This window comes from Fundulus heteroclitus, chromosome 12, assembly GCF_011125445.2.
Source record: "Fundulus heteroclitus isolate FHET01 chromosome 12, MU-UCD_Fhet_4.1, whole genome shotgun sequence".
Taxonomy (NCBI): Eukaryota; Metazoa; Chordata; class Actinopteri; order Cyprinodontiformes; family Fundulidae; genus Fundulus; species Fundulus heteroclitus.
The window spans coordinates 25,512,106-25,769,973 of NC_046372.1; the positions used below are offsets into that span (position 1 = coordinate 25,512,106).

General features: G+C 40.5%; 3 protein-coding genes and 2 long non-coding RNA genes across 14 annotated transcripts; 3 read left to right on the forward strand and 2 right to left on the reverse strand.

The window, feature by feature from the left end:
- Nucleotides 1-29,752: 29,752 nt before the first annotated feature.
- Nucleotides 29,753-38,235, forward strand: tmem175 (transmembrane protein 175). Of its 2 annotated transcripts, XM_036144347.1 has the most exons (10): nucleotides 29,753-30,059; nucleotides 32,254-32,292; nucleotides 32,597-32,694; nucleotides 32,777-32,828; nucleotides 33,853-33,888; nucleotides 33,962-34,045; nucleotides 34,155-34,319; nucleotides 36,088-36,166; nucleotides 36,240-36,375; nucleotides 36,472-38,235. In XM_036144347.1, exons 1-10 carry the CDS (start codon nucleotides 29,856-29,858, stop codon nucleotides 37,142-37,144), a joined length of 1,566 nt encoding a protein of 521 aa, XP_036000240.1. In that variant the 5' UTR covers nucleotides 29,753-29,855; the 3' UTR covers nucleotides 37,145-38,235. The 2 variants fall into 2 exon arrangements, with proteins under 2 accessions (XP_036000240.1, XP_036000241.1); XM_036144348.1 differs by lacking the exons at nucleotides 29,753-30,059; nucleotides 32,254-32,292; nucleotides 32,597-32,694; nucleotides 32,777-32,828 and adding an exon at nucleotides 33,692-33,727 and having other exon boundaries at nucleotides 33,808-33,888.
- A 7,352-nt stretch (nucleotides 38,236-45,587) lies between these two features.
- cds1 (CDP-diacylglycerol synthase (phosphatidate cytidylyltransferase) 1) lies at nucleotides 45,588-73,846 on the reverse strand. 2 transcript variants are annotated; one of them, XM_036144349.1, is made up of 14 exons: nucleotides 73,467-73,846; nucleotides 67,524-67,681; nucleotides 66,133-66,186; nucleotides 63,262-63,358; nucleotides 62,061-62,158; nucleotides 59,848-59,987; nucleotides 58,033-58,091; nucleotides 55,294-55,376; nucleotides 54,957-55,044; nucleotides 52,415-52,483; nucleotides 50,891-51,043; nucleotides 50,681-50,800; nucleotides 47,756-47,859; nucleotides 45,588-45,744 (listed from the first exon to the last, which is right to left on the reverse strand). In XM_036144349.1, the coding sequence occupies exons 1-14, from the start codon at nucleotides 73,533-73,535 to the stop codon at nucleotides 45,609-45,611; spliced, it is 1,428 nt and encodes a 475-aa protein (XP_036000242.1). In that variant the 5' UTR covers nucleotides 73,536-73,846; the 3' UTR covers nucleotides 45,588-45,608. The 2 variants fall into 2 exon arrangements, with proteins under 2 accessions (XP_036000242.1, XP_012720779.1); XM_012865325.3 differs by lacking the exon at nucleotides 66,133-66,186.
- Nucleotides 73,847-80,052: 6,206 nt separating this feature from the next.
- On the reverse strand, nucleotides 80,053-241,548 carry wdfy3 (WD repeat and FYVE domain containing 3). Of its 7 annotated transcripts, none has more exons than XM_036144345.1 (68): nucleotides 241,284-241,548; nucleotides 208,045-208,255; nucleotides 202,721-202,844; nucleotides 201,314-201,423; nucleotides 196,428-196,649; nucleotides 194,612-194,804; nucleotides 194,002-194,188; nucleotides 193,753-193,919; nucleotides 188,702-189,181; nucleotides 186,833-186,943; nucleotides 183,879-184,072; nucleotides 179,498-179,769; nucleotides 177,864-178,061; nucleotides 175,806-175,889; nucleotides 172,595-172,766; nucleotides 172,244-172,458; nucleotides 169,791-169,903; nucleotides 166,345-166,582; nucleotides 161,622-161,722; nucleotides 157,405-157,623; nucleotides 156,431-156,615; nucleotides 152,298-152,529; nucleotides 152,021-152,181; nucleotides 150,126-150,237; nucleotides 149,847-150,037; nucleotides 148,884-149,036; nucleotides 148,703-148,776; nucleotides 148,451-148,612; nucleotides 146,792-146,886; nucleotides 146,570-146,690; nucleotides 144,937-145,154; nucleotides 139,493-139,689; nucleotides 138,046-138,180; nucleotides 136,608-136,787; nucleotides 135,326-135,559; nucleotides 135,140-135,239; nucleotides 133,584-133,744; nucleotides 133,081-133,310; nucleotides 131,217-131,326; nucleotides 129,816-129,998; nucleotides 128,290-128,447; nucleotides 128,125-128,202; nucleotides 126,238-126,468; nucleotides 123,774-123,815; nucleotides 122,063-122,231; nucleotides 121,789-121,952; nucleotides 119,323-119,471; nucleotides 116,627-116,747; nucleotides 115,608-115,693; nucleotides 113,033-113,113; nucleotides 112,650-112,704; nucleotides 112,445-112,564; nucleotides 112,239-112,356; nucleotides 111,932-112,038; nucleotides 109,249-109,402; nucleotides 109,073-109,164; nucleotides 107,812-108,024; nucleotides 107,577-107,718; nucleotides 102,748-102,902; nucleotides 98,762-98,920; nucleotides 98,514-98,693; nucleotides 98,257-98,439; nucleotides 97,922-98,015; nucleotides 86,831-86,962; nucleotides 86,514-86,747; nucleotides 86,316-86,427; nucleotides 85,166-85,363; nucleotides 80,053-83,350 (listed from the first exon to the last, which is right to left on the reverse strand). In XM_036144345.1, the coding sequence occupies exons 2-68, from the start codon at nucleotides 208,222-208,224 to the stop codon at nucleotides 83,230-83,232; spliced, it is 10,662 nt and encodes a 3,553-aa protein (XP_036000238.1). In that variant the 5' UTR covers nucleotides 208,225-208,255; nucleotides 241,284-241,548; the 3' UTR covers nucleotides 80,053-83,229. The 7 variants fall into 7 exon arrangements, with proteins under 7 accessions (XP_036000238.1, XP_036000234.1, XP_036000235.1 ...); XM_036144341.1 differs by lacking the exon at nucleotides 241,284-241,548 and adding an exon at nucleotides 225,689-225,772 and having other exon boundaries at nucleotides 156,431-156,612; XM_036144342.1 differs by lacking the exon at nucleotides 241,284-241,548 and adding an exon at nucleotides 225,689-225,772 and having other exon boundaries at nucleotides 139,499-139,689.
- LOC118564930 lies at nucleotides 89,768-93,132 on the forward strand. 2 transcript variants are annotated; one of them, XR_004932095.1, is made up of 2 exons: nucleotides 89,768-89,866; nucleotides 92,635-93,132. It is a non-coding gene; the product is annotated as an uncharacterized LOC118564930 (long non-coding RNA). The 2 variants fall into 2 exon arrangements; XR_004932094.1 differs by lacking the exon at nucleotides 89,768-89,866 and adding an exon at nucleotides 89,909-90,347.
- LOC118564929 lies at nucleotides 93,170-97,441 on the forward strand. Its single transcript, XR_004932093.1, has 2 exons — nucleotides 93,170-93,514; nucleotides 95,846-97,441. It is a non-coding gene; the product is annotated as an uncharacterized LOC118564929 (long non-coding RNA).
- Nucleotides 241,549-257,868: the final 16,320 nt, after the last annotated feature.

Consider the following 257,868-nt stretch of genomic DNA (forward strand, 5'->3'; position numbering starts at 1 on the left):
TGATCCACACACACACAAACGCACTGTGGCGAAACAGTTCATAATTCACACAAAATGGCAAAAACATCCAGCCAAGATTTTCACATCTGATATCTGATATGTGCAGACTAGTGATGGGTCCGGCAACACCGATGCGTCGGCGCATGTGTCGGTCTCATAGAGCGAAACCCGTGTCGATGTGTGTATTGCTACGGAAAAGTCACGTGACCGATACAGCACCTGTTTCGAACTGACTGACGCGCCAAACTGTTTCTGTTCCCTCTAAGCTGCACGCGTGTGCATTCGCGCACAGCAGCGCGCACAGCAGAGCTATGCTGCGCAGTAAAGAAAATCCAAGCTGAACTGTAAACAAAATAACGGTTAATAATGGTTAATTTTTAACTATTTTGCAACTCTGGTGCGATGGTGTTGTACCACAGTCTCGCTCTGTGAGCGCCAGGTGCTGATCGGAGCGCACCACTGATGGATGGGTTGGGCAGACGCCTTTATGGTTGGGCGGGTTGCGCTGTGCGTCTTTGTTCTGAGCGTCGTTTCAGAAAAAAACGGCTGATCTACACTGAGTAGAACGCTGCTACTCTGAGTAGTTCTTCCTCCCTTTGTCATACTCAGCATGTCCGATTTCAGAACAGATGATATCAGTCAGGTAACTAAACACAGCGCCCGATCAACCATTTGTAAAAAATATAAATAAAAAAGCCAGTCCACAAGCATCCTCCTTCACATTATTTATTGACTGTATCTAAAAAAAATCTAATATATGTTTAATTCAAATGAAAATATAAAATAATACAATGCAACATACAATGATTTAAATTGTATTGTGTATACTTGGTCATCAAATCAGTGTCAGTTAACTCTGTCAACCAGGTTGCCTGTAGGGATTTTTAAGGTCCAGCAGGTGTCAGTATTCAGTGACACAGTATCGGCACAGTTTCAACACAGTTTGCCAATGTGTCGAAACGTTTCATGACGCCTCATCGACCCATCACTAGTGCAGACATCCCCCGCTAACATAGCAAACGGTTTATATTGACTTTTGAGTCAAAAAGAACAGATCTAGTCTGCAGGAAATCAGACGATCTGGCCGACAACTGGCGGCAGCAGCAGCAGGGAAGTGAAATTAGCCGGGTAAATGTGTATGGAAATGCTAACCGGGATTTTAAATGCCCCAGGCTTTTGATTGGCAATGGAAAAGGGACTACTGACATGCAAATAGCCTACAGTTACAAATAGTTAGAATCATGCACACATCTTTAGCCAGCTGTTCTACTCCATGAGAACAGAAGTCTTCCTCTCCAGTCATTGAGATCTGGTGCCCTGCAGCTTTTATACCTGTCGCTGATTTAGCACACCTGAGTCAAATAACGAGCTCATTAGCAGGACTCTGGAGAACTTGACTGCATACTGAGGAGGTAATTCAGCCGTTTGATTCAGGTTTTTTGGACCAGGGTTAGGGGTAGGGTTAGGGTTAGAAAGCTAATAAATGAACAACATGCAGACAGAATCTGTTCAACCAAGTCGTTTGCCTGGGGCGATTTTCACTGATTATTTCTGAGGTTTTCATTCAAAAAGTAATTTGTGGGCCAGATTGGAGTCACCTGTAGGCCAAAATTGGCCTGCGGGCCGCCAGTTGAGAAGCCCTGCCTTAAAGCCTTAATGTTTTTCCTTCAGAGAGTTCCTGGTTTTATTTGTCCTCATAGCTTTTTTTAACTTATATTTATATATATATATATATATATATATATATATATATATATATATATATATATATATATATATTCAGTTTTACAATTTTGGGCCTGTTTTGGATAACAGGGGTGTGGAATCATGTTGACATAAACAGCTTACATTAATAAAGCATATTAAAAGAAAACAGTCCCATAAACAGAATATCTTAGACGTTTTAAAGACATTCCCAGTTTCTGAAAGCTTCAGCTGGGAATGCATTTTTCCCCCTGTGTCCTGTCTGTCAGTTTAGCAATAAGAATTGTTGTCTTAATACCAAAAAGAGCCCAAAAGATTTTACTTTCACAAGTGGAGTATTACTGCTTTCGCCATAGTTGCTTCGCTTGATTTATATACGCAAAAAGCTTTATTAGATTTTATTCTGGGACTATTTCACATTCAATGGACACAAAACAGGAAGGCAGAAGAGGAAAAAATGAATAGAAAAAGATGAGACAAAATGTTGAAAGGGGAAAAGGTGACATAAATAGAAGAGAGGAAAGGGAGAGATCAATATAACATCATCGAAGTCGTATTCTACACCGGCCGAGTAAGAGACGAAAAGAAAAGCAAGACCAACCTGATGAAGTATTACAGGTACAAACAACCAACGCCTTGAAAACATCACTAAAGAAATACGTAGTATTATTTGATACCAGTTGTATAAAGTGAAAGTGAAATCCATCCATTTTCTGACCCGCTTAATCCCTCATGGGGTTGTGGGGCTAAATTTGACTATTTCTGAAAATTTAAAAGCAACTGCTGACGAGACTGGTGCGTTTGGAGATAGCTGAACTTTTCTGACCCGTTCTCATTAAGTCAAATTAAACTAAAACTCATTGTATTGCCCTTTAGCTTTTGCTTGTCCACAGACCTAGATTCTGATCAAGATTTTTTTTTATTTTGGCATAAAACGGCACAGTCGTACGGTGTGTTGAGAAATTACATTTTTGCAAATGTTATATTTGTGACTGTGCTTTTTATTGTATGTTTTTAATGTGGACCCCAGGAAGACTAGCTTTTTGCCGTGGCTACAGCTAATGGGGATCCTTAATAAAAATTACAAATTACAAAAAAATTACAGTCCTTTCAATCTTTAAAGTAATTTTTGGCAATATTCACTAAAACCTCATTTGATCCTAATATACCTAATCATAGTTTTTACGCATATCTTAACACAGCCAACCCACGGTTATGTTGGGTTTAGAAGTGATGAAATATTTGTGTGTGAGGTGGGGGTTTTCAGGGAGGCTTATGTTGGAGACACAGCTGAGCGCGTATGAACTGCGGGGGAAACCCTCCTCCTGAAATGGGAAGATCTCATTATTATTCATGTGGATGAGCCTCCTGGACTCAAACAGCATATTTACACAGAGTTAAAATGCATGCTACCAAATCGACCAGAGTTCTCTTCAAAATGAAATGTGCCTCACTCCCTCATGATGCCTCATGCTTCCAGTGTATTTACTGAGAAACGGAGACAATTCCTCTCCATCTCTATATGATGTTTTCAGAATCTGAACCATCTTTAGCTGCCAAGTTTGTAACACAATGTTCCAGTTCCAGTTTTGCTCTTAATTAAGATCATTTTAAGAACAAATGCATAAAAAGGGAAAAAATATGAATGTATTTTTTCCTTTCCTTGTGTAAATACGTATACTGCGTTTTATAAAAAGAAGAAGACGTGGTTGGATTGGCGCAATTAAGCACATTATTCATCTTGGTGCTTGCTTAAGTGACCGTCTGGGGGAAGAAACTGTCTCTGGCACCTGGTTTCAGTTAGTAGGGATTGGTCCGTGAGGCAGACACCCCGTCTACTTTTAGACTAATCTTAAAACTTTCCTTTGTGACAAAGCTTCTAGTCAGAGTGGCTCATGTTACCCTGAGCTATCTCTATAGTTATGCTGCTATAGGCTTAGGCTGCTGGAGGACATCAGGGTCTATTTCTCTCTCTGCTGAGTTCTCCTACTGCTCTCCAATCTGCATTGTTTGTTGTTATTTCAGCTTTTAACTTTTTGTTCTCTGTCATTTTTCTCTTCATAGAAGGTACACCTGGTCTGGCGTTCTGTTAGCTGTGACATCATCAGGGGAGGCAGATCATCCTCTATTACCATCTAACATAGAAAGTACTCCTGGGTCAATGTGAGCTTCTGAGCTTTCTGTGTCTCTGCTCTGTCTTCTCTAACATAGAAAGTACTCCTGGGTCAATGTGAGCTTCTGAGCTTTCTGTGTCTCTGCTCTGTCTTCTCTAAGCCCCAGTGGGTGGAGGCAGATGAGCGTTCACACTGAGCCTGGTTCTGGTTCTGCTGGAGGTTCTCCTCCCTGTTAAAGGGGAGTTTTCCTCTCCACTGTCGCTTCATGCATGCTCAGTATGAGGGATTGCTGCAAAGCCATCAACAATGCAGACGACTGTCCACTGTGGCTCTACGCTCTTTCAGGAGGAGTGAATGCTGCTTGGAGAGACTTGATGCAACCTGCTGGGTTTCCTTAGAGAGGAAACTTTCTCACCAACCTGGAGGATCTGATGGAGTCTGACTTTGGAAAGAGGCTTGAGATGAAATGTGTCATGAATTGGTGCTATAGAGATAAAATTTAATTAATAGGTTTTTAATTCTTGATTTCTTCTACTGACTTTACTTTTGTCCTTTAAAGTTCAGCTGAAGAACTTTTCAGACATTACCCATCTAACTCCCACATGTTTCTGTGTTGACTCTGCTGCTGCAGCTTGGCAAACACGAGTGAGTTGGAGTGGAGCCATGTTTGGGTGATGTTCCATAAGACAAGTGTTCAGGATTTTCTGAACAATCTGATAAAATCTGCAGGATGGGATGTGATAATCCAAACAATCCAGGTGGCTTTTTCTTTTTCCTACAAAGCAATACAACACGTGATTAATGATTGATAATAAAAAGTAAAATTTTTGATTATTTTCTATGTTTTGGCAGTGGTTTGTCAGAAGTAATGATTTATTTATCCATGTATTTTCATCTTTGACTTTGAGTATAGACTTTATTTAAAAAGTCAGCACAAAAGCCAACATTCTACCATTCCCCATTTGAACCCTTTATTGGTTTAAGTTTGTTAAAAGCTAAAACCTTGAACATGATAATTAAAAATCTTCAAGCCTGACTAAATGCAGAATACATTCTCTGGAAACATTTACATTCTTTCAGTCGTCCAAAAGGCTCATTAATTCCTCTAATTTATTGCCAGTACATTTCCCTGCTGCTGATGCTGCACCTTCCACCCAAATCTACTTCAAATTGCTTTAATTTGCTCAATGCTCACATTAAGAGCTGCTTTTCCCCTCTTTATGCAAAAGACTAATTGTCACGTTTTCCAACGTCTGTGTTTTTAGTGCCAGAGAAATCCCAACTATCATCTGTCTCTGTCCTGTCAGACCACAGGAACCCTGTCCTTCAGACTTTGTTTTATGTTAGACACCACCCCCTGGTGGGCACATCAACTGATCATAATTACCAATCAGGAAATGAAGACAATGATTTTTTTCTGCTTATACAGATTCACCACCACCATTCATTTCAGCATTTTCTTAACCATTGGTGAAGTCAGATGATCAGTAACCCAACAAAGTTTCCAAAAATGGCATAAATCTATGCAATTAAAATGCACATTATTGATCCCAAAGGGAAATTAAATGCTGGTGTCTCACAGGTTATGTGGATTCCTCACTGGGTTGTTGTAGATGCTGCAGGCAGGAAGCCGTCTGTAGCTGTTTGTCTTACAGCGGATCTGGAGAAGCCTCTGACTGAAGGCACTCTGTTGTTGCAAGACAGACTGATGATGATGATGTTCAGGATTATCCGTAATGTTCTTCATTTTATGATTAATTCTTCTTCATAAAAGAACAGTCAACTCTCGAGGTTCTAGAAAGGTTCCCGGATCCCGATGAGGATGCAAAAATACGAGTACATGACCCCGTCCTCCGCACACTGCACAGGCTCCCCGTCCACGTCCGTATTACAAATAAAATGTATTAATTATTATTAATTATTATTATTATTATTATTATTATTATTATTATTATTATTATTATTATTATTATTATTATTATCGGTTTCTGTCCATCAACTGTTATGATACCGCTAACAGGAATATTTAACGAGGAAACATGACGACTAGGCTCGTTGCAGAGGTGGCGTCCTGTCACTGAACCACACTGGAGCTCACTGAGGCCTTCCTTCAGGGAGCTGGGAAGTCAAAGCCATTTGTGGCGCTGCAGGTTCAGAGGCTTCCAGGCGGACTTGATCACAAATAGCCGGGAATGACACGAAAGCCGGTCACGTTTTGTTTGGCTCACTTGAATGAGGCCCAGCTGGTGATCATCAGGGGAAACGAGGCTTCTCATAATCATCTTCATTGAATACAACCATCCTTCTTCCAGTGAGAAAAAAAACTTTCTGATTTGACTTTCAGGTTTGACTTTAACTTCCCCCTAAAAGAACCTTACGCCTAACCCTTTTGCAAACCAGTAAGCCTGATCACAGCTTTTAAAACCTAATTGATCTGATTTAGCAACAAGGAAGCATTCACTGTGAACTGATTCTTTTTTTCTTTAGTTAGGACCAAATACAGATAACTGGTGGGTCAACTCTTCGATTCGTTCCTGGTCCAAAAACTGATTTGAGTCAATCAGATCGGAAGTCAGAAGACAGATCATCCTCTATTACCATCTAACATAGAAAGTACTCCTGGGTCAATGTGAGCTTCTGAGCTTTCTGTGTCTCTGCTCTGTCTTCTCTAAGCCCCAGTGGGTGGAGGCAGATGAGCGTTCACACTGAGCCTGGTTCTGGTTCTGCTGGAGGTTCTCCTCCCTGTTAAAGGGGAGTTTTCCTCTCCACTGTCGCTTCATGCATGCTCAGTATGAGGGATTGCTGCAAAGCCATCAACAATGCAGACGACTGTCCACTGTGGCTCTACGCTCTTTCAGGAGGAGTGAATGCTGCTTGGAGAGACTTGATGCAACCTGCTGGGTTTCCTTAGAGAGGAAACTTTCTCACCAACCTGGAGGATCTGATGGAGTCTGACTTTGGAAAGAACCTTGAGATGATGTGATGTGAATTGGGGCTATATAAATAAAATTTAATTTAATTGAAGTGTTGTAATAAAAATGATCAGCAATAACACATAATGAGGCGTTCCTCTACATTTACAATAGACTGACGGGAGGAAATCTGGCCCCTACTTTTAGAACCCCTTCATGCAGTCAGAAATAACATTGCAGTACCAACATTTTAAATCACCCTCCTTTCTTTACATTTCCCGTCAACGTATGTGGATTTTTGTTTAATTTTTGCCTAGTCTTCTGCCAGATGCATCAAAAGTGCAAACTCCAGTGTTTTACTGGTGGTGGAAAGCATCAGTTCAGTGCTGAAACCAGGTGAGGGGGGGGGGGTGACCCTTTGAGAGGCAAATCAATATGGACCAATGACGGCCTGAGCTGTGCATATCTATCACTGACTGCAATGGAAAAGATCATAAATAGTACAAAATGCAGAATTACTGAAGACAAAAACAACAGAAGGCATTTTAAAATGTTACCATACAAGAATTAGTTTTATTTATACTGTTTAAGCAAGTTGTTGGTTGGATTTCTGACTGAAACCATAACCTTCAGATGCCCGAAAGTCTTACCAAAGTTCTTGTTTTAAGGTGGAATTAGATATACCACCTTATATAACATTTGGTGCTCTAATCTTTGTTTGCATAAACTGTAAAGCTCCTCCACAGTGGAGGCTGTTTTTTATTATCGCAGAAGTTACTGCTGCTATTTCAAAGAATGACCAATGCCGCTGTTATGGACACTTTTCTGAGACGATTTTAATATTTTGTTTTTGTGCAATCCACGCGGCGCAGATTGAGATGAAGCCTGATGGATTGGCAATCACTCGGCGGCTGAGGATTATAACTGACGTGCCTGTTTGGGGGAGGGGTATGAGAATAAATCTGAATGTGTTATGCAACCATGGGTCAGGCCCAGTTTTCCACATAACACAACTGCTTACATGCTTACAGGGGTTTTAAAAACTCTTCATACCTCCTGAAATGAGATCTTACATGACAACTGGCTGCAGACCTTCAGATTTTGGGAGGATTTGGTCATAAATCCTCACAAGAATAAGTGGTTCAAAGGTTTTAAGAGGAAGGAAACGGAAGCATGATTTTCAGCATTTCTTACAAATAAAATGTTGAAAAGCGCATCATGCATTTATATTCATATTTTATCACTAAATAAGAACCAATGCAACTAATTTCCCACAGAAGTAATTTAACTGGTAAATGGAAACCACCTGTGTGTAATTTAATCCTGATATAAATCCCGCTGCTCTGGGAAGGCTTCAGAAATGTATTAAAAAAGATTTGAGAGCAAACAGCATCATGAAGACCAAGGAAAGCAGCACACAGGTCAGAGAGAAAGTTCTGTTTCGGTTTAAAACAGAGGTCAGAAAAACAATATCCAAACTTTGAACATCTCCCACAGCTCTGATCCATCTGTCATCTGAACATGGAGAGAGGATGGACACCTGCAGACCTAGCAGGACATGGACGTCCACCTGGACTGACAGGCTGGACCAGGAGAGCATTGATCAGAGAAGCAGGAGGACCGTGGTGGCTCTGGAGGAGCTGCAGAGACCAGCAGCTCAGATGGGAGAATCTCTCCACAAGACAACTTTTAGTAATCCAGACTTTTATACTGGGTGGGGTTGGGTTTTTCCGTAGGTTAGACTAAAGTATAACTATATAGCCCACGTGCTATAAACTTATAAACCACGTCACCTTACCCACACCCTCCCTGATAGGGAAATTGGTGGTGGCAGCATTATGCTGTGGGGATATTTTTTCCTTCACAGAGACAGGGAAGCTGGTCTGAGTTGAAATGATGGATGGAGCTAAATGGAGGACAGTGGAATGAAACCTGCAAAAGACTCGAGACTGAGGTGAAGGTTCACTGTGAAGCAGGACAGATGGAGCAGAAAAGGATTAGATCAAAGAAACGTGTTATAATGGCCTAGTCAAAGTCCAGACAAAAATCTGAACGAGAACCCATGTCAAGACAACACCGATGTCCAAAACGCTCTCCAATTAATCTGAAACATTCTGCAAAAGAATCTACAAAAATTTCAAAGATCTTGGGATTGCAGTGACGGGTGCTTCTAAAAATAATTGACTTTAGGGAGGTGAAAACAAATGTAGGGAACACTTTTTATCTTTTTATTTTTAAAGAAATTCTACAAGTGTCCTCCAAATCCTCAATTATTCTCAATTATGAACTGCTTTGGGTTGGTGTATCACATAAAAATACAAATAAAAGACACAGAGTAGTGTAAAAAACAAAAAGTAAAAAAAAAAGTAAATGAACTCCATACTCTGAGTAGAATAACAAAGATTATTCATACTATATGGAGGTCAAAACGTATCATTATCAGCATATTTTTTAAAATACGTGTTAAAGAGTGCACAAAACTTTTGTTTTTGTCTGCTAACAGTTCACCTAGAAAACATGTTTATTTCAAAGTCATGTTCTGGGAACCCGTTCAAGGTGACTACCAGTGTCAGGTATCAAAAAAAGACATAAAAGGCTGACAGCATCCAGGCTGGAGACGATGCCATGCGCTCTCACTTTAAGAGAACACAAAGTCAGGGATGATCTGATGCGTTCTGACAATTCAAAAGCCACCAGGCATCAATCTCTGCAGCTCTCTGACGGCAGCAAGGATGAGGTTTTAAAGCAGCGTGTCACCAACATGTCAACCAATCCCTGATTACTGCCTTTCTTTGCATAGGCGGCCGCAGTAGTAGAGGTCAGAGGGATGAAATGCGTGTAGTGGTCAGACACTTCATAAAAACAAAAAGAGAGCGATTGCAACTCTGCAGAGTAAATTGATAGATGGGTCACATGTTCCTAATGTGACAATTAGAAAGCATCAGCGGAAATAATCACAGCACAATGTAACATGTGATTTACACGTAGCAAAAATCATGAAATCATTAAAAATAATCCTGTAATAATCCACGTGTGCACATAACCATTTGTGAAACACAAATAAAAAACATGTTTCCCATTTCATTGGAATGTATGTTGCAATGACAATAAAGATGATTATATTATATAAATCAGCAAATGTGAAAGACATAGGATAGAACACATGAGAAAGCGTGTCCTCCACCTGTATTTCATGTGTTACAACATAATAGTATTTTCTACATATCAAACCGTTGGTAAAAGCCCAGGTTTAAGGTTCAATGGTGGCTTTATTGATACATGTAGATGGATTTGCTTTACAGTCTGGAGAGGGCTTCTCAAACATTATGCACTTATTTAAAGTACAGGACACATATAGAAAAAAGATTAAAACAGCACAGACCAAGACATTGACAAGTACTCACAGCGGCTCACTGAACAAGGTTAGAAAAAATATATATATATTATTTAAACAGACATGCTGGTGAAGATACTCAGTCATTCAGGTCATAATCACTAAAACTGGACTTCTATTCTGAAGCTGAAGACGTTTCACTTCCCATCCAGGAAGCTTTCTCAATTCAAAATGTCTGGAATAGTTTAAAAAGTTATTTAGAAAAATGAATAAAAACTATTAGATATCTGTAAAACCTCTAAAATAACAATATAAAACATATTGGGAGCATGTTAAGATACAATAGCATGATACAAAGGATAAATAAGAAGATAAAAGTAAAATAGGAAGGTAGGTATCTTTAGAACACAAACATAGGTAAGTAAGTAAGGAGCAGCATGCAAACCGCTAAATGTGAAATCATACAACATGTTGTATGACGTTTACCATGTTGTACATGGTAGAAAACTATTTTGTTTCCACATGTGAAATGTGGGGTAAATCCCATGTGATCTCCTACATGTGAAACACATGAAATAAGCTGAATTTGCTCTTTTCTGCTGCGGCGCCTGACTTTCCCCAAAGCGGGGACAGTAAGAGAGTTTTCAGTTTGTCTGTTCTAAACATGGGTTCCACATGTCACAAACAAAGTTTCCTAATTTCCAAATGTGAACCTGATATATTAAAGAATTATTTTTGTTCTTTGACAATGTATTTTGGGAAAAACTGTTTAGTTTTAAACTAAGAGCAACATATATGCTCGTGCCTGTTATTATGTTGCTCACATAAAACTAAGAACAACATGTGTTATTTAGCTATAACTTGTTTTAACTTGTGGTGGGAACCTATGACAATGTGTTGTGGGAAAGACTGATTCTGTATTCCGTATATTTGCTGTATTCTGAGTTTGCAATATTATTTTGCTTCACACACTGCTGAGATGCTGGGAATGGTTTTTGTTTGGGAAACATGTTTTGGAAACGGGACGAACAGCTCAGATGGGAGGGAGAAGTGGCCACTCTCGCTCCCATCTGATACTTTGTTTATTAGTATAAAAAGGAGGGAACCGCCCTCAGTCGTTAAAGTCTGCCGTGGGTTGTGTGGACGCCCGGCCGCGTGGATTGTGCTCTAACCGGACTGACCGACTTCCCATTTCTTATAACATGGTAAGAGATGGAACATCACGCCTGTTTGAAAGCTTGTCGGCTTTGATGCTTGCTACTTTGCATGTGCGAAGTGCTTGTTGTTTTGTTTTGTGTTGCTGTATTCTGTGGGGAATAATAAATATGGGCGCTATTATCCTAATAGAAACAGTGTTTGTGTTCTTATTTGTGTCTTGCCGATCTCTTCCGGACCTGAATAAAAATTTCATAAAACAGAACCACATGTGAAACGAGTTCACAACATGCTTTACGTGTTACTACCTTTTCACATGTCTTTTCCCGTGTTACAACACAATCCATTTTACACATCTGGTGAAACGCGGTTTCCCAGACATGAGTAATGACACTTTTCACCACATATTCTCACATGTTGCCAGATTATTTAACTTACGCATGTTTCACATATAACAGGAAAACTTCACATGTGGGAAACAGCAGAACAAAGAAGGACGTTCAGGAGTCAGAGAGGCTCATTGCAGGCAACGCCTGCGTCGATATCCAGTGGGTTTCACATGATTTGTGGCCGCTGTGGCCTGATGGGAAAAGCAGTCAATTCCAGTTCCCCACATCGTATGTCCAAATGCGACCAGACAAGGCTCTGAACCCATGCAGCCATCATCATTTCAGTGAACTGAAGTGTGACTTGTAATGTGAATTGGCTTTGAAGGGGCAATATGATTAGAAAGGTGGGAGAAAGGTTTCATGAAATCACATGGGATGGACAAATTTCAATTCCAAAATCACAAGCAAACTACAGGCAAAGCATGTATTTCACATGTGAAATGTCACCTATACATGCAGCTGTGCACATTTGAAAATGGTTTTCCTAGATTGCAACCAGATATGCAAAACCAACCAGAGGGTGACCTGGAGACATCTAAGCAGGGCAGACAAAGAAAATAAAGCTGAATAAAAGCAATAAAATGTTTTTTTTCTGTGGACTGATTTAAGGCTTTCATCAGAGAACAGGTACTCTGACGCATTTCAGCAGCAGGAGTGCAGCAGCAGCATGTCTGAGGCGTGCAGTTTGTGGCACACTGACCCAAATACCAGAAGCATTTGACTCTGGCCCATTTCTTGCTTGATGCCACTTTCTGGCAACGCAACGCAGTGCATCAGTCATCAGGGCGGCTTTAAGGTATGAAGCTCACAGGAACTGTGCACCAGAAGCAGAAAAAAAAACAAAAAAATGTATTTACTTAAAAAAAAAAATTCCATTTAGAGTGTTTGAGTTTATTTTCCCTGTGTGATAGCTTACTTTGCTTTATATTTCCTTTCTCTTAATTTAATCTGAATTAAAATTGTGGATGATAATTTTTCCAGTGGAAAACAAAGAGCATTAGAATCCATTAATTATTAAGAGGCATAGCAAAAATATTTTGCAGTGGCACAAGTTACGCATATTCGTTTTTGCTTGTTTTTGTGGTAACAACCTATTTTAGTGTTGTTTGATTTCTGTGCAGAATTCAATTTAGTACAATAAAATTGTATTTATATAGCTCCAATTCATGATACACGTCATGTCAAGGCTCTTTCCAAAGTCAGACTCCATCAGATCCTCCAGGTTGGTGAGAAAGTTTCCTCTCTAAGGAAACCCAGCAGGTTGCATCAAGTCTCTCCAAGCAGCATTCACTCCTCCTGAAAGAGCGTAGAGCCACAGTGGACAGTCGTCTGCATTGTTGATGGCTTTGCAGCAATCCCTCATACTGAGCATGCATGAAGCGACAGTGGAGAGGAAAACTCCCCTTTAACAGGGAGGAGAACCTCCAGCAGAACCAGAACCAGGCTCAGTGTGAACGCTCATCTGCCTCCACCCACTGGGGCTTAGAGAAGACAGAGCAGAGACACAGAAAGCTCAGAAGCTCACATTGACCCAGGAGTACTTTCTATGTTAGAGAAGACAGAGCAGAGACACAGAAAGCTCAGAAGCTCACATTGACCCAGGAGTACTTTCTATGTTAGATGGTAATAGAGGATGATCTGCCTCCCCTGATGATGTCACAGCTAACAGAACACCAGACCAAAACTGGAAGAATGTTCAGAAGGAGATTAGAAGCAGAAACTCCGGCTCCAACTAAGACGCAGCCTCCTGTGACGGCACCACTCATTCGGTCGCTGTTTATCGGATCCCTCCTGAGCCAAAGGACCCTCTCAACAGAACCACAGTCTCGCCTGGCTTCCTGGTTTCTGACTGTGCCTCCAGAAGCCTCCCGTCTCCCACCAGCAGAGCCACTGAAGTAAACTTTTTAAAACCCTCTTTGTGTTCGGCTGAAATTGCGGCTCCTCTGTCTGGTTCCGTACAGAACAACAGGAAATAAACGAGAACCGACACAGAGAAGAACCAAAACCTAGCACCTGAAGATCATGACTGATTCATTTAAAAGTATTTTCATGCATAAATGAAATCAAACAGGTTGGGAGACCACCAGATTTGAACGTTTGCTAAAACTGGGGGGGGGGGGGGACAGAGCCCAGAAAAACGGTCGCAACGTCAAGCACCAAACAGACGAGAACCGGTCAGCATCAGTTAGGATCGGGTCCAGAAGTTGATATGCAGCATTTAATAATAATAACTAATAATTTACAGCGGGAATTAGAGAATGATTTTATGTATTTACCAGTAAAATCCATTAAAATGCATGGGCTCCTCAAAGCAGACTTTAACTACTAATTAGAGAAAAATGCTGAAGACACAAAACTCTAGATGCGATTCGTTGTCAGAACGTTTGACCAGAAGAGAAAACAAAACATTTTCCACTAATACGTTTTAACTGAGTCCCCAAACGATGTTCACTCCTTTAGAAGAGGTTTTGAGGATCAGATTTCTGGAAAAATAGAAATAAAACATCTGATATATCAGCTGTTTGGCCTTTTAAAGATGTTATCCTGCACAGTGTAATTAAAGTCTTATAATAAAACAGAAACTTTAAGCTTCCAGATGAGATAATAGGAGCTAATGTAGGTCAAACACACACCGACTCCTCCACACACGCTGACACATATCTCTGCTCTCCTACATAAAGCTGCCTGTTTGCTGCAGCAGCTGCCTAATGTTGCATCAAAGCCCCGGCCGTTCACAGCCTCGTCTCTGATGGAGAGTGTTTTTCTTTTTTATTACGCTCTGCGGCTCTGATGGAACTTCACTGCGAGCCGAGCCGCCCCTCCATCATCCTTCCCATAAACTGTTTCACGGCTCCTGAGAGTCAGGCGAAGAGACGGGGAGAGAGAGAGAGAGTGGGGAAATAAACGAGATTAAATAAAGAAGGAGATAGCGGAGACCGGCTGGGTTCCTCTCTGCACTGCAGCACAGCAGCGCGGCTGATTTATCCATCAGCTGGCTCTGGAGGGAAGTTCACTTTCACCATTAGTAAATGAGCCCTAACTCACCCAGACAGCAAAAAAAAAAACTATTTCCTGCAGCCTGGCGGAGCTCAGGCCAAGTGTCAGCGTTGCTCCCTCTGAAGCTGACTTCATAGAGGAAGATCAGACTTTTCCTCCAGAGATAAGAAACAGACTTCTTTGTGCCTCGAATGCATCAGCGCAGGATTTACATTTGAAAGGCAGACCCTCCTGTGGCCTCTCCTGACAGTCAGGATGAAAGGAGAGCTGGTGGAGGTATCAAAGAAGAAATGTCAGACCCAGAGTTATCAGTCTGAGCGCCATCCTTCTAAATTCACAGGTTCATTCTTTTCTCTCCCCAAAATCTGTTTTCTCATGGTAAAAAAATTATTTTGACTACATTGGAATGGCTTTGAAAAGCTGGCGTCCTGATACACGGCTCTTGGTGTTTTCACTATCACTGTGGCTTTGTGTTTGGATTTGCTAACACAGTTAATGAAAAATGGAGGAACTTTGACCATATTTAGCTGGAGTTCAAGATGGCTTTCCTGGTTGGTAGAAAAAGTTTAAACTCTTTTGCTACAATTGTCCAATTCAGCATTTTCTAAGTGATTCATGTTAAGTTCTGGGCTGGGAAACTTTTCTGTCTTTTTTGCATATAAAGAAAGAGAGCTGATCACTAGAAAACTTCAAAGAGAAAAGCACTTTTATTCAGCTACAAACAAATTAAACCCAGCAAAAGGAATCACGATATTCCAGTGGAAGAACAAGACTTCATTTCTTTCTCCTTTGTGGAAGTTTTGCCTTCCCATCTACAGACAACACAGATTCAGAACCAGTTGCACACGAAGCAAAATGGACACAAAAACACAATAATGGCAAAATAAAACGAGACAATAACAGAATTTTCAGCAAACATTACATCTAACATTTGCTCATTTAAGAACGTGTTCATAACTGTGATCTTTGTAATTGATGCCCCACTGTCGGCTCGGTCTTTCATCGCTTTTATCCCTCTGATGTCCGTTCCGTCAATTCAGCCAGCCAATTAACTCTGGAACAGACGATAAAGGATTGAGCTCACTCTCTCTATCTCAGTACTCCTGCTGATGATAAATCTAAACGGCAGCTTTGATTTCTGGAAGGTTTTGTTCCACCGTTGTGACATTTATATGTGTGAGCCATGTTGTGAGAGCTGAATCTGTTTCGGCTGCTTACTGACTATCTGATTGGTGCTTTAAGAGCATAATGAGAACTCTACAGATGACCACATTCAGCATTAATTAGCAGCTTACATACCTGCTGAGATTTCACATCTCATCACACAGAATCAGGGTGTTTTTTCTTCCATCAAAGAAAAACTTCTACATCTTCATTTATTGTCCTTTTTGGGCCTTATTTAAACCTCTGTCATCTCAGCAATGGCTGCTGCTGTCATCTATATGTCAAAGCAAAATTAACTGCCTCAAGTTTTGATCTTGCTCCAAAAAGTACATCAACAATAATTAGATGTGTGCACTGGAACATTCATGCCCAATGGGAGGTATTTACCCCTGTTTAGAAACATATCAATAAAATAGAAATCACATTGATTGATGTAGATAATTTTCAACAAATTCTAAACATATATTTTAAGTGAAGCACTGGCCATTTTATGCTGCTGCTTGTTGACTTATTTTTAGTTACAGAACAAACACTGAATTCAAACTCAACCCTTTTTCAACCAACTTTTTACCAAAACTGCAAATTTTTATAAAAGAAAAAAGAAAGTGTGCTCTCTGAACTCTTTGAAGGGGGCGGGGCTTGGTTCCAGCATTTTCACTGTCATTGACTGGGAGGATGTAATGACTGTAATATTAACATACATGGCTAGAATGCAAATAGAAGGAAAACTGTTATTCTATTAAACTTTTTATTGACCCTTTTTTCTATCATGGATATACGTCTATTGATCGATAAATATTGTGTATATCGTCCAGCCCTAGAGTATATGTCCATATACATCCCAAAAATAAACAATTTACAGAAAAATCTGATCCAATATGTGGATTTCATCTTGTCTTTATTGAACTTAATAGATTGTGTGCTTTTGTGCTTGTTTGTCTGTTGTGTTGTGTCTCTGCTCTGTCTTCCGGTTCTGCTGGAGGTTTTTCCTTCCCGCTAATGGGGAGTTTTTCTTTCCACTGTCGCTTCATGCTTGCTCAGTATGAGGGATTGCTGCAAAGCCATCAACAATGCAGACGACTGTCCACTGTGGCTCTACGCTCTTTCAGGAGGAGTGAATGCTGCTTGGAGAGACTTTGAAGCAATCAACTGGTTCCCTTAAATAGGAAATTTTTGACCAATCTGTATAATATGATTGAACTTGACTTTGTAAAGTGCCTTGAGATGACATGTTTCATGAATTGGCGCTATATAAATAAAATTGAATTGAAATGAATTGAATTCAGCTGCCTTAAAAGCCATCAGATTATTATTTTTTTTACATACAGTTCAAATATTTTGCTACAACACAACTATTGTAGTTCAGTCAGTGTGTTCAGTAGTTTCTAATGTTGTTTCTGCTAAACTCCATTTATGGTCGTTTTCACATACAAGCCAGTGTTTCCTCAGAAGCGCCGTTGGTTGCTGCTGAATTTAGAAAAGTAGAAGTTTTATCCTCTACGAGCTCCTGCTTCCTAAGCAAAAAAAAAAAAAACTCTTAGGAGGATCTGTGGCATATAACTATCCGCCATGCGGCAACTATTTACTGAAATAATGACCGAGGGGGGATGTTTTCAGTAGCATTACATTTTTGGTCAGTTCAATCTGAAATGAGCTGAAGTTTAAAACTTTACCTAATAAATAAGTTCCACCATTGTTTTAGTACCCTTGATATAATTTTTTTGTTTTTTTAATGGAGATAAAAAAAAAGATTACCCCCATGACCAGATTTTGCCCCCACCATATCTGCTCCCGTCAAGTTTTAAAGGCTATGAGGATTTTCTTCTTTAAATCGTCCCGTGACTGTGAACTGTGTCTTAACCCAGAAATCTCATTCAGGTTTTTTGACTCAACGAGGCTGTTTTGCCCTGACTGAGAGTAAAATCTCTCTACTGATAACGTCCTCGGTGCTTATCCTGTCTTAGCCCACTGTCGCCGTCCTTTCTGCAGCCTGTTCACCAGCTGAGCCTTGGCATCCAGCTGATCACATCTTATCCGTCAGATGAGAGCGCAAAGCCCGGATATTGGAGCGCTGTGATTTACCTTCCATTAATAAGTCCTGCTTCAAATGGCTCAGAGCCGCGTGTGCAGCACACACACATCATAATCAACTAGCCACTCGAGTGGAGTTAAGATTAAAGAGCAATTACACGCCACTCCACAAATCATGGATTGGGAGGGGAGTCAATGTGAAGCTGACCTACTTCAGTTAGAGGGAAAGTTGACCAAAAGGTAATTTAGTTTTCTGTAATAATTAAACTAAAAAGTGTGTTTTTTTATATTGGGGTTTGTGTTGAGTAGTTGTGAGCAGCCGATATCTTATATGTAATAGAGGTGTTATTGAAAACAGGGAAAGCTCTGTATCGACTGGTTAATTACATTCGTCATATTAAATTTTGCTGCCAGGGTTTATAGAAACCGTTGCACACACAGAAAGTTTAAATATTTTTCCTCAGGAAACTGTTTTCCCATTTTCAAGTAAATCCCCGTCTGGTCTTATTCTCTAGTCCTTCAAATTTTCCCAAAGTTGGGGGATCTGGGAGTTCATGCAGTGTTTCTGTAATTTTCTCCAAAGTGATTATGTTAAATTTTCATTCATTATTCTAATATTTAAAAAGCTAGCGTGATCTTTGTGTTGACATCAATTGTGGTTATTTGCAGTCTTCATGTGTCAAAAAGTGAGCATAAATATTATTGTAAAACTAGGCAAGGCAAGGCAAGGCAAATTTATTTATATAGCACAATTCAGTACAAAGACAATGCAAAGTGCTTTACATGATTAAAATATAGCAAAATAAAACAGAATAAAAGCAAGTAGGAATAAAATATAGATAGAAAATAGAACAAAAAAGTGGTGATTCAGTTAACTAGGACAGTTGAAGGCAATTTTAAACAAATGTGTTTTTAATCTTGATTTAAAAGAACTCAGGCTTTCCGCACTTTTACAGTTTTCTGGAAGTTTGTTCCAGATAATTGGAGCATAGAAACTAAATGCTGCTTCTCCATGTTTGGTTCTGGTTCTAGGTATGCAGAGCAGGCTGGAGTCAGAAGACCTGAGTGGTCTGGATGGTTTATACGCTGATAACAAGTCTGTGATGTATTTAGGAGCTAAGCCATTTAAGGATTTATAGACTAACAGAAGTATTTTAAAGTCTATTCTCTGAGATACAGGGAGCCAGTGTAAGGACTTTAGAACTGGGGTTATGTGCTCTACTTTCTTAGTCTTAGTGAGGACGCGGGCAGCAGCGTTCTGGATCAGCTGCAGCTGTCTGATCCACTTTTTAGGCAGACCTGTGAAAACACCGTTGCAGTAATCAATTCTACTAAAAATAAACGCATGGATTAGTTTTTCCAGATCCTGCTGAGACATCAGTCCTTTAATCCTAGAAATGTTCTTCAGGTGATAGAAAGCTGACCTTGTAACTGTCTTTAGATGCTTTTGGAGGTTCAGGTCTGAGTCCATCACTACTCCCAGATTTCGGGCCTGATTAGTGGTTTTTAGCTGAAGCGACTGAAGCTGTGTGCTAACTTTTGATCTTTCCTCTATTGGTCCAAATATTATTACTTCAGTTTTGTTTTTATTCAATTGGAGAAAATTTTGGCACATCCACGTATTGATTTCTTCTAGGCATTTACTCAGTGCCTGAACTGGTTCATAGTCACCTGGTGACATGGTGATGTAGAGCTGTGTGTCACCTGCATAGTTATGGTAGCTGATGTTGTTATTTTTTATTATCTGGGCTAGAGGGAGCATGTAGATATTGAATAGGAGGGGACCCAGAATGGACCCTTGGGGAACCCCAAATGGGATTTTTGTCATCTCTGATGTAAAGTTACCTACTGATACAAAAAAGTCCCTGTCCTTTAAGTAGGATTTAAACCAGTTGAGAGCTGTACCAGAGAGGCTGACCCAGTTCTCCAGGCGTTGTAACAGGATGGAGTGATCAACAGTATCAAATGCTGCACTAAGGTCCAACTAAGTCAAAGTTTTCAGACTTTGTTGTTTGTATCAAACATATATTTCTTGTTTTGTTTCTTTAGATTGGGAATGAATCTGCTTTGTAAAATGAAAAAATAAAAATAAATAAATGCTGAATTTATCTCAAGCTGATTCTTTGTGAATAAATTGTAATATAGCCGTTCTCCCTCAAACACATCAGGATTCATGCACATCTGTTGAGTCTAGACAACATAAAATTGTGACATAGTGTGCAAAATTTTTCTATTTGTAAATTTTTCCCTTTAAACGAAATGTTTCTATTCAGATGGATTTGTGCTTGAATGCATCAAAAGGCACAGAAACCCGGGATGGTGTTAGATTCTCCAGAAAGAAGCCAGAGCGGAGCCGCATGGCTGAGCGGACCGTTGCGTAACACTGGTGATGCGGTAGATTGTGGATTTGACGGCTTAGGCCTGAACTCCAGACATCAGATTAATTCAGGTTTATTTTAGCAACATTGGCCACAACAGTCACGCTGCCAAACATCTGAACTGAGATAAAATCCCTCCACGCATCATTTTGTTGTTTCATAATATATATCTTATCTTGTCTTCTGGGTAAATAATGAGCACTGAAGGCTGCAGAAATATTCACTCCCCCACCACCGCTACTCCCCCTTTCATATTTAACATGTTTGCTTCAATGTTTTTTTGAGAGTTGCACCATTTCCTTTACAGAACTGCCGACTGCGTTGAAGATGTTTGTTATTAATGCAAAGCAAACAACTAATGGGGGAAAATAACAGAAAACTTTGGCATGTGTAACTGTTCACCCCATAAAGTCGGTACTTTACACATCTGGGCTCTGGGAGTTCTGCCCGTTCCTCAAGTCTAAACAGCTGCAGCTCCTCCATGTTGGATGTTTTTGCTTGTGAACAGCATTCTCAACTGGATTGAGGTCTGTACTTTGACTAGGCCATTCTCACACGTTTAAATGTTTCCCCTGAAACTCTTGGAGTGTCGCTTTGGGGTCGTTGTCCTGCTGGAAGGTGAACTTCTGTCTGGATGATGAAATGAAGAAGCATTGGATGTAATTAGCAGGAAGTCTTGGCCCTAGAACATCCATGAGAGGGATTTTATTCTTCAGCATCAGAGCGAGTCCAGCGTGAGGCTCACAGCCCAAACTAAAGAAAACTGAATGCAGAGCCTGATTCATAGCTGATTTAGCAAAGTATTCATTTAGGGATGTTTACGCCTCTGCAACTCTGTTATGGAGATGCATGGATTTCCCTCAGATATATTTCATTCCCAGTTAATTTAAAAAACATACTACATTGGTTTACCGTGAGCTCCGCTGTGAGACGGTCTCTCTGGGGAGGAGCCGTCTGTTTGTGGACCCAGTCTGCCGAGGAGTCATCTCATCACTCCTCTTGGTTACATGTCTGCATCCTCCTGACCTCTGACCTCACCACAGATTGCTTTTCACCCCATCATAGGGCCACTCTTGCTTCTGTGATGTTGTTGTCCCCAGACAACCTGCCGTCTCTCCTGCAGACATGAGACCCGCCGCCGTAATCAGACGTGACAGGAGAAGTGACCGCCATCACAGCCTCCCTGTCTGCATTTGCAACTCATCACCACGAGGTAATAACTCCTGTCAGACGGTACAGGCCAGCTAACCCAAGCCCTTTTTTCTTTACCTACCTGAAGAAGGGGCTTCATTGCTTTCCTTATGAGTAGTTCCTCCCCAACGTCCGTGAATCTGAGTTTTTTTAATTTCGATACATCATCAATAAATCCATCTTTGTGCAGCAAACGAGTCCAAATCCAGCATATCTGTGTAACAGGTTATGCCGTGTCCAAAGTGCGGCGCCTGACTACAATTATGCCACAAATTTAGCTCGCCAGCACAGTGTTTAATGCAGATGAAGAGGTTTTTTTTTTATTAGGGCAATGCAGTGTTGTAGTCAAGTCACTATGCCTCGAGTCCGAGTCCAGGTTCGAGTCTCCAGTGTTCAAATCCGAGTCGAGTCACTATTGATCAAGTCGAGTCCAGGTTCCGCACTAAAGTAAGCATAGACTAAAAAAAATCCACACTCCACCACATTGCACTAATAATTTAGGTATTAAAATCATACACCAAATAATACTCTAATGACATATTAAAATTATAGCCTAATGATATAAAAAAAAGTCGAGTCTTTTTCTCAATTTCCGGGTCAGAATGATCTGAATGTAGGAGTCCGAGTCCAAGTTCGAGTCATCAGTGCTCAAGTCCAAGTCAAGTCACGAGTCTCTAAATTTAGCTAATGACTCGGACTCGAGTCCTACAACACTGGGGCAATGTTAATTTATATTGTGCCGATTCCCAACACGTCGTCTCAATGCGTGTGACAAAGCTAATTAAATCGACTCATCCAGGCAGTTTTCTATCTACAGAAACCCGGCAGGTTGCATCCAGTCGTTGTCTTGCAGCTTTGACTCCTCCTGGATGAGCCTGGAGCCTCAGTGGACAGTCGCTGGCATCGTGTCGTTGACTCTCACTTCACTTCGTTTTTTTTTCCTGTCAGGTATCGTTGCTGTTGAACTGAGCTGCTGCAGCTATGGTTAATGTTTCGACGGCCGTTTTATTTAACTGGACTTTGGGCCGGTGAAGCATCGAGCACCGAGGTAGTTTTGGACCCCACATGGTTCCAAATGGGCGTAAACGTCTGGTAGTTGTTTTTTTTTTCTTTTTCAGGATGGATTAATTAAATGCTATGCAGTCGCTAGATGTTTTAAACACAAGAATTTGTAGCACAAACACATATACAAGCTACACCCCCACAGATATTTAGTCAGTGTGTTGTAGAGGAGACCCACCGTTTAGGCATGATTTCATAAACGGGTGCAGGACTCCTTCATTTACATTTTTATATCCAAGTTATGCAGTGCACCAGAAATATTCAATTCAATTCAATTCAATTTTATGTATATAGCGCCAAATCATGAAACATTTCATCTCAAGGCCCTTTACAAAGTCAAGTTCAATCATATTATACAGATTGGGTCAGATTATACAGATTGGTCAAAAATGTCCTATATAAGGAAACCAGTTGATTGCATCAAAGTCCCAACAAGCAGCATTCACTCCTGGGGAACCGTAGAGCCACAGGGAGAGTCGTCTGCATTGTACATGGCTTTGCTGCAATCCCTCATACTGACCAAGCATGAAGCGACAGTGGGAAGAAAAACCACCCATTAACGGGAAGGAAAAACCTCCGGCAGAACCGGGCTCAGTATGAACGGTCATCTGCCTCGACCGACTGGGGTTACAGAAGACAGAACAGAGACACAACAAGAGAGACAAAAAAGCACAGAAGCACACATTGATCTAGTAATCTGTTCTACATTAGATGGAAGTAGCGGGTGATGTGTCTTCCCTGGATGATGTCACAGTTAACAGAACGCCAGACCAGGTGTACCTACTATGAAGAAAAAGAGAGAGAGCAAAAAGTTAAAAGCTGAAATGACGACAGTCATTTCAATGTAATACAATGCAAAAACTGGAGAACAGTAGAAATCAGTAGAGTGAGAAAATTAGACCCTGATATACTCCAGCAGCCTAGGCCTATCACAGCACAACTATAGAGATAGCTCAGGGTATGAGCCACTCTAACTATAAGCTTTGTCAAAAAGGAAAGTTTTAACATTAGTCTTAAAAGTAGACAGGGTGTCTGCCTCACGGACCAAAATTGGGAGTTGGTTCCACAGGAGAGGAGCCTGATAGAATGGGAGGATCTGCCTCCCAATCTACTTTTAGAGACTCTAGGAACCACCAGCAGACCTGCAGTCTGAGAGCGAAGTGCTCTGTTAGGAACATACGGGGTAATCAGAGCTCTGATATATGATGGAGCTTGATTATTAAGGGCTTTATACGTTAGAAGGAGAATTTTAAATTCTATTCTTGATTTAACAGGAAGCCAATGAAGGGAAGCTAAAATTGGAGACATATGATCCCTCTTGTTGATTTTCATCAGAACTCTTGCTGCAGCATTTTGGATCAGCTGAAGACTTCGAACTGCATTTTGTGGACTTCCTGATAGTAAAGAATTACAATAGTCCAGCCTTGAAGTAACAAATGCATGGACTAGTTTTTCAGCATCACTCCTGGACAGAATGTTTCTAATTTTGGCGATATTCCAGAGGTGAAAAAAGGAAACTCTGGAAACATGTTTAATATGGGATTTAAATGACATGTCTTGGTCGAAAACAACACCAAGATTTTTAACTTTATTACCAGAGGCCAAGTTAATGCCATCCAGATTAAGTGATTGATTAAGAACTTTATTTTTTGAAGACTCTGGCCCAAAGATTACAACTTCTGTCTTGTCAGAATTTAAATGCAGGAAATTTAAAGTCATCCAGCTTTTGATGTCATCAAGACATGACTGCAGTCGAAGTAACTGATTGGATTCATCAGGATTTATGGATAAATATAGCTGAGTGTCATCAGCATAACAGTGGAAATTAATCCCATGCTGTCTGATAATTTCGCCAATCGGAAGCATATATATAGTAAATAGAATTGGTCCAAGGACTGAACCCTGTGGTACTCCACAAGTGACCCTAGAGTTTGAGGAAGATTTATTATTAACATGAACAAACTGGAATCTGTCCGACAGATAAGATTTAAACCAGCCTAATGCTTTTCCCTTAATCCCTACAGTATGCTCAAGTCTTTGTAGGAGAATATTGTGATCAACTGTATCAAATGCAGCACTGAGATCTAACAGGACAAGTATAGACACAAGTCCATTATCTGAGGCCATGAGAATATCATTAGTGACCTTCACCAGAGCTGTTTCAGTGCTATGATGAGCTCTGAAGCCTGACTGAAACTCCTCAAGTAGGTCATTACTTTGTAAATGTTCACATAGTTGATTAGCAACTACTCTCTCAAGAATTTTAGATAAGAAAAGAAGATTAGATATAGGTCTGTAATTTACTAACTCATCTTGATCAAGAGATGGTTTCTTAAGTAAAGGTTTAATAACAGCTACTTTAAAAGCCTGTGGTACATATCCATTTACCAAGGATACATTAATCATGTCTAAAATAGCACCACTGATCAGAGGGAATACCTCCTTAAACAACTTGGTTGGGATTGGGTCTAACATACAGGTAGAAGGTTTAGATGAAGCTAAAATTTTAGATAGCTCAGAAAGCTCTACTGCTTTTAAACAGTTCAGAAACTGCGCAGGTTCTAAGGATTCCTCCAATGCTGCCTCACTTACTGAGGATGAGGTAATCATGTTTGGGAGGATGCCAATTATTTTATTTTTAATGGAATCAATTTTATTTATGAAGAATCCCATAAAATCATTACTGCTAAGAGCTAAGGGAATGGATGGATCAACAGAGCTGTGAACAGACCCGCATCATGATGCGACCACCACCATGCTCGTCTTATTGACTTTATGGTCAAACGGTTCAATCTTTGTCCGTTCTGACCAAACATTTTTCCTCCAGACATTATTTAGTTTGTCTTCAGTCGAGCTTGACTTTGTCCACTTTGGGTCGGAGGTTCTTTCATGTTTGTGGTAAATTGGCTTCACTGTTGAAAAGTGACACTTGGATTCTTGTAATTTCCAGGTTACTGCAGGCTCCTGATTTTTTATTTTTATCAACTTTCTTCTCATCTGGCAGTGAGACAAGGGGACAGTTGGAGTCAGATGGTTGTAACTTGGACAACTGGGTGACCTTACAGTGGTTCCTGATTTCCAAAAGTTTGTTATTCCCTGATTTATTTATTCCAGAAACCCCCAGAAGCCCCAGCCTCAGCCCATTTGACAGTTTATGGAGCATGTTTAAATGTCAGCTCCACGCCAGGAAACCAAATGATTTGAATAAATATTCAGCTAAAACTGTCTCAGAGGCTTTTTGATGGCTATAAAAAGTGTTTGGTTGAGGCGTAGCTTGCTGAGAGACATTACATAAAATATAAGTGGGACTGCATGTCTATGTTTAAGCCTGTTTAAGCCTGTATTTATAACTTTGACCCTAGGTGAAAAGTGAGAAGCTTGCATGAAAAAATTGCTTTATTGCTCACACACATAAATATATGTATGTATGTATGTGTGTGTGTGTGTGTGTGTGTGTGTGTGTGTGTGTGTGTGTGTGTGTGTGTGTGTGTGTGTGTGTGTGTGTGTGTGTAAATAGTGCAACATTATTGTGTAAGAATAAAGTTCTGCTAAGAAGAAATGTGTTTGTTTAAAGTCTCAATAGTCTGTGGTTAGTAGTAGAGAATTAATTACACTGCTATCCACCTTTAACTAATATTAACACACCATTTTCTTTCTTGATGAGCTTTCTGGGTGATATTGGTCTGAAATGATGCAGCTCCACGCTTCTTTCCAGCCGGTAATCTCCTGATTTATGTTGGGGCCACGTGTCGCTTTCCAGCCGCGCTTCGACTGGGCGGAAACTTTTAATTCATGGCGACTTTTTAGCATGAAACTCCAGAGTTGTCAAGGTGTGATCAGTTATTCCTGACATTACTCATAAACTCAAGGTGTCGGTTCCAGCTGGAGACAAAAGGACAATGACTTGTTTTAAAATTATTATTATTTTCTTCCAAAAAAGTGACTTGAGTCATTGATTTTATGACTTTAGACTTGACTTGAAAAAGTCTTCAGAGACTTCTGACTTGACTTGGACTTGAACCTGTTTGCTTGAAAACACTTGGTATTTTACCCCAAATCTAAAGCTTAAGACATCAATCGTTTAAAAAGTGCGCACCGTTAATTAATTTCACTCAATCAGTATCAACAAACCCAGAGAGTGTGTGTGAGCTGCTGCATGGCCAATCAAAATTGACCAGATTTGGGGGGGGTTTAAGCTTAGGACAAAAATGCTCCTAAGAGTAATTTCATTTGGGTCTGAATGTGAAGTTCTGCTGTTGCATTTTTCACTGAAAATTCTGGAAAAAAATATAGTTTAAGTGAGGACTCTTCATGAAGCTAAGTTCAATTTGACTGTCGTGTAAGGTCAGTTGCACTGGTTTTATTACGTTTTGAGAAAAATACTGATTTAAAAAGAACACATACTATATTAGCCACGTTTAACATGTATTTCAACATTGTTCATGTCTCAAAACGACTTGAAATCAGAAATTCAACACTTCGTACTTGACTTTAGCAATACCTGTTTTGACTTGAGACCTGACTCGGATTTGAGATTAAAAACTTGAGACTAACTTGGGATTTGTAAACCAGTGACTTGGTCCCAAAAAAACACAGAGTCAAACCCTAAATCAGTCATGAAATCTGATCTAAAGTTAGTCCTAAAGAAACAGAACGAACAAACAAACTTATCATAAAAGGCAAAAAGTAAAAATATGATGACATAGAAGTGGAGTAAATGTTACAGTTATTGAAAACATGGCAAATTCAGATCAATATGAAATATTCAAGTTAAACTGAGGAAATACAGCAGCCGGTTTACACAAAGATGTAAGAAAATATGCAGCATGCGTGACTGTATAAAACAACACCCACAGGAAATAAAGCGTGTCTTCAAACATTTAAACTGAAATGGTCCTTTGAGACGAATAGTGTTTAAATTGTGGTTAGGAAGCCTTTCGTGCTTCATAATTCCTTAATATTACGACATTTAAGTTTTAAATTACTGTTAAAAAAGCACCTCCTTTCACCCAGAAATGCAACAATCAGTTAATAATGAGTGAAATAAAAGTAGTAGTTGCAGTCTGGTACCCGTCACAAAGACAAATGTTCTCGGCTGCTCTGCCCAACTGAGAGCGAGGCTCAGGGGGCCGATGAGGCCGCCACACCTTTATTGTCAGTGTGCTGAGTTTACAGTTTGTGCTACACCCGCCCAGCAGAGGCAGATGTTATTGATGTGTCTATCTACGATGTGGCAGCGTTGGAGACGGAGGTCAATCCCATTACACCTGCCGTGTTCTGTGTCAACATGTCTCAGTGTGAGCTGAGGATGACTGAGGGCTGCAGGAGGAAGGGGACGCTGGCTCTGCTTTGATCAGAGCTCGCTCTGACCTGCATCCAGCCCCGCCTCAGATATTCGCCATCTGTTTTTACACTGGTTGCACGCTATCACAGTGTTCTTCCTGGCTAAACCTGGGATATTGCATTTTATGCAGACTATATGGATGTGTGGATTTATTTCAGGGATTCGATGCGATCTACATCTGCAGGATTATCTGTAGATTCAGGACGGGGGTCAGCCACCTTTGCAACCCCAGGAGCCATTTTTATGCATCTTTGAAACAAAATGGCTTGTTTTTTATGATACCAAGTTATACGATACAATAAGAAGTTTGTGTAGATTTTAAAATGAAATATGAGCACATTTTGAGGTTTTAAGCTGTTTGTGCTGTGGTTGCTATAATATCCTGCCACAGATCAGCTGAGTTGGTCCTCCTCTAATCATTTCTTCCTCTGTATAACCAGGATTTTGCAGATATCCTGTTGTCTCCTTGGTAAAAAAAAAAGCTTGTTGCTTTTGTTCTGTCTGTAGACGCTTTTTAGGATTACATCAATTACAGCTGAAGAGTGGTCGCATGAACCCACCGCCTCGGTGAACCCAGTTTTATGGCTTATAAGCTTGCAGGCATCAAATTAGATTTTCTTAGTTTTATACAATAATGTTTCAAAAATCTTTTGAAATAATGCCCCCACAGTATTTATTGTTCCATGCTTATCCACACATGTCCAGATTACATGAAGAAAATTAAAAAGATTGTGTATAAACCCTATGCTGCAATTTCATCTCCGTATTAATGTGAGGAACTGACACAAATTTTATATGATCAAGGTTCAGGGAGGAGACTGCCAGCACAAGGCATTGTTTGAGGCTTTGAGGAAAATTTGATTAAAAAATATAATAAAACCAGATTCCAGCTGAGGGCTCATGCCTTGCCCAGAAGCATCACCTCTGTGTCAGGTAGCATAAATTGCACTGGATGTGAGAAAGCAACAAAGCACATCCACAACAAGCACAAGATAACGGATTTAACAATAGACACAGGTTGTTACAGCTTATAATAGCTTGTTTTTATGACCCTTTACATTTATCCTCACTATTACCCTGATTGGAGTCATCAGAACAGAAATAATGCAAAACAGCAGGTAGAGCTCTATTATTATTATTATTATTATTATTAGTAGTAGTAGTAGTAGTAGTAGTAGTAGTAGTAGTAGTAGTAGTAGTAGTAGTAGTAGTAGTGTACGTTTATTTTGCATTTATTATTGTATAAATAACTGATTCTTTGGTATGCCTATGTGACAAAATGATTACAGTATGGAATGATGTCGCCCCCTTGAGGCGGAAGAATCTCTCGCGTTCAATCTTAATAATAATAATAATAATAATAATAATAATAATAATAATACTCATGATAATAATAATAATAATAATAATAATAATAATAATAATAATAATAATAATAATAATAGTAATAATAACGCTGTTATCGTGATTGTTCAATACGGAAGCGTATTGCATTCGCCAAAGAAAAAAAATCAGACAGCTTATCTCATGATGTCAACAAGTGTCAACAAGTCTCAGATCATGTTCTAGTAATTATGACATATTATACCATAATGACATGTTATCTCGTAATTGTGAGGAAACATCTCATAATATTGAGATCAGGTTCTTGTAATTATGAGATCTTTTCTCTTAATTATGGCATATTTTGTCGTAATTATGAGATAATGCTGTGTGGGTTTTTTTTCTTTGGTGAATGCGATACGCTTCCGTTACTCAGCGGTTACTTCCTCTTTGTTTTATCTGGTCACATGATCTAAAGATGAATAAATACAGACAGAAATATTGTATTAAACTCCCTTTAATTTAATTTAATTTAAACAGGGGAAAAACAAGATACAAACAGAACAGGAGAACTTGAAACAAACAAAAGAAACGTTGTTTTTTTTGCAGCAGAGTGGCTCCTCTTGTCGAACGAACGATCTTCGCGGCGAACCGGAAACACGCGCTCTTCTGCTTCCTGCCTCCCCGCCCACAGTCAGCTGTTCCTCGGTTGTTTGCAAACAGCTCCGTCCTCCGTGGTCCCGCCGCTCCGTGCACGATGGGGGAGAACGACGACAGCGACATCATCGAGCACCACGTTGAGGAGGAGATGGAGAAGAAGTCAGCGAGGAGCCGCGGCCCGTCCTCCCCGCTGCTGGACAGCCTCAGCCCGTCAGAGAGGGGGGGCCACAGCGGCACCCAGTCCTCCCACAGACTGCTGGCCTACAGCGATGCCCTCATCTCCATCATCGCTACAGTCATGGTGAGACACGCACACCCACCTTGACAAATATATATAATTATTATTATAATATGTTTAACAAAACCACCGCCACCCCAGTCATCTGCACCCATAGTGGTCATCTTTTAAAGAATAATTTATGCTTTACTTGAAAAGCACCAGGGTTTCTTTGATCTGTTAATCAGGAATCAGCGGACTGATGTGGTGTAAATATGTGTGACATATATCTCTATTCTCACTCTTCAAAACTGGAAAGACAAGAGAACAAGCTATTCAACCAATGCAGAAATGAGCTGATGGCTACAAATGAATGGATACATGCGTACATAGGTACGTGTGTGGTGAATTGGCGCTTTATAAATAAAATAGAATTGAAACTTTGCATAAACATGTCCGTGTCTGTCTTCCCCGGGTCTCCACCCAGTGGCCTGAAACCCTCCTGAAGAGGCACCCAGGGGGTCAACCATCTCAACTCAACCAGCTTTCTTCTTTTTTAAAAAAAACAACAACTCCTGCTTCTAGGTTGTTATCAATTTAAAACCAGTCCCAGGTTAGAAACCTTTATAACAGCCATTATGATTTACCCGTGCCTAGCAGAGCTAAACAGGAGCTCAGGACTCCTCAGGTTCACTAAACCACCACCATGACCTCGTCCTGGGAGAAGATGAAGGAACCTGGGATGCCGAGGAGCAAGTTTATTATTAATTATCAGATAAAAACAAATGTGTATCACAGAACTATCATAATGCCGGTTTGCTTAATCAATAAATCACTTGTAAATAATGGTGGACAGAGTCTGATCCTCTGCAACGCTTCGCATTAAAGCAGCAGCTCGGCGTGATCAATTAACCGTTATTAATTAAATAAAACGACAGCAGCTTTAAGAGCCTCACATCAGAACATTTACTCACGTCAGTCAACTTTGTGTCACATCTGAGCCTCGGCAGGTTTAGCGTCTGATTCAGGGAACACCAACGTTCAGACTGGATTCCCAGAGACATTACAGGCTTTTCCCTCTTGGAATAATTTATGGTTTTTTTTTTTTCATACGTTTTTATTAGTGTTGCGCCGATGCCATTTTTTGGCTCCGATACCTGGCTGTGCAGTATCGGCCGATACCGATACCATCTGTTTGCAATTGATGTGTGTGTATATATGAAGAACTGCATACTACTTAGGGTAGTAGAACTTTTTATTGCCTACCTAGAATGGGTGACAATAGTTGAATAAACTTTATGCTCTCAAAGGCCAAATTAGTGCAACATTCGTGAAATTATAACATGTATAATAATAGTGCAACAGTAAGACAGTCAAATTACATTAATAATTGAACCCTGAGTTTTGGCTCTCAAATGCCAAAATAGTGCAACTTTCATGAACTTATATAACATGTATAATAGTAGTCGGGAGAGAGAAGGCTGCGTTCAAGTGACACACAAACATCAAAATGGTATCGGTGCATATTTGTTGGTACTCGCTGATACCGATATCACCATTTTAGTGCTGGATCGGAACCCCGTCCCATACTGGTATCGGTGCAACACTAGTTTTTATTCACTGGATCTTGGACCTTTCTGCATTGATTGGCTGGGAGATGCTAATAGCCGTTAGCTGCTTCCTTGTTTTATCCCCTATTGCACATGCGCAGTCTTATACTTCCATTGTTATTATAAATAAACACAAAAGGCTTTATATACTAACAAGCTGAGCAAAAACAAAGCGTAAAACACAAAAATAACAACTAATACGCCAGCAGGACGTGAAAATCTTTCAGAAAAACTTTGTAATCAACCAGAGTGAGCTAGTGACGTATAAATAAACATGAAACAAGGTGGCTATGCACCTTTAAAGAGGAGTTTTCCTCTCCACTGTTGCTTCATGCATGCTCAGTATGAGGGATTGCTGCAAAGCCATCAACAATGCAGACGACTGTCCACTGTGGCTCTACGCTCTTTCAGGAGGAGGGTTCTGGACGACTGGAGCCGGGCTTCCCTGATCGAGAGAGCGCGTGCAAAGATCCCTCGTTCTGTACGCAGCAATATTGGGAAATCGTTATCAGAGTGCTGTGCTGTTAGAAAAAAAGGATGTTGTAAAAAGTAAAACCAGTTTAGGTGCAAATCTCTGTGGAAATAACAAGTTATTTTATTTACCTTTGTTATTGTTGCACAATGTCACATTTAAACCAATATCTTCTAATCTTGACTCTGACCAACAGATATTACCGGTCGCCCACACCAAAGTGGAAGATAACGAGGTAAAGTTTATTATTCATACCATAATTGAGCTTTATGAGTTAACATTTAAAGCATATTTGACAAGATCATAAATATTGCAACTTGCTGTCACTCTATAATTGAATTGTCTCCCTCTTAATTACTAATTGTTTCATTACCAATAATAGTTTTTAGTTTGCTTGATTTTGAACGTTTTGATCCTTTGGCTGCATCTCTCTAGAGGTTTAAATGTCGTATTGTTTTCACCGTCTGTAAAGCGCTTTGTTAAACTTGACTGTATGAAAAGTTCTCCATCAGTAACGCTGGACTGACGGGTTTGTGCAGGAGCTGAGGCAGAGCGTGCAGCTTCTGCTGACGACCAAGATCGCCGTTTACCTGATGACCTTCCTGATCGTGACGGTTGCCTGGGCGGCTCATATCCGGTAATCACCTCCTCTGTCAGGACTCCGCCCGCTCACCGCAGCTTTCTCCAGGTTGTCCTTATTTGGCCTTTGCTTTCCGCAGGTTATTCCAAGTCATCGTGCGCATTGATGATTGCCTCGCTCTGCTGAACCTTGTGAGTACAGAATCATGTTTGTTAATGTTCTTAAAATGTCTTTATTCTTGGTTTCCTGTGGATTAGGATCAAGTTCTTCTCTGTGAGGCAGACACTGTGTCTACTTTTAAAAATAGGCTTAAAACTTTACTTTTTGACAAAGCTTCTAGTCAGAGTGGCTCATGTTACCCTGAGCTACCTCTATAGTTATGCTGCTATAGGCTTAGGCTGCTGGAGGACATCAGAGTCTATTTCTCTCACTCTGCTGAGTTCTCCTACTGCTCTCCAGTCTGCATTGTTTGTTGTTATTTCAATTTTAAAATTTGAGTTCTCTGTCCTTTTCCATAGAAGGTACACCTGGTCTGGTGTTCTGTTAGCAGTGACATCATCAGGGGAGGCAGATCATCCACTATTACCATCTAACATAGAAAGTACTCCTGGGTCAATGTGGGCTTCTGTGCTTTCTGTGTCTCTGCTCTGTCTTCTCTACCATAGAAAGTACTCCTGGGTCAATGTGAGCTTCTGTGCTTTCTGTGTCTCTGCTCTGTCTTCTCTAACATAGAAAGTACTCCTGGGTCAATGTGAGCTTCTGAGCTTTCTGTGTCTCTGCTCTGTCTTCTCTAAGCCCCAGTGGGTGGAGGCAGATGAGCGTTCACACTGAGCCTGGTTCTGGTTCTGCTGGAGGTTCTCCTCCCTGTTAAAGGGGTGTTTTCCTCTCCACTGTCGCTTCATGCATGCTCAGTATGAGGGATTGCTGCAAAGCCATCAACAATGCAGACGACTGTCCACTGTGGCTCTACGCTCTTTCAGGAGGAGTGAATGCTGCTTGGAGAGACTTGATGCAACCTGCTGGGTTTCCTTAGAGAGGAAACTTTCTGACCAACCTGGAGGATCTGATGGAGTCTGACTTTGGAAAGAGACTTGAGATGACATGTGTTGTAAATAGGCATTATATAAATAAAATTGAGTTGAATCCTTGTAAACCCTGAGAAAAGATTCTCTTGCTATTTTGTAATGTTAAGTTCTGCTTTCTGTTCTAATTCAGGCCTGCATGATGCTGATAACCTTCCTGCCGTACACCGTGAGTACCAGTCTGAATCCGCCCCTGTCTGCCTTCAAACGTGCATAATTAGTTTAGTTTGTCTGTTTTGCAGTTTTCCTTAATGGCGACCTTCCCTGAGAACATTCTCGGGATGTTGCTCTTTTGTGGCTGTGTGATGGTGATCGGAGTGATCCAGGTGAGGAAATCAAACGGTTTCCTCGTCCTTTCTGACCGATATTTGCTCAGTCACATCTACTAAGCCCCGACAGACTGACCTAATGTCCGCGTTTCAATGGTTTCTCCAGTCGGTGATTGTGTTGTACGCCTTCAGCCGGCCCTTCCTGCTGAACGAACAGATCCAGATCTCCGAGAACCAGAGCTTCTATAAACAACACATCCTTAAAGTCATCATGAGGGTTCCCATCATGTGCTTCTTCGCCAGCATCTTCTCCTTCATCTTCTTCCAGCTGGTCAGGGGCAATTATTTCCCTTCTGAATGCTTTCTAATGTGTTTGGCTTTTTAATTTTTCATGCAGCAAAAAACAAAGTGAGGAATCGGATCTGACACAAACATCTGAAAACAGGCGTTTTTACCTCGAGACTAAAATAAATTACCCTGAGTGTTATTTTTGAGGCCTAGTCCACACGTAGCAAGGTTTTTAAAAGAAAACTAATATCTCCCCTACATCGTTTTTTAAAAATAACACCATACACACAAGTTTTCTTTTAGGAAAGTTTTCATCCACAGCAACCTGCAGAAATACGCCAGGCACATAGGGGGCAGTGTACCGCAAAACAAGAACTTATGTCAGCCAATCAGAATCCTTCAAAAACAACCACGACTTCCTGTTAGGAATTATTCATGGAGACGGGAGGTTTGATCTTGTAAAAAAAAAAAAAAAAAAAACTAAAAGTGTCTGAAGAAATGTAAAAATTAACACTGCAAAAAGAGAACAAGAAATAAGTAAAATTTTCTTGAAATGAATGTATTTGTCCTTGATTTGAGCAGGTAAATAAGATTATTTGCCAATGGAATGAGTATTTTTACCTCTAAAATAAGATAATTAGTTATATTTCACTTGAAATAAGATGATGGAGATGAGTTGTTCCTATTTTAAACTAAAAAATCTTATTCCATTGGCAAATAATCTTATTTACCTGCTCGAATTAAGGGAAGATTCTCTCATTTCAAGAAATAATTTCTTATTTTGAGTTCTATTTTTGCAGTGCTCTGACAAAATTCATTTTTAACTCCACTGTATGGCCCAGTGTATAAACAATGGTCTCACATATGTGTGACACAGCGCAGCAATATTCGTCCTGCCGGACATTAATATCCGTCTTTTCATGTACGCATGCAGGCTCAAAACTGGTGTGTTTATAAATCTCCACGTTGGTCCAGAGATTTTAGGATCGTTTCGTTTTGAGGGACGTATAACGCTTTTTATGTGAGGCTGAACGGCACAACCGCCTATAAATGTCTCGTTGTTCCCAGATTTCCTGCTACGTGTGGAAAAGGCCTGAGACATTTTGCCGACTTGCCCTGAATACGCTGCAAAAACAGAACTAAAAATAAGTAAAATTTTCTTGAAATGAGTGTACTTGTCCCTGATTTGAGCAGGTATATAAGATTATCTGCCAATGGAAGGAGTAATTTTACCCCTAAATTAAGATAATTAGATATAATGCACTTGAAATAAGTTGATGGATATGAGTTATTCCTATTTTAAGTGCAAAAATCTTATCCCATTGGCAGATATCTTCTTTAGCTACTCAAATAAAGTGCAAATACACTCATTTCAAGAAAATTTTAACTTATTTCTAGTTAAGTTTAGTCTGTTTTTGCAGTGTTGGTGTTGAACCTCAGTCCTGCAGGTGCAGTGTGTGTGTTTCAGTGTAAATAATCAGGCATTCATCAAAAAGGTTCATCTGAAGGTTCTGCACCTGGTTCCCCTTCTGGAGATGAAGCAGCGCTCGACGGATTCAGAGCAGACAAACCAACGGGAAGTCATGTCTGATGGTCAAGCTGAAGGAAAATGAACCACTTCTTAAACATTTTTCAAATAACATCTGAAAAGTGTGGTGATTTGTTGATGAATCGTTCAAAATGTGATAAAAAAAAATGTGTTTTATTGGTTCTTCGTCACAGTAAACCTCCCAATGTTTCACCATCCTGCAATAAAACGAGGCCGTTATAATTTATGTCACATTTAGTAACGCTGTCCTGGTGTTTAACAGTCTTACGTTCTCTTGGCCATCATCGTCTTCCTGCCGTACATCTCCCAGTGCCTGAAGTGGTGTCGCAGCAAAGCCATCGGTAGGCACACGTTCTCCCCGGCGCCCTCCCTCTGATGGCGCCCGCCTCACCAACCTCGTGTCATGTGCTTCAGGTCAGGTGGAGGAGACGCCAGACTCCATGATGTTCTACACCTACCTCCCCAACGAGCCGCTCAACAAGGAACGCGTGGAGGCCTTCAGTGACGGCGTTTACGCCATCGTCGCTACACTTCTCATCTTGGACATATGGTAACGCTTCTTCAGTCAAAGGTTTTCTGCAGCGTGCCTTTAATGAGCCGTTTAGCCGTTTAGAAGTAACACGTTTATTGGGTTTCATGTGTCCAGCGAGGACAACGTTCCCGACCCGACGGTCGTGCAGAAGCAGTTCGGCGGCAGCCTGGTGGCGGCGCTGCAGGGCTACGGCCCGGAGTACCTGGCCTACTTTGGTTCCTTCGCCACGGTGGGCCTCCTCTGGTTCGTCCACCATTCGCTCTTCCTCCACGTCACCAAAGCCACGCGCTTCATGGGCCTGCTGAACACCTTCTCTCTGGCGTTTGTCGGAGGCTTGCCTCTGGCCTACCAGCTGACGCACGAGTTCCCGCGCAACTCGCAGAACGAGCTGGAAGCCATCCAGATCAGCTGCGTGATCATTTTCTTCGCCGGCATGTTCCAGCTCTCCATTTGGGTGGCGGCGCTGTACAGCGAGCAGCAAACGCTGCACCCGTACGTCTGGTACGGCGGGCGTGAGCACGCGTTCATGCTGGCTAAGCTGGCGCTGTACCCCTGTGTTGCTTTGGGGACGTTTTTCCTCACCTGCATCTTGAGTAAATTCAGCGCCTCCATCTTCCACCTGATGGAGATCACGGTGCCCTTGGCGTTCCTCGTGCTGAGGCTCCTGGTGCGTGTCGGGCTCGCTCTCCTTCGCTTCCTCTTCTGTCCCAACAGGTCCGACCTGACGACCGTCGTGGACGATGAAGCCGATGAAACCAGAGTGCCGTTTAACGCCGTAGTCACCTAGAAGTTTCCTGATCAGGTCTGAGGGGCATTGCTGCTGAAAGGAAAGAGGGCCCCCTGGTGGCGGGTTTGCATATCCCGAACAAAGGGCACAGAAGTTTCCTCCCTTTCTAACAATTATTTTTGTTCATATCTGGAGCGCAGAGCAGCACAGTTGGGATTAAACGGCCGCGCTGAAGGATAATTTACAGGTTCTGTAGACGGAAAAGGAAGCTCTGAATATTCAGCGCTGATGCGGTCAGCCAAGGGGCTTTCACTCATTTTGCTTTTCAGTTGCTACTCCTCATGTGATTAGCGCATAAACCTTCGTCCAGCCTTCCTGACGTAAAACTGTCCAAATGGGATTTTCTCAGCATGTTTGTAGTTTTTGCGTTTAATCAGAATTAGGATCTAAAAGGTTAAAAGTGGCTCAATCCGAATACTCTTATAGAGCAAGGAGTCTTTAGTCAAAGCAGAAGTGCGTCAGCGGCCGCCATGATCAGTGCCGTCCGAATAGTGCAGTCAGTAAGGAAGGAAGGTAGGAAAAGTAGCCTATAAACTTCCTCCTGCTGCTAGTTTAGCCAAGAAACCCCGCGACGTAGCTTACCAGCGCTAAGATAGAAGCCTTGAGGTATCCCACAATCCTTTGCGTGACATGATGTATCAGCATTGCCCCTCATGGAAATAAATGATAATATCTGGAGAGAAGAGAGCGCAGTGGGCAGTGGACCCGGATCTGACTCTCATCATTCATGTGCGTTTCTGTTACGTAACGTCGGAGTTAAAGGATGTCCGAATTCTTCTGAAGCTCCTTCCTCCCCACGATACTTCTTACTGTTGACCCCGTGAAAGGCCGAGGAACAGGAGCTAGCAGCTATAATTAAGGGTATTCGGATAGAGCCACTGTTTTTAAGTGGCAATTTGTTTTCTCTGAGCAAAAACATCCTTAAAGGCGTCGTTTATAAATGTTGTGGTGAGAGGTTATGGGCAGAAGTAGACAGAGTTCAAACCTACATGCATTCCTTTCCTTGGTATTTGTGCCAAACACGTCCACAGCGTGATGGATGTCTTATTCTCTGCCTCACCGTGGATCTTCCCACAATAATCTGGTCTTGGTCAAGCCAAGCGGTCTGTGGCTAAAGGAAATGGATTCTGGTTGTCATATCAATGCCCCAGAGAAACAGGAAGGTTTAGAGATCCCAGAAACTGAAGACAATTACTTCCTGACATGGGATTGGATAAATTTACTTAAATTAAAGTTTGGTTTTCTCCCCCAAAGACTTTCAGTGTGAGATAATGCTGCTGATATTAATTATTTGTTTATTTAAGGCTTTTTACACAATTCATACCTGGGATTATAGTTAATGTGACTGCCATAGAAAGCCTGACTGTTTGTAATGAAGACCATGCTGGTCCTTTGGTCTGTAGCAACGAGCATCCGTTTGATTCACGTATGAAACGTTTCCAGTATCACCAGCGACGGTTCCATCGTCTTCATTTTGGAGTGAAGACGATGGAACGACGGACAGAATGAGGAAGGAGGACATCAGAGGGACCGCTCCGGTTCCTCTGGCCCCGTGTTCACAAAGACTCAGAGAGCTCCTGTCTTAGCCTAAAAATCCCCACCTGGGAGTCTCAGCTTCAGAGCGACTTTGAGAAAGGAAATTACTTAGTGAGGAAATTTTTACTTAGTGGGGAGGTATTTATGCATTTGAAGAGCTGTGATTGGTTGACGGTACAAGAAAAACAACACAAATGTGCTCCTAGTGATCAAAGGAGAGGAAATTGGACTGGATTAAGAGTCTAATTGTCAGACAGCATCGAAATGTTTTAAAGCACCTTATTTACACCCTCATCATTATTTTTGATTAGCTTATTTGTTTTTACTCTCCGGTCATTTTACAACTTTATCTGTTTGACATTGATGTGCCCTCACCTGTCAGCATTTTCCTGCGCTGTAGGACGAGATCAGAGTGTTACATCGTTACCTGGATCACGGCTCAAACAGTTTCTGCAAATCAATGCGCCTTTTTCTCTGCGGCTCTTTTTGCTTTTAACTACACATCAGCCTGGAAAGTGAGAAGCGCTGCAGCAATCAAAAACAACAAGAGAACTTTTAAAAGGCCATTTAGGCTGCTGACGTTATCATGCAATAAAGAAAATACCCTCTTTTATATATATTCTTTGTAAAAATGTTTTAGATAGAATATATATAAAGCTTTTCATTAATGATTATTCAATATTTTCTTATTTATCCTCAAAATTACGTTACTAGAGCCACGCCTTTAGCCCATTGGGCTGCTGAAACTAATTAATTTCCCTCTATGGGGATAATAAAGTTTCTTATTTACATATTAATAATGTAGTAATGTAAGATTAAAAGGTTTAGGTGCTTATTTCCATCACTGTTGAGGTTGATCAGGCAATCAGCTCTCACCGTTTTCCTCCATATTCTTGCTTCAGACACTCTGAGGCTCATTAAATCCTCTTTACTCCTAACATTTTGTCACTTTAGAAGCCTTTGAAGGCCAAAGATGCACAGAGAATAACTTTTATCTTAATGAGGTAAAATTCTCAGAAGCAAAGCTACTTTTAGCCTTAGGATTCTTTGAGAATTCGGGCCCAGCTGTTTTAGAGATAAAGTCAGACTAAGATTATTTGGACCGGTAGAGAAGAGCGATAGAACGTTGTTAGAAGGATGCTGAGGCCGGGGGGCCAGTTGTGGCCCCTGTACTGATTCTGTGCCCCCCCCCCCCCCCCCAAGCTGTATTTCAAGAAAGATCTGGTCCACCAGCACAGATGGCTGATGCAGATGTTAGATTTTAGTTTTTAATTGCAGCAAAATTATTACAGAGAAGTTTAAATCTAAAGTACAACACAAAGTATTCATCTTTTAATTAATACACTTTTGACATTCTCTTTAAATTTCACAATAACATCTATCCAGTGACATTTAAATACTCAAATGCAGACTTTGGTGCATTAAAATCTGCTTTGAATTGAATTATTAAAATTGGCTGACTTCAAATAACAGCTGACCCAAATACTGTTCTTATAATGCTAGACCAAAAAGAGTTAAATTTATTATTGTTAAAGAGTGAAATTAAATAATTCAAAATAATTTGCAAATGAACCGATTTTTGAATTTTGGATCTACATTGATCTAAACATTAATTTCCTACAAAAATATTATTATTGTTTGTATAATATTTTGTAGAGCAGGTAAAGGAATTGTATTAATTTTTGACTTAAGTTTGGCCCACGTACCTAAAAGTTTGGACAGCCCTGGTCTAGAGGAGGAGCAACATGTTTGGAGTTAAAGAGGACATGAAGGTAGTTGGTGTAAGAGAAGAAGAGGCAGCAGCGGCTTAAATAGAGATGATTTGTTGTGGCGACCTCTGAAACAGAAAAGCTCAGAGAACAAGCAGAAAGATTTATGACTGAATCTAACAAAACGAATGTGGGAAGATGTCAAGGTGTAGCTACTTCATGTAAGGAAGATACTGACTGCTCATAACCTCTCCACAGCACCATAGAAATCATCGTTGCACTATTTTTATATTATTTTAATTGCATAAATAGTTGATATGCAAGTAAAACCCAAAGCAGTGATTTAAAGTTCAAATATTAAATAAAAAAAATTTAATGAAAGAGTAAATGTTGAAACGGGTGTTTGTGAAACATAAAGAGGTGTTTGACTTGTGTTGCATCAACACCGACCCTCTGGCTTCCTTCTCCTGCGTGGAGTTCAGTTTAATTGATTTTTGTCTCATGTTTTCTAATTGAAAAATATTATTTTTCACTGAGTGACGGCTGCTGATTGTGGGTTTTGTACCAAGACAACTTAAAGGTGATGCGTTATCTTCGTCCAGCAGGGGTCACTGTTCTTCTAATTAGTGCTGACGGCACCATCAGTAGAAGTTTTAACCCTGACTCAATGTGGATTTAAATGTGCACTTTATTTAAAACCCACAAATCACCTTAAAAACGGGGTATTTTGATCGTTTTACATGTTTTCTGTATTTTTATTTGTCTGCAACCTGCACTAATTTCCCTTTAGATCCCGGTTATGTTAAGAAGGGACCTTTTTTTTTTTTTAATCTAATTGATTGAAAGCCACAAATGTTTCCTGTCCTGTCATACATTTTTTTTTGTTATAACGGCAGCAAAACAGTGTCGACCTCCCAGCTATAAATGGTGTGTTTGTGGCACTGAGCGTTTAAAACGTCACGCAGATGTTTTATTTGTATGTCAGTAAAAAAAAATAAAAGAATAAACTGTCAAGCTTCATTTTTTGTGAAGTGTCGTTTTTGGAGGTCTTGAAAAAAAATGACAGACGACATTTTAAAAGAAAAAAACATTTTTTATTCACTTACACTGCTTCATATCATCCCAACACAAACATCAGCTGTTCTCTTTATACGTTGCGTCGTATTGCTCTAAATCACTCCAGCATTTTTTCTTCATCGTTCATCAAGCTTTCTGCGGCTCAGCCAAACAAAAAACACACAAACTGAAGCGGTGGCTCAGCGCCGGATCGTTACCTGGATGTCTGGACCTTTACCTGTAGGTCCGCCCGACCGTTACTGGGCTAAATTCAGAAATTAAGGTAAAAAAAAATGGAAATCTCTTTAATGTAGTTTCAAAATGCACCAAATTTGTAAGCTTTTGTCATGTAGAGAATAAAAATATATATATATAGTAAGTGGGATTTCTTTAGGGTTTGACAGATTGGGATCTGGATTGTTTTGCAGGTCCGGTTCAGTTTAGCCGTTCGGCACCAGAACCCAATTATCTGACTCCCAACTAAAGAAGAAACGGTCGGGGAGGGTCAGCAGCAGGGGAGAGGCGGGCGACACGACGAAACCGGATCATCAACGGTTGGGAAATATCTGTTAGGACCGATGGCATCTTTGGGTTCTGCCAAGTAAAATGGAATATTGAGAGAATTGGGAGAAGGTTTTAATTTGGGAGCTGTGACCCTTGAATCTGTAACAGAGCAGGAAGAGAGACTGTACTGTCCGCTGCAGCAGCCCGTCTGATTGGATCTGGGTTTGTTTTTGGGTCCAGACAGCATCGCCTGCTCTACATGTCAGATTTCACCGCCCGACCTGCCGCCTCCTCTTAGCTCAGCGCACATTTTGCTTTTAAATCTCCTAAAAAACACGTCTTTTCTTCAGCTCTTAATGCTCAGTGGTTATGAGTCTGATGTTTTACGTCCATGTATTTTGAACTTTGTTGGTTCTGTCAGTGTTATGCATGTACATAGTTAAACTGAACATGAGATTCGAGCCTTTTTAACCATTTATCTCAACAATTTCTGAGAAATCAACTGAGCTGCCACGGGTTAGGCTTGTTTGGGGGTAAAACCTGGCAACCTGTTGGAGTGAACGGTGCAAATTGACTTGAAGCTGATTGCTTGGTTGCCCTTTACCTTTTAAATTATAGCAGGACACAATAGGCTAAAATAAGATTACACAAATGGATCAGATAATATGGGAATAGAGATTAAACAGCAGTTTTACCATTTAAAAAGGTAAAAAGTTTTCGTCATGTCGCTCGCCCCTGCCTCCCACCAGACCTCCAGCCGGCGTGGAAATGATTTTAAGGATGTGAAGGAACCGTGTTTGGACGTTTGTGTCGTAATATTTGGTCGGGCCGCTTGGATCCAGCAGCTAAAGGTCCGTTTTGGTGACAAACACAGAACATCACAGCAGGTCCCTAAAATCTAACCAACGTCTCCCACACTGCAGCTCAAATCAAGCACGCGCCGTAAAAACGGACCTCTAGCAGGTAAACATAAAACAGAACCGCACTGACAAATAAATTAGAACTTTTCAGAGCAAAGACGGACAAAACGTGAACTAAACTAATAACCAGTGCTGACGTCCGGTTTCTGCTCCGATCCTTCGGTAAACACTTCTCCCCGAAGAGATCTGGATCTGAGAGTCTCAGCGTCAGCAGCGCAGGGCCTCTTCTCAAATGGTAAACATGGAGGCATCATTCCTAATAACCCCCCCCCCCCCCCCCCCAGATGCTGACAGATCAACGTAGCTTCAGCGATGCGTTCACGGCGCAGAAACAAACCCTATGAGTGGTTCACGCCAGCGGCCTCATCTTACATTCATATTTTACTCTTAAAAACATTGGTTTGATGTGCATAGTCCATCATAATCTGCCTGCAGCCAAAGCGTAGAACAAACAGTGCTGCGCTTTGATTGGAGGAACATGTTAGCGTGAAGCTCGTATTCGCCGCACAGCAGGACTCCTGGAAAGCTCACACAGGGACGTCTTTAGGTAAAGCAGAAAAGAAAAAACTGTAAAATCATACTTTGCCCTTTTTAATCATGGCTCCAATATTTCTACAATAATAATAATTATAATAATTAAACTTTCTGTTTACCCATAAACTAAATTATTTTGAGCAGAGGTCATATTTCACTGTTTTTGTCTTCTGTCGTCTGAGTGGAGGTTAAAAATGACTAAATATGATTAGCTTTTATACGACATTTTGTTTAATTTATTTAAAAAGGTGTGTGCCTTATACAATTTTCTCAATTCCAGTCACAGGTGACAGAAAGAAAAGAAGCTTAAAACCCTAAATCTAAAGAGAGACACGACTGCATGGCGGTGGTGATCGTCTCCCTGCAGACAGACGTCCCTCGTTGGTCCTTCCTGAACGAGTTTAACCTCATTTAGCTTCGCTCTTACGCTTCGGGTCCGTCTCTGCCTCCAGCGGAGGAGTTACGCCGTCTCGGCGTCTCGTTCATTGAGTGATGGGAGGATGGAGACGGCTGAGCCAAAAAGCGAAGCTTCTGATAGACCTGTGGTCACGAGGTCTGGACCGGGACCGAACGAACGAGATCCCGGATACAAGCGGCTGAAATGTGCGTCCTCTGGAGGGAGGCTGGGCTCAGCCTTACAGAGAGGGGAGGAGCCGCTGCTTCGCCGCATCGAAAGGCGCGGCGGTGGTTTGGGCCTCTGGGCGCCTCTAGCTGGGAGGAGACCCAGAACTCCCTGGAGGGAGTCGGGCCTGGGAACACGCGCTGTCTGGACCAATAAAACAGATTTAAATGCCCTGCAGAAGGTGAATAAAATACTAATAAAAAAAAACACTTTCCACCCATGACTTGCCTGATAAGGTTTATATTTTTTTTTACCTGTTTTATAATTAAAATAATAACTTTTAAATAATTCACATATTAGAAGTGTGCAACTTTGGTCATTTTGTCGTTGAAGCTTTGGCCTACATGTCTGATGGAACGGGGTTTTTATAAATAAACTAACAACTAAACCTGGTCTATAATCTACAGAGTTCCAGAGCAGTTTTATTGTTTTAATATTCTGATCAAAACCATATTTTACTGTAAAAAAAGAAAAGAAAAAGAAGGTGAAAACTGTTTTAAAGAGGTTTATGGGTTAATTTGTGAGAAAATGTAAACGGCGTTGCTGTGTGAGCTTTACAGGTGTTGCTACGAAGACTTTTAAACTTATTCCGTGCCTCTTGCTTCGTTTCTGCTCAGATTAGCCTCTAGATTAAAGCTCTGAGCTACGAAACAGACATGAGAGCAGCGCTGAGCTCCTAATCCCACCGCAGGACAGGAAAAAACCATTAACTCTTAATCTTATCAACCTTTTTTTTTTTTTCTTAAAGTAAAGCTTTACCCACAACACCCTCTCTAAATAACCTCAGCTTAAATCTACATGGCTGCCTGGTAGACATAAGGTTTGTTCATGCTAAAGGAAATTATTGCATATCTTTTCTCACAGCTTAAAATTATTATTTTTTTAAACTTTTCCCACAGCAAATCTCTAAGCAAATATATATATATATATATAAGTTATTTGTTCAGCTAAATATTTACGTATATTTCTGTAAAATACATTACTTCAAGTGTCTCAAGTGTGCAGATGATGTTCTACGTTCTGCGTCAGCATGCCTGTTTGGTCTGGAGCCTCAAAGCTGTCGCCCTCAGGAAATGGAGACTGAGCCGCGTGACCCAGCAGGAGCCTAAGGCAGGACTAGCATGCATGCTACACGTGTCGATATGCAGAGTGAAACCGTTACGTGGAGCAGAGTCCGGGAACCGGGCTGTATGCCCCCCCCCCCGCCCCGGTGGAGGCGCCCCGCAGCGAGTCACGTCACCAAAGTCAGTGCAAAGCTGGCCGTCCACCAGGAAGTAGAGTCCACATTCAAAACCCGCCGGCCGGAGAAGCGCTGTGCTTGGAAGTTTGGCCGATTTGCGTTTTGCAGCCGGAGACGGATCCAAAGCAACGGTTCTTTGTTTTGGTTTTTTTTTGTTGTTGTTTTTTCTGCAGAGTTCCCCTCAGGTGCAAAGCTGGAAGGTTGCTGATGAATGGAGGAGTAACACACAGTACAGTCCAACGTGCGTGTGTGTGTGTGTGCTATTACTAACTATCAGAACCGTCTCACACACACGCCTCCGCTCTTCGTCCTGGAAGGGGGGGTGGGGGGGGGGGGGGGGGGGTCACTCAGCCTGGACGGCGGCCGGGGGGAGCAGACCCCTCTCCTGCAGGTGGGAGTGCAGAGTGTGGAAAATGCCGAGCTGCTGCTCTGGCTGGAGCATCAGCAGCTGCTGCAGCACTTTGCTGGGATTTGGACCTCTGCAAGAGAAACGTGTCAGGGGTTAGTAGCAGTAGGACCATAATTCAACAATAAATATCAATTTATAGACGTATATTAATGATAGAAAATAAAAGGGTAAATAGAAAGTTCATTAGAATAACAGTTTTCCTTCCTTATGGATTCTAGCCTATAATGTATGTTAATATTACAGTCGTTACATCCTCCCAACCAATCACAAAGCAGATCCAGGAACCAAGCTCCGCCCCCTTCAGAGAGTTCAAGAGAGCGCGTGTTCTTTTCTTTTTAAACTTGCAGTTTTGGTAAAAAGTTGTCTGAATTCAGTGTTTCTGTGTTCTGCGCCTAAAAATAAGTCGCTAACAAACAGCTTAAAATGTTCAGGGCTGCACTTAAAGTATATGTTTTGAATTTGTTGATAATTAACAATATCGATCAATATGATTTCTATTTTATCTATATGAGTCGGGTAGTCTGGTTTTAACGCACGGCGAAAACCTCAACAACGCCCCCAGTAAGGACGGGTAAAAAGCATAAAGCAAAGACTTAAACCTTAGATTTGAGTACATTTACTCAGCGGAGATGAAAAAGAATCAGTTGTTTTTAATAAAATCACCCGTGCTGCACTTAGTGGCACCAGGCTGGTAGCGGCAAACTCTGGTCATCCTAAAAAAAGAGTAAAGTTGCATTTATTTGTGAAGGACTGTTAGGGTTGCCAGTAATTGTTCCACCAGAAATGATTTATTAACGTGATTTATTATTAACGTGACACCCGCACCTCCACAAATGCCCTCAGGTTAAAGGTTGGCCTTTTGTGGAAATGTTCAGGGTGAGGAGGATCCAAGGAGGAAGAGAAATGAACGCCACAAGAAGGAAGGAAAGCAGGAAAGGGCTAAAGGACAAGATGGCAGGAGGGTAGAAGTCTACGTCCTGACGCCCATAAACATTAAATACGTAGACGCCTGGTTGGGCGGCTTCTGCCTGTGCTGCGATGCGTCAGAGCGTCGGCCATGTTGAATGTGGCAAATCTGCTGTTAGTCTGAGTCACATAAACAGCATCAGAGGGAGTTTAATCTCAGAATATACTTTATATTTGTAACATTTTTATTTTTGCAATATTACAAGTTTATTTTCGTATTCCTTTGGGTTCATTCTCCTTACCATTTTCTCGTAAAGAATAAAAATTATTATAAGAATCTAACCTGGCCCTATTACTCCAGGACTAAGATAGTTCTGCAAACTGTGACTATTCTGGAAATGTTCCCCCTTAATTCTCATAATGTTACCACTTTTGTCTTTTTTTACTTTATTGTCCTAGGACTTTTTTCTCATATTAGTAATTTTATCTCTTTAATATTCCCCCAAAAAGTCTGTTGCTAATCTGCGTCTTTACCAGATCTTAAAATGTTCACATGCTTTCATGAAATAATGAAGACCACAACGTTTAGATTAAATATTACAAATATAAAGTTCAGAGATTAAAATCCCTGATACTGTTTAAGTGACTCAGTCTAACAGCAGATTTGCCACATCCAACATGGCCGACGCTCTGATGCACTCGTAGCACCGGCAGACCCCGCCCAACGAGGCGTCTACATTTATAATGTCTATAAACCCACCTGCCAATCAAAGTTACATCCTTCACACAAACACGAATACAAGCGGAGGAGAAAGACGACGACAGGAAGGAAACAAACAAATGTTTATTAATTTCACCGCTGGAAATAAAGCAGACAGGAACCGGACAGATTTTATCACAAACTGGTTGGCCCTTAAGATCCAAGGCTGTCCCCCTCTGTGCTACGGCAATATTATGATATAATTAACTAATTAATCTGTCTTTGTGAAGCCACCGCAGCACCAAGTTCACCTCAGAGGACTTTACAAAACGTTAGCAGGTCCATTTCAAACCCAGCTCCACGCAGCACACGGCGTGTTTGGCATTTTTAACTTCTTCCTGGAGTTCCTGTAAGTTAACTAGCAAAGGTTAGTTAGTTTCTGACGGCACCGTGTAACGCTCGTCTCCTCTCCTACCTGACGAAGCTGCCGATGTAGACGTGCGTGAACGTGGCCATCAGGTACTGGCAGTCGAAGCGGTCCATGATGCCGCCGTGGCCCGGGATGGTGTTGGCGAAGTCCTGAGGAGGCGAAGGAACCAGTCTGTGTTACACCTGAGCAACCAGCTGAACCTTCAATTAACTTTGATTTCCTGTTTCTGCTTACAGGTTAAAGAACAAACAAATGTAACCAGAATAAACGCAGAATTCAGTCGTCAAATAATGATTTCTTTGATCTGATTTAAAGAAACCCGCTGGGAATCATTCTTTCAGATCACCATGGAATATCTTTGACCCACTGCCTGAACTCACTGCTGCCTTTTTTAGGGCTGAACGATTTTGGAAAATAATCTAATTGCGATTTAATGCGATTTTTTTTTCCCAGTTTAATTTATCATGTCTTTTTAAACATATACTAACAATAAATCAACTTGTTTCCTCGCTGTGCAGATTAGTTGCTAAAAGACCGGCAGCATCTAAACTCAGAGCAGAAATGATGCGTTCTGCCTACAATATATTTCAACCAAAATCGCAATTTTGACTTTTCTCTGCGTTAACCACAATCAACAAAAACGGCTTCTAAATAAAGATGTATGTAAACAAGGACTATTTTAAACAAGAATTTTTAATGTTTCTATTAATCAGAATATTATTCAAGAGAACAGCTTTTAGTTGATTTGGACATCAATCCTTGTTGAACATAAAGTGCAACCAACAAGCAAGTCTATGTATTAAACTGATTGAACTTAATGCTATGCATGATTATATAAACTCTAAAAACAAGTAATAAAATTAGATTATCTCACTGCTGCAACTGTCTTCCCTTCCATGTGGAGGCAAACCCACTTTAAACATTTTACCAACACCTAATGGACGTGTCTAATTCCCTAATTGTTACATAGCCAAAAATTGCAGACTCTGCGATTTGGAAATTGCTTTTTTTTTTAAATTGTGATTATATTGAAAATGCGATTAATTGTTCAGCCCTAGCGTTTTTAAGTATCAGCTGCGTGTTTAGGGTTAGACTTTGACTAGGCCGCTCCAGAACCTGCACCCTGTGCTTACTGAGCCACTAAGAGGTGGACTAGAGATCCTTCTTCAGGATTTATCTGGTGAAAAACAGCAGATTTCCTTATTCCATCAGTCGTATCGTAGTCCTGCAGCGGCACCGCGGGCTCGGACCGTCTCACTACCGCCACCGTGTCTGACTGCGGGTGTGATGTTCTGTTCCTGACAGGCTGTGTGAGCTTTATTCTTTTACCGCCTCAGTCCACAGAGTATTTTCTCAGACATTTTGGGGAACACTGAGATCATGTTAAGGAAGCGTGAGACGAGTCTCTGTGCTGCTCTTAGTCAGCAGAGCTTTGGGCCCCTGAAACGCTGCGGTGCCTGACTTCTTCTTTATTAAACCTCCCGTATGAGGCGCTGAGCGGCCTGCAAAGGTTCTCTGTTGATCCACGTTTTCTCCAGCTATGAATAATAATAATGGTTCACCGGAGACCTAAAGTCTGGGCTCCACAGGAAGTCAGTGGCTTCATGTCTCATCGATCGGGGCGTGACGTGTTGCTCTTTGAGCTCTTTTAGCCGCCTTCATAGGAGCAACACGGCCTACAAGGGCGCAAATTAGGGCTGGATGATAATTCAATATCAATATATATTGATTGATGGATGTATATCGATAATAGAAAAAAAAAAAGGGTCAATAAAAACTTAAATAGAATAACAGGAACCCTCCGTCACTAAGCTCCGCCCCCTTCAAAGAGTTCAAAGAGCACACATTCTTTTTTTTCTTTTTAAAAACTTGCAGTTTTGGTAAATAGTTGGTTGAATAAAGGGTTGAGTTTGATTTTATGACCAATTTTATCTAAAAATAGGTTATTAAAAAGGTGCATAGCCACGTTATTTGACATTTTTTATTTATACGGCAGTAGCTAACTCTGCATAAGATAAGATAAGATAAGATAGGCTTTATTGATCTCACATTGGAGAAATTACAAAGTTTTTATGAAAGATTATCACATCCTGCTGCCGTATTAGTTGTTATTTTGGTGTTTTATGCTTTATTTTTGCTCACTTTGTTAGTAAATAAAGCCTTTCGTGTTTATTTATAATAATGGACGTACAACACTGCACATGCGGTGCAGAGGATAAAACAAGCAAGCAGCTAACGGCTATTAGCGTCTGTCAGTGAAACAATGCAGAAAGGTCCAAGATCCAGTGGAAAGAAAGTTCAAAATATATGATTCTTAGAGGGAAAAGCCTGAAAATGGGAATCCAGTCTGAACGTTAGTGTTCCCTGAAGCGGACGCTAAACCAGCCGAGGCTCAGATGTGACTAAATGTTCTGATATGAGGCTCTTAAAGTAATTATCGATATTGATCATTATGATTTCTACTTTATCAATATGCTTTTTTTCCCTATATCATCCATTCTTAGCCCAAATACTTATTTCACAGGACTGCGTGTAGCTTAGAACGGATCTAGAGGATTGTTTTGAACCGAAAGGGGAAAATTAGGCGTTTAATTGCTGCATTTTCCAAAGCTTTAAAACGTGGGTTGTCACTAGAGGGAGACTTTCTGCAGAGGCGGGCAGCAACATAATTTAACCGGTTAAACAAGCCCTAAAAGCCTTTTTTTCCTTTTAGAAAAGGAGAGGAGGTGCTGACACAGACCTGCCAGCAGGGGGCGAAGTTTTACGTGCCGAGCTGCAGCAGAGAATCTGTGCTGCTGTTTGAGAGATTGGTGAAAACCTCTGCTGAGCAAACAGAGTGTTTAAATACTGCAGCGGCTTCCTGCAGCCGTCTGCTTTAAGCTGAGGTGACTGGGAAACATTCCAGATTTAAATAAGAGATAACACACATTGGTTTTCCCTGATGATAGATCACAAAAGTCGTTCCCTTACTTTGATTTTGAAGGCTCGCTTGAAGCCACTGGCAAAGAAGCCGCCGAACGGGCCGATGATGGAGGCGAAGGACGACAGGAAGATGCTGTGGATCTGGAAGGGGTAAAGCGTCACCGTTTTCTGAAAGGGAAGCAGAGACCAGAGGAGAAAGTTAACGTAAAACGGCCGATCGTCTTGGAGCCAAAGCGCCGGCTCGGGGGCGGGGCTCACCCATCTCAGCGTGCTCTGCACCGCCGCAGGGAGGGTGTACTCCTGCAGGACGAACAGGTCAGACGGCTCGCACTCCACCATGAACCTGTTGGTGTCGCTGTTGAACTCCACGGGACACACGAAGTACTGGAACTGCGACAGGAGGTAGGCCAGCTGAGGGGGGGGGGGGGCACAGAGAAAAACGTGAATCCCTTTTCAGGAAAATTAACTTTTTGCTAATCGAACGCTAATCTGTCAACGGTTGAAACTATACGGATTATTTTCTTAGAAACTGCTGTTTCTCATCAACACAAGCAGCAGAGGGCATAAAAATACGGTTCTTACACATTATGGAGGAGTATTTAAGTCTTTAACGTGATTTAAGTTAAAAGGGTGGATGAGCTTATCCAGCGGCCATATTGGATTTCTGCTTCGAGGTTAGCGATACGTGTCCGTCTTTCCAGATTCTGACAGCTAGGGACCTTTATATTATTTCTCTGAGTGAAAATAGAGCTTTTAACAACACGGTATCCTTCACCCAATCATGTTTTCTGATTCTTGATTTTTGCTTTTTAACCCAGTGTCTGTATTATAGCAAACATGTACACTGTAATATCAACAGGAAAAATTTTACTGCTTGTTTTAGTTTTACTGTATCATTGTAATCTAATTATTGTCGATTTTGGTAGACAATTTTAGGGTCTGTCCAGGGACAGCGGATGAAAAATAAGCCATTTGTAGCAATGTTAATTAATGTAAACCAGGGGCCACCAACATGGGGCCCGTGGGCACCAAGTAGCCCCCCCGATGACCACATGTGGGGCCCACAAGCCTGTTCTAAAAAACAGCACAATACACCATTAAGCTGCATCTAAAACTTTATTTTATTTGTTTCTCTTCTTGTTTATTCACACTTGAATTTATATAGATTTAAAAATGACAATATCTATAACAAAGCATGAAAAATGTGTTTATTTTACATAAAATGAAGGTAAATTCTGACTCTTCTGGTTCAAAAGGTCAGTTCTGGTAGCCCTTCGTACGACACAACACCAGTGAAGTAGTTCTCAGTTTCTAAAAAGGTTGGTGACCCCTGATGTACACTGTCCCTGTCAAATAAATCAATAAATTTAATTAATCCTTTTTATTTTCTTAATGACAAAACGTACCGGACAAGTCTTGTTAAACGGCTTATTTTAATATGAACCAGGCCCGCCTGTAATGACGGCGCTGCACCTGATCTGGCAACGACTAAACATATTATTCTTTAAACAACTTATCAGACGAGCCAGGAACGACGCAGCAAAGAGGAAACTTGGATAATTTGGGTTTTTTTACAGTCCATGAATCTGAAAATAAAGATGCGGCATGAATTGCAAAACCATTCAGCGTTTCAAAGTTTTTTTGAACACTGACTAAATGTTTTCCAAGAGCTGTGATTCCATATTAATTGCCTGAAGGCAGCGGTGGATTTAGTGGCTTATTGTACTTGGAAACTGCTCAGGAGGAAATGCCCGACATGTGATGAAGCTGCTAATTACTCACCAGGAAACCAAAGACTACCGTGGGGAAGAAACCGCCGATGAAGCCTTCCCACGTCTTCTTGGGCGAGAGCTGCGGGACGAAGAGGAGGATGAGACGTTAACGAGGTTTTCAGCATCAACGTGACACTTTTCACTCATGGGGGGCCACCATGAATAGGATCTATACATAAAAATTAAAGGTGGCCAAGACTAAAGCGTATGACCACATGTCTCACCATACGCATTTATATGCTGACGACAACCTGATATTTTTTTTGTGTCACCCCAGAACCACAACCCAATACAGTCAATGGGTCCAAAATGTCAAAGAGTGGTTGGGCTACAAGTTCCTTCAGCTTCATGCAGAAAAAATGCAAAAAATAAATAAATAAAGATCAGAGCTCAGTGTCACATTAAACCTGTTTCTAAAATCACCATAATGGCATCTTAAAAAAAACAATAACCAAAAAATAGGGTTTCAGTTAAAAACAGGAGACAGAAAAACTGACGCATGCTTTTATTTTAACGCGTCTTTACAGATATGTGCACATCTGTGATGAAGGAAGCTGCAGCTCATCCTAAACGCTGACCAACAGCAGGAAGATGGCTCATTCAGAACCACATCATGGATCACTGCGTTGTCGTCCTGCTTAAAAAGCACAGATCCTAAAATTCTGCTCAGTTCCTGGGTTTTCCGAAGCGATTCTGCGTTCCTCGGCTCTAAAAAACCCTCCTGAAAACCCGAGTTTGGGTGACACTGTTTGCTCCTTTGATGCAGGACTGGAAACGTTTTCATTTACGGCAGCTTTGGCTCAAAGAGTCACATCGACAAAGTGTTTGACCGATGATTTGCTACGTTTACATGGACAGAAGGAATCGGAATAAAGGGGCCAATCGGAAGATTGTGATCGGCAAGGTTCCCACACCTTGGTGAACATCAAATTCAAGGACCTTTCAATGACTTTCCAGGACCAATTTCCTAAAATTCAAGGACCACACGTGGCGGCATTGCAAATTTAATAAAAGACTAAACAGCATAGAAGTTGTTGGGTCAGAAGCAATGCAAGAAATTGGACTTAATTTCTAGCCTACATTGATATTGATCATATTCATAGCCTACATTTATATCCGCAGTACATGGCTATGCCATACTACATTACATATAAGATGTACATTAGCCTACCGTTTCATGGAATTTTATGGAAAAAAGTGCAGCATTGAGATGTTCAGAATTATATCAATTTGTTTCACTTACTTTCATCTTTGATTAAGCTAGTTTTTGACTTTGACTCTGAAAAGTCGCTAAATATAGCGACAAAGTCGCTGAGTTGGCAACACTGCGTAAATGTAACCTATTGGACGCACGTAGGCCTAAACCGTAGCCTAGCAACTAACGAAGAAGAGCGAACGTACTTTTGCAAATTAAAAGTCTGCAGAATAAACATAATTTTAAAAGATCGTGTGATAGTAAAATAATGACACACGAGTCGTCATCCGTGTGAACTTTCAACCCCACAAAAAAATTCAAGGACTTTCAAGGACAAGGTGGGTTTTTTTTTTGCTGTTTTCAAGAACTTTCAAGGGCCTTGAATTAATTTTTTTAGATTCACAAACTTTCAAGGATTTCAAGGACAAGGACCCGTGGGAACCCTGGATCGGATTAATTTCAGTGGGAATGAAATTGTAATCCGAATGAGAGAGGCGGTTTATGCCGATTTAATCCGATCAAAGAGGATATAAACGCTCGACAGGCTCAATTTATTCTGAATCTAGCAAACTGTGCCCGACGTAAACGTGACGTATTTCCGTGTTGATGAATGATGGAAATACGGCAGGAAGCAAAAATGTCGAAGCTGCCGATGCAACTTTTCTGTTCGAGAAAATTAAAAGAGCTCAAAATTGTTGTTTCCTCAGTAAAGTTTCAACCGTAATTACAATAAAGTCGGGCCTGGGCGCTCAGAAGACAAACAAACTCGTATGAACTGCTTTGTTTGCTATTTCTTGTTGTTTAGCAAAGACGGAAGTTCTTCTGTGGTTTTTTTCAGGAGAATTTGATAACTGCGCATGTCAGAGTGGTTCTATTCTGAATAGAGCGAGGTGCATAAACACACACATTATAATTGGATTAAGTGACTGTAAACCCATATAAACGGTACAATCCGGTTATTTAATCCAAATAAATATTAATCCGATGAGGAAATTTTGTGCGTATAAACATAGCTAATGACCAACTACAGCGTAAGATTAAAGCTTAGATTTATATTTTAGGTTTGCTTTTTAACATGTTTCTTTTTATGCAATCTATTTAAGGGTTTGAAACATTAAGCGCTCTTTATTCAACTTTGCAGGGTTATTTTTTCCCCTCTACCTTTTAATGTCCTGTAAATCATTTTGCCCTGAGTATAAATGGTGCTAGACTGGTGAACCTGCCTGACTGAGGGTCATTTCAGGGTGCAGTTTCTTCCACCCTGTGACTTTATACGTCTTATATTTTATTCAACATTCAGGTATAAATGATGCTACACATGAACCAGTTACTACCTAAAAAGAAATGTTTGGTGTACCTTGATCAGAGGAGTTCTCCCAAAGAAGAATCCAAACAGATACGCCATGATGTCATTGCAGATCACAATGGAAATGGGAACGATGAACCTAGAAAGCAGGAATTTCAGCGTTGGTGAGACGTAGTTGGAAGTATAACAAACACGAAGGCAAAGATCTCCTCAAATGTTGTGAATCACAATGATGTACAGAGCCAAAAATAAATCTAATTCCTTGCTTTAAAAATATTTGATTAACTTAATAGACACAGGACACGCACATCTGCTGCGTCAGCATAAAAACACTGGTGACGGTGCACATACGACCAGAAGCGGGTGCGTCTGTCTGTGTCCTGCTTACCAGATCATTCCTTCAAACAGGTTCTGAATGACAAGGTGGGACTGGGTTACCACAATCAACAGGGTCACATGGGTCCAAGCAAACTGAAATGGCAAACACAAACACCACAGTGTCACTGCGCAGGAATGAAGCTGTGCCTGTTCAGACGTGAGCCCGGCTCAGAAATGGCTGCAGTCCAAACAGACGGACGGACGGACGGATGAGGTGAACGACACTGACGAAGCCGTGCCGCGGAGGGACATGATCGGGTCGCAAACATCGAGACGCAGTGAGACACGCAGACAGACAGCAGAGGCTCATGCAGAGGCGGCAACGCTTGAAACAATAAATCTGGGAGCATGCACGCAGAGGAAAGAACAAAAACGGTAATATCACAGCATAATGTAAGCAGTACTGCACAGGAGCCAAAATTAGGGATGGTTTATATAAATTATGTACAGTTCAAGCCAAACATAGTCAGCTTGAACGAGTTCTTCAGAGTGAAATGATTATGAAACATTCAAAGTAAGAGATTACAACAAGAAAAATTTAGTGCACCATCTTGAACTTAGTGTGGATTTTCTCTAATTAACACAGGGCCATAATAATAATAATAATAATAATAATAATAATAATAAAAAATATTAAAATACATTTAAATAATTAAAATTATAATCAAATAAAAAAATAATTAAAACAATATTTAAAAATACAAATAACAAAAATATTTTAATAATAATAATAATACATTTAAATAATGATTATTATAGTACTATTACAAAAATAATTAACATTTGAAAAATTATATAAATTAAAATAACTAATAATACTATAAAATAATAATTACATAATTAAACAATAATATTAATTATGTAATAAATAATAATACTAATTACATAATGAATAATATAATTAAATAAGAACAATATTAAATAATAATAATAGCAGCAGCAATCTATCTGGATGTTAGCCCACTGTTCTTGGCAGAATTAGTGGAGCTCGTTTTAATCAGTTGGTTTCATGGCACAGAGCTGGGTTTTATGCACGATTCTGGCATTTTACTTTAAGCTGAGGTCAACGATTTAGGTAAGGATGTTCAGGAAGCTTAATGTTAGCCTCCTTTATCCATCCCAAAATGATTTTTTAACAATGTTTGAGATCATTGTCATGTTGGAACACTCCTGAGGTTCAAGTTTCAACCATCTGAGCAGAAAATGGAAGGAAATTACTTTAAAAGTTCAGGAACGGCCCAATAACCACAAAGGCTCAAGCCTTAAACTGAAAGACTCTGGACCACAATACAAAAAGAGAACTAAAAATAAGTGAAATTTTCTTGAAATTAATGTATTTGTCCTTGATTTGAGCAGGTAAATAAGATGATCTGCCAATGGAATGAGTATTTTGACCCCTAAAATAAGATAATTAGATAAATTACACTTGAAATAAGATGACGGAGATCAGTTGTTCCTATTTTAGGTGCAAAAATCTTATTCCATTAGCAGATAATCTTATTTACCTGCTCAAATCAAGGAAAAAAAATACACTGATTTTAAGAAAATCTTGCTTATTTTTAGTTCAGTTTTTGCAGTGCAGCAGTGGCCCAGTCCAAATGGAGGCTAGTATTTTTCCATTAACGTGGGCTGAGGGGGCAAACCCCTCTGGAGACACGTTTTAAGATTGTAGATTGAGCTTTTTTGGCCACAATGACAAGAAGAAATGTTTGAAGATGGTAAAGTGAGGCAATTGTCACATGGGGCTGTTTGACTGCTACTGGTACCGATGCATTTACCAGAAGGGACGAAATAACCAATAAGTGCACAGTTTATATTCTTCAGCTTGGTCTCAAATCAACAGGTAGATGGTTGAAACTCAGACCATGATGACAAACAAATCAAAACTGGTTTAACTGGATAAAAGCAGACTGACGATACGCTTCAGGAAAAACCTTTTCAAACGCACCGACCTCCACCTTTGTGGACTTAAAGCTGGGTTGTGCCAGAGAACCGACTAGTTTAAATGAACACAGATTCATGTGAGAACGGCAGGAGGAGAGCCAAACATCCCGCTAGGATTATGCCAGTCAGCCGTTGATTGCATTAATTGAAGATTTCAGCCCCTGAAGACTGTATGTCAAGTTTCTGACATGAACTGGGCTTGTTGCACTGCAAAAACGGAACTAAAAATAAGGAATATTTTCTTAAAATGAGTATCTGTTCTTGATTTGAGCAGGTAAATAACATGATTTGCCAATGGAATAAGATTTTTGCACTTAAAATCGGAAAAAAAATTTCAAGTGGCGTATATCTTATTATGGGGTCAAAATACTCATTCCATTGGCAGATAAGATTATTTACCTGCTCAAATCTAGGATAAAAACACTAATTTTAAGAACATTTGACTTATTTTTAGATCAGTTTTTGCAGTGTGCGTTTTCACCGCCTTAGGTACCACAATAACGTCAGTAGTGGGTCAGGAAAATTAGTCTAGGCCTCTAACAGAGTGATGAAGACCAGTTGCCCACAGATTTGGGAGGGAAACAAGCAAAATGCAAATGAACAACATGAAGTTAAAGCAACTGATATTCATCGGGGCTCCAATTCTGCACCGGATTGTCAGGGGGGTTAAAAATGACCGGAATATAAATTAGGTGTGTGAAATCTTCCCAGTTGGACGTGGTGAAAAGCAGCGAGCGGAGAAAGAGGACAGACGGCAGGATTAACGCGGCGAAGCAGAGGAGATGGTTACTTTGCTGATACACACCATGTAAAACTGCAGGCGGTAATGTTTCTTCACTAAACTCAGCACAAACATGCAGAAACCTGTGAAAGAGTAAACAACATGCAGTCAGTTTTACTCAGCAGTGTACAGGAGATTACACACAATAGTCTGCTGGCTACTGTAGGGAGTCTTGGGGACCCATGCATTTCATTAAACAATTCTCAACTTTATACGAGAAGAAAAAAGTCAAAAAATGAAAAGTCAAATGTGGCACGGCCTGATTTTCACCCACAGTGCCCCCCCCCCCCCCTTATGAACTGCAACCAGAGCTGGACAACGCTGTTGCCATCCTACCTGCCTGCACACCTTTTCCTCAACGTTCTGGCCTTCAAACTGAGCAAGCACGTAGCGACAGTGACACTATATCGTCTAAATAGTACAACATCTTTGTCTTGGAATCAACACTTATAAGCCAGGGTAACAAAAAGTCTCGGATTTCTAATTAAAAGGTTGGATAATTATATAAGTTTTTAGTGTGAAACCATATAACAAGCATAAAATATACCATAGACCTACGCTGCAGGAAGACACGAAGACCACTTTCCGTGTCTCTGCAACATTCTCCTACTACTCTCCAATTAGCGGCATTTTTAACTCTAGGTTCCTCTTTTTCTCTCTCCACAGTAGCTACATCAAGCTCGTCGTGATGTTCTCCCAGGTGTGGTCCTGTCTTTCAGTGTTTAACACCGTTCCTTTCCTAGACATAGCTACAGGCTAAGCAAGTCTGCCATGACCCTTTTACTTTTCTCTAACATAGAAAGTACTCCTGGATCAATGTGAGCTTCTGTGCTTTCTGTGTCTCTGCTCTGTCTTCTCTACCATAGAAAGTACTCCTGGGTCAATGTGAGCTTCTGTGCTTTCTGTGTCTCTGCTCTGTCTTCTCTACCATAGAAAGTACTCCTGGGTCAATGTGAGCTTCTGTGCTTTCTGTGTCTCTGCTCTGTCTTCTCTAAGCCCCAGTGGGTGGAGGCAGATGAGCGTTCACACTGAGCCTGGTTCTGGTTCTGCTGGAGGTTCTCCTCCCTGTTAAAGGGGAGTTTTCCTCTCCACTGTCGCTTCATGCATGCTCAGTATGAGGGATTGCTGCAAAGTTAATGACTCGATGCGATCTAGCTAGCTAGATAGATAGATAGATAGATAGATAGATAGATAGATAGATAGATAGATAGATAGATAGATAGATAGATAGATAGATAGATAGATAGATAGATAGATAGATAGATAGATAGATAGATAGATAGATAGATAGATAGATAGATAGATAGATAGATAGATAGATATAGATAGATAGATAGATAGATAGATAGATAGATAGATAGATAACAATTTAATAATAAACTGAGCTTTACTGCATTGATAACTAGGATCAACTGGCATATATTTATTTGACTTAATTTCTCTCTATGACTGAATTACATTTTTCTGTATAGTGCCTTGAAACGGCAGCTTGTAAATCAGTGCTATGTAAATAAACTGTTTTAAGCTATTTTTTTTGTTAACATATCTTCACCAGCGGTGCCAGTAAGTCTGTAAGTGAGCTTGTGTAAGATCAATAAGATCAGTAACTGAAAGTTAAAAAGAAAAAGCAGGAAGGGATTTGAATGTGTTCAGGCTGCAAGTATTCCTTCCCTGCTTAAGGCTCAGCTCTACAAAATAAACACCGTTTGTGGGAGAAATCTGATTTGCCCGTCTTTTAAAAAAAAAAAAAAAAAAAGAACTAGAAAGGTGAGTGGAAGCAGAGGGGCCAAAGAGCGTGTGCTGACACCGAGGTCGTACCGTCTTGGAGGACGGACTCACCTGCGAGGTACAAAGTGAAGGAAATGAAGCGGTGATAACGAGCCAGGAACTGCAGAGGCACCTCCCTCCGCACCAACGCTCCAAAGTAATCCGCTACCGTTTCACCATAGAAGAAGTAGTTTACACAAATCAGGAAGTACCTAAAGCAGAACACAAAGGTCTGATCATTTTCTGTGACGTTGAACTGCTGTCTGTCACTATGTGGGTCAATGGGTTCCTATCACTACCGGTGCCCCCCCCCCCCCCCGCTGTACATTGACCTGCTGAGTGCGTTTGTGTGCATGAGGCACTGTTATGAGGGGTGGCCTTGATCAAAATGTTTATTTACTTCCAGCGTGGCAGTGATCTTTGCTCCGGCCGGCATTGTGTGGGTGTGTATGCAAAGTGGAGAGAAAAGCGTCCGGACAGCCGACTCTGAGGGCGGGGACGCTGCACACAGACAACAAATTATGCAAATCTGACAAAGTGTAATCGATACTTTATTAGTTTAGCCTGCAGACAATAGACAAGGAACGACGACTTGCTTCCTGTTGAGTACGTTTAAGTGATGGATTAAAGAAATTTAACAACGCGTGCAGTAGTTCCTGTTCCAAATCTCTGACACAAAGCGAGTCAGTCGAAATTTTTGTGTTTTTAAAAATCGAGTAATTCAAGCCTTTTCTGATTTTGTTTAAAAATGATTCACTGTTTTTGTTTCAGTCCCAGTCAGGTTACACTTAGACTCGTGGACATGAATGTCATGATAATTTGGGCCTTTTCATTCATTTGAACCCATCTACCCATCTTCTGTTTACCTAAAATACTAAAAAGATTTCATTATTGTGGATTAAACCAAACCCACACAGAATCACAATTATTTCTACAGCCTAAAAGTCAACTAGCATCATGAAACACTGTTTTTGGACCCATCAAACTTCTTCCAAAGTTCAGCTCAGATGTTTTACCTCCTTCACTGCAAAAACAGACTCAACTAAACTAAAAACACGTTCAAATTTTCTTGAAATTAGTGTATTTGTCCTTGATTTGAGCAGGTAAATAAGACAATCTGCCAATGGAATTAGATTTTTGCACTTAAAATAGGAAGAACTCATCTCCATGAACTTATTTCAAGTGCATTATGTCCGATTATCTTATTTTAAGGGTAAAATTACTCCTTCCATTGGCAGATAATCTTATTTACCTGCTCAAATCAAGAACAAATACATTCATTTCAAGAAAATGTTACTTATTTTTAGTTCTGTTTTTGCAGTGTTTTGGTTTTCTGGCACAGAGCAGCTACATCTATACAAAAAGTGATTCTTATTGGCTGTTTGGGCCAAAACCCAAACAAGTCGGGGTTGAAAGTTGTTTTTCATCTAAAATTGACAGGCCTCATTCCTCTTTATTTCATCCATTCTGGGCTGTTAATGCCCAAAATGACTCCGATAGTACAGGTTATGAGCAAAGCAGTGTTCTGACTTCCTTGTTTTTAATTTCATACATGATTCCCATCTATGCAAACTTTTTGTGATTGAGAATGGACCCAAGTAATTGGACACACGGCAGTTGCATGTTCTCCATCTTGTTACCAAAATTAAAACATTTATTTTATTGTTTTATTTTTTTAATCGAGGTATTTAAATCCCAGGAATTGTGGTGTTGCTTTCAGAGCTGAGAACATTGCAGCAGCTGCCAAGCATGGTGGTGGCAGCATGATGCTGTGGCCTGTTTTCTGCTGCTGAGTGGCTCCAACAGGACCGGCGATCCCAAACAGATACAAACTGGCTCTGGGTTTGATAAAGCAGGTTAACATTTGGCTTAATGTTGACCTGCTTTACTGAAGACTATACAGGAAAGCTGGAACACCAACCCATTTAAATAAGCTCCATTAAAGCTCCCCTCAAGCAAATATCCCTCCTGAATATTAAAATTAGGAGTCTTTCTCTGCAGTTTGCCAAGAGACAACAAACCAGACATGATCAACGAATGGATGAAGACTTTTGACTCAAACGGTGCTCAATTTTATTTATTTATTTTTGTGCTAATCTTTTTGGAGGTAAAAGCAGTGGGACTTCAGTAAAACAACTACTTTAGGAATGTTTTTGAACAAAGTTAAAGCTGTAGTCAGTTTTTAAAAAGAAATAACTATGCTGGATGGATTTGTTTTAACAGTTAAAAACACTTTTTGCTGTTTCCCGTAAAAAAAGAAATAAAATAAAATCAATTTTCCTTACCAACTCAGAGTCCTGAACCAAGGCAGCTCATAGGAGCGATAAACTCTGTAGCCGATGGTGATGATTTCATGGAAACACTTGATTTGCACACACATGACCTGCGTCAGGAAGAAAGCAGAGCCGAGGAGTCAGACCAACAGCCAGGAGTCGGTTCCCAGGCTTAAAGAAAACACTTTTCTAAGATTGTCTCAGTATTATAATGCATTAAACTTAATATTCAACTTAAAAATTAAAAAAACTTTTTTCATTTTAAGTGCAAAGCATCGGTAAAGCTGAGCTTATTTATCTGTTAGCCATCAAAACTGAGGGTGGGCTGCACTTCCCACAGTTTTATCAACTTAAAAGTAGGATATTTCTTTCTTTTTTTCATAAATAAAAATAAATAAATAAAAAAATTCAAAGATTTCAATATTTAAGTACACCTTGAACACAGCAATAACAAGACATTTTCTACAATAAAGTTTTATGCTGTGAGCAGAGTAGTCAAAAAGTTTACTCACGTAAAAGTAAAAAGTAGTCAGGAGTAAAAAAAAAAAGTATTCATTAAGAAAAGCTACTCAGGTACCAAGTAACTAATCATAACACCTGATGATTTAATATTTTCAAATTATAAATTGTAATCGGACAGACTAAAATCTAAGGTTATGTACAAATTGTAGTATTTTAAAGACAAATGAAAAATATACAAAGCAAAAATAATTACAAAACAACAAATTCAGGCAGAAGAAACACAAAATCTAAATAATTGTTTTTTGATCATTAAACTTAAAGAAACACTTACACCAGCTAATATATCTACAGTATGTTAGAACAGTGCAAAGTACTTCCAACAGCAATATCTACTATTTACTGTTCATCTGACCTATAAATGGCTCAATGAGCTCAGCAGGTAGAAAATAACATTAAATAACAAAGATTGTCTACAAATAAGAAGTCTCACTTTAACATAAACCCCAGGTTTTTGTCTCTCTGGTGCATTTTTGGTTAATTTATTCATGAAGTTACTCACAGCAGGTAGAGTAGCCAGAAAGTTTACTCAAGTAAGAGCAGCGATACTTGAATAATAATAATAATAATATGACTCAAGTAAAAATACAGCGCAGGTAAACTACTTCCAAAAGTATATTTTGTTCAAAAAGTTACTGGAGTAAATGTAACTAGTTACTACCCACCTCTGTGAGTACAGGTCACTGTGACTTACCACAAAGATGAGAGTGATGGGTCCCATATAGATGATGAGGAAAAAGCCCGAGATCATGCAGATGGACAGAAGTCCTCGTATCCAGTAGTTCTTCCATCTGTGAAGAGCAGAAAGCTCACAGAGCAAAAAGGTACGGCTGCGTCTGCTTTTACCAAACAACGCAAATAATTCATCAAATTCAGATTACAACAGAAAACCACTAAATCTTCATAATATGTGAATTCAAAGTGGCGAGAGCTTTTAAATCAGGTCAGATATTTATGAAGGGAAACGCGTTTACGTTTCTGCTCCACAGAAACGTCCCGTTTATCTGGGCCTGCATCTCAAAGCGCCGGCTAGTCCTGCTGAGACCGCCTTCTTCCATCGCCTCAGCGTGTCTCTAACTGTGTTACGACCCTCAGACACATGGGAAAGAAGTCAGAATCTGTGACTTTCACAGCGAATCCAGACAGAGGCCAGAGAGGAGCAGCCAGACGGGCCACGCTGGCTGCAGCATGGATGGAGGAGAGAAACAGCTGCATCAGGAGAAAAGCTCCCAGTGCTCATCGCTCTAAATCTCTCCAGGCCTCCCTTCTCTCTCTCTCTCTCCTGCTGGATGCACCTTTACATCCAGGCCTCCCTCCTCCGCCGTGTCGCTCCTGCAGCTCCGTTCATCTCACATCATCTCCACCCCGGCTGCGTTTTCTTTGCGTCTCGTGGCGTCGGCCTCCTGATGATCATGTTCTGCAACGTAATACGAGGTTCCTGCGGTCTGAAATCTAATCTAGTCCCTTCAGCTCCAGCTTCATCCTCTTCACTGTCTCCCCTCCCACTCCAAAAAGGACCTAAAAGTAAGTACAATTTTCTTGAAATTAGTGCATTTGTCCTTGATTTGAGCAGGTAAATAAGATGATCTGCCAATGGAATAAGATTTTTGCACTTAAAATAGCAACAATTCATCTCCATCATCTTATTTCAAGTGCAGTTTATCTAATTATTGTATTTTAGGGGTAAAAATACTAATTTCATCTGAAGATAATCTTATTTACCGGCTCAAATCAAGGACAAATGCACTCATTTCAAGAAAGTTTTATTTAGTTTTGGTTCCCTTTTTGCAGCCAGTCGGTTTAGCCAAATGTCTCTCTGCAGCTGATGAACCTTTATGCGCCGTTACCCTCCACTCCTGCGCGTCACACACAAACGCCTCGTGGTCAGCGATGACCTTCCCGCTCTACGGCCAGGACTTCGCCACTCCTGCCATCTTTTCAGAGCCTCGTGGTTTTTCACGGTCAGACATCAGCAGCGAACTGAAACAAACTCCTCGTCTGGGAAAACTGAGATATCATATTCTGGGTTGGCTTCTACGATCGACCAATTATGGAAACAATTATCAGCTTGGAAAACAAACAAACAAAAACAACAACTATGCAACTATATCCTCTTTTCCAACGCAAATCCTGGGATTTAAAAACCTGGGATTTTTTTTCTACACAGATAGTTTCTGTGCTTTCTCTGTACGCTGCTCTAAAAGGTGGCAGAAAATATATTAAAATCAGCCTGATGAAGTATGGGGGAGTTGGGAAGAAAACTGTACTACACCTCCAGGCCAGCAGGTGGCAGGAGTAAGAAACGACAGACATCACCAGCTGGTGCGACTTTTGTAACTTCTGTCGCCCAGTAACTGTGACGGCATAAAGCACAGAGATGTGAATATGGAGCCTGAACTGTTGCCTCATTTTGTTTGTTCATTTAATCGTTGAGGAACTCCAGCTGTCGCACCATCGCTGCAGGCGTGGGTTAAAGACGAGCTAATTATTTGTTTACGAATTTACTCTCCAGCTAAAAATTAAAGTTAATGAAAAAACAAATCCTGTTATGAAACTTAACTTTAACCTCAGTGAAGCAGACTTGCTAAGTAACAAATAAATCCTTGTAATAAACCAAACATGAACTGTTTGATCTAATCATCTTTCAGTGGTGAAAGTTGACAGGAACTAGAAACGATCTCCCAGGAATCAGACGTTCTCTCCGGGTATAGCTGTAATATATCAAACTTAAAGTCTAACTCTTGGACTGAATGTATTTTAATGCAGATGCATTCAAATAGTCACCAGAGTAAAGAAATGTATATTATATGTGAATTATGTGCGCCGTTTGGAAGTAATTTCGATAAAACTTGCTGTATAAGCGAACGAGCCCGAACATTCTTCAATCGGGCTGCTCCAGAATGTGACGTCACAAACAGAACGAGTACCGTGCATCCGGCTGCTAACACTACGACTTTCACTACTGATTTATTAAATTTAATTAATAACGCTTACTCTACTTACAAAAAATGTCTGATACATCTACAAACTCCACCCCAAGCATCGGCGACTCCGATACCGAATATATATACGAAGAAACGGAGTTTGAACAAGGTGAACCTGAGGAGACTATAGCTAACGTTGCTAAGACATAGAGCCATGCTCCATTGTAAGTACCCCTCACATACCTCGCTTGGGAAGTGTGAATTGCATAAAACACTTTTGTCACTGCTGGCAATCCAGTCCTTTCGCGTTTCTTTTACGAATTTATCCCATTTCTTTCGGACCTTTTGTTCCACCGGCCAAGTATGTAGCGCTACTTTCTGGCCTACACTAGACTGCGGTGAAGTTGGCTTGACATTGGCCATTCAAGCTCCGCGGCGTCAGCGGAGCTTCAATGTCCAATGTCAAGCCAACTTCACCGCGGTCTGCACTTCAGCCACCAACTACGCTCCTAGAAGGCATTTTATTTAAATATACGTACATGTACAATGTATGCAAACGCTCTGGCATGAGTCTGTGAAAAGGATTAATAGGACAAAAACACCGAAATAATCCGTAGTGAACAATGTTTGTTTTAACCTACCGGGCGGCTCGTCCTCTCTGCTGAAGCGCTGTGTGTCCGCTGTGTCTCCGCTTTCTGCTGGTACACAAACATGTCTGAACATCCATCCATTTTCTGACCCGCTTAATCCCTCATGGCGTCGCGGAGCCTTTTCCCCGACATAAAATAATTGTAGCCGTCCAGTGGTTTCATGGTTTTTATGCTCTCTCGTCTGTACTGGCCTGCGTGTTTATAAGGCAGCTGTGTCGCGGTACGAAACCCTTGGCCAGCATTTCACAGACTCACTCCGTCCCTTCAGGCTTTTGCTGTGTGGATCTGGCAATCTGACACCATCAACCATCAACTTACTCTTAAAACAATCTTGTGATACGTTATCTAAAGGAGAAAAATACATGGAGAACTCGTCAGTTTCCTTCCAGTCCGGCGCGCATGCGCGAAAAACCCGGATGAAAACAATAGCAGTGAACTGGTCTATAAGCGACACTAGAAGGCATTTTATTGTAGACTTAGTTTGGCGATTTTTTTTAAAAGCGCTTTCTCAAAGTAGACGTGGATCAGCAGATTTGGTGTGTAAAAGAAGATACTGGAAAACATCCATATATCCTTGTTCGCCGTACCGGTTGTACAACGTAAACAATGTGTGTTTCTATGCAAGTTCGCTTCGCGCTTTCTCGGTGTTCTTGAACTGACGTCACACGTCGGAAATGGCCGATCGTAAACGAAGACAGAACTCAAACGCGGAATACCAAAATCGGTGTATAAAATGCGCAATATTTCATCTTTAAACTTAATTTGAACACTTTTGACACATGAATATTCAAAGTTTACCTTGTTCTGGAAGGTTTTCAGGATTTTTTTTCAGTCCAAGAGTTAGTCTCCTACTGTTCTCCAATTTGCATGGGGAGTTTTCCTCTCCACTGTCGCTTCATGCATGCTCAGTATGAGGGATTGCAGCAAAGCCATCAACAATGCAGACGACTGTCCCTGTAGCTTTACGCTTCTCCAGGAGTGAATGCTGCTTGGAGAGACTTGATGCAATCAACTGGTTCCCTTATATATAAAATATTTTTACCAATCTGTATAATCTGATTGATTTTGACTTTGTAAAGTTCCTTGAGATGACATGTTTCATGAATTGGCGCTATATAAATAAAATTTAATTAAAGGTAAGACGCTGACTACTTGTATCTAATCCAAACAACCCCAAAAGAACCAAATCAGTCCTTTAGTGGTCTACTGCAATCTGTGGCAAATTCCCCTGAGGTCAAATTAACTTTTTTCCCTTTAGGGCTTTAATCGGTTATGGATTCTGACACAGGTCAGCCATCTTGGCGTGCATTTTCACAGAAGAGCGACCACAGGAAGCCCCTCTGGATGAAAGTAAACGTTTGGTGTCAGAACTGAAAGCGTACCTGGGTGGAAGCCCCTTCAGAGCTTTATTCAGACATTCTGGAGTGTTGTCTGTGTCTGCTGTGGAGACAGGAACATCTGGAGCGTCTGTTTTGGAGTCAACGTCACCTTCTCCCTCGCCGTCGCCTGGCAGGCCCAGCCTGTCGTCGCTCTCGGCTTCCTGCCAGAAAAAAAACAAAAACAAGCAGCGCTCAGATATTTAATCACTGACTCATGTCAGGAATCCTCGCCCGACACACCGGTTAGTGTGTCACGTGTGAAATGTAGAGTTCCTGGGTTCAAATCCCACAGACTGCCACTCTGAGCCACTGAGCAAGATCCTAGACCAGGACTCTGCAACCTTTACACTCCAAAGAGACATTTTTATTAATTAAACTCATTCAGAGCCGCAAATGTTGTCTGGCCTTTTGAAAAAAAGACAAGTTATAATTTTTGATAAAGATCTACTGTAGGAAATATCTTGTTGTCGTTAAAGAAACGCCCTTTTGTGTCTATTTTGAGGACGGGATGCTGATATTTGTGGATAATGATGTAAAAAAGAAAAAGAAGAAAAAAATCATAGTTTCCAACATAATGAAAAAAATACTGATTTAAAATTAAATATTACTGGCACTTTTAGCATTGTTCTGTTGTGAAAATGAAAAGCAATTATTCCAAGAAAGAAACAGCTTAAATCTGCATTTATTATCATTATTACATTTAAATACCATAATAAAAATCTAATTTGTAGCCAAAGTTATTAAGAGCCACTGTGGAAGGTTCAAAGAGCCCCAGGCTGTCTGGATCTAGATCTAGATGACCTAGAGCCATCTCTACGACGCATTTCACTGTAACATATGATCGCAATGACAAAGGATTATTATTATTAATATTGTGCAAAAATTAACAAGATTAATGTCAACAGGTTTCTCTGTTCAAGAAACGATCGACATCCAGCATAAAACACCCGTTTTCATCACATTTTCCCCCTGAATTAACTTTATATAATCAGCAGAGAAGAGCAGATAGCCCACTGCAGCTGAAAGAACCGTTTTCTGGATCCAGAACTTCCAGATGAGAGGTTCAGTTCCAACGATGAGGACTTCAGGCGCCTCCATGGTGTCCAGAAAGTAAGGAGGCTACAGAGCGCCACCAGCGCAGAGCTTGTTCAGCACTGGCAGCAGGTGAATGTGAGCTGGCCTGAACCATTTCTGTCCATGAAAACAAGAACTCTGACGTTCTGCAGCGAGGAGAACAGTCTGGAGCAGCGCTGCATCCTCCTCAGCATCGATTAACGTGTAGAAGTCTCCCGATACGATCCACGCTGGCGTTGCTTCTCATCCAACATCATCCAACATGGTGGGCTTCGTCCCAGTTCAACCCAGGAACACATGGAGTAAAGAAATGGCTAAAGGAGAGTTCACATCCGATCGTCTGATCAAGGGCTTCTAACCACGAACGTTTAATGTGAGTCGGATGTAACAAAAAAAAAGAACAAATTAATATAAATAAAATTGGGAAACACGGAAAAGCTTCAGGTCCACCCAGGACATTTACGGCCCAGGAAAGATTCCCAGAGCTACAGAGCAGAAATAAACGAGGCCCAGTTTAGGCAACGACGGATTGTTTTGGAAACCTTTTTCTTTTTTTTGCAGGATTTAACAGTAGAAATAATAAGTTCTGTATAACGGAGGAACATGAAGAGATGGAAGCAGCAGCTTCACGTTTCCTTTTTTTAACTGGAAAGACTCTCTGTTGTTCTTCAGCGTCGTTTTTCTCGGCTTTTTTACCTTTCATGGGCTTTTTCACTCAAACGCTGCCAAGTGTGGTTAAACGAGGTCATCAGGGTGAAATCACTGAGCTTCGGTCCACAGACCTAATTGGCTCAGAGAATGGGAAATAAGTCAGGGGGGGGATTATTCTAGCTGGTCTGAGGGCAAAGAAAGAAGTTTAATGTGGCCCAAACATTAACGCCTGCAGGCAGGAAGAGCACAACGGCCTTTTAGACTAAAATAGGAAATATATCTTTACCTGCAGATTCGCCTTCACACTGAAGTGAATTTCTGAGGATTGTGCTTCTCTAAAACTCTCTAATTTGCTTAATTTGTCAGAGAAACACTCAGTCGGTTTGTTATTTTCTTTTTTTTTATATATTGTGAATGAATGCTTTTGCATTAACACTGAACAGAGCGCAGCATCCTTCAGTAAGCAACTACAGCTGCAGCAGCAGAGATGCCCCAAAAAATGGACGCATTTGGGCCGCTGAGCTTCTATTTATATCACCTCAGAGTCCATTAAACGCCGTTCAGTCGCTGCTAATCTGCCTCCACGCGTTTGCTACGACTCCTGCACGATGCACGGATATGGATAAGAGAAAAAAGAGTCAATAAAAAGATCAATAGATTAACAGTTTTCCTCCCTTATGTATTTTAGCCATGTAGGTTAATATTTCAGTCGTTACATCCTCCCAACCAATCACAACGCAGACCCAGGAACCAAGCTCCGCCCCCTTCAAAGAGTTCAGAGAGCACACGTTCTTTATTCTTTTTAAAAACGTTTTGGTAAAAAGTTGAATAAAGGGTTGAGTTTGAATTCAGTGTTTGTATCTAAAAAAAGGCATTAAGCAACAGCAAAAATGGAGCTACACTGTTGATAAATATCCATCAATATGATTTCTATTTTATCCATATGCTTTTTTTCTATATCATAAAGTAATCATAAAAAAGGCGTCTCTGAATCAAAGTTTTATCGCAAAATGTCTCACCGGCACATTTTTTAACAAAAAAAAAAATGCAGATAAAGATAAGAAAGAGCTGAAAATAACCTGCTGGAACACATAAAAGTACAATTATAAATCTAAAATAGAGCATCTCAATATAAAACGACATACTCTCATCTTACATATCCTTTTAAAAAAAAATCTCCATATTTGTAAAATCTCCATATGCTGCCCAGCTCTAACGGTCTGTCTCCACTGTGCCCATCAATTAGGGCAGGAAAATTAATCACATTTGCAATATAAATCACAATTTTTTAATACCTTTAGGTGTCGGTAATAAGTCTAAAGTGGGTTTCATCCACGTGGAGAGTTGCAGCAAGTGAGATAATCTAATTTTATTATTTGTTTTATAAATTTTTACTAGAAACTTTCAGGAATCTCACCACAGCATCAAGTACTGAACAAACTGTTTAATACACAGACTTGTTGGATGGACGGCATTATATGTTCAATTTAAAGCTGTTCTCTTGAATAATAATATTCTGATTAATAAAAACAGTTTGAAATAGTCCTTGTTTACAATCATCTTTATCTACAGGCTCTTTTTTAATCATTGCACCTTATTCCTAACGTTGCTGCTCAGGATGAGACGGAAATGTCTCGTTTGGCTGCAGGGCGTAAACTGAAGCAGTCGCTCCACGCCCGACACGCCCGACACGCCCGACACGCCCAGCTCATAGCAGCCCTGAAACCAGCAGGTTCATCTCCTCCTTCTAGTCTGCAGCGGTTTCACAAGAAAAGGTGGAGATCCAGACTAAAGGATCACTGCAACACCTGGAGGTGGACGTCTTGCATCAGATGCATCCAGACTGCCAAGCTCTGTAGCTCCAAGATGAAATACAAGTTATTTATAAGTTAGATTTATAAGTGATTAGACTATGAAAGGGCAGCTGGCAGGTTCTGCTGACATGCGACTCGCTGCAAAGGTTTCGATCCACATGGGACGTCTTTGAAATGGGCTTCTAGAGAGAGAGAGACGCCTTGAATGGTTCTGCAGGAGCTTCCTGAGAGTTAAACTGCTTTTTGTGAGACGTTCCTCTGCTTCACAGCGAAGCCAGCGGGACGCAGCAGGTAGAGCAGGACAGAATAAACTGTGTTGATGAACCAGCAGCAGCAACGAGGAGGCAGAGAGGAGCGTGCAGGGCGTAAAAAAGTTAAATAAAATAAGTGTTAAAAGGAGAAATAGGAGCGAGAGGCTGCATGATGGGCGGCTTCTGCAGTCGTCCACACAGTTGTTAGTTAACTACAACAGCAAAGTGAGCAACCAAGTAGGATGATTTAAAAGAAAAAAATATATGTGCTAAATGTGAAAGCATGTTTATACATAAAAAAAAAAACACCAGCAGACTGTTTACAGCAGGGCTTTTATAACGCTTCGTGGCCAATCAGATTCCTCATGCTGATGGTATTTTTTTAAACAGCCTTTTGTGCTGTTAGATAAATTAGGAATTATGTATGTTTTTTATATATACATATATACCTGATATTAGAGATCTGGTGGAGATTAGATCCTCATTTCTTGATGTAACTGTTGTCATACTTCCTAATTTTAGCTGATTTAAATATTAAATTTCTGTTAAATATTTGTCTGATGTGTTACTTAAGCTCCACCCATCCTCAGCAGCGCCTCCTCAGGCCCGATAAGATGCGTTTCAGGGACCCCCAACCCGTGGTTCGCGGACCCGCGGGTGTCCAGGGTCCCCAGTTTGAGGGCCGCTGCTTTAACAGAAGGACAAATGTGCTGAAACAGCGGGATGTGAATATTTATTGGGTTAACTGGGAGCGGTGATGGTGAGGATCTGTGATAACGCTCCTTTGTGCACCGAGGATGCAGCAGTCTGTAACCTGAAGGAGGTCCATGCGTTATCTCTGCCATTTAGATCCTTCTATGTTACTTTCTTCAAAAGTTAAAGGTTTGCATGCTCTTAGATAAAATACGACTTTCAGCGTGAAGCGTCCGCAGCAACCGGAGAACAAAAGGAGCTAAAGACCCGGAGAAGAAACACGTCCCGAAAGGATGAAGCGCCATTTAACGCTAAGTTTCTCTGCACTTCAGGAAATAAGACGGCACCACAAGGACAGATCGTCCTGTGGAAACACTGGAGCCACATCTGAAGACATCAGCAACAAAATCAAAGCTTGGACTCAAGCGGGTTTGTCCAAATGGACCCAGAGCGCAGAATCAGTCCGGCAACGTGTTCCATGAAGCCTTGACCAGAGTTTAAAAGGCAATGCCAGACAACACTAATGGAAATTATTTGATCCAGTGGGTGGAGGCAGATGAGCCTGGTTGTGGTTCTGCTGGAGGTTCTCCTCCCTGTTAAAGGGGAGTTTTCCTCTCCACTGTCGCTTCATGCATGCTCAGTATGAGGGATTGCTGCAAAGCCATCAACAATGCAGACGACTGTCCACTGTGGCTCTACGCTCTTTCAGGAGGAGTGAATGCTGCTTGGAGAGACTTGATGCAACCTGCTGGGTTTCCTTAGAGAGGAAACTTTCTCACCAACCTGGAGGATCTGATGGAATATTTACTTTTTAAAAGAGACTTGAGATGACGTGTAGCATGAATTGACGCTATATAAATAAAATTGAACAGAAATTTAGCACATTAAAATCTATTTGCTAAATATAGTTAACAGTTTTGTGTCATTTAATGCCAGACAGCAAGAAAATAAAAAGCTGTATAACTTAAATTTATTGTATAGATGCGTTATTATGCATTTAGGACAGTTTTTAAATTCATTAAAAAAAAAAGAGATTCTGTTTATTAGACTCTGCAGTGCAGCGATGTTTAAGAACAATCATAATTTCCACTGAGAGCTTTTTATTATTATTATTATTTTAAATCAATCAGAACCTTTAAACGGTCCCGGGTTTTTACGGGTTAATTCCAGCCAGGAGCTTTAAAGCGTTTGATCCAGAAATAAAACTTCAACATGCCTCGACTATTATTATTATTATTATTATGAGTCAACAGCAGCCTGACGGTAACGAGTCGGCCGCCATCAGGAGTCCCAGCAGAACCCACAGCGGGCTCACTAAGCCCGGTTCCGTGGCCGAAGCCGCGGCTGAAGCTGGATTAACCGGACTGCTAACCCGCCGGCCAGCGACAACCGGCCGGACTGGTTCCCAGCACCGGGATCCGCGGCGGCGCCGGAGTCTCTCCGCGGCCCGAGCGGCGGCTCACCTTGTCGCTGATGTTGTCGGCGGTGTCGGGGTCTCCGCCGCCCCCGCCGCGCTTCCTCAGCTCCGTCATGGTTCGCTCGTCTCGCCCCCCGGGGACGTTAATGTGTCACATAAGCCGACTCAGAGGGCAGGGAGGCGGGGAGGCGGGGAGGGAGGGGACGGGCCGCGGCGTCTTTAGCAGCCGAGGTCCGGGCTTTCGGAGGCGGGTCGAATCCGGAGAAGAGTCCGCGAACAAGGTCAAGTTTGCTGGAAGTCAAGCGGTGCCGACGGATGAGTTCAGCGGGGGACGGGACGGCCGCTCTGCCGTTTGTTTACCACCGCAGTCCTCGCTGTGGCTGCCGCTGCTGCTGCGAAGCTCCGGGATTTATGGCCGCACCACTTCCGCTGAGGGCTTTCAAAATAAAAGCCTTTCCCAGGTGCCTCGTTTTCCTCTCGCCTTGAAATTTAAAGGGATAGCTCACATTTTAAAGTGACTTTCTGTAACGTTATTGGTGTGAACTGCTAAATTATATCACCCTAAGAGCCATTTCTTTTATTAACTAATTTCAAAAACTGAAACACACAAACACACAACTATCTCTCTCTCAGATAGATAGATAGATAGATAGATAGATAGATAGATAGATAGATAGATAGATAGATAGATAGATAGATAGATAGATAGATAGATAGATAGATAGATAGATAGATAGATAGATAGATAGATAGATAGATAGATAGATAGACAAAAGTCCCTTAAGTAATTTAATATTTTATGCACGATAAATTGATATTTCTGGGGTTTAAGCTGCATACTTGAAAACTTTATCCTCAAGTGCAGGCCACCTTCAAATTATGATTTAATTCAATTAATAGCGCTATAATAATTAAACAATTTTCTATTGTATTTCTTTTTTTTTTCTTTTTTATATTTTGCATTGTGAAGATTGCCTAAAATATCATACGTAATCACTTCCTCTGTTGAAACTAATTATGTAACAGGACAAAAAAAAATATCTGTCTTTATTGCAAATGGTTTATCTAAACTTTTGCCCATTTATTTATTTGTTTATCTTCCAATTTAGTCTGTTTTACTTGTTGAAAAATTGGGCGTTTTAACTTGACCACCTCTAACATGACAGGCACCGTGATTAAATTTATAGTCTGGCGAGCGCATGTAGACGGTAAACTCTGATATATGATGGAGCTTGATTATTAAAGGCTTTATAAGTTCGAAGAATAATTTTAAATTCTATTCTTGATTTAACAGGAAGCCAATGAAGGGAAGCTAAAATAGGAGAAATATGATCCCTCTTGTTGATTTTCATCAGAACTCTTGCTGCAGCATTTTGGATCAGCTGAAGGCTTTGAACTGCATTTTGTGGACTTCCTGATAGTAAAGAATTACAATAGTCCAGCCTTGAAGTAACAAATGCATGGACTAGTTTTTCAGCATCACTCCTGGACAGAATGTTTCTAATTTTGGTGATATTCCGGAGGTGAAAACAGGAAACCCTAGAAAATCTGTTTAATATGGGATTTAAATGACACATACTGGTCAAAAATAAGTGTTACTTTATTACAGAGGCCAATCTAATGCCACCCAGATTAAATGATTAAGAAGTTTATTTTTAAGGACTCTGATCTAAAGATGACAACTTCTGTCTCATTTAAATTTTAAAACATTTAAAAGTGATCCAGGGTTTGATGTAGTCTTATTTAACTGGTTGGAGTCATCAAGATTTATGAATAAATATAGCTCAGTATCATTAGTTTCAAAATGGAAATTAATCCCACGCTGCCTGATGATTTTACCATTTGGAAGCTTCTAGCAAAGAGAACTTGGCCCAAGCAGTGAACCCTGTGGTACTCCTCCAGAGACCCCAGAGTTTGAAGAAGCTTTGTTTTTAGTGTAAACAAACTGGAATCTGTCAACCAAATAAGACTGTTAATAAATGTGTACTATGGGCATCCTTTAAAATAACTGTTTCTCAGGCTCAATTCAATAAAATTTTATTCATATAGCACCAATTCGTGACACATGTCGTCTCAAGGTTCTTTCCAAAGTCAGACTCCATCAGATCCTCCAGGTTGGTGAGAAAGTTTCCTCTCTAAGGGAACCCAGCAGGTTGCATCAAGTCTCTCCAAGCAGCATTCACTCCTCCTGAAAGAGCGTAGAGCCACAGTGGACAGTCGTCTGCATTGTTGATGGCTTTGCAGCAATCCCTCATACTGAGCATGCATGAAGCGACAGTGGAGAGGAAAACTCCCCTTTAACAGGGAGGAGAACCTCCAGCAGAACCAGAACCAGGCTCAGTGTGAACGCTCATCTGCCTCCACCCACTGGGGCTTAGAGAAGACAGAGCAGAGACACAGAAAGCTCAGAAGCTCACATTGACCCAGGAGTACTTTCTATGTTAGATGGTAATAGAGGATGATCTGCCTGCCCTGATGATGTCACAGCTAACAGAACAGGTGGTTTTACTTTGAAGTGCAGGGGGAAGCCCAGCCCGTCTTGGGCTGTTTAAATTCATTCTGCTGCTGCTGTGTCACCTTCCATTCAGTTCATACTGGGTTAACCTGCTCTGCTTCTCTCTGCAGCAACAACCAGTGACTGACTTCAACAACACATTCTGCGTCCATTACAACAAGTAAAGTCAAACTCACCGCCACAAAAACACGAGCCGCTCTGTGGAGGACGGCCCTCTTTGAACGCAACCATTCAATTCTTTTAACATGGCTTTAAAATTCACAACACTAAAAAAGGTCCAGATTAAGGGTATACAATAAATCCTACCCACTCATCTAAACAGATTAAAATTCAATTAAAGCCAGTCTAATTAGATTTTAGTTATAGTATAATGCCAGTTAGTAAAATGTTCAAATAAAGAGAGGAATCTATCAAACTATTGGTACTGAGGGAATACAGACGTCATAAAGAAGTTGTGGGAATATTTAAAATCTCTTTTCTCTCTCAATTTTCTTTTCAAGTTGAGACCATTTGAATAATTTCCAGGGAGCAAAGACTTAAAAACAGAACTAAAAATAAGTAAAGTTTTCCTAAAAGGAGTGTATCTGTCCTTGGTTTGAGCAGGTTACTAAGACTATCTGCCAATGGAATCAGTTTTTTACACTTAAAACAGAAACAACTCATCTAATTGTCTTATTTTAGGGGTCAAAATACTCATTCCATTGGCAGATATTATTTGCCTGCTCAAATCTAGGACAAAACCCACATTTTGAGAACATTTTACCTATTTTTAGATCTGTTTTTTGCAGTGTAAAGGTCACAAATGAATGTGAGGTAGCTTAGTTTAAGTCCTAAATCATATCCTCAGCTTGCTTTCAGTGTTTTACTCTTAATTTATCTCTCAGACAAAACTACAGAAAAGTTGGATTAAACTGCCATTTATCAGTTATGCTCAAGGATTTTACCGCAGTTTTTGCACTTGTTTTTATTTATTTCTTTTAATTGATTTGAGAAGAGGACCAGATGACATTAGCAGCAGCTGACCTTTTCATGGCAGCAGCTTATCGGTACAAGTGGCCTCAGTTTTCCACAGATGACTAAAGACAAAACCTCTCCAGAAAACAGCAGCGATGGGAATTAAAATCCATCGACTTGAAGTGAATCTGCTGGTAAACGCTGCGTATGGGAATAAAAGAACCTTAGGTAGGATTCAAAGCGCGGTCATGCTGACAGCAGAGCAGCACTCCAGAGGAACAGAAACCGATGCAAATGAGAGGAAAACCCAAAACCAGTCGTTCCTGGAGCGCTCTCGGGTCAAAGCCAGAGAAAGCCGTTCCCCTCAGACCTGGGAAGACGACAGAACCGTGCACCGAGGTCAGGGCCGCCCAGAGGAAAGAGCTTCTCTGAGCTGCAATTCAACAACGATTTTTAGCCCACCAGCACCAGTGCTTGATGCAAACGGAGACTTTTTATTTGTTAATAAGTTAAAATCTTCTTACAATTGAAATCTTAGGTAAAAAAACAAAGGATCTTTCAATAATTTCTTCAATTTCACAGTAAAAAGGACCATATCTACCCAATGAATCATACTTGGCTAAATACAGCAAGCTGTTTGAGGAAAGTCTCGACCTAAATCCTGATCTTGTCGCTGAAAACAGACTAAATGTTTAAATTTTTTCCCTTATTGAGCCAAATGTTATTTGCAAACTGCATCTTCTTATAAGGCAAATGTGCAAAACCCTTTTTAGGTTTTTGGGTCTAAAGTGATTTGCATGTCCCTTTCCCACAGAAAATCTGACAAACGTGTTTAATTAAAATATTCCAAGCTCATATTTTGTAAAATCAGGTAAAACAATTCACAATATAGGTTTTTTTTTTGGTCATTTTAGTTTCTTTTTTTAATTATACTGTTTAGCCTTCGGGTACTTTTGATCAGTAGAGTAGCCATAAATTGTACTCTAGTAGGAGTAGCACTACTTCAATGTATTTTTACTCAAGTGAAAAGTTGTCAGTCAAGAAATTACTCATGTAAGAGAAAAAAGTATTCAGTAAGAAGGCTACTCAAGTACTGAGTAACTAATCCTCAAAAGCTGAGGATTTAATTTTTAAAAGTAATGTGCAAATTCTGGTATTTTAAAGAGAAAAGAAACACTTTTCTAAATCTTTTTTTTCCCAACATTAAACTTAAAGCAATACTTACAGCAGTTCATGTATCTACATTATGTTAGAACAGTGCAAAGTACTTCCAAGGACAATATCTAATGTTTACTGTACGTTTATCTGAACTCCCAATGGCTCAATGAGCTCAGCAGATATAAAATCACATTAAAACAACAAAGATTGTGTATAAATAAGAAGTCTCACTTTAACATTAACTCTAGGTTTTTGTCTCCGGTGCATTTTTGGTTAAAACAAGTTTGTTCTTTATTCATGAAGTTATTTACAGCAGGTAGAGTAGCCAGAAATGTTACTCAAGTAAGAGCAGCGATACTTGAGTAATTATATGACTCAACTTAAATTAAAAAGTACAGAGCAGTAAAACTACTCCTAAAAGTACGTTTTGTTAAAAAAGTTACTGAAGTACATATAGTAAATGTAAGTAGTTACTACCCACCTCTGCTTTTGATTTGAACACTTTAACAGGTTTGGACACTCGTCCTAGAATAAACCCGTCTGGCACTGCAGAGAAACGTCTTTTCACTCACGGCGCCGCGGGGAAAACAGCAGCGGCCTCAACAAAGGCTAAACCGCAGCAGACCGTCTGAAAACCCGTCAGAGGCTCAGAAAAACCATAACTAAATCAGCCTCCTACCACCTGCACAAAACTTCCAGGATTAAAGGACTAATGTCACAGAAGATTCCTGAAAAACTGTTCATCTTTAGTAGAATTGATCACTGCAGCGGTGTTTTCACAGCTCTGACTAAAGAGTCGATCAGAACGCTGCAGCTGATCCATCGATCTGTGTCCTCGCCGCCGTCGTGCTCGAATGGCCCCATTATGGGAGAATAAAGTTATTCCTTACCTTAAAAACATGGGAGTTGCCAGAAGTGACCAACCAGGACGGCATCAATGAGCCAGGAGGTCAGAAAGACCACAGACACCCAAAGCTCTGCAGGCCTCACTGTGTCTCAGCTAAGGTCAGACGTCAGGATACTGAGGAGAAAAGATGCCTCCGTGTGATAATCTCATCCTGAAAACACCGCCGACCAAAAGAAACGCCTCAGATTCCCCCAGAAACATCTCCATCTGAACTGAAAGTGTCCTTTCACCTGTGGTGTGAAGCCAACAAAACCAAAATAAATAAATAAATAAAAGTAGTTTAATGCTCTGGGGACGCTTTGGTGCTTCAGGACCTGGATGAGTTATTATAATGAAGGGAAGCGTTTATTCTGCTCTGAAGCTGAAAACTCTGAAGGAGAACTTCTGCTTCCTTGGGCTGAGCAGCAGGACAACGATCCACCAACAAGAAATTCCTCCACAGCGCCGTCATTCCCAGCGTTCCCAAACAAGATGCTGCTGTTAAGACTCCAAGGTTTACCTTAATACACTGCAAAAAGAGAACAAAAGGTACAATTTTCATGAAATTAGTGTAGTTGTCCTTGATTTGAGCAGGTAAATAAGATTATCTGCCAGTGGAATGAGTATTTTGACCCATAAAATAAGATAATTAGATATACTGCACTTGGAATAAGATGATAGAGTAAGTTGTTCCTAAATTAAGAGCAAAATCTTATTCCATTGGCAGATAATCTTATTTACCTGCTCAAATCAAGGACAGATACACTAATTTCATGAAAATTGTACTTACTTTTAGTTCCTTTTTTGCAGTGTAAGCGAAATTATGATTTGAAAACAAAGTTTAGGGTTTTGGATGACAAAGAAAAGTGGAAAACTTAACAAAATGGGTGCAAATACTTTAAAAAAAAAATAACTATTGGATTTCTTTTGCTACCTACAGTCCTGGCAGAGCTTCCGTTGGAGGCGTAGCAAACAGAAATCTGCGATGTAAAACAGAAAATATTAAGAAAAACACGTATCTGACGGTAATTAATGTTTCTGTTTAGTGTGTGACGGCTGATTCTAGTTTTTCTCAACGTTCTGGAAACTTTTCCTAAAGCAGAGACAAAAGCCTTTGGGTGGTAAACAGCTATTATTTATTGAACTGAAACCAAAAAGAATAAGTACCAGCTCTATTGCATTATTGAACCATTTTGCTCCGGTAACAGGGACGTGGGTGGTACTCTACTTGTTTTTTTTTTATTTTTTATTTTATTTTTCTTATCTTGTTGGATGTAGTGAACACAAAGATACAAGGAACATTCAGCTATCACAGATTGCACACCAGATACTGTAGTAACGCAGTCTAATACAAGACCACCAAAATAATCCAGGATTTTCCGCCTTTTTAGTTTTTTTTTCCTTCTTCTTCGTTTCTTAATTAGTTCGTAGTTTGTTTTTTTCCGTAAAGAGTAGAAAAGTCCACCCGAAGCCTCGAACGGGATCAGCGTTCATCAGACAATGCCTCCGCGATAAAAACAAAAGCATAAATCCAGCAACAAAAAAACAAACAAAAAAACAATCTAACATGTACAATACACTGACACAGAAAGTCAGCCGTGTTAATAAAACATGCAACAAGTAACAAAACTTGCTGAAATCATTAAAAAAAAAAATCTAAAACCAGTTATAATTGCATAAATACTCTGTACAGTTCGTTTCTCTGCAGGGGGGGGGGGGGCGTCAGTGAAAACTCTAGATTCCTCTTTGCTTCTTTTTTTTCTGTGTGTTTTCTACAAAGGTGCAAATGAAGTTGGCCTCTTCAGGGAGACGGCGACGAGTTGCGATACGGAAACGATGGAAGGTGACAGCAGCGTGTGCGTTAACGAAGAAGATCAAGGTTCTCCGAATAAAGCAGCAGACGAACACAAAGCTGGAGCAGGAGGAGAAGGAGGGCGAGGAAAGAGAGGGAGTAAAATAAAGAGGAAAGAATGTGTTTCAGAGGATCAAGTTAATTCAAAATGACTGACGGTGGAAGCCAGCTCTGGTTTTTAGGGCGGATTTCCCAACATCTAAATTAAAACAAGCAGACGGCAAATTAAAAACAGGACATGATCATCTCACATTTAGACGAGGGGTCGGCCATCTTTATATTCCACAGAAACTTTTCTGTTCTCTGAATGAAATTCGTCTAGAGCGACAATAGCAACGCCTTGGTGTAGAATTTGTTTTGAATAAAACAAACCATTTCATCTCTGTTTCATATGAAATATAAATATATAAGATAAAAAATACAAAAAAAGAGGGAAAAGAAGCACATAGTTGACACTATTTGATCGCACCATTAGTGTCACTCTGAGTCCAACGCAGGAAAATAAAGAGCAGAAATTACGAAGCAAGTCTCTTTATTACCTTCATGTTTAAAAAAAACAACACCACCATCGTTCTGTTGTTATTAGGAGACACTGAGGAGACAATGAAGAGCCTCATGTGGCCCCAGAGCAGCAGACCACTGATTTAGCTCATTTTCTGGGTCAAATATACCTTCCTCTTCTTTACTATTTCATCTCCTTGTACTATAGAAGGGATATAAAATCCCTTAAGCGAGTTCTGGGTTTCCAGTAGGTCAGGTCCAAACGGCGTCCTCCTAATTAGACCTGAAGCCCCTTTTGACTCAGAGGAGCAGAGGCTCTACTCTCTACCCCTGGCATAACGAAGCTCCTCTCCATCATCATCCATTTTTAACGATTATAGGCGAGAATCGGACCGTAGACTAACTGGAAATCATTCTTTGACACGACAGGCAGCAGATTTGTCAGCTGTGGAAAATACGAGCTTAGTCGCCAAAGCCAATAAAAATGTGTTACAATAAAACGGACTGATTAAAGTATTAACAGAAGTAAAACTTTACTTGAATTCATCAGATTTTGTCCTTTAGGTTAAAGCAGATTAAAACCAGACAGAGGAATAAATATGTCCAAATGCTGAAAAGAAAAAAACAAGAAAGTTTGAGCGGATGGAGGCGTCGGTAAATAAAAGCTTTGGCCGTACAGAATAAGCTAGCTGCATTTATCATCCCTTTAAAATTTCCCTCCATGTCTGTTGGTCTACAAGAACAACGTTTGACCACAGAAAAACAAATATAAAATCATACAGTGGACTCGCTGCTGAACCCCTCATTCAAAGATATGATAACACAGCTTTTTTTTTTTTTTTTTGCTCCTGCTTTTTAAATATAACGTTTATTGTGGAGGGCTCATCCTGGTCGTCTCTTATTTAGGCTGCAGCTAGAAGATTGCGTTGAGAGCTGTAAAAAACATAAAGACGATAAACAACGAACGTCCCTTTTTCTGTGCTTCTTTTTTTTTAAAAAAGCTGCTCTTAAAATAACAAAAAGCAGCGCGTCGGGAGATAATTTCACATTTCAAAACTGAACCGTCAGCCGTTTGGGATGAACTCGTGAAAAACAGAAGAAATAAAAACGGAGCGATATGTTTAAAAGCCTAAACTGATAACATCCAGTTTTCAGAGCCCAGCAGCAACGATGATGAAACGCCTCCAAAAGGGAAAAAACGCGTAAAGGACAGAGCAGATGATGTGTTTGAAGACAAAAACTGTTTGGCAAAAAAAAAAAAAAAAAAGAGGTAAATTTATGATCGATCTCTCTCACATTTTGTAAACAACAACGTGGTCTGGAAATTATTTATATATATACGGTAAAAAAAAAAGCTATTTTTGCATAACTCGACCCACAGGCATTAACACTTTGACATTCGTATCCCTCCGCTCGTCCTCGCTGTGGCTGGCGGCGCAGCTTACACACAATCTGCAGTTTAGCTTCTTTTTTTTCTTAAAGCAAGGAGTGGTTAGTCACAACGCTAAGTTACAAGCAAGCTGTCGTTTTTCTAAAGGACCTTGATGTCTGTTGTATTCGCAGAGTTAAAAAGGCCGTGGTTAAGTATTTACACTATTAACAAGTCTTTTTTTTTTTTCTTTAGCGGTTTACATGACAGAAGGAGGAGGAGGACGTCGGCTCCTTGGATGCGAAGCGAAAATGGCGAGTGATTGATTCAGACGAGCTGCTTTTGCTTCTTTTCTCCCCTCCATCTCCAGATTTTGGGTGCATGTGGCTTAAAAGTGACGTCTGAGTTTCTTTTCCACAAACTCCAGTCGATCCAGGTTCTGCAAATCAGACGTCCCGATGTTTGAGAAAGATCAGAGCAGGGCATTGTGGGACGTTTCAGGTTACATGGAGGGCAGATTGGGGGGGGGGTGTAGCACTCTGCCCAATCAGACGCAGAGGTGGGAGTGCTGAGCTCAGTTCTTGCAGCCGTCGTCGACGCTTCGCTCGTGCTGCAGGTTGTAGTAGCAGTTCTGACAAACTCGCACGGGAGACGAGATTTTCAGCCTTTTAATTTCAGACTGGAAGCGACTGCACCTGCAACACAGGAGGGGGACACGGCATAGATGTTTAGAAGTTAGATTCTAACAACGTTACAGATCCAAAAACATCTGCAAGTAGTTCTAATTTCTTAAACCCTGCCTGCCCAAAAAAGATTTATAATCCAATTAAGACATTTTTAATTTGCCCCCTATGTGAAAACGTAAAGGCAAAACGACAAAGACCAAAACAGTTTGCTGTCCTCAGAAAGATGTTATCTGGTCCACAACTATATTTCTAGAATGGTAGAAATCTGGCTTGATGCAGATTTTTGGGTATTTAAAAAAAAAAAAAAAGGGTGCGTGATTACAAAAACTCGTAAAAGATGCAGACAATTTAAAATCCACAAAATATTGAAAACTGTTGTTACAAAACTAAGCATTTATCTTTAATTAACCATTTTTTCTGCTTTCATTTTAAAGGAGCAATAAACGATTTTTCACCACTAGGTGGCGCTTGAGCTCTGTAGACCAAAACAAGACGCCCAAAAAAAAGATAAAAACAGCAGAACAGCACCACCTCTCAGAGGAACATGCCCAGTGAAGAAATAAGTAACTCATAACTTTATAACGCTTTTAGCAAGAGAACATTTTCATCCACTTAATGTGCTCTACGCCATTTTGTTATGGTTATTTAAACAAGAGACTGGAGAACAACACAGAGAGATAGTGACGTTTAACCACAGTCCATCTGAAAAGATACCTTTAGTTATTCACAAAACTATTTTTTAGTTCTTTCTATCAAAGGATAATGAAATTTCGCTTATTGCTCCTTTAATATATAGTAAACTGACACAAAAATCCTCTGAAATTTTACATTTTATACAGTAAGTGTGTTTTTTGGTTAAAGAGTGACGCATTGACGTGCATTTATTACTGAGAATGGACTAAATTAAAATATCTAAACCATCAAACCATAGACTTAGGACATTGTATGACTTTCTTTTCAAAAAGTAAAACTTTTGGGACGATTTTCAAATCCACAGATCTCTTTTCTACAAAAATCTAATTTGTTCTTTTCAGATAAAATATGATGTGATCAATTTATTGTTCACCAGGTTGAAAAAAAAAAAAAAAACAACATACAAATTTTAATAAAAATAAGAAAAAGTGACTTTTTTGTGGCCTTCAAGTAGGGCGGGACGATAATTCAATAACAATATTTATTGATCGACAAAAGTATATCGATGATAGAAAAAAAGGGTCAATAAAAACTTCAATAGAATAACAGTTTTCCTTCCTTTTACATTCTATCATGTAGGTTAATATTACATCATTACATCCTCCCAACCAATCACAACGCAGACCCAGGAACCAAGCTCCGCCCCCTTCAAAGAGTTCAGAGAGCACTGTTCTTTTTTCTTTTATAAAAATTTGTAGTTTTGGTAAAAAAAGTCGGTTGAATAAAGGGTTGAGTTTGAATTCAGTGTTTTTGTCTGTATTTAAAAATTGGTTGCTAAGCAACAGCATAAAATGGCCAGGGCTGCACGTAACATATGTGTTTTGAATTTGTTGATAATAATCGATATCGATCAATATGATTTCTATTTTATCGATATGCCTTTTTCTATATCGTCCAGCCCTACCTTCACGTACTTCCTCGTTGCTGATTTCAGCCTTTGCTGCGGATAATTATAACCCTTTGAGCTAAACGGTTAAAACTCGGACATGTCTGCTTTTTCCGACATTGATCACAGCCCTGAAGCCGAGCGTGGAGCCGCTAAATCAGGCTAACATTAGAGAACTTATGGACCTACAGCGATTGGCTGATAGGAAGAGGCTGAGAGTGAGCGGCTGCAGGTAAGTGTCTCACCTTTGACAGAAGAGCTGCCCGCAGTTCCTGCAGTGATGGCGTCGCTCCGTCAGGGAGAAGCGGACGGTGCAGCCGGAGCAGCTGTCCACCACCTCGTCCTTCACCCAGTGGTCCGCAGCCGAGCGGCCGGGCTGGTCGCTCACCGACCAGCTGAACACGCGACCGCGCCCGTCGCCCACCAGGATCTTACTGTGGTCCCTGCAGAGAGGGGGGGGGGGGATACAGCAGTGATTGATAGAAGATAAATGAATAAAACCGTCTGAGCTTAATAAACTGCTGAAGGATGGAGGTAACCTTAGAGAGCGCTCTGTCCTCACAGTGAAATAAAAACGCTGCTTTAAAGCGGTTTGGTTTAAAATGCTTTGGTTAGTTTTTGCTTAATATTTCAGGTTTGGCTTAATCTGGCATGAATGTTTTAAATCAAGGCAAATTTATCTGTATAGCAGATTTCAGTACTAGGACAACACAAAGTGCTTTACATGATTAAAAGATAGGAAAACTACAATAAAAACAAGATAAAGGCAAGTTGGAATATAACTAAAAGCAAATATTAAAAACAGTTGGACTACAAAGTTGATGTTTCAGTAAAACAGTTTAACTAGAATAGTTAAAATCCTAAAGAAACGTGTTTTTAATCTTGATTTAAAGGAACTCAGGCTTTCAGCACTTTTACAGTTTTCTGGGAGTTTGTTCCAGATACGCTGCAAAAACGGATCGAAAAATAAGTAAAATTTGTGTTTATGTCCTTGATTTGAGCAGGTAAATAATATTATCTGCCAATAGAATGAGTATTTTGACCCCTAAAATAAGATGATTAGACATACTGCACTTAAAATAAGATGGAGATTAGTTGTTCCTGTTTTAAGTGCAAAAATCTTATTCCATTGGCAGATAATCTCATTTACCTGCTAAAATCAAGGACAGATACACTCATTTCAAGAAGATTTGACTTATTTTTAGTTCTGTTTTTGCAGTGTAAGTGGAGCATAGGAACTAAATGCTGCTTCTCCATGTCTGGTTCTGGTTCTGGTTCTGGTTCTGGTTCTGCAGAGCAGGCTGGAGCCAGAAGGCCTGAGTGGTCTGGAGGGTTGATGCCCTGATAACAGATCAAAACTTTTTATTCTACAGAAACAAAGGCTGGCTGTCTTACTTGGAGATGGAGAGGGAGGTGATCTCAGCCGGGTGAGCGTTGTCCTTGCGATCGAACGCGGTGTGCATGGTGAGTTTGCTCCGGAAGACCAGCTGGCGCTCCCATCTGTACCCTGCAGGCGCACAAACACCAACAACCCTCATTAAATCAGCCGTAGCCTGGAAAAAGGGTTGTAGAGGGAGGTGGGGGGGCACCCGCCTGCTTTGAGCTGGTTGTACGTCCGCGCCTCGGTGGCCGGCGGAGGGGCCGGCTGAGGGAGGGACGCTTGGCCTGGATGAGCCGGCTGAGGGTGGGGGCCTCTGGTTTGGCCCTCAGAGTAGTTGACGAACACAAAGCCGTCCTTCTCGTCGATGCTGAGCGTGTCCGACCAGCGGTGAGAGTCGTCGGAGCCGCTGTCCATGGACCACGACGCTCCGGCACGAGACGACGGACCTTAACGGGTGAAAACAGAGACGTAGGTCCAAACCGCCGATGAAAACACGGCGCAGACGTTCCTGTCCTCCAGCAGAGCTCACCTCTGGGCCGGTGCACGGCGCTGCCCGGCTGGCTGCCGCTGCCGCCGCCGGTCGAAGGGTTGCGCGGCGCCGCCGGCTCCTCGCCCTCCGACTCGCTGCTGTCGTCGTCGGCGTTGTGGCTGTCGCCGCCCTCTGTGAGAAAGAGACGGTTTAATTAAAGGTCCGCCGGCTCCTGGCGGCGCTAACGCATTCATACCTAACAGACCGACGTGAAGTTGGGCCTGATTGTAAAGCGGACGGAAAATGAAACACGATTTACAAATAAAAAACCTACACTGCAAAAACAGAACTACTTTGTTTTTGCTATAAAGTTTTATAGCAGGTTGTTTAACGGTGTGATGCTTTATGAAAGGAAAACTGCCTCTTTGAGTAAAACGTTCACCAAAAATGTCAGGAACTGGGTCAGTTAAATATATTGGAGCAAAGCGTTGGACAGAAATCACAACACTGCAAAAAGTGAACTTAAAGTAACATTTTCTTGAAATAAGTGTCTTCCCCCTTGATTTGAGTAGATAAATAAGATTTGCAAATGGAATAAAAAAAATTTGCACTTAAAATAGGAAACAACTCTTCTCCATCATGTTATTTCATTTTTTTTCTCCCTTTTTTCCCTCTTTTTTTCCTTTTTTTTAATTTTTTTTCTTGAGCGGGAAAAAAGAAAAAAAAGGAAAAAAAGAGAAGAAAAGAGAAAAAGGGAAAAAAAAGAGAAGTAAAAAAAGGAAAAAAAAAAGGAAGAAAAAAATCATCTTATTTCAAGTGCAGTACGTCTAATTATCTTATTTTAAGGGTCAAAACACTCATTCCATTGGCAGATTATCTTATTTATCTGCTCAAATCAAGGACAAAGACACAAATTTCAAGAAAACTTCACTTTGTGGAATGTATTAACTTTGATTCATTTTTAGTACACATTTATGAAGGTATAACATGCTTTTATTGTGCAATATATTTGCTTTGAGGCCTGTCTGTTTACCAGAAGAAGAGAATGTGAATAGGTTCAGTGTATGAGTATCAGGAAAACTTTCAAGGCCAGTCCGAGGCAGTGGGAAAGAACAGAAACTCCAGTTCACATGCAGCTGGAGAAAATAATGAGGGAAGATAGTTATTAGGGAGTAAGATAGCGATAGGATGTGTGCGTCATTCATTGTGTGACTTTGTATAATCTGTGTTCTAACTTTAATAAAACTAGCCTGAGCGGGAGAGAGAGCGAGAGTTGTTGCCCGGAATCGGCAGGTGTATCATCTCTCCCCTTTGCAAAGGTGAAACTGAAATTCTGCGTCCATGGCTGAGTTATTATTTTAAAGTCCTGCACAACGAATTAACGAACCCGGGGAAGCAGACGGCTTCAACATTTGGGGGCTCGGTCCGGGATTCGGGGTGACAGGCAGAATTGGACTTCAGATTGGATCGAAAGGACGAGGGACACTGGCTGGCCACAACAAAACAAGGTAGGCAGAACCTGAATCTGCATTTTCGGCTTAGAAAAATAGTCTAAATTAAGTGTCCCAAGTCTCAGTAGAACTAAATCTGCTAAATTAATGCTTTGGAGTGCCTTGGAGCAGTACTGAAAAAGTGTGGTTCAGAAATGTATTGAGAATTTTGAAAAAAAAGAGAGAAAAGAATAGAGAACGAGACCAGGCAAAAATAGTTCTGACATAAAATAACAGAAATAGAGGAAGACCTGTGAGTTCGGAAATCTAAAGGTGTTTCTCGAGCGTGGCGGCTCACTGCGGTTCTCGACGGGGGACCGTCTTTTTGCTGGGTTAGAGGCCCGAGAAGTTGAGAAATCTCGAATTCTACATAAAAGGTTGAGCGAGATCAGGCAACACACATTGAATGGATGCGGAGATAACAGAGGGACTCTGTGAAGCTCCGATTACAGACGCAATAAAGTTCTGATATAACATTACAGAACTAAGAACAGAGTAAAATATAAGTTGTGCGGATAACACAACAAGAAAAAGTCCTGTGAGCTTTAAATTTTTTTTTAAACAAACCGTGACCTGACGTAGAAACAGGGAGACCGGTTTATGAGCCGTGAGCTGGACACACACACACCCAGCGAGAATCGGACAGGGAATAAAGATAAAGATAAAATGAATGAGCTGTTGGCTGAACACACAATCAGCTATGACAGACTTTTGTAAAAAAAAAACAAAAAAAAAACAACAACAGTTTGAATGTTGAGTGCTTGACTGGGGGAGAACGCCAAAAAGCGAGCGATCCCCATTTGCTGCGGGTTTGCATAAGCCATAATATTAAACAGCAGGACCCACTCTGATCAAATTTAACATTTAGCTACATGGGTAAAATAATACAATTCAGGTTTAAGAGGTGACTTAACAAACAGAGAATAGCTAAAATTCCAGGAAGCTATCATTAATAAATCGGGAAATCTAAAGGGGAAATACAGAGCAACACTCTGGGAGTTTTTTAGAACAAGGAGGTTTTGTATAAAAAAGAAAAGAAAAGAGAGACGTCTCGCAGAACACTACGCGCAAGCTGTCTGTCTGTCTTGTACAACATATTGTATCTGTGGAAATGAGATCATTTTGTTTGAGTGAGTGGGGGAGAGACTGCTTGGATCCGCGGAGATTGATGTCTGTGCGCTAATGGGTTTTTGTGTGTAAGTCTGTGTGTGTAGATTTGTGCGTATGACAGAGCTGAGAATAGCAACTGAAGCGTAAGAGATTTACGGTGCATTTGATCAGGATATTAGTGAAAATAAATAGAATTGTGCAGCATGGATATCAATGGGAGGACAGATCGATGTATTTGTGGCTTTCTTGGCGCAGCAGAGCGTTCTGAGTGCAACCAGCAGTTAGTCGAGGCAAAAAAAAAAAAAAAAAAAACGGAACTTTAGAAGCGCATAATTTCGCGGGGGAAACATTTTAGTAACGGACCGGATAGATGATTATCTTGGCTAGTGGGGGAAAATGACTAAAAAAAGCCGTGAAACGTAATGAGATAAAAGATGACAGGCGAGTGGCGAGATGTTGAACCTCGTTTCTGCGGAGGCGCGGCGTCGGACAGCCGGTAAGTTGAGCGGTTACGGCGGTGCGGGGCAAATTTGAGATTGATGTCTGTGCGCTAATGGGTTTTTGTGTGTAAGTCTGTGTGTGTAGATTTGTGCGTATGACAGAGCTGAGAATAGCAACTGAAGCGTAAGAGATTTACGGTGCATTTGATCAGGATATTAGTGAAAATAAATAGAATTGTGCAGCATGGATATCAATGGGAGGACAGATCGATGTATTTGTGGCTTTCTTGGCGCAGCAGAGCGTTCTGAGTGCAACCAGCAGTTAGTCGAGGCAAAAAAAAAAAAAAAAAAAACGGAACTTTAGAAGCGCATAATTTCGCGGGGGAAACATTTTAGTAACGGACCGGATAGATGATTATCTCGGCTAGTGGGGGAAAATGACTAAAAAAAGCCGTGAAACGTAATGAGATAAAAGATGACAGGCGAGTGGCGAGATGTTGAACCTCGTTTCTGCGGAGGCGCGGCGTCGGACAGCCGGTAAGTTGAGCGGTTACGGCGGTGCGGGGCAAATTTGCCAAGTAAACTTCCCCGAGAAGTGACAGAGGCGCGTTGGCCAATAAGCATAATATTTCGGCAAAATATATTTCGGCAATCAATCTAAACTTTTCAAACATGATCTGTGAAAAATACTGTTAAAGGGAAAGACACGTGTGTGTGTTTTGTTCGTCTAATTGTCTTATTGTATGTGTTATTGATGTAAAAGCTCTGTTCGTCTTTGGAAAATAATCCAGATTAAAATCCTAGAAAACCACGGTTTCAAAAAGTGTTTATTTGCGCTGAATGTCTGCAGCATTCAAAACAAATGCACTTTGGAGACTTCCGTTAAACAGAAGGGTTTAACTAAACGGTTGTAAGACAAATAGACTTAAGCATTGATAATATTTGTTATCAATTTATCAAGTTATCACTTGTTATCAAGTTTGTCCAGCCCAAATTAAATTTAAACAAGTAGATATTAACATGACTTAAATAAATATATCTCAGGCTTGTTACAAATGATTGAAACTGGGGATAAAGGTTTTGTTTTTGTGTTATTTGGGTGCCTAATTATGGAGTACAGTTAACCAGAGCCGTGGGGAAAGTATTCAGTTACACTATTAATGCATGAAGCTTGTATTTGACAATGGATTCATGACAGCTATAAAAATAATAGAGTATGGTCTTTTTTAGATTGTAATGTTATAACTTTATTAACTTGGCAAACAGCATATGGGGAGATTATAGGGGAGAAGTGGAGCTGGATGGTTTATGTGTAGGGGAGACTTTTTACACTGAGCTGAGGCAAACCTCGGGGGGACAGTTTGACCTAAAGCTGGACAATAGATATGATAAAAAAAACTGACCATGATGTAAACATCTGAATGTGTTGGGCGGAGAATTAACGGTTCCTGGTGACACCCCCAGGAACAACACATTATTAGAAACACCCACCAACCTTGCGCGTCATCTGTTACTACACCTACAGCCCCAACATCGCTGAAAACAGCCGAGGATTGGTCACTGATAGTTGATATGTTCCGCCTGCTGCTCAGGGAGCAGCCCTCCCCTCTAGAGGCAGACTTGCTGTCTCTGCATTTGATAAACTAAGGGACCGCTCAGGAATATGTGTTTGAGAAAGAGAGTAAATAATAAATGAATAATAAAACTTATATCTGTGTTTAGGAGTTAAAAAATATTTCAGCATGAAATATTTATTTATTCACACATTTGTTTATACATTGTGTAAACATCAGGGCATAATAATTTGTGATTTAGCTCTTTATTGGCTATAGTTTATCATTTTATGGCACCAGAATGTTGTCATTCCAATTCTGAAAAGTACCTAAAAAGAAAAATAGTTTTTGTATAAGCATAATTTTAACTAGTGTGGTTTATTGCAAAAGTGCATATTAAAATTCCCAAATGAGCTTTTATACTTTCAGAAATAAAAAGATAGAATACGAGATTAATTGAAATTAAAATTTTAATAGTTTGAGAGCCCTAGTTTGAATATAATACACTAGACTTAAATCTGGTTGATCTAAGGAAAGCAGGAATTGGCTCACTAACAACTTCTGCTAATTGTAGGTCTAGGAATCACCAGTTAGCAGAAACAAAAGTTAAAAGTTTATGAAGAATTTATGAAGAATGTTACTGGTTTAAATCGTTTTACTACAGAAGTTAAACTTTGCAGAGGGACAGAAATCAACAGGAACAAAAAGGATTTGGAAAAATTAAAGGGCAGATCCCAAAGGATTTTTTTTTTTATGTAAACACGTTCTCTAAATTAGATAATTTGACTAAAGGTACACATGGTTGTGTGCCCTCTTCTGCTGCAAATTATATTGAAAATGATGCTTAAACGTTCCATATGCCAGATGTAACTTTGTTTTCTTTACTAATTTCTTACTTGGAAGATGGAGTTATAAAACATTCTCCCTTAACACACCCCAGCTGTGGTTCTTAATTTGACTGGGGCCCACAACAGCCGTGAATTATTCAGAAAAATGGTTTTAAAGGGTTTGTCCTCTTCAGTATTACAGCTGATTGTGATTATGCTCGCTGGGACAAAACATTTGGTACATAATTTTCCAATGTGGCTCAGGATGGGGAGAGAAAGAGTAAATAATAATAAAAAAAAGTATTACAAGAACTATTATTTAAATTGCAATTACAAGGAACAAAACAGAAAGTAAGTAAAATAAAAAGTGAACATGTGATGTTTCAGCAGTTGGATCTTTAACCCTGAAGGTGTCACCTCAGTTTAATTAACTCCAAGGAGGAGGCTTGCCTATTGCCTCCTTTTCTCTATTCTTTATTTATTTACAGGTCTGTTGATTGCTGAACGTGGAAGCAGATGGCTTGGCGGTCAGTGTGGCGTCGAGTATTGAACCCAGGGCGTGATGGATGAGTGTTTGGAGCTGATATGGTGGACATGTTAAAGCACCCATCGACATACAATCGTGATTGTCCTGGACATTGAACACCTGTGGGCTGTTTCACCCCACCAGCAGGTCCACCTGGTATGAAGCAACCAAGTCCTGACATGACCTCATCTCCTCAAGGTCAGTACCCCTGCAAGGGGATAACTCGTCTGATGACACACCCCTGAGCATGGCCAGCTGCATGAGCACTACAGACTCCGAGCTGTCAGTGGAAAAGACTGCATGAACTTTTGGTGGACACTGGAGCCACGTATGGGCCTCTGAGTTGTGGACTAAGACTGTCACTGAATATGATACTGAGAGAAGAAACAGTGTCTGCCGTTGTGACCTGAGGGGGAGAAAGCATTGCTAGCATCTATGGAGGACTGTGAACAGAGCCTGCTACAACTGGTGTTCTCTCCAGCTATGGAAGATGCAACGTCTGGGTTCCTGCTCTTCTTCCCACCTGACCCGCTACACGTCACTCTGTTCTACGACAGCAACCGCACAGACTGGTATCATGATTCTTTAAGGTAAAACACAGACAGTCATTCTAGGAATATGTATGTGGCACCTGAGCGTTTGGCAGCTGCTACTGCTGAACAATTTATAACGATATATGATGTCGGATGAAACGATTTCACACATTTCTCTTTCTCTCCATGTTGAGCACCAGAAAGAAGTAGGGGCGTGGTTAAACATTCCCTTCAGGCAACTGATTGGGCTCCTACCAGCGTGCAGGTTTGTTGTTTTAAAATATACTCATACCTTTTAAATTATCTGTGATGTAACTGATAAGTTTATTTCAAACATGAGTTTGAAGTGTTACCATGGCCGGGAACGTACTGATCATCATTAATCAGCAGAAGGTCCACGGAGGTGGGAATACTTTCATGTGTTCCACTTACATTTAAGGTTAGTAAAGATAAAATAGCAATTTGCCAAGGAACGTGTCTTTCCTGGGCTCTGTTATTTTCCGCAGGAGCAACCAATGTGTCCTCCAATAACAAGCAAAGCGTTCTAACAAACCCAAACTACAGCGTGTGGAAGACACATTATAGTTTTGGGACTAAATGGCTGTTGTGACAACTACATGGTGGGTACGTTGATCTCACGCAACCTTTGAGGGACCTCGGGAAAATATCAGGTATGATAAAGTTGAATAAGATTTTGATTTGGATTCAGGATTCGAGGAAATTTTTTTTTTTCTTCTTACTTCACCATAGATTACCCTATGCAGTTGAATTGACTATTATTGACAGCTTCTTATGTAATGATGGGTGTGGAGCAGAACCCGATATTCTGCAGAACAGAGTTATTCCTTTAAACTGGATTTAATGGAAGACAGGTGAACATAAACAGGATCCAAATAGAGGTAAGGCAGACATCCAAACAAGCTGGACGGGAACTGGCGAACAGACTTGGCAGAGTAAACTGAAACAGGTAATCCAAAACAGAATAAAGGTGCCGGGACTCTTACCAAAACAGAGAGAGTAACCGAGGAGGAACAGGAGCATGGGCATGTGAGTGTGACGGACCAACAAATAACTGAGGAGCAAGTGAGGCTTAAATAAAACAGGTGAGCAGAGGGAACTAATTAACCATAGGACGGTGGAAGCAATAACGATGCTGACAGAAGAATAAACCTAAGACTGAGGATAACACAAAGCACAGAACACAGATAAGGACTAATACAAAGACCGGAAAACTTAAAACCATAAACAGACTAAACAGGAACCTAAAACAAGATAGAACCTACAAAAGAAATAAAACCAGAGGCAGGAGAGAACTAACTTCACCAAACAATAAACCTAGACAAAAACAGAACGTTACATTTTACTGTTGTTTCTGGAATAAAACTAGTTTGATTCCAAAAGGGGGATGTACATATCAGTAAATGTTAGTGAAAAAAAAAAAAAACATAAAATAGAAAAACAGGGTGCAGGATTTTTGACATGAGAATGGCATCTATTGAAGCGGAACTGAGAGAGGAACTAGAAAAAGCTGTTCCTGTGTAACAGCGAGTGAGAATGCTAATCTGTAGAATGATTGAGCAGAAGATGCAGAAAACATTGAAATCAGATTTGAAGAATTGGAAAAAAAAAATAATAATAATTTAATTAAGAATTTAAAGGGATTTGAAGAATTTGAAAAACTTGAAGAAATTAGACAAATTTAAAAAAAAAATGAAAGAATTTGAAGACTAAGAACAATTAGAAGAATGGGAAGAATTTGAAGGAATTCGAAGCAATTTGCATTGATTCCAATGGGAACAGCCAAAAAATCGCACAAAAAGTTAAATATTTTAAAAAGTGTAAAAGTTAACCATAACCATTAGATATAACAGGCATGCCGGGAACGAGCCGAACGTTTTGACACCAAAATTGTTGAAATTGGATGAAGTATGCGGGCGTAGTTAGACGTCGACGTAATAATAATAATAAAGAAAAACAGGAAAACAATAAGTGAGAAGGCTGTATAGCATTCTCACTGATTAATTACAAGAAGAGTGTAGGTGGAGCAGAGCAGATTCAGAGGTGCGTTAGAGTAGAACAGGTGCTGTAAAACAACCTCATGGTGTTTCCTCCAGGATTAAAACAGGAACTTTTTCTGAAGCACCCGGAGTAGGACATCTGGGGTTATAGAGGTTACAGCAATGTCGTGTGTAAAGTAGTGTGTGTGCGATGTGTGGTCATTTTAATCCAAGGAAGATTTGGACATCGTTATAGGAAAAAATGTACTTTGATTTCAAACCACAATTAACTAACTTTTGATTCCACAGACACGGTGACACATCCGAGGTTTAAAAGTGTTTGTGTGTGCGTGCGTGAATTCTTTTACAGGATGACAAGAGGCCTGTGAAAGGAGAGAACAGAGAAACTATGATAAAATGTCTCATTAACTATTACATTTCTAAAAATAGGTTTCCTGACAGGATGAAGATGGAACAATAAAAGGTGGTAAGGATTAATTAGTATCTGAAAAATAATTGGCTGAAATCTGTGCACAGACTAAATTGATATGGGGTAAAGTTTTGTTTCTTGTTGGAGTGTTCAGTTAATTTCATTACAGGATGCACTCTCTGACTGGAAGGAGTTTTTCGGGGTTGCGACGTCAACCTCCCAGGATTCACAGGTAGCACACGAAATTTGACATCTAAAGATTGTTGTGTAGTTTCAGATTATATTGGAGATTCCTAAGGAATGTGAAGAAGGGTCCACAAACCCCCAGACCTCGGCTGAGTGCGCGCTAAGGTCAACGAAGGACAGAAGTGGGGGTTGTTATTTAGGGCGCTCTGACCAGAGTGCGGAGCCATGAGGTCCCACCACAGGGTGCCAAAGGAAACACCGAGACCAGCGCAGAACCAGAGTGGGAAAGTCATCAAAAGAAAGTGGTCAGAACCAAGGTGGACCAGCCCATACCAGACGGTGGAACGCACTTCGCACGCTGTCAGGCTCAAAGGAAAAGGCGACACCTGGTATCATTGGAGTCAGTGTGCAGCCACTGAGGAACCCCAGCGCTCTCAAGCATCAGGTGCGCCAGGATTTACAGGATAACACCACAACGCTGTGAAAGGGAGCCTATCGGTGAATCCTCTACTCAACCACGGTCATAATAAAACCCGTAGAGAGATTCAGTGAGCTTAAGCTCACTCACAAAAATCGCGCAAAGGAGACAGAGCAGAAGAACAAAGAAGAAGAGGCGGAAGAAGTGGGCAGTGAGCTGCTCTCCTGCTCCACAAAAGAAAAAAAAAAAAAGCATAAAACAGAAGAGGCGGAAGTAGTGTTTTTTACCTGACCACATGGTGTTGTAGCAACTCTTACACTCAGAGAGAAGAAGAAAACCAATAAGAGACTCAGAGAACTAAAAAAAAAAAAAAAAAAAATTGTTTTTATATATGTATTTTTGCATTTCTTGTTGAAATTTGTGTGTTTCTCCACAGGTGTTTTTCCACAGGGGCACTAAAATAGCATTAACCAAACCCCCTAAGGGTTGTGTTGCTGGAGGTCTATTATTATCAGTTGTTATTGTTACAGGTATATTGTGGTATTTTTGCGACTTTCCATTCCTGAACATGTCCAGCTGATCCACCTAGGAAGACCACAAAGACGCGCTATTACAGCAGCATCCAATGACTGGTGCTTAGAACTTATTACCATTACAATATAATCAAGTATTTACCAAAGGTGTCATAACAAACCGGTAAATTTAGGGTTTTCTACTGCAATAGTTTATGGGTGAACTCTTAAAAGAGTTCAAAAGGGGGAATTGTGGAATGTATTAACTTTGATTCATTTTTAGTACACATTTATGAAGGTATAACATGCTTTTATTGTGCAATATATTTGCTTTGAGGCCTGTCTGTTTACCAGAAGAAGAGAATGTGAATAGGTTCAGTGTATGAGTATCAGGAAAACTTTCAAGGCCAGTCCGAGGCAGTGGGAAAGAACAGAAACTCCAGTTCACATGCAGCTGGAGAAAATAATGAGGGAAGATAGTTATTAGGGAGTAAGATAGCGATAGGATGTGTGCGTCATTCATTGTGTGACTTTGTATAATCTGTGTTCTAACTTTAATAAAACTAGCCTGAGCGGGAGAGAGAGCGAGAGTTGTTGCCCGGAATCGGCAGGTGTATCATCTCTCCCCTTTGCAAAGGTGAAACTGAAATTCTGCGTCCATGGCTGAGTTATTATTTTAAAGTCCTGCACAACGAATTAACGAACCCGGGGAAGCAGACGGCTTCAACAACTTTTAGCTGTTTTTGCAGTGTAGAAAGTGTGTCATGTGTATCTACTCTTGAACGGTGGATGGATCAGGACTCTGTGAGGTGTTCAAAGCTTGGGATTTAGTTTTAGAACCTAATTCTGCTTTAAAAATCTTCACAACCTTCTCCCTGATCTGTCTTCTGTGTTCTTTGGCCTCCAAAATGTTCACTAATGTTCTACAACAAAACTCTGAGGCCTCCGGAGATCAGCTGCATCTCTACTGAGATTAAATGGCACACGAGTGAGGTGCCTTGTGAAGGAAACCGATTGGTTTAATCGTATGAAATCCTGGTAAAATCCTTTGATTTTTACGGTTTTAAGCAAACAAAAAAAGGCGACGCCGTTCCAAAGCACTCTCTTTGGGGACTTTGGAGGAACTCACCGATCTTCTCATCCGTACAGCAGTCGGGCACCTCGGGCTCCGCCGGCTCCGGCGCAGGGGTTTCTGGGACTTGAAGGAACTCCATTCTCCAGAACTACGGAACATTGGTGAGTTATTATTATTATTATTATTATTATTATTATTATTATTATTATTGGTATTATTATTATTATTATTATTATTATTGGTATTATTATTATTATTATTATTGGTATTATTATTATTATTATTATTATTATTATTATTATTATTACTATTATTATTATTATTATTATTATTACTATTATTATTATTATTATTATAGCTCCTGAAGCGGGAACGTGCGCTCTCCTTACCCTGACCACGCCGTCGGAGTGGCCGGTGACGATGACGTTCTGCGTGTCCCACTCGTTCATCTCGGACACGCAGCAGCAGAGGATCTGCTGACTGCGGCCGGTGAAGGTGTTGGCGCTGGCGATGGGGCTGCCGTTGATGCTCCACACGTGGATGTAGGTGCCGGCGCAGGACACGATGTCGCCCTGCGGAGAGAACATAGTGTGTCGGCGTTTTCTGCGTCACGGCAGGAGGAATCCTCCCGGGGAAAGAAACTCACCGTCAGCTCGTTGATGCACAGAGCGGAGACGGGCGCGCGGTGTCCCCGCAGCTGCGTGACGAAGGACAGCTTGTTGAGGTCCCAGATGATGCAGGTCCGGTCGCGGGAGCCGCTGACGACGATGCGGTACGCCGACGAAGCCGTCAGACACGTCACGGCGTCGGTGTGGCCGAGCAGGGCCTGAAAGTAACACGGTTAGTTCTGACCGGAGCTCTGCGGTGAGTCCACGGGTCAGACGGCCCGCTCACCTGTTTGAGCGTCAGAGACCTGGTCTTCTCCTTGGAGCTCCCCGTCTCCCACACGCAGATGGAGGTGCTGGTTCCCCCGGTGATGACCAGCTTGGGGTTGGGACATATGGCGCAGAGGATCTGGCCCCACTCCGACAGACACTCGTACACCACCAGCGCCTGCAGCGGGACAGCAGGTCAGAGACGGGCTCACCGTTCTGGCTGTTGACCATATATGGTCATACGGCGTATGGTTCTGGTCCGTTTCTATGGGTACCAGAGCGTTCTCGTGTTCTCATGACATCATCAGCCTCAGCTTTCTTCAAATATCCAAAGACCACCAAACCGAGAACGGACCAAATCCCCGGATGTTGTTCTCGCCCCGCCCTCTTTACCCAGCATGCATCACAGCAGACTTGTGCGCACTGAGCTATATTATACACAGGAGTGCTAATCACCGTCTGTTTGAACGCGTCGCCATATTGGTACTCCCTATTTCCCCCCAGTAACTAGGGAATATGTGCGCTACAGCAATGAATAACGAGGATTTTCTCATGTTCAGGGGGGGCTTAAAACTTTTAAAATGTCAAATGCCATATACTTTTATGTTATGTTCTAAAAATATCAAGTACTGAGAAAGTCATGTGCTGAAATAGTTTGCATTTTATGAATTTAAATATATATGGTTAACATTTATAAATATATAAATAACAATATACAAAAACATATTTACATATGTGTATACATATATATACATATATACATATACACATATTTATATATTCATATATATATATTTAATATGAATAACATGTAAAATATTTCAGCACCTAATTTCCTAGTAGTTGATAGTGTTAGTACATCCACTGACTGTAGAATTACCTGTGAAACGTTTTCACTCAGCCAGAAAACTGCTTGTTGTTGCAACCAAATCCTGTGGGATTCTGTGAGAGTAGGGAGTAGCAAGATGGCGGCCAGTGACTTCAGTTTTTCGGCAAAATCAGCACTCCAGTGTATTATATAGCTCAGTGCTTGTGCGTTCTTCACACTGACCGTTTTCCCAGAATGCACCGCGGCCGGAGCTTCATTCAGGACAGCGTAAACAGAGCTCACAGTGGTTCAGTTAAAAACTCCCTTTTCTGCTGCTGCTGTTCTTCAAAAGTACGTTTTCAGATCGTTAGAGGCGAGAATTTTCTAATTCTAATTAAAATTTTCTTCCAATTAATTAACATTTTTAAATTTCCTGTGTTTTTGCCGAGAACGAGAGTCCGTACTGGCGTTCTCGTGAATTAATAAACTGCTTTTGTCTCGGTGAGGACTGTATTCTAGTTTAACGTTGGGTTTTATTAAACTAAATAATCGTATCACAGCTGATGCGTTTATTTTCTGGAGTTTGTTTGGAGCGCCGGTCGGACAGTTAGCTTCTCTGAGTTTAGCCCACGGCGGCTCTCAGTTCCACCGCCGGTTCTGCTCCTTACACGGTTCCTCTAGTTTCTATTTTAAAACTAAACTCAGGCTCTGATTTCTCACATATTTACAGAAGTTTCTCCTTCATTTCTCACGTCTGGGTACAAAACGACGTAATATAAGCAACTTTTAGCAAATTTCATCAGCAATATTAATGTGATTGTAGCAGAGTTGGTTCTCAAACTGTCATTATAATGTTTATATACAGAGGTGGATAGTAACTAGTTACATTTACTTGAGTAACCTTTTGAGCAAAATGTACTTTTAGGAGTAGTTTTACGGCATTGTACTTTGTACTTGAGTTATATTATTACTCGAGTATCGCTGCTCTTCCTTCACTAACATTTCTGGCTGCTCTACCTGCTGAATAAAGAATAAAAAGTAACTTCATAAATAAAGAACAAACTTGTTTTAACCAAAAATGCACCAGAGAGTTTATGTTAAAGTGAGACTTCTTATTTTTACACAATCTTTGTTATTTTAATGTTATTTTCTACCTGCTGAGCTCATTGAGCCATCTGGAGGTCAGATGAACGTTCAGTAAACAGTAGATATTGTTGTTAGAAGTACTTTGCATTGTTCTAACATACTGTAGATATATTATAAAGTATGACTTTATTGTGTCCCCTTAGGGAAATTCTCCTTACAGCAAGGTGGGACAAGAAAACAAAAGCCACGCACACAGAAACAATCACATAATGAATTTAGCAACAACAAAGCCAGTAAGCGTCCATGTACTATTATCATTTAAAACAGGCTGAACATTAAATCAACCTTGAACATTTATCTGAATAATGGCGTGGCTAGAACACGCTCTTCCATCTGTTTGTCCTTGATTTGGGACGTTTTCATCTCCTTAAATTCACTATGAAGTGGGTGATGTGAAGAATAAATTATGTGTTTTGCCTTTTGCAGGACTCTTTTTTTTTTTTTTTTAAATTAGATAATCTCACTCCTGTAATCTTGCCAGCAATGTTTACATTTTGATTAATCCTGTTCTTGTTTCCAGCGGATAAAACCGCCAAACCAGCTGATAAAAGCGAAAGTGAGGACAGATTCAATCAGAGAGTTATAGAAAATGGTCAACGCCTTTTTTACCCTATCCAAACTTATTTAATTTACGTAGGAAGTGGAATCTTTGGCTTTAGGCTTTTTTACTAATCTTAACTGTGTTTTCACTGAATGACAACTCCCAAGTTGCTCCACAGTTTAATTTTTAATGAGAACTGAAGATACTGGACTTATTTCTAAAATCTATACCAACGTCTTTGGTTTTAGAGACATTTAATGTCAAATAGGAATTATCACACCACAATAATGAGATAACTGAGTTATCTTCCCCCTCTAATAAGCTGACAATAACTGTATCCTCTGCATATTTCAGGATGTTTCCTGATATATATATATATATATATATATATATATATATATATATATATATATATATATATATATATATATATATATATATATATATATATATATACACACACGTGTCTGTAGGCTCCGTTGGCTGCCCCTTGAATCACTTCTGGTCATGACTTGTTATGGTAAATATGTACAAAAGCGCTTTGCTTACTAATAAATAGAGCAAATGCAAAATGTAAAACACAGAAATAAAGTATAATAAGCAAACAGAGTATGATAATTTAATTGAAAATCCTTTGTATGAGCTACTGGCCCAGAAACTCCTAGTCATAGAACGTGACTAGGACCCCTCTAACTCAGTGTGTAATGAGGCAAATTAAAGATAAATAATGCTATTTAAAAAGAAATCAAGGTAAAAAAAAAAAAAAAGAAAAAAAAAAAAGGCCTTTTGTTTTGCTTAAGTTTTGATCTTTTGGAAAACTAATAAAATTAAAACCCTCAATGCTAAATTTCCTGTTTTATCATCTATGACAACATGGAGGATGATCATTTCCAAAAGTAAAAACATTTATTCTGGATTATTTGATGATGTAATTTTATTTACTCCCAACATGTTTAAGCTTTTCAGGTTCAATGTTAGAAACGCCAATTAGAATAAGTAGCGAGCTGCAATGGTTGGAGCAGAAACCCCCCAAAAAATAACTTTATGTCATATTTTAAGCAGATATCTAAGGTTATCCAACTTATGACAGGTAACCAGAGGAGGAAACACAACTAAGATATCTGTTTATTTTTTATTAAACTAAAACAATATTTCCTCCTAATGCACAAGTCACAACTTTTCTCTGCAATATTAAACTTGTGTAATTATCGAAGGCGACCTTAGAAGATGCTGATCACGCAGGAAATGGAGGTGCGTTATCGGCAGGAAACACAAACGCAGCGTTTAATCTCTTTATCCCATCAGATGCTTTTTAAAATGTATCTATTTGTTTGGTCTTTACACATTAGGAGCCTTTTAGCTGCAATAGCCAGTTGACCAGCAGGGGGAAACCTTCCCTCAGCTTTAAGGAGACTTCAGAAATGTCCGCCTGACTGTTTCTAAATGAGCAGCTAAATGCTGAAGGTGTTGGTCTCTGAGGAAGCGAGGCATCAGAGGCGTCACCACTGACCTTATCAGACTCATAGTTGGCCAGGCGGCAGCTCAGGTCGGCGTAGCCCCAGGCGAACGTCTTGCTCCAGGTGAGAGGAACCAGAACCTTGTTTTGCTCCACAGCCAGGATGCCTTTATCGGTGCACACAATCTGTCCCACCGGCTCCTTCAGCTCTGCACAAAGAAAACCCAAAAATCAGTCTGCCTGTTCTTCCATTTGGTAACTTGTGTCTGACACCCAGATAATGAAGACACTGAAAAAAATAAAAAAATAAATAGCATCTACACATGTTCACGATCTAAAAATGTCAAAAATGTTGTCAATGCAGAGCAATATACCACTTAGAAACACAACCGTGTGCGGCGGTATCACTATATCCTGGTAAATCTAGGATTTGTACACACTTCCATTCTGTGGGCAGAAATATCTGCACACAGTGTTCAGGATGTTTTTATGATATAGTAAATATGAGATCAATTTAAAGGGTAAATATTACATTTTTGAGGCAGAAAATCTAAAAAAATATGAAACAACCATTTTACAGCTAACCGTTTCTTTTTCTTTGTATGCAGAAAAGTGATTTTGTAAGACATTTAAAACTAAAAAAAGAGGCTTTAGTATGGAGGACCAAGTCTTCCATTTCTAAAAATAAATACAGAAATAAATAAATGCTCAATAAATAAATAAGCATACAATTAATTGCCACCAAATTAATAAATGTAGGTAGAAATTAAATTATACATTGAGACATAAATGTATATATCTCTTTTAATTAGCTTATTCTTTTATTCGCCTTTGTAATAATTACCTTATTTATTTATTGTGCGTTATAATCTTCAACTTTATTTATTAATTACTTATTTTTTTTAAGTATTTATTTTTGTGCATGTTATAATATTTTTGTCTGTTTTATTCTTCCTTTGTATTTTTTTACCCTATATATTTCTGTGATGCTATTTATTTCTGCCTGTCGCTTTTACATTTCTGCCTGTCCTTTTTACATTTCTGTATGCATTTCTGCCTCATTATGCAAATGAGGAGGGGCTGTGTCTTAAGGGCTCAACTTCTTCCCATTGGTTGGTTAGCATTTTTACTGCATCGGTCAAATCTACATGGCTTTTCCCCGCACTAAAGCTTAAGTAATGTCAAACTCATCAGGCAGACGTTCAGTGTCCAACCTCTTAAGGAAAGCTGCTAATAGACTGGAAGAATTAGAACGCTGTACATTTGGGATCTGAATGTTTTTCTGAGGTTTCAGATTCGGTTTTTCCAGATCAGTAACTCATCGGCGGATGATTTCTTCTACAAAACAGACACCTCTCTGCAACCACAGCAAGGCAGACACTGAGCTACAACCGTAGTTTCCTCAAAACGAGTCTCCCATCGCGCTGGGTGAATTACATTGGACCCTATGCAGAGCTCGCTTGATAAGAAAATACTGTAGTTGATTATAAAAGGCACAATATGAATTATCAGATTCACATCCAGGCAATAAAAAGCACTACATATTATCATTATTCTATCCATGTTGGTCTAATTTGTGAAGGAGGCGGAGTTTCATCAAGCCGATCCAACATTTCCCCCTCAGCTGCAACACTTGGGGTTCACGCTGCGTCTTTACGCATGATCCAGCACCGCAGTGAAGTTGGTTTGAATTTGGATATTGGACATTACAGCTCCGCGCAGTCAGCGGGATCTAGCTCATGGTTAATCCGGTTGAGGGACTCCGATTTCGGCCAGCGTCTCTCAGCTGCTCCCTCCTCCCACACGCGGTGGTGCAGTTAGAGACCGTCAAAAAACTTTTGAACCAAGCTCTCTTGAGAAATAAAAATCAATAAATGTATTATCTTGTGACCAGCTAAGATAAAGTAATATAAATTGATGCCAATAGATAAAAATCTGTAAGGCACACTTGTTTTAATTAATTTTTAAGCTATTTTCAATTTTCAAGACAAAAATTTGGACTTTTCTTCAATAGCTTCCAGGTCATGTGACCCACTCACTCAAATTCTTTGTGAAATTGTTCTACTACTTCAGCCAACTATTGTCTTTGAATAAATCTTAAAAATTGAAAATAGCTTAAAATGGAATAAAAACAAGGGTGCCTTACAGATGTTATTTAGTGGCATGATTTTATATTAGTTTTGTCATAGGTGGTCACAAAATACGGAATTTATTGTTTTGTTTCTCAAGAGTGCTTGATTCAAAGGTTTTTTGGCGGTCCCTAAATGCACCACGCGTGTGGGAGGAGGGAGCAGCTGAGAGACGCTGGCCGAAATCGGAGCCCCTCAACCGGATCAACCATGAGCTAGATCCTGTTGACTCAACGGGACTTTTATAATCAACTACAGTATTTTCTTATCAAGCGAGCTCTGCATAGGGTCTAATGTAATTCTCCCAGCGCGATGGGAGACTCGTTTTGAGGAAACTACGGTTGTAGCTCAGTGTCTGCCTTGCTGTGGTTGCGGAGAGGTGTCTGTTTTGTAGAAGAAATCATCCGCCGATGAGTTATTGATCTGGAAAAACCGAATCTGAAACCTCAGAAAAACATTCAAATCCCAAATGTACAGCGTTCTAATTCTTCCAGTCTATTAGCAGCTTTCCTTAAGAGGTTGGACACTGAACGTCTGCCTGATGAGTTTGACATTACTTAAGCTTTAGTGCGGGGAAAAGCCATGTAGATTTGACCGATGCAGTAAAATGCTAACCAACCAATGGGAAGAAGTTGAGCCCTTAAGACACAGCCCCTCCTCATTTGCATAATGAGGCAGAAATGCATACAGAAATGTAAAAAGGACAGGCAGAAATGTAAAAAGGACAGGCAGAAATAAATAGCATCACAGAAATATATAGGGTAAAAAAATACAAAGGAAGAATAAAACAGACAAAAATATTATAACATGCACAAAAATAAATACTTAAAAAATATAAGTAATTAATAAATAAAGTTGAAGATTATAACGCACAATAAATAAATAAGGTAATTATTACAAAGGCGAATAAAAGAATAAGCTAATTAAAAGAGACATATACATTTATGTCTCACTGTATAATTTAATTTCTACCTACATTTATTAATTTGGTGGCAATTAATTGTATGCTTATTTATTTATTGAGCATTTATTTATTTCTGTATTTATTTTTAGATATGGAAGACTTGGTCCTCCATACTTTAGACCCGTCTTTAATGGAAATCACATATCCGGCTTTTGTAAACAGATTGTTTCCCTGATAAAATTTCTCGAACGGGAATAAGTCGACTAGATGCATGCCAGCTAAAGGACAGCGTGAGCAATCTTACATAATCCAAAGTTCCTCTATGGAGGATTTGGGAAGGGAAATGGGAGAGGGGGTATATATGTCTCTATGAAACGTGCCTGAAATGATGCTTTGCCAACGCCATCATTATGGTTCCTTTAAACCCTCACAAGTAAAACACCGACTCATTTTGTGGCTGAAAAGTGAGACTTTTAGCTGGTCCCGTTCACTAAATGCTCCCTATTGCCAAAGCTGTGGTAAGAAATGGGAATAACTGCATAAAAAAGAATGTGGGTCAGAACCGGATGGTCATTTAACACTGTGGGGATTTACAGGCAAACAGGGCTGACCACAGCGGGCTTTTAAATCTGTGGGTACGGTGCCGGTCCATTAGATCTCTCAGGTCCTCGTCTCAGACAACATTTCCTCCATCTAACAGGACAAATTACCATAAAAACCACTGCTTTTATCTTGGATCTCCATCGTGCCATGCGATTGCTCCCTAAGTCATGTCATCAGTTTTCAGCAGCTTCCAGGGGTTTTTTCAAGGCTAATTTGAAAAAAACTAGGCATTCGACAAACAAATTAAAATAACTATCGTAAGCAACAGACCTGTCATGTACCGACATGTGTTACTTCAAACTGTTATCTTCTTCTTCTGTCACTGATTCCAGTTATTTTTTTCAATGCAACATCTTCCCAAAGGGTCGTTTACTTATGTGGACCTCACTATTTATGCACAGACTGCAGCCAGTGCAAAGCAATATTGGCTTTAGGTTTCATATTAATCTCCCATAACTTTATCCTGACTCTTTGATGCACTACTATTATTATTATTATTACACTAACTTGTAACATCTAAGTGTGTTCAGTCAGAGGCAGCATATACGGGTTTCAGGACAAAGCTGCAGAGTCTGCCTCTGAGACAGGTATATGGCAAGCCAATTAACATTTAATCGCTAGACTGGATATTAATTACTGATATCCGCAACATAATATTGCCTAGTCAAAACTCTAATTACAGATTGCTGTAACTCAGTTTTGCCAAGGAGGATTTAAGCAATTTTGCCATTTATGTTTCATTAATAGCTATCAGTAATTTAGTTGTGACTTATCAGAATGACATTAGCTATATCTTAAATCAAAATTCAAACTAGTCACAGTGACGTGACGAGTCAAAATCACGGTACAGGTATCTTATAATTGTAATTCCGAATTGTTAAACTTACTGATTAAATGTTAAATGGGCTTGCCATATTCCGACTGCGGTACTGAGGTCAGTTTCTCCAAATTATGTCACAGAATCTTTTGAACTAATAGAAATCTGGATTCTAATTTCAATGCAAGAGGACCGTTTAACCCTAGGAGGGCGATTTTAGTCACAAACTTAGGATTTCAACAAATATGCACTAATTTGTCAAAATAATGACCAAAATATGTAGAATGTACTATAAGACAACCATGTTAACATTGTATTGCCAAAAAAAGGTTATTTAGGTGCAAGTTAAATACAAAATATCCCCTAATAAAATGGTTAGATGGAACATTTAAAACAAAGGGACGGGGATTACAGTCTTAATAATTCTCACCTTTGACCGGAGCCAGAGAAGGCCTCAGATTGTCCAGGTGATGGAAAAAGATCTTGTCATTGTTGGAGCTGGGAGGGACGGCTGCCGCGTCGCCGTTGGCTTTACTGCGGACGCGTTTGGGAGGATGAGGCTTCTTAAACAGCTGAAACACAGAAAGAAAAAAAACAATCATCTGTTAAAGCCGCCGCAGAGTAAGACTACAGGGTGACGGTCATGTGGGAAGCCAGCTCCTAACCTGTTTGGGGATTTGCCCAAAGTTGTTGATGAAGCCGATGGTGGCCGTCTCTTTCAGAGGGTCATTGATGTTGTAGATGTCCACCTGACCCTCGTAGAACAAGTGGTGGAAGACATTAACGGCCTCCACCGCTGGGGGGCCCTGCTGCTTGTAGCCGAAGATCAAGTCGATCCACTCGTGGAGGTGGGCGGAGACGTAGTCGCACTCCAGGGCCTGGAAACACGGGGCGGGGATAAATAAATAAACATCTCTAACCTGAAGACTTAGACAAACTTTATTGTCATTTGTGCATACAGAACGAAATTTCATTTGCATACAGCTTAAGAATTTCAGTGAATTGCAGTGGATTCCAGAATAAAGTAACTTTGCAGGATATAAAGTAACTTTGCAGGATATAAAGTAACTTTGCAGGATAGTAAAGTAACTTTGCAGGATAGTAAAGTAACTTTGCAGGAAAATAAAGTAACTTAGCAGGAAAATAAAGTAACTCTGCAAGATATACAGTAACTCTGCAGGATATACAGTAACTTTGCAGGATAGTAAAGTAACTTTGCAGGATAATAAAGTAACTTTGCAGGAAAATAAAGTAACTTTGCAAGATATAAAGTAACTTTGCAGGATATAAACTAACCTTGCAGGATAATAAAGTAACTCTGCAGGATATAAAGTAACTTTGCAGGATAGTAAAGTAACTTTGCAGGATAATAAAGTAACTTTGCAGGATAATAAAGTAACTTAGCAGGAAAATAAAGTAGTTTTGCAGGATATAAAGTAACTTTGCAGGATAGTAAAGTAACTTTGCAGGATAGTAAAGTAACTTTGCAGGATATAAAGTAACTTTGCAGAAAATAAAGTAGTTTTGCAGGATATAAAGTAACTTTGCAGGATAGTAAAGTAACTTTGCAGGATAGTAAAGTAACTTTGCAGGATATAAAGTAACTTTGCAGGATATAAAGTAACTTTGCAGGATAGTAAAGTAACTGCAGGATATAAAGTAACTTTGCAGGATAATAAAGTAACTTTGCAGGATAATAAAGTAACTTAGCAGGAAAATAAAGTAACTTAGCAGGATATAAAGTAACTTTGCAGGATAGTAAAGTAACTTTGCAGGATATAAAGTAACTTTGCAGGATAGTAAAGTAACTCTGCAGGATAGTAAAGTAACTTTGCAGGATAAAAAAAGTAATTTTGCAGTAATTTTTACAGGGTGGAGGAGGACAAGTATCCAGACTGTCTGTCATGAGTAGAGGGGGACTCCTACCTCTCTGTGGACTCTGATGAACTCCCGGGGGTCGCCTTTGGCCCAGGGTGGGAGGATGACGTCGCCCAGCTTGGTGCCGTTCTGCTTGGCGCCTGGAAGAGCGAGCCACAAGCGGCAGCGGACGTTAAATCGGACCTTTTCAGCGAACCTTAAAGCAAACTGCTCTGATCACCCACCCAGGTCGAAGTTGTTGGAATTCAGCAGGAATTCGGGCAGATAGAAGAACTCTGGGATCAGCTCCTTGACGTCGGCCATGTTGTGTTTGGAGGCGGAGAGCCACGCTTCCCGCACGCTGTGGAACATCCGGTCAGCCAGGTCAAAGTGGCCGCCCTGAAAATCACACAGACGGCTAAATCCTCGTTTCCAGACCACTGAAAGGTCTTTGCATCAGTTAAATAATTAAGCAGGTAGAGTAGCACCAAACTCTATTTAATTAAAAGATTTATCTGTTTGAAGGGACAAAAATGGGCCATTTTTCTTTTTTAGATTACAATTTGTTTTTTCTTTTCTGTGTTTTTTCCCCACACAGAAAAGTGAATTTTCTCATGAAGTGATTCAGAAATCAAAGATTTTACTGCTTTTTTAAATTGTTTATAAGGAATTTGATCAGGGACAAGATGTTAAACAATGTTAGATTTAATAGAAACCATCATCCTGTCCATAAGTCCTCCAGCTAGTATCTCATTCCCAGGCTTTAGAAGAAAACCTTTAAAATCAATACCGCTACAGAAAACTTATTTATCCAAGACTTTAATGAAAATGACAAACATTTTTTTCTCTTCTCTCCACTTGATTAACATTTATTTTAACTATTTCCGAATGAAAATAATTGTACATTATTGTTACTATTTCTATAGTTTACATTTGTTACTGCTACATATGTGTAATTATTGACGTGAAGCATTTCTAAATGTGCTTTTCATGAATAAACCAAGCATCACTCTTTGCAGGAGGCCTTTTTAGCCTCAGCTGAGGTGTGATTTATGGACAAACAGAGAAACAACAGAAAAACACCCAAAAGCAGAAATATTTGCTTTTGGTGCCCGATTTGCTCCAGTGGGTGGAGGCAGATGAGCGTTCACACTGAGCCTGGTTCTGGTTCTGCTGGAGGTTCTCCTCCCTGTTAAAGGGGAGTTTTCCTCTCCACTGTCGCTTCATGCATGCTCAGTATGAGGGATTGCTGCAAAGCCATCAACAATGCAGACGACTGTCCACTGTGGCTCTACGCTCTTTCAGGAGGAGTGAATGCTGCTTGGAGAGACTCTACACTGCAAAAAGGGAACTAAAAGTGAGTAAAGTTTTCTTGAAATTAGTATATTTTCGTTTAGTTGAGCAGCTAAATAAGACTATTTGCCTATGTAATGAGTATTTTACCCCTAAAATAAGATAATTAGATATCCTGCTCTTAAAATAAGATGGAGATGAATTGTTCTTATTTTAAGAGCAAACATCTTATTCCATTGGCAAATAGTCTTATTTAGCTGCTCAAATCAAGGACAAATACACAAATTTAAAGAAAATTTGACATATTTTTATTTCCTTTTTTGCAGTTTCTTTTCTAAACCAGTCTGTCTAGATCAGGGGTGTCCAAACTTTTTGTCACATGGGCCAATATTGTCAAATCAAAAGTGTTCGAGGACCAAAAAACATAATTTTAACAAAATTTTTTTTTTTTTTTACTTGCTTTACAAAATTCCACCATGCAATTTTTTTTTTTTTACTTGCTTTACAAAATTCCACCATGCAATTTTTTGATTAACAAATTTGTCAGATTTTCTGTAGGAAAGGAAATCATTGTAGGTTAAAAAGCATTTTGCACATTTGCCACATTAAAAGATGATCATCATGTCTGCAAGTTGTTTTGCATACTGGACCATCCTGATAAAAAAACAAAAATATTTTTTCTATTTTCAGCATTAAAAATTTTATTTGGGTCACGCTTTCTGTGAAAACACAGGCTGTATTTATCCAACTTCATTAGTTAAAAGCAGATTTTTGTGCACCAAAGCCTACTTTTGAGTATCGATGGGGTCCTATTTGCTAAGAAATTAAAAGCTGTGGTAATTTAAAGATGAATACTTTGTGAATACATTTTCATTTGCAAGAATATTTTAATTTTCCTGTAATAAGTTGACTCCAATTGAAAACAACAATGATCCATCTGCATCAACTGGCTCTGCTTGCGGGCCAAAGCACTTTTGAACTGGAGTTGGGGGGCCACACAAAAATCAGTCCGGGGGCCAAAAATGGTCCCTGGGCCCCACTTTGGACACCCTTAGTGTAGATCAGGGACCTGTAACCTTTACCGTCTAAAGAGCCATTTTTCCTACAGTCCACTTGAATTAAACTCGTTCAGAGCCGCAAATGTTGCCTGGCCTTTTGAAAAGAGACAAGTTATAATTTGTGATAAAGATCTACTGTAGGAAATATGTTGTCATCATTAAAGAAACTCCCTTTTATGTCTATTTTGAGAAGAGGGGGTGCTGATATTTATGGATAATGATGTAAATTATAGTTTCCAACGTAATTAAAAAATATTGGTTTAAAATTAAACTTTATAGCATCATTCTGTTGTGGGAATTAAAGCAATTATTCCAAGAAGAAACTGCTTAAACCTGCATTTATTACCATAATTACATTTAAATACCATAATAAAAATAGTTAAGAGCCACTGTGGAAGGTTCAAGGACTCCTGGTGGAGAAGATCTGATTGAATTGACGTTTTAAACTGCCTTGTGATGAGATGTGTTGTGAATTGGCTCTATATTAAAAAATAGTCTCTACTTATTTTCAATGCCATTCAGTTATTTCTCGTATTGATCAGATCAGAAGTCAGGCTCTGGTGGTGAGGATTAAAACCTGAAGTCGGAGGAAAATCTGCGTGAAAGGCTCCATCCGGACCAAATAGGAGGCGACAATCATGGCGGAGGAGTAGTGGGTCCCATAGTGGTACGCCGGGGTTTCTCCTGCAAATATTATAAAAAGACGACGCGGTCAGAGTAAGAGTCAGAACACGTAATTCATTCAGTATGATGCAGAATTCTCGCTTTACCAGGTGAAGGAAGAAGAAAACACATTTTAAAAGATGTTAGTGTGTTTTTTAGCTTATTCATACAGACAAGTAATAAATCACGTTTATCCGTCCTGTCCTTCCTGTTAATCTCACCGTTGGGATCTTCCCAGTCCTTGTATCTCTTCTTGTACTGCGTGAGCCGGTCGTCGGTCTGCGCGCCCATCGGCTTGGCCAGGTTACGGAACGTCTTGGGGTTGTTCAGGTCCAGTTCCTGATTTTTAAAAAAATAAGAAGAATGAGAAAGGAAAACCCGATCGAAGCGTGAATGGACGGCATGAAGTCCCCGCTCGCTCGCTCACCTCCACGTCGTAGTCGGCCAGGATCCAGGGGAAGACGGGGTACTGCATCAGGTCGTTGTAGGAGCGTCCCGCCAGCGTGTTCAGGTGCATCAGGTACTGGAAGTTGCTGATCTCGCCTCGCTGGAACAGAAAAGAGACGCTCGCTCAGGCGGGTCCGGTCCAGACGCTGATTCTACGGAGCCAAAACACGAGAGCGGCTTCTTACCTCCCACCTCTGAGTGACCGACTTCTCACCAACCAGCGTGCTGAGGAGTCCAGAGCTGATGGACATGAGGACGGACAAGACGAAAAAGATAAAATATCTGCTGCTCCTTCTGGTGACCAGTTTTACTTTTTGCTATTCTGGCGTTTTACCTCAGCTAATTACAATTATAATAATAACCAACAATTTACAAATATTTACAATAACAACAATGATTAAAGTTAATTCATATTTTTATTCATGTAATATAGAGATTATTTATACAATAGTATTATTTCTGAAATTAAAAAATATGAATATTAATTTAGAATACATTTCCTTATTGTGAATTTTGCTTTTTTCATGTAAAGGCTAGTTATAGGAACACTAATGAATAAACTAATTACCCTTGTTCAACGCTGGTGTTGGGCCTCTGACCCGAAACCGACTCTGAGCTGTCGGCCAGCGACGGCACAACCGCCAAGAACCTGCAGAGAACCAAACATTGGTCAACATTCATCCATCCATCCATCCATCCATCCATCCATCCATCCACCCATCCATCCATCCCTCTACCTCTGATGTTGCCTCACTCGGTTGTGGAGTGCCACAGGGTTCTGTCTTGGGCCCTGTGATGGCCAAACCAATGGCCACACCTTAAAAGTCTGTACCACACATGCACTTTTCATTTACCAATCAGTATATGCACACTTTAGTTTGCAATAAAACTTTATTCTTAGTATAAGTACATGTGGTCTATTTGTAAGCGTGCACATTTAGTTCACTTTTGTACTTAGTCAATTATCCATACCTTTTTTTGTGTTTTTGTTACTAATCTTTATTTCTTACCTTCCATGGTGCTGGGGAGTTTAGCCAGACTAAAGATGGCAGCCAGGGCTGAGATCAACTAAATACAGGGAGGGGAAATTAAGGTTCCACCTGCTTTTGCTGGAAGAGGGAATTTGTATTTTTCTTTCTTTGTTTTGTATTTCACTTAGGGTTTATATTTAGAGGTTGTGTGTTTTTCGTTGTTCTTAGATTAGTTTATTGCCAAACTTAACTGTACTGCTTTGTTTTGTCATTTGTGTGTTTGTTTGGTTTTAATTACCCCTATTGTGTTATTGGTCTGATCAGCCAGTGTATATATACCCTTGTGTGTCATTTGTTTGTAGGTCAGTTATGTATGGTTGTGCAGTCAGTTAGTTTGGGCACAGTTTGCTTCAGTTAAAGTTTGTTTTTCTTTTTTTTTTACCTCTTTTATGACTCTGGAACCCACCATTTTTGTACTTTTGGCTTTTGGGTTAAAAAAAAAACAACTTTTGAGTAATTTCCTGTGACTCCTCATGCATTTTTACCTCGGTCCACCACAGGCCCTTTACTGTTTTCTTTGTATTTTCAGCCATTTGGGTCAATATTCAGAAGGCATAACATTTCATTTCATTGTTCTGCAGATGATCTGCAAGTTTATTTGCCTGCAAATTCAGGAAATTTGCAAATTCTCTTTGAATGTCATACAAAAGTGAAGGACTGGATGTCACAATTGTCTAACGCTAAGTGACACTAAAACTGAAATAGTTGTGTTTGGAAATCCATTTAACATCACAGCCTTGGGCAAGTTTAGTAGCTACTGTCTTAATTCTGCTAGAAACCTTGGTGTGGGTTTGGACAGCTCTTTTAAATTTGATAAGCAAGTAATCACAGTTGTTAAATCAAGCTTTTTCCAGTTGCATTTAGTAAAGTGAAGCCGTATCTACCTCATGCTGATCTAGAGCGTGCCATTCATGCCTTCAGTACATGTCGTTTGGATTACTGCATCTCTTTGTGTTGTGGGCTCAATCAGGCCTCCATTCATCGCCTGCAGGCAGTTCACAACGCTGCAGCTCGTTTACTTACAGGCAGGAAATTAAAAAGCTTATAACTCCTGTTAGCTTCACTGCACTGGCTTCCAGTCAGCTATAGGGTTCATTTAAAGATTTTATTAATGGTTTTTAAATGTTTGAATGGATCAACAAGATCAGGAAATCAACTGACTTTGTGCCAAGATGGCGGCTGAAAACTAGAGGAAACCGAGCGTTTGCTGTGGCTGCACCGAGACTCTGGAACTGACTTCCTTTGAGTATCAGAACAGCCTGATAGCTTTGCTTTGTTAAGTCTTTGTTAAAAACTCACCTGTTTGCACTGGCTTTTAACTCAAGCTGAGCAGATAATTTTATCATTCTTTTATATCTATCTATTTATATATTTTTTCTTTTAGTATTTTTAGTGTTTGAACTTTATCATTTTTAACTTTGTTATTCTATCTAGATAGATAGATAGATAGATAGATAGATAGATAGATAGATAGATAGATAGATAGATAGATAGATAGATAGATAGATAGATAGATAGATAGATAGATGCACATATTTATATGTTTTGTCGTTGCTGCGTACAATACTTTGAACAGAGGCATCCGTATTAAACGTGCTGTATAAATAAATCTGACATCCATCCATCCATCCATCCATCTATCCATCCATCCATTAATCCATCTAGTGCAGACCAGTAGGAAGAGCCAGATCCTTCTTCCCACAGAACCTCTCCAGTCATCACAGTATTTTTAAACAGAAATATCTAAATAATCACTCAGGTTTCAGGCTGGGCCCCAGAGTCTCCTCCCAGAGGGACCCTGGACTTTATCCAGATGAAGCAGACAAAGCCCTGATCCCTCAGTCCTCCTGCTGCTCCATCCCACCATCACTCCTTAACGAGACACCAAGATGCGTTAACGCCTCTCCTTCAGGCCACAGACTCACTCACGAACCCTAGGGAGCCTTTCTAGGGCCCGTGGCCCCTGACACTGAAGCGAGAACTACATCATCTGCAGAAACCCAAAGATGAGACCAGAGCAGGACTCTGTGCTCCCCGCGTCTCTGGATCCTGCCCACAGGAACACGGACGCAGCAGCAACGGGTTCAGTCAGTTTCCCCGTGAAGGCTGTACCTTTGGTAGACTTTGTTACGAACTCCCTTCTGGAAGGCCAGCAGGTAGTTCCTCCCATCTGCTGAGAAGACTTCCACCGCCATGGGCTGGAGGGAAACAACAACAGGGTTTTACTCTAAAACAACAGAAACCTTCAGAAATTATCATGTTAGAGAAGGACACGCTAAAACAACATCACGTTTTTTTTTTGTGTGCATGTAAAACATCAGCATGGAGAATAAAATTCACAGCCAATGGAATTATCATGTAAATTATATTCATATTTCCAGTTGAAACAGATCTACAAGTTGTGAAAAGTTGAATGAATGAATGTATTTGATCACTTTCAATCCAGTTACAGAAAAGCATGTACAACTAGAAAAAGCTGTTCCTGCGTAACAGCGAGTGAGAATGAAAATCTGCGGAATGATTAGAGCAGAAGCTGCAGAAGAGAAAAAGTAGTTGAAAAAGACGCTGAAATGAAAGAAGAACCAATTTGAACATGAAAGGACAACAGCTGAAGGATTAGAAGAATGTCATGAAAAAGCTGAACTAGTTGAGGGTAGTTCAAGGATGTTTGAACATGTTAACATTTGAAAGTTAGCATAACCATGAGATATAGCAGTATTGTAGTGAAGTCAGCATAACTTTTATGTGAACATTTTAAAATTTGAATGAAGTTTGTAGCTGAAAGTAGGCAGCCATAGTAAGCTGTGAAAAAGCACAAAGTTCTTGTAGATTTTGAAGGAATTTGCATTAATTTCAATGAGGAAAAAATAATACACAAAGTTAAATATTTTAGTATTTTAAGTATAAAAGTTAGCATAACCATGAAATATAGCAGTAATGTGGTGAAAGAAGTTGAACGTCTTGATACCAAAATAGTTGAAATCGGTTTTTAGTATGCAGGAGTAGTTAGACGCTGACAGAATAATAATAATAAAGAAAAACAGGAAAAAAGAAGTGAGAATGCTGTATAAAAAAAGTGAATAAGTGAATAAACTAAGCTGTCTGAGTGTAGAGTGTTGTGAGCTGCCGACCTGCAGCAGGTAGCGCCTCTTGTGAACCTCCTTGATGTCCTCGTAGGCGAAGATGCTGCAGGTTCTCTTCAGCTGGCTCTGGCCTTGCCGCGCTCCTCTGGGGATGATGGCCTCGTGCAAACTGGACAGAAAACACGGAGGGGTGGAAAATATCATCTTCTGCCCTCTTAAGACTTTAGCTTACGTTACGCAACAATCACAGCACAAACAAATACAGGGATGATCAAAAGGGAAGACCTTCCAATTGAAAGATTTAAGTATTAAACGACTGTAGGATACATAAACCTGCAATAAAACATGTTAATGACAAATTCATTTGTTTCATAATTAAGCGATTAATGTTTGTATGTGCGGTGGAAAGTCTGCAGATGTATGTTTTGTATGATTTTATTAAGGCTATGAAACTATATGTCACTTAGAGTTGCCAAAACGAATTAAAAAAATCAACTATTTCTAAACCCCTTTCACCCTTAATGTCACATTTATCCTTTATAATTCATCTGCAAAGCCAATAGCCTGGTCGCATAAGGGAACACGGCATTAAATTAACCCTTTGGTGAAGCTTTTTGCTCAGTTTCAGCTTTCTGTCTTCTTCTGCTGGACTACAAAAGACGTTTGCTTTGACTAGGCCATTCCAGCGCTACTGTTCTGCTTTTGTTGGAAGCATAAACTTTCCTAAGCCGCATCTATGTTGCAAACATCTAAAGGTTTATGTTCAAAACAGAAGGATTGGAAAACAATAGTAACCCCACAGCATGATACTGCCCCCACCGTGTTCTTATGCTGGTGCACAGTGATGACTTTGTGCCAATCAAACCCTTTGAAGTTAAGGTTTGTGTCTTTTAATTTGTGCAGCACTTTGGTCTATTAAGGTGTTTTTTAATGTAGAAATAAATCTGGATTGGATTGAATTTTGATCCACCATGACCAGCTGATTGCTTATCTTATGCACTTTTGCGACCAGATTATTCCACATTTATCTTAATATTTTGTTTCTAACAGATTTGTTAGCGTTTAGCTAAATTGCAAAGGATATATGTCACATTAAAGGGGACTTATCATGCAAAAAAAAATTTTTTAGCCCTTAAATACATTTTGTTGCGAGTCTCTAGGTGTGTAGAAAATGTGAACGTAGTCTCTCCAAGAGCTGCATAGATATCTTTTTATTTTGTTTGGGTCTTATTTTTCAAGCAGTTTTCTCTCATTATGAATGAAATTTAAGACCTACAGAAATGTCCAGAAGAATAGCAGTCATGAAATGACTCGCAAAATAGGTGAATGTGTTCAAATTGACTAAAGCATATATATATATATATATATATATATATATATATATATATATATATATATATATATATATATATATATATATATATATATATATATACATACATACATACATACATACATACATACATACATACATATACATATATACACATACCCCGATACATTTACTTGAGTAAGTTTTTGGAAAAATTTTACTTTTAGGAGTATTTTCAACGCAAAGTACTTTTTCCTTTTACTTGAACGATATCATTAAGAAATATCGCTACTTTTGAGTAAAATTATGGCAACTCTACTGACTGCAAGTAACTTCATTGAATAAAAAAATAGACTTGTTTTAACCAGAAGTTAACCAGAATTTTTTTTGTTAAAGTGAGACCTCCGGGGCGTAAGACATTTGAGACCTATTAAAAAAAATTAAGACCTGAACATGACAATTTTATGAATTCAGGACTTTTTAAAGGCCTTAAATTTTGATTTTCAAATTTAAGACGTTTTAAGACCCTGTGGAAACCCTGGCTAAATTTTGTGAAAGCTGCCATTTTTATTTCTCGCAACGAGAAATAAAAAATGGCAGCTTTGTAGTCCAAGCTGAATAACGGCGAAGCCACGAGTGGATAAATAAAAATGTTTAGTTGTTAGGTGTATTAACCCACACAGTTAATTACACCGTCTCCTAGGGTGCTACAAAAATGTCCGAAGGGGGTGGAGCAGAACGCTCTGTGACCTGGAGGGGGGCGGGGCTTTAAGTGCCTCCTATGCATTTAAAGAGACGGTACCAAAACGAGTTGCTTTCAGACGCACTTCAGAACAGGAGTAAAAGAGGAGCTGTGGGGCAACAATAATGAGGAATTCAGACCAAAGCATTGCAGTTCCACTTTATAAAGACCACAGCTGAATGATTTCAATGTGAAAATGAAGGCATTAAAAAGCACAATATGTTCCATCTGATGCTGGAAGACGTTTTGAAATGGTCATGGCGCCACCTTACAAAAACCTGGCCTTTAAACAGACTGTAAAGATAAATGTAAATTTTTGTTTTTCAGCTTCCTTATAAATAATGTATTGGCTTTTTGGGGATATAATCAAAAAAGTCACAAAGGTGGTACAACACTCTTAAATGTGAGGGGAATATCTACAAAGTGCAGCAACCATCTGCTGTCCTTCTTTTTCTCGTTTCTGGCTCTTTTCTAATTGCGTCTCTCAGGAAAAGGCAGAGCAAGCTTCATAAAAAGATACATTTGTGAAAAAGAAAGAAAGCTCTGCTGATTTCCACGACGCATGCTCCATCAGGAGCATTACATCACCCAGCCGTGTCCAGAGGGCTGACGTCACGCTGTGCCGTCTGTCAGCCGCAGCTTCAGGAAGTCTCTGAAAGGACGCGGAGCCGCAGAGAGGAGAGGACTTACTTGGGCGGCAGCGTGTCGATGTCCCTGATTTCCCTGGAGACGGTCATGGTGTAGCCGTCGATGACGTAGAAGTGCTCCTTACCGAAGAGCAGCAGGCCTTCGCTGGTGTCCAGCCCCTGCACTCTGGCACAGCGGTACATGTGCTGAATCTGGAGGAGGACGATAACAGGCAGCCGCTCAGATAAAGGAAACCCTGAACTGGAATCAAGGTTGTTCAGGAGAAAAAGCAGCGAAGGAAAAGATGATTAAAGGGAAAACGTGTGAAAGTGATGGCGCACAGCTCTGTGCAGATCATCAGATGCTTCAGATAAAACGCTGCACTGGACCGGAGTTAAACATGTTTACATGAAAAGAAAGGAGGGAGAGAGAAAAGAGAGAGAGAGAGAGAGAGAGAGAGAGAGAGAGAGAGAGAGAGAGAGAGACGAACGGGGCAGAAGGAAGATAGGGAGGATGGAAAGAAGGAAGGAAGAACAATGGACTGAGGGAAGAAGGAGAGGAAACAAAGTTAGGTAGCAAGGAAGGAAAGAAATAAGGAGTACAAGCAGGGTAAAAGAAAAGGATCGATGGAATGTAAGAAGGAAAGAGGAAACAAGGAGAATTGGAAGGACAGATAGAAAGAGGGGAGGAAGCAAGAAGGGAATGAGGAAAGGAAATTAGAAAGGAAGGAAGGAAGGAAAGAAGGAATGGAGAAAGGAAGAGACACAGGATGGAGGAAAGAAGGGAGAAGGGAAAAAAGAAAGGAAGAACCAACGGAAGTGATAAAAAAATAGGGAAGGAAAGAAGTACAAAGAAAATAAGGAGAGAAAGAATGTAAGAAAATGGAGGAGAAAAATACAAAGGAAGAAAGATGGATAGAAGGAGGATGGACTAATATAGAACGTTATAGGAAATAAAGTCTGAAAATAATTTCCGGACACCAAAGGAAGCTTATCTAGATCTCAGCTGATCTACCTGAATAAAAACATATTTCTATTTTCCAGAGACCAACCATTCCATAGTTTCTTCGTCTCTGAATCAAAGCGACTCGTATGAAATAAAAATCCTGTTGAAAATGTCAGGATGCTGATTAACTCTGACTCTGTAAATACTAAGAGGGCCAGGTTAGACTTTTCCTTTTGCTTTAAACGCATCTAAAGGCGTCCAGCCTCTGAACTGCTGGTACGGCTCAGGAAAGAAGGGAAAAATCATCTGCAGGCAGAAAATCAGTCATGGCGTAAAACATTATCAGGCCTCTGATTGGACAGATAACGGCCACAAATCTATTTCACATTTCTGCAAAGTTAAGATGTGACATCAACCATGAAGCTGCTCAACTAGATCAGCTCCATTATCAAAATAATGATCTAATCAAATGAAAACTAGAAGCTCTGAAATCCTGCAACCACCGGCGTTATCTTACTACCGTATTTGTCGGACTATATGGTGCATTTAAAATCCTTAAATCTTCTCAAAAATTGATGGTGCGCCTTATGATTACCGTTGTGCTTACTGACTGATTTTATGCGGTAAAAAGGGCTCAAAAAACTGTTAAAATGTGTAAATACGACTTTGGTTAGCATGAAGCCGCTCCGCTCAATGGATATTAGGAGCATTACGGTACACTGTGTCACTACCTGATAGGACCCCTGAGCTGTCTACCAGACTGCCTGACTGTAATGTCCAAACTAGAAGTGCATTCATGCACTGCAAAAAGGAAACTAAAAGTAAGTAAACTTTTCTTGAAGTCAGTGAATTTTTCCTTGGTTTGAGAAAATAAATAACACTACCTGCCAATGGAATGAGATTATTGCACTTAAACTAAGAACGATTCATCTCTATCATCTTATTTCAAGTACAGTATATCTAATTATCTTATTTTAGGGGTAAAAATACTCATTCCATTGGCAGATCATCTTATTTATTTGTTCAAATCAAGGAAAAATACACTAATTTCAAGAAGATTTTATTTACTTTTAATTCCCCTTTTGCAGTGTGTAAGGCAGCCCACGCCCAGAGTATACGCTAGCAACAATAAACCTATTAAGTAAATTAAATATAAAAGTTACGTTTATTTTGGCCTTATGTTAGAAACAGGGCAGTGTAGTCCAGCTACTCTGTCCTCCTGACAGAGACGTATAGAGAGCTGTGGATGTGGAGGAGAGTATAATTTTCTTGAAATTAGTATATTTTTCCTTGGTTTGAGCAGTTAAATAATTTGCGAATGTAATGAGTATGTTTACCCCTAAAATAAGATAATTAGATATCCCGCACTTGAAATAAGATGACGGAGATTAATTGTTCTTAATTTAAGAGCAAATAGTCTTATTTACCTGCTCAAATCAAGGAACAACAGTCAGTTCAGGAAAACTGTAGTTCCCTTTCTGCAGTGCAGAGTGATATTACACATTTAGAAAGAATATTTAATGCGCCCTATGGTCTGAAAAACAGGGTAAACGACTTTAGATATTTCTGCGCTCCTCCTCACACCTTCTCTCCCTCCTCCAGGAGGCGCAGCAGGGACGTGTTGTCGGTCCTTTGCTCCTCCTCAGGACCTCCGGACTCCAGCAGCTGGTCCTGAAGCTGCTCCTGACTGTCCTCGTCTGCACCGTCTGCTGTGGACCGGGACCTCTTCAGAGGAGCCTTCACCAGACCTGGGGAGCAGAGGACCAACGCAGGTTAGAGGCGTCTTCTAACGCTGGACAGGTTCCAGTGGACGAGCAATGCTGACAACACCAGGGAGGAACATCTGCTCCATCAGTACCTTTGACTCTAGCGATGGTGTCCTCGCCGTGCTCCGGCTCGTGCTGCGTGGTCTCGCCCTCCGTGCTGTGCTCCACAGAGTGCTGGTACATCCCCGGGTTTCCAGACAGCAGGCGCATGTAGTACTCCTTGCTGTCGTAGCTGATGGCTCGCCGGTACCGCAGAGGCTTCTGGAGGCGGACAGGACGCAGGGGAGAATAAAGGCTTTTATAAAAAACCCGTGAAATGTTTTTTGGTTTTAACGATTCATGATCGTATTCAGGAGGTACGGTGGCTGAGAGGTGCAAAGGCAGTACGAGTACATGAACGCGCTGCAAACACAAAAAGTTCTGCAAACACAAAACAGAGGCAATGGAAAAATGCAGCAAAAAGGAGAAACGCTGTAATCACAGAAATTAGACACATGAAGTGCAAACACAGATGATGCTGACACACAAAATACATGCAAAGGCGAAATACTGCAAGTAGCAAAAACTGCTGCAAGTTAAGAAAAGCTACAAAGTCGCTCCACATTACGGAAGTCCTCCAGACCACTAGGGGGAGTCAACCATCAACCCAGTCATATGCGACCAGAACGGTGGCCCAAAGGAAACTTGGATAGAAGAAAAGGTACGTTTTCCTTTGTGTCTTTTTAAACCATTAACCTTTTTACAATATTATAGAACAGCAACATGTATATTATATATTATATATATATATATATATATATATATATATATATATATATATATATATATATATATATATATATATAATTTATAGTAGTTTCCATTTCTGATGTGTCAATCACTGCGGTAGAACGTTGTCGACTCCCCCTAGTGGTCTGGAGCACTTCCGTAATGCGGAGCTACTTACTTACTAATTTTTTTATTTATTTTTTGCAGCATCTAGTGACTCACTTTTTATTGACAGTAGACTGACAGGAAAGGGGTGGAAAGAAGGGGAGAGACATGCGGCAAAGGACCGCAGGTGGACTAAAGGCCACCAAACATGGTCGCGCTACCCGCTACACCACCGGCGCACCCTTTTGTAGCTTTTCTATCTTCCAGTTGATTTTTGCTACTTGCAGCATTTTGCCTTTGCATGAATTTTGTGCATCAGCATCATCTGTGTTTGCAGCATGTTTCCACTTTGTGTGTCTATTTTCTGTGAATGCAGCGTTTCTCCTTTATGCTGCATTTTTCCATTGCGTGTATTTTGTGTGTCAGCCTCTTCTTTGTTTGCACCTCTCGGCCACCGTAAGAATGAGTTTAAAAGTGAAAACATCTGGTGGATGCAGCAGTTAGTAACGTTTAAACTTGTTCCACAGCAAATGTACTCAGCTTACATTGACCCTAAAGCTGTGTCATTAGAAGGAACTGCCGTTCCAGACAGGGTTAGTGCTGGTGTTAAATATAATACAGGAAGAAGAAAGTACACAGTAACAGCAAAATCCTGTCAAAACACTCAAGAAAAAGTTAAGTACACCCCATTATTCAACAACTTGTACAACATTTAGTATAAATAGTTTGTGTTTTGTATCAATTTATCGGTCTCTCAAATGGCACCATGTCTTTTAAATGTTGACCCACATCTTATTCATCTGGATGAGGGCTGGCCTTTGACGTTGATTCAGCCATTTTTTTCTACAGTTGCAGGTTTAAAACATGCAGTCACACCAGGCAAAACAAAGAGCTGGTTAATCATCATCCACAGGGACGACAGGAGGGTACCTGAGCCAAGGGGACTAGGGGCACCAGAGGTGGGGGGGAAGGCTGGAAAAGGTACAGAGAGGAAGGTTGAAAACAAAACTATGTGATGCATTTTTTTATTTTTATTTCTATCTATATGTCAAAAAGGTCCCACAAAAAATGTATATAACGCGAAAAATGATCATTAGAAAAACCCTTTTTAGTAGGGCTGGACGCTATAGAGAAAAAGCATATTGGTAAAATAGAAATCATATTGATCGATATCGATTATCAACAAATTCAAATCATATATTTTAAGTGCAGCCCTGGCCGTTTTTTTAACCTAGTTTTAGATACAAAACACACAAATACTGAATTCTAACTCAACCCTTTGTTCAACAAACGTTTTACCAAAACCGCAAGTTTAAAAAAAAAAGAAAGCGCAGAAAGCGTAAAGAAAGCGATATAAAAGCTTTTTTTCTATCATCGATATACGTCTAGTGATCAATAGATATTGAATTATTGAATTATCGTCCAGCCCTACTTTTTAGTATTTAAAAACTAAAAATTAAAGCTGTTATTCTTCAGGACTGCAATTAAGGAACCTGCAGCAGCTGGTGGCTGACGTGTGCTGCAGTTTAAACTGTTTAAAAAAGCCGAATCCTCCCCTGCTGATAGCGCGTTGTTAACATCAAAATGTTTTCTCAGGACTCTGACGAAGATAATTTACTTAAGGCTGAGTTTATTTCCCAGGTTCGGTTCATTAAGAGTTTAATGGGACACTGAGGAGGGGAACATCTGTGGCGATGATGGCGGTAAGAGAAGCCAAGGGAGCTGTAACCAGCGAGCCGTAAAACCAGGAAGGAAAGACTTCTATGTGCAGGAATACCCAAAGAGCACGGCTGAATTATGTTTAAAGGACCAGAACTAAACCGGTAAATGACCATCAGAAGGGACTTCATGTGTGGTTTCATTAGATCTAGAGGAAATCTTTGGTTTGGGGAATCTTTGGCTCGTTTAGGGTTAATCTTTAAACCATTTAGCCTCCAGATACCAGCTTCTATCCCTGAGTGGCTGGATGGGCAGGGGGGGTTATGTTGTTCAATAAAACGACATAAATGCCCCATAAAAATTAAATAAAAGTGATTATTGACCCTCTGTGATGCTGAGAAACTAAGCTTTAATTATCTCTGTGCTGATAATTCCAGAGAATTGTTTAGCTTATTTCTGCAGACTTTCGTGTGACAGAAATGATCTACCAGCTCCTTTTCAAGCTAAAATGTGTGCTGCAGGAAGCAGGTTAAACTGTGTAAAATACCTTCTGATTCATCTTTAATAAAAGCTATTCCCCTTTTCAAAGGAGGTTTTTGTGTCTGAACACCAACAGTTTTGAAGGCTAGCCTGCCGCTGCTTTGCTGCGCTGTAGTTTGAATTATTTAACAAATTCATCCTGTTTTTCACTCAATTCCCAGTGCCTCTAGTCACCAGGAAATGACATTTTTCAGCTAACAGTAATGACTCAGTTTATCCATTTCTTTCACTGCAAAAAGGGAACTAAAAGTAAGTGTATTTGTCCTTGATTTGAGCAGCTAAATAAGATGATCTGCAAATGGAATGAGTATTTTTACCCCTAAAATAAGATAATTAGATATACTGCACTTGAAATAAGATGACGGAGATGAGTTGTTCCTCTTTTAAGGGCAAAAATCATATTTCATTAGCAGATCATCTTATTTACCTGCTCAAATCAAGGAGAAATACACTAATTTAAAGAAAATGTTACTTTTATTTGCCTTTTTGCAGTGTTTTGTCGCAATCTCTGTCCAACGTTGTGCTCAAATGCATTTAAATGACCCAGTTCCTGACATTTTCGGTGAATGTTTTGCTCAAAGAGGCAGTTTTCCTTTCACAAAGCATCACACCATTAAACAACTTGCTATAAAACTTATTTGGCCAACAACAACTACTTCACACAGCAAAAACTATGATATTTCCCCTTAAACCTGCCACGTGGTCATCTTTGTCGTCCACGCACTACTCTGTGCACAGGAATCCTGAAATAATCTGATTGGATGAAGAAACACACAAAAAAACACCTGATTGGCCCTGAGGAGAATATTCTAGTAACCAATGGGAGACCAGCATGAAGTCACATGGCAGCTAAAAGTGTTAGGATGTACAAACCTATCTGTCCGGCGCTCTATCTGCATTGAAACATTAAAATTAAGAGGCTTGTACAAAAAAAACTCGGGAATCGTGAAGAATCAAAAGTCTAAACTTTATCCCTGCATTCTTGATAGGAGAGGCGCCCTAGCGCCCCCTATTGAGAAGCCGCCACAGTGAGAATATGGAAGACGGATTCTGTCAAAATGTAAAAGTAACGCTTTTTTTCAGCTCTCACACTTCTTCTCTCTGAGAAAAAAACAAAAGCCGACTTTGAGGAGACCTGTACTGATTATGGCAGAAATGCCCCGTCAGCGGATTTTTCTCGACTTGACCCAAATACCTGAGCACAGTTGGTGTTTGTCTCGGCCTCGGGGATGTACGGGTAGTGGATGTAGAACATGTCGTTGCGGACCATCTTCTTCCTCATCCTGCAGGGCCCCTCCGTCATCTCCAGCGTGAACTTGTCCAGGTGGGAGCCGATGGGCGGGCCCCAGAGGCCCCGCTCCCGCAGCAGCTCGTACTCGATGGCGGCCCAGTCTTCGGTCACGTACTTCAGGGCGTTCTGCTGCCGCTGTGGGACACCAGAGGCGGGCGAAAAGTTTTAAAAGAGGCGCCTATGAGTTATGAGTGGAGCTGAAAAAAATGGACTTGTTCTCTGCAGAGTCCCTGCTGTTTGGTTTAGGGCTGAACGGTTTTGGAAAATAATCTAATTGCGATTTTTTTATCTTAATATTGCGATTTAATGCGATTTTTTTTCTTCAGTTTAATTTATCATGTCTTTTTAAACATATACCAACAACAAATCCATCGGTTTCATCGCTGTGCAGATCAGGTGCTAAAAGAGCCGCTGTGTCTGAACTCGGAGCAGAAATGATTGCGTTCAGCGATATATTTCAACCTGTGACGGCTGCATTTACAGCCACACAGATGTGGTAACAAATATCCTTTATGATATTTAGTTTTTTTTACATATAGGGTTTGATTTACAGAGCCATTACATTAGTTGGAATTTATTTATCACCATTACACTGCATTTCAAAATTAGTGTGCACATGTTGGTTTAGCCTCTTTTGTTATGACTCTGTTTAACTTATACTCTGATTTGGGCCACACCACATCAGTGCTATGGGGGGAAATGGAGCTTGCTTCATTTGGTTTAGTTTGGTTTGTGTATGTTTTGCTCCATGTGTTTCTTTTGTGGACTGATCACAAAATAATTGATTTAAAGTTCCTCTTGGTCTCATTAAGGCAGGTCAGTTTGTTTGAGTGAGTTCTGTTAGTTATTTTGAGTAGTTCACTGCAAAAACGGAACTTAAAATAAGTAAAATGTTCTTAAAATGAGTGTGTTTGTCCTTGATTTGAGCAGGTAAATAAGATGATTTGCCAATGGAATAAGATTTTTGCACTTAAAATAGGAACAACTCATCTCCATCATCTTATTTCAAGTGCAGTATATCTAATTATCTTATTTTAGGGGTCAAATACTCATTCCATTGGCAGATAATCTTATTTACCTGCTCAAATCAAGGACAAATACACTAACTTTAAGAACATTTTACTTATTTTTAGATCTGTTTTTGCAGTGTTTTTGTTCCTTTGACCTCTTTTCTGGATCCATTTTGTACTTGCTACATTTTATCTTTTTTGGGTTAAATAAAAGAACCGTGTTTTTTTTAAATACACCTGTGCCTGACTGTCCTTGCTGCTCGGTCCATCACACAACCATAACTGTGATTTTATTTAGACTTTTCTCTGCATTAACCACAAGCAACAAAAATGGCCTTTAGATAAAGATGTCTATAAACAAGGACGTTTTAAAACAAGAACTTTAAATGTTTTTATTAATCAGAATATTATTCAAGAGAACAGCTTTTAATTGATTTGGACATCAATCCTTGTTGAACATAAAGTGAAACCAACAAACAGGTCTATGTATTAAACTGATTGACCAGAACTTAATGCTGTGGTGAGATTTCTGAAAGTTTCTGGTAAAACAGTATGATTATATAAACTCTAAAACAAGTAATAAAATTAGATTATCTCACTGCTGCAACTGTCTTCCCGTCCATGTGGAGACAAACCCACTTTAAACATTTTACTGACACCTAAAGGTCTAATTCACTAATTGTTACAAAGCCAAAAATTTCAGAACTCTGCGATTTGGAAATTGTGTTTTTTTATTGTGATTATATTGCAAATGTTAATTGTGCATCCCTAGCTTGGTTACCTCCTGGTACTCCTTATACTGCATGGCCACCAGGTCCCGGACGACGGCGATGTGCGTGAACATCCACTGGAACGTCTCCTGTGGGTCAGAAAGGCAGAAGGAGCTCTGAGCACAGCTGCTCCGGCCGTAAACAAATCTTTTTTAGCTTTTTTTTTAAAAACGTACCAGAGCAGACGGACTGTTTTTGTTCAGGCTGTTCTCCTTCTTGTTGCGACGCACACCCGTCAGCTTGGACAGGCCGAAGCCGCTGCTGACTCTGGACAGTTTGGACTGGGCGGCCGGCGCCGCCGCTTCACCGCGACTGATGCACTTTTTCTCGTGGGCTGATTCCCCGGAGAAGAAGAAGAAGAAGAGAAGTCCAGGTTAGAGCCTGAGATCAAACAGTACGTCTTTCACGATTAACGGGGTTCAGTTTGTAGCTGAATAGAAGCAGCAGCTGGTTGAAGCGCTTTAAACCAGCCGGATGTGACGGATGCTCGCATCATGATTGGTGGATGGGTGGGTGGGGGGGGGGGAACAGGAAGTGCTTCACTGAGCTGTCGGTGATTTCTACCTGAAACCTTTTTCCTCTCAGCTTCCAGTCACTAAAGACAATACACTCAGAGTCATCAGTCTGCCACATCCATCCATTTATCCATCTATCCATCCATCCATCCATCCTTTTATCCATCTGTCCATCCATCCATCCATTTAATCATTTGTCCATCCATCCACCCTTTTATCCATCCATCCATCCTTCCTTTTATCCATACATACAAACATCCATCCATCCATCCATCCTTCCTTTTATCCATCCATCCATCCTTCCTTTTATCCATACATACAAACATCCATCCATCCATCCTTCGTTTTATCCATCCATCCATCCATCCTTTTATCCATCTGTCCATCCATCCATCCATTTATCCATCCATCCATCCATCCATCCTTTTATCCATACATACAAACATCTGTCCATCCATCCATCCATCCATCCGTCCATACATCCATCCATTATTTAATACATCCATCCATCCATCCATACATCCATCTGTCCATCCTTTTATCCATCCATCCTTTTATCCATCCCTCCATCCATCCCACCATAAAGTGCAGCAGTTAGGAAATCTCTGGTCAGAGGAAGTTGTCCTGACATCTTCCACCGTTCTGCAGCTGCTTCCCTGCTGCAGGAAGCTGGATTTGGACTTTAGTTGTTTTTTTTCCTCTCTCTATAACTAATGATGTTTACTTTCAGACTGATGTCGTTTCAGATGAGTAATTCAGTTAATTCCAGGCTGAGCTAAAAAAAAAAACGTACTGCTGTTGAAAAATGAACACCTTGACATAAAGTTCAGAGTTAGTTAGTCCGCTTTTCTTTCTCCACTGCAGCTGCGTGAAAAACCTTAATGTTCCCAATTAGCAGAGTTTAGTGATAGCTGGGAGTCCCTCTCTGTCTTTTTTGTTGTTGTTACGTTTTAAAGTTGCGCTACAGTTTATATTAAAGACCCATGAATCGTTAAGTAAGCCGCAGAGTTGCTGGGTTTACATTACTACTGAAAAAACACACTTTGCAACCTCACACTATCTGCGTTTAAAGCGTAGCCACACTGAACTGTTAGCTACACCCCCTTTAAATCAATTTGAAACAACAGAGAACATTTCCAGCGCGGTCGGGTTAAACCATGTTCCTGTGTGCCGGGTTTTCTGCTCACCCAGGTGGTTCTGCCAGCTCTTCAGAGCGGGTTCCTCCAGAGCAGGCCGGGCCGTGCTGATGTCCACGTGGCCTCGGTCGTTGCAGGGCAGAGACACTTTGAAGATGTCCTCCAGCATCTGCCGCTTGCTGTGCATCAGCTCCGTCCACACGCGGTTCACGGCCTTCAGCAGCAGCTGCCGTCCTGCAGAGAGGAAACGCTAACATTTAACAGGCGAAGCTAGACTGCTTCTCTGGCGTGAGAGAAAGGTGAGGATGTTATCAAGCTCCATCATATATCAGAGCTCTGATTACCCCGTATGTTCCTAACAGAGCACTTCGCTCTCAGACTGCAGGTCTGCTGGTGGTTCCTAGAGTCTCTAAAAGTAGAATGGGAGGCAGATCCTTTAGCTATCAGGCTCCTCTCCTGTGGAACCAACTCCCAGTTTTGGTCCGTGAGGCAGACACCCTGTCTACTTTTAAGACTAATCTTAAAACTTTCCTTTGTGACAAAGCTTCTAGTCAGAGTGGCTCATGTTACCCTGAGCTACCTCTATAGTTATGCTGCTATAGGCTTAGGCTGCTGGAGGACATCAGGGTCTATTTCTCTCTCTCTGCTGAGTTCTCCTACTGCTCTCCAATCTGCATTGTTTGTTGTTATTTCAGCTTTTAACTTTTGCTCTCTCTCTCTTTTTCTTCATAGAAGGTACACCTGGTCTGGCGTTCTGTTAGCTGTGACATCATCAGGGGAGGCAGATCATCCACTATTACCATCTAACATAGAAAGTACTCCTGGGTCAATGTGAGCTTCTGTGCTTTCTGTGTCTCTGCTCTGTCTTCTCTAACATAGAAAGTACTCCTGGGTCAATGTGAGCTTCTGAGCTTTCTGTGTCTCTGCTCTGTCTTCTCTAAGCCCCAGTGGGTGGAGGCAGATGAGCGTTCACACTGAGCCTGGTTCTGGTTCTACTGGAGGTTCTCCTCCGTGTTAAAGGGGAGTTTTCCTCTCCACTGTCGCTTCATGCATGCTCAGTATGAGGGATTGCTGCAAAGCCATCAACAATGCAGACGACTGTCCACTGTGGCTCTACGCTCTTTCAGGAGGAGTGAATGCTGCTTGGAGAGACTTGATGCAACCTGCTGGGTTTCCTTAGAGAGGAAACTTTCTCACCAACCTGGAGGATCTGATGGAGTCTGACTTTGGAAAGAGCCTTGAGATGATGTGTCGTGAATTGGTGCTATATGAATAAAATTTAATTGAATTGAGGACAGTTTTGAATCAGTGACCTGGTTCCTGTGTTCTTTATTGTGTCTGCTTGCATCTTTTTTTTTAATTAAACCTGGCTGAGGGAAACATCTCTACATGTCCTCCATGGACTTGAGCGCTTCAGAGCAGAAGACAAATAAGAAAAGGATTGTGCCTCACCCTCGCTGACGTCCTGGCTGTGTGCCGAGTCGGTTTCATTCTCCGCGGTCATCATGACGTGCCAGGTAGTCATCCGGGCCTCCGCCTCCAGCCCGAAGCCCTCCACGCTGCTGTGGACGGACAAACAACAACGTTACTGGAGCAACATGCTCTGCAGATCCGTGTTGGGCTGTCCTGCCGTAGAGACGGACGGTCCCTGCGGTTCCAGGACATGTCCCACTGAGCTGCCCACACCGAGGGGACGTTTATCTTCACCAAACCTGCTTTTATGTTTAGAAAATATCATGTATTTCTGTCACAGAGGCTCACATAGAACTGAAAAACAAAGGAGTCTAAGATTATGTCTTAAATTGCCAAATATTCCTCCGCAGTAGATCTCAGAAAAAAAGGAAAACGTCTCTGAAATGTCAAACACCTTAAATTATCAAGTTTTAAAACACAAATATTTCAGTTTTTATTTCTGAAACCTTTTTGAGGAAGCTTAGGTTAGGGTTGGACGATATAGAAAAAACAACAACTTATCGATAAAATAGAAATCATATTGATCGATACTGATAATGATCAACAAATTCATAACATTTATTTTAAGTGCAGCCCTGACTATTTTATGCTGTTGCTTAGCAACTTATTTTTAGATACAGACACAAACACTGAATTCAAACTCAAACTTTTATTCAACCAACTTTTTACCAAAACTTTTAAACTTTTAAAGTTTTTAAAAAGAAAGTGTGCTCTCTGAACTCTTTAAAGGGGCGGAGCTGTCTGGGTTTGAGTTTGTGATTGGTTGGGAGGAAGTAATGACTGTAATATTAACTTACATTATATATTGCATTCTAGACAATAATGTATATATATCATATACATTTTAGGCTAGAATGCAAAAGGAAGGAAAACTTCATTCTATTGAACTTTTGATTTACCCTTTTTTTTACGGCACTTGAAATAAGATGATGGAGATGAGTTGTTTGTATGTGAAGAGGAAAACTCTTATTCCATTGGCAGATAATCTTATTTATCTGCTCAAACCAAGGACAAATACACCAATTTCAACATGTCACTTACTTATAGTTCATTTTTGCAGTGCGGGACTTCTCCACAGCCGCCCCTCCCTGACCAGCCGACAGCTCCGCAGACACTTTCTGCTTTTTAAAAAATAGCCTTAAAAACTTTCCTTTCTATTTAAGCATTTCCCACTGATCCATTATTGGTTGCTGTATATTTATTTTGTACATTTAGTAATTTTTTTTTGTTTCTGGTGTACATTTCAAGCTGACTTAAAGCTCGTTGTTAATATTAGCTGCTTTGACTTGTGTGACATTTGTTATCCTTGTGTCATTTTTATCATGTAGAAGGAGGAAGAATCAACCCAAAAAAATAAATAAAATAAAAATTGGCAGCACACATGAGCTAAACTGATGCCAAAATAATCGGCATTGGCCTTAAAGAAAAACGTAGCGGTTCAGTTCTACGTTGCAGAGATAAACAACAAGGTTTACAAACAAAATGTATTATTATTATTATTATTATTATTATTATTATTATTATTATTATTATTATTATTATTATATGTGTGAGCCAGGGGTGTCCAAAGTGCAGCTCAGGGGGCATTTTTGGGTGGCCCTCAACTTCAATAAAGCCTATAAGCTGCCAGCAAATAAAGCCTATGCAGATGGACACTTTTTGTATTTTCTTAGAATTAGATTTTTACTAACAAATTGATATCTTCTTAAATAAAAGAATATTACATTACAAAACATTACACATTAGAGCAGGTTGTATATTCATTATATATTAAAAAAACTGCAGTTTTTCCCCCTGAACACCAGTAAACAAAGAAAAAACTGCGGGTTGTTGCCGTCCCTACCTCCCGCTGTGCAGGCAGATGAAGCAGTGAGCCAGGCAGGCCACAAAGTCCTGGTCGTGGTTGCCCGGGCCCAGCACCAGGTTGCGGTTGACCGTCAGGACCCGCAGGGCGTCCAGCAGGGCCACCTGCTGAGCCACCGTCTTGTGGGGTCTGCAGAGCTGGTAGAGCACCGTGCGGTTCAGGCAGTGGTAGATGGTGTCGAGGGAAAGACCCTGGGACCGCCGCTTGGACTGAAAGCAGAGGAGAAATTCAGTTATTCCCTTCAGGCAGGAGACAATAAAACCCCGAAGGTTTCCGGCCAACAATATGGAGCAAAACCTACTTTTTTTTTCTGAATTTATTTGTGCAATCTAGAAAAAACTCAGATTTACACCTGAACGGTCGTTCATAAGACGGTTTTTACTTTATTAGATGGGATAAACAGACGTGAAACAGAACAAATAAAATGCTGTTGGAACATTTTACGTGATTAAACAGCGTAAAAAGGCAGATTGTGGACGTACCTGTCCAATGAGCTGCACGATGAAGTCCACCACCAGCTTGGAGTCCTTGTTGAACATGCCCTGCCACAGCTTGTCCACCACTCTCTGGGTGAAGTAGAAGACGTTGTTGACCAGGATCTGGTAACTGCCTCCGGTGCTGAGAGGCAGAGAGGCGTCTTCACCTGGATGGAGACCCCAGAGAGAGCAGGAGTTACGCATTATGACTGGAGAACCAAGACCGCACACGTTACACAGCAAAAAGGGAACTAAAGATGAGTAAAAATGTCTTGGAATTAGTGTATTTGACTTTGATTTGAGCAGATAAATAAGATTATTTGCCAATGGAATGAGTATTTTGACTCCTATAACAAGATAAGTAGACATCCTGCACTTGGAATAAGATGATTGGCATGAGTTGTTCCTACTTTAAGTGTAAAAAATCTTATTCCATTGGCAGATCATCTTGTTTATCTGATCAAATCAAGGACAGATACACTAATTTCAAGAAAATCTTACTTACTTTTAGTTCCCTTTTTGCAGTGTACCTTCTGATATTCCTGTGAGCTGTGACTCTAACAACTGTTTTTCAGTGGGTTAATAATTATAATTAAAATAAAAAAAAAAAACACTAAAATAGATGTATAATTTTCTCCATTGTGACGCCCTCCTCCTGTCTATCGCACCGTGCATCAAGCGCTAGACCTCGCGCTGTCGTTGCTCTTTACGCACAGCCAGACCCAGGAACCTGAGTTTTCTGAACACTCCAATGCACTGCAAAAAGGGAACTAAAAGTATGTAAAATCTTCTTGAAATTAGTGTATTTTTCCTTCATTTGAGCAGGTAAATAAGACTATTTGCCAATGGGATAAGATTTTTGAACTTAAAATAGGAACAATTCATTTCCATTCATCTTATTTCAAATGCAGCATATCTAATTATATTATTTTAGGGATAAAAATACTAATTTCATTGGCAAATAGTCCTAACGCAAATAAAAATGCACACTTAAAACAAACAAGAAAAACTGCCTATTCACGTATCGAATCCCACCCTTTTCTGTCCAAATCACAGAGAAACCTATTCGGACCGGATTAGTTTTATCACAGGAATTCAGCAAAATATAGTAGGTAATATTATATATAAAGATATTTACTTTACAAGTTATTGACATGACGCATTCGCACAGGATTAAAAACACAAACTAATCCTGTGTGAACAGAGCTTAAGGCTCCATAAAGAGCTGCTGATCGCTGCTGATCGCTGCTGATCGCTGCTGATCGCTGCTGATCGCTGCTGATCGCTGCTGATCGCTGCTGATCGCTGCTGATCGCTGCTGATCGCTGCTGATCGCTGCTGATCGCTGCTGATCGCTGCTGATCGCTGCTGATCGCTGCATTATTTCCCTCTGATGGCTCTTGCTGATCAAACTGTGTTTCTATAATTAATAAATAAAATAAATCAACAGAACATGTCCCCCCACCACTCTAAATTTTAGGTGAATCATCCTGAGATTCATGGTTTAGAACCATCTGCTAGCCACGGCTGGACTTTATGGGCCTTTTAGCCTCTGCTCTGACCTAAAAGGACGTCTGCAGCCAGAAGATGCTCCATGACGCCGTCCAGGATGCAGGACTGAAACTCCTTCTGCTGAGTTCTGGTGGAGCGATCTGGGGAGGCCTGAAGTTCACAGAAAGAAAACATAACAGCTCAGAAATGATCAGACGACCCAACCTTTTAACCGGAGATGGTTTCTGGGCCCGTACCTCCAGCAGCATGTCGATGATGGGCGTCTGCTTGCTGGCGGGGGTCATGCACATGTTGTCCATGATCAGGACCCTCATGAAGTCGAAGACGTATTTTTTGGCCGGGTGGTTGGTCAGCGAGGTCTTGGAGCCCACGTTGCAGTATTCAGACTGGCTGCGGTTCATTCCAGTGTCCCCGGCAAAGGCCTTGAACTCCTCGGTGGGAGAACCGGCTTCGTCGTCCAAGTCACTCACCTCAGAACGATGAAGGAACAACACTTTAAGCCGGGCGTACGCTGCACCATATTATCAATCGTTTTACTCAGATACAGCTCAAACTGTACGATGAAACCTCGGGGTTTAAAACTTCCCAGTTCTCCATCTCTGTTCTTACTGTGCGACCCGACGTTCTGATGTGATCTGACTGCTCACGCTGTACGTCTAAAACGTCGGATTCAGCCCCGTAGAGAGATGGCGCTACTCGGACTCGTCTACCCGGAAGCCAAATGTAAACAGTAGAAGAAGAAAAAGGCGGAAGTGTCGATGCTCTCTGTTAAATATGAGGCTTACTAGAACAAAACGTGATGCTTTGGTAATTCTACAAGTTGCTCCTCCGTAGTCTGACTTCATGTCACACGTAACGCCGCCATGCGTCTCTCCGCTCCTACGTTTTCATTTGACAAGAAGAAGAAGAATTTCCTTGTCTGCACATGCTCAGTGCGCGAGGTTCAGGGGAAATCGGCTCGTAGCTCTGCTTCACCAGCAGGAGGCGCTCTCCATCACCTCATGATGGCCGACTGGATGTAAGACATGTTTGATTTTCATCCGACCGTCTGATTCCTGATGGGGGGGGGGGTGGTGGTGAGAGGCTGATTGCCCCTCGTTACCGTCTGCATACGACACAACGCAGGACGCACGATCAAGCTGAAACTCGGCTCGACCCAAAAAATTCTCACACGACTGAAGAATCGGCCTGAAAAGGGCAAAAAGTCGTACGGCGTACGCCCGACTTTTGTTAGCTTCAAAGGGGCTGAGCTCAGAGAAAACAACCGTTGTTCATCCAGTTCTCCGATGGTAACATCCAGACAGAGATGTTACGGTTCATTTTCAAAGGGCAAGCTTTACAATACCCCAATTCCTTTTTTAATACTTAAAAAAAAACACAGAAAGATCTTGAAACTGCTGGTTTAAACACATCTTTTGATCTTCTGGATGGATAACACCTCCAGCACAGAATCTCAAGCTTCCAGCAGGAGAAAGCTGACCAACTCTGGGTTTGTTACGTCCCGTTTCTCTGACTCACCATCTCTGAGTACGGCCTGATGTTGAAGGGGAAGACGGCGGCTGCCAGGGCGCAGAGGAACTCCGGGCTGTGCCACATGGGCGCCAGGTCCGGCACGTTGTGGTAAAGGTACCTGAAGAACTGCATGAGGGTAACCGGGTACTCCCGCAGCCAGGAGCCTTCCTCCTCAGACTGCCACGGCTGCCAGGAAAACGGAAAACACGACATTAAACATCCAGTCAAACCGCAGCACTTCTTTCACTTTAATTGACTCGTTGGTGCCAAAAAGCAGCTCAACACACCGAAAAGCAAGGAATAAAGAGCGCAGAGATATTCTAGTTGGATTATTAGATCTTTTTAAGTGGTTATTAAATAGGATTGAACAGGAGAAAATCCCTGAGAGTCAGATGTTTTCCAGGATGAGAGGGAAAAATAAAATCTGCTGTTTGGAAAAGCAGATTTTCATAAAAAGGGCGCTGGTGCCCGTCTCCAGAGGTCGCTGGGCGAGAGGCGGGGTGCACCCCGGCCAGGGTGCGCACCATTGCTTCTGTACAATATCTGGTTATTTTCTCTATATGTCATTTCTATAGACAATAATCTGGTTTAATTTTAAATTTTTCATACATTAGTCTTGTATAATAGGTGTTTTAAATAATTAAATTTTTTTACAGGTATTTTATAGATTTTCTTATATTCTTATATGTTTCATTCATGACTGTAGGGCTGGATGATACAGAAAAAAAGCACATCGATAAAATAGAAATTATATTGATTGATAATTACATTAAAAGCTTCACATCAAAACATTTAATAATGTCAGTCAACTCTGTGGTCACATTCACTGAACACCAACGTTCAGACTGGATTCCCAGAGACATTCCAGGCTTTTACCTCTGGGAATCAAACATTTTTGCGAGTTTTCTTTCAATAGATCTTGGACCTTTCTTCGTTGTTTCACTGGGAGATGCTAATAGCCGTTAAAATATAGTAAAAAAAACACACAAAAGGCTTTCTTTACTGACAAACTGAGCAAAAACAAAACAACAAAATAGCAACAAACACGCCAGCAGGACGTGATAATCTTTCATAAAAACTTTGTATGCAACCAGAGTGAGCTACTGACGTATAAATAAATTAAAAAGTCAAATAACGTGGCTATGCACCTTTAATTTTTAACTGAAAAGCGTAGCTGATTTAAATTAAATGTTTGAATTTGATTATGTCCCCACTCTGTGAGCTACTAGAAAAAAACAACAAAGGCACAAACGAGGCACAACTTCCAGCCTTCCAGGTAACTCTCATCAAACAGGATGAAGCAACATTAGCTTCACGCTGGCTTTGAAGAAGTGACTCAGAATGAGCTTGATGATCAGGTCAGGTTTCCTCTCAGGGTTTCTTGTTTTCTGTCGCTCTGCTTTTCACATACAACTGAATGAAACCAAAGACACAAAGTCCTCACCAGGTTGAGCATGCTGCGCAGCATGGCCAGCAGCAGGAAGGCGGCCTCAGTGCAAACGCTGTGGATGGAGCCCACCACCGCGCCGCTGGAGGCCGGCATCCCGAAGATAAACGTCCAGATGGAGTCCAGGTCAAACTGAGAGTGAAAAACACACAAACTGGCTTAATTTACCTCAAACTGTCACTTTTATAATCACAACAAATAAAGATTTTCTGTTGCTTATCTGCATGAAGGCTTTGGAAGATAAAAAAATTATTTTTAATTCAGCAAACCTTTTTTATTTTTATTTTTTTGTCACGTCCTTGATGACCGAGATTCAGAACCAGCATATTTGATCAACATAGATAACTTTGACACATTAAACTGAATATTGCCGGCATAAATGTGGTAAAAACGAAGGTAAAAGAACAAACCTGGCAACCTGTGGCTCTTTACACCTTCTGCTTTGATCTTAAAAACTTAGATCAAAAATGCGTGTGGGGGGGGGAAAAATTGGTCAATGTTTCTAAATGTAAAGGTAATTTAAAATTACTAGCTTTAGAATGCAATTAGTTCTGCAATATATGCATAACATTTACAGAAAGAAAGAAACTAATGGTGTGCAGAATATTTTACTACAGCTAAACGTAGTAAAATATTTCCTACACTGCAAAAACAGAACTAAAAATAAGTTAGATTGCCTTGAACTTAGTGTATTTGTTCTTGATTTGAATGGGTAAATAAGATGATCTGCCAATGGAATGAGTATTTTGACCCCTAAAATAAGATAATTAGATATACTGCACTTGAAAAAAGATGATTGAGATGAGTTGTTCCTATTTTAAGTGCATAAATCTTATTCCATTGGCAAATCATCTCATTTGCATGCTCAAATCAAGGACAAATACACTAATTTTAAGAAAATTCCACTAATTTTTAGTTTCGTTTTTGCAGTGTCTTTTTGACAATGGTTTGCAAACTATTTGCTTTTTCTTCATTTTTTTGATGCCATTTTCTATGAAAATCAAATGTCCAACTTAAGAAAATGCATTAAACCTAAGCATAAAAATACTGTTGGTTAAATAATAAAAACTATTGTATCTTTAATTAAAAAAACAAGCTCTTGTTTCAAAGAGATGTGTAACTTCTGTGGCTCTAAACAAATTTTGTTTAGCTGGACGGAGGACAAAAATGGCTCTGCGGGTTGTAAAGGCTGCTGACGCCTGATCTAAGGAAAGTGCACACATGAAAAATAACAGTGGGTAAAGTATTAAACCTTGGGGAACCCCACAGGTTGAAGAAGCCGTCACAGAAAAGTAGTCAGCAGCTTCTACAGCGAAAACCTTTCCTTTAAATCTGCTCAGTGCAGAGCTGATTTGTGCAGGAATCCAATGGATGATTAGATTCTCGTTTTAATTATTTAAGGAGCTTATTGTGAGGGGAGAGTAAAAAAAAAGGGTATACTAACATGTACCTGCAGGCTGTCTGGCAGCTCGGTCACAGGCTGCTGCAGGAAGAGCGCCATAAGCAGGAAGTAGAGCTCAGGAACATTCGTGTGTTTGGGCAGCAGAGTCTGCAGAACAGGGAACCCTGGGAAATGGCAGGCGTCCTTGTTGATCTCGCGCAGCGTGGAACGTCCGCCGGCGCTGCGGCCCACGTTGAAGCCTGGAGCGGACGTTAGAGCAAAAGGAGGAATGAATAACGTCGGGTTACCCGCCGTGTGGCTGACGCACCTACAGGCAGCTCTAAACTCGACTGCTGCACCTGGTTTGGGGTTCAGAGGAGCTAAAATATTTACCGGGCCGTTGCAATATTTGTCTCGGCCGGAACTCCAAATCAGAACGAAGCTAAGGGTTTCCTCACAGCACACACTCTGAATAACCGGGAGGGCTTAAAAGCAGAACTAATGGTTCTCAACCTGCGGGTTACGGAGTTCATCCACTGCAAAAACTGAACTAAAATAAGTAAAATGTTCTTAGAACTTGTGTTTTTCTCCTTGATTTGAGCAGGTAAATAAGATTATCTGCCAATGGAATGAGTATTTTTACCCCTAAAATAGGAAAATTAGACATCCTGCACTTGAAATAAGATGATGGAGATGAGTTGTTCCTATTTTAAGTGCAAAAATCTTATTCCATTGGCAGATACTCTTATTTACCTGCTCAAATGAAGGACAGATACACTCATTTTATGAAGATTTTACTTATTTTTAGTTCCATTTCTGCAGTGTTTAATTAGCACTCTGAGGCAATTAAAAGTATTTTAGGTTTCTGAAACAGAGAAGGTTGAAAACCACTGAGCTCAGGAGAAGCTATGATCTCTGCAGCAGATTGGGGGTGGGGGGCTGGGGGGGGGGGAGGAAGGCGAATAACAAGAGGACGAACCCTTGGCTGTGCGGCGCACAAACTGTGCAGCTTTGTGTTTACTGAACGAAGGCCAGCTCCGACGGAAAGCAGTGGCAGAGTGAGAAGAGTCGTCTGCTGAGCCATGTTACAACAGACACGTTAAAGATGGCTGCCATGTTACAACAGACAGGTTTACGCCACACATTAAAGATGGCTGCCATGTTACAACAGACAGGTTTACGCCACACGTTAAAGATGGCTGCCATGTTACAACAGACAGGTTTACGCCACACATTAAAGATGGCTGCCATGTTACAACAGACAGGTTAAAGATGGCTGCCATGTTACAACAGACAGGTTTACGCCACACGTTAAAGATGGCTGCCATGTTACAACAGACACGTTAAAGATGGCTGCCATGTTACAACAGACACGTTAAAGATGGCTGCCATGTTACAACAGACACGTTAAAGATGGCTGCCATGTTACAACAGACAGGTTTACGCCACATGTTAAAGATGGCTGCCATGTTACAACAGACAGGTTTACGCCACACGTTAAAGATGGCTGCCATGTTACAACAGACAGGTTTACGCCACACGTTAAAGATGGCAGCCATGTTACAACAGACAGGTTTATGCCACACGTTAAAGATGGCTGCCATGTTACAACAGACAGGTTAAAGATGGCTGCCATGTTACAACAGACAGGTTTACGCCACACGTTAAAGATGGCTGCCATGTTACAACAGACAGGTTTACGCCACACGTTAAAGATGGCTGCCATGTTACAACAGACAGGTTTACGCCACACGTTAAAGATGGCAGCCATGTTACAACAGACAGGTTTACGCCACACGTTAAAGACGGCTGCCATGTTACAACAGACAGGTTTACGCCACACGTTAAAGATGGCAGCCATGTTACAACAGACAGGTTTACGCCACACGTTAAAGATGGCAGCCATGTTACAACAGACAGGTTTACGCCACATGTTAAAGATGGCTGCCATGTTACAACAGACAGGTTTACGCCACACGTTAAAGATGGCTGCCATGTTACAACAGACAGGTTTACGCCACACGTTAAAGATGGCTGCCATGTTACAACAGACAGGTTTACGCATCACGTTAAAGATTGCTGCCATGTTACAACAGACAGGTTTATGCCACACGTTAAAGATGGCTGCCATGTTACAACAGACAGGTTTACGCCACACGTTAAAGATGGCTGCCATGTTACAACAGACAGGTTTACGCCACACATTAAAGATGGCTGCCATGTTACAACAGACAGGTTTACGCCACACATTAAAGATGGCTGCCATGTTACAACAGACAGGTTTACGCCACACGTTAAAGATGGCTGCCATGTTACAACAGACAGGTTTACGCCACACATTAAAGATGGCTGCCATGTTACAACAGACAGGTTAAAGATGGCTGCCATGTTACAACAGACAGGTTTACGCCACACGTTAAAGATGGCTGCCATGTTACAACAGACACGTTAAAGATGGCTGCCATGTTACAACAGACACGTTAAAGATGGCTGCCATGTTACAACAGACAGGTTTACGCCACATGTTAAAGATGGCTGCCATGTTACAACAGACAGGTTTACGCCACACGTTAAAGATGGCTGCCATGTTACAACAGACAGGTTTACGCCACACGTTAAAGATGGCAGCCATGTTACAACAGACAGGTTTATGCCACACGTTAAAGATGGCTGCCATGTTACAACAGACAGGTTAAAGATGGCTGCCATGTTACAACAGACAGGTTAAAGATGGCTGCCATGTTACAACAGACAGGTTTACGCCACACGTTAAAGATGGCTGCCATGTTACAACAGACAGGTTTACACCACACGTTAAAGATGGCTGCCATGTTACAACAGACAGGTTTATGCCACACGTTAAAGATGGCAGGCATGTTACAACAGACAGGTTTACGCCACACGTTAAAGATGGCTGCCATGTTACAACAGACAGGTTTACGCCACACGTTAAAGATGGCTGCCATGTTACAACAGACAGGTTTACGCCACACGTTAAAGATGGCAGCCATGTTACAACAGACAGGTTTACGCCACACGTTAAAGACGGCTGCCATGTTACAACAGACAGGTTTACGCCACACGTTAAAGATGGCTGCCATGTTACAACAGACAGGTTTACGCCACACGTTAAAGATGGCAGCCATGTTACAACAGACAGGTTTACGCCACACGTTAAAGATGGCAGCCATGTTACAACAGACAGGTTTACGCCACACGTTAAAGACGGCAGCCATGTTACAACAGACAGGTTTACGCCACACGTTAAAGATGGCTGCCATGTTACAACAGACAGGTTTACGCCACACGTTAAAGATGGCTGCCATGTTACAACAGACAGGTTTACGCCACACGTTAAAGATGGCTGCCATGTTACAACAGACAGGTTTACGCATCACGTTAAAGATTGCTGCCATGTTACAACAGACAGGTTTATGCCACACGTTAAAGATGGCTGCCATGTTACAACAGACAGGTTTACGCCACACGTTAAAGATGGCTGCCATGTTACAACAGACAGGTTTACGCCACACGTTAAAGATGGCTGCCATGTTACAACAGACAGGTTTACGCCACACGTTAAAGATGGCAGCCATGTTACAACAGACAGGTTTACGCCACACGTTAAAGATGGCTGCCATGTTACAACAGACAGGTTTATGCCACACGTTAAAGATGGCTGCCATGTTACAACAGACAGGTTTACGCCACACGTTAAAGATGGCTGCCATGTTACAACAGACAGGTTTACGCCACACGTTAAAGATGGCTGCCATGTTACAACAGACAGGTTTACGCCACACGTTAAAGATGGCTGCCATGTTACAACAGACAGGTTTACGCCACATGTTAAAGATGGCTGCCATGTTACAACAGACAGGTTTACGCCACACGTTAAAGATGGCTGCCATGTTACAACAGACAGGTTTACGCCACACGTTAAAGATGGCTGCCATGTTACAACAGACAGGTTTACGCCACACGTTAAAGACGGCAGCCATGTTACAACAGACAGGTTTACGCCACACGTTAAAGATGGCTGCCATGTTACAACAGACAGGTTTACGCCACACGTTAAAGATGGCTGCCATGTTACAACAGACAGGTTTACGCCACACGTTAAAGATGGCTGCCATGTTACAACAGACAGGTTTACGCCACACGTTAAAGATGGCTGCCATGTTACAACAGACAGGTTTACGCCACACGTTAAAGATGGCTGCCATGTTACAACAGACAGGTTTACGCCACATGTTAAAGATGGCTGCCATGTTACAACAGACAGGTTTACGCCACACGTTAAAGATGGGTGCCATGTTACAACAGACAGGTTTACGCCACACGTTAAAGATGGCTGCCATGTTACAACAGACAGGTTTACGCCACACGTTAAAGATGGCTGCCATGTTACAACAGACAGGTTTACACCACACGTTAAAGATGGCTGCCATGTTACAACAGACAGGTTTACGCCACACGTTAAAGATGGCAGCCATGTTACAACAGACAGGTTTACGCCACACGTTAAAGATGGCAGCCATGTTACAACAGACACGTTAAAGACGCCACACGTTAAAGATGGCTGCCATGTTACAACAGACAGGTTTACGCCACACGTTAAAGATGGCAGCCATGTTACAACAGACACGTTAAAGACGCCACACGTTAAAGATGGCTGCCATGTTACAACAGACAGGTTTACGCCACACGTTAAAGATGGCTGCCATGTTACAACAGACAGGTTTACGCCACACATTAAAGATGGCAGCCATGTTATAACAGACAGGTTTACGCCACACGTTAAAGACGGCTGCCATGTTACAACAGACAGGTTTACGCCACACGTTAAAGATGGCTGCCATGTTACAACAGACAGGTTTACGCCACACGTTAAAGATGGCTGCCATGTTACAACAGACAGGTTTACGCCACACGTTAAAGATGGCTGCCATGTTACAACAGACAGGTTTACGCCACACGTTAAAGATGGCTGCCATGTTACAACAGACAGGTTTACGCCACACGTTAAAGATGGCTGCCATGTTACAACAGACAGGTTTACGCCACACGTTAAAGACGGCTGCCATGTTACAACAGACAGGTTTACGCCACACGTTAAAGATGGCTGCCATGTTACAACAGACAGGTTTACGCCACACGTTAAAGACGGCTGCCATGTTACAACAGACAGGTTTACGCCACACGTTAAAGATGGCTGCCATGTTATAACAGACAGGTTTACGCCACACGTTAAAGATGGCTGCCATGTTACAACAGACAGGTTTACACCACACGTTAAAGATGGCTGCCATGTTACAACAGACAGGTTTACACCACACGTTAAAGATGGCAGCCATGTTACAACAGACAGGTTTACGCCACACGTTAACGACGGCACACCTCCCACTGTCACCCTCCATGCAACAAAGCCTCCCAGCTTCCACTAAACTAAGGCCTGGATCGGCGTGAACGTGTCGTGTGTGCGGTGGAACGGCGCGCTGTCTCACCCAGGACGGTGCCGATCTTATTGGTGAGGACGGAGTCGGTGTGGTCCAGCCAGCCGCCTCCACTCAGGCCCTCTCTGAAGCGGTTCAGGATGGGCTGGATGGACAGCAGCACCACCAGGATCCGCAGAGCCACCGTCACCGTGGTGGAGTGCAGGTGCTCCTCCATGAACATCAGCAGCCAGTCGAAGCCCAGCGTTCGCACCAGGTCCTCGCACGCCCTGCAGGAAGCAGGAGAGGCGCGTGAGCCGGCGGTCCGCAGCCACAGCAAACTTTGTGCTTTTTCACAAAGCCTGTGTCAGTAACTTTTTAGAGCTTTAAAAGCTGCATAAGACTGAAATTACACTGTCATAAACATGAATGAGTCTATGAATGTTTAGGACTGTTGTCATTAAGTGTCATTCAGTTAGGGCCAATAAAAAAAAGTTCAATAGAATAAAAGTTTTGCTTCCTAATGCATTCTAGCCATGTAGGTTAATATTGGAGTCATTACATCCTCTCAACCAATCAGAACGCAGACCCAGGAACCAAGCTCCGCCCCCTTCAGAGGGTTCAGAGAGCATGTGTTCTTTATTCTTTTTTAAAAACTTGCAGTTCTGATAAACAGTTGGTTGAATAAAGGGTTGAGTTTGAATTCAGTGTTTGTGTTCTTTATCTAAAAATATATACTTAAAATATATGTTTTGAATTTGTTGATAATTATTGATATCGATCAATATGATTTATATTTTGTCGATACGTTTTTTTTCTATATCGTCCAGCCCTACATTCAGTAAGCCATGACACTTTTAGTGCACAGTTGACATTGCTTAAAATGTGTGTTATATACGCCGCAAAAAGGGAATTTAAAAGTCATAAAGACATCTTAAACAATGTCAACTTTGTATTAAAAGTCTCCTAATTTACCAAATGACACTTAATAACAACATTCATAAAGACTCATTTATATTTATGACTAATCTCAGTTTTACGCACAACCCTTCAAATAAAGTGTTACCCAGTTTTCTAATTTGCCCGTCAGACACGTTCAATCTATGCAGATTTTACTTTATTTTTATTGGCTTTATATTAAATTCTTCCAATCACATAAAATATATTCCCATCCATCACAAGGTAAACAGTATGTAATCATCAGCATTCAGTGCGTAAATCTAAGTAGAATCTAGGGCTAATATAGAAAAAAGGCATAAATCGATAAAAATAGAAATCATATTGATCAAAATCGATTATTATCAACAAATTAAAAACATATATGTTAAGTGCAGCCCTGGCCATTTGATTGCTGTTGCTTAGCAACCTATTTTTTAGATAAAGACACACAAACACTGAATTCAAACTCAACCCTTTATTAAACCAACTTTTTACCAAAACTGCCCATTTTTATAAAAGAAATACGAACGCGTGCTCTCTGAACTCTGAAGGGGGCGGGGCTTGGTTCCTCGGTCTGCGTTGTGATTGGTTGGGAGGGTGTAATGATGTAATATTCTATTGAACTTTTTATTGACCTTGTTTTTTTTATCATCGATATATATTGTTATTGAATTATCGTCCAGCCTTAGTAGAATTCTTTTCCACAAGGTTTGTATGATTTGAGGCTTTCAACCGAAGCAGATTTAGGAGGAAAATGGCATCTTACTGGACGTTAACGGAGCACTTCTCTTTGGTGGTGAAAAGCAGCTTAAGCAGGTTGTCCAGAAGTCGATTCCTCAGCAGAATCAGGCTGGCTGACAGGAGGCCGCCAAAGTCGTCGTCGTTACCTGTAAGCACAGCCATAATCTCTACATGGTCTCCGTTTAATTAAATATTCTTCACCAGCGCGTCGCTGCAGGATCAGTGAAGCGATAAACTCGATCCTCACCTCCGTCGATCTTCTCCTCGTTGTTGATTTCCATGACAACAAACTTCTCACACACGGCAAACGTGGGAAGAGTCGAGGAGATGAACTGGCCGAACCTGCGAGGCAAAAAGAAAAACCTTTTATTTCTCATTCTGTCCTCCCGTCAGCTCACCTAATCTATTCAATGCACATACACAAAATCTAAATGTGATTTAAAATGCTCGATTTTTGTGGCATACAAACGGAGACAATGATAAATCATTTTGTTTCCCCCCAACTTTAGTGTGACGTATTTACGTATTTCCTGCACAAATCAGCTGCTAATCTGTTACAGGGAAATGTAAAGAAAACCAATAACCTGAAAGTAATATTTTATTGATATTTTATTTATCTTTAATTTAATTACAGCATTCAGCCTTCCTGAGGTGCTTGCCGTCAATTATAGTTAATCTGATTAACATTAAAAAAAATCTTGGATAACAAAACAACATTTTTCTCTCTTCTGCTTATTTAAAAAAAAGAATAAAGGGTATTATACCGTGTTTGTCGGACTATAAAGCGCACTTAAAATCCTTAAATTTTCTCAATAATTGATGGTGCGTCTTATATATGATCAATGTTGTGCTTACTGACTGATTTTATGTGGTACAATGCGCTCAAAAATCTGTTAAAATGTGTAAATACTTCAGTTAGCAATGAAGTCGCTCCGGTCAATGGATATCCGGAGCATTAATGTAATGTAATGACAGGACCCCTGAGCTGTCTACCAGACTGCCTGACTGTAACGTCTAAACTAGAAGTGCATTCATGTAAAGCAGCCTGGAGTACGCACTAGCAACAATAAACCTAGTAAGTTAATTCAATATAAAAGTTTATTTTGGCCTTGTGTTAGAAACAGCAGCACTCCCAGCAGAGACGGATAGAGAGCTGTGGACGTAGAGGAGTGATATTACACACTTGGGAAGAATATTTAATGCACCTTATGGTCCAAAAAATAGGGTTTTAGTCAGGAGGAAAAACTCCACAGAATCATTTACTACCTAATTTCTCCAAAGATCACAAAAAAAAAAAAAAAGGACAGAACAGAACAGAACCTGTTAAGAGAACGTTTAACACTGAAAAGCTGCAGGACTGTATGTAAAGTACTGGTTCTGCTCTACAGAAGACTTTAACCTGCTGTAGTGTCCGTGGGTCGGGGCTAAGCACTAGAACCTAAAGAGCGAATCCTTTCTTACCAGAGAAAACCTCCAGAAAACGCAGTGAAACATGGTGGAGGTAAAAATCACACACAGGAACTAAACAATTATTAAATCAGAGAAACTAAATTGTAGGCATGAGTCCAGAGATTGACATGAGATAAAACCCGCTGGGTTTCCTGATGAGGGCTGTGGACAACAGATGTTCTCAGAATCTGACCGATTTAAACAACTTTTGCAAGAAAGAAATAACAAACAACGCTGAAAGTGAACCAAAAGATGCTTCAGGAAATTATTATTTCAACTTTATTGCCTCATGTGATATCTTTTAAATTTACCCCTCCCACATTTTTCTTTTCTTTTTCCAGTTGAATTAAGCTGAACATGTGATGTATTCAGGTTCTGAAATGATTTATCCAGTGTGTTCTCCTACTGGACCACCCTGGTAACGGGTTATGGTTAGAACCGCGGCGTGTGCGCTCACCGCAGCAGGTCGTACGGGTTGGGGAAGCCCTGCAGCAGCAGGCTGAGCACGTTGCTGATGGCGGCCACGGTGGGCTGCGACAGAGACGTGTCCCGCAGCGTCAGCAGCAACCGGGGGATCAGCTGAAACTCACGCAGCAGTTTGGCATTCTTGGCCGCCTCGCTGGTTACACAAAAACACAGATCTGAGTTTATTCACTCATTTTCCCGCTTTACTACAACAGATTCCTCACATGCTCCGTTTGATTCTTGCCTGGATTCTGTCAGCAGTTCGTTGAAGTGCTCAAAGAGGGACAGGTGGAGCTCGTAGGGAGCGTGAAGCCAGACCTGCGGGGCAGAAAGACGAATGTCTCAGCGGTGACAACCTGACGTTTAGCAGAGCAGAACCGTCACGGTCCGGCAGGAAGGCGTGTCGGCGCTCTGCAGGTTCTCACCTCGAAGTCGCAGAGTAAGTCCTGGAAAGCTGCTGAGTTGGGAATGATGGAGGTCTCGTGTCCGCTGTCCACCGTTCCCACCAGAGAGAAGGTGAGGTGGAGGATGTGGCTGTTGAGCAGCGAGCGCTTCTTCTTCAGCAGCATGGCTAGCAGCTGAAAGGATTCACTTTATCAGTCAAGACGTCTCATTAATTAACCTTTATGGATGTCTTCATGTCATTATTTATTTGAACGTGTGTTTCCGCTGTTTGCAGGATTATAATCACAAATACTGTAATAGTGATCGCATCCAAGCCATCACAAGAAATAGAGAAATGGGATTTCACTTTAGAAAATATTGCATTTTTTTACATCACATTTAACAAAAATATAGACATTCCTTTCTTTTTCTACTTCTTTTAACCTTCTGAATACGTTCGTAGATATTTAAAAAGATTGGGACAACTAATTCATCCTGATTTCGCCCCAAACAGAACAGAACACACAGTTAAAAGTTCTGGAAGCGAAACAAAAACCTCTGAGAACTGGAAGACCACTAAGGTCTCCTAAACCTGGATTTAAAAAAAAAAACAGCGTGTGAAGCCTGGAGGTGCAAATGCACTGCAAAAAGGGATCAAAAAGCATATAAAATGTTCTTGAAACGAGTGCATTTGTCCTTGATTTGAGATGTTAAATAAGATTATCTGCCAATGGAATGACTATTTTGACCCCTAAAAGGAGATAATTAGACAATCTGCACTTAAAATCAGATGATAGAGATGAGCTGTTCCTGTTTTAAGTGCAGAAATTCATTCCTTTGACAGATCATTTAAACTTGCTGCTCAAATCAAGGACAAATACAGTCATTTCAGCAAATTTTATTTACTTAGTTCCCCATTTGCAGCGTGCAGCATAAATCTCTGTCTGGGAAGCGTTTACCCACAATGCATCTCTGCCCGCTCTCTTCGGTGTCATGTGACCCACCTGGTAGCCGTTGATGCGCTCCATCTCTTTACTGGCCAGAGGGTTGCTCTTCACAACACACACTAGAGCTTTAACAGCAGCATAAAGCCCCTCCACATCCGACGCCATGGCAACCAGGCCCAAGATGGCGGCGGCGCCTCCGACGTACTGCAGGTTGGTGGCGACGGGTTTGGGAACGAACGTACGGACACCTGAGAGGGTAAAAAGAGGAGTAAATGTGAACTTATTCATTCAGGGCTGCAGAAAGCTGGTCTCAGGAATTTATGTGCAGCCGTTTACCCAAATATCCGATAACGGCGGCTCCAACGGTACGCGCCGGCCCATTCAGGTGACCCGCGGCGTTATGAATCAGCTTGACCGGAGTCGCGTTTTCATGAGAGGACACAGCGAGCTGAAGAGAGAAAATGTGTCTGTTTGTTTTATTTTCTTCCTAATTACATAAAAACAGACTAATATATCCGCATGTTTGTGATTTCTTTGCGTCAAACATCATCTGCACTGCAAAAACTGAACTAAAAATATGTAAAATTTTCTTGAAACAAGTCTATTTGTCCTTGCTTTGAGCACGTAAATAGGATTATCTGCCAATGGAATGAGTATTTTGACCCCTAAAATAAGATAATTAGATATGCTGCACTTGAAATAAGATAATAGAGATAAGTTGTTCCTATTATAAGAGCAAAAATATTATTCCATTGGCTGATAGGCTTATTTACCTGCTCAAATCAAGGACAAATACACGCTAATTTTCAAAATTCTACTAACTTTTTGATCCTTTTTTGCAGTGTGCAGTCCTGTGTCTGCATCTGAATAGTATAAATAAAACCTAAAACATTCCCAAAAGCTGTAAATTTCAAAATGCCACCAAAGCATGACAACAACTCCCGTTGCTGTGATATTAAATTTGTTTTATCTAAGAATTGGGTTGTGCCATACGCTTTTCTTTTTCTTTTAACAGCTAGCTCAGTAAAAAAAATAAATTGTGAATTTTGCTGAAGCAAAACTGCAAACTCTGCATTTAGCTGGAAAATAACCAGACAGGTGGGAGAGAGAGATAAGGAATCCAGTCCAACTCGTCTAAAGCTCTTCTCATGGCGGGGGGGGGGGGGGGGGGGGGGGGGGGGGGGGGGGGGGGGGTCATGTACTCAAGTTAGGTCACGTTTGACTGCAGTAGTAAAGTTAAACCGAAAAGTACAGAAAAATCAAACCTTTCATTGTAATAAATGTATATAATTGACAAAAAATATATAACATGGTCATTGGTTTAACCAAAATCATTGTTTTGATCCATTTGACCTTCACTGCAAAAAGGGAACTAAAAATAAGCTAAACTTTCTTAAAATGTGTGTATTTGTCCTTGATTAGAGCAGGTAAATATGATTATCTGCCAATGGAATCAGATTTTGGCAATTAAAATAGGAACAACTCATCTCCATCATTTTATTTCAAGTGCAGCATATCTAATAATCTTATTTCAGGGGTTAGAATACTCATTCCATTGATAGATTATCGTATTAAGCAGCTCAAATCATTGACAAATACACTCATTTAATTGTTTTTAGTTCCCCTTTTGCAGTGTATTCTCAGCAATAAGAACAGGATTTGGGTCGCTCCCTGAAAACGGCCGCTGTATTTGGTCAAGTTTAATAAATTAATTAAAAGCACGTTGTGACGCCTCATAGGTGAAGTCGCTGTAAACATGAGGTCCTAATTACCGTATTATCTGGACCATAAGGCGCACTGTGAATTAACGTGTCTATGTGTGTCTTTGTCACACATAAGTGCGCCTTATAGTCCGAAAAATACGGTACTCTGAAATGAAAGAGAACGTAAAAAGTTTGGCTATTAAAACAAGAATATCTAACATTTTCAACTGAAATAAGATTTCTAATTAAAAAATAAAAATTCTTGGTCTCAGACACCAAATCATTCCTGAATTGCAGTTGGAGGGCCACAGAAAATCAGCCAGGGGCCACATGTGGCACTGAGGCATTACTTTATAAAATATTTCTCTTCTGCATAGAAGTCTGAACAAGACGAGAACATTTTACCTAAAGACAGACGGTGAAACGTGTCTTATTTGATATTTTCGTTCTAACTGCAGCCTGAACGCTGCTGTTTTCCTCTCCGTACCTGATGCAGGTGAGACATTAGCAGCAGATTTTCCCCCTCACCTGTTTGGCGATGGCTTTGCTGTCCAGCTTGTTGTAGACTTTCCTGATTTTAGCCACGGTGAGCGTGGACACCGAGAGGCCGTAGAGGCTGAAAGACACTTTCTCCTCCGGTACCAAGGCCACGGCAGTGCCGGGCGCCACCTCCGTCTTTGTGTCTTTACCTGTGAAAGATGGCCGACCGGCGATGGTGAACAGCAGGGAGACAAACCAACCGTTAGCGGGTAGAGATGGCAGAGTTAGGCTGAGACGTGATATCACAGGGGGGGGGGGCACTCACAGGGCAGGCAGACGGCCTGAAAGCTGCCCACATAGTTGGGTCCCAGTTCAAAGATGGCCGCCACGCTGGCAGCTGGTAGGACCTCCTCCAGGAAGTGGCTGGGCCCCAGGCGCCACACCAGGCTGGAGAGCTGCCGCTGGGCCGGCGGCGTGCCGATGTAGCCGTAGACGGTGCTCACCACCGGAGGGTTGGTGGAGCCGGAGCCGCCGGGGGTGGTGTGGATGTAGTGAAGCTGGAGGTGAGGCAGAGAAAAGGGATTTAAACCAGGAGGGACTCGTGTTCATAGTGGAGCCGTTTATTTTTTCTAGAGATGTTTCTAGACACCGGCTGCGGATCAGAAAAAGGTGGATTTTCAGTTTGGTCATCGTTTACCGGCGGCCAGCCACCAAAAACTCAAAAAAACATTTTCTTCCCCCAGCCAGTGAACACATCATGCATAGGTGGAACCACACAGTAAAAAAACAAAGCGTCACTTTAACACCTACAGAGTTGAATATTATTGTTTCAGATAACATTCGGTCCCACTACAAATTAGTGTCAACTTTACAGAGTTAATTTTGCTCATTTTAGTGTCAAAATCCACAATGAAATTAAATTATTTATCACTCTGTTTTGTTAACACCGTTAAGAGTAATACTGTTATTGTTGATGGAGTTAATTCTACCCCACATTTACTCAAAAAAGTACACTAGATTGTGTAAAATGATTTAACTTCTCTTTCTTTACAGTGTAGGGCGTGCTGCTAACAACACTCTTCAGTGTGGATGAAATTACTGAGAGAGAGAGGAGAGAGAGTGAACGTAAAACAGCCAAGTCTCTGTTTAAAGCTTCAAACCTCAGACATTTAATTTAACAGGTGATTATAGCTACTAATTAAAAAGAAAAACTTTTAGTAATGCCTGCCAAGTTAGTTATGCTGATGGTTTCCACAAGATGCTAACATTAACACCATAATATGTTGTTTTTGTTTAACCCCCAAGGCACTTTTGAACCCAAACATGTAGATCTTATGAACATTTATAAATTCTCAACATACTAGTAATTTAGATGGCTTAATCAGGCCTGTTTTTTTACTTTCAGCTTTAAAATGTCATGATCGCCTCCGTTGGATGGTGCTTATTACAGGAATATGTGGTTATACTATTTACCCTCAAGACCTACTGACCTACTGACTCCTTCTAGAACAACATATTTTTATTATACTGCAATCTTCACATACTATAATGACTTTGGTTACCAATAAATCTAAGCCTAAAACTTCAAAATAAAGGAAAAAAAATGAGGGTTTTTAGGTGCGTTACCTATGACAATAAAAAATATGGCTTTGGTCTGTTTGCAAAGAAACGACAAAATGTTTCGAATTTGGTTAAGAAATGTTTTTTTGTCTGTTAAAAGAATGGCATAAAATCATCTCAAAAATACAGTAAAAATAGAAAAAGAAAAGCTTTAGCTCCGGTTTGATCTGAAGTTGTTAAGAAGATCTCACTTTTAAGTGAATTTAAAATTACACACTGCATATTTATCACACGTTAATGAGGGCCGAAGGGTAAAAAGTGCAGCGAACTTTTAAAAGTGCCACAAGAGCTAAAAAAGTTAAATCATGTATTCGTAAAATAAATAATTTATTATCGCTCACAGCAGGAAGGCTAGAAGAAAATATTCAAAATGCTCTTCTTTTATCCTCTTGTCAGTCAAGAAAATATATATAATTGGCTAAAATTGACACCAGATGGTAAAAGCTTTTAATCAGCTTTCATTTCTATTTCAGTTTAGTGCACAATCTTTTCTTACAGGTTATTTTTGCCATATTTAGACATCTTTTTCTGTATAAGAGGCCTTCCAGATGGCAAAACATATGATTAAACTTTCCAGTTTAATAATAAAAATAAGGAAATCATGCATTGCAAATGCAGCAGCTGAATTTAACCAGACAGAGATCAGTGCAGATTAACAAACATCGACCACAGCCGGCGTGTTACCAGCAGTCTGAGCCTTAAAGATGCAGCAGGCGTTCGTTTCCTGTGAGCCAACCTCAGCAGGAAATGAAACCGCCGTTATCAGCGTAGCCGAGAGAAAACTGTGACTTGTGGTTTGGTGTTTGATCTCACGGGGGAATCTAAAGTCCCGCCGCCGCAGACCACATCCCAGTCTGCCGACACGGCTGCTGCTTTCAACATGTTAAAAGAGTCAGGCCCGGTTCTGAGTTAGATTCCCCTTAAAGCAGAACGAGGCTCACGCCCTAACAGGAGGACTTTGGTCCTGACTGCTGTGTTTATAAGTCATTTTTATAAATCATTAACCGGGTTTTAAAAATGTTAATAATAAAAATAAGGAAATCATGCATTGCAAATGCAGCAGCTGAGTTTAACCAGACAGAGATCGGTGCAGATTAACAAACATCGACCACAGCCGGCGATGTTTCAGTCGTCGTGTTTGAAAAACGCTCTGATGACGGAAGAAGGTACAATGTTGAGTTTTGTAAGCCTAATGGGTTCCAGTTTAATGCTGAAAGTCCAGATTGTTTCAGCCTACTGGTTCATTACAAATAACTCTTTCAACTTAATTTATCATAAAATTTTCCCTCCCACACCCCAAAGGGATCGGATAAATTAAAGGCATAAAGAGCCCAGCTTACGTTACAATCACTTTACTATTATTGCCTCTTTTCTCACTATTATCTCAGAATATCTAAATGCTAGTTTCTGTAAATGAAGCCTCAAATCATCATTGCACAAAAGCTCCTTATTACCTAATTATCTGTTATCTGTTACTCATGAAGGACAACTAGAAGGGACAGAAACCAAAGCCCTCAGACTCTGATACAAATTTTTTAATCTTTCTAGGTTTTTTTTTATCTTTTGAATGCTATAATGAGAAAAAAATAATTAAATACTGTAACCCTTGTTCAGTGCCTGTTTGTTTGTCCTTTATGTGTATTTTTATCTGGAGTGGCCAAAAAGAAATTTCACCACGGTGACAATAAATAATCTTTGAATCGTTTGAAATCCATCCATCAATCTTATTTTTCAGCCTTCTTTCTAGAAAAAAAATGAAATCATCGCTCTAAATGAATCCACATGCAGGCAACTGTTGCTATAAAAAAAAAAAAAAAAAAAAAGTTGCAAAGTTCTGGATCAAAAAGAAGCTTAAAAAGAGGTTTGGCTGCAGACAAGAAGGTTTCAGGACGTCAGACATGTTATCTCCTCCTGAGGCCTGTGCTGCCGCCAGGGCAGAGCTTCATAAACGCTGGCAGCATGTGGGTGTGAGTGCATCTGCACATACACACTGCAAAAAGGGGAACTAAATATAAGTAAAACCTTCTTGAAATTAGTGCATTTGTCCTTGAGTTGAGCGGGTGAATAAGATTATTTGCCAATGGAACGGGTATTTTGTCCCCTAAAATAAGAAAATGAAATATACTGCACTTGAAATAATATATTCCATTGGCAAAAAATCTTATTTATTGAATTGAATTGAATTGAATTTACCTGCTCATAGGTACAAATACACTAATTTCAAGAAGACTTTACTTACTTTTTAGCAATGCAATGAGGCGAAAAGCTTTTGAAATTAGCCTTGTGGGGTAGTAGTAGCAGTACTGCAATATTAAATCAAAATGAGAATATCCATGCGCTACATACAGCTAACATATAAAAAAAAGATTAATCAGCCTATTTTGAAAAAAAATTAGATTTTTGTCCTAGCAGACAATAACAACCAGAAGAAAAAAAAAAAACATATTTTCAAACTAGAAAACATTTTCAACACTGCAAAAACTGAACTAAAAATAAGTAATATTTTCTTAAAATGAGTGTATTTGTCCTTGATTTGAGCAGGTAAATAAGATGATCTGCCAATGGAATAAGACTTTTGCACTTAAAATAGGAACAATTCATCTCCAGCATCTTATTTCAAGTGCAGTAGATCTAATTATCTTATTTTAGGGGTTAAAATACTAATTCCATTGACAGATAATCTTATTTACCTGCTCAAATCAAGGACAAAAACACAAATTTTAAGAACATTTTACTTATTTTTAGATTCATTTTTGCAGTGAAGACAGCGTAGGAAAGCAGGGCGAAACGTGGCAGCATAGCGCCGCCCCGCCCCGCCCCGCCCGGCGGGACCGTTACCTTGACGGTGCTGATGAGCTGGCCGTCCAGGTACAGCGTGGCCATGCTGTTTTTCAGCATGCCTTTGCTCATGACCAGCACCAGGTGGTGCCACTGGCCCTCGGCGATCAGCTCGCCGCAGCGGAAGCGGGCGCAGCAGGGCAGGATCTCGTAGAAGGAGGCTTCCTCGCTCGACTCATCCGCTGCTTGGAGGGGGGGGGCAGAGAGATGCAGGAAGGAGCCCCAGTGAGTCAGAGAGAAACTGTACAACTGATCCAGTCCAGCAGAACATTTTTACATCTTTCTACACTGCTCAAAAGGGAACTAAAAGTGAGTCAAATGTTCTTGAAATTAGTGTATTTCTCCTTGATTTGAGCAGGTTAATAAGAATATTTGCCAATGGAGTGAGTATTTTTACCCTGAAAATAAGATAAATAGATATCATGCACTTTAAATAAGATGATGGAGATGAATTGTTCCTATTTTAAGTGCAAAAATCTTATTCTATTGGCAAATAATCCTATTAACCTGCTCAAACCGGGGAAAGATGCACTCGTTTCAAGAAAATATTAGTTACTTTTTAGTTTTTCCTCATTTCCCAGGATAGGGACGGCACATAACCAGATTTTATACACTGCAAAAACGGACCTAAAAATAAGTAAAATTTTCTTAAAGTTAATGTATTTGTCCTTGATTTGAGCAGGTAAATAAGATTATCTGTCAATGGAATGAGTATTTTGACCCCTAAAATAAGATAATTAGACATACTGCACTTGAAATAAGATGATGGAGATGAGTTGTTCCTATTTTAAGTGCAAAAATCTTATTCCATTGGCAAATCATCTAATTTTCCTACTAAAATCAAGGACAAATACACTCATTTTAAGACCATTTTACTTATTTTTCCGCTTTTGCAGTGTGTTCAGCAGCACCAACAATGCTTGTGTGTGAATACGTGTGAATATGATGCAGGTATGAACTCCTGCTGCTCTCACAGTATGTCTGCAGCAGCTCCTCCTTGGTGGAGACGGTGAGCGAGCGGTCTTTGGCGGACAGAACCACGGCCAGGCAGACGTAGTGCTGCTCCGAGGAGGTGGCGCGCCGCACCACGGTCAGCAGCCGCACCTGGTGGCCCTGCGGCGCCGCGCTGAACCGCTCCACGCAGAACCAGGTGGAGTAGCTGAGGCCGGAGGGAGGGGGGAACATGCGCTCACCTGGAGGAGAACAGACGGCTCAGAAACCAGCAGACGCACCTCTGACGATGCTCTCACACAGCTGCTGCTGCGGGTTAACGTGTTAAATGTAAGCGGAGCGCAGCTAAAACCTCGTGGCCTCTCCACAATCATTATCAAGTTATTTCCTTCTGGATAATTTTCACCTAAACTAGCGCACTCTCACAAACTCCCACAGGTGCTGCGTCCCAGGTATTAAATGTTCACTTATATACAGAAAGGCTATAATTTATTTATTTATTTTCTTTTACTTTCTTTTTTTAGGTATCACATTACACATGTCAGCTTAAATAATAATACATATGATTTAGCAATGGTATTAAGGTGTTACTCGATTGTATCTGTTGCTTTATGTCTGTTGGTTGTGCTGTTCTTTTTGTGTCTCTTTCCAGGTGATGGAGCAGACAGAGGATGTTTTATCATTCTCTTCCTTTTATCTATTCTTTCTTTCACCTCTTCTCTTTCTTTTTTTTCTCATCTTGTTCTTCCTTTACTCTCCTACTTTCCCATTGTAGGGTCCATATAATTTGTAATTCTTCCTGCAGGATTCACAATAAAGCTATTTACAAGCACAAATCAGGCGGAGCATTATGGCGAAAGCTGTTTGCTCCACTTGTGAAAGCAAAATCTGTCGAGCTCTATTTGGCATTAAGATATCAATTCTTATTGCCACATTGCTAGACAGGACACTGGGGGGGAAAAAATAAATAAATAAAACCTCGTGGCCTAGCTTCCTGTCACGGCTCTGGAGGAGGGCCAGAACTGAGCCACGCCACACAGGGACTCATGAGGCTAAATTAAATTTCCTGCAGCCATCGGCGCCAAAGAGATGAGATAAAACACGTTTACGGTTCTTGATAAGTTGGAATGATTAATGGAGGAATCCTCAAAATAAAAGCGTCTGGTTGTCATAGACCAGCGATTTAACCCTCCATCCGGTCTGTTTCCGCTCATTTCCCTCATATGACGCGTGCCTGGGTGACTGCCGTCTTTCCTGAAGGGAAGCTGCTTCTTTTTTTTTTTTTGGATCATCATCAAACCGGTGCTTTGAGCTACGTCAAGGTCCAAATCTAACATTAATATTTAAAATAATGGGCTTTTAGTCACCATAAATGTACACAAGTCATCTTAAATCTTAAAGCTTTATTTCTTTTTTTCTCGATCCACAGTATATATGTGGACGCACAGTATATTCCTCATGCACCTTTTCCTCCTTTTGGCTCCTTCCTTTGATTATTGAGCCGATGTGACACATGAATTTCTCCACTGTGAGATCAATAAAATCTATCTTATATTTTCTTTATTTTCTAGACCTAAATGGTGTAAAAATATCATCTTATCTCATTCATTTAAATTCAATCATTTATCGGTGCTGTTTGTGACTGGAACTATTGGACTATTAGAGAACAATATGCTGGTAATAAGGTTAAAAACACAATCTGTGGACATGCTCCATCGTTGGGTTGCGTACTGAAAAGTCTCCCTTTAATCACCGATAAACTTTTTTCTGTTACGCGGCTCCCGTGAGTTAGGATGTAACCTATTTGGACCCGAGTGGGAAAAATTAATTAGAACGCCTCCAGAAATCCGAATTCAAGCAGAACCTGCAGTGATCCGAGTAGAAATATTTTCCAACCGGCTGCAACTTTTTCACAAAGTCAGCATTATTAAAGAAGCCGTTGTTCATTATCACAAATCCTTTCATCTAAACACTACATCTCCCTAAATTAATAGTTACCTATTAGTATAAAAAAAGCATCGGTGTCACAAACAGGACCGTTGAGTCAGATTGTTAACATTTATGAACAACATCCACGTCTCAGCTCAGCTAAACCAGACGTAGCGCTCTTTGCTTGAAGGAAAATGTTTATTTTGTGCATAGAAATCAAGGCAGATATTAAAACGGAGATGTTAACAGCAAAAAGGGGATATTTTTCTGAGGCCACTTGTAGATGAGGTCATCCCCAGACAAGTAGGGAAGGAGAGAGGATTGGAGAAATGAGTTGAGAAGGAAGGAAATGAGGACAAAGAGGAGAGACGGACTCAGAGCAGCCAAAAAAAAAAAAACTGGACGGCAAGATAAGAAATGAAAAGGACACTAAGAGAGAAAATTTGAGTGACAGAGGAACACGAGGGAGGAAAAGAGCAAAGTCTATAAATAGAGCTGGAGGACAAGGGGAGAGCAGCGGCGGGTGGACGAGACGCAGAGCGTCTCTCTGCGCTTCATAAATATTAAACGAGAAATCCATCCATAACGTCACAGAGAATATTCATCAGTCAGGCAACAAAATGAACATTAGCTGCTCGTCTACTTCTCAGATCTGACGGCTCAGGCTTTCCCTGGTTGAATGGACCAGATTATGACCACAGGAAACAGGAATGTAAAAAAAACAAAAAAAAAAACGTGTGACTGTATCAGATAACGACATCCTTAGCGCCTGAAACTAGTTAGGATCAAAGTCAGAAGGTTTAAATGTGGAAACATGTCGCAGACGTGATAAACAACCGATAAAAGCAACGCGTGAGCGGGATTTATGGCTGAAAACACGTTGAAGCATAATTCTGTTTTTTTATTTTTACAGTAAAAAAAACAACTCAGAATTTTTAAAAGTTCCAGACGCAGCTTCTAACAACTTCCCCTTATTTGCTGTACCGAGACGCTAGCGCTAGCTGACATTAATATTGGGAAGAAGAAGAAGAAACTGCTGACTAATGCAAGGACCAGACACAGGAAATGCTGACTCACTGTGGTTGCTATAGTGATTCCCGCCTTTCTGTGAAAGTGGGCGGGGCTTCCCACAGCACTATTTTCAGAGAGGAGGACCGAAGCCTTTATTATTAAATTTTTTTTTTTAACCATAAGTGGGAAAACCTCCATTCGGCCACAGACGCACGTTTCTCTGGGGGCAGCTTCATCACTTAATTAGATTATTACAGGAGTGAATTAAAGAGTTTAGGAGTGAGCAACCCGCATTACGGAGGGGTTATACCAAAATAATAAAACATAATCCCTCAATTAGAGGGTGACAGCTGGCAAAATGGCTGCTTTTTAATGTATACACTGCAAAAACGGAGCTGAAAATAAGTCAGATTTTTTTTAAATGAATGTATTTGTCCTTGATTAGAGCAGGTAAATAAGATTATCTGCCAATGGAATGAGTATTTTGACCCCTAAAATAAGATAATTAGACATACTGCACTTGAAATAAGATGATGGAGATGAGTTGTTTTAAGTGCAGAAATTTTATTCCATTGGCAAATCATCTTATTTTCCTCCTCAAATTAAGGACAAATATGCTAAATTCAAGAAGACTCCAAGACTTATTTTTAGTTTCGTTTTTGCAGTGTATACACACTGTACATTAGGGATGATTATGGTTTATGGGTCATCTATTGTCTGTGCAGCGTCTACTGATAAAAGCGCACGTTTTGTTGCATCTTCTGAAGGTTTTTATTTTTGTTTCTCTCAGAAACTGTCAGAAGTGGGGAAGTGAAAGTCGAGATGGAAGAAGAAGAAGCAGAAAAGTGCTGAATGTGAAGTACGGTGCATTAATGCTTGTCCAGTTCAGGAAGCGCTGTATGAAATGTTCAAGGCTTCGTTTTTAGTTTCTCACGTAACCCTGCTTTAAAACTTCAGCCCTGACCTTTTGTCTTCATGAGGACCTTCATTCATTAACGGCCTCTCACAAACTAAAAGTTCAGACCAGACGTTCACATTCACTACATACAAAGACAACAGCTTCAGCGTCAGCCATGAAATCTGAATAATCTTCTCCCATTTTAATCTGACCGGAAAAACATCAAAGATGCATTTAAATCAAAGCAAAAAGCCCAATTATTATTGGAATCGGAACAACAAACACATTTCTGGAGCTCGGTTTTACATGGCGGATCAGTCAGCGAACAGAAAAATGGGAGAAACCTGCAGCATAAATGACGTCTTCGTAGATTTAGAGCCTTATTAGAGTAACCAAACGCACCTGTTCCCATCCCGCTGAGCACCGCTCCGTCGCTGACCCCGGAAGCGTTGGTGTTGTTGGTGGGAGCGTTGTGGGGCGCCAGACTGGGCAGAAACAAGCACCTGCAGAGGGATCCCAAAGGAAAGATTAATGACCCGTCAGGTCATTAACGAACGATGTCAGCTTAAACGTCCGTTACTGTCAACATGCTGCTGCAAGACAAACCTGCAGAGAAACCTAAAAACACAAGAACCATGTGAAACGCAAAAGCTTTGAACTGCGATAAAGAGAGCTGAAAAAAAAAAGATTATTTATGACTGAAGAGTAGAGCTGGGGTGAAAGAGCATTTCCAGGGTAAACCTTTAAAAGAAAACCGCGTTTACTCTGCTTGGCCTGGAGGTGAAGGTTGATGCATAATAATCTTTCCAATTCCAGGAATAAGGAAGGTGACGAGCTCTGCAGCCCAAAGAAACAGCGAAACGTTTTCTCCTCGCTCATCATCCTGAACCAGAACCGAACACGCTGGCGCTCCGGGAAATATCTGTGGCTTTATGGGATTTGTATTTTCTCCAAATGGGTTTTGAAGCAGCTTGGTCTAATTTAAGCAGAAACAGAACAAACCGGAGGCAAAGGGAACTCAAGGACAGCCTTGATTGGCTGCTTCTGACAGTAAATTGTCTGCATAACTACAGAGAAATAAAACCAAGGCATGACAATAGACTCCGCATGTCCAAACAGGAGGAATGAATCCATTCCAGATCCACGATCGTTTCAACATCAAAGCTTTACAGCTGCTCAGTAAGCGCCGCCGAACATCTGGGAGACATTTTATGTAAATCACATAAACAAATAAATCAGAGCAGACGTGTAAGCACAGAAAATAAGCTTTTGTGTCGTTCTCACTTCATACGGCCCTCCCTTATGAAAACTTCAGGATAATCTGACTCCTGGAAAAGGAGAGAATAATCTGCTGTGTTTGAACCAGAGGAAAACAAGCCGTCTTCATCCCTACTTCTGTCAGCCAACAAAGGAAAACAGAGAACAACAAAAAGGCAAATCACGGACAAGATGACACTAAATGAATAAAATTAGCACGAGAATCGAGCTGCAGCAAGAAAAACTACATAAAAAGTGACAATCGTCCCAATTTTAGCTTTAGCCATCAGCACAACAGATTCTGGAAATACTCAGTTAAAAACTTTAAAACCCAGATAGTAAATAAAAAAGGAAGGAAGGAAGGAAGGAAGGAAGGAAGGAAGGAAGGAAGGAAGGAAGGGATGAAGGAAGGAATGGAGGAAGGGATGAAGGAAGGAATGGAGGAAGGAAGGAAGGAAGGAAGGAAGGAAGGAAGGAAGGAAGGAAGGAAGGAAGGAAGGAAGGAAGGAAGGAAGGAAGGAAGAGAGGGAAGAAGGATGGAAGGGAGGGAGGGAGTGTTGGACGGAGGGATGGAAGGAGGGATGAAGGAAGGAAGGAAAGTAGGAAGGGAGGGAAGGAGGAAGGAAGAGAGGAAGGAAGGAAGGAAGAGAGGGAGGGAGGAATGAAAAAAGAAAGTATAAAGGAGGGAAGAGAGGGAGCAAACGAGGGAGGGAGGATGAAGGAATGAATGAAGAAAGGGGGAAGGAAAGGAGGGATGAAGGAAGGACTGCATTGTAATCAGCCTCACTGATGTTTTCTCTTGTTTTCCGTCTAGGACCAGAAGGTCAGGGGTCAAGGGTCAGGGGTCAGGCTGCAGAGCCTGAATCGTTTCTTCTTCCAGGACGTTTCCCAAGGACACGCGTGGCGCTCCGCTGATGTTTAAAGACACTAATGAGCGCTCCTCCCTGCTGCTTCACAGCAGCTCCAGGCGCCCTGAGATCACGCAGGAAAAGAAGAAGAAGAAGAAAACCTTCAAAAAGAAAGTCTTCCTCCCTCCACCTTCGTCTCTCCCCGCTGATAGCATCTTCCTCGCCCCTCGTGAGACGCCCGGCTGGATGAGCGTGCGTCCATGTGTGGCACTGAGCGCGTGCGTGGCTTTTTGGGAACGTGCGCGTCAGCCAAGGGAGCGCATGTGATTCCTAGCAGCGGCAGGAACATCAATATTTCATGCTGACAGATGGGAGCGCGAGGAGGAGGAGGAGGTGGGGGGTGGGAATGTGGGGGGGGTTTCCTCCTGTGTCTCCACCGAGCTGAAAGTGGGCCACCGCCTTGATGCCGCGGCGTCTCTTCGCCGTGTTTTCAGCAGAAACTCCACGTTCTATTTTCAGGTTACTGCGACGAGTTAAAAGAAAGGAAGCAGCCGCGCTGAGGAAGGCGGATCGCTGCGTGTGATCGCTGCAGGGTTTCAGGAAAAAAAACAACCAAACGCTCCTGTTTGATCTGGATTATCTGAAGGAGCGTTGACACAAAAACTAATTAACTGCATGAACGTGACAAGGCGTTTTTTTTTTAATGAAGTCTGCTGCACGGCGTTAAATCAAACCACACAAACATTTACAGCTAAAGCAAAGTGAGTTTTATGCAAATGAGCGTCGATCTTACTGCTCTGCTGCAACTTTAATATTTTACTCAATATTTAAAAGATGCTTACCTTCTATTAGGAGCACAAGTCCAGCATTTCTTTAGAATGTGCAATTTAAAAAAAAAGTTGAATCTTTGACCTTCATCTGTGCAGCAAATGAATGTCTGTTCTTTAAAAAAAAAGGTTATTTTAATTACTTTAAGGTGGACATATGCAAAATCCACATTTTTGGCCTTTAAATACACTTTATTGCGTACTTGGAGTACACCTGGGACTAAATTTATGAGGAATTCAGACCACCTTATATAGACCACAACTAAATGCTTTAAATGTGAAAAGGAACACGTTAAAAATAATATGTCCCCTTTAAATTGTATTTTAACCAGTTTTTATTTGCATTTGAAAAGAAAGAAAAAAGAAAAATTTAAAGGATGAAATATCCTCGGAAACGTCTTCACCAGCACCCCCAACTCAATTTCAACCAATCAGAGCTAAGGCTCTTAATTAGCGGCATTTAATGCTGTGCCAGTGCAGAGTTTATGTTTGCCTGAAATTTGTCTTCCAGCGAGTGTCTTATATTTTTAAAATCCAAATGAGAAACCTTTACATAGTTTTTTTTTTAGAGGGGCCAGGAATTAAAAATGAGAATTTACGGACAGAAGCACTAAGTTGCTTCGTGAGAAAATCCATCAACAAAAAGAAGTAGATTAACATAAAAATCAACAAAATAATTAGTCTCCAGTCTCCGTTAGCACTTTCTCACAGATTCAGTGTAATGAGCGGATTTGTCAGGTGTGTCGGCACAAATGTGGCAGCAGACCGCCAAGGTCAAACTCCATTACGGCCATTAGCATTCACTGTGCAGCAAACACACACACACACACGCACACACACACACACACACACACACAGCTAACCATGGCGGTGTGTGTGGGGAGGATGAGGTGTGTGTGTGTGGGGGGGGGGGGGGGGGGGGTGTCTGTCAGCAGCAACAGCACGGGAGCAAAAGGGAGCCGGCACGACATAAAAGGCGGAAAATAAGCCTATTTGTATGCGGAACTCGACGACTGGCAGGAAATAACGGCCTCCTGCTGAGACAGTTGCAGGTGCTGTGAAGAGGTAAAAAAATAAATAAATCATGTTTCACTGCTGGGAGAAATAACGCGGCACCCTTAGGTGTGTCAATCAGCGGAGAGGAAAACGGACTTATTCAGAGATTCACAGGAAGAACCAACGAGATCTGAGAAGAACGTCCAGTATTTCCAACTGTAATCAAACAGATGGGAAACGGAACCTGCTATGGTGACATGTTTGCATCACACTGTTAAAATGTGGTAATTTTAATTCTAAGGATTCATTTAGGGGGACTCCACATTAAATATTAGCTCGGTTTTATCCATAAATCACAGAGGAAGCATCACTTCCTGTTTAATGTCTTTAAAATTAACCTGAAACTGGACAAAATACATTAACATTTATTCTAAATCATGGTAAAATGTGTGTGTTTTTTTTTTATTAACTGCATAGATGTTTTCCACATTTTATCAGGTTACTATAACAATGAACGCATTTTTAATGGATTTTTTGTGGTCTTAATTTACAAGCTTTGCACATCTAGAGACTGAAATATTTCAAGCGAATGTCACCTTTTAAGACTTGACACAAATCCAGATTTGTCCAAGTCCAGATTTAGGTCTGGACTTTGACTAGGCCCTTCAAACAGAGACATAGGCTGTAATCTAAAGCCTTCAGCTGTAGCTCTGGTTTCAGGTTTTTGCTCTGCTGGAAGGTGAACCTCCACTCCGGTCCGCAGTCTTTGCTGCCTCTAACAGGTTTTCCTCCAGGATTATCTTGTATTTAGCTCCCTTCATCCTCACATCACCTGCGACCAGATTTCATGTCGTTTTGCATGCAGGCCAGCCAGATGGTTACACTTTGGCCTCGTGTCACTCGAGGCTCCCTCATGGCTTGTGGCCCTTCTCAGGGCTGATTTTCAGCAAAGACGTTCTACTCACCGCTCTTCCATAAAGGATTTTAAGAGGCCTTTACCTTATATATTACAATTAAGCACCAATTTATGCTGGTGTAAAACATAAAGTTGACAAAAAATGAGGCGACAGAAATCTGTAACATCAGAACTCCAATTTAGCATCAAAGCAGTTTGTATGGCTCCAAAGACATAAAAAAAAACTGATATTATTGCTTTGTTAGAAAATCATAAAACTGTCAAAGATCATGCAGACTAACCCAAAGCCCTCCAGAGAGGTGTCGAACTCCACAAAGGCAGGAGTGACGGCTGATCCATGCAGCCTGATGTCGTGGGGGGTGGTCATGGACACCAGGCACTTGACCCGGGTGAGCGGCACGGTGCTGTCCTCGGCGGAGCGCACCAGGCTGCGGCTGATGCGGTACTGGCCGTTGTCCTCCGCCGGGGTGGTGAAGACGCTGTCGGGGCCGAAGCCCTCCATGGACATGGTCATGCTGTCTGCAAAGCCGGACAGAACGGGTCAAATTCACGCCGTACAGCCAGTTGGTGTAGATCAGGGGGTTGTAAGGAATTCACTCAGAGATTGCATCCAGTGTCACTAAGATAAAAACAACCTGAGAAGTAGCTCTGACACGTGTTAACTTTCATTCAAACATAAATATCCGTCTTGCCTCTACTGACCCTAATTCAAGGTGGAGTCATGGAGCCACTTCTCCAGTCACCATATAGATCACATTATCATCTGCAAACATCCTAATCCTGAACGCTTCTTTAGAACCTCTTCTTTCAAAATGTCCATCACACTCGCAAACAAAATAGGGCTCAACGCTGAAAGCCCATCTGCCTCTGCCACACACCTCACCGCCGTCTCACTGAAGTTTTACAATTGTCCAGATTCACCTTCTTCATAGAATCACCACAGTTCTACTCTCTATATCCTGTAGGTTTCAATATGTATTCTACTTTGAAGCAGATTTCTTTGGTTTTAAGTAATTTCGACTGTAAGTCGCACTTTTTTTTTTTCATAGTTTGGCCAATCCTGCGACTTATAGTCAGATGCGACTTATATATAAATTTTAAATGGTAAATCATACTGAACAACATAAACCAGGTAGTAAAAATTACCGTCTATAGCCGCACACTGCAAAAACATGACTAAAAATAAGTAAAGTTTTTTTTTAAATTAGTGTATTCATCCTTGATTTGAGCAGCAAATTGAAACAATCTGCCAATGGAATAAGATTTCTGCGCTTAAAATAGGAACAACTCATCTCTATTATCTTATTTCTAGTGCAGTTTATCTAATTATCTTTTTTTAGGTGTAAAAATACTCATTCCATTGGCATATCATCTTATTTACTTCCTCAAATTAAGGACAAATACACTAATTTCAAAAAAGTTTTACTTATTTTTAATTGAGTTTTTGCAGTGCAAGATGGTTCTCTGGGCTTGTGAAAACTATCCTGATCCTGTACCACTTAAAAATTAATTAAAACATTTAACAATTAAAACATTTTAGCCTGCATTCACACAGCGGAGCGTTGCGTGGTGCAGCTCGAAGGACCCAGACGGTGACAGAACCTGTTATTGGAATAACTGTGAAGCTAATAGCAGCTAGCGCTAGCTTACAGCGATGTTGTCTGAGCATTTTACAACTTCACTGATGTACGTGAGCTTTACTGAAACATCCGTGTCGTACTGTTAGCTTAGCATGTAGCACTGTTATGCTCACGGTCTAACTTAGGCATAACTAGACCTATATGTGCTGACGAGAACTTTTCCGGTTGGAGTTGGTGGCCTGTTATGCTAATTTACCTCATTCATCCTCCCACGCATGTTCCATATTATTTAGCCAATCGTGGATGCAGCTGTGCAATTGTACAAGTTGCCTTTCCAGATTAAATGTCTATTTTTAGTCTTGGATTGTGTGAAATAAATTTCTAAATAAATGCGATTTATATTCCGGAGCGACTTATAGTCCAAAAAATATGATAATAATGAACAAAACAGCGATGAAATTTTAGAAGAAAGCTCAGCCTTTGATTTCCTGCTAAAACACATGTTGTTCTATTCACACAATTGTCTTTGTTTTTTAAATAACATCCAAAGTTTTGTTTTCATAAACATATTATTTTGTCATTACAAAGATAAAATATAATGATTTTTATCATCACAAAGAGTGTTAAATATGCCGGATCCTGAACAATTGCTCAGCCAAAACTGTCCCTCTTCAGATCGAGCACCAGAATCCCTTTTGCACGATGTGGTGGTGCTAAATCACAGGTGTGAACATATTTAAAGTTAATTGAAGGCAGCTTGGACAGGACCACAGTCATATGATTGTGGACATATTTTTTTTTTTATCAGCACTGATTTAACAGCCAAAGTGTAATTTTACCTAAGAAAGACCTCCCCTCCAACAGTAGAATTATAACATAAATAAAATATAAAATAAAAGTTGTAATGCTTGTTGATGTGAAAGTCTGTTGTGACAGTATAAAAGTAACTGATGTACCACATATGCTTAAATTTGACGTGGTGAGGTCACTAATCTAAAATGTCCAGATAAAAGTGGTTCGCCTCTGTGCTGCCAGAAAGCCGTGGAGACATAGGGGAACAAACACTCAGCAAACACTAAACTCTGTTTATTTTCAAAATTCAATAACGACAGGACAGATTTTAACAGCAGGTGTTAAGACTAACACTAAAAGCTGTCCACTTGTAACTAAATCAGCCAGGATGCATGATAATGTCAGGTCTGAATGGGTCCACAGAGAGCTGTAAGCTCCTCCGATAGCAAGCAGCCCTAAATCACTCATGATGTTACTGTCTCAAAGGAGAAACTCCTGTACAGAGGTTTAATATTTCACCTCCCACTGACAACTGAATCCATTATTTATCACGCATCAGGACTTGTGACAAGGACAAATTAAAACCAGACTTATAGGAGCTAATAAACCAAACGACAGAACCAGAGGCTGTTTGCTGTGCAGCGGTAATTAGTAGGGACTTATTATCCATTATCAGCTGGGAGGAGACACCATAAGCAATTAAGACCTGCTGAGGAGCCCAGAAAATTACAAACGTTACCAGCTGCTAGCTACACCATTCGCATCAGATACAGGCAGATCTTTATTTAAACAGGGAGATCCCTCACTGGCTTAACGAGCTGCCTGAGTTTCCATTAGGCTGAAAGATCCTCCGTCTTGCAAAACATACGAGGAATAACAGGTAATCCACCTGTCTTCAGACGCACTTCACCTCCAATAACACTGAATTTGGAGAGAAGTCTTTAGCAAGACGCGGGTTTCACAAAGCATGTCCTGCAGTTGCAACAAACGCTAACGCCCAACGTTTAACAACCTATTTGATTTAAATGTGGCAAGACGTAAAACTGCTAAGTTCTAATCATTATTCAGACGTGATTATCAATCCATCAAGATTTTATTGCACTCAGTGGATTCATCACAATATCATCCGTATCACATTCTAAACAGGACATTGTTCATCATTTGCCTTAATTTTAAGAAAATGTGAAAATAACTATTTTAGTTATTTTTAAAAAGTGCAACAAAGCCTGACAAATCTATCCAACTAGACTTGTTACAACTACTAAGGACAACAACTCAGCAACTTCAAGCAACGTTTTTCCAAAACACTTTTAAGTTATAGAAACTTTAGAGAGAAAGTAAAATAAAAAACCTACTTCTCATCTCGGCGTCGTAGCCGAGGGAGCTCGGTTTGTGGACCCGGTACTGCTTCAGCAGCTTCTTGTCCCAGGCACCGCAGTTCAGAGGGTTTCCAAGGCGTAAAAATTCCCTGCAGGAGAAAAATTTACCAGAAGCTCAAAACAAACAATAAAAAACCAAGAAAATGAATCAGCTCGAAATAAACCCACTTTGCAGATTTTATGGCCATGCAACAAAAATTATCCAAAATATGTCTTTTTATATTGTTACTGCATTTATTTATCTAGGTGACGTTTATCATGTAGATTAAATAGAATACAGGGGTTTACATTTAAAAAGTACTGAATCTGGTCCACAAAAAATAAGCTGTGTTTGCAATTGAGCCTTCTGAAATTAGATTTAAAAAAAGAAAGAAACTTGTATTACTCACAATAAATGTTAGAGTTGGAGGCAGATATTACCTCTTTTGATTGTTATAGTTACTGTCATGTTAAAAGTGAAATTACACTTACTGTCAATTCCAGAGAAGTACATATCGGGACTAAATTAAAATGCTCCGATCTTTAACAGCTTCTTTATCAAAACTACAGTCTGGAGAATGAGGGGGAATTTTTGGTCCAACATTGGTTTAGTTTATTGAGGTTTGCACGTTTGACTCACGAACACTTTCGTATAAAGAGGAATTCAAAGTGGGCTCGACAACTGCGTGGTGCCCAGATCATCACCCCTCTACCACCGTGCTCAACGGTTGATGAGTTGGCTTTTCTCCAAACATGCATCATGGTAGACAGAGTTTCAGGGGAACTGTGGTTCCTTCAGCTCAAACCAACAAACTTAAATCACACTAAGGCCCAGGGTTGTATCTGGCCTTAAGCAGAAGTAGATCTGGGGCCCAATGTCCTGTTAACCAACAATAACAGAGATTCAAGTGTAATTGGCTGAGTTTAAAAGCATTCAGTTACTTACTGAGATTTCTTGGTGAAGAAACAGCTAACTACAGCTAGAGCGTTAGCTTATTTAGACCGGGAGTTTTTTTTTCCTAGACAGGAGCTTTACTGACCGTTTTAAAGTTGCTCTCAGACATCAAAGCATTTTAAATAAAATAAAATAACACTTAGCGTGGCTTATAGTACGGTGAGGGAAACCCTGCATCCGTGTTCTGCATTTTTCCTGTTGTCCTGTCATGAATTTTAGCATGCTAACTAGCATGCTAACTAGCATGCTAACATGCTAACTAGGGCTTCTGCTGTTTGTCTGAGCATCGCACCACCTGACCACAGGGGGAATTTTCTGGAATATCAACTGCAGGGGAAATGAGCAGAGATAGGGGGTCTAAACGGACTGATGAACCACTGAAGAAACGCATTTGAAATACTTTGTCTTCATCTTGGTTTCACAAATAAGGGCAGCGTGAAAACTGTAGGTTTAGCTCAGTTAATGTTAGATTTAGACCATTTTATAACCAGATCAGTAAAGAGTAGATACATTTTGTTTTCTATATGTATATATGTAGATTCGAAAGAGAGAATACTCCTTAGTACTCTTTTTAAATAACAGAAAACATTTCTGCAGGAGACCTTCAGATCCTTCTCACCCTCTCTACTCTAGCCGGTTATGGTTCATGTTAAGTAAATCTCCTTTCAAAGTTATTCCATGCGTCGCTTCCCTTTATTTGCTATCATCCTAGATCCAGACCGTAAGGGTGCCACAGGGACAAACAGGTCCGTTTTACTTCCATTAGGCCCTGAAATATTAGGAGTGTTAATAGAGAAGCTGAATTTCCAACCATCCAGCTGACTTGTGTGTGTAAAAGTGTTTTTCAGACAGACTCGGCTGACTGCCGTCTCTGTGACTTGAATGCCGAGTGTCTCCGTGACGGTTCATGTCGGCTGTCAAAGCGTCACAAGCGGGAGCAACCAGACAATTTCAGAGCAACATCCCAGACAGAGAAAGACAGGAGCTTTGTTGCCAGCTACACTGACAGGAACAAGTTAAAGCAAGAAGGGGGGGGGCAACTGCATGGTTGAGCCGGGCTGACAGAGAGAGCGCCGGGAGACAGACTGACAGAAGCAAATGTGTTTATTCTCAGCCAGCATCATTAAAGCTGGAGAGAACTACCACACGGCCGTATTTACATATAAAAACAAGCAACCATGCACGCATTAAATAGCTTCCCCTCATCCCTGAACCCCCGACCGCCCGTCTGATTTAACCGGTAGGACGGGAAACGAGAAACGCTACGTTTGGTCTGCATGTCCAACCCTCCGCCTCATCAAACCTGTCAGCGCAGACTCCTGGCCCCCCAGCAGGAAAACGCTCCATCTTTCCTTCTTCAAACGTATTCATGAATGAGAATAGTGAATGCAATAAGAGCCGAGGTCCTGTTTCTATCAATCAGGATTCAAAATGTTTCATCCTGCGGTTGGTCAGGCAGATTCTGAAGGAGAGCCAGGAGCGGGGGGGTTGGTACCTGAGTGCGATGGGCTGCAGGGCCTGCGATGCCAGCCTCTCGAACATCCTCTGCAGAGGGGGGTGCAGCGGGTGGTCTTCGTCCCCGAGGGCCTGGCTGCAGCGCTGCAGCAGCCGCTGGTGGAGGCAGGCTTCACACAGCACCTGCTGGTTCCTCTCGCTGTTCACCAGGAGCTGCAGGATGTTGGCCACGGCAAGCTGGAGGTCCAGGGCATGCTGGAGGAAAAGGCTGAGTTAGATCTCGCAGCTAGGAGCCGAGGGCCGTCCCGTCAGGCATCTGTGCCAAACTCATTTCTAATCTCCGGGCGTCTAAGTAACGGCAGAATCAGAATAAAGTCTCCGGTCTTCTCACCTCGGGCTGGCTCTCAGAGGAGACGGAGGGAAGGAGGTCCAACATGGCCAACACGGCCCCTGGGTGGATGACCACCATGTCGGACGAGGAAGCGGGGTGGGAGGGGTTCACCAGGTGGACTTTCAGGTCTTTGACCGGAGCCGAAGGGCCCGACGTGCCGTAGTAACCATGCCTGGGAGCAGAAACAGAAATGATTAGATGAGCGTTTCTACTCTCTTTTTAAAGCCTTTTCCCATTTAAAGGCTCATATAAACCAACTTAAACCCGGCAGGCTCGAGACGTCGGCATACGATAAAAGTCTCCAAGCTCCAATTACCTTTAGAGCTCAGGGTGGAGCCAGAGTCCCATCGTTAAACAGCAAAACTATTCAAGCCACTTTGAACTGTTTTACACATTTTGTCAGGTTAGGACTACAACCGTTCATGTATTTTATTTATTTTTAATGATTATGAAAGACCAAGGAGCGCATAAATCTGAAGTGAAATGAACACGATCCATAGGTTTCAAAACCTTTGCAAATAAAAATCTGAAAAGCCTGGTGGGTATTTGTATTTAGACCCTTTTACACCTTCAAATAGAGAGCAACCAATCACTAATTATAGTAAGCTGGTAATTTAAGCTCAGTACTGTTCAGGATATTTCACAACATTAAACCAAGATTTTAGTCAATTACATCTTTTAACAAAAGGTAAAACCATTTTAAAATCGCATTCATCTGGTGAAAACTATTCCCACGTCTACAGGCTGGAGAATTGACTATTAAATTTGCTTTATATTCAAGTCGTCAATCAACCGTCTTCAGTTGGTTCAAAATGCAAAGACGTCACATCTTAGCCTTTCCGCTGATAACTTATATCTTTTATTACATTCTTTTGAGCACTCCACAGTTTTTATATAATGAAAATTCAGCTTATCCATAAAAAAAAATATGTATGCAACTTCACTGAAACTTTTAAGATGGTGTTATAACATCACAGTTAAATAAAAAAAGAAAGTGGTGGAAATTAGACCCATAAAGGACTTAGACCTAGGATGGAAAACGTAACAAAATGTAAAACTAAAGGGTAAAGACAAGAAAACAGATTTTTTTCCCCTACAGTATATCCACCCTGCATTTACGCATCACACTTTGAGAGTAAGAGTCAACGTCTCTTCAGGCGCCGCATGAAATGAGGACATAAATGTTGTTCGCAGCTACTAAGCTGAAACTTTGTATAACATGAGTCAGCAGTTTTCACACCACAGTCCCATTCAGAGTAATGAGTCAGAGATCTGCAGGGCTCTGATGGGGGGAGCAGCAAATTCCTGCCAGAGAAAATAGAGTAAGAGTCAGCAGAAAGTGCTGGAGCAGCTGGATGAGAGGCAGGAAACTCTAAAGGGTTCGATTGTCCAACTTTTCACCATGTGCCAATTATATCTGCTGCCAAAATAAAAACACCAAGTTTACCTTTGAGATAAAATCTAGTTTTCATCCATTTCACCAAAATAAAACTTGATAAAAGCTTCTTAAAGGGGACTAGATGTAATTTATCTGAGGTTTTGGGGGTATAATTTGGTCTATTGTGCATTGATGAGGCTGTGGGAATATCACCAGTGGGTACCAAATGACCTGCTCAGGCACAATAAGCTTTGTCTCTGTGCTTAAAAACGGTCAGATCAAAAAATGTTTAATTGGACACAATTATATTCCCGCTTCAAGACTTATTTACAGATTCTTCCAATTTTTTTTGTGCTGACTTCTTCAACAGCCCGTAATCACAAAAGCTGGTTTAATATTAAATGCCGACCAATAAACTGGGTAAAGAATTACAGCAACCTCCACAATTATGAACATCCCGAATAATTCGTCTAAAAAAAACATATTTTAGGTTGGAGCCATGTTCGCTTGTCTTTCCCGTTCTGAAGAGTAGCTGATAGAAAATCGTCTGTTTCACATAATATTCATACCCCATTGGAAACAAGATGTCTTAAATTACAAAAAAAAAAAGATTCTAGACACAAATTAATTCAATAAAATATTACTATATTTTCCGCACTATAGGGCGCTCTGGATTATAAGGCGCACTGTTGTTGTTTTTTGAGAAAATTAAAGAAAATTAAAGGCATTTAAGTGCCCATTATAGTCCGGAACATACGGTAATTGTAAATTTAGAAAAAGGTTTATCTAATAAAAATTGCAAGGGGTGCCAATAACTGAAGCACTACAGGTGCTTCTTGATGTTGGATTTTTCTATAACTGAATACATTTACTCAAATTAATGGTAAAAAAAAATTGCAATATTAAAATCTTTTTTTTTTTTTACCTAGTTTTATACGTGGTGCACATAAATGTTTTTCATAAACAAAAACATTAGCAATATCAAAACAAAGTTTTGAATCCAGGTCAGAGCTTGAATGAAGACAAAATACAGATGTTATAGGTGAATAGTATGTATGATTTAATAAAACGCGTTTAATTTTCTGTACTGTTTTGTTATTGCTGTATTTGTTGGACTACAAGGCGCACTTAAAATCCTTAAATCTTCTCAAAAATTGTTGCTGCACCTTATCTATGATCACCGTTGTGCTTACTGGCTGATTTTATGGTACAATGCGCTGAAAAATCTGTTAAAATGTGTAAGTAAGACTTTGGTTAGCAACAAAGCCGCTCCACTCAATGGATATTAGGAGCATTACGGTACACTGTGTCACTACCTGATAGGACCCCTGAGCTGTCTACCAGACTGCCTGACTGTAATGTCTAAACTAGAAGTGCATTCATGTAAGGCAGCCTGGAGTACGAGCTCGCAACAATAAACCTATTAAGTTAATTCAATATAAAAGTTTATTTTGGTCTTATGTTATAAACAGGGCAGTGTAGTCCAGCTACTCTGTCCTCCTGATAGAGATGATAGAGAGCTGTGGAGGTGGAGGAGAGATATTACACAGTTGGGAAGAATATTTAGTGTGTCTTATAATCCAGTGCAGTTTTTTTTTGCTTTCCTTTCTTTTTATTCTGTTAAGTTTTTTCTTTTAATGTTCAAAACACTCAAAATACATGAATTCTCTTTGATTTTGTGTTGAAGCGGAGCAAGATACGTTTCTGCTCCCACTGCTGCAGATGGGACGCTTCAAAACTTCATGGAGCCCAGAAGGACATAGCGCTCTTAGCATCGACAGAGAAAACACGGAGAGGAAGGTGATGGGGAAGAAGGCAGAAAGCCGTAGCTACCTCTTTCTGGCGAGTGCAGGCGTGCCCCACGGCGAGGGCAGCGAGGTTTCATGAGTCAGGCAGGGAGGCACCTGCTCTGCACGACTGCATGACAGCACACGCCCGCAAACAAAGAAACAGGTGAGACACACACACACACACACAGGGGGGGGGGGGGGGGGGGAGCACAGGTTCATTCATCCGCCCACACACACGCATTTATGTGCAGCCGTGCAGGGAGCCCAGACCGAGGATGATCAGCCAGTCAGCGCCAGATGTTAGGGGCAGAAAAGAGAAAGAGGGGAGAGAAGGAAAGAGGCTGTTAGTGGAAAGCCTGCAGAGAAAAGTGCATCAAAGCTCCAGTTTGGAGAACATGCACGTGGATTTCCATCCAGGTGTTGTTAAAAATGACAGAAAGGAAGCTCAGGCGGAAAGGAAGTGAGCCGGTTCAACAGCTTCAGCTCGTCTGAACGGACACTGGAGCAACCTTCTGGTTTTCACGTTTCCTCAGGTTTTAAGGACTGTCAGCTTACCACAGCAGCAACGAGCTCCTGGTCACCGGATACACTGCAAAAAAGGAACTCAAAGTCAGTGCAATTTTCTTGAAATTAGTAAATTTTTCCTCAATTTCAGCAGCTAAATAAGACTATTTGCCAATGGAATTAGTATTTTTACCCCTAAAATAAGACAAATAGATATCCTGCACTTGAAATAAGATGGAGATGAATTGTTCTTATTTTAAGTGCAAAAATCTTATTCCATTGGCAAATAGTTTTATTTGACTGCTCAAATCTAGGATAAATCCAAGAAAATTTTACTTACTTTGAGTTCCCTTTTTGCAGTGTAAACAGAAATGGATGCCAGGTTTGGCACCGCTGTCGGCTCACCCTGAGCCTCAACGAGCTCCGTGACCGACCCACTGAGTGCCAGAGCTCAGATGGTGAGCCTGACTGAGCAGGACGGTGGACCAGCGTCACACTGTCACATCAAAAAGGACTAAAATATGTCTTTTTTTTTTTTTTTAGACAAAGCCTGTTTGTTTCTTTGGGACCTCAAGATTACTTTTGTTTTATTTTAATTTCCACATTATGATTTGGTCTAAATTAAACTGAGTTATCTAATAATAGAGTCGACAGAAGCAGAGAGTGCTCTCAGTTTAAGCAGCATCTGTCGGCACAATGCTAGCCGGAGAAATCTAAAAACATCGGCCTCCGATGAAGCGCTGTGTGAATGATCCGGGCGACTCGACGCTTCTGTGATGCTACAGAGACATCAGGTCTCCTCTGCGTGTTTATTTGCATTTATGTGAAGCAGACGTGATGGAAAAGCGCCGTTGGATGTGATTGAACTTTGCTTTCCCTAATCTGATGACTGTGAATTTATGGTTATGTCTTTACATTATTATGCTGATAGCCTCTGGTGGGTTTTCTTTCCGTGGACAAAATTACATTTTTCTTTGGATATTATCGCCCTAACGATGCAATGCAATGCATAACCTCTGCAGTTTTAAAACAAAGATATGTCCCAAAAAACAGTCTTCTCTCAGTATAAACCATCTCTTCCAAACTGCTGTAAGGAAGAAGATTGAAGTGTTTTTAAGTGGTCTTCATTACAACAGTACTCAGATATCTCATTTATTTCCCCACAGCACACGTAACTGTGATCTGATTGACATAAATAAAGCGAACAGAGCCGTCAATGACCAAAAAAAATTAAAAATATGCTCAGCAACATTTCAGAAGTTCCTTATTTACTTCCAAACAACCCATTAATTACCAATTTACTGAAACTGTGAACGGATCCACTTCATTTTGATTCATCCAAAATCTTTACAACAAGTAAACTGGCAGCAGATCTCTGACCAATTTATGGTCTTAAAGTCTCCCGACATTTGAATATCTGCTGGGTATCATGATGACGATGAACTGAACCTCTGAACCAGAAGGCACCATCGTCATATTGTCCTCTAAGATCATTGCAGCTACTCCGACATCGGATGGAAGCAACTGTTCTCATGTTTAATGCAGATGTTATTTTGCCCCTAGGAGTCCAGTACAAGGCCTTCCGTAGTTCCCCTACCTGTCGAAGGAGTCGGTGGCCATCTTGTACAGGTAAATGAAAAGCTTGCTGCAGTGTTTGAGCGTGGGACAGACGCTGTCTCCAGCGCAGCCTCCAGAGGAAGCCTCGTCCTCCAGCAGCCTCTGGAAAGGCTGAGCGTTGGAGGGGAACACTCCTGTGGGGCCCAGCTTCTTGGTGTCGGAGAAACACCCCAGCAGCCTGGTGGATGGGAGGAAAAGGGTTATCAAGACAGGTGGAGTCCTCAAAAGAAAGCTTTATAGGTGTAAAAAGTCCAAATAATATTACAGCAATTCAAGTGTGCCCTATATTCATTATTTAAGATCCTATTCCCACCGCACTGCAAAAAGGGAACTAAACGTAAGCAACATTTTCTTGAAATGTGTGTATTTCTCCTTGATTTAAGCAGGTAAATAACATTATTTGCAAATGGAATGACATTTCTGCACTAGAAATAGGAACAATTCATCTTATTTTAGGTGCAGGATATCTAATTATCTTATTTTAGGGGTAAAAATACTCATTCCATTGGCAAATCATCTTATTTATCTACTCAAATCAAGGAAAAATACACTAATTTCAAGAAATTTTTACTTGCTTTTAGTTCCCTTTTTGCAAATACACTTGAAAACCTCTTTTCTTTCTTTCAGCCATTGGCCGGGGCTTTTGAAAGCCCCCACACTGAAAAAACAGAACTAAAAATAAGTAAAATGTTCTTAAAATTAGTCCATTTGTCCTTGATTTGAGTAGATAAGATGATCTGCCAATGGAATAAGATTTTTTGCACTTAAGATAGGAACAATTCATCTCCATCATCTTATTTCAAGTGCAGTTTATCTAATTATCTTATTTTAGGGGTCAAAACACTCATTCCATTGGCAGATCATCTTATTTACCTGCTCAAATCAAGGAAAAATACACTAATTTTAAGAACATTTTACTTATTTTTAGATCCGTTTTTTGCAGTGCAGTATGTCCCAACACAATTGTACACTGCAAAAACAGAACAAAAAATAAGTACAATTTTCTTGAAATTAGTGTATTTGTCCTTGATCTGAGCAGGTAAACAAGATTATCTGCCAATGGAAAGAGTATTTTTACCCCTAAAATAAAATAATTAGATATAATGCACTTGAAATAAGATGATGGAGATGAATTGTTCCTATCTTAAGTGCAAAAATCTTATTTCATTGGCAGATTATCTTATTTACCTGCTCAAATAAAGTACAAATACACTCATTTCAAGACAATTTTAGCTTATTTTAGTTCTGTTTTTGCACCCAATTTTTACATTACCCAGGACTTGTTAGGGGTGCGGGATCAATGCAGATTGTTTAAGCAGAAGCACAACTGTGATTAAAGTTTGATACATGACACCTCCTGTGACAGAAATACAATGTTTCAAGACAAGAACGCAGCAGCGTAAAGCTCAATTTATCAAGATATCGCTTAATTACAAAACTAATTAAGTGATATCAATTCCCAGGTATTAAAATCCGTGGGACTTTCGGTGGAAAAGGGGATGTTTTGCTCTCACTCTTTGGGTTATGTTAACATATCGGTGCAGCAGAGAATAAATCAGATGAAGGTATTTGCTCAGCAGGCAGACTGGTGAAGGATGAAAACGGTCCGGGTACCTCACAGCATCGGCCAGCTTCTCGTACTGGATCTCGGTGCGGAAGAAGTGCGAGTTGGCCGGCTCGTAGCGCATGGCCGCGGTGAGCGTGCAGAAAACCGTGTGCAGGAGCTCGAAGACCTGGTTCTGGTTGACCCGCTCCCAGCCGTGCCGCGGAGGCTGGCACAGCGAGCGCTCCATGGCCACCAGGAGGGAGGTGACGTAGACGAAGCCGCCCACTTTACGGAACACCGTGCGAGTGCGGTGACTCTCACGCAACACGGCCAACAGAGCCTAAAGACAGGAAAGACGGCTGCTTCAGGGATCATCAAAATATTACAGCAAAGCAGACAAACTGGCTTTAAAATGCAAGAAAGACACGCTGCGTGTTTGCCTCCATAACGCTTTTCCTGATCATTCTGCTTTTAGTTGACATTTTAAAAAGTAAATTTAGGTTTCTTATCCAACGTCTTCTCTAAGCCCCAGTGGGTGGAGGCAGATCATCCTCTATTACCATCTAACATAGAAAGTACTCCTGGGTCAATGTGAGCTTCTGAGCTTTCTGTGTCTCTGCTCTGTCTTCTCTACCATAGAAAGTACTCCTGGGTCAATGTGAGCTTCTGAGCTTTCTGTGTCTCTGCTCTGTCTTCTCTAACATAGAAAGTACTCCTGGGTCAATGTGAGCTTCTGTGCTTTCTGTGTCTCTGCTCTGTCTTCTCTAACATAGAAAGTACTCCTGGGTCAATGTGAGCTTCTGAGCTTTCTGTGTCTCTGCTCTGTCTTCTCTAACATAGAAAGTACTCCTGGGTCAATGTGAGCTTCTCTGCTTTCTGTGTCTCTGCTCTGTCTTCTCTAAGCCCCAGTGGGTGGAGGCAGATGAGCGTTCACACTGAGCCTGGTTCTGGTTCTGCTGGAGGTTCTCCTCCCTGTTGAAGGGGAGTTTTCCTCTCCACTGTCGCTTCATGCATGCTCAGTATGAGGGATTGCTGCAAAGCCATCAACAATGCAGACGACTGTCCACCGTGGCTCTACGCTCTTTCAGGAGGAGTGAATGCTGCTTGGAGAGACTTGATGCAACCTGCTGGGTTTCCTTAGACTGCAAAAAGATACCTAAAAGTAAATAAAATTTTCTTGAAATTGTTGTATTTTTCCTTGATTTGAGCAGATAAGTAAGACTATTCGCCAATGGGATGAGTATTTTTACCCCTAAAATAAGATAATTAGATATCCTGCACTTGAAATAAGATAATGGAGATGAATTGTTCTTATTTTAAGTGCAAAACTCTTATTTCATTGGCAAATATACTTATTTATCTGCTCAAATGAAGGAAAAATACAAACATTTCAAGAACATTTTACTTATTGAGTTCCTTTTTTGCAGTGTAGAGAGGAAACTTTCTGACTTTGACTGTAAAGAGCCTTGAGATGACATGTATCATGAATTGGTGCTATATGAATAAAATTGAATTTAAAGTTTCTATGCTGCAGGGAAGGTTAAATTTTATTATTCAGAAACAAAATATTTTTTGCAGTTTAACAACAACACTGCAAAAAAGGGAACTAATAGTAAGTAAGATTTTCTTGAAATTTGTGTATTTGTCCTTGATTTGAGCCGGTAAACAAGACCATTTGCCAATGGAATAAGATTTTTGAACTTAATATAAGAACAATTTATCTCCATCACCTTATTCCAAGTGCAGTATGTCTAATTATCTTATTTTAGGGGTAAAAATACTCATTCCATTGGCAGATCATCATATTTAGCTCCTCAAATCAGGGACAAATACACTAATTTCAAGAAAATTTGACTTACTTTTAGATCCATTTTTGCAGTGAACAAGTGAAAAATGTAAAAAAAAATATTTATTTCGGTCAATCATCTGGCAGTCAGTCGCCCATGCGGACAGCTGTAGTGCCTGCTGCAGCTATATTCCACCTAACGGCGTAAACGGGATAGCAGGCACGCATAAAAAAAGCAGAAGTTAAACGGTGATGCGTTGCTTCCAGCTGTTTCCTGCTTCATTAAAGCGGTGCCACTGGAGTCAGCACAAAGTTTTTATTAAACCAATCGCAGGATGCCGCAGACATTATCGTCCTCTAACGTCACACTGGGAAAATCGCCTCCATGTGAAAGTGTTGAAAGATTAATGCAACAAATCCTTGATGGATTTTTTTTCACCTGTAAGAAGTGAGAAGATGAGGACTTTCATTGGGGTTGAGCCAAAGATTAATCTGAATTAATTCAGAGCATTACAGCGCACAAATAAAGGGCCCGTTTTAATCGAGTTAAAGGATGTGAGCTGTGTGCAGTTTCTTTTATGGTGATAATTAAAATCCATGATTAGTGAAACTGAAGTAAAATGCTGACAAGTTAATCCAGCCGCAGCCCTGAGAAGGCACGAGATTTACTTCTTCTGGGGGGGAAGGAGTTTAAAAAATGCAATTATGCCTGAGAAAATGAGCCGGCCTCTCATCCTGTGAGTGTGTGGAGGTGTGTGTACGGCTGCAGCTTTTATGTGCACCTAACTCTCAGAGATCCCGCTTTGAAGCAATTACTGTGCGCAGCGCTACAAATGCATATTGATTTCTGAAATCCTTCACTTTCTCGACTCGACGTTTCTTACCGGGATTTACTGACAAGCTTTTGTAGCCGCAGACTTTATGTTTGCTCAGTTGCTTCTGGCTCCACAATAAATAAAAATAATGAAGCAGCCAAATGATCAAAGCTTGAATGAGAAAAGTTTTTTAAAAAATGACAATCTATAGTTAAATCCAGACATTTAAAGTATAGAGAAACTGATTTTTTTTTCTCTTTTTGACATGAATTCAGAGGAAACCTTTCAGATTTAGGTCAGTTACGATAACCAAAATCATCTCTATTTACTAAATGCCAGAATGAGGGAAAACATTTATTACTTTTTTTAAAGTCCTAAGTTTACATGTGCTTCTTTCATATTTAGCAGATTTGCTATTTGAGGTGTATGACTTGAGTCAAGAAGTTTTTTTTGTTATTATCCTTGACAGTTTGCAGGAATCTCAATCATTTTAAGGCATTGCTTGAATACTTTCTATGAGATTAACATCAGGGTTTTGTGTTGGCCACTCCAAAACATTGACTTTGTTGTCCTTAAGCGACTTTAAAACTGATTTAGTGTTATCATTGTCCATTTGAAAGACCCATTTAAGAGCAAGTTTTATCTTCCTGGATGATCACCAATAGCATCTTGTGATCCTACTGGCATTTTATTGCTTTTATCTGCACAGCACTCCTCTATGTTTGCGTTTACGTGTTTTATAGTTAACTTTTTAAAAAACGCTTCAGCTTTGGTTTCAGCAGACCACAGATCACATCAAAAACCCAACTCTTCGTCCCCGGGTTCATTTGCAAACTGAAATCTGGACTTTTTCTTTTTGCTTCTTCATTGCTGAGTGGTCTTTCAGCCCATGTTGGTACGCGGCTTGTCCAACTGTGGATAAGCGTCCTCACAAGGCTTTTTGCTTTTGCTCGGAGGTTATTTCACACATTTTTGACCCAAACACAATAATTTCCATCATGAACTTCTCATGATGCTTACAACTGTTTGGAGAGGCATCTGGAAATTGTAGCTAAAGATCTTCCAGACCTGTGAAGGTCCAGAATTCTCCTCCTGAAACCTAATCTCATTTTCCTTTTGATTTTTCTATGACGTTACTGAAGGAAGATGCCAGGCGCGCCTCTGGTTAACGCAATTGTTGTAAATCATCATCATCGTCATCATCATCATCATCAGTGCTTTCCTAATTGTTTTGAAGGCATCCTAAAATGGTAATGTTAGTGAATTTAAAGAAAGTCTTGCATTATTCTGGTGTTCAGTCAAAAACATTTTTTTAGTAATCTGGAGCTAAAACAGGAAATATTATTTAGTTCTCCTACTGCTCTCCAATCTGCATTGTTTGTTGTTATTTCTTTTAACTTTTTGTTCGCTGTCATTTTTCTCTTCATAGAAGGTACACCTGGTCTGGCGTTCTGTTAGCTGGGACATCATCAGGGGAGGCAGATCATCCTCTATTACCATCTACCATAGAAAGTACTCCTGGGTCAATTTGAGCTTCTGAGCTTTCTGTGTCTCTGTTCTGTCTTCTCTAACATAGAAAGTACTCCTGGGTCAATGTGAGCTTCTGTGCTTTCTGTGTCTCTGCTCTGTCTTCTCTAACATAGAAAGTACTCCTGGGTCAATGTGAGCTTCTGTGCTTTCTGTGTCTCTGCTCTGTCTTCTCTAAGCCCCAGTAGGTGGAGGCAGATGAGCGTTCAATTGCATTAAGTCTTGATAAAAGTGAGACAGTGAGGGGAAAATTAGTTGTGTCCATTAAAAAAAGCCCATCTGAGTCAGAGCTTTGGACTAAAGGAGGATTTGTGTCGTTACCCTCAGTATGTCGGTCTTCAGCTGCAGCTCACTGGACGGCGCTGAGTGCATGAGGCCCAGCAGCGTCCCCATGTCGTCGTCGCCGCTGGGCGACAGGACGAGCTGCTGGATGATGAGCAAGGCGTGCTCCCGACACTGACGGTACTTCACGATGTTGTGGACGCAGCGAGCGCCGCCGAACTCTCTGAACAGAGCTGAGGGGGGAGAAAGAGGGAGACGCCAAATAAAACCCAGATTTCTGAGGTTTCAGCAGCATTGATGCCATCACATGATCAAAATAAAGCCATTTTGTGAAGAATATCTGCAAATTAAAAAGTAAATCATATACCCCTCCCTACTGGTTTTAGGGCACGGTAAAACTTTCACACTGGTTTGAATCTTGTTTTTTTGCACAGTGTTCTGAAATTTAAACCTTTATTTCAGGAGGAAGATCCCATTCAGGTAAAAATATATATCTTTTTTTTTCCTCTGGTGTCCCGGTCAAGATAAGCAGCACCATACACACAGAAAAAAAACATAGGAATGTGGCCTAGACTGAGAAAACATGTAAATATAACGCAATTAAGCTCTAATCTCAAATGTCTGAAAGTTTGTTGAGTTTTAGCTAAAGAGCAGAACGACTGAGTTACAGAAACACATTAAATATGCACTGCAAAAAGTGAACTAAAAGTAATTTGTTCTTGAAATTAGTGTATTTGTCCTTGCTTTGAGCAGGTAAATAAGATTATCTGTCACTGGAATGAGTATTTCTGCATTAATATAGGAACAACTCATCTCCCATTATCTTTTTTCAAGTGCAGTATGTCTAAGTCTTTTATTTTTGGGGTCAACATACTCATTCCAATCACAGACAATCTTATTTACCTGCTCAAATCAAGGACAAATACTCTAATTTTAAGAATTTTGCCTTACTTTAAGTTCACTTTTTGCAGTGTGCCAACAATATAAGCAAGCCGAGCTTCACAATCAACTAGAGCTAGTCTCTATTTATATATTTACTGCAAATTATCTTCAGACTTTTTATACGGTCAGCTTCAAAATAAATTTTGCTGACCATTCTCTTTTAAGTCAAGAATTAATATTATCTACTCAGACAAAAACAGCCTTCCTTACTATTACTGAAGACCCTCGTGTGTTCCTTTATACGGTTTTATTCATCCATTTATTATTCATTCGTTGACAACAAACACGTCCAGGTTAGTCTCTAACGACAAACATCTCTTGTTTTGCCTGAACCAGAGCTCTGGTTTTTCCAGAACTGGTAATTCATGAGTCTCCTGTGGATTCCTCTCCACGCCGGCGTGGCAGCTAACAGCTCCAGGTGCGCGATGCAAATGTAATCAGAGGGAAGCGCTGCAAATATCTCCCACGTCATGCTTCTCCCAACGACAACAAGCAGCCGCCGTGGGGTCAGAGGGAGCCGAGCTGCTGAATGCTTGTTGTCGTGACTCAGAGTTCCTGCAGCAGCAGACTGAGTCACAAACACACGCTAACGCAGGTCTGAGTGATACCAGCTCCTCACATCCAGCAGATTGGAGCTTTTTTTAACCCCCCCCCCCCCAGGGGTCCGTTGGGAGACTAAAGCTGAGATGTTCCCTTGCTGACGGAGAATGATTGACGTGCTGATGTGTGAAACTAAAATGGTTTCACAGTGTTTTGGACAGGCGTAGTTCTGATCACGTGGTGTCGGTAGTGATTGTAAAATCCTCAACTGAGTAGTTTTACACTGCAAAAAGGGAACTAAAAGTAAGTAAAATCTTCTTGGAGTATATTTTTCCTTGATTTGAACAGCTAAATAAGACAATTTGCCAATGGGATGAGTATTTTTACCCCTAAAATAAGATATTTAGTTATCCTGTGCTAAATAAGAAGATGGAGATGAATTGTTCTTATTTTAGGTGCAAAATAGTCTTATTTACCTGCTCAAATCAAGGAAAAGTACACAAATTTAAAGAAAATGTTACTTACTTTGAGTTCCCTTTTTGCAGTGTAGTGAGTGAGTGACTGGGGAACGTCTACTTTTTGCTGACCGCTTTAAGCTTTGGATGTTTTTTCTTTGCCTTTGATCACTGCTTGAACCTTTTTTTTAACGCTGCTGCATCGGAACATGTCTGTGATTCACTCGTGTTTTGGAATTCGAAGATTTCAATACCGATAGAATAATCTTAACTGCAGCTTGGATTTACGTTTTGAACAGCGGGCGAAACACCAGATGTGTGCACCACCGCTACGCTGAGATAAAATCCTGAAGGTGTCTTTTTAGATGGACTATGAGGTCACACACCATCTGTTTGTGTTGTTCTCCAGCCTCTTGTCTACGTAGCCGGGCCAGGTGTGTGCGCACCTGAACAGCTGCCACTCAGGACGTAGTCCCTCACTGCCCCTAAAATGCCACTGCAGGACCAATGCTACGTAGCACAAGATGGAGGAGACCACGCCCAGCGGAAATGTTCCTCCTAAAGGTGATGCTGTGAATTTATCCCTTCCAAATATGCACATATGGGGCGATGGATGAGAGACGGAGGGTAAATGGGTGCCAGGTTGGAGCTGGTGGAGGTAGAGAGGCGTGGCTTGATACACGTCTTGTTTTGGTCTACAGACGGAGCTCAAGCTCCACCTAGTGGTGAAAATCACTCATTGCTCCTTTAAGGACTGACAGCTGGATGAATGATGGACCGATGAATATATTCATCTAACACAGATGCGTCACAGAAACAGCACCAGACAGGGACACATTTGTTAAATAAATAAAACAGTTACTCTTCTGCACCCTTCTGAACAGACAGCAGTTGAAGGTGTGCCTGCCTTAAAGGGTTTACAACCCACCAGGCTGCAGGTTGGGAGCTTTGTCTGAGCCAAAATGCCTCTGGAGCTTTTTACTATATACTATCTGTCTGGAGTTCAAGTGGGTTTTAGGAGCCGCTAAGAGCTTTCTGCAGAGTGTGAGTGTTTACCGGCATTAGTGTTGGTGGTGTTGGAGCCCTGCAGGAGCACCGTCAGGGTCTCCATCACCAGCCAGGCCAGCTGCTTTTGCTCGTCTGCTACTGCCGTGTTTTTGCTGTCGGCTGAGTGGAGCAGGGAAACAGAGAAAAAACACAATGAACATCAGCATAAGCTACACAGACGCACTGCTAGACTCAACAATAAGCCGTATCATACAGTCTTTATACGTGATGTAATTCTGTTTGATAGATAACAACTTCACTGGGGTTTCACTTCAACTCGGACACAATGCTGTGGATCCGATCTTTACGTGTAGTGTTTCACGTTAATGCTACAAATCTTTACAAAAAGGCAGAAGTTTTCACAGATTATTATTAAAAAAACATTTTAATCCAAGAATCTATTATCTACAGGCAGTTTTCTGCCACACACAACCAGTTCAGTTTTAATCTCGTCTGACCAGAGAACCTTCTTCCAACTTTTATAAAACACACTTTCTGGGGTTTTTCCGTTTCTCATTTGGTTATTTCAACTTTAAAATCGATCTGAAGAAACCAAACCACAAGCCTTGCATGAACTTTATCACAAGTGGCACAGTTTGGATCGGTTTGCAAAGCTAACCTGTTCTTTGTGTCTCGGATCAGAACAACCATTTTAGCACTTTACAAAGCAACGGACGCTCAATTCTTTTTTAGTTGAATTATGAATTATTCCAGTCTTTACCCGACCAAAGCATTAGCCTGGCTGTCGCAAACAAAGAGTTTAAGATGGTTAACCTCTGCCAAGACTAAAAAAAAAAAAAGCGTTAAAGTACTTCTTGATTCTGAGATCATACAAGTTGCTAGTTGTTAGAAAGTTCACATATTATTATGACCTGAGGAAATTTTTTTTTTAAAGTTGATGAAAAAGTGGATTTTTAAGGCTTTTTAGCTCAAGGCTCATAAAAAAATGTTTCATGACCGATGACGTAATATGTGGGTAGGCGTTGATCTGTTGACATGGTAACAAGATACTTCCTGGTTGCAAACTCACTTTCTCAAAGACAAATAGACGGATTAAACATGGCTAAAAAGTGTGTGGCTTATGGTTGGTCACATACCAACAAGGATAATGTCTCCTTACACACATTTCCGAACCAAAAAAGTCCCGGTGTTGTGCAAAATTCAGTTCCCCTGTGAAAATTTGTTCCCCTCTGAGTCGGGAGCTGCAGCCAGAGAGGCGGGGTTTCACGGCGCTTCTGATCGGTTTCTCGGTAAAACAACTCATATAATCATGTCAAGATTGTAACATTCAGTTTAATCGGCAGCTGTTGTTTACAAAATTGTAAAATAAAAATAAATAAACGCTGAACCGAAAAGGGCTGTGGGTCTATCAGCCGTCATAAACGATGCCAGACAATCGAGATTCAACGAGTTGTTTCCGTGTTTACATCCGAACGGTCAGCCATGACCGCGATTATGAGCACCAATTCCAATTATACATCAGCAAACCATTCCGTTTATTCTCCTAAAATGTTTTTCTCAGACTTACCCGAGTCGTAACAGACGCTTGTGCTGTCGTTCGTGTTAAAATCATCACTTTGTGGATAACCATCTGAACTTCTCGTGGTGTACTTCATTGAACTCTCTGTAGCGTAGCCTGGGCAACGCCTACAAACCACGTCATCGACATAAAGTGTGGATTTTCAGCCTAGCGTCGCTGAGGGACAATTTTAAGTCCTTAAAAATCTTCTAACGGCGCAATCACGATCTTAATGCTACATTTTTTTTTTAAATATGGTCACTAATGCATGTATTTCCGAGTTGGTCGATCTCAGAATCAAGAAGTACTTTAAACTATTGCTCAGATTAAATGGTCCTGAACGGCTGCTTCAGACTCACCTTGGTCGTTATTCTGTGGCAGCTGCTGCGAGGCCGGGTCCCTGAGCAAGGCAGCGTACTTGTGCAGCAGGTTGACCATCACCTCCAGGAGGCCGACCTCCCGCAGCACGTCGCTGAACACCGGGTCGTGCCTCGCCAGCTTCAGCAGCGTCCTGACGGCGGTGATGCTGCAGGACAGCGAGGTGCTCGACTTCACCATCACGCAAACGCTGAAGAGCTCCTTGCACGGAACGTAGTTCAGGCTGAAGACCACAAACTCCAGGAGCTCAAAGTACTTGGCCTGGGCCTCTGGGAGTTTGGCCACGCGCTCCGCGAACTGCGACAGGGTGTGCTGGGACTCCAGCAGGAAGTAGTTGGCCGGCTCTGCCGCGTAGATGTTCCCGATGGCGTCCAGCAGCATGCAGGCCAGGCGGCTGGTTTTGGCCCTCAGGAAGGCGTTCTGGAGCACCGAAAAGGCCTGGATGTTACGAACCGTGTGACCTGCAGAGGAAAAGGAGGGTTTAAGAGGGACAATACGAGGAGAAATAACCATTTATTTATTTATTTTTATTTATTTATTTAATTTTTTCCCCCCAGAAATAACCATTTACATCTAAAGTGAAGGTGATGCATAAACCAATCAGTGGTCAGGAAACAGAGAGGCTGCCGAGACACGATTCACGTCTAACGAAGCACCTTTTTCAGAATAGAGTTCAATTATGGAGGATGTTTTTAAAATGGTCAGGATTTAAATATAGAATCATGAAAACTGGAGGAACGGAGAGAGGAATAATCCATTCCATTAACTGATTGATTGGAAGGAAGGAAGGAAGGAAGGAAGTGAGGAAGGGATGGTGGAAGGGAGGAAGGATGGAAGGAAGGAAGGAAGGAAGGAAAGAAGTGAGGAAGGGATGGTGGAAGGGAGGAAGGAAGGAAGGAAGGAAGGAAGGAAGGAAGGAAGGAAGGAAGGAAGGAAGGAAGGAAGGGATGGTGGAAGGAAGGGATGGTGGATGGAAGGAAGGAAGGAAGGAAGGAAGGAAGGGATGATGGAAGGAAGGAAGGAAGGAAGGAAGGAAAGAAGTGAGGAAGGGATGGTGGAAGGAAGGGATGGTGGATGGAAGGAAGGAAGGAAGGAAGGGATGGTAGATGGAAGGAAGGAAGGAAGGAAGGAAGGAAGGAAGGAAGGAAGCAAGGAAGGAAGGAAGGAAGGAAGGAAGGCATGGTGGAAGGAAGGAAGGAAGGAAGCAAGGAAGGAAGGAAGGAAGGAAGCAAGGAAGCAAGGAAGGAAGGAAGGAAGGAAGGCATGGTGGAAGGGATGGTGGAAGGAAGGAAGGAAGGAACAAAGTGAGGAAGGAAGGAAGGGAGGAAGGTAAGAAGGAACGAAGGAAGGAAGAAAGGGAGGGAGGAAGGAAGGAAGGGTGGTAGGAAGGGAGGAAGGAAGGAAGGAAGGAAGGAAGGAAGGAACAAACGAACAAACGAAGTGAGGAAGGAAGGAAGGGAGGAAGGTAGGAAGGAAGGAAGGAAGAAAGGAACGAAGGAACGAAGTGAGAAAGGAAGGAAGGGAGGAACGTAGGAAGGAACGAAGGAAGGAAGGAAGGAAGGGAGGGTGGAAGGAAGGGTGGTAGGAAGGGAGGAAGGAAGGAACAAACGAACGAACGAAGTGAGGAAGGAAGTGAGGAAGGAACGAACGAAGTGAGGAAGGAAGGAAGGAAGGGAGGGTGGAAGGAAGGGAGGAAGGAAGGAAGGAAGGAAGGAAGGAACAAACGAACGAACAAAGTGAGGGAGGAAGGAAGGAAGGAAGGAAGAAAGGAACGAAGTGAGGAAGGAAGGAAGGGAGGAAGGAAGGAAGGAAGCAAGGGAGGGTGGAAGGAAGGAAGAATGGTAGGAAGGAAGGAAGGACGGAAGGAAGGAAGGAACAAACGAACGAACGAAGTGAGGAAGGAAGGAAGGAAGGAAGGAAGGAAGGAAGGAAGGGTGGGTGGTAGGAAGGGAGGAAGGAAGGAAGGAAGGAAGGAAGGAAGGAAGGAAGGAAGGAAGGAAGGAAGGAAGGAAGGAAGGGATGGTGGAAGGAAGGAATCACAGAATCTGTATTGTGAGCGTGTTATTAGAGTACATTAAACAAATATGCAATTAACAAGGTGTGCAGATTTTCTTTTCAGGAGTTAAGAAAGAAGGGAAGGAGGGAAAGAAGAAAAAAAGAAAGGGAGTGAGGAAAGAAGGAAGCATCTAACCTGAGAGCCTGAACTTTGCCCCCAGAACCAACACAAACGAGGAAACTGACACATAAACGTCTCATCCTCAGACTGAAGCACACTGAGGCTTAATCAGGCATGTAAGCAGCGCAGACCTCCCCTCCAACATATAACATGATATGTAACATATAACATGATATGTAATATAATATATAAAATGATATAATATAGCAGGAGGGCTTAGCGTGAAGACTTTCCACACAGTCAGGACAGTCCCTGAGTGGGTAAACATGAGTGTTTCTCTGTGGGTTTGAAACAGGTCTTCACACCGAACTCTGTGTTTAGCTCAGTACGAGTCTCTCTGACTTAGGGGAAAAAATACAAAGGACAAAGCAAGTATCTGACAAAACTGCAGAACTGTTGCCTTGTTCTATCATAAAACACAGAGTTCTCCAACTCATTTAAACCCAACGCAGAACCTGGAGAACCTTTTCTGGAGAAACAAACCAAGAACACAGAACACAAAGGGTGGAGCAGAGCAGGATATTTGTATGCAGCGGGATTAGAGGGGCTCATCTCCGGCGGCGTGGCGAGCAGCGTGGTGTCTGTCACGCAGGTGAAGCTTACTGGGATCAAGCCAAGCATCAAAGTAATTTCCCAGATTACGATCTGGCCGAGAGAAAGCAGCAGGCGGGATATCCAAGCAGACTTTACTGCATCCGATCCCGTTCTGGTTGGAGCTTTAACCAAAGTGACGACAGTCGGCAGCATCTCTCCATCTAGCTGGAGAAGACGAAGGAACGTCTTCAGTTCTGTTAGAGGAATCTGGGAATCAGGGAGCAGCCCGGCACACACAGGCTCTCCAGCTACAACCCAGAACCGTCCAAAACAGTGTTTGTTATAGCTTTAGTGTGAACACCCAGACGTAATTAGCCATAAGGTGAATGTTTAGCTTAATACTAACTGGAGCTGCTGCTTCACTGAATTGCCTGATTGCAAAACGGTGAAAAAAAAACTGAAAAAGACATTATTTACAGTGAGAGAAAGGACTGATCTGGTCTTATATTTGTATTGGACCCGGTACCGACATCATTCCTGGATCAGATATCAGGCAGAGGCGATGGATTTAGGGCTGGACGATAATTCAATAACAATATATATATCGATCGATAGACGTATATCGATAATAGAAAAAAAGGGTCAGTAAAAAGTTCAATAGAATAACAGTTTTTCTTCCTTTTGAATTCTAGCCATGTAGATTAATATTACAGTTATTACATCCTCCCAACCAATCACAACGCAGACCCAGGAACCAAGCTCCGCCCCCTTCAAAGACTTCAAAGATCACGCGTTTTTTATTCTCTTTTAAAAACTTGCAGTTTTGGTAAAAAATTGGTTGAATAAAGGGTTGAGTTTAAATTCAGTGTTTGTGTCTGTATCTTAAAATAATTTGCTAAGAACCAGTATAAAATGGCCAGGGCTGCACTGAAAACACATATTTTCAATTTGTTGATAATTCTCTATATTGTTATTTTATCGATATGCGTTTCTTCTATATCGTCCAGCCTTACGATGGATCCACCCTCCCATCCAGACGCCACGGCGCGCTGGTGCTGCAGCTCATATTTTGGCTGATTTTAACCAGGAAGTTAAGCCTGGAAACCTGGATGTTGGGTTTTAACAGGGAAAGAAAAGCTGCAGCTAGTTAGCAATGCTAGCAGCGCTAACGCAACGATTGTTAACATGATTCCCCCATCACGCGTCTTTGATTTGTTTTCACTAAAGTGATAAACTCCGGTTTCGTTGAGCCGTTTAGCGGTAGGTCTCCCAGTCCCTCGTGTCGGCTCCGTGTAGCGATTCGCTGCTCATGAACGACCGACGGCCGCCGACAGCAGAAAAGCTTTCTAGCTGAAACAGATACGGACCGATTCAGTGGATCAGAAAGTTTCCAGACAGTTTTAGATGTTTTATGCTGCGACCTTTGCATCCGTTAATGCAGGGGTGTCAAACATACGGCCCGCGGGCCGGATCCGGCCCGCCGAACAATTTAGTCCAGCCCCAGATTTTACTTTCACAAGTGGAGCAGTACTGCTTTTGCCATTATGCTCCACTTGATTTATAAATGTGAATAGTTTTATTATGATTCATGCGGGGAATATCTCAAATGATATGGACACTACAATGGGAAAGTAGGAGAGGAAAGGAAGAACAAGAAGAAAAAAACAAAAGGTGAAAGAAAGAGGAGATAAAAGGAAGAGAATGATAAAACAATTATTGAAAAAAACACTTACTTCGTTTAATTGAAAATATGCAGTTCCTATAATGTCCACGAGGGGCGCTGTGTTTTAATTAGCAGATTAAGCTTCAGGTGTGGAAAGATTTAAATCATTTCTTAATTTTTATCTGTTTGATGTATTTTGTCATGCAGGACAGTGTTTTTAAGTTCCAAAAAAATGTGAATAAATGTTTTTCAACATTGTATAATCACTGTGATCAGTTCCTATGCATAATGCACAAGAAAATGTTTAACTGAGTAAAAGTATTGTTGAAATTGCACATACTTTTCTTAAAAACGCTGAGGTTATTCATAATATATTGTGTAAAAGTGAAATTAATTTAATATAAAAATCAACAACAAGTCCACTTTTATCAGTTCTATTTAATCTTGCAATGAGTTTACTCGTGTGGCCCTCTTGAGATCAGATTAAGCTGAATGCGGCCCCTAAACCAAAATGAGTTTGACACCCCTGCTCTAATGCATTGAGCCTCCGTATCTGTGGCTCCGGTTTAGCCTTCAGCAGCTCAACAAGATACGGGAACAAGAAAATAATAAAAAAACAAAACAGTATTTAGAAAGCTTTGCTGGTTGCGGTGCCATACCTTTCCCAGACGGCTGAGGGAGAACGAACCCCGGCAGCAGGAAGGGGGCGCCGGTGGTGAGGCCGGCGGGTTTCAGCTCCGTCACGCCGTACGTGCACAGACAGGTGACCAGGTTCACCAGATCCTTCAGGGCGTCTTTAGATTCGTCCTCTTTACCCTGCTCCAGTCTGGAAACAGCAAACCGTCAATGTTTTTAGCCGTTCCTGAGCGAACGTGTGAGCGAGCGGGGCACGGAGCCCTGGGCCGTACCTGAGCATGAGGTCGCAGAGGAAGGCGTAACCCTGGCACATCCTGAAGTCGTCCAGCAGCGTCTGCGACACGTCGCTGGAGTCTTTGAGGAAGCAGGAGAGGCCGGCGAACATCTCCACGATCTCCAGCGGGGACAGGTCGTCCGACTGCTGCATGTTTTGGACACATGTGGACAGACATTCCTTCTCTGGAGAGAGGAAAACGCAATTAAGGCAAGGTTATTAAACATGTGACACAAAACTGACTGCGACTGCGAGGAGCTGACAGAAAATAACTTTATTTAAATAAACTAAACTATTCAGTCTGGCTTTTGGTTCAACTTTAATTAATTATTCAGCCTTAATTATTATTTCACTTCTAGTTTATTTAATCAAACTTAAAGAAAGGACTATTTTGTACTTGCCACTATTTCAGATTTCGATGTAATCTATTAATGTTGTATTATATTGATAATGATATTTGAATATTTGCTGGGTGAATATTTGGCTAACACTTCCCATTTCTGTGCATTTTGCCAGTTTCTGGTGTGTTATGCACATTTAAAGCTGCTCTACAGATAAAGTGCGACATGCCTGAAACGGCTAAGGATGCCGGAGCATATACGGCATACCGTGAATGTATTTGACCACGTTGACGCTGAGTCCGTGCCGGGAGATGGTGCTGAGCACTTCGCCTGCGCTCCTCCTCCAGGGCAGGTTGTGAGGAGGGCACCAGGAGGTGATGGCACTGAACAGCAGCTGCAGGTCGTCCTTCTGGGCCAGCTCCTCCGCCGGAGACACAAAGGTGCAGAGCTTCACCAGGATCTGTCAAAGTAGAAAGGAAACCAATGGGAAATGCTCTACTCCCCCACTAAAGGAGCCAGGAACGTCCTCCTCTCTAAAGAAAACTTAAATCAGCAACAAGATGGATTAAAAGGATCCACCAGAGTCAGGTGCTTGCTCTTTTTCCAAATTAAAATTCCAGACTATTTTAAAACTGATATTTTTTTTCCCCAAGACCTTAACTTTATGTACTTGTATACTTGTGTGCCTACTGCCTACTTCATTGGTTGAGATTTTACAAACTGTTTATTAGAAATGTTAGTTTTTATAGGCTAGTATTCAATGAACAAATGCATTATTCACAGTAAATTATGCTTTTACTGATGAACGTTTCAAAACACGAAAATCACAAGTACATGAATTTCACATCAAACAAGTGTTTGATTCCATTAGGCTAATACAGTACGTGACCAGTTAGTAAAATTATAGTTTTATAGCCTACCTTCCTATTTCTCTTTTCACAATGCCTTTGAGCATACTGTAAAATTCTACCACACATTTTTTTCCCATACTTTATTAAGACTTTCACACAAAATTCAAGACTTTTCAAGGTCTGGAAAACAGTGTTTCAAAATTCCATACTTATTAAGACTTTCAAGACTTGCGCAAGCACCCTGAATACACGTCTGTCCTCGTCACAATCTATGGTATTTAACATAATTAACTGGATTCAAGATATTTTTCTCTTCTAGAGTTAAAATATTTTTTACTACAAACGAAAAAGCTTAAAAAATAAGGCAAATAAGCTCTGACAAACATCTATTTTTAAAAGCCATTCTGCACTTTCAATTCAATTCAATTTTATTTATATAGCGCCAGTTCATGATACACGTCATCTACAATGCTGCTTGTCGGGACTTTGATGCAATCAACTGGTTTCCTTATATAGGAACATTTTTGACCAATCTGTATAATCTGACCCAATCTGTATAATATGATTGAACTTGACTTTGTAAAGTGCCTTGAGATGACATGTTTCATGATTTGGCGCTATATAAATAAAATTGAATTGAATTGAATTGAGCACTTTCCAAAGTCAGCTTCCATCAGATCCTCCAGGTTGGTGAGAAAGTTTCCTCTCTAAGGAAACCCAGCAGGTTGCATCAAGTCTCTCCAAGCAGCATTCACTCCTCCTGAAAGAGCGTAGAGCCACAGTGGACAGTCGTCTGCATTGTTGATGGCTTTGCAACAATCCCTCATACTGAGCATGCATGAAGCGACAGTGGAGAGGAAAACTCCCCTTTAACAGGGAGGAGAACCTCCAGCAGAACCAGAACCAGGCTCAGTGTGAACGCTCATCTGCCTCCACCCACTGGGGCTTAGAGAAGACAGAGCAGAGACACAGAAAGCACAGAAGCTCACATTGACCCAGGAGTACTTTCTATGTTAGAGAAGACAGAGCAGAGACACAGAAAGCTCAGAAGCTCACATTGACCCAGGAGTACTTTCTATGTTAGAGAAGACAGAGCAGAGACACAGAAAGCTCAGAAGCTCACATTGACCCAGGAGTACTTTCTATGTTAGATGGTAATAGAGGATGATCTGCCTCCACCCACTGGGTGTCAGAGAAGGTCGATTTGATGAGATAAACCTTTTTTTTCCTACCTGGACAAAGACTTTCTGCAGCAGCGCTCGGCGGTCAGCCAGGGGCAGCTCTGGCTGGGTTTGGGCCTGGCCTGGGGTCTTCTCCTGGTTGGGTGGGGGTGGCGGCGGTTGTGGAGGGGGGCCCGCGGGGGCCTCTGCCATGTGGGGCAGGTCAAAGAACAGGTAGAGGCATTTGACCAGCGTGGAGGGCACCGACATGGTCGTCATGCAGTCCACCGTTTTCTGTTGAGGGGAAAGGAGAAAGGTGTGACGCCTGAGACCCAGAAGGAGCCGACTGGCCTCTACGGAGCCAGAACCCGGTTTGAGCTGAAGTTTTCCAATTGAGGATCGGTTCAGAAAAAATACTGGCCCAGTGTCAGTGGTCGCGTTTATTTTAATCCGCATTTTGACAAATTGTGTCAGAACAGGTTGATGGAAATGGCAAAGTTCTAATTAACTCACTGAATTACGCAAAAAAAATGCTTTTTAAGGATCATCTTCTGTTAACATATTTTTAGTGAGTTCAGTTATTTATCAGTGGCATAAAGATAAAAAAGCCTAATGAGTGAAGACAGGATGGATAAAAAGGGACCAAATTTTAGCATTGTCTCTGGGCTAAACCTAATCGGTAAATAAAATCTATTGATCAGCTCAAATATCGGCCTGTCTTTAGAAACTTCAGATAAATTCACCTGTTTGCCAATTTTCCTACTTCCATTTCACACCAGTTTTATTCACGGCCATTTCATAATTTATTTATCTTTCATCGTAGCTCAGCTTACGCAGAAACTAAGAGCATAAATAGCCATAAAAAACACCTCATATGTTTTAATTTAAACTTGAGAGATCTGAGAGACTCAAACTATCAGAATACTGCAGGAACCAACAAAGCAAAACTACACAAGGTGTGAAACGGTGATCGAGCAAAATGTCCAACACCGGCCCACTGGTGCAAAAAAAAAAAAAAAAAAATCTAACAAATAATCTCCAGAAATAGTCCGGTTCACAAAAACAGTGAGATTTTCTGAGCCGACGCTCCAAAAATAAAGACAAATACATTTATTTTTCTTTAGTGTGACTAATAAATTGAGTTGTGGATTCTTGGCAGAGTTGCTGTGAAGAGAACGGCCATAACGGCCTGAGGCGTGTGTTGTTTATGTGTGCATTTTACGGGTTGTGTTGTTTAATGTGTGCATTTTACGGGTTGTGTTGTTTAATGTGTGCATTTTACCGTTTGTGTTGTTTAATGTGTGCATTTTACCATTTGTGTTGTTTAATGTGTGCATTTTACGGTTTGTGTTATGCTGGCAAACCAGGGAGGACGAGATGAGGAGAGGAGAGCTGTGCTCGCTGGGGCGAATGATTCAGATAATGAAACGGCCTCCTACACACACACTGAAAATACAGCTCGCAGTGACTAAATCACACACTTTCCAATTTATGATAATTGTCACACATACAGAGACGAATAAAGGCCTTTCAGCTGATCGATGAAGGCGAGAGGAAGGGAGGGGGGGAAAAAAGGGAATAACAAAACAAAAGGTTGGAGAGAGCTGAAGAATGGAGCCTCACCTGCTGCAGCCTTAACCTGAGAGGTGTGTGTGAAGGCTGGAGACAGACAGATGGAGTCTGCAGCCCTGAAATCAGGGTAAAAACTAAAGGTGAGGTGAGAATGTGAGACAGGAAAGCGATGGAGGAAATACGTCGGAGCAGTTGCTCTGCGTCAAGAGAGAGAGACGGAGAGAGAGACTGGAAATGCCGTAACAGCTGGCGGTGAGAGAAATGCAGCCATTTTAGCCGGTGAGACACAAAGAGCAGGAGGTGAGACGGTTTATGAAAGGTTTACCGACCGGCTGCTGGGAGAGTCCTGGGTTTACCGTCCGAGACGCAGATAAAATCCTCTTTAACCTCGTCTCTCTCTCACACCCACGCAGGAAAACTGCTCAGGGCGCTTTTTCTAATAATTTTTTTATATTATAGATTTAGAAATTAGCTCGTTTTAGAAATTTGTCTGCACTTTCAGAAGCTTTTCATAACGCTGTAAGACTAAGTTACATGTTAAAGTCCTTTTCCGGATTCATTTAAAAAAATATCTGTCCCGTCTAGTGGAAATATGGTCTTGTTCCATAACAACAACATTAACTTAATTAAAAATCTGATGGTTGTTTTTTTTTTTTTTCTTCTAGAATGCATGCAAGGATGTCTTGATTGAATTTTTGGGGGTAATTTATTATTTATCCATCAAGTGACTTGCCAATACAGTTAAGCCCAAACTTATTCATACCCTTATATCAAATGTAAGTGAGTTTGTATGCGAGTTTAGATTTTCAATATTTTTTCTCTGCTTCTTCCTGTCTGGCTGCAAAGCTGCTAGCCGCAGCGGCTACTGCTAGCGACAGCGGCTACTGCTAGCGGCAGCGGCTACTGCTAGCGGCAGCGGCTACTGCTAGCGGCAGCGGCTACTGCATCTCAGGATGGAAGGAAAACTAGAGAGGACAGTCCACTGGTGTCCATTTAGTCTTTGTTGCTATATTTATCAACTTTTCAGACACCTCTAACAATTTTCTTTCAAAAAGCAACTAACAACAATAACTTTTAGCAACGTTTTGTTTAAATGGCGACTTTAAGCCCCAGTCGTTCTGGAAGAAGTGCACTGAGGCAGCAGTGATAGCTGCTATGAGTTTTATACTTCTCTCAGCGCTGTCTCACAGGCACTTTGTGTGTCTCTTTGGTACAGTTTGGTTTATGTAGTGTGGATTCAGGCAATGTATTAAAATAAAAAAGAAATCCTTTCATAAAAGGTAATTTGTAGTTCAAAACACCTTGAATCCCTCTTTTTAATTAATCTTTAGTCTTGGCAAAAGCTCTCCCACAGCCTGGGTCTAAATATGCAAATTAAATGAAGCCGTTGTTTTAATTTGTTGAAGGGAAACCTGTTTCAATTCCTGATGGTGTGTCTTTAATTCAGATTTTAAGTTCAATAAAAGGGTCGGTGCAGTAGTCCACTCTAGATTTTCTCATTTGAGGCTTATCAGTAAAGTCGAGGATTACCGTCCTCATGATGCCCTTGAGAAGGTTATTCGTGCTTTTATTACTTTTAGACTGGACTACTTGGGGTTGACCAGTCTCTGGTTCAACATTCAGTTACCCGTCTGCTAACCCGGTACCGGGAAGATCAGGTTTAGGAAGGGGGAGACACAAGGGAAGCGCACAGACAGTGTCTGGTGAGACGATGGAAAACTCCAGTCAGGAAGCTCTCCACAGTACAGAAGATTTCTTAGCAACTGTGTTACCTACAACCCAAGGGAGCATCGCCAAGGATGCCACTCTGCCAGCTGAGCCCATGAAGAAGAAGGTTGAGTGGTCTAAAGGTTGCTTTATGCTTGATAAAAGTACTGTCCGTGCAGAAATGAGACGTGTGGGAACGTCTGCAGCATTTCCTCTAAAGTAGCACTATTCTCTTTGACTCTAGAGGGCAGCGGTGCGCTTCCACACCAAGTGTACTACATCCCACTACACATAGAAGTAGAAAACATGGTTGTTTCCAATATTTAACCCTCTTACTGTCTTCCAAGAGTGACGTCGATTTTGCCCGGGAATTGTCGATAATTTGTTGATCATTGTGATGTTTTTGGGCCGAATCATGAAGATGTCTATATTTACTAACCTCCGCCAGAAGGAGCGCTTCCTCGTCCCCCCTACCTTTTAAGCAAGATACAGCACGTCTCTGTCGCACCTGTCCTGGTGTTGTAATCTCACTGCGTAACAGACCTTACAAAACTCTCACTCCATGCTGCTGTGCGCACAATGAAGAAAAGGCATGAGCTGCAGCAGTGACCAATTAACAATGTAATTTCTGTTTTTTTCATGTCTCAACATCTATCACCATAGTGATGCAGAGGAGTGAACAGGTCCTAGCAGAGTAAAAAAAAAAAACTAATGGGTCATGATTTCTGGATTTTCTCTTCATCTTACTGATTTATGCTGTGCACAATAATACATGTTGGTGAAACACAGGATAAATCTTATTGCCAAAGGCTTTTTCATGTGCAGAAGGAGTCCTACAGTGGAAATCAGCACCTTTATTTGATCTGCTTCCCTTTTATAAAGGTGAAAAAAAAAAAAAAATGTGGCACAGTTTTAGCCTATTTGGATAAATCACAGGTACGCCTGGCACTCTGCCCACTAAAAGCTTTGTGGAACATGCGTATATGCTTCAGCTGATTGAGTCCAGATATGCTGCAGTTATAGTCAAGATGTGGATATACAAAGTTTTATATCCATCCTGCCACTAGCCAGGTTTGCAGCCAGACAAGAAGAAGCAGGCGGTGCTGGTTTTTCTATAACTTTTCATAGTAATCTTAGTGTATGTAAACTTGTTCATGATTATTTTCAAACTCTGATTAAGGTTAGTATAAGTGCACAAACATAATAAGGCTATATATAATGAGGCTTCTCTTATATTATTTATTATTTAAAAAGGGTTTTCATGTAGTTTTGCAGTATTTATTTGAAAAATATTTAGATGAGGCTCAGAAAACTGGATTTTTTTTTCTATTTAATCACCTATAAATCAGACATAGTGTCATTTGTACTAGTGGTTCCACTTGAAAAATAATCTTTAATGCCTTAGTGTCACACAAAAACTAACATTTACACTTTATAACTTTGGAGCTGTGCTTGATTTATATCAGATATGTAATTGCAGGCGGACATTCCTCCTGACACCCTCTGGTTTTAAAGGGTTAAAGTGACCGGGTCCATTCAGGGATATGGGTTTTGCTAAGTGTCAGTCTGAGGGATTCAAACTGGGGGAGTTGCTGCCTTCCCAGGACTCAAGCCTGGGAAAAAAAACTAGAACACCTTAAACGGCTCACATTAAACAGCTCAGTGGTCTCTTTACTGACCTGTCCAGAGGAGGCCAGCAGGTTGATGGTGGTCAGAAGCATCCAGCCACGACTCGCTTCCTCACTCTGGTTCACCTCCAGGAACTGGACTATGGCTCGGCTGGCGGCTTCTGCGGGGGGAAACACACGATCATGTGGTTAAACAGATGGACGGTGACGGGACACTGTTGTGGGCAGATGGCCGCCGGAACAATGAACAGAAATGGAAGAAATAAATCATGATGGTGGAGGTGACGTGGGGAAAGAGCACAGCTGAGGCTTCTTGGTTTGTCTCCTGAAAAAAAACAAAAAAAAACGCTATGTGCCAAAACTGCCCCTCTGACCTATGAGAGCTTAAAAATAAAATAAACGAGCAAACGTTTAGGGTGAAATGCAGCCCACATCTCTAGCTTCTCATTGGTTGGATCAGATGAAGACCGAGAGCTGCTGAGTCATCATGACGTCATGACTCAGCGACTGACTCAGTCTGCAGGGGCCTGGAGACCAGCTGGAGAAATCTGCTGCAGAATCAGAGACGTTCTCTGCTTGACAACAACCCAGAGAACAGGCCTACCTGTCTGCTGCAGGCTCTCTGTTATAGTTTAGTGTTATCATTATAGTTTAGTTTCCTAAACTAAACTATATTGCAGCCCAAGGACGGCCAAAGTGTGGACCGTGGGAAACTTTTGTGTTGCCCCCGAACCGCAGTTCAAGAACAATATAAAATTTTGCCCTACACCAAATGAAATACAATAAATACAAGATTTGATGTACAACCCAAAGGATTTTTGTGTTATCAGCCTTTTTTTTTTTGTTTTTATCTTAATATTATAGTAAGCAGGGCCAAAAACATCCAGTGAATTTTTACTCAGAAAGATAATTCAGTACACCCATTCATTAAACTTGGCAAAATATAGCAAGGGCTTTTTTTGTTTTTGTTGCTAGGAATCAATTAAAAGCACTTTCTAGAGCAACGAAATAGAAAATGTTTAACCCAAAACATTATAAAACTGTTTATCTTTCTTTAATTAATGCAAACGCCTGAGCCCTAGTTTTTGGACTCCTTGATTCCTCGTTAGATCTTACTTTTCTTTTTTCCTTCAATGGGCCGGTGTTGGTAATTTTGGATAACAGCTTATTATTTCCTACATTGGTTTATTAAAATATAGCAATTTTAATCTTTTGCTGAGCAAGGTAAAACGAATATCTGCAATAAAATGATTGAGCTTTATGTTGGGGATACAAATGTCCCCTCCTGTAAACTTGCAGATTGTGGTCCGAATAGCCTGGACAAGCCTGATGTACAGATTAATTAAAATTAAACTGCAACTGTATGTACAGAAACTGTAAAACAGCAGCTGATACAGTCAAGCAGAGAAGAAACACACACAAACATTAGAGCGCGAGGCTGGCGCTCCGAACGCTCACCTGTGGATTTATTCGAGGCTCTGCGTCGGATCTCGGTCACCATGAGTCTTGACACCTGGGTGGTGAACTGCAGCAGGTCGGAGAACTTCTCCATCATGCTGCTGGGCGGAGCATTCCCAAAAACCTGCAGCAAACACCACACGTTATGTTTAGCTGCTTCAAGTTGAGCTGAAATTGAATTTTATCGACTGTATGACAAAAGTGAAGAAGAAAATAACTAAATTACTAAAAGAAATCAAAAAACAAAACAAGAGAGGAGAAACAGTAAAGAACAAAGAATATTTGCGCGTTCAAAAGTCTGAATCCAAACTTTTTTCAACTTCATCATCGATCCTTCCTAGAGATATTAGCTCATTAAAATTTTACTTTTAGTCAATATATCTACAAATCATAGTGATTTTCATATTTTCCTGTGAATATAAGCAAGCATCAATAATCTTACTCATGATTATCTAAAGTGTATCAACATACAGAGCTAATATATTATTAACCAGTAATGTTAATTTTAACTAATAACCATAATAAAATGGACATTAATAGCTGAACAATTGTTTCTCATATCTATATGTTGTAATAAATAATGCTTTAAACTGTTTTATGTCTGTACATTGCTTTATCTACAATTTAAACTGCTTCATAGTTTCTCCCAACGTACTGATTCACAAAAGCTCTTTCTTGTAGCCCAGACTGCACATTTTAAACTCACATTTGTCCCTTAAGTTATAAAGGTTCTTCCTTTTAAGGAAAAAACTTTGCTGAATACAAATTTATTTGGCATAGTAGCCGTTTGTGGTTCCGGATTTTAATAATTTAGATTTTAGGAATACATTTATGAGTGAATTTAAAAGAAAATGTTGAGGATAAAGAACACTGTGATAATTTTTAATCACCTCGCTATCAATAATTCACAAAAATAGTGATCATTTGCTTGGCTCCTTTAAAGTCTTCACAGTTACAGCTTAAGGAAGCTGTTGCAATCTGCCTCGCTGCTACAGTTGATCAGCAAAGAAAATAGATTTGGAAATTACCAGAAAAGACAGAAATTGTACAGAGTTGCTGCTGTATAGCATTTGTCCCTCAGTAGGACATTTTATTTGTACCAAATGTCTTGAATTGACAGAAAAAAGGACGCACACAGTGGCACATTACAAGGTGAGCAAGTAAAATAATTAGCTGACTAACTCAAGGGTACATACTTCAATAAAAGATACTAACAATTATACTATTAGTGTTATCTTGTCTCCTGATCGCCAAACAGAGAAGTGACGGTTAAACTATATATTTTTTTCAAACAAGGCATGAATTGGCCTGTACTGATTAGTTTTGCCCTAATTAATAGAGCTTCAGATGGTCATTATTATTGTAAATAATGTTTGGCTCTTAGCCAGAAATAACTGTGTGCCTTCAAAAGATATTTCTGCAGTATCGAAAATGGCATCAAGTATTTAGCATTTCTGTTAGTTTGGATATCATATTTGAAATTTTAGTATTGTGACAACCCTGGTGAGAAAACATGAAGGAAGGTCGCTCAAAGATACAGTTCATAGTTAGTTTGTTCAGTAAATCTGACAGGAAAGTAGACCCAGGGAGCCCTGCTGCTGAATTCTCACATTCAATCATGCAACCAGTGAGTGCATCGCTGCCAGAGCTGGATAATTAGCTGACGAGCCTTAGTGTTGCTCTTCAGTCTGATGAGAACACTTAACTAAGCTGCCTGCAGCAGTGGCTGCAAAACCATAAGGGAAGATTATTTTCTGACTTGCGTGAAGGAGAGCTGGAAAGGGTCAACTAAAATCATCCCACTAAACAGGACAGACTCTCAACGTTCAGTGTTTACATGAATGCTGGTGGCATGATGTTGGTGCAGGGGACAAGAAAAATAAGCTTACACATTATAAAGGCACTAGCTGCATTATTTAAACCCCAAGATAAACTGCAGATAAACTGTATAAACTGAGCCTAAGGCTGCTACTTTAATGTTACTGTGCATTAAAAGTTCAAAATTTTTATGTGAACTTGTTTAGTTCTGCAATATTTGTCTTAAAACCATCTTAGTGCTGCCCTCTTAGGGTTGAACTGTGGCTACTGCAGTTGAATTTTCCTGTTGGCTCAAACGGGACACACTTTTCTAAAAAACGTCAGTGTTGTCGACGGTCTTTCCATAACATGAAGGGTTTTTTTTTGTTTTTTTTACAATATGCTGAATTTTAAAAGACACACGTCATTATATTTTTACAATTTATTGTGCCACCTGTATTAAATACTGCCTGAATAAACAAAAACGTGTGGTTATCTTACACATTTTTAAACTTGGATGTATTTATAACATAACAGAAACCTATTAGGCTAACGAATAGAAACAAGTAAATTGAATAGAATAAATAATATGAAACACTAATAATCCCCACAAAATCTCTCACCATCGACCATGGTATTGGGATCATCTCATGATAGAAAATATCATGTTATCATCTGTGCCTTCTGAGCTCATCAGTGAGCTCTGGTTGAGAAGCTGACTCTGCTCCGCCATGCAGCCTGGGTGAATGGGAGCTGTTTAGCTGACATCTTTTAAGGAGCTTTTTGAGTTTTAAAAAGAGAACCATATAAAGAGCATTTTGCATCCTTGCCGTCAATAAACTGTGCAAACATAATCCCACACCGGACTCAGCACTGACAGAAGGTCTAAGGGTTTTCATTTCCTTTATGTTGTCATTTCTTCCCTTGCCTCCTTTCCATTATCTTCTTGTACACTTGAAATCATGCCCAGGGGCTTTGGTTATACACTTTCCTGCAGCAAAGAAGCAGTGTGTAACATCCAGTTTAACACAGCAAAAAGTGTTTGAACTTTCTTTAATGTAAACTTTTAAAGTGTAATTCATCCCTATGTAAATGCAAATTCCCACACAGAGACAAATTTTTTAAAAATTCCATCATAGTGGGCAGGGAAATGCTGGAAAGGGAGAGAGCGCTTTGAGACAGCGCTAAGGCCTCAAGATAGTAACTACAGAACAATTGGTTGCTTTTACATAAATTCACCAATAACACACAAAAAGAGCACTAGATTTATTGCTAGTCGGGCTTTTTGAAGAAAAAAGGTCATTAGACGGTCTGAAAAGTGTAGCAGTGTTCAGTATGGAGGCACAACATAGAGCTGTGTTGTTGTTTTTGTTGTTGCTTTGAGACCCCACAGCGGCAGAGCTACTGACGCCAGTTTCTCAAATTTACGTCACAAAAACTATTGAACCAATAGAAATATGGATTCTAAATTCAATGCAAACCAATGTTTAACCCTAGGAAGGCGCAACACTGATGGTTTTAGACACAAAAGCAGGATTTCAACATATACGCACTAATTTGGCAAAATAATGACCAGGATTTGTAGACAGTACTATAAGACAAGCATGTTAGCAGTTTATTGGCAAAAAAGTTGCAATGAAGGTGAGTTACCCTTTAAGACTGAGAAATAATAATTTTAAGTGTTATCACCAACAGATCGGCTTTTGCTGTTTTTCAAACTATTTGTATTAAAAACATAACTATTTAAACTCTTTTACAAAGTCATCAATTTATCCATTTATCCAAGACTCTGGGTTTTGAAAGATTGTGTTCTTGTTAAAATACCCTTTGCAACTGCACATTTTATAATCAAGTTACTTTTGACAAAAACATAACACTACATTTACTGTATTTATGTTGTTTCAGGGGTATACCCTAGGAATGTTTAAACTGCTGAGAAACGAGGGGGGGGGGGGGGTGAACAGTGGCGCAGGAGCTGGGGAGTGCATCCTGTAACCGTCTCAGTTGTTGTATGGCAGCCCAAGAACAGGCCATTTACCATTCACCAACAAACATAAGAGAATCATGGAAATTCCATATTATTGTTGAATATCAACAATATTATTGGGGGGTCTCCACCCTGGATAGGTCATCATCGTGGGTCAACACAGAGACACGCTAAGGGTAATTTTGAGAAACCAATTAACCAAACAGTCGCGTTTTTGGACAGTGGAAGGCAGCTGGAGAACCCTAAGCCATAAAGCACAGGGAGAGCATGCAAGATACCCCAGGCTGGGATTCAAAACATTGACCTTTTTTACTGCAATATAACTGCTACCAACTGCACCGCTTTGCATTCCTAACTGGATTGAGTGCTAGATAGTAACTAAATGACAATATGCTGAGGATTTCCAGCTTCACCATGTGCAGAGGTGGGTAGTAACTAGTTACATTTACTCAGTTACATTTACCTTTTTTAAACAGAATGTACTTTTAGGAGTAGTTTCACTGCTCTGTACTTCTTACTTTTACTTGAGTCATTATTACTAGAGTATCACTGCTCTTACTTGAGTAACATTTCTGGCTGCTCTACCTGCTGTGAGTAACTTCATTAATAAAGAACAAACTTGTTTTAACCAAAAGTACACCAGAGACAAAAACCTATAGTTTATGTTGAAGTGAGACTTTTTTATTTTTACACAATCTTTATTATTTAATGTTATTTTCTATCTGCTGAGCTTGTTGAGTCATTTGGAGGTCAGATGAACGTACAGTAAACAGTAGATATTGTTACTGGAAGTACTTTGCACTGTTCTAACATACTGTAGATACATTATCTGCTGTAAGTATTGCTTTTAAATTTAATGTTGAAAAACATTTTTTTTTAGAAAACTTTCTTTTGCCTGAATTAGATTTTTTGCAATTATTATTCTTTGCATATTTTTTTAAATTTGTCTTTAAAATACCAGAATTTGCACATAACCATATATTATATCTGTCCGATTACATAATTTTAAATTATTAAATCATCAGATGTCATGATTAGTTACTGAGTACTCAAGTAGCTTTCTTACTGAACGCTTTTTTTTTACTCTTAATTGATTAATTTCTTGGCTGACAACTTTTTACTTTTACTTGAGTAAAATATGTGCAGCGACATATGTAGTTACCAAAAAACTGTACTTACTTTAGTACAGTTTTTGTCTACTCTACCCACCTCTGACCCTGTGTTAATACAAGATAGACAATACCCATTTAGTTTTTAATAAATCATAACAAAAAGTAAAAAAAATAAAATAAAAAAAAAAGAAGTAGGAGGCAGTATGCTCAGAAATTTTCTTTGACAGGACCTCTAATTTTTTAGCCACACACCGCTGGCACAGAGAGTGCAGTGGAAAAAGTTAGAAAGGTGTAATTTCTTTGTTCTGATCAGCTCATCCTACCTGGAGGAAACAGGAACATGTTCGGATTACTCTCCTTCCAGAGCACAAACGTAATAAGAGACGCCCGGTATCGATCCGCCTCTGATGAGGCCAAACCTGACTTACCCTGTTAAATACAGGAAGCATCATGTAGAGCTTCTCCTCCTGCTCCTTCTGGGTCATGTGGCGAGGAGGGTGGCAGAGCTCGGAGAAGAGGCGTCGCAGGTGCATCAGGCCCAGCGCGTTGTCCTGCGGGCTGCACTCCTCCTGCCGCGGCCGCCCCATGATCCTTTTCACCATGTTCATCTTGAGCGGCTTTGTCAGGGCAAAGGCAGCCCTGCGGGGAAGAAAGCGTATAATGGAGGTTTAATGCCTCACAGCATGTTACTCATTCCAGATGTGGATTGATTTAAATCAGAGGCCAACAGAATAATTTAGTCTCCCGTTAATGTAGCTAACCTAAAAAACTGATTTTTACTCTAACACAACTGTGAACACGTTTATGGTTAGCCATCTAGTCAAAAACGTTGTTCCTGCTTTAACAACGCTTGATAAATTACACCAACACATGTCACAATTAACCCCAACTCTGTTCTTTAGTTGACAAATAATGCTTTCTGCACATCGCCTTTCCATCCTTTTGAAAATGCAGCCAGAGGATGCACAATAAACCGCAAATATATATTGTCGTTGCAAACATCAGTGTGTGCAATATTCATATCTCAAGACTGTTTTAAGCTCAAAACATACGTTTTCCACATTAATGCAACATTTATCCATTAACCTGACACAAATCGCAAAACGCTGAAGATCACAGAGGACTGGATGCACAGACGACAAAGAGAGAAATAAGAAAATAGGCATAAAATACAACTGATATTGTTGCAGTATTAACCAATATTATGGCCATACTAAGACTCCCTACAATAGTGCAGCTCTAATCTGAATTATTTTTGATTGAAACAAAAATAATTATAACTGTTGATTATTTAACCCTTTTACTTGTAAACGGTGTACTTCCCAAGAAGAACGTGGTAAAACTAATTTGATAACCTTATTAAACTAATTGTTTTATGTCTGAAGTTGAATAATAATAATATTCAGAATCAGAAATACTTTAATGATCCCAGAGGGAAATTACTGTTTCAGTACAACCGCCATCACATACTACCATATTACTGTTATGGCCGATATTATTTATATTGTAGATATTTCCATTCCCTTAGACAGCATAAATGTCAGACAGCTGACATTCCTTTTTCTCTGTCCGTTCTAGGGCTGGACGATATAGAAAAAAAAAAGCATATCAATAAAATAGAAATCATATTGATCGCTATCAATAATTCAAAACATATATTTTAAGTGCAGCCCTGACCATTTTATGCTGTTGCTCAGTGACCGATTTTTAGATACAGAACAAACACTGAATTCAAACTCAACCTTTTATTCAACCAACTTTTCACTAAAACTACAAGTTTTAAAAAAAGAAAAAAAGACTCGTGCTCTCTGAACTCTTTGAAGGGGGCGGGGCTTGGTGACGGGGCATCCCTGGGTCTGTGTTTGTGATTGGCTGGGAGGATGTAATGACTGTAATATTAACCTACATGGTTATAATGCATAAGAAAGGAAGACTTTTATTATATTAAACTTTCTATGGATCTCTTTTTCTATCATCGATATACGTCTGTTGATTGATGTATATTGTAATTGAATTATCGTGTTGTCAACACCCCACCATCCTGTGCTGCAACAGTATCACTGTCACATGACCAAACAACCCCCTCCTCTCTCAGAAACACATAACCAAATGGCAAAAAGATCAAAATAAACACCGGTTAATAATATCGGCCCAGTTATAGTTATCGGACCGATACCGATATCTTACAACAAGACGATTATCGGCCTACACCAATGTTGTTGACGATAAGAGCGTGCATCTCCACATTAAACCCTCCTCTTTTTTTCAAACACCTCGCGTTCATATTCTAGCCATCTGAAATTGTTGAAGTACAAAAAGGAAAATAAAAGTTTAATTGGTGCTTGATAGAGATGTTGCCTTTATTTTTAAAGATGAAAAAAAATATAGGACACCTGTTTTGTAACCCCTAAAAAAAAGTTGTAGCTTCATCCAACAATCATGACCAACACTGTCCTAAATATGTCATAAAGTTTATGTCACCCCCCTCCAACAGTAAGCGAGTATAGGTAATAGATGGGAGGACCCTGCAAGCATTGTTGACATGGTATAACCAACATTTCTAACAGTGCAAGCAATCGACTAGACGAGTTCAGATACCTTTTTTAATTCAGAGATTTCCCCCAGAGATAATCCAAGTGAAAAAATAAAATAAAACAATGGTAATAACCCTTCCTGGCCCATAGGGGGAGATGTATCTGAATTAAAAGTGTCAATATATAAATGAACAATGTCGTGTAACTGGCCGCATATGTGGCTGAGTCACCATTTATCCAAGGTTTCATAAAGTCACAGATGGTTTGGTGTTATGAAAAATAAAAGTTGTAAAGTATTGGGGGGGTGATTAACTCACATTTTCTTTGATTTACGACACACGGAAATATGGGAAAATGTTACGTGGGTTTATTTCACAAAAATAATGATACTGCGACATGATGCTAGAGCATAATGTTTAGTTTACAGCCTGTTTCTTTTCTGACAGTATATAGGAACAGGTAAACATCACTGGTATTAATGTTGAGCTCCCCTGAGAACAGTTGATTTAGTATATTTAGCCATTTGTTCCACTAGCCAACTTCTCTCCAGACTATCTGATCTGGTTGCTAGGAGATCTTAACGCACTCATTGAGCCCAAATAAAGAGCATAAACATGCGATGATAAAATCAGAAATCATGGCCCAACAGGAGCTGCTTATAAACCTAAAGCAAAATGCTTCCTTTTCTGCTTTCATTACCTTTTTTTATGATGACAGTGGAAAGAATTTTCTTTCATTTCCCACCACAAAATAACTGTAGAAGTGTCTTAAAGTGGAACATTCTAATGGGAAAGTGTCCTCTTTCATGTTCTAACATTTCTCTGTTCTAACTATCCCCACTCAGGTTACCAGATTATTTTACTCTATGACAGCAATAGTGCTTTGAACTTCAGACTCTTTCAAATGCAAATCTAACTTGAAAAACTGTTTGGAAAGGCAAATAAAACTAGCAGGTGTGCTTTTAGAGGCAGATTATTACTGTTTTTGCATAGTTTCTTTTGTGTTCTGCTTTTGGAGCTTTTTATTGTATTGTACTCTGGTCAACTCTGTTGTTTTGAATGTTTTCTGCATAACTCTGTACAATCGCTCAGATCCGGTCTTAAAAGAGTGCTAAACGCAGAGATCCCACACACTTATTTCACATTTCCACACTTTTCTTGACTTCAAGGTAGAGTCGGCGATTTCTCCAGAAATATAAGTACGAAAGTCCCTTTTTGAATAACCGCTCCTTAGGGTGATCGCATAAAAAAAATCTCTGAAATCCACTCTGGCCTTATTTCTGTCTACTGAGACCTTCCTGTTCTTTTCATAAACTCGTACGTGGTTTGTTTCTTGCGACTCTCGGCCATTTTCAAAGTATTTGGTGAGAGCACCGGAGCTACAGTGAACAGCTAAATGCTAAGCTAACGGCTAAGCTAACTGCTAAGCTAAACTGATACATAAAAACTAACAAGGAATTCGCACGCACACTGGCGCTACGTGAGCCTGTCAGAACGATTGGCACTATGGTGAAAGCAGTAAGGCTCTAAACTCTGGGCTCTTCTTGGCATTAAGACAACAACTCTTATTGCCACATTGCCAGACAGGACACAAAAAAGGGGAGTGAGGAAAGAGCTAAAACTGTGACCAATCCCTGCCATTCAGACCAAACTGCAAAGGATTGGTTGAGTTTTTACAGGCCTGTAGCTCTCACAGAGATCTAATCTTTTCCTTTTTCTGAAAACATAATGTATTGACTACTGTCAGGACTGAAGGACCTTTTTACGCAGTATAGCAAAAAATGTTTCTGAACAGGATGACCAACGATAGCCACTGATTTAATTCAATTCAATTAAATTTTATTTATATAGCGCCAAATCATGAAACATGTCATCTCAAGGCACTTTACAAAGTTACGTTCAATCATATTATACAGATTGGGTCAGATTATACAGATTGGTCAAAAATGTCCTATATAAGGAAACCAGTTGATTGCATCAAAGTCTCTCCAAGCAGCAGTCACTCCTGGGGAACCGTAGAGCCACAGGGAGAGTCGTCTGCATTGTTGATGGCTTTGCAGCAATCCCTGAGGTTGTTGACCAGCATGAATTATCCTCAAAGTGGTTTTGGTTTTAACACGGTTAAAGTGCTGTATGTGTCCCACTGGTGTCATCGATGGATGTTCCACATACTAAAGATCACACGGGAAGCCCATTGCTGTCTTCTCTTTAAATGACTGAATAAACTGAGGCAGTAAGGGGTTAATATCCTCCTAGGGCCAGATTGTCAGGCCAAGAGAAGATGGATGTTGAGATTAGTCCTTAGGGAACACCAGAAATAAAAAAATAGAAAAAAAATTCTTAGATTCGTTTACTTGGTTAAAATCTGGACTCGTAACAGTCAGACAAAGTTTTAAGGCTTCAGTATTTTTTTTACAAGCGTTTTGCTCTCCTCTGTGTACAAAATGCCAGTGTTCTGCTCTTGTCCTTCTGACTTTTTAACATTTGTCCTTATAGTCATAATAATTTATCCGAGGATCATCAGGTGATCAAATCACTGCCGATTAAGCAGTGACATATTTATTAATTATTTTGATTAGAAATAAATTTCCTGATCTCCAACCTTTTCTCTAGACCAAAGCTCTGAATTAACCATCAAACAATTTATAAAGTTGGTCGTCTGTAATGTGCTATACTATCCTCAGAAAGGCAACTAATTAATTTAAATCACCAAAGGTTAACCAGTTGATTTGATGATTTGGGGTAATAAAGGCGGCCATGTTTGAATGCTTTTCTGATGAATGTTTTCTCGTTTTTTTAAATATCGTCATTCAAGAACATGGAAAGGACAATCGTGAGAACGTCAGAGAGCTTGCTGGCACAAATGTCCCGTTCGACGGTAACGACATTAGCCAGGACTAAAGATTTTAAAAAGCGATACCACCCAACCTTCAGCGCTGCCCTCTACATGAACTCAAACTGACACACGGAGGACGTTTTATAAAAATGTTTGTATTGTTTTACCAAATTCTCAATATTTACCATAATCAGAGAGTGAAAACAATCACCACATCAGTCCCCAGGAAACAAATTACATTCTTAAACATCCGAGTTAGTCTGGGAGCACAAGACCAAAATAATAGTAATTATAATAATGCCTTTAGTTTAAAATAGCCTTTCAGGTCACTTGAGGACACTGTACAATAAAAGCCAGAGTAAATCAATTAAAAGTATGAGTTCTTAAGCAAGTTTGGGGTCTTGATTTGAGCAGAGAGATAGAGTCAATATTACAAATGTCTGGCAGGAGGGCGCTCCAGATTTCAGGAGCAAAGTGGCTGAAATGAAAGGACCAACAAATACTGCTGTAATCACGTCGTGAGTCACTCAGTTCTGTCACATCACAGCTTTGGACTTTTATTCCCTTTTAGTTCAGCCAAAGAGTTCATCAGAAAATAACTAGAGACATGATGGATGCTGTGTTGGCCTCATACACATTTTACACATATGCTGGAAATCAAAGCGGAGAAGACCTGAAAGGCGCAGGATGTGACATTTACAATCCAGCGGGTGTCTGGAAGCAATATACTTCACCATTCGGCCCTCAGTAACCTGCAGCCCTGCCTGTCTGAGATAAGGAGTTAAAACAAGTCCAGCTATACAAGTCTGGGCTTTCAAAAGGAGGTTATAACCCCGCCTGAAGCAGATGGAGATTACAGTAAAGAGTTGACATTAAAGTCATGTTAGCAGACAAAGGCCTCAACAGGCAGCACTTGTAAACATGATAGCTTTGCATTGTTAAACCACATATAACCAATTTTTTTTTTATCAATTTTAATTTCAAAAGTAAAAAATAGAGGAAATATAACAGCACAGCCGTGGTCGCTCTTTTGTTTTGTTGTGATGAATGTAGGTGACTCTAAAATAGATCTTGTGGGTCGAAATGTAAAGAAATGAATCACAAGCTACGTTTGCATGGACGAAAGTAACCGAAATAAAGGGGGTGAACAGAATAAAAATACATCATGTAAACACTTCAGTTGGAATATTGTGATCAGATTAAGCTCAATGGGAATAAAATAGTAATTCGAATGAGAGGGGTGGTTTATGCCGATTGATAATCTGATCGTCATGCATGTTAATGATCGTCATGGTGACGTTATTCTGAATGAGCCAAGCTGTGCGCATATGCGAGGACGTCAATGTGACGCTTTTCCGCTTTGACTGAAGGAAATGTTGGCGAGCAAAACTGGCTGTGATCCCAAGACAACCTTTCAATTAGAAACATTAAATCACCTCAAAATTATTAGTTATTCAGAAGTGAGCAGAACCTGGATGCTCGAAAAACAAATGAACTCATACAACACTGCTTAGTTTGCAAAGACAGAAATACTTCTTCTGTGGTTTCTCTTTTAGGTAAACTTGATGACTGCAAATTTCAGAGTAGTTCTACTCTGAATAAAGCCAGGCGCATAAAAACGCACATCATCATCGGATTGACAGATTTTTTTTTGCCCACATAAATGGTACAATCTGATTATTTTTATTATTTTATTTTTTTGTCCAAATGAATTTCAGCCTCATCATGAAATTCTGTGCATGTTAACATAGCTATATTCACATTGAGATGTCTTCAGGTCCAAAGTTCAGCCCCTTCACTGATTTTGTGTGGCCCCCGTAGTGAAATTAAAAAAATGGTACAAATTTAGCCTATTAGCACAGGATGCAGATGGACACTTTTTATTTTTACTTTGGACAAAATTATGACCAACAGATTTTTCTTACAAAATGTTCTTAGAATGGAAAATACAAGAGATACAAAGTATCTGCCCAGTTCTCTTTAATTTCACGCTCAGTAGGACCACATCTATCCAGTGACTTTTGGGCAAACAGATTTTGCTGCATTCTAGTCTCCTTTTAATTACAGTAATTTATTAAACATGACCAAATACAGAGATCATCAAGACAGAGTGACCCAAATCCTTTTGGGATTGCTAAGAAACTAAATTGGTTCTATTTTTTTTTTTTTTTTTTCAAATCAAACGCAGTGTAATTATTTAAAAATCTCTTTCCTACAAAAAAAACTCAGTACTTCATTTAATTAATGAAGTAGGCATAGAGTACTGTTAAGCATGTGTATAGATAGATAGATAGATAGATAGATAGATAGATAGATAGATAGATAGATAGATAGATAGATAGATAGATAGATAGATAGATAGATAGATAGATAGATAGATAGATAGATAGATAGATAGATAGATAGTCACACTTTTATTTTGTTCTGATCTTTTTTATAAAGAACGTTAAAAAAAATTCTCGACCATAACAAAAATCTATTTCCTTTGGCATTTTATGAAATGTTAAGGTCTTAACATCAGTCTGCAGAAACTTAACTTGGGAAAGGAGAAATCTCTGGTGAACTGAATTTCCACCCGTTACTAGAAGCTGGCCGGTTTAAGACTGGAAGCCTTACACCGCATGCTTACCTTTCCAAGATAGAGATAGGAAATATATAATGAACAAGTAGAACAACTTTAATTTGTTTAAATTAAAAATGGAAAAACCAAGTAAACAAGGAAGAATATAGTGATCACAAACCTGCAGCAGTCAACCTGAGAGAAAATCTGCAACCAGTTCTCTCTGCAGCGACTGTCCTTCCCCTTCCTACTTTCACACAAATCAGAGTATTTTACTCTTAGCCCATAGATAATATGCAGTATCCATGCCGGTTCTGGTCATAAATAAAACTAAATGAACTCTCTGCTCAGTCTGACAGCTAGATTTGAAGCTTTTCTACTTCAACGAGTCAGATAAAGTCTGGAGCTTTGGGAGAAAGCCTCTGGTTTACGGCACATTTGACCGAGCCAGCAAACTAGCAGTGGGGTTGCAAAGTGATCAAGAAGTGGCTTTAGTAGCATCAGCACAAAAGTCCAGACCTCAGCCGCCAGCTCAGATGGAAACTCAGGCTGTGACACAGTCGTGTCCTGTTTAAAAGCCTCCGGTCAAGAAAGAAAACTTGCAGAACACCAGAAATAAGGGAACCAAAAGCAGAAGTGGTTTAAATATATCCCAGCCAATGGGCCGAAGTCATTGTTGATGGATGCAGACGCCACAATGAAGAAAGCGTGAGAGTGACAGAAAGTGGTGAAAGGTCTTTCAGACACAGATCAGTCTGCAGCGTCCTGAGACGACATGAGGTCAAACTGCATTATCAAACTATTCTAGAAATGTCATATTGGCATAAAGATTAAGCAAAGTATAGCAGGGAATCTGGCCGTCTTGTCAAATAATAATAATAATAAACCCTAAAATAGAGTTAGGAATGGTTCTGCTAAAGCCATGCAGTAAGAACTGTTGTAACCAGGTTAGAATAGAGGTTAACTAAGGACAAAGGCAAACGAGCCACTAAGTCAAAGACAGATCTGCTAAAAAAGTAAAAAAAAAAATGAATGTCTTTCAGGTAATTACTGCAAGCAGGGGCAGTTACCACTAATAGCATCAGTAATGGGCTCTGAGATCCATTACTTTTGAGATTTAATGAACTAAAATATTCACTGAATATTGAATGTTCTTTCAAAAGAACAAGAATTTTCTCCCTAAGACGTCCTCGTGCTGAAACAGCCCGTCTATATCGGTCCTGTAATGCATCCCTGACGCACATCAAAGCCAGCGCTTATTCCTGAACAATGCTGACTGTTGGCTTTGCTGCGAGCAGCCCGACGTTAACGGAGAGGCAGATGAGAGCGCAGAGAGCACAGCGAGGCCCGGACCACAAACCGGGGCGAACACATGTCGTACGACTTCAGCATAAGGCTGAGCTGGAAAAACCAACAGAAGGGAAGGCACAAACGCAGGATTAGGCCCACTGCAGCAACCCGAGTCCCGTCCACATCATTCTGAGGCTCTGCTGGAGCAGAAAGACGGCGGGGGCTTTCCCACAAAACCCCCGCCGCTGTTCCCAAAACACCAGGTGCTGGCTAGGTCGCGACCCAGGTTGGATCTATTAAATATTATTCAAAAGTATGTTGTTCATTATTATAAAATGCAACTCCCAATATTACGTCATGCTCTGACCCCCCCAGCGTTCCAACAGCAAGCTTCGCCCCCAACTTTCCACATAATCCAACATCTAAAAAGGGGATTTGTAACCTGTTCAGCTCTACAACAAAACGGCTGTTTTCTGGGAGGAAAAATAAGTGAATTGGACGAGGAAACGGTGCCAAACAAGTAGGGCTGAACAATTAATCGCATTTTCAATATAATAGCGATTTAAAAAACGCAATTTCCAAATCGCAGAGTCTGCAATATTTGGCTATGTAACAATCAGGGAATTAGACACGTCCTTTAGGTGTTGGTAAAATGTTTAAAGTGGGTTTGCCTCCACATGGAAGGGAAGACAGTTGCAGCCGTGAGATAATCTAATTTTATTACTTGTTTTAGAGTTTATATAATCATACATAGCATTAAGTTCTGGTCAATCAGTTTAATACATAGACTTGTTTGTTGGTTGCACTTTATGTTCAACAAGGATTGATGTCCAAATCAACTAAAAGCTATTCTCTTGAATAATATTCTGATTAATAGAAACATTAAAAGTTCTTGTTTTGAATAGTCCTTGTTTACAAACATCTTTATTTAGAAGCCATTTTTGTTGCTTCTGGTTAACGCAGAGAAAAGTCAAAATTGCAATTTTGGTTGAAATATATTGTAGGCAGAACGCAATCATTTCTGCTCTGAGTTTAGATGCTGCTGGTCTTTTAGCAACTAATCTGCACAGCGAGGAAACAAAATGATGTGTTGTTTGTATATGTTTAAAAACACATGATAAATTAAACTGGAAAAAAATCGCATTAAATCGCAATATTAATAAAAAAAAAAAATCGCAATTAGATTATTTTCCAAAATTGTTCAGCCCTACAAACAAGTCACAAGTCATCGTTTGAGACAAAGACTTAGACAAACTTTATTGTCATTTTATATCAGAGCGCATACAAAATGAAATCTCGTTGCATACAGCTTATGAAAATGCAATGAGATTGCAACTGCAATACAATAACATTACAATATAAAGTGCAGCAGTGATAAGAATCTAACAGTGCAGGTGAAAAAGGTGTGCAGAAGAATGTTCCACCATGTTTATGGTGCAAAAATAGTGGTGCAAAAAAGGCATTAATTTGAAAAGTTAATTGTTGGCAGTGCAAGATAATGATGGTGCAAAAATGCAGTAAACTGACCGATGATCTGACCACACGGATCCCCAGACCATGAAATTATCCGCCAAGACACAAGGAGATGATTAACAAAAGCAGCTAGCACAGTATGGGAACCATGTCAAAATGTTTCAGGCTACTGTGTTTGGTTTAAAATTATTTCAGTAAAACATGAATGGATACGTTAAACGATCAGTATCCATAGCATAATAAATAGGGTTGTCACAATATTAAAGTTTCAAACTTGATACTGATTCTCAGAAATAATCCTGTGCCTTTAGAAAATGGTGCTGCAGTATTAAGAGCAAAAATATAATTATATACAATATGACAAGCATAACTAACTTCTTTAATTAGGGCAAAACCAATAAGTTGGGGAGAATTCAGCTGTCGATCTGCGAAACATATAATGTAATTGTCACTTCCCTGTTTGGTAAAATAGCAGACAAGACAACCCAGTATAAGTGTTTAAATCCTTTATGGAAGTATGTACCTTTGATTCAGTCATGCAATTATTTCATTTTATTATAATTGCTTGTCTTTATTGTGCTACAGTACGCTTCCATTTAGCTGTCATTTTACTGCTGATACAAATAAATGTTACTACCGAGGGACAAAAAAAGGAAGATTCAACAGTAAAAATGCATTTGAAAACAATCTGGTGGATTAAACAGGATGTCTAATTTGCTCCTTGCGGGGGTTCAGTTTTCTTGGATGTGTCTCTCAGCCTCCTAACAGATCTTCATTTTAAAATCAGGTTATTTCTTTTTTTTCTTCTAACCCAACCAGTTCCGGCTTTCATTTTAGTATCTGAATTAACAACAAACCCACACATTTGGCAAATGAGCACGGCTAATTTCTTCACAGAGATGTGAATAGTGAGATGGTGAATAGCTTTAAAGGACAATCTGCAACCAGATTTACATTCCTTACACAGTCCTCACCAAACAGTAATTCCTCCCCCTCAGCACTGGCAGAGGTGGACCTAGTTTTATACAAGAGGTGGCCAGAGGGTGTGCAAAGTTTTACTCAGGGGTTCACATACTAATAAAGGAACACATTGGGTTTCTCTACCATGCTACCTAAAGCATACGCCTTCTTGACAACTTTCACCTTCTTCTTGGCATTGCGGACACCACGTCGGCAGCATTTCTGCTCTGTGCGGCTTTTCCTCCTAAGTAGCACTATTCTCCTGGACGCTAGAGGGCAGCGTTGCATTCCTACGGCAAGCGTACTACACCCCGTACTACGTAAAAGGTAGAAAACACAGTTGTTTCCAACATTTAAGCCTCTTACTGTCTGTTTTCAAAGAGTGATGGCGATGTCGGTCCAGGAATTGTTAACAATTTGTTGATCACAGTGATCTTTATGGGCAGAATCATAAAGATGATTATAATCATTAACGTCCGCCAGAAGGCGCGCTTGCTCGTCTGCGTAGCTAGGAATTTTCTTAAGTGGGCAAAGTGGAAACACTTGACCACGCGAAGGGGTGCGGGAGCCAAAACAGCGTAATATGGCCCCACGGGCATCGCGGATGTATTGTAAAAATATTGACCTCATTAATTTAAGTCTTTAGCCATTTTTACACACCCATCAAACATTTAGTGATAATTATGCTATTTCCATTATGCATATATGAATATCCTGGTAAAAACTGATCTGTTTTCAGATTTTACGTCACTACTCTTCCTATTTGTCATTAGCGTACCGCGAGCGAGCTATTTTTAGAAACGTAACGTCACGATGACGTCACATCACGTGGTACGCAGTAGGGCAAGCTTGCATAGTCCGCCGCTGTGTCGCTGTAAAAGAGACGTGCGTTAGCCTTGGTTTTACTCGTTAAAACGACTGCTTTTTCCAAATCTAAGACCATCGTTGTTGCTATGGAACGTGCAACAGCGACTCGAGGTACGCTGATCGGCAGCATATGAAGGATGTTTTCTTCATTAATTTCCCGAAATTCAAGAGTGCCAAGGAGAAATGTGTGCGCTGGGTACACCGGTGCGGTCGGCCTACATATGTAGCAAGCATTTTGTTGGAGGAAAGGGCCCAACCGAAGAACATCCTGACCCAATTCCAGCGACATCAAGTCAAGGTAAGAGTATTTTGGTGGCCGACATGTTAATAATGAAGCGCCTGCTACCATGACAGCATATAGGCTGTCATGGTAGCAGGCGCTAACATGATAGCCTGCTACCAGGATAGCCTACTGAAAAACATTTCAAACAAGACAAACATTAAACATATACCGATTCCTGGACGGTGATTACAAACAAAAAAAAACGACCGACGACGCCATGACCGCCGCGCAGAAAAAACCCCCAAAGCTTACCGTTCGATCAACTCGGCCCGTTTTCCGGTTTTTTAAGCCCTCGACACTCAAGCCATCGTTTGAGCTGAAGGTTGGTGTGTTCTTCGACAGTGCGACCAGTAATCCGTGCGCCTGGGACATCGTCTTGGGAAAGTTTAATGGCTGCAAAGTCGGTCATATCGCTGGTTGCTACGGGCGTTCTCTACCTGTGTGCCCTACCTAAGCGGCAAAAGGGCCGTTGCTCTTGAGACGGTGACGTCACGTGCGCGGTACGCTATTGGCACTCATGGACTGTAGTAAAAATGGGAAATGGCCACGCCCAGAGGATGTACAGCCTATACAGCAGCGCAAATCCAGTGCGTCACCTCACACATGGACAGAAACGGTATTCATCTTTTACTCTAACCGCGTATCTTTACACGCTAGGTGTGGTGTATTTTGTATTTGGGTGGCACCTGGGATGTCCACTTAGGTTCTAGAGGGGGCCACTGCTACCCGGGCCACCCTTCTAGCTCTGCTCCTAGTGCTGATTCATCTATGGACCATATTTTTAATATTCTAACCCAAGTTTAGACTATGCAGCCAATTACTTGTCGGTTTGCCTTGATGTAAAAAAATAAAATAAATCTATATCCACAACTTGACCTACAGACGACACACTGAATATGAATGAATCTCAAGGACCAGGGGAATGACAAGGATCATAAAGGCATATTTAATGGCCTTCAGAAATTCTTTGTCTCCTGATCCTTCAAAGGAGCGCCCCCTCATAGCAGGAAAGCTAGAAAGTAATAAGCATGCAGCACTACTCACTTCGATCTACAAGCATGGGAAGAGCTGCTAACAGAAAAACTGCATCAGAAAATGTTTTTGTCTTTGGCTGAAGCAAAGAAAACAAGTTGGTGGCATCAATGGAATGTCAACTCCCATGCAGTGGGAAACTATGCCTGTTTTCTGGGCCCTCCAGGCTTCTTTCTTTTTGTTTTTTTAAAGCACTCTCTTTAAGCGAACGCCAGCTTCAATGAACGTCTTCCAGAGTTAACACCAACTCCTGGGAGATGAAGGCAGCCAGTGCCCTGGAAAGGCCCAGCTCTTCAAAAGCCTGTGTGGTTGTTCCTCTGGAGAAAGTGACGTAATGTCAGCCTCTTGTCTGACGGTTTACAGGGGTAGACAGAAGCTGAGGAGTCCCACACAGGAGAAAAAGAGGGGGTTGACGGGAGTGAGATAAAGCACAAACTCTTCAACAAAATGCTAATTTGGATAAAGTAAAAAGGCTATGGTGGCAGAGTGCTGAATTCACACCAACCCCCCACACAAATGCTGGTAAGTTTGGTTTTAAAATGAAGAACTGTCTTCTCTGGACACATTAACTACACACATATTCAGTAGCAACATCAACTGTTGGTCTGATTAACAAATTAACAGTAAATACTGTATATTGTTTGGTAGCTGACCAGAATTAGTTGATTTTCATTTTAAACTCACTCAGCTGTGAAGCTAAATATATATTTTTTTCTCTCCAGACCATTCACACAGCATAGCAAATCAGTTTATCTGCTCTAATAATAGCTTTATTGTGAAAGTTTTTCTAAGTGAGGTTATTTGCCACTTCTGTAGGTTTGAGGAAGCACAGAAGTGTGAGAAGGGCCTAAAAGGAAACTTCAGTTATGTCTACCACTCATTTTACTACTTTCATTTTCAGTAACAGGTACCAATCAAACAGGTAGTATAACATCAGCTTACTTTGTAAGATTCATAGAGAAACTGAAAAAAAGACATATTTACAGATGAAACGATCAGGGTATTTGTGAAAAGTCAGAGTGGTTTATTATGCTTTTCTTTCTAAGGACTGAAGCACAAGAACTCGTTTGGTTAAACTGTATTTTATTGTAATAGAAAAACCCACAATAATGCATGCAGTGGCAGATTCAGATTTAACCCCCTAAATGGCTGAATCTATATCCAATTGTACAAAAAAAATTACTTGTGTTTTTGCTGTCTACCAGATGTAAAACTAGAGATTGATCATTAGTACCATATGGTAAATTATTAGTGTACATTTTGGTATGATGCTAATAAGCGACACTAGGCACTTAGGTAATGAAAACTTTATAATCTCAATATGCTCAAACTAGTCTTTGAAATTGTGTCAAAAATGTGTTTCTGAACAACTATTCCTTTTTTATCATTACACTGTCTTATATAACTAAATAAAAACTAAATACTGCCAACTCATGTGCTGCACAGTTCTAAGAGGTCGTATCCCCTTTCTCCAAACATGAAATCAGTGTTACAATGTGAACATCATTCCATAGTGTTTCAACTACAGCTAAATACTAAAGACACCCCATTAATGTACTTTCCCAGTCTTGGTCCCCTGTTTAACGATAAAACAATATTAGATCAGGGTATAAACTCATGTAACTAATAATTTATATATCATTATTTATACATTATCTTTTCATAATCTAAAGTACTCCTTTGATTCAAAGTTGCATATTAGAAATACATGCACAGAATGTACAATTTCTATAATTATATCCATTATACAAATTATCTTATTAATACTATAACTAATTTCCCATTCCCAGTGTCATGACAAAGCTTCAAACCCATAGTTAAAAAATAACTTTTATTGTTTTGCTCACATGTCTAGTTCACACTCAGACCATTATATGGTAATAAGGCACTTCTAATAGTATCCTTTGTATGAGAGGTGTATGTACCAATCAACATTGTGGTATTAATATACCAGATGGGCTGTACTCTCAACAAAAATAGGCATGAAGCTAATTAGCATCACGTCCTTTAAAAAGGGACAGTGTGTAACTAAGTACTGCTTTTATAAATACATATTTTTGCAAAGCCTAATAACATCACATTAAAAATTAAAGCATTCTCCTAATTTAGCATTAGTTGTTTATAACTACATAGGTGTCGGTGCACCCACTAGGAGCCACCATGTCGAATCGCTATTTCTGATTTCAGTCGCTTAAAGGGGCCAAACTTGTCAGCCATACACGTTTTCCCCTATCTGCCTTCTGTATGAAGACGTGCTGTTAATAGTCGATGTTTAGAGCCGAAATAAGCGACTGCACGTTCTGAAACAAGCCCAAAGAAACGCGACTCACGGAATCTACAAGCAACTTTAGAGAAAAAAACAAGCAGACTTGGCAACCGTGCCAAAAACTATTTCACACGATAATTGTAGCTTTAAGCTATTAGCCGTCGGGCATGTTTACATTAAAACATTTTTTAAAACTCTGCGGCTTCTATAGTAGTTGTTACGCGCTTAGCGGCGAGGTTATTTGTAATTCATTTAATGCATCACTAGAAGGTACGCCAGTGATAAAATCTTACACATACACAGACACCAAGCCCCCATCCTGATAATGTTTTGATGGTTCTTTTTTAGGCTAAATATAGCCCCACAATGGGTACGATGAGCAGATATAAACAGACATCTAGTGGCAGTATTGCAGAACTATCATAATGCCGGTTTGCTTAAATAATAAATCACTTGTAAATAATGCCGGACCAAGCCTGATCCTCTGCAATATCTCTCAGTAAAGCAGCAGCACGGCGTGATCGAAGACCAACCGTTATTAATTAAATAAAACGATCTACAGCAACTTTTAGAGCCTCATATCAGAAGATTTATTCATGTCAGTCAACCCTGTGTGACATCTAAACCTCGGCAGGTTTAGGGTTCGCTTCAGTGAACACCAACATTCAGACTGTATTCCCAGATACATTCCAGTCTTTTCCCTCTTGGAATGATAAATTTTAGTTTTTTTTGTTGGATCTTGGGACATTGTTTATTGTTTTGCTCAGAGATGCTAATAGATGTTAGCCACTTCCTTGTTTTATCCCCTACTGCACATGTGCAGTATGTACTTCTGTTATTATAAATAAACAAAAAGGCTTTATTTACTAACGAATTGAGCAAAAACAAAGCATAAAACACCAAAATAATAACTAATACGCCAGCAGTGATAATCTTTCATAAACACTTTGCATGCAACCAGAGTGAGCTGCTGATGTATTAATAAAAAAAAAGGGTCAAATAACGTGGCTATGCACCTTTAAGGGTTCAACAAATTTTCAACCAACCAAGAAATGTATTCAGGACAGAAAATGAGACGGATTAAGATTCATCTTTGGTGAGAAGCTCCAAATCTTTGAGGTTTGGAGCTTTGAGGTCATCTTTAGCTTCCTTCACAGATCTTCCAACAGAGTAAAAGTCAGGACTCTGTCTGGGCCAATTCAAAATGTTGATACTACTTCCAGTTAGGGATAAGCGATAGAACAAATACAGTTAATCTATTGTGTTTTTTTCCATGTGTGTTCTGTCTAAAATGGCAGAACAGAGTGATGATGCCACTATTGCCTGTGTGGCATTGGCCATCGCATAGCTTATTATCTGAATTAAGGATGATGAGCATCTCTCTTGCTGACGTTATCAAAGATTGAGTGATAAGGTTGGAAATAATTGGCTTTTCCAAAACTGTGCTTTCTGCTGTTTTAAAGCCATTTTAGAGTTAATTTCAAGATGTTATGTGACTTTTTAACGAATTTTCTGATCACATTGTACAACATAATATTATTAACCTTAAATATGCAGTTCAGTATTTGGTAGTTTTAAGAGTTTGACATGGATTTCAAAACGGCTTTATTCTCATCTTGCCTGTCTCTTACCCTGTACCAGCATTAATCAGCAACAGTTGTTATACGACTTTATTGAGTTAAATATTACAACAGCTGCTACAGATTAGTTTTTTTCATGTTAAATTTGTGATTCAGCGTTAATGATGCACACAGCCTTCATATGACTATTCAGCAAATGGTGGCAACAGAGACATCAGAGCAGTTTGTTAAATACATATTACAGCTGCCTCTGCAGTGACGAAAGGACAGAAAATAAACGCTCTGACGATCAATAACGTGTAAACTGGTCTGTTGCTATATCGGTGAAGTGAGTAAACAAAGTGACAGTCACCACAGAGACAAGCTTAGCACCCAGCTCTGATTTTTCCTACCTGCTGTTCTCTCTGCGCTCTGCAAGCATTTCAACTCTTCAGCACCAGGAGAGACAAAAACATTCCTTCAAAAAAGGCAAAAAATCGGCCCGTTCTGATATGCCCAGGCGATGGCGGCGTCACGCCATTCCCTCTCGCCAGCATCAGAACGGCACATGCTAAGGACGGATGCACGGAGCGCGGAGGCAGGGATCGTCTTCACTGGCAGTGCCAGAGGCTTTGTTTTCCACTGAGCACACTGTGTGTGTGTGTGTGTGTGTGTGTGTGTGTGTGTGTGTGTGTGTGTGTGTGTGTGTGTGTGGTCTGCCGGGACTGGCACAGCTGATCCCCCCCTGACACCGGGTGGGGTGTAGAGAGCTTTAGAACGAGAGGAGAGGGTGGAGCGTTGAGCACCAAAGCCATAACACAGAGAGGAATGTACCATTTACTCAGGAGGAGGGGATGGACGACTGACAGAAATTAGCTCAATTAAATTAACCTTTTAGTCCTGATTAAGACTATTCTGGTTTATTTTAACTGTATATATTTTTTTTCCACTTCAGAATTAGGTGAAAATTGTTAAAAATGTGACAAAAGTTATGTAAAAATTGAAAAACTCATTGTGGGCCTGAACATATCTCCAGACGAATAAGTCAAGCCTGGCGACACATCAATACATCGCCTCTTAGTTAAGCCACATTAAAAAAATAAAATAAATACCAAACAGAAAACCGAGATTAGATTGTGACACCAGAAATGGACATAAATGTTCTCAGTTCTCACTCTGTTTTTTCACCCGCGACATTTAGCCTCAATTCACACGTTCCTCCTACAGTCATCAATTTGCTGATGATATAGATTTTACTACTAAGTAAAATATGAAAAATAAATTTTGTTTCAAAACAAACATGGGTTTGGTCCATCCGAACCTATTTTTACAGTGTAAACAAGTATCTGGTCCATGCTAATTTATTCAGCAGCAGCTGTCTCTCTGTTACATTTCATTTGCTCAGAATCTTATGATTAGCCACATTAGCCTCCAGTAGATGGGCGGTGATCAGAAGGTAGCCCAAAAATCGTGGATTGGGTCATCTCTAATTTTTAGAACCTTGCAAATTCATGTGGATGATCCCTATTAAAACGCTGCTATTTAGATTTTGGTTTTGTTTTTTTAGTGAAGGATAAAATTTACTCGTATGTAAAGGGCTCTTAAGATGACTCTGAAATGCGGTTTATACCAGAGGCACATATAAAATGAGTCCAGCAGGGAAAACAAAACATTCTTCACACTGCCACCAGCAAGAATAAAAATACAGTGGACGATTGAAAATAAGCAATAAAACAAAACACCAATCAGTATCAGACACTTTAAGTGTGGCGAGAGAAAAGCCTGTTGTTATACAGCCTTAAGGAGTTAGTAGCCAGAATGGCTTAAGAACTGAAACTGCAGCTGAATAGTTTATATGTGTATACTGCGAATTTTACAATATGATCCAATGTGACCACTTGCTGGAGTTTATGAAAAACACATAAAAGTAAAATACAGCAATAAACAGAATGGGAATGTGTCATTCTCCATCTGTCTAGTCTATAGACCATTGCCCTGCTTTCACAGCTCTATAGCCGGTCATGAAATCCCTGAAGGTGTTTAAATGGATAAATTAGCCTCAACTTTAACCAACACAATAAATGAACAACAATAACCAAGTAAAGACATGATTCTATTGGTTCTACTGCCTGTTTAGCAGTAAACTGACTTCCTGTTATCGCTTTTGGTTCCTTCTGGGGTAAAAAAAAAAAACAGTTTACAAAAACTTTAACTATTCTGTTTAATTTTTAACACAGTTCCCGTGATTCCTGAAATAGTTCTGCAAAGCAAGTTTGAAGGGCATAATTCTCAAACAGGAGTCAGAATTAGTTATGTAACTTCAGATGGAGATTAACAGTTTGTGGTTTTTCAGGCTGACTCAAAATGAGCAGCCGCACCAGTGTTTATGGTAATGAGGAAACATAACACACCCTGGTTACTGCCTTCTATATTTGGCTCCAACAGCCTTTAAACTACAACAACACACCTCTGTGGTATAGAAGAAGAACTAGAAACAAACGTTTTCAACAACAAACCATATAATAATGAAACTGCTCACTGAGAATATTGAACGTTAACCAACGTGGTTATGTGTGGTGGCTCTCGAAACGTGCAAAATAATTCCCTGTGGGCTAATTAGAAATAAGAAAAGAGAAAAATTATCAGCATTAACTTCAAACGTTAGTCATTTCTCATCCACTGGTATTGGTCGGATAAGTAAAACTGGGCCGGTGTAAACAACGGATGTTTATTTCCGCCTTGTTGTTGTTGGTGTGTTTGTTTGGCCGCGTGAAAGTAGCTACGTTTACGTGGACAAAAGAAATCGGAATAAAAATGTGTCATGCAAATACTGTGATCGGGTTAAGCTCAATTGGAATGAAATTGTATTCTGAATGAGGGGGGAGGTTTATGTCGATTGATAAATCAATCGACATGCATGTAAACGCTTGACAGGATCAAGTTATTCCAACGTGGCAAACTGACGGGAGAGCGTCCGATGTAAGAGCGACATCTTGGAAGACAAACTCGTACAATACTGCTTTGGTTGGTATTTTGTGTTGTTCAGCAAAGACAGAAGTAGTAGTTCTGTTTTTGTTTTTTTTTTATTTGATAACTGCGCATATCAAAATGGTTCTATTCTGAATAACGGCAGGCGCATAAACTCGCACATATGATCAGATTAATTGATTGTGTGCCCATATAAACGGTACAATCCGATTATTTTTTATTTTTTTTTAATCCAAATACATTTCAATCCGATCGTGAAATTTTGCGCATGTAAACATAGCTAGTGATGCAACGCGGTATTATGGGGTGTTTAACTGAAGCAGAAGAGCCACATCAGCATTGTTAGTGTTTCTTCCCAGTCCCGAAAGCGTAGGGAGACGTATATTAATAAGATTGGTAAATATCGATTTTTGAACATAACAGCAAAATTAGAATTTAATATCAATATTGCCCAACATTTTTCATTTCGATGCATCCGTAACCAAGAATGATAGTAATAATCCTCTTTGTCATTGCAACTTTTTGTACATTCCAATGAAATGTGTCTTCAGCATTTAACCCGACCCTCAGGGAGTGGATGGTTGCCACTGAGCAGCGCCCAGGAGGCTTTCTGGGGCTAAGGGTCTTGTTCAGGGACTTAGAGCGCCAGTCTGTGGGATTCTGACCCAGGAACTAGGAACCTTTCCAGGATGCAATCGTCCTGGGCTAACCACTAAACCACCACTCCTCCATTGTAACCTTTTTTAATCCCAGGACACAGCACCTTAGATGTAGTCATGCAGTTATTTCATTATCCATTGTCTTATCTATTTGCTGATATTCCTGAGGGACAAATTATCATTCAGTAGAACGTTGCATCTCAACAGGTGAGCACAGACTCTTCTTCACTGTTGAGGATACAGGAGCTTTACTAACCTTATGCTGTTCTCAAGCGTTAGCATGACGGCCGTGGCGCTAGCCAGTAGCGCTGGCTTGTAGTGTTAGCATGTAGCATTAGCATAGCATTTGGGATTGTTTAGCATTTTTTTTTTTTTTTGTCCATCTGCATTTGTAGGAAAAGTTCCTCCAAACAATGTTTTTTTTGGCTGAACTTGACATGTTTGCACAGTTTAAACTGTGACGGCTAAAGTCTGCCGTCTGACACGTTCTTTACTAACAGGAATATAACACACGTTCCACTTCATCTTCCTGTTTGTGATGCAATTCAGTAGACCCAAGGAAGCGCTGTCTGTTCTCTGAGACTTCAATCTGCAACGGACTTGTGCTGCATTATCCACAAGATTTAAATGTAGCTTCATAGTTACATCTAATCAATAACAGCAGCCTAATCCAAGCTCAAAGTGCTGCAGCACAAGGAGGGAATTGCATGAATAAAATGTAATATCAGATCATAAGATTAGTCTCTGCTGTATAAAGCTTTCCTTTCATTTTTTTATGTAGGAGTAGCTGCACTACTAAAATGTTTCTACTTATATTTAAGTAAAATGCAGTTCAAGTATAATAAGGAACAGCTCTGTGTAGTCAAATTCTCAGATTTCTCTGAAATGTTGTATGAAGAGAACTTGTCTCTTTCATTTGAAAGAGTTACCTTTTTATATCCATGTTTTCCTTTTTAGGTACACATCTGAACAGCAATACCTAATTTTGTAGTGTTAATATTTATATTTATTTCTTAATTGCATAGTATTTTTCCACATGCTTCAAATAAACCAGTACTGGTTCCTACCTTGTCTTCACATTTATCATCCTTTTATGATTTTTGATGCTGTATAGTTTGGTTTTTGTAATTAAATATTACAAAAAATCTAAACTATTCAGACTTATCAGCAATAAAAATTTATATTTCAGCTAATATACAACTGTCATTACCAATGTAGTATTTTGCTTTGGCAGCAGTAGAAATCATTGTTGATTTTCTGTTTCACAATAAAATCAGTTTAATAATGTTTTGCAGTTAAGCCCAAAACGATTCATACCTCTTGCAGATATAGATTTAAAGAAATCTTTAAAATTTATCGACACGCTAAAAGTAATATTAAAGTTTGAGAGCAGCTCAGCCAAAGTCCTTACTTGAGTCTGTTAGAGAATCTGTGACAAGAGCTAAAGATTAGGGTGATGGCAAGGAGGTCATCCAAGCTCAAAGACTGGGGAGCTTGTCCCCAAAGATAAAGCGTCACATTACCAGTGGGAAAAATTTTAAAACCTGCTCAGCAGTTATTAGAAGAGCTTGATTGCTGTATTACTAGTACAAACTTTTCAGCCAATTATTGAGGAGGAAGTATATGTTTACAAAACAGACTCATTTCAAAAGGGATATCCCTTCTATATTTAATGCCTGTCTCATTTCCTATCATAACCCAGCATCTTAGTATAATGAGAGAAGCTTTAAGTCTTAATTGGTCTGAGGTATAAATTATTTTGGCTTAACTGAATATTCTGATATTCTTTGCCAGAAGTGTAAACATTTCCCGTTATCTTGAGAGCGCTAGCTAGTTGTGATCAATATGGCTTCACGTGTTGACGTTTCAACAGAAGACACCCTCAAATATTTATAATTTGCAGCCTTTGGGGTTTCCAGTAGAAACAATAAATGCAACAGGGTGACAGACAATACAGAAATTAAATGTACGTTTACCGTCTACTCCTATCTCGGGGTAAGTTCTGCTACGTTACAATCACAGCGCACGCCATAAATAGCTACTGGAGCTCTTGAAATAATTATCAACCCATCTCATGAACTCAATATTGTCTGTCATCTCGTCTTGTGTGTTTTATGCAGCTTTACACCCCAGACGTTTACCCAAGTAAGTAAAATACTTTGAAAATCTCATAAATACCACACAGTGTATCTTTTATGTGTTGTACTTACAGCTTCACAATACATGTAATCACAACTGCTCATAGCAATATCCATGCGTGCAATATTGCAGTTCTGAAGGACTACTTGGATCCAGTATTTGGTATGAAATAATGGTTCATGTTCCATGTATGCAAATGCCCCTACCTGATGTAAATATTTAAAAGTCAGAGTGGTTGGGACACTGTGATGAAGGTACGAGATCGGAGAAATGTGGGTTAATCACAATATTCATCAACAGTATCAGGTTTCTTCCAAATTTTGCGTAGCCCATAAGAAGAAACGTTGGAAAAAAATTGGGATGGGTCGATCAAGAGCTGAAAGAAAAGCAGAAACTGGCAGCCTGATTTGGGCATTGGACAAATTAGTGCATAATTACTAATTTACAGATGGACACATCTAAACTGATTAACACACTTTCTAAAAAGGAAGACGGCAACATATGAACTAGAAAGCAATTATCCACCAGCTATGTATTAAAACTTAATGTGTGAAAAAACAAAAAGACAATGTACCATCAAAACCTCTTGGTGTTTTTCCTGGATGTTCACATGCAAATCAGTCCTGCCCTTTTCTTTTTTGACTTAAAAACATCGCACCTTTATTGATAATAATATTGAGTCTGTTTGTCAGAATATGAGCTTAGACAACTGAAATACTGTACCATTGCTTTCTCAAATACATTTATTTTATCCTTACAGATCATTTGGTGCATAGTGTGTTTAGGAGTTGTGATTATCTCAAAAATTAACGCTAAAACCTTTCCTTTCATCATTTCTTAATAGCAGATGAAAGCTGCATTCTAATCAACTCAATGAAATCTCTGGGAGAAATGTCACATCTCAGGCTAGTGGTTAATCTATTGATGATGACCCGATAACTCAGAAATTGCACAGGCAGATTAGCTCAGTTACTTAGTCTTATTTTTTAACCTAAGTGTCCTCTCAGTTTTTTTTATTCCAATTTGTCTTCTTTATTCCACCCGAACCTGTTTGACACGACTTCAAGATTTTTAACATGTGTAAACGAGGTATTGATTGTTGGGGATAGTTAAGCCTGATCCCTGAAAGTAACCTGGGATCTGTTGAACCTGTTTTGCAATATTAGGACCATGAAGCGACTGTTTATTCCAGGGCAGCACTGAAATGCAAATGCTCTGATAAAATCTACTGTTACAGTACATCACCAAAGCTGTAAAAGAAGACGCACTCATATTTCTAAATGTGTACTAGGGCTGGAAAATATAGAAAAAAAGCATATTGATAAAATAGAAATCATATTGATCGATATCAATAATTAAAAACAAATCCAAAACATAAATTTTAAGTGCAATCCTGGGCATTGTATGCTGTTGTTTAGCGACTTATTTTTAGATACAGACAAACTGAATTGAAACTCAACTCTTTGTTCAACCAACTTTCTACCAAACTGAAGGTTTTTAAAAAAGAAAGCGTGCTCATTGAAGGGGCGGAGCTTGGTGACAGCCTGGGAGGATGCAATGATTGTAATATTAACCTACATTATATATTGCATTCTAGTCAATAATTAATATATATATATATATATATATATATATATATATATATATATATATATATATATATATATATATATATATATACACACACACTTTTTTATTATCCCTTTTTTTATTATCATCTATATACGTCTAGCGATCGATAAATATCGTTATTGAATTATCGTCCAGCCCTAGTGTGTACTAATATCAAATAATACACTTTTAGGGTATTTCTTACCCTGTGATAACCTCCTCAGACAGAGCAAAATGAAGGAAAACTTAAGATGAAAGATGTGTGTGTTCGTGTTAAGGCAACCTTTGTTTTAAGCCCAGCAGTGAAAGCCAACTCAGCTGCTGACAGGAGTTTCATGTTACCATGCCTGCAGACAACGAAAGCTGAGCGGGAGAAAAGCAGAAGAATGGAAGAACCCCGGGCTAAAGTTACAAGTCATGCAAGTTTGGAGCTTTTCCCTTAAAAAAAAAAAAAAGGTCTGGTAAACACAACAAAAAGGGGAACTAAATAGTTGGTGAGCTCTTACATGACAAAAGGGCCCACATTTCAGCTACACCAGTGGTTTTTATTTCCGGTCCTCAGGACCCGGTTTTCCTGCATGTTTTAGGTTTCACTGCCTCCACACACTTTAATCTTAATGAATTGGTGATGAAGAGACCTGTGCAGCCCTAAATGGCTGCTGAGGAAGGAATGCAATCATACGTTTCAGGTGTGTGGGAGCAGAGAAACATGTAACACAGTGGCTCCCCAGGACTGGATAAACCTCTGACCTAGACCATTGTTGACCTGTGGATCAGAAATCCAAAAATACAACCTTTTTCCTGATCAGTGAATGCACCGTGCTTAACCGCCACCATTTTCACATTAACGACAGCCTTCAACGTTCACGCGGTTAATGTGTGACGACTTGAAGTTAGATATTTTTAGTATCAGTAAGGATTTAAAAATTGAGTCACTAGAGGGAAAGAGGGAAGCTCGTTAATGGGGAGCTGTATTTTCAACGACATGTTGAGACATGTCTGCAGCTCTGAACACATTACAGGTTAAGTTGTTGTTTTATCCCGTTGAACCTCCAACCTCCGTTTGTCATGGAACGTGCTGGATTTGGAGATACTTGCAGCCTTTAGGCAACTTCAGAGAAAATTATCAACATTCTGAAGGGAATAAATGTGGAGACCGACGCTAGCCAAGGTTATCACTCAATTAAAAACACCAAAGGCAATTTAAAATGTGAACTAGGTAATAATGTGTTCATTTTAAAAAATATTGCAATATTAGTGACCTGGGGAGAAAGGCGGGACAAAGCCAAGGGTCCCTGACTGACAAGGGCCCCCCCAAAAAAAAGAAGATTTATATATACTTTATATATAAATAAATAAATAAATAAATAAATAAACTGCTCTCTCATCAACTCCTCGTACTCCTGAGCAGCTGGGTGGCTCTCCATTTCTCCAGCTGGGGTCCTCTAACAGAGGCCTGGGAGCTTCAGGGTTCCTCTTAGGATCTTAGCTGTTCTAAGATTGTGTTCTTCTGGACTGAGGTGTCTGATGTTTCTCCAGGTTTCTGTTGGAGCCACTTCTCCAGAGTGGGGGTTACTGCTCCAAGTGCTCCGATGACCACCACGGTTGTCTTCACCTTCCAGGTTCTTTGTAGTTCTTCCCTGGGCTCCTTGGTATTTCTTCAGCTTCTCGTGCTAATTTTTCCTGATGTTTACTTCACTCGATCATAACGGCTGTCCTCTGCTGCTTATCAATGATTGTCTATATATATTAGGACTGTGCATAAAAATCGATATAAAGATAAATATCAATGTTTTTAAAACAATTTAGTATCGATATTCTGGCTTTCAATATCGATATACCTCCCAACCCCTAGGGGGCGTTGTTACAGAACATCATTACTGTTTACAGCGAGGAAGTACAAGAGAATCGTATTGTATCGTCAGCTACTCATCGAAAATCGCATCTAATCGGCTCATCCTAGATGATACCCAGCCCTTATTTTCATATTATATATTTATATATGGATGATTTTGATTTTTTTGTTATGAAAACAAAAATTCCTGGCGGCATCTCTGCCTGATAGTGATGCAGTCGGGTTGATTGTAGGTATAACCCAGTAACACAGCAAAGAGCTCATTACTACGGCTAATCATACTTAGCTGTAGGTTCCAAGTACCGTAAATGGTTTGCAGTTTAGCTAAATTTTTTCTGTCATTTTTGACGCGACTACAATTGCTACATGACTATTGGATTAAAAGTATGGTTAAAAACATTGTTCTTCACGGCCGCCGATCGAACCAGCGTCATACGTGTGCGGTAGAGGGACATTCTTGCATAAACAATGATACAAACATTATTTGTATTTTTTGTTTTAATCTAGAACGATTTATTTCAGGGTTCTCACCAGTGCCGTTGTAGTCAAACTGACTCTGAAATGAGACCGTTAGGCTAATTTTTTAAGCCTAACGGTCAGTACGTCACGGAACAGTGCAACACGGACGCTTGACAGCAACATAGAAAGGTCATTAAAGCTCTTCAACATGCGTCAGCAAAGTTGTAAAGCTCATAAACAACATAAGCTAACGCTAGCTGTTATTAGCTTGACGAACAGCCCGGTTGGAGCGGCACTAAGCAACGCTCTGCAGCTGCATGATTGCATCCAGAGAAGCAGTAGTCCCACGCGGGAGTCTGCTGAGAGCATCTTTTTCTCATTAGCAATGTTTGCATGGCATTAACATTAAAATATACATTTACTTTCAGAACGCTGCACATTTGTGGCTGCAAGATTGCCCTAATTTCACGACACAGGAGCAGCCGGCCGTCTGCATTTGCTTTGACAATGACCGTACAACCCATGTTATGTGTGGAGTTACAAGGCGATGTTAACATATTTCTATCTGTATTTTGATCTGTGAGAGAACATTTACATGTAAGAATGTTGTTCCTATGAAGTCGGTCACATTATTCATGCAAAGCATCATGGGTTGTAAAAAGTCAAGAATGCTTGCTGAAGTCAAGAATGCGAGGGAAAAAGAGAAGGATTTAGAGGATGGCCTCTCTTTATCTAATGTTACAGTCCTTTAAGAGAAGTCACAATTAGATTAAAGAAGTCACAATTAGATTAAATTAGTATTGGCATTATAAAGCTTTACAAAAAGCAAGAGATTGAAAATTCAACCACAACTTTCAGATCTGGACATCTCCATACCATGTTGTGTTTTTTTAAGCCACCAAGTATGATACTTAAGAGTTAATGTGGGTCGGTTCACTTTATTACTCATTATAAAGCCTGAAGCTATAAAAAGGTACAGAAACAGCAAAAACAAAGTTAGTCTTCCAGTACGAGCACACAGTGACGCTACTGTCCTTTCACACACAGCTCTGTGCAGAAATAAACTTAATTTCAGTATAAAGTTACAACCAGACGGAAAGAGTTTAGCATTGAGAGCAACGTGCAAATTCCTCTAAATGCTCGACATTAAAGACCACTTCAGATAACATCGTTTTTATATTAGATTTGACTCAAAAGATCATCTGTTGTGAAAAAAAAAGAAAAAAAAAAAAGGTGGAAAGTGCTGACAAGCACTGCTTCACTGCATTTTTCTGCCGGCTGCCATTCATGTTTTTTAGTCTACGTAGAATAGAGCCTTCTTCTCTCCACATCTGCAGCCATTATCCTCGGGCACACTTAGGGAAACAAGTTCATCGTGTATGCATGTTTTATGGTTATTGCAGGTAAAGGTAGTAGCTGGAGGGACCTGGAACTGATAAAGGCTGTTAACCTAATTTATGTTAAACAAAAACCACCACACAGAGAAGAAGGATAAAAATATTTGCAGCCTCAGCTACTCGTCTACTGAGTTCTCTCCATCCACTAATTTTCCTACATTGCATCACAATTAAGGTCACAGTAAGGCTGGTTTTTAATTAATTAAAAAAAAAATTTAATTCCTATGGGGGAGCAAGTATTCAGATTGACCGCCAGGAGCAAGAGGGGTTATGGCTTGTTAAGAAAAAGTTAAGAAAAAGGAGAATCTCACTTGACAATGTTAGTTTAGGATTATGTTATCAGGCATTTTAAGTTTTAAAAAAAATGTGTAGAGGTTTTGTTGTGCAGCTCTTTGCAAAGCTACTGAATTTTATTCTGGCTATTGGTGTCTGAATCCTTTTGTCCGTTCTGAGTGGACGTAATAGTGACAATTTAGAGCAGCCTAGCCAGATGCCTGCCTTGAAATTTCACAGACAATCTAAGAAATTAGGGTGATGCCAAGGAGGCCTTCAAACCTCAAAGACACAGAGGACATCACCACACCAATGGTAAATCATCAAAATACGAATGGCAACATGCAAAACGCTGGTCAGCAGCTCCCATGCTAACTCTTGAGAACAGCATAAGGTCCGTAAAGCTCCTGTACCCTGAACAGTTTAGAAGAAATTGTCCTGGACGACATAATTTAACGGCATTTAAATCTTAGCTTCATGGACACGGTCACTCAATGACGTGGTTCTGTCGTTCTCTGCTCTCCTGTTCAGATCCAATGTTCTACTGAATAATTATTTGTCCCTCAGGAATATCAGCAAATCGCTAAGCAAATGGATAATGAAATAACTGTATGACTACATCTAAAAAGGTACATACTTCCATAATGTATTTTAACACTATTTCGCGGATAAACTGTATACAATGGTGTCACTTTAATGTTACTGTGCAATCCTTTACGCTTTTATGTGAACTTGTTTAGTTTTGCAATATTTGTCTTAAAGCTATACTTGATAATCCTGTTCAGAAACACTTTTTGTAATATTGGGTAAAATGGTAAATACTTTATGTACAAAAAGGAGGTTAAATTGTTTTTTGCGGGAGCTGCAGGCCTGTAAAAACTATAACCAGTGTGCGATTTGGTCCGAAGGGCCTGGATTGTCATAGTTTTGTTCCTGCTCTCATCCCCCTCTGTCCCTTAAGTTTCATGGTTATCATCTTATCTATTGTTGTTCCACCTGCCGATCATTCTGACGTGCTCACGTAACGCCAGTGTCCGTGCTCATTCCTTCATAGTTTCAGCTTCCTGGCTGCGCACACGCACTTCTAGTGGTTATGTATCCGGTTAGCTTAGCGGCTAGGTTAGCAGTTAGCTTAGCGGTTAGCCGTTCATTGTAGCTCCACTGCTCTCACCGTAGACTTTGACCATGGCTGAGAGTCACAAGAAGCGAACTGCGTTCATGTTTATGAGAAGAAGAGGAAAGCCTCCGTAGAAAGAAATAAGACCGGAGTGGATTTGGGAGATTATGATGCGATTCTCCTGAAGAGTAGAAGAGCAGGTAAGCCGGGTCTTGTGCATGCTCAGTTATTCAAAAAGGGACTCGGGGAAACGATGTGACGATGCTGCTAACATTACTTCACCACTCTGAAACTGCACCCATCCACTGCCTCACAAGCTCCTGCTTCAGGCATTGCTGAGTCAGGGCGTTGAGCCAGCGGCTCAAACTGATAAGGCTCATGGCCGCCGAGCTCCACAAAGCCTCCCTCAACCTCGGGTGAGGAAGGGGGGTTAAAACCTCCAACCCAAAGGACCGAATCGTAGCGAAACCACCATTATTGCCCTGGTCACGCTCCATGTTTCAACATGTCACTTTCCCTTGTCCTGACCATAACCGCGCTTAAACGCCACCATCCCCACACTTAGCCCCACCCCTCAGGATCTCTTGGCATTGCCCACCTTGGTGCCATTTTTTTTTAAAATGTGTCTAGGAGTGGGGTTATGCTTTCACATTGGGGAGAGGTACGCTTTGAATTATACATTTCTCTAAACGAGGGCTGACCTGTCCCACACTTATTACTTTTCTCCTAATAAAAGGAAGCTAAAGTTACATTTTTCATATTGTAATTAATCTTACTCTTTGCACTTCAACAGAAATAGCCCCGTGCCTTTTCAAAAAAAATAAAAAATGTTGCCACAGTAACAAAAACGGTTTTATGTAGTTTTCCTGGTATCACTATGGAGTTTGAAGTTTTAGTATCATGACAACCGTAGGCTGTATAACACCACCCTGTTGACACTGTTAATGCCATCTTAAACACACGTGTATGTTTACTGTAGATGATTCATCTTTTCTTCATACTGCAACAGACAAAAATCATATCTTACCTTACATAAGTCAGTCGAGGGTTTTGCAATGCTATTTTTTTTAGATATTTCTCCATTACCCAAATATACAAATCATGTGACAGATTTCAGTCAAAAGCCTCTATGTTGATGAATAAAGAATTAAGCAATAAAGGAGAATTCTCTCTTTCCTCATTAGGTTTTGTGTCATATTCTTTTAATCCCAGACACTGAATCGGTTCTCAACAACTGTGACGGCCACTGTGACTGTAAAGAGTTTGGGCATTTTGTCTTTCCAGATCATACAGGTATGCGTTCACCCAACACCAAAGAGGAAGGACATCAGGAATGATCCTGCAGAAGCAGCTGCTGCTGTCCATCATTCTACAATTGAGGAAGGACATTCACAGGAGGAAAATAAATTAAGCCAGTTGCTAATCTTCCAAGGAGTGAATGTCCCAGCAAACTCCCTCCAAGGTCAGACCGTGCAGTGCTCAGAGAAATGACAGAAAGATCCAGGAGCTGCATTTCAGGTCCTTGAGGACTCAGCATGCTAGTCACTAAAGGTCATGACTACAAAAAACAAAAACCCTGAACATGGGTGGCTTGTTTGGTCGAGGGAAAATAACGTGACTTAGGTTTGAAACGCTGAATCTTAATAAACCACAAAACATTTGGAATAATGTCTTTCAAATAGATTTCTGGACGTAATGCACAGCACCATGTATGGGACAAAAAAACCTAACCTAACACATTCTACGAGTGCAAAAATATTAAAGCGCCTGTCAGGCAAGGCGGTGGAAGTGTGATGATCTGGGTTTGTTTTGCCTCCACAAGGAAAAGGCACTTTGCGGTCATCGAACCAACGATGGACTCTTCTGTAAGCGTTTAGAGTTAAACGTGAGGTCGCATGTTTGACTCCTGAGTCCTGCCTTAAACTGCGTCATGCTAGAAATGAATTAAAGGTGCTTTAACAAGCTAGACCACTTCCTTACGTTGCCAAATACATAATACCGGTGAGAGAGTTGGTATTCTGTTCTTATGCACTTAGAGACATTTTGCAATCTGGTAAAAACCAAATCCTTTTCATTATGTCCTGATAAGCAACAGCCTTAAACTTCTTGGTTTTCACCATGACTTCAGTAACAATTGCAACGAGAATAAAGAGGAAGACTGTAATATCATACAAATAATGGGTAAACTATCACAAAGTCTTCAGCTCTCCTTTGTGCTCCAATCCCTTGATAATCGGTGATTAAACCGACTGCACCGTCCCCTCAAACTGTTTATTTGTCATTGTGGGTTAAAGGTTTAAGAATTACCAACAACAATGTAAACACAACCAGGATTTACCTAAAGACCAGTAGATCAGTTTTTTTATGTAAAGTTCTCAACTACCTAAAAAAAAAACAAGAATTAACTGATCTGATTTACGAGCAGAAACGTCCCTTAATGAGGTCTGGATTCTAGCAAAAATGGGAAACTTTTACCTTTAATTAGAAAAAAATAAAACAAGCAGAAATTTTAAGTCACAATATTCTCTGTTGCGGTTTTAAAATGTCAAACTGTATTCTACAGTAGAAAATATGTCTTTTTTTGGCTGAACAGGAAGATCTTTACAAGACAATTAACTGGCCTGTATTCTAATCATTAAAGATCAATACCAAAGAACTGTGATTTTGGTTTATAATTTCTAATTATTGTAAAATTTCAAAGATGTCTCTTCACACAAGCAATAAGTGACTTTAATGTTTTTATAGCTTATAAATCGTTCGATTTGTCATACTGTTTGTTTTTTTAGTGCTGGTAATTACATACCTCACACAAGGCGTGGATGAAGATGCTGTGCGTTAATTAAGAGGTGTGCAGACATCCTGGGCCCAACGTCCAGAAACAAGGCGCTGACCAGAAGCGACCACCGGTTATTAAAGCTGGAAGCCAAACCTGGTCCATTTAAAAACACCCAGAATTTAGGAAATATAGAGAATATAGAGGAGCCTGCCATCCATGGTAGGAGATGACTTGGTTCGCCAACCATGATAAATTGATGTTGACTAATAAAGCCTGTCAAGGTTATCCTCGCCAGTGTCCTTGTGGGGGGTTTCCCCCCGCTAAGCAGCCCGTTTTCCTGCCGCCAGCCCCGCCAGCTCAGAGGGAAGCGCCGCTGCAGACCCGCAGCTTGTCGCCAGAAACGTCTCCAGTCAACCGCGTTAGCTCCGAGGCTAACCAGCTGATCGCGCTAGCATCGCAGCATCTGAGCGACAACTGTCAAAACCTCACCGCGGCGCCTAATAATAAATGTTTATTTTTTATTTTCTTCATTTAAGAAATATAAAGACAGCTAAAGGTGCGACGGTTGAGTTGGTGGCGACTTTTTTTTTTTATTAATTTACTGAAACGCTAAGGGTGGCGGCGCCGTTGCTGTTTAACTGACGTGATGTGCATTCCTGTGTATGCTAACCGTGCTAGCCGCGGCTAGCTCCCGATGCTAACTGGCCGCTCCGGCGGAGCCGCGGTCTACTCACCAGCGAGCGGCGTCTGGGGCGAAATACTTCGATGGGAACGATCGCGATAGCCTCCCAATGTGTCAGCTAGGTCGGTGCGAGGCGCTCCGTGTGCATCCATATGTCTCAGACGATGCGTAAACCCACGAGTGGAGACCGCTTCCTCTCCTTCCTTCTACCGGAGGCCATTTTTCCTCAACATCCAAATAAAGCGGAGCTCGTCCCGGTTGCGATTAGGGTCCCAGCGCCGAGTTTCCTCCAAAGAGCATCCTCCTCACGCTCGCCAGCGCCTGGCGAGGAGCCACATCTGCAGCGCAAAGCTGACATCTGTCGGATGCGCGGAGGAAAACACCCGATGACTTGCATTAAATGGTCCCAACAAGTTACTTTTCCCTTACCACCAAATGCAGAGGCGTCTGAAAATAGTTAGAAAATATCACGAAAAAGTTAAAGATTTTTTTTTTCTGACTCATTTTAGAAAGCGAAACTCAAATATAGTTTCATATAGACTAAAACAATTCAAGCATTTCTTTTTTCTAATCTGATTGCAGGTTTACAGACAAGGAAAACACAAATTTCCGTGCGAGAAAATTGTAATATTAGTTTTAAAAAATGGTATTTAAAACAGAAATGTCAGGCCTCTGAGCAGTATGTGCATTTATATGCACTCAATACTTGGTCTGGGCTCCCTTTGCAGGAATTACTGCATCCATGCGGCGTGGCATGGAGGCGACCATCCTGTGGTTCTGCTGCGGTGTGATGGAAGCCCAGCTTGCTCTGATATCAGCCTGCAGGTTATCTGTATTGTTGGGTGTTTCTCATCTTCCTCTCAGCAGTCTTATTGTGTCCCCTACTGACCCAGACTTTAGAGACCGTTAGAGGCTGAGGAAACCTTTGCAAAAGTTGTAAGCCAAAATCAAAAACATTACAAGAAATAAAGGCCAGAAATATTTAAATCTATGAGTAAGTCATGCAAGTGGGCTGCACTGTTGCCTTGCAGCAAAAAGGTCCTGGTTTTAAATCTCTCGTGGTCTTTCTGCATGGGAAATGCATGTTCTCCCTGTGCATGGGTAGGTTCTCTCTGGGTACTCCAACTTCCTCCGTCAGTGCAAAAACATGACTGTTAGGCTAATTGGTTTCTCTAAATTGCCCTTAGGTGTGAGTGTGTTGTCCTGTGTGTCTTTGTGTTGCCCTGTGATGGACTGGCCCTCCAGCGGCGCTGCACAGATAAACAGGTGGATAGATCAGTTGTGCAAGTCAAGACATTCTTCACACACAAGGAAATTCAAATAATTTTACAGAAAATATGAAGTAGAAATAGTGAAGAAAAAACATGGTAAATAAAAAAAACTATGCAAATTTTCAGACTTGTTTTCGTGTCTCTTTTTTTAATTATTTTGCTTTGTGGCAGGAGACCTGGCATCTGCATGTGGCATCTGGCTTGCTGATGCCACATGCTTCAGGGAGGAAGACCGTACTGTTGGTATTCTCTGTCCCACATCCTCTGATCCAGTCTTAAAGCCATGATAAGGTGTCCATTGTCGGAGAAGCCCAAATCTTCAGGGTTGCCATTTTATTTCTGCTTCTGAAACATTAAATCTGAGGATAATACATAACCCCTGTGTGCACGCAAACGCACAAACATCCTTGTTTTAAATACTTACTGAGGACTGTGCCTTGACTTCCATTTGTTTTCAACCCTTTCTATGGTCCAACCCTAAACCTAAAACTAACCATTACCTCTACAAATCTAACCCTTGCCTAAAGCTAAATGACACCTGACCCCCTGCCCAGAATAAAGTAAGGACCAAAACAAGATCCTCACTTTGCATCAAAGTCCTCACCTCACTAATAACTCACTCAGCTACAAGTACAAGTGCACACACAAACACAGAAATTTGAAGTATGTGTGTTCTAATAAATGCAACAACTGCACATAAAATATACTTTTTACACAATTACACCAAAGTAAATTTATAAACTACATTTCCTACTCAATAAAGCACATATTGTACCTGCTACATATATTCCAACAACAAACAAAGCCACCAGATGAGACTGGAGTATCAACATTTATGCATCTTTGTATGGCTACTTTATTTAATAATCTTAGTTTGCAAATGGGGGAGTCTATACCGCTTGCTGGATGATAGGAATTCAGATTGATGATGCTTTCCAGGACGGTTTTTTCCCGGTGTGTTGGCTTTAATATTTTAATTTAGTTATTTTAGTTTGAGTAGGAATAAAGCACCGGATCCTGAGGGTGTCTCCTCCTTAAAAACATGTGCTGACCTACTGACCCCCATCTTCACTAACGTATTCAGCAAGTCTCTAGAACTGTATGACGCTCCCAGCTGCTTAAAACGCTCTACCAGCATCCCTGTCCCAGAGACATGGAGCAGGTTTAAGCGACCGTAGGCCTCGTGCCCTCACATCTGTGTGGGTCTGTAAATAATAATAATAATAATAATTATTATTATTATTATGCATTGGATTTGTAATGCACTTTATATTTATACAAATCCCAAAGTGCTGCATAATAAAACAGGTAAGTGCTAAATAAAAACACAAAAAAAGATAAAATAAACAAATTAAATGTTCGGATTGTGAGGTGTTTGCGTTACGTCTGCTAATGCAGCCGGTAGAGCAATGTGCGGAGGAGGCGGTGGCCTCAGATTCAGAGGAGAACAGTGATGGGAGCAGAAGGCTGCAGCCTAGCCAAGAGTGTGAATACTTTATCTCTGCTCTGGTTCTCAGTAAAATGCTGGGACTTGATGGAATCACCGTTTCTTTTTATTCAATAAGTAAATGGGGGATCCGTTATTATTATTGTACATAACATCATGAAATCCTTCAAGCAACTGGAGCTGAATCACTGAAAGACATCACAGGCCCCCTGCTGGACAACCCGGGCATAAACTTAATGTTGGACCATCTCAACCAACCAGCATCCTGTTAGTGGACTTCAGCTCGGCCTTTAACACAATCAACCCCTAATGCGGATCACTTCCAGTTCCTAGGCAGCATCCCCTCTCTCAGGACCTGAGGTGGTCCTCACACATTGACCCCACCCATGAGAAGTCCCAGCAGAGACCAGACTTCCTGTGATCCTCTTCCGCCATCATTCTGTGTTTCTTAAAACTGAAGATGCCAAAGATACGGGCACATAGCTGCTGTCTGGAAAGGAAGCCAGAGGCGTCCCAGATGTGCTGATCATAAAGTCGAAGAATGCGAAGAGTGCTGGAAAAGTGCCGTAACTGGAAAAGGGTGGTAGAAATTGTTTTCCTCTTTTTTGTGCACTAAATGTGACTTTATGGTCCAGGGCAGGGGTTCCCAAAGTGGGGCGAGATGATTGGATGCTGATGTGCTAAAAAGATTTACTATTTCCTGGACTTTTTTGTAAGCGTTCTTCTAGTAATTTGACTTTATTCTCATAATTTTCTGACTTTATTCTCAAAATTAACAAATTTTGAGGATAATGTCAAGTCGCCAAAAGGGGGTCACCAGGTCTCTGGCGCTGTTATTTTGGGGGTCGCAGGGTGAAATGTTTGGAAGTTTGAAGTCAAATTCCTTGTTTGGACCCTCAAATTTAGTGAATAAAGGTGATTCTGATTAATTTAAAATGATAACATCATTACGATGATTAACGGTAAAACAATCTTTTTCTCATTGAAGATTACACTGTTAATCTGCATTGGAATTACTGTTTTTGGTTTTTGCTTTAAAAAGCATTTCTTATGCTTGGTCAAGTGACCTTAATGAAGGGATTGATGAGACGACCGAAGCAAGTACATACACTGCAAAAAGGGAACTCAAAGTAGGTAAAAATCCTCTGGAAATGATTGTATTTCTTGTTGCTTTGAACTGGTAAATCAGATTATTTGCCAATGGAATAAGATTTTTGCACTTAAAATAAGAACAATTCATCTCCATCATCTTATTTCAAGTGCAGGATGTCTAATTATCTTATTTTAAGGGTAGAAAATCTCATTCCATTGGCAAATAGTCTTCTTTAGCTGTTCAAATCAAGGAAAAATATACTAATTTCAAGAAGATTTTACTTACTTTTAGTTCCCTTTTTGCAGTGTACATCTTCCATTTGCGCCCGTCACGCAGTGATTCAACGTGAAATAATTAATCGAGCGTACTGGTCCAGAAGCAGACTAGCCCGTAACTTTCCTACACTTGACCCATAATTGCCTCAGATGCAATTTGAGGCCTCCAAATATTACCCACGTGTTCTGGCTATGTCCAGCCTTGTCCAAGTTTTGGGAATCCATATTCAAGTCTCTATCAGCCATCACCTCTGTCAATGTTCAGCCACCCCTCCTTGCCCTCTTTGGGGATCTTCCACAGGGTCTGTCACTCCTGGTGTGACTTTGTTAATGTCATTGCTTTTCTGACTCTTCCAGCAAGGCGTATTATTCTGGTAATGTGGAAGAGCCCCTCCGCCCCAGAAAGGTCTCCCAGTAACAGCTTCTAACGACCCAGGACAGTGAAGGTGGGCCATTGATCTGCGTCTGACAGAGAATGTGCCTAGGAGGACGGGCCTCCATGTCCTTAAAAACGGCAGCACTCCAACTGCAGGTTGCTCAGTGTGAGCCGCCAGAACTGACAAAGACTCCTGGATAGGTGATGAAACGTTTCCAGAAAGAACTGAACGATTTAAGCCTGTTTGCTGTTGCAATGACCCGGTTAACTGAGGATTTGCACAGACATATTCTTTTAAATCAAGGTTAGAAACCTATTGCTTTGGATGCCTTTGAATGTTTGGTTTAAACTATTACCTGAAACAATATTAGTTTGGATTTATAGTCCACCTTTGTAGTCCAAGTTTCCTTACCTGCTTTTTCATTGCATTACAATGCACTTTTATCTTTTTTCTTTCTTTCTTTGGTTTATGTTTGTTTGTTTGTTTCTTTCTTTCTTTCTGTCTATTTATGTGAAACACTTGTCCTTTTACACTTCAGTAAAAGGACACACAAACGTCCTTTTACTGGAACGCTCTGATGTAAATAAACTGGCCTTGCCTGGTGATCAGTTATTGCAGTACCTGGCCACTAGATGTCAGCAGTTCTTCGCTGCTGATGAAATTTCCGCCGCTGGGTTGCATTTCCGGAGCGGTAGAAACCACAAACCACAGTAGTTGTCTGTGATTTAATGCATTGCAGTCATACTTGAGGAGATTTTTTTGAAGTTGTTGAATTTAATTAATTTGTAAAAAAAAAATAAAGATCTATAAATTGCAAAAAATAATGTTCAGTTTTATTTACATATTTGATTTTTTAAACAACTGCAAAGTTAACCAAAGTGCCTCATAGAGGTACAAAAACCTCTACTATGCTGTATTAAGAGCCAAAGTACAGACAGGAGCCTATCTAATGTGTGGGGACAGTTATTCACCCATTCACGCACGCATTCACACCCTAAAATCAGACTGATTTATTTCAAGAATATTGCATATTTTTATTAAAGGCTGGGGCTGCACAAATATTCTTTCCAGAGTTTTTATTGTTGGAAAACAAGTTTTGAAATTGGCCTAAATTAGAAAGGATTGACAAATCAAAGTTATGTTTTTGTAAATCCAGGCTGTGCTGCACAGCTGGATGTTTAAAACCAGGCTGGCAAAATGCCTGAACTGAGACTGCAGTTCAGAATCATTCAATTTCAGACCTGTCAACCGTAAAAACATTAATCCGTGGTTTTATTTCTCTGAGTTAGACTTGATTTTTTTTTTTTTTTGGTTCAGGTTCCCTGCCCATCCCAGTAGAAAGGCGGAGTCCTTTCAGTTGAATCTTTTGTTTTCATCTCTTCACTGAGGCCTGTAATCAAAGGGAGCTGCTTTGTGCAGTTTTAGGCTCGGCACTGGAATAGAAAATCCCCATGTGTGTGTGTTGTTACTGAACTATTTACACACACAAAACAAAAACTTCCATTCATACTTGAACAGGATTTCTATCTGATAAAAGCGGTTGATGACAAAATAAGATCATCCTTTGTCGTTTAAGAAAACCCGGTCCTTCTGTTGGCAACTGCGTGAAAGATTTATCCGTGGCTTATAGGACGACTTCTTCTGGCATTGTCGTTTTTAAAGCAAATGTAAAGATTTTGTTGTGTTCAAAATATTAAAACTCAGTTTCCAGTTTAAAGAAGCATATTGTGCCTTTAGAGCAGCGGTGGCCCCCATTTAGTCCTCAAGAGCTACTATCCTTGAACCTTTAGACGCATTCCTTATCCAGCACTCCTAAATCAACGAGCGCTTCGTTACCCGGACCTCTGCAGGGCTGAATGCTCTCACGTGCTGGACCCTTGATTTAGAGCTTTGATACTAGCTTAGAAAAAAAATTGAAACAATAATGGGTGGACAAACATGTCTAGACAGAAGAGACAATTAGATATTTCACAAAAAAAGGCAAAGGTTTTCATACGTCTTTAACTTTAATGCCTACTACCTCGTCACAGCAAGCTTAGGTGCATTTTGAAGAGACCATGTGGCACATACTCATTAAGGGAAAAACGTTAAATACTTTACAAGAGTTTGTTTACAAATAAAAAAAAGTGTTGCTTCTAGTTGTCTCCAGCCATGTTTACAATGACAACCTTTAATGAAAATCCAGGGCAAGCCATTGAGAAGATGCCTAATTATTAAAATAATAACAACAGCCAACTGGTAGTCTAAGCAAGGTGAGCATTACCATACCCCAAGCATTCCCAAAATAATCCGTCAAAAAGCCCATGTTGACTCTGGAGGAGCCGCAGAGAGCCACAGCTCAGGTGCGAGAATGTTTTTGATAGGATAATTGTTTGTGGAGTCCACTAATCTGGTCTTTAAGGAATGGGGAAACTTGGTGGTGGAATGGCAGCAGGATGCTTCTATACAGTAAGAATGGGCTGACGACCACAACGGATGGAGCTAAAAGCTGAAAGGGTTGGAACCACACGTCTGCCATGGTTTGTTAGTGTGTTAGGATTGCTTTCTTTTTCTGTTTCTTATTCAGGCCGGTATTCAGGTGCCTTGTTGTCCTGTTTGTCCCGTTTCTTCTGCTGCATTCCTTTTTTATTTGCTTTATCTCAGTTCCACTGAGGGAAATCACCATTTACACAGTGTCGTTTCAAAGCCAAAGTCATGTCACTGCATTTCACAGAAAGCGCAAGCGAGTCCAATTTTTTATCCAGTTACATAAAATCCAACTCAGTGCTGCTTGTTGCAGTAGCGTACAGTCCAGTTACAACACTCTTACTGTTTGTTTGACCCTTTATATTTTATCTTCCATTCCCGAGGCAAACACCTGGGTTGTGTTACCGTCTGTCACTCACCTGTCGTTCAGTTGTCATCACCACCTCAGGGCTTGATGTTCTGCCTGGTTTATTTTAATCTTCTTTATATCTCTACGCGTGGGCGCTTTTGTTATCCCACTTTCCTGTTGTTTCCACTTTGTTCTGGATTAACTTGCTCAGCAGCCCTTTTGGATTCATTCTAATATTTTACTATTAAAGGTTTTTAGTTTTCTTCTGTTAGGCTTATGTGTATTTTACTTGCTGGTGAAGATTCTCAGTCATTCAGGTCATGGTGATTCCAAAAAAAGTAAAAAAAACAAAGCAACTGGACTTGTTTTCTGTAGTTGAAGACGTTTCGCTTCCTCTCCTGGAAGCTTTCTCAATTCAAAAAGTCTGGAGTAATGTGGAGTACCAAGCTTTATACTACTGCCTAACAAAGGCCTTGTAATGGATTAGATAACATGCAGATTGAACAGAAACAGGTCCACCCCTTCGTAATGAGGAGTCGTTAGGGTTGTTATTGGCTTGGCTTAAAGGAACAATGTTTTGATCACCCATATGATGGTGAGAATTGAGGTGATGATTGGCTGGAATTAATCCTAAAGCTGTGTTGTAAGTTTTTGAGAGTTGGAACCTAAGGCCTCCTCCTCTGTTTAAGGTTTTTTCTCTCTTAACGTAGATGGCTTCCTTCACTCCTCTTTCAAACCATCTGTCTTCTTTGTCCAAAATGTGAACATGTTGGTCCTCACAGAGTGTCCTTTGTCCTTTAGGTGTAGGTGGACAGCAGAGTCTTGTCCTGAGGAGGTAGCTCTCCTCTGTTGAGCCATGCGTCTGTGCAGAGGTTGTTTGGTTTCTCAAATATAAAGATCAGAACATTCCTCACTGACTGAACTGCAGACACCACTCCGCTCATCTTAGGTTTGGGGGTTTTGTCCTTGGGATGCACCAGCCTCTGTCTGAGGGTCCTGTTAGGTTTGAAATGTTCTGGGATTTTGTGTTTGGTGAAAATCTTCTAGAGTTTTTCAGAGACTCCAGCAACATATGGGATGATGATGTTTTTGCGTTTATTCTTCTCACCATTATGTTCTGCAGCGGGTCTTTTGGATTTTCTTGCTGATTTGACAAAAGCCCAGTTAGGGTACCCACAGGTTTGAAGGGCATCTCTGATGTGTTTCTGTTCTTTGTTATTACCTTCTGTTTTAGTCGGGACATCTTGTTCTGTCTGAACAAGATGCAGTATCCTAAGATACTGTAGGATATAACATTTTCAAGCTTAAAAACAGATATAGGAAATAATCAGCCATGCAACAAAGACTTTCACTTTGCATTCTTTTTCCAATAAAAACCCTGTAGTTAAATACTGAAAATAAGATATGAATTATATACATTTGATGGAATCTGGACAGTATGGCGGTTATTTAACTACGCGCTCATGTGTCAAATCAGCAGAGTTTTTGTATAGCTGTAGATAGTTGATAAGAAATAACCGTACCCTGTTTCAGTCCCCCCAGGTTGTTTACCCTGAAAGAAATGTTCTTCTCTACTGTAGATTTATGTAGTAATAAAAAAACAACATTGAAACAGAAAGTATACAGATAGATTTCTGGACGCGAGAGTGCCCAACTCTCGGTTACGTCAGCTTAAATATGAGCAAAGACCTGCTCAAGACTGGTCGATTCCTCCCATGTTGTCTTTGGGGATACATGTCACAATTAGACTGAAAGAGTCTGGCTCCAGGGATATCCACGTCTCCTCTCTGCATGCCTCAGGTGTGAAGTCCTTGGCTTTGTGAGCTATCTGTTGTTTCTGTGGGAATTGCTTTTCGCAGCTCCAGCCTCTGTGATCGCATAATCCTTAACAGCCCCCCTCTTGATGTGCCCAGAAGGCACATCTTAACAAAATAGTCCAAATGTCCATTAGACCCCATGTTAACATAGTTGAAAACACAAACTAACAGATCATTAGGTTGATTAAATTAATTCTACTTGCCTTCTGATAAATTCAATAGTTTTGTTGGACTAAAACATTGTTCCGTTTAAACTTTCACTGGTTGCTAAAAGGAATGAAAAACAGATGATTGATGTGTTCTGAGTACACTAACTTACCATTAACCTCGGAGATTCTTGAAACTCCAACCCACAATGTTTAGAAGAAAAGGCTTTATTTGGGGGCTGGTGTCATTAACGACGTTATCACTAAAAACAGTTCGCCACAGATTGGCTGAGGCTAGTTCTGCAAGGCCTGCTTGTTATAGACAGGCCCCTGCACGGACACAATTCAACTGGCATAATGACCCCCACAGCATGTCATCGGGTTACGCAGGACACCATTAATGAACCATTTAATTGATTCAGGTTTGTTGAGTCGGTGAAAAATGTTTTAGACATGACAGCTGAAAGCTCAATCTAAAAGGCCAATTAGCTGTTTAACTTGTGAAGTTGTGCAGTCACACTTTTTTTCAGATCTTAGATGAAGGTAAATTGTCCGTTAGCCGTTTCCTGTCTGATAAACAACCCAGCAGGTTTGATCTTTTAACTTATTCAGTGTTTAGACCCTTTATATGACAAAATCACTTGTCCAGCCTTTGTGGATATAAAAATCCATGTTATGCTGCAGAGCTGTTATAGAGCAGCTAAGGCTGTATCCATAAAAAGCACCCAGATCAATACCATGATTATTTGCACTAATCCATCCATGTCTTCCCTTTTTGATGAAAATGAATGTACTCATAGAAAAATAGCTCTATTTATCGTTTTTGAATATATTAATTAAAATATCGTAATTGAGAGCAAATTGGAGCAACGTTGTGATTAAATCTGATTTTGATTCTGACAAAGCAAGGATTTTATAGCCCCCCAGTCGTGATCCTTGGGTGTTTTTTGATTTTGTAATTATTGGATCATGCATTCTTTAGTTATTTATCCTTTAGTGTTTGTATATTTTTACCTTAGTTTGTGAAATATAGTTTGTGGACCTGGGGTCCAAAATGATCCTGGACCCCAGGTTCATTTTGGACATTTTTTTTTTAGTTTACATGTCCTGCCATTGGTTTTGAATATTCTAATTATTTATTTTTTTGCTTCCTTGCATAGTCCAAAGACCGTGCCAACTGTATTCTCCTTCTCGTAGTTTAAGATCCTCCAGCCAAAGACTGGATCTTTTCAGGACCAGAGGGGATTGGTCTTTTAGGGCGGTGGCCCTCAGACTGTGGGATACGTTTCCTTCATCTTTACGCTGTCGTCACTCTCGTCATTCTTTTAAGAAGCAGTTGAAGACCCATTTGTTCAGATTGGATTTTAACTAGTTTTATGCCATGATGTTGCATTTATGCTGTGTTATCTTTATTATATGTTTTATTTTGTGTTGTTTTATAGTTGTTTTTGTTGAGCGTTCACACTGAGCCTGGTTCTGGTTCTGCTGGAGGTTCTCCTCCCTGTTAAAGGGGAGTTTTCCTCTCCACTGTCGCTTCATGCATGCTCAGTATGAGGGATTGCTGCAAAGCCATCAACAATGCAGACGACTGTCCACTGTGGCTCTACGCTCTTTCAGGAGGAGTGAATGCTGCTTGGAGAGACTTGATGCAACCTGCTGGGTTTCCTTAGAGAGGAAACTTTCTCACCAACCTGGAGGATCTGATGGAGTCTGACTTTGAAAAGATCCTTGAGATGACGTGTACTATTAATTATCACTATATAAATAAAATTTAATTGAACTGATTTGAATTAATCTCACCCTATAGGTGTGGATGCACCGGCCTTTGTTGGACAGCTGATCTCTGCAAGACCTCCAACCCCTCTCGCTGCTCTGCAGAGCAATGACCCTCTGCAAAATAAAGCAGCTGTGGATAATAAACATATACGTGTCACATTGGTCAGTCCACTTCATCCTCCTTGAATGGAGCTTTAAAAGTCCAAATCTGGCTGGGAGTAAGACCAATTAAAGCACGTGCCAAAACGAGCCCCCCCGGGCAGCATATTCCCGGCACAGACACCAAACCTTGCCGAGCCTGTAGGACGGCCAGTTTTACCTGCAACCACTGCGGTTCAGCTGGTGGTTGGTGGAAATTTCCCACTGGCTCTGTGATTATCTAAACAAAAAGAACAACAATAACGCTCTGGAAAGGATACCACATGTCTTTGGCTGCACTTCAAAACCCTCAATAAACATGTCTGAACACGAAGCTTAAACGCCAGTGTGATTCTAAGGAGCTGTGAAAGAAACGAAACTTTGGCCCTATTGTAAAATCCCTCTAACTTTCGTTTACTGGTTAATATTATAATGATGCCATGCCTCGGCTTGATTGCAGACTTTTTGTCTGCAGGAGACAAACAGTCGAGTAGAGAAGTGGCTCTTTTGCATTGCTAACTTTCAGTTCTTGTGAAAGGGACCTTGGCATTTAAAATAAATAAGACAAACAGACATGAGCTACATTTTAACTCATTAAGAACAGCAGAAAAAAGTTGAATCTTAGCAGCACCAGCAAAGCGAACGTGTCTGTCACTTGCTTGTCCATCAGCATGTTTTAACCTCTTGTTTGTTTCCTCGTAAAGTGCCAGAAATTGTGTTACTTCTTCATGGGTGCGTAACAAAACAAGATATTATCAACTTTCATTCTGAGTGCTTGGACAGCTTCCTCCAAACCTGTGCCAGAAGTTAGGAAATCTGAAATCTAAAGTTCGAGCAGGGTGAAAGAGGCGTCTGTTTGAATTCCATCACTGCGGCTCAATGCTCACACTGAAACTAAAAAACACTGATAACTTAACAGATGAGTGCTTGCTCGTTCTTGTAAAGCATTTGATAAGAAAAAAAGTTATTTAGGGAGTTCATGTTTAGGCTGTTGTCTGCGGGAGACATTTTACTGTCTCAGGTAGAAATGATGCACTGACATCAAGCTGCAACACCAGCATATCAGACCCTTTGGGAGTTTTTGTTTTCACAGTGTTTTGTAAAAAGCATTCATGCCCCTTGAATCTATTCGTAGATCGTCTTGTTGCAGGTTTTGGAAATCGCACAACTGTGTATGGCCCAAACCCGTGGAGAAAACTCATCAGAGAAGAGGTTTTTCTGTCCGCGGCTGGACGCTGTTGAAGCTGTTTTGGGAGTCAGCCATTGATGGAGAACAACATGGACTAAACAGCCTACAGAAGAAACTGATGAAAGATCTAAATCCCAGAATTCATAGCATTGACCTGTTTCCATAACAGCTTTTAGGAAGCAGATGTTTCCCAAGAAAAGACTGCAACTCTATCGTAATGCGTCTTTTGGGTAAGGACTATTTAGCCAGAGCAGATGTGCGTTAGCGGTCACCATGATAAGTGCCTTACTGGTGCCAAGGAGCTTTAAGGAGTCCCATAATCCTTTGGGTGAAATGATGTATAAGCACAGCCTAGCTCATTGAAAATAACGAAAATGTCGGCAGAGAACAGAACGCACATTTCACACGCATCATCCACGTAAGGATGTATGAGTTAAAGGCTGTCCAAAATCAGCACTGCAGTCCGGAGCTCAAGGAACAGGAGCTATAATTAGACGTTTTTTTAATGGAACCATTATTTTGGAAGAGACCTTGGATCCAGAATCGGTAAATTCTGCCGACTGGCTTCCTGACAGTAGATTAGAGGTTGGATCTGGACAGAGAACATTAGTCTAGAACAACAACATTTAAATAATGTTGATATCATTATGTGGCGTTTACCTACTGGGCCGATAACAGGACACCGAGCCTTGAGGCTACAAAAATAGTTTTTGGTTGTGATTTTTAAGCTGCATCAAACTTTATTTAGTGTTTAAACCGTAATTGTTTTCCCTTCATCCCTTTACAATAAACTGCATAAATGTCCCCTTAGTCCTTAAAATGTGCTAAATTGTGTCTCTGTTATCTGCTAATGCTAATGTGATTTTTCTTTGCTAGCTAAACCGCTAACCCCCAATGTGACATCATCATCTCTGCCAAGACGCCATCTTGTGAGAGTCCAGAAATGTTTCTTGGTAGGTTAGAAATCATTGACTGAGGGATAATCAACACAACATCAAGAATCAATGGTCCAGAAGGTTTTTGATGTAGAGCTTAGCAAATTATTGATTAAAATATAATTTTATCAAAACATTGTGAACTGGTTGTTTGAACGGCAACTAATTGTTCTTAATTCGTTTTAAAGCTAATTTGACATCATTCAAAACTCCTCATAGCAAACCATGGTTCATCATGTTATTGGTTTCAGTTTTATTATCTGTTCCCTTTTTTCTGTAATTTTGTTATTCTCAATAGGTTAGTTAAAGGTCAATTTATTGACTGAAGTAATTTAACTAGGAGTTGAAATATTTTGTTGATTGTTGTATTTTGGAGAGAAGTTTCTTGTGTTTATTCTGTATAAGCATGCAGGACGGGCTGTTTGAGAACACCAGTGCGCAAATTCACTCCTTTATCTATTCTATAATATCACACCTCAGGCAGGAATCCATAAAACAAAAACTGACTGAGACCGAGAGCTGTTTTGCTATTATTTCCTGATGATCAAATGGCGCCCCGATATGGTTCATAATTGCCTTTGGCACTCATTGTCATTCATAACCAAACCAACCTTATTGTTGCACAACAGCTGTTTGACGTGATGTGAAAATGGATGTAGCTATATACAGCTGCAGGCTACAAAAGACCTGAGAATGGTGTGGAGGTTCATGTTCCACCAGGGCAACAACCCTAAATATTACAGCCAGAGCTACAAAAAAAATATTTATATCAAAAGATATTCTAGAATATCTAGAATGGCCTAGTCAAAGTCCAGAAGTGAATACAACTAATCAGCCGTTGCAAGTATTTACAAACTGACATTGATGGACACCTGTCAATTCAATCTGACTGAAGAGGAGCTATTTTGCTAAGGATAATGGACAGAAATGTTCACCTTGGCAGAGCAGAGCGATAGCCTCAAACACAGAGATTTGGTCAGTTCCCAGCCGTGTTTCCCCATTTTCTTTCTGCCCGTTTCCATTCATCACTTAAAGAAGGTCAAAAGTGCAAAAACAACACAAAACAGACAAATAAGTTTCTAGATGTACTGCAAATCTGGTTCTAAAAGTGCAGAACCCGGGTGCTGGTGAAGATTCTCAGTCATCCAGGTCATGATCATTAAAAAAAAAGTTAAAAAACAAAACAACTGGACTTAAACAGCCAACGATGACCCTAATGACTCCTCATTGCTAATGTGTTGACCAGTTTTCGGTTTAATTTGCATGTTAGCTACGCCATAACAACGCCTTTTGGGCAATAATTTAAGCTTGGAACTCCACACTACTCTAGACATTTGAATTGAGAACGTTTTTCTGGATGGGAAGCGAAACGTCTTCAAACTGAGAAAAGAAGTCCAGTTGTTTTGTTTTTTTTAACTTTTTTTGGGAATTTAGAACCAGGGGTTCGAGGTTTGAATACAAATGCATGCCATATTTTTCTGATTTCATTGTCCCAATCAAACATACATTAAAGTTTGTAGTGACAAAAAGTTTAAGTACTATTAATACTTTCACAGTAACACTGGTAACAATGAGGAATGAACTGACCTTGTGTATAGGTCACTTCTGGAGTTCTTGAAAAGGAAAAGAAAGAGAAAGCGGAGACATCAAGAGGCCCCAAATGGACGAGTGTTCCTCCCAACCCAAACATGTTCTACAGTAAGATGGAAGAGTTTTATTGTTCTGCGTTCAACTCTGCAGCGACGGCAGCCAACCAGTGCTGCAGCTGTTTACACGACTCCGTCCCCCAGATGGACACTTTCCCAGCTGAGTTTGTAATCTCTCCCATCCGCCCAGCCGTGCAATAAAAATAGTTGTCCTCCTCTGATCACGGTCTGAGTAAACTGTGATTTCTCTCGGCTTACATTTATAACTTCCTCAGTGGTTTCTGTCCCTCATCATCAGGGCAGCAAAAGTCAAAGTTTGTTCGATTTTAGAGGAAAACTGAACCTTAAAAGTCTCCTTCTAGGAAATCACGTGGTTACCCCCCCACCCCCCCCCCACCAGGCATGCTAATGTTGTGTCTCCGATGTGGGAACTGCACTAACCAAACTGTGCCAGACGAGGGGGAGGTGGTTGTCTTCAGGGTGTTTTGTTAATTGGTAGTAGTTTTTTTTTTGTATTTTTGCTTGCTAGAGCTAGCAAGTGTATTTCTGTGTTTTATTCGTTTTAATCTGTGTACAGCACTTTGGTCAACGGTGCTTTCTAAACAAAGTTGTATTGTGTGAGCAGCAAATGAATGAACAGATCAAGCCTCTATAGAAGCATGCTTGTGCATCCTCCTTTTCTTTGGATATTGACCAACACGTGTCGTTTGTTCCGCCTGGTTAAGCTGAGCTGATTCATCAACCCAAATATTGTTCACAATGATGCAACCCATGTTTCATTCAGAGGATTACAACGCAGAGGCTGTTTTCTTCACTGTTTTTGTCTTACAATGTGGGTCAACTTGTGCTGCAACACCAGGCTTAGTCTGGCGCTGTACAGTCATCACTCTGAACATCATCCATCAAATTGCAATATTAGTGACTCAGTTTGAGAAAAACTTGATTGGACATGCATGAGGGAACTATGCCCTCACTAACATGGTCTTTGAATTTACTTTATTTTACAAATAAGCATCGATGATAAATAACTAATGTGTTCAATCAGTCTGACCGGGATAAACCAAGTGGACTGGATAGACGGGGGATGAACTGCATTGTTTTTAGGTTTAGTCATTGCCTGGGTTCATTAAAGTCAGACCTAAATATGTATGGCTTTGTTTGTCAAATTATAAGCACCTGTTGAAAAAAATTACAATTAAGCAGGTATTAAACAAATTTTCATCAATCCGAGGTTTCTACATAAAAAAAATATTTATTGGTCTAATGCATCATTTTATTCTTATATGTTGTGTTTTCATTAGCTAAAAGTGAAATTAAATAATAACAGAATAAATATGTCTGTGTGTAATAAATCTATATAAGATGTTAAGTTAGTTATTTTATCTACGTTCCAATTTATGACTATATATTTGTTTATCTACTATATATATTAATCAATATATGGAGGCTAACAGGTCCCAGACATGATGAAGACAACTTAAAAATTATCATTTTATGACACCACTTCCTCCTATTCTGGTTTGCGGTCTCCAACAACCGGTCTGTGGGCCGGTGGAGGTTCGTGCATCAGTTGGTACCAGGCCGCACAGAAGGAATCAACAACTTATATTATTTTGGTTTTACATGTTATTTCAGTCTGAAAAATGTTTTAAATGTTTAAATGTTTAAAACTAAATGGATACTTTCTACATTTGACTCACTCTTGACACAGG

Bases quoted from the DNA above. Each gene is read 5' to 3' on its own strand.
- wdfy3 (XM_036144340.1), bottom strand. From the start codon at position 225,717: ATGCTTGCAGAGCGCAGAGAGAACAGCAG. The intron at 122,232-123,773 runs GTACCCTCCTGT...GTCCGCCTCCAG, and splicing joins CCCTAGTCCCCTTGGCTCAG to AAGCCTCTGCGGTACCGGCG. The intron at 112,039-112,238 runs GTGAGATTAACA...TAATATTTGCAG, and splicing joins GGACTGGGAAGATCCCAACG to GAGAAACCCCGGCGTACCAC.
- cds1 (XM_036144349.1), bottom strand. From the start codon at position 73,535: ATGACGGAGCTGAGGAAGCGCGGCGGGGGCGGCGGAGACCCCGACACC. The intron at 66,187-67,523 runs GTACGCTTTCAG...GTGTACCAGCAG, and splicing joins CTGAAGGGGCTTCCACCCAG to AAAGCGGAGACACAGCGGAC. The intron at 47,860-50,680 runs GTAAGGGAACGA...TCGCCTCCTCAG, and splicing joins AGCGAGCCTTCAAAATCAAA to GACTTCGCCAACACCATCCC.
- tmem175 (XM_036144347.1), top strand. From the start codon at position 29,856: ATGGGGGAGAACGACGACAGCGACATCATCGAGCACCACGTTGAGGAG. The intron at 30,060-32,253 runs GTGAGACACGCA...TCTGACCAACAG, and splicing joins CCATCATCGCTACAGTCATG to ATATTACCGGTCGCCCACAC. The intron at 32,293-32,596 runs GTAAAGTTTATT...GGGTTTGTGCAG, and splicing joins CCAAAGTGGAAGATAACGAG to GAGCTGAGGCAGAGCGTGCA.